The following is a 283,905-nucleotide window of genomic DNA, read 5'->3' on the forward strand; positions in this document are numbered from 1 at the left end:
GGAAGGAAGGAAGGAAGGAAGGAAGGAAGGAAGGAAGGAAGGAAGGAAGGAAGGAAGGAAGGAAGGAAGGAAGGAAGGAAGGAAGGAAGGAAGGAAGGAAGGAAGGAAGGAAGGAAGGAAGGAAGGAAGGAAGGAAGGAAGGAAGGAAGGAAGGAAGGAAGGAAGGAAGGAAGGAAGGATTTAAAACAGGGATGTAATGAAGGAACAACTGTCACTTTTCTGTATGTCCTCCTGAATTCAGAGATAAAGTAGTACCAGATTTTCTTCCAGACTGCAGAGGAAAAGGAAGAGGGAAGCTAATAATCTTTTTTCAAGTGTAAGACAAAAACTTCAGCAGTTTCATTTTTAACTTTTGACTGCAAACTCCAGTGGTGAGAGATTTCTCTCTGATGTCAATGCTGCATTGATAAGTCAGCACCAGTAAATTATTCTGCTTTGTATTCAGTCATACACCTGCCAATGCAGAGATAAGATGGAGCTTTGCCAAGTGGATGAAACCATACAGCCTCTGACTTGCATTACTTTTGTTTCCTTCAAGGGGAAAAAGGATCTAAGAAAATGTATTTGTTGACTAAATGGAGCTTATCAGTTTCATGGTTGTACCCTACAGCACCAATTCTGAGTACAATTAACCTTGCTCCAGATATAGACTACTGAAATTGTCATCAGAAGCAATTCTGAAAATTTGGACTATTCTGATGTATCATAAGACCACAATGAAAACCATAATGTTTTCAGCACTTTTCTAAATGACTGACTGAACTGGTCCATGATTGGGAACCCTTATATAGTCAGTTTGAATTTTATTTTTGACAACCATCCATCTATTCAGAACAATAACCTTTAATTAGGGGCATGTAGAGTTTGTGAACTTTTGGCACATGTTTACTTATGCAGGCTGCTGTTTGCATCTCACAGCCTTGTGTTAAACTGAGAGTCACTGCTGTATCCTCTGATGCTGAACTTTGGCAGCTTTGTCATGTGTTACCAGTGAAAAGTGAAGATGATGAGGTTGGATGAAAGCCTGCACATGTTGAACATGCCACAGGGACCAGATGGAAGCACCTGAGTAATTTGGCACTCTTCAGGCTGGCCTACATTACAAAATTTTGAGGCCATTCATTGGTTAAGGAGACATATGAGACAACAATGTGAGAGTCAAAGCAAGCTCCAATATGTTTACATAATGTTCCACATTTTTGGAACATATCCTTAGTGACTCCTTTTCAAAATGCTGAAAAGAATTTGATTCTGATATATAACAGGAACTGACAATTGTATTGCCAGTATTTTTGCTACAGATTAACTTTACTGTTTTGTGCTCAGAACAAAGATGCAGCAGGAGAGAAATCCACTTCACTCTAAACTAGCTACATACATAAAACCCTCACAAATATTTAATGAAATGAAATGAAGTGATTTTGCTTGTAATTTGTGCAGCACAGTAACTTTCTGCAGCTCCTGTAATAACTCTCCATTGAACAATTTTCATGTCTGCATCTCACATATCAGCAATAACTCATTTTTCTGTTGTTTAATGGTTCAAGATTGTCACGTAAATTATACTCCACAATAAAGCTGGGATCTAAATCTGGACATTCTACAAGCCAGGGCAAGTTCTTTCAGCTCAGTCTCCTCAACTGGAAAAAGTAGAAGTTATACTTCAGAGAGTCACCATGGTATCAACCATCAAGTATTCAGTGTTTTGTGCAAAACTCTCAGACAGCCATGGCTGGGTACAATTTGTAGCAGTGTCAAACACCAGGTTAATTAAGAGGGGAAACCACAGGGCAGTTAGGAGGTAAAGTTTTAAAAACACACTTCAAAAGAATACTTATGTCTATGGACAATGAAATTCCATTGTTGCAAGTAAAAGTTTAGGGCCCAGACAGCTTGCTGAGATACACTCAGGATTTAATTTTTAAAAAAAAAAAAAAAAATATGTTAATGCTGCAAATTCTGACAACTCAATTTAACTACCCTGTCCCAGCTGCATTATCTGTAGTGTCTCATGTTTCCTTACACAAAGCTGTTCATCTTTGGTCAATTATAAGTCTACTGACAATGTCTGCCACTAGTACATTAAAGAGTAGACTTAATATACTAATAGCACTAATACATTAAAGAAGAAAATAATAGCATGTTAAGGAGCAAAAGCTTATTCTCCTCTGCTCAACACACATATGTAAGATCCTGTTGTACTGCTTACCCACTTGTAATAGTTTACTTTCCTTGAGGAATAAAAGGAAAGAATTCTTTTTTTAAGGGCTTAAAAAGACTGCAGAGCCTCAGCACAGTTTTTGCAGCAAACACAGCTTTGTCTTTTGCTGAGCTTGCCAATCTGTCTTTGCCTTCTAAAAGGGAATATTGAACCAGGAAGTACCAAACAAGAAATATTTTAATTTCTGCTTCTTAAAAACCTAACATAGCAAAAGACCAACTCCCAGTGGTGTAATTTTCTATCAAATCCTAGTAATACAATTCCAAATTTAAGGCTTATGCACCTATATTAAAATATATTTAAGGTTTTTGATATATATTTTTCCAATCAATTGCCATCATGAATATTTACACTGCACAAGTTATCCTACATGTAATAGCAATACTAACAGAAGTCATGAGAATATCTAGAAAACAAAGCATTCAGCATTCTGGAAGAAGAGTTGTCTCCTTTATTGATTGCCCTACAGAATGCTATTATAGGCTTATGTTATACATCCTTCTGCAAAAAAGGAGGGTTCTTGGATCCCCAAAAATCCTGTCTGATTCCATTCAAGCATTAACAGAAACACATTTTAATTTCTCTGTGGGTATGTTAATGCTTAATTACTCCAATATTCTACCAGCTGGGATCAGTAGCCCTGCATATTGGTGAGCTTACATGTAAAGACACAACTATAAGTAGAGAAATAAAGAAACAAATGTTTTGGGCCTGGGTGTTGTGCATGGGTCCCAAATGCCATAGTATCATCCACATGAGTGTTACTCAAGTACCAAGGTTCAATGTACTCAGCAAGCAGGATCTGTACAATAACAAAATAGTTTCTAATCAGGTCAAGTTTCTTTTTTGACGAGAAGTTCACTTTCTTCCAATCTGCCATTAAATTTCTTTTTATTAGTCAGTTATATATCCTTCATGGATGACTTCTTGTCTTTATTCTTAAAAGCTTTCCATTACTTTGGATACCTTTGTTTGGAGTATTGCTGCTGTGTTTAATATTTTCCTTACAGAACCAAGGTAGTCTTGTCTCCTCTTGGATAGATCCTGTCCTTATCAGATTTACTGGGAGATGTGGCAATGTTCAAGCAAGTGAGTTCAAACATGATCTTGTTTCTTATGTATTCCAAATACTAAATAGCCTTAATTTTCAAGTTTAGTATATACTTCATAGCTACAATAAAGACTTCATATTTTCCTTCAGTTAGCATGAGGTTTTAGAAATTAGACAATAATATCACTCATATTTACTGAAAATTAGTCTGAGATAGAAATTAGTTTATTAATTGTCAGTGCTGTAGGAGGGCACAGAAACTATCATGTTAACAGATTAGTGATTTTATACTAGATGGACATAATTTGATTTAAAAGCACTGACTATCTTAAGTGGTGGTTTCCAAGCAGAATAAATCAGCAGGCGTACTTCAGAGAGTAAATGCAAACACTGCTAATGTGCTTGCAGATTTAGATAAGAAGCATCAGCAATGTTTCCTATCACATCTATTTTGTGGTCTAAACAGTATTTTGTGTCAGTTTGAAAGCAAAAAATATATTTTTTGTTTTATTTCCCAGAGCTCCTTTTGGATAAAATGCACAATTCCAGGCTAAAGGTGCTAAAAGTATGCCTTAATGAGAGAAACATTTTTATTTTGACCTTTTCTGAGTCTATAATATTTTTAAAAGAGAAGCCCTTTCTTTGGCATGTTCAGAACTGAAAATGCAGCTAATGCTTTGAAAATTATTGATGAATTGTGTTGTTGTGGAAGAAAACCAGCCATTTGGGTCAAACAATACCCATCCCAACCACATGAGCAGAACATAAACACCTAAACTCTTTATTTCAGCATTGACTCAACCTGCCAGAGGCATTCAAAACTGCCTGTGCAATTTCAGTATAAAAAGCATGTTTCACTGAATCCAGGTGTTTTCATACCACTGGACCTTTGTTGAGTTCCAACCATTGCTGAGCAGTGCCCAAGGAAGTTTCCTGCCTGCTTACTCTGCAGCACTTTCTCCAGCTGTGGGTTAATTCCACAAAGATTTTCTTACAATTGGTCTTTCTTGACTTATGTTGACTTTTAATACCATTAGTTAAAGCACCATCCCTGCCCTACACAGCAGCTTCTAGGAAGACCTCATCTGAACCAACTGGCTCAGTGCTGTTTGTGACAGTCAGTTCTTAAGTCCTCTCATGAATACTGCAGAAAAGGGTTCAGCACAGTAATTCCAATAACTTCAAGTGCCACAGAAATAATATTGTAGAAATAGATATTAGAAAATTATCTAATTTTATCTGTCATATCCATAAACTAAATTCTATATTTCTTGTCCTAGTCTCAGTGGGAATGGAGAAAACTAATTATAGTCTGACTTAAAAGGCCTTCCTACTTGGAAACTAGAGTTCCCACACTGCTTTCTCATTGTAGTATTTATTTGAGTCCTTGGCTGTGACTCTGATACACCTCAAATGTAGCTCCAGAGGCTAACAGTGCTTCAGCATGCAAACATCTCAAAAGTGGGGTCATTTCTTGCTTAAATGAGTAAAATGCCTTCATGCTGGAAAAGGCAAAAGACCATCAATGAATTTACCCAGAAACAAATTTTCGTATCTGGAAAAAGCAACTGGAGGAAACAGGAGTTGGCTACGGGATTGCCAGCTGAGAACACAAATGCTCAGAGCTAGGAAGTGAATGTATTCTTCACAGCAGGAGTCAGGGACCCTAACTTGTTTCCAGCTAACTGATAATATTGCAAATAACTGTCTTTAATAATTGCTAGTGCCTAGTCATGAGGTTCAATGCCTGCTGAGACCAAAGAATATTGGATCTCAAGAGTACAACCAAGCTCATCTCACAAAATGATAAACTCATCCTATTAGGGAGGCTTCATCCAGAGGGAACTGGTATCTCATCTCTAACCTTTTGCTGAGGGCCAGCTGGCAACCAAATCTGCAAGCATAAGATGATGCAGCTGCAGGCCAAGATCTACAGTGCTGTTAAAAGCATCATTACAGCACAATGTTATGCTCATGATGTCAGAATTACATCGTCCGTGCAGGATACAGGTGGCTGGTCTAGGCCTCGGTCGTGAGGATTCAGATGGCAAGTGAGTCACAGCTACTCAGTGAGTAAATATTGAATTATTTAAAAGTGCATATGCCAAAAGGCAAGGCAAATCCACCCTATTGTTGCACTGACAAAAAATATCCAGAGCAAATGACTCAAGGACAAGGGAGACAGTGTACAACGTCCTAGGAAAGGTGGATGGTTGGTTTTACCACTGGAAATATCTGGACTATTTTGATGAAAATGAATACTCAAAAGATGTATTATCTATAGCATGAAATTAGTAGGAAAGCAATTTTCTTGCCAAATAACCAAATGCAAGTTCAAGCAAAGTTTTCTCTCTTCAGATACAAAAGTTAGGCAGAAAAGCTAAATAAAAACCCAGAAGATCAGCAGCAAGTTGTGCATGACAAACAAAAAAAAAAAAATCCCTGTTCTTTTGCAAAGGCTTAAAAACTGCAGTCCTAAAGGTGGGGATGTCAATCCACCTCTTGGCAGTGAGAGTCGAACACAGTTGGCGGATGAAAAGAAAGTCTTGTGTGGGTATTGTAGCAGTTTATTAAATGGTCTGTCATCTTTAAAGATGTGCCATAAGAAGACCCAAAGAAGCCAGCAGGAACACCAGCAGATTTTTTTCTTAAAGCTACCAAACAATGTCACCACACGAGTCAAAGTGCATCAAGAGTGCTTCTATAAAGTCATATGTGGATGGTGGGCAGCAGGTGGTCATGTTGCTGGTTCAGGTAAGGATCAGTTTCTAGGTGCAAAAAATATCCTCCCACAGCTTCAAAAACTACAGGAGTGACTATTCATATTCCACTGCTGCAAAACTGTTTCTGAAGGACAACTGAGCTCTCAATGGGACTGAGATCCGACTGCAGCCATCCCTTCTTACAACTGGGTAAGGCCAGGTGGAAAGACAAAAAAAAAAACTTTCATACAGTCTGTGTCAGATGAAAGCCTTTGAGACCATAAATTTTGCAAGTATTGGAAGTCTTTGAAAAAATCCTGGTGTTCCGATCATTTTATGAACGTTGCTCACAAGCTTCATGGCATAGAGATGAGGGTTTCTGATCATGGCAGAGTGTCCCAACCTTTCTCCTCCTTCCCTTTTATCATACTTCTGCAGTAACATTTTCATTCAATCATGATGTGAGATCCAATTACCAGATGGTAAGCATGTTCCCAATGCCCAAATATTTAGATAATTTACTGAATTTGCTGTTCATCTTACACAGACACACAAGCCTGAGGTGAAATGTAAGGCCCTGCTGTAAACAGGTAAATCACTGTGCAAGACAGCGAATCAGAATTGACTCCTCAGTGCCAATGAATAACCAGAATCCTGAACTTTGAGTATCTGAGACTTTGAAGTATCTGATTTCTGATATTTCAATAATGTGCTGTTCCAAAAATCCTAATATCAAAATATCAGTCTGAAGAAATATTTGTACAATAAATAAAGGAGGCTAAATTTAAAACCTCAATTAACAGCAAAAAACTATAGCATTTCAGAGCTATATTCCTCTGACTGCAAACATGATTTACAGAAGAATAAGTACAACACCTGAAAAACTTCTCTTCAGTTACCCAGTATAGGTGCCATGAATTTATTTATTATTTTAGGAAGAAGACCCTTCCTCAAAAGACTGATGTATTGGAAAAAATAGAGGTTTCTACAATATCAAAAGTTAAAATAGATTCTGAACTGGGTAAAAAGCATCTAAAGTTAGGTTTGTACGAGATTTTTCATCATTTCTCCTTGTGAGGTTAAAACCTACATTCACACTGAAATGCCTGTTTTAATGAAGGTCATTTTGCCAGAGGTTGTTTCACCTTTGAAATAATTATATATTTGTGATTAAGAAGTGCAATTCACAGTGCCACTGTGTCTCAGTACACAGGTTCAGGACTGCAATGTCAATCTCTACAACTATGTTCAGTAAAACTGTTGATATTATTTTAGTTTTAACATCTCCTCAAAATGAGCTGATCAAATTTTCTCAAAGCAATTTACCATTGGAGTACTATTATATCAAAATTTTAAAAAGCAGGGTATCAATTTAGACAAAAATGTGTTTTGAAAACACTGGGAAAAGCTCTTTTACAGTGTTGAAACATCTTGTTTTGACATTTTCAGCATAAGAAAGAAGGATAGGGAGTTTGTTAAGCAGGAAGAGCGTTAAATGACTACAGCTCCCAAATCCCTATTTTGATAATTTCGAAGCTGTGTTTACAGCAGCAATTATTTATAACAGATTTCTGCAGTGTGAAGGCTATTTGTCTAGGAAACTAAAATGTTTGGATAGAAACATTAAAACACATAATCTTTACCTATTCATACCTTAAAATATTCTCAGAAAAAATAGAAAATCACTAGTTATTGTTTGTAATTTCCTAACTATTTTTTAAGACAAAATGCAATTAATGCCAGTTTATGTGCATGTCATCTTTAAGTCACTCTAATAAAAGCTCACCTTATGACTGTCACACTCCCATTTCTAGACTATAGAGACCAATTTCATGTCAAATTTAGGTTCCCCGTTTGAGTTAAATAGGATATTTTTGGTCAGAATACTATGTCATCATTTGAAATTCTGCCAATTCAGTCTCTTTGCTGATCTTCAATTTGCATTGCAAAGACAAATAAGGGTTTTTAGCAAACAAAATACAAGGTCCTGCAGTGAAATTTCAGGAGAGAAGGTACTTAAGTTGGAGAAGTATCTGTGTTCCTGTGCTGCCAAAAAATCCAAATGCAAAACTATAACTTAAATCCAGAGTTCGTAAATAGTGTTAAGGAAGAGGATAAAGTTTCAGGCAATCAATATTGTATAAGTAGGGATAGTGGACAATGAAACAAGGGCTGAAAGGAGAAAAAAGCAGCTGTCCAAACTGTATGTTAGATGGGTCTTCTGTCCTTTAGTCCTTTAGTTCCTGATAGTTTATTTTCTTGGAGAATGTACCTGAATGGGTTGCGCAATTTGTGCTGTGTGGAAAGTAAGACTTAAAGTCAGGGTAATATTATCCACACAAATATGACCATATAAATGACACTACCAGATTAAGCTTTTAAATAGTGTTAAGATCTTGTGGGTAAATCACTGGTCAAAATGTAGCTCACATCAAACAAAAGATATTAAGACTATGTTAAAGTGTGGTTGACAAGACATTGTTATGATTTAATAGTGAGGGGAAACAGAACAATAAACAAGCATATTTTTTACTGAAATGAAGGAATGAAATAACTATCCAGTTTCTGATTTTTATAATGTTATCTGCACACTTGGAAGATTTATTTACAACTGAAGTTCCTGAGTCACCTTGAAGATGCCATGGGGGTAGCGTACAAATATTTTTTAAGAGACGTGAAAAGACCTGAGACAATTAAATATGTTATACGAAGATTTATTAACAACAACAAAAAAATCTTGTCAAGGCAATTTCAATTGAAAACTGATTTAGGATACCCAGTTTCATTAAGGCTGTCTAGGAAGTCTCATTCCCACCGAACAGCTGAAGAGGGACACAATTCTGAGACAGAGCAATTAACCCAACTTGAGCAATGTAATTTCCAGGTCTCAGTGTAATTGCTCAGCTGTCTTCTAGCAGCTGCCTCTGAAACACTGAATCCCTTTTAGATAGCCCTGGTCTTATACACCCAGGGCTGATTCTGAACTGTGATTCATGTATTTAAAACAGGAAACCTTTTGCACAAGTAACCTGACAGATTAAATAGGACTGCAGTTATGACCTAAATCCCCTATTTTACAATTCTCTGTGGGTTTTGCTCTGTGTGTGAATGTAGCATCAGTGCATGTATCTGATTTGCTGTCAGTCATTCATGCAGCAGCATAAGAAACTTCTCACTACAGGTGCTTGAAAGGAGATTCAAGAAACTTCTGTGGGCTTATCTACTGACAGGATGGAGATGACTGAACGTTTGCTCATGCTAAACCTGATTTTCTTATTGTTTACATTCCACTTCATATCAGGTATAGGTGATATCATCCCATAGTCTCATTCACTTTCCTATTTTAATCTAGAAATTTGGTACTCACTGTTTTTTGACACAACAAAGAGCTGAGTTGTATCAATGGGACTGGAAGAGGTAGCACAGGAACTAGAACATACACGTGGCCTGAGGGGGAGATGTATTCACAAGTTCAGATGTCAAGATTTAGGCATCTATAAACAGGTATTTCCAGATGAAGGGTCTTGAATTTGAAACTTATTATTCAAGAATTCTCTGTACTCTTTCCAGGTAGCATAGAAGTCTGAAGACTTTTTTAGCACAGTTCAGTAGAAGTTCCTTTTCACCAATAATTACAAGTTTATTTCAATGCCACCAAAAATAGGCTGACAAAAATGCAAAAGTAATACTTAAATTTAAGAAGCAGCAAGGGAGGTTGCTTGCATTGACATGACAAAACACTCAACAAAAACACTTGAAATCAAGTGCCTGTCAATTCTTTTTGCATTTCAAAGGTAGGCAGAGGCATCTGCATCTTTTCTAGAATATATTAATCTTCAATGACATATAAACAATAGGGAATGGATAATTTCATTGTGTCGTGATGGAAAGTGACATGACATCTATGAATCAGTAAGTCAGATATGTACACATTATTGAAATGTTGTGATATATGATGGGACACATGCACAAAGTAACTACCAGTATCAGCATTAATTTGAGAGGGAGCAAAACTGAGTTTGCAGATGCAAACCCCTGGCATTTTACACTGGACCATTATAAATTCAAAAAATAAATAGTTTTAGAGAAGACTTGATAAGTTTTGCTCTTCAGGCACATAAGTACTATAGTTTAGTTCATATTTATGAGTTTAGAAATCTGATATCTGAGTATCAAGGATCCACTTGTGTTTGAAAAGGAAATAACCAAGGTGTCCTACCCAGTAGATCTACCCATGCCATCCACTTAAGGCCACAGCAGTGACAATGCTGAAGGGAACCTTGAAGGATTGTACTCATCTAACTACAAAACAGAGGGAGAAAGAAAAATCAGCATATGGAATAATATTTAATCAATTAATGATTGTTCCAAAAAGTAGAAGGACTCAAGCAGAGGAAGAGCAGACCTACCAGGACAGTGGTGCTGCCCTGGGACAGGTAACGGAGAGGTGATGGAGGATCCAGCCATGAAGGTTTCCAAGACCCAGCAAGACAAAGCCAGGACTGACCAGTGGTCTTGTTTGGAGTGGATGGTTGGACTGGACAACTGTAGGGATCTTGTCCAGACCACAGCTGTATGATTGATTCCAAGTAGATATTTTAGAGCGAGGCAAGTACCAGAGAAATTCAAACAATTGCTGCAGTTAACCCATGAAATGCAAAACACATTCAGGTAAAACTAAAGGACTCCCTTGTGGCTCCTTTACCGTTGAACACAAATCCAAACAATATACAAGAGATTAAATCAGAGTACCATTAAGGCAGTTCCTTGCATCTCACAATGAGGAAATTCTAAGAAAACTTTCATTTATTGAAAGTAACCACCCTCAGACTTTCAGCTTTAGCTTGCATTTCCTTCTGCTGCTGCTCACCTTTAAAAACAAAGGTTGCAGACGGAAGCCAAAATTTTTCAAGGAGATACTTGGGCATATGTATTGATGATAAAAGGCCACAAAGGCATTTATAAAGTTTGCAGTGACTCCATTGAAAAAGAAGTGTCCTTCCTCTGGACTTCTTGAAGTCTGTAATTTTCTTTATACTTGCAGACGGTTGGCATCTAAACATAAAGGAGACAAATTCAAGCAATAAGCAGTTGGTTTATTATGTGTTGTCATAATGTTGTAATTATTTTGTTATTCCTTTTGCTTTCATATCATACTCTTTCCCTTCTCCCCTTACCCCTGCCACTGAAAATAATTTTTTTCAACCAGGCAGTAGAATGATAGGATGGGACTGTAGTGACTTCATATGCAGCAGAAATAATTTGCCCCCAAATCAAGCAGCTTCAGGAAACAGAATAGACTGAAAATTATTCCTCCTGTCTTCAAAGTGAACATTATTCAATCATTCTGCCATTCAAGGTCGATTCATAAAATGACGTTGCAGACACACAGACAGACTGTATTTGCAACATATGTTATTTGCAGCAGATAATGTGACTCACGACACCAGATAATAGGGAGTCAGACATGACCCTGTTCTTTGTGCAGATTTTAAATCAGGCATGTGCCCTATGCCTAATGTGTTATTTGAACTCATTAAAAAATCCCCTCTCTTAATATTTACATTCTAGAGTATATTCCTTTACTCACTTCAGACACCAGGGATGTCTGGTTAATGATGGGCTGGCAAATGATCTGCTCTGTTGCAAATGGGGCATCAGAGGTGGACAAGACAATTATATTATTTATCACGTGACTTTTCTATCAAAGTCAGGGAGTCTTGCTAAAACATATCCAGAGTGAAAAATTATTGTGGTGTGCTTGTGAAAAACAATTAATGAAGTAAGTTCTGCTTGTTCCTTCAAGCACACAATTGGAATGAACTCAATATTTTACATTGGAATCATTCAAAGTAAATATTCATATATATATATATATATATATATATATATATATATATATATATATATATATGCTCATTTCTGTCTCTCCAGACACATTTTTACAGGATTTAAAAGCATACTCAGCAACATTGATAATATCAATGAAAATATGTTAAAAAATGTGTGGATCCTTGTTCATTGATTTCATGCTGAGTTTTATGTCTTAAAGATTCTCAATTTATTTTGACCCGTAACAGCAACAGACTGGGACCAAAGTACTGAATTCAGTTTTACAGCCAGAGATCTGGTGAATGAAAGATCTAAATAAGCACATGACCAGCATACAAAGTGTCGTGGTTTGGCCCGGAGGTGTGTTTCTGGAAAAGTCTAGGTCAAACCAATCAGTGGCCAGATTTTAAATTGGCACCTGGTGTGGCCACTGGGGATTTGGATTCACCTCTGAGAACACACAGGGTTAAAAGCAGAGGATTCCCAGAGAGCTTCCTCTTTGGGAATCCGGCGTTGGTGAGTGGAGTCTGGACCTCTCCCCTGCCCAGCTGCGTCTGGGTGGGGCAGGGAGAGGCCATGGGGCCTGTGGGGAGGAGGCCAGAGCCCCCAAAAGGTGCAGGGGTGGAGGAGACTTGGGATGTCTGGGCAGCCCCCCCGGAGAGAGGGACAGAGACTGTGCTGGCAGCTCAGCCGGCCAGAAGTGGGGGATGCAGTGAGAGAAGGTGCCCGGCAGCTGTGGGAGTCCTGGGCAGACAGAGGCAAAGATTTTAACCCCTTGGTAGAATAATGGAAACCTTACAAATACTGAATCCTCCTGAATCAGAATGAGGAGAGAGAGATGAGAGATGAAATGGGCAAGTGTGAGGAAAGCTGGACGAGGTGTCCCATTGCTGTGAACAGGGGCAATGGACAGCTTCCCTTTCAGGATCTTTCAGGATCAATGACCTGGCAAGTCAACCTACTTCAGCTGAAAAGTAACAAATGGTTTTCTTAGGAGAAGCAGAACTATTGACAAGGGAAAATTTTACATGGCCACAGCCTCCTGCTTTTTGAGACATTCCAGTATTTCAGGGTTTATGCAGTGTTTGGAAACTGTACTTCTGTGGTACTGATGTCATCCCTTTATTAACTGAGAAATAATAAATGGAGGGATGAAATAGTCACTAATCACTCTTTCAGTAACACAATATATTCTCACTGCACTTTCAGACCGATGTCAAGAAATGGCAACTTGCTAATATCTCTTCTCAGGCTCTGTCCCAAAGCATTTCAAGTTCTCTCTATGATTTTCTTACAGTAGTGTCTTAAGAAAAGCTGAGGACTGAGATATTCCAACTAATTCACTTTTCAGCTTTGCCTCGTATTGCCAAACAATCTGCTTTGTCACAGGCAGGAATGATGCCATTTGATTTGAAAGTTCCATTGTTATAGCTCCATGTGCATGGCACAAAGAGGAATGAGAAGCAATTAAGGCTCAAGATGACAATAAACAAAGCCATTTAAGCCTGTAAAACTTTTTAAATGAGTACTGGGCAATAGCTGTTCAACAGCTCAACTCTGTGTTTTCCAGGGAGAGCACTTTGGATAGTTTATTTATTTATTTAATCTTAGCTATATTACTTGACTCAGACAATATGAGGTTATAGTTTATACTCCTTTACTGTGGCAGAATACTGAAATTGAGTCTTCAACAGATTCATGCTAAAACTCAGAGAAAAATGTAAATTTTTTAAAAGGTTATCAAAATAATGCAATGTTTGCCCAATATAAATTCAGAAGTTCACCTCTCCAACAATTTATATTCACACTGTGCATGGGAAGGTTCAAACATTTTGCTATACTAAGTATTTTCAGCAGGCACATGATGTGATCTGGTGATGTTCAACTAGAGCAGAGTGATGCTGGCACGTGAAAATGAGTGTGGGATTGTGTGACGACATGGTTATAAAATGAAGACTGGTATATAAAAAGTATCCACATAAGTAAACTGAACCACATCTGTAACTGCTGAGAAGGCAGAATACACAGTGCCAGTGAGAGAGAAAAAGGCTGTGAGAAGGGGGGTGTTCAGTGCATGAGGAACAAAGAGTGGCAAGAGTGAAGAAGAGTGAAGAGTGAAGACTGTGGATGGATGGCTTTTGGTAGGGCAGCCATGGCAGAGAGTCAGCAATCTTTGACACAGGAATTGTATTGGTCCTTTTCTTTGATATGATGAAGAATTTTGGTCCAGGGGTGGAGGCATGAGGAGGGTTTGGAACTAAAACCCTATAAAACCAGCTGTGGTCTATGCCCAGAAAGGAAAGGTTGACTTTTAAACAGATTTGCTGAAAGAATAATAAAATATGCATACATTTTTAAAATGTTAGTTGGACTCTAGAAACCAATGTAAAACAGCTGCAGGATGGCTCAGACCAGTATAATTAGCTACTCTGTACATTTTTTTTCATAATAGCAACTTCACCCTTATTGCAATAGAGAGCTGCATAAAAGTAACTGAGTAGGAAATTATCTCCACAGTGTAAAAGACTTCACTGTTGTGACAACTGATGTACATTAGAAACTTTCTGGTTATATAACTGTGGCGTCAGAGTAGAAAATATTCTATTCTGTATCACTCCTAAATTCCCCATTACAGCTGTTGTAATAGCCCAGTCATATTATTTTTTGAGATCACAGACAAAACTGAATGTTATCTCAGTTATTGCTTCTTACTTAATGCTTTTTTTCATTATGTGGTTGACCACACTAAAACAAGGATGATTTTTGAGCAAAGATAATCCTTCAACCAAGGAGCTTTAAAGAGACACATACTTGCAGACACATAGTTAAATATCAACTTTTTTAGAGTTAACATTATGAACTCAGCTCCTCCACATAACACCAACTCTGTGGCTACAGCTTGTGTTTCACTGCACACTAGTATAAGGTATTAGGTATTACCCTCTTTTATTCTGACGTTAAAAGAGATGCTACAGAATGTCTCAATTCCTAAGAGAAGTTATGCTGCTCTATTTTGTCCATCATTCCTGGGGCTTTTTCATAGCCAAATTAGGTTCTGTGCTACCCATATTCTCACTCTGCTATTTCAAAATCACTTCACACCTAAAGCGTTCTTTATAAATAGCTTTAAGGAACAAGGAGAATTTTATAGAGAGGTGCAAAAGCACAGGAGGAAATAACTGTTGATGACATACCAAACCACAGGTTTGAACACACAGCCTCACTCACCATGTGCAGCCCACCTCCTAGAAAAGGCCTGCATGGGCCTGGCATTGAGTGAGGGCTGGTGGGGGACCATGTACTGGATTCCTTTATTTCTTTCCTTCCTTTCTGTCATCTAAATATATTTTCCTGATTTATGCCCACTGAATGAGGACTATGGCAGGAGCTGCCAATGTGAACCTGCATGTGTTGCTCCACCAAGTTCATGTCAGACTTTTCGTCATGTTAGCCTGCACCAGTCCGTGTCTGTCCTGGGAAGCCACAAGATTTAACATGATCCTGGATTAGGTTGTGTTACCAACAAGTGATCTGAACCTTTGCCAGGCTGCCCTCTTCACCTGTGCTACCTGTGTGTATTGTAGAGTAGGGAACAGTTCCCCATAGCTCTGACCCATGGCTCATTGTAGCTCTTTATAGGTGATGTCTGGGTGACAAGAGATTGATCACTGATAGGTTGCACTGTTCTTTGACCATCCATCTGCTGAATTCTTCTTGATATTCAGTTTAAAAACTGAAGAGCTCTGAGCCAGAACAGCACTTTGAAGAGCCACCTCTGGGATATCTATTCAACCATTACGGCAGAAAATCTGATTCCTAAGGCAGTCTCCAATGTGTAGGCACCCCTTTACAGGATCTTGATGACAGAGACAATATACGCATGAATGCTATCTGATTTTTATTTCACTTTAAAAGGGGTTTCAAAGGACCCCTTGCTAAGATCCCAAGGGGTCCCAAAGGATCCCTTTGCAACCCCCCATGTTAATCTGTTTCTTTATCCAAGGGAATATAGTATATTCATATTAGTGTGAACTAAAATGAAAAAGGAAGATGTGTCAAATACTCCCAAGCTTCTTCAGGCATTTTTCAATCTTATTTTTTTTATCCACCTCTGCCTTTTCAAGTGAAAAAAAATTTGTCATTATCTTTTTTCTGCAATATAAATGAAGTAAGGCATTGTCTTCTCAGTTCTGCTCTTCCTGCCAGCTGAAAGGATGGATTGTTAATTCAAATTTTCTTTAAAAGATCTAGCAGACATTTTAAAAACCTTCCTATATTTTGATTCTACATATACTGTTTGAGGTCGCAGTTTTGCTGACCCTGTGGCTGCTGTTAGATCACCAGTTTTTTACAGTCATGTCAAGCCACATCATGCCAACTGCATGAAGAGTTCCCAGGCTCATGATAGACAAGTCAGCAACATCAGACATGGTAGTGAAAAGTAAAATCAAAATCAGAACCCTATCTTGTGTGAGAGGAATTAATCCGTCACACTGCCCAGCCTGAAACAAGGGAGGGGGAAGAACCCTGTGCTGAAAGTCCAGAGAACAGTAATAGGAATGGAAAAAATGTGGAGAAAAATTCCTCTTGAAGAAATCTGTGAAGCATTGGGATTGTTTAGATGCAAGAAAACTCAGAAGGGGGCACTGCAGCAGGGTTGTAGCACAAGCATTGTCTAGGTAAGGTGTGAAGGATATTTAAATCACTTTCTGATGGTAAACATAGTGAAGCTCTTCATGCCTTGACCTGCAAGACTGGGAAACAGCCATCATAAATCTCACCTTTCAACAGGGAATTAATGGGATTATGAAAAAATCCTTAAAACCACTACTTTCTTTAGGCTAGTAATTTACCCACTTTATGGCTCTTGACATATTTACTGTTTTCTCCAATCATGGAATAGTTAAATTTGGGAAGATTTTCAGACCATCTAGTCCAACTATCAGCCTAATGCCATGTTCACCATTAAATCATGTCCTCAAGTGCCATGCCCACACGTTTTTTTTAAACTTCCAAGGATGGTCATTGCACCACCTCCCTGGGCAGCCTGTTCCAATGTTTGGCCATCCTTTCCATGAAAAAAAATTCCTAATATCCAATCTAAACCATCCCTGGTGCAAATTGAGGCCATTTCCTCTCGACCTGAATATTGAATTAATATTTTTTCTTGCAATGTAGGTACACTAGCTTTCTCACTTTCATCTGCTAAACCTGCTTTTTTATATAAAAGAAAGGATAGCTGCTGGGTGAATACATCTCATCTTACCTTGAAGAGCTATGCAACTGAACACAGGGTAAGGCAAAGGGCAGCTCTGTAGCAGCAAACAACCCTGGCCTCCTCAATGGTATTACTAAAGGCATTTCTTGCAAGATAAAGAGCATCATCAGCAGTTCCTAGGTAACAAAGAGGAAAGGATTTGTCCCCCACCAGGAGGTGTGTGATTATTGAATTGTTCTGAGCAGATACCAATAAGTCAAGCCCTGAGGCTGCAGCATATGCTATTCAACCATTAACCAGTTTTCTTCCTGTCTGGCCAATTCTGCCTGCAGACCTCCAAACCCTTCCACCTAAAATCCTAATGTCTCATTTACCAAATTTATCTGAAAGATGAGCTAGAGAGGAGACACCTGTCAGCTCAAGGCAGGCTGGCTGGGAAGCTGCCTGTCCTTAGAGAGGCTATGAACAATGATGGAGATAAACTTGGAGGGGTAAAATCTTCAGATGTGACAAATAATCCTGAGTGAGGCAGGTTTTGTTGGCTCTTAACCAACACAGTGTTGGGAGTGCTGTGATAGAGATGTCCTGAGCCAGGCGCCTGAAAACGCAGCCATGTCACCTGGATTACAGTCAGAGCTCCAAAGGCAGGGCACCAGCTGTCTCTCTTTGCAGGCACTCTCATTGTCAGCATCACTGAGGCAGAGACAGAGGCAGTCACAAGGTGGGAGATGGAGGCCAGCTGCCTTTAGCCCTGAGGTGGGATACTTTTCATTTAGGACTGTCTGTTGCTGCCATGATGAACTGCAGTCCTCCTCTTGTCTTAGCATTTGCTGGGTAAGGTTCATCTGCCCTGATGCTAATGCAAGAGTAAATTGAGGTCTTCAGGGCACAGTTTCTCATATTTATCAGAAGACTCAGAGCTGTTTAGCAAGTGACTTTTAAAAAATGCATTAAACAGAGACTTTGTCCTTTATATTCCTCTGACACCTCCATCTGAGTGCAGCACAGTTGAGAATCACTCTGTACCCTGAAACACCACACAACAAGGTATCACCTTGTGCTGACACTCCTAAACACTGCTGCCATGTCCTGCTGGCTTGCTGGCAGTGCATGCTTGTGACAGCTTCCAAAACCCCCTTCACAGAGTCAGGATCCAGCAATTCACTGATGCCTCTGCTGACACCTCTCAGGGTATCATGCCCAGGTACCTGCTCCTGTGCAATCCCACGCAGATCTAGGCAAGCACATGACTGAGGGATGAGATGCTGCCAGTGTGTTATGCCTTAACAGATTTATTTTCTTTTTTTTTTTTTTTTTTTTTCTTGTGAGGCTTAGGAAGCTTAAACACCTTCTGTTTCATTTTTACAGCATGCAGTTCATCCAGTTTGGCACATGCACACAGATCTGGCTACCCTGAACAGTTTCTGTAGGTTATTTGTGCTTCACTCTAAGGGGGTTTTGTAGTCTCTGCTCAGCTTTTTTTTCCCTTACAGTTTCCTGTTCCACAAGTCCAACTTTCTCTCAGCAACTCAATCTCTTCCTTTGCTTTTATTTACTCTAAAGTGAAGGCTGCACAGGGTGCTCCTGTTCAGGTTAGGAAGTGTCACTTCCCAGATAGTCTGTGTGTACTTACTGTGTACAGTAAATCCTCTCCATTCATGCTACAGCTGCATTCTACACGATGCTGTTGTTTTTCTAGGCTTTCTGGGGAAAACATGCAGTTCTTGTGAATTATGGTTGGCTCCTTTAAAAAACAAAACAATTTCCCAAAATTTCCTTTATAATGCTTTGCACTCTCTCTCCAGTGAAAAGAATTAGGTCATTTTTACTCTGCCTCCTTTCTGAGAAATACAAGCATGAAAATACAAATTATCTAATAATGGGTGGGTTACTTTTCTTTACTAAGGTAATAGGAAGGTCTCTCTCCAGATACTAAAATTAAAACTATAGGAATTTAGATTTCATGTTTTTATTATATTCAGCTAATATTCACCATCAGTTCTAAAACTATATAGGGGGACAGTTATATCCACACACAGAGCTGTGTGTTAAGTAACAGGGAGGAGAACACAGCAAACTACAATCTTTTTCTGCCATAAGTCCCATGAACAGTTGAGGGGGACGTTTATGCTTATTAAAACCATGTTATAAAGATGAGGTGATGCCTCCTATTCTGTGTTCTGATCAGCATTCCCAACACACTTAACCAGTGACTGACAGATTTTAACAGGAGATAGCAGAGATAGAACTTCCTGCCACCTGAAATTCAGACATTTTTGATAATTATTTCCTTCCCCAAAATTAGAGCCTTAAAAGAATGACCTTGGAACTTTTGACCTACAATGACACAAGCTCTCACCAGGGAGGCAAAACATGCTGCAGCATCCTTAAGGAGAGCAGGAACTACTTCCCACTGTGGAAAGATCGAACGTGTCACATTCAACTTGCCTTTCTTTCCCTCCTGATTACTCAGAGAACCAGCCCAGCCTTAATGTTTCTCACATGTCCCATCTCCACTCCTTGTGGGTACCCACAGACCCTGCTTGAGCCCTGTTGTTGGCAAGCCCTGCCAGAGCCAGGCAGCTCTTGGCACAGTGGCACCGCCTTGGCACAGCACTAGCACATGCCACAGCAAGCAGCTTCCTACATGCTGCCTTCACCCCCCTCCACTTCTCTCCTCCTTTCTTTCAATTCTTCATAAAAATACCTTCAGGCCCCTCAGCCCCTTAACAATCACTTGACAAAGAGAGAGGTGACGGGGTTTAGAGTGAAAACTGGCAAAATGTAATTAAGCAGCTGTGATGTCTGCTTTCTATATTCCCACAGCTGCATTATGCATCCTTGCTCTTCTCCCTCTGTCCCTCTGCTGCCCTGTAATCTGCCATGATCTATTAGAGTGAAAATTGTAGTCAATGTTCCTCAGCAAGGCAGAGCCTGTCGACTTTGCACTTAAGTATTGCTGAAGCCACCCAGATGTGCCCATGAACACAAAGTGTGTGACCCTCTTGGGCATCCCACACACAGCAGAGGTGGAGCCTCCTGCCCTACTGCAGAGCAGCACACCTGTAGCTGGCTGTGTAAGGAATATTATATCATAGTTATTTGGGGTTTTTTAACATCACATATTTTAGCTCCTTTCTTCATGTGCTACCAGGCATTCTTCTGTTTCTTATTTTGGTAATACATTGTGTTTGTTGTTCTCATTTGGTTCATTTTCTTTAGCTGTCTCTGCTTCTAATAGTAACTTGCTATTTTTAACATTAGAAACATTTTTCATACAGTCAAACTGATTCCTTCACATAATCTCCAATCATATTTTCCACTTTATTATAATGGTTCAACAGAGCTAATCAATAATTACATCAAATATCAATTATGTCCATAATGTGTAGTTCCAACTATGCTCTTTGAACTGTGCAGGGTCTATCAGATATTTCTCACCATAAAATTACAACATTGCAGTGTAAAAAGTACTACTCTACACCACCACATCAGATTATAATGCAGAAGTAATACATTGAAAAAACCTCTAAGAAGACTGTTACCGTTCTTTTCTGCCACAAGACACACCAGGATTTTTTTTTTACTTCTTAATTAATTTTTCATCAAAACATTAAAGAATCCAAGCACTTAGCAGCATTTATATGTTACTCTTTCATCAGTTATCTTAAAAAAAAAAAGCTTACATTAAACTGTACATATGAAACTTCAAACATCTAAAATATTCCCCACAGGTATTTTCAATTTCAATGGAGGTAAACAAGTGATAAATGGAAAAATAGAAATAAAAATTAAAAAACGAAACAAAAAAACAAACAAACAAACAAAAAAAAAAAACCCACCCTTCTCCACATTCTAGTCTTCCTTTTGAGAAAATGGATGAAACTGCTCAGGATCCAGGGCAGGAATGCTCAAGTTCAGAAAGGAAAGATTTAGATTTGGGGCTTCCCTCTTGCATTTATTCTTTTCAAGGCTCAGTGCCTTGAAATTAGCATATTGCCAAAGGATGGTTTTCTCCTTGTGTAAGACTGGTGATTTTCACCATAGAAATGATATAAAATTTCTTTTTTTCTGAGCACAGTCACAGTAGTATCAGTTGAGTTTAAAAATTGGCAAAATGTGTCTAATCTCAGATTATTTTAGTCCTTTCAACTGTGAATACAATGGGAATGGAGATGGTACAAGACTCACTAATTCACATGAATTTGCTTTCTGAGCAGCTGTAGGCAGCTGAAAGCAGGAGGTCACACATATTCCTCCCAAATATTTTATTTACTTCAATCCTGTTTTGCACAGTAACTCCTTTCTTTCACCTCAGACATTTCTGGCTTTACTCTGTGAGTAAATGCCTTGTTCAGGTGGGGTTAATAATGGGGTTAATCTGTCCTTTCCAAACCCATTTGGCAGCTAGTGTTACTGACACTCCTTTAGCTTCTACCACAGGTTTTGTGTCTTTCGTCTCTCCCAAAAGATGACTCTTTAGGGGAAAGATGTCATATGGCCAGAGCATGAGTGGGAAACTGCCAGTGCCAACCCATCCATTCCCAAATCTTGCATTTCCTCCCTCCCCTCCTAAGACTGTAGTTGCCTTTCATATGACCTGCAGGTGCTTCTTGCATCCCAATACCTCAGATCACCACACTGGACATCAGGGGCTCTCTGAGAGTTTTGTTCAGAAACTTGTGGAGTTGTGGAATTATGGAGTTACAGAATCACAGAACAATTAAGGTTGGAAAAGACCTCCATGATTATCAAGTCAGCCTTTGACCAAAACCCTAGAATCTTCTGAAGCTGTTTCTGTCAAGACCTGAGGCAGCCCAAGGCACAGCAGGTTGCCTGCTGCCTGGTTTCCTGCTTGTGTTAAAGTGTGTTCTGACTGCACAGAGACAAATCCAGCAACACAGCATCCAGACTGAGGAGAGATTTGAGGGCTGAAGGATCAGATTATGAGGGACACACCCCTAGGAAATACAGCAGGGAGGAGGTGGAAGCATGCCTGTAGGTGCTGCACAGGCAAGGCAGTCCCCTGCACTCTAGAGCCTGGAGTTATCATATTTGAGATAAGAGCACAGAAGTGAACAACAAATGATCAAAGAACACTTGTTGCTCATAACTGACCCTCTGTTTTGGGAAGTCATGAGTATGGCTGTAGCTTTAAAATCTAAGTCTAAAAAAAAAAATAATTACACTTTGTCTTCTTAAAACCAGAGATCAAGCATGTAATATCTTTTTATAATGTTATATGAATTCTAGAGCTGATGTCCCTACAGGTCTGTAACATATGTAACCCCTATCATTACAATCCCAGCCAACTCTGTCCCCTGCATTGTACTTCGAAGAATAAAAGCTGGCTAATGACTTCCCATATCTCTTTCTGCAGCAAGAGTCTCTGAAGCAGGCTGCTGGAAATTATAAAATCAAGCAGCTGCCTACTAAATGCCAACAGCTGCAGAAGTGTCCTGCTGAGCCATGGGTAGAATGTGCAACTTGCTTTATGTAGAGTTGCTTGGGAAGGAGATTTGTTAGACAGACAGGCACAAACAGAAAAGGGAAACATTTTCCTTCCTGCTGCAGTTTTTAAAACCCCTCTCCCCCATCCTTTCATGGCTCAATTTGCTTTTTCATATTAATCAACAGCAGAAATCCATATGATAATACCAGACATAAAATCTAGAGACAATTTCTTGAGTCCTCCCTTGTCTGGGCAATCCCTCCCTGTCCTCAAAAGAAGAAATATATAGGAGTTTCATATCTTGAAGCTTGCATGCATGCAGTCTTTCAGTGATAGCTGAGACAAGGATTTGTGGAAGCCAGCAGACACAATTCACCCGTGGCTGGTGGTGCCTCTGCACAGGACATCCATGCAAAGCTCAGTGGCAGCTCAGGCTTCCCCAAAGCAGCAGCTCACATCTCAGTGAACATATCCCACCACTGAACATGTCCTACAATTGCTGAAGGGGAACATGAGAAACAGCACCTTTCTCAGGCCCTATCAAAAAGTAGGGTGCCCCCGGCCAAGGACATTATTGGTATCTGACTCTATTGATTCAGAATGCTGAACAAATTCTTTATTAAAACTATATTATATTACATTATACTATACTATATTAAAGAGATACTATACTATACTATACAAAAATAAATACTATACATACTAAAGAAATAAATACTATACATACTAAAGAAAACTCTTGACTGTCTCCTGACTGTCAGGACACAGCTTTGAGTGACTGGTTAATTAATATAAACAACCATTACTAGAATCTAATTACCAAATCTTTTCAGGTAAACAATCTTCCTAACACATTCTATATGTGCAGAAAAACAACAGGAGCAGAAAGTTAAGAATTTTTTTCTGTTTCTCTGAGGGTCCTTGCAGCAATTCCCAGGAAATATTCTTGGAAAGTTGTGCCTGCCTGCTCTCTATGAAGAGAGCTATAGCTACAAGTCTCCATTGCTTTATGATCTGTCAAAGAGATCTCTGACTAATAGCAACCACTGGAGAACTCCAAGACTCTGCTATTAGTCAGAGTGTAAGTCACAACTACTTACACAGATTCACATATTTTGAATATTTACAATTATCTGGGGATTTGAACCCTTGCTAATATTTTCCAATGTTCAGATTTTAAGTGATGTCAGATCTGTGGAAGGTAAGTTATATGAAATAGTCTTTAACTCAAGACAGGTTGTGAAACAAGCAAAATTCAAATTCAAAATAAGCAATTCAAGACAAAAAAGTATTATGAAGACACAGACATACAGAATCAAGTGACAATAAGTTACTAAACTTAGATCAGGTTTAAGGGAATGTCTTACCTTGACTAGTTCAGCTAACAAGATGACAGGCTCTTCACAATATTCCCAGCTGAGGATTTCTCACATGACTTGTAATTAGAGAAGGGATTCAGCATCTGAAAAACAAGAGTGGTTAAAATGCTGGTCAAAAACCTGGGTAGATCTTCTCTGTAGATCTTCTCTGTAGATCAGTCCTTACTTTTCATAAAGACCTGCTAAGTGGCTGCCAGGAGCCTTTCACAGAATCACAGAATCAAAGAATGGTTTGGGTGGGATGGGGACCTTGAAGGTCACCTAATTCCAATTTCCCTGCTGTGGGCAGGGACACCTTCAAATGGACCCAGTTGCTCAAAGCCCTACCCAGCCTCACCTTGAAGTCTTCCAGGCATGGGGCATTCACAACTTCCCTGGGCAGCCTGTTTCAGTGCCTTTCCACCCTTAGAGGATTTTTTCCCTCATATCTAATCTAAACCTAGTCTCTTTCCATTTAAACCCATTTCCCCTTCTCCTGTCACTATCTTTGATTGAAAATACTCTTGCTCCATCTTTCCACTAAGTTCCCTTCAGGTACTAGAAGGCCTCAATTAGGTCAGGCCAAAGCCTTCTCTCCGGTGCCAAAGGAGGCACTGCTACACAAAATTGACATGAAAATGTAGTAATTAAAATCAGAAAGGTGGGAGTGATTAACTTCCTGAATCTTCCATGTCACAACAAAATATAATTTCCTTCCATGTCAAAACAAAATTTGGTTCCTTCATTCTTTAGTTTTTCAGGTCTTGTCAGGTTTATCAGAAGGTCACTCTCTCTGTGCCCTGTAAGTGCTCCATACTGATTAATGGTGGGAGGGCTGGAAGCTGGTGTGGTGTCCAGAGCACCACTGCAGCTGCAGGTGAGCCCAGGCTGTGCTGAGCACACCAGACTACAGACACTGTGTTAAACCCAGATTGTTAGCAGAGGAAAACTCCCTGATTCCCAGACCACCCAAACAGATTTCATGCAGGAAGCACAGTATAAATCCAAAGCACAGCACACATCCACTGATCCAGACCTGGTGAGTGTTTTCCACAGTGTTCCACTCTTACCTGTCCACAGGGGAACAGAGATCCCTGGGTAGGGGAGAGATACAAAATACCAATGAGGGAGTAACAGCAAAATTTTTCCATCCTATTGAAGGTATCTATTCCCTCCTCAGTCTACCAGCCACTGCCCTTCACTCCAGAACAAGAAGATGCACCCAAGACAGCTTTGTCTGCCGTGTTCGTCCAAACCTCTTTTGAAGTGATGATTCTGCAATCCTGTACCCAACTATCCTGAACAAATAGACCTTTAAAGTGAATTTTATCCTTGACCTCGTGGGAAGGATTAGACATGATAGTCATATTTAGAAGGAAGAAGCCTAATAGGTTTATCCCTGTAATACAGATATCTCTGCTAATTTTTTATGTAGTTTCCCAAAGAGAGTGTATAGACATGAATTGAACAATCCCAGTGGTATAATCAGAAACAAAAAAGTAGAGGATTTGGCTTAAAACTCTCCCACAAAGGCTGATTCTTGAGGCCTTTGACAACCTCACTGCTCCCACTTGATCTCTTAATGTGGATGGTTCCTGGACCCTTGTTTCTGGCACACAGTGAAAATCCAGTTAAGGGAGTCTATTTAAGTGAAATTAGCACTAATTAATAAATTTAAAGATGAAATTCAGAGGATGAGTGTTTTAATAGATATCCATAAGACAACAAAAAACAGATGTGTTTTTCCTCAAAGCTTTCCCCCACTCAATATGTACCAACCTCTCTTTTATATACTCATGTATAAAAGGGCTTATATGTATATAAAGGGATTTTGGTGCACCACAGCATGACGAAATCATGTTACAATAATGTACATTCTGGGAACTCAAAGTTAATTAGGAATGACATTTACAACAGAGGCAACTTGGTTCTCCTTTAAGGAAATGGCAGAATGCGATTTGTTCTTCAACAGTTTTCTGTCTGTCTTCAGTGATATTACAACTAGTGGGAAACAGAGCCTTCTAAGCAATTTCCCACTTCTTTCAAATATTCCTGTCTAATAATACACATGATATCATCTAAAGATATTATACTCTATAGGTGCCTGGCTAGTGCTCATCTTCCTTGGTGCCTTATATGGTTTTTTTTTGTTGTTTTTTTTTTTTTTGATAATAGAGTGTTTTAAAAAATGTCTCAACATGCAAATAAGAAATCTGGCTACTGTGCCTGTCAAGGAATTTTCCAGTTAGGTGGCTGGAATACTTAATTAAAGAACACTGTACCAGACAGATTTTAGTCTTGCTCCAGCCAAAAGAGAGGAAATATTCTGGATTTATAGAAGTACAAATTTAATCAAACCCAGGTCCTACCTTCTATTCATACTCCATTTATTCTCGACAGTTGCACCACATCTGTACTAGGCTCTACCTACCACCATTTCAAGACTGTAAATTAACAAGTAGAAAGCAATTTGTGCTGCTAAGTTTATGTTCATTTTTAGTTCCAGAGTTTTATTGTAACCTAAGAAACAAAATCTACTGTGCTAAGGAGAATGGCAGGGAAGAAGCATTCACAGATAGTGCAACATCAGGCTGAATTATAGCATTTATCCAAGAGTGATGTCTGCGGACTTGTAACAGACAATAATACAAGTGTAACAAAAAGGAGACCATTAAAATGAGATCCTTCTCATCAAGTGCTGTTCTTCACAATCTCCTTTTCTGGCTGTCCTTTTCTGCCTTGTAAATGTCACATTTGTTAACTAGATGTAGAAGTCATATAACATTCATCTATGGAAGCAATAATGAAAATAATGACATTAGTTGATAATGTCCAGGTCATTTTATGGAATAAAAAGCTCAGGTAAAATGTAATGACTCAGGAAAGAATTTTATCTGGAGTCAGATATTCCGTATAATTCAGTGAATAAGTAGTTGGTATTTCTACCAGTTATCACCTGGGGTGCAGCAACACAGAGACTGTTCAGAACACTTGCCTTGCCCAGATGTTGCCATCCAAATTTCAGGATCCATTGTCCTCCATCTATGACTAAAAACCTTTCATAGTACTGCTATAATTTCATCCTGTAATTTCATCCTGGAAGTTTTCACAGTCAGGTGAATTGAATAAGTGCATGTAACCTCAGGGTGACTTTAAACCTTGATATGATGGTTTAAATGATTTTTCAACGTGGCAACTTCAAACTGAAATAATGCCCAATCCTGTCTCCAGCTCCAGCCCCTTAGTCACCAGTCTGATAGAATTTCTTCCTGAATCTGGAGACAAACCAGTAAGTATCTGCACCCAAGCTATAAAAATGAGAAGGTAAAATATACCTGACCAAGGTACATTGGACTTGTCTACTTCCAGAAAACACATTAAGAATCCCCAGCCAATTCTTCATGCTCTGGTCGGAGGCACAATGTGTATTTTCTGCTCTGGTTGGGATCATTAAGGCCATCTCTAGATTCTTTTTCTCCTGTTTCTTCCTCACAAATTCTGTGAAATCTAGTCTTTGTAGATTTCTCTCCAATTAGAGTATATACATAAAATGACATATAAATTATTGTTTTAAAGAAAGCAAAACCCTGAAATATCAGCCACTTCTTTTGTACAGTTGCTATGTGAATATCAAAACATCTTTCCCAAGTCCATTCCCCTGGCCAAGGCACCACATTCAATGATGTGACCATCTGATTGTTAAAACCCATCAGTGCTAAGCACAATTTATGATTTTAGTAAAGCCCTGACAAGTGGTTAAATGATATGGCAAAAGGTGAGAGAACCTGGATGGAAGAGAGGAACAAATAAAGAGAAGCTGTGTCTCCTGCAATCGTTGTGCCGCCCCAGTACATACCACAGCTCATGAATATGATTCTCTCTAAATTCCAGCTGTCACAGACCCATCAGTCTTTGTGCTGAATATGAATTTCTTGCTAAACCACTCACTCATCTCAACTCTGTGTAATGCTCATGTCACTAAGTGACTGCATAAAATGATTTCTTTAATACTTGTGAATTGTGCTACATGTGGAGAAGTATTCCCACAGAGATCTGAAATTTGCTACCTTAGCAACAAAATCATGTAAATTTAATGTCTGTGTTTACTTTCACTTATTTCTTCAGATGTTTTACAGGAATTAAAATATGCTGATATATTCCCAGTTCCTAAATCTGAGATTTGAAGTTATGCAAGAGTCAGGATATTTGATAATACTGTAAGCAGGTCACACTATTACCTCCTGCTCACCTGAGCAGAATCCTCTCAAGCTGAATTGACCACAGGCTGATATAATTCCCAGCCAGCCCAAATGGGACTTGGCCTTCACTGAGATTTATAGATTATTTCCTTTTCAGGAAAGGGCAGTTCTGTGCAGGATCAATTTGCCACAACCTGTACTGTTCAGCTGTCCACAAGTAATGCTAAAATGACACTTCCAACTGTGCTGTATTTCAGAACATCAAAAATTAATTGAATTTAAAATATATTACCATTTACATTTTTATTCTGGACTTATATTGAGAGTAAATGAAACATGTTAAGGGGTTAATATCTTCTACACCACCTGTGGGGTGTCTGGGAATTATTCTACACAACACCATAGCTCAGCCTACAGATTATCTAAGGGTTCCTTGTAGAGGAGAAATCCTCTTATAATATCAATCATTTAAGAGATATCTTAAATCAGAACCAACTGTGAATTTTAAGACAAGAATTAAACCAACATATTTTGTCAAAAATTATATGTTTCAAACAAATCAGCATGTTATAAGGAATATTAATATTTTCTTGGCAACTCTGGTCAAAGCAAACTATTCCTTTTGTATTCTGTGTTTTTCAGAAAGAATTTGATATATTATTTTCTAATGTAAAAATCAATACCCCAATAAGCATCTCTTATCACTGAGAGGATGTGAAACTGAAAGCAGCAGAAGCATGTTGTCACCTGCAGCCCCAATGAAGTCAAATATATCAGACATCACAGAATATTCTGACTTGAAAGGGACCCATAAGAATCATCAAGTCCAACTCCAAACACCACTCCACAAATGATAGAAATGAGGCAAACTGAACCACTAGCTTTGTTCTGTTGCCTTTTTGGAGCCTCAGCCTCACCTCTGCCCATGGTGCTATTTTCCTTGAGGTACCAGTGTGATCCCACCTAGCAGACATTCACATGGCATCACAACTCTGCTGGCCATCAGCAACTGATCAGTACACAACTGATATTGGGTGATTTTTTTTTTTTTTTTTTTTTTTTTTACTTCTGAGAGATGCTTCTTTATCTTCAGGGACAAGATTGTTTTATTGGTTTCAGGCAGCAATGAAAAGACAGAAGTGCTGTATTTTGATGTGTGCACAGGAATGAGAGAAATCCAGAGCACAGGGAAAAGCAACAACACTCCAGTGAGTGTCTCCAAGCCATTTAATTAAATTTTGCACTGGCCTGCAGTCACACAGTTCTGGGGATGACCTGAAGCATCTGAAGCAATGGAGCAGAATTTTCTACTTTGTTCATTTCTTTCCATTTTTAAGAGAGGACCAAAAGGGTCTCAGCATGGGCAAGCAAGAGGGATGTGGACTTTTGGCTTGAGCCAACTGGCACAGAAAGAAATGAGGCTCAGGCAGGAATCTCTATCAGTCTGTTAATGTCAGCTGAAAACAGCAAGCATCATGCTTCCTAACTCACTTAAACAGGGCAGGCAGGGGAAAAGGAAATATCACTGCTTAGCAACAGCATTTCAGTCCATTACAGACGGATTGTGCCACTCGGCAGGACCCTGATCCTTCCACCCCACGGCGGGCGAGGAGGCAAACACATCAAAAAGCAAATGCATGAACTCTAGTCAAGTTTCATGAGGCTGAATCCTAAAGCAATGCCTTAAATTTGTTCCTGGTCTCTTATTTTTTAAAGATGTAAGAGGGTGATTGGATTTTTGCTCATTGGTTTGTTGGGGTCTGTTTGGTCTGGGGAGAAAGTTTGCTTATGTTATTAACAACGAGGAGATATGAAGAAAAAATTAAGTAAAATTCTGCTCTCTAAAGCAGCTGGGGGCACAGCATGGATGTATACAGCTGGAGTTTCTTACTCCACCTTCCAGAAGGGAAAGCACCAGGATCAGAAGGAGCAGAGCAGACTTACAGCTGTTGCTTATTCCTCAGATTGTGAGCACAGGTTCCCTCCCTTTCCTGGGTGCACACACACAGTTCTCCCCTGTGCATCTACTGCCTCCAAAAACTGTCCCAGAAATCCATATTGTTCCTTTGATTAAGGGTGACAAAGTCAGCAAAACGCAGAGCAAAGTGGCAGCTCTGTTTCTGCTCCAACCAGAATGAGCAGCATCAGCAAGTTCTTAATGCCCCATTGACTTCTGCATGATGGCAATACAGATGGTACAGTGAAAAACCAGCAGTGAGAAGAGCTACATAAAACCTAGAATTTTAGGATCATTCTGCAGAGTTCCATCCTGTTGAAACACATCTGTTCAGCCACAGACACAAGCTGTGCTAGCTGCAGATTGATCTAAAATAGTCTGAAAAAGGGATGTTACAGCCTGCACTAGCACAAGTGGGGGGCTAAAACAAACAACACAAAATAGCAGTCAGGGTGTGACTTTGGACTAACTTTGACCCACATAAGAAGGAGTAAAGCAGAACAAATAGCCTAAACTGCCCAGTGAAGTGCAACAAGTCTAGCCACACACCACTAGCCTAGTCAGAGATTATATAGGGGTCTATCAAATTGATTTAATACCCATCTGTATTCTGCAACAAATTTCTCTATAAAAAAAGGAGTTTAAAAGAGTTGCTTCGCCTCACAAACATTTACTAATGAGCCATATCCTGCTGTTTATTTGTATGTTGAATTTCTTTTAAAAGTTCACAGATATTTAGCATGGAACTGTGGCATGTTTAGGGCTTATAAGTTATATTAGGAAAGGAACATAATGATGAATAGCTCTCCTTGCAGAAGGCAGAATATGAGAGTACAGATGCGTCTGGCAAACAGCAGCACCTACATGCTGCAGCTACTGGTGACTGCAAACAAATATTGCAGATCTCTGCATTTGCATACAGGGAGAAGCACACCTGCATCTCCATTCAACAGAGACCTTTGCAGTCCTGCCTTGTAACCCCTGTGCTGCCTGCAGAGATGGTCAGATCTGGGGATAATTCATGGGAATATCCAGATAATGCAACCAGACACAGTCCAGAGTTCAAACGCTTTAAAAGGCCGAAGGCAAGGGAAACCTTGAGTACATTCACTGCTGCAGCCCTGTTGCTCTGTTGGGATTTGTCTTAACTCTTTTTGGAGAAAAAAAGAATGCTGGAGAAGAAAATGAAAGGCTTAAATAAAACCGTACACAAAAAAGAAAAAAAAATCCTAGTAAACAAACAAAAAAATGAAATCTCTCATCTCCTATCATAGACTAAAAATCAGTTAAAAGTTATAAAAACAGTAAGAAAAAGGCACTGCTTCTCATCACAGGAGAAAGGTTTTGCTAGTAAATTAATCCTATCTAACGCATTTATTAATGATCAAGATAAAGGGAAAAAAATTGCATGGAAAATTTGCCCTCAGTTGAAAATAATTTAGCACAGTGAGGCCAAAATAGGGAATAGAAGGGCTCCTTCCTCAGCCCAAACAACAAATACAATGTACAGAAAGTGCCCAGTAATCTATACGGAGTAGAATGATGTAAAGTCCTAGGATTAATCCAAAGAGACTAAAATTGTCTCAAGAACAGCAAAGCATCCTTGTGAAAAATCAGTGAACTACATCAACAGGTACTGGGTGATGTGGGTACTATATACCTATATGCACACACCTATGGATAACTTACTCCTGTATTATGACTTTATTTAAGCCCTTCATACAGCTTCAGTCATAGTCATGTGTCCAGTTCTAACCACTTATTATTTTAAAAAAGTTTCAATGGAAGTGGTGTAAAATATATAAAAATGGTCCCTATAGATGACATTAAAAGGACACTTGTCACAGAGAAATGATAAACATTACAGACAATGAAAAGGTGAATCAGGTACTTCCAATTTTGAAAGCAGACACTAATGTCTCCTACTCACTTACTAAAAAGTAACTGAAAATGTAGTTAATATGGAGAATTGAAAGAAATTTTTTTTTTTAAATCAGACTAATCCTATGTGATCACTACCACAACTCAAAAAAAGCAGTTGGATTTATAGAACAAAGACAGCAATGGCCTAGTTAAGATTAGAAACAACAAACAAACAAAAGATTTAGATACACAGAGAAGTGCATCATTTAGGACTGGGGAAAAAACATTTTAAAATACGTATTTAATTAAAATTGGCCAGACAGGATTTCTAGTGCCTTCTCTAAAGAATCTGACTGCTTCAAGAATACAAGAGTGACAGGTTTCCCCTGGAGTGATGTCTGCTCTTTCTGCCTCTGCTTTTAAACTGAATAATTGGGAATTGACATAAAATTCTTTGACTTTAATGACAAAGAAAAATAGTGCATATTCTGCTGGATTTTCTTCGAGAATAATATAAGCAGTTAAGGTTTTGGGAAATCTTTTTCCTACCCGATTTTTATTCCCTGCTGTTTCCAGAACAATAATAAATATACTGATCCTGCACTGGACAATTCTCTGCCTCTAAAATTGTTCCCTGGCACAGAGCACTACAAAAGAAGGACAACACAGTTCCCTCACAGGCCCACATATTGCATAGGAAAAATGCATGTTTATTAGGATCTTTTCACAGTCATAATTTTCAAAGATACCAGGAGAATACAGATGTTGATTTATTGACTGTAATAACCTGCAGGATATTTCTTAGCACTATAATTTAACAGCCACCTGAATTTCCATTTCTAAAAATCTTAAGAACACCCTCTCATTTTCTAACAAAAAATGCAAGTGAAAATAAAGAGGGAAAATCACATAGGCAATTCCAGAAGAAAAAATTATATATATATATATATATATATATATATATACACACATGAAAATATATTGGGAAAAAATGCTATTAGTTGCTAGGTGACAACATTTTTACCTGTTCTGTCAGAGTATTTGCAAAATACTTACAGCCAAGAACATGAAAGTTTCAGCTTCTCACCAGTTCTATATCAGGTGAAAATATTAGAAAAGACATAAAATCATGCTTGAGAAGAAACCCAGTGTTGCAAGCACCAGCTAAATAAAATAGGACAACCTATTAAAGTTAGAAATGCAGATGGAAGATTATGAAATGAGATTAAATTCATGAACATCTCATGCATATTGTGGGAGAACAACCAAAAGGAAAGATAAAACTGCTCGATATTCCTCACGCTTGCAGGTGAGTTGCTCTGAATTTTCAGCATGAGGTGAGAACAGAAGATACAATTTTAGCATTCACACACAAGTTAAACCTCATGAAGTTGGATGCTAGCAGTTCTCCAGTGCAGCAGCACATAAAACACAGGGCAGACTTGTAGCAACTACATCACCTGAAACAAAAAAGCAGTTGGAAGGATTCTGGAAAAGAGCAGAGAAATGATGCCATGGATACCAAGATGGTTTTATGCAAACAATTAAAATCATTATATATACCTTGATTAAGGGATTACTGAAGCGAGAAACAGTGAAATGTCAATATATTAAAGCAGAGAGATGTACAGAAATCAAAATTTAATGACATTTTCTTCTTCCTGTGGATTTTCTTAACTCTGAAAACAGAGTTTTGACATGTAAAAATCAACTAAAATGCTCACATTCTTATTATTGTACATAAAAATTAATATATGAAATTAATATTAAAACATTTTTTGCTTTGATGAATTATGTACATTCACCTTAAAGTTATATTTGATCTAGTCATGCAGACCCAGAAAAAGGGGAACGGAAAAACAAGAAGAATCATTTTCATACAAAGTGAGATGTGCTGTGACAATTGCTCTCCAAAACTTAACCTCAGTTTGTGACACCAGTACCATTTTACTGCAAGCTGACAGTACAGAGAACAAAGGCAGTGCAATCCTCCATGCTGGAAGGGTCAAACATCCTGATGGCCCTGACCTGCACAGGGGTGCCAGCCTGAGCCTTGAACATTTGCTGGCAGCATTCCTGGCTCTTGTACCTGCTGGCAGAGGAGAAATCACCAGTGGAGAGGCCTCTCCCTGTAGCTTTCAAAATATGGATACTAAAAAGGATATATTGAATAATCACCCTTTTCAAGTAATTTAGCACCATTATGGTGGTGTATTACACCTCACAGTATGAGTTGTGTCCTTGGTGGCTACAGGAAAATAATTAGATTCTCTTGACTCTCCAAAGTGAGCACAAATGAGACAAACCATAAACCAGGAATTAAATCTGCTTTAAAACAGTACAGTACATTAGTGCCTGATTGCTTTCTTCATCACTTTTGTTCTCTACAGAGCATCTTTCTTAATCATTCCTTTACCCTATACATAACAACCCCCATATAATTATACTGCTTTAACATTATATTCTTTTGGATTAAGGAAGCACCTCCTCTGCTCTTAGTGGCAATTATTCTACTCTGTGAAAGAAGTTGGTTACTTTTACCCAGCAACAGAGCTGACGCCCATTGTGATATCTAAAATATTGCTTGATTAGTTAAATGGTGATAATTTTCAGAAATCACTATGTGATAATTATCTACCTATTTTGGTATCATGCTTTTAATGAATTTGCCTCCATATATGAGGTCTAAGAATTCCTTGTTAGGCTTTAAGCCTAAATCTTAACAAAATAATGGAAACTACACCAAATTTCCTTGCTTAACACAAAACTCAGTTCTGTTTATCTTCACTGTCACTTGCCACCTCTGAAAGTGGCTCCCCAGTACTTGTTTCTTTCACCATATTTGAATGCAGTTTTTAACTCTGTAACTCTCAATGCTCACCAAATTTTACCTGTCTGTAGCTACATGGTGGAGTTTGATGGTCCTGCCACGGTTGCAAGTAAACACACTTGCATTATTTCACATTCTCGAAACAATTAGAAAGTGCCAATAAAAATAAATTCCTATGGCAGCATCAGCAAGGAAATGTATGAATAAATAGGTGATGCCTCAGCTCCTCCTCTCTTTGGAGATTATTAGTGTTGAAAAACCAGGAATGCTATAAAGTCTGTGTGCAGAATATTAAGTGGTGGAGGCTGCATTGCTACTGACTGCAGTACTCTGCAGTTGGAGATCCTGCTCTCTCTGAGGAGGTTTATAGACAACAAACAAACAAACAAACAAACAAACAAACAAAACATACTTGCAAAAAGTGTGCATTTACCATTTACAGGAAAAATTACCAAAACTGAAAGAAGTTTGACAAACCATGAAGCCAAGTCGCCTGTGGCTCACAAAAACTCAGTGTGCTCCATTCTGAAGCAGGATGTCTTTGATCTTTCATGTAAATATCACTGAATCAGAATATCCCATCCCACTCTAAGATTTGACTGCCAGGGATTTACAGCTGGTGATAATTCATGGGTGTATAGGATTGGTCCAGACCAAAGCCAGCAGAGTAAGTGCCATTTCTGCAAGGGAACAAGTATTCAAATCAGCCTTTGGGCTCCTATTAATGGAAATACTTCTTCTTTGATGAGGAATATTGATATAACTGCAATGGGTCTTTTAATTAATTAGTGGGTCATTAATCTGCTGATGTCTAGAGATTATGAAATCTTCGTATTCAAAGGACTGAGAAGTTATTTCAAAAAACTTTAAATGCTGAGCTGAGCTAATGTATTCAATGATGAGTTGAAACCCAATGTGAGAACAGGCAGAGCTGTAATAGGAGCTATTTGTTCCAACATCTGTGTTGCTGTTCCAAGACTTCATAGTAAACAAATAAGCACAGTAAAATCTCTTCATGTCTAAGCAATTATTTCAGCTTTTTTTTTTTCTTAACTAAGCACTAAGTGCATCTGGCTGATTCTGACAAACTAATCTTCAAGTATAAAAAATCATAAATTAAACAGAAAATATTTTCATTATTTGCAAAACAAATGTAGAGAATATCAGCAAAACTCAAAGTGACAGAATTGCCTTTGGGTTTAACTTCTTAAAGAAATAAAATTACAGAATTGCTTTTTTCTTCTTAGGTGCTATTTATCTAGATGTTTATCCTTAAATACCTCTTCAATATATTTCCATGCAAAGAAATTATGATGCCACTTATAACATGTATTTTTAAATTAACATGAATAGGAATTTCAGGTTTATTATTCTCCCATGTGGAACTTCATATGAGATATTCTACTTCATCTCTCAGGAAATCCCCACACTTTCTTCATCTTTTTCATGTTTTAACAATTTTTTCTCTCTGGCCTTGAAGACAGCAATTTTGATACCCTCTGGGCAAAGCAGTGTTGCATATAATCCACTCTCATGCCTCATCTTAGCCCATTAGCTGCGCTGTCCCACTCTTGACCAGAAAATAATATTCACAATTGTTGTCCTGCACCTAAAAACATTCCTGGGTAAAAGTTTACCTTTTCCAAAGCAAAGTATTCAAAGTGACTGCAACAATCACAGTGTTTGTTCCTGACCTGAAGCTGATTTCTTCCGTCTGAACCAATCCACCACTGCCCCCACCCTGGTGGAGCATTCAGGTCCCATTGTCACTGTTCTGGCTATGCCCTTCTAACCCATCCCCTGGCTTGGAGCAGCACAGCATCCTCAGCTTTAATCTGAAGGAGGTACCTGGACCCCAGAAACACCACTTGCTTCAGTTTTACAGGGTACTAAAGCACACAGCCATCTCCAGAACAGGCACTGAGCTGAGATCAGAGAGGGCATCTGACCCCATCTCCTGCTACCTGAGTCTCCTTCCCAATGAAACTGGAGTCCCTGAGCAAGCAGGAAGCAACAGCAAGGATCTCCTCTGGGTTCCTGGGTGAGCAGGAGGCCAAATCACTCAAAAATGTTAATTGAAACTGTCTCATAGCTTTTTTTCCAAATCACAGGATAAACAGAACAAATCTCTTGCCCAGTTACAGGTTTCTGACAGGAACCAACAGCAGAGGCTTAGAGAAAACAAGAAAGGAACACAGAATAGCACTGTGAAGTTTTCCCCACTGCATACTCCCACCTTCTGGCAAAACACAACTCAGAGACTTCCTAAACCAAAGTTTGTATCTGAATCCTTATTTTTAATGATTTGGGTTTTTTCATGAATGTATCTTCAGGCTTTTCTTGGCTTTAAAGGTCCAGATCATGTGGTAGCAATGTGGTGCTTCTGCTGAGTAACAACTTTCTTTCTTGTATGTCTTCTAAACCATGTGTGATCATTTCAATTGCTGCCCTGCAGGTCTCATCCTGTGAGAAATAACAAACAGCTGTTCCTCACTCACTTTCTGTATGGTTTTATATATTTCTTTCTGTTCAACCTCCTTTTAGCAACTGTTTGGTGTTTTTTATCATTTTCAACCTTCTTTAGATAAAACCAAAGATACACAAAACTTGAATATACAGTGAATTTGGAGTGACATAATGATATTTTCTGATTTTTCCACTGAAGTCCTCCCACTAATTGTTTAATATACCATCTGCGTTTTTGACCATGCTGAACATTGAGTTGACATTTTTTAACTACCCACAAAAATGCCAAGATCTATTTCCTGAATGGTAATAAGTAATTTACAGAACAATTTTCTTTGGTTTAGTTAGGTTTGTTTCCCTCTATTCTTCCCCTTTCTCCTTTGCACAAATCAACAGTGAATTTCATCTGAAAGTGTATTACAGATCTTTCAGCCTCATTAGATTCTCTTGCACCTTCTCACAGCCAATTTTTGTGTTTACAAACCAAAATAATTTCATACTGACCATAGACACCTCCTTTGCTCTCATTGCTTTGCCAGATTCTTGGTGAATTTTTATCCTAGCTTAAATATTCTAAATAAGCTTTAAAATTATTTCTTTGTAATTATGAGCTTTCCTCCACCTATATCAGCATGGGGAACATCAGAAATATAGTAAATAAAAAGGAAGATTTGGAAGGAAAAAAAGTGAACAGAGCTCTTGTGTCTGAGACTGCTTTGGTCCAAGGTTATACTTAAGACTATTTGCAAATCAAATGTACCTGGTTTCTCTTCCCTCTTTGCAACTGGTGATCCCAAGTATATTTAGCTAAAGATATCTATGTATCTATTGGTGGGAACTGAAAGAAAAAGTGTATGTGGTTATAGAAAATTCACTGGCACCACAGTGTCAGCTCCATCCCAAATAAAATCTGAGACTAAAGAGAAGGGGAGAGAATCAGTGCAATTGCTGAAGACAATCCTAGGCATTCCTGGCCCAATGACTCCTTTTGTTATCTAGTAGAAATGGTTTTTATCAGATATAAAAGTAAGTTTTTAATTAAGGTCAGAAAACAATTTCACTCTTTTATTTATAGCTCCTGGTGTATCGTTTAGCATGCAACAACACTCCTGTGGAAGTAAAGGATTTTTTCCTTGTTTTCTCTAGCACCTTACTTATTTTGCTGCCTGAACTTAATTTTGTCTGTGCATCCATTCTATAAAGTACACCTTATTTAAATGATGATAAATTCCCTTGCTCCTTTGTATACCCACTTCTTTTAATACAGAATATATAAATGCTTCAACAAAAGAAACAATGATCACTGGGAGGTCTCATTTTTTTCTTAGCCCTTCAAAACAACATTCCTTTTGTGTGTGTTTTCTCCTTGCAGTTATTTCTGTAGCATTGAAAACCATAATCTGTGAGCATTTCATGAGCCATAATGAGTTCTCGTAGTATCATCCTGGGAGATGCTGTAGAGTTCAGATTGCCTCAGCAGCCAATCCCTTTCAAGCTCCTTCCAAAATGAACAAGACAGTGAAAAATAAGGTAATTAGATAACAGTGGTTCAGTATTATGTGGCATGCTGTAAAAGAAAAGGAGAGAAAACCTATAATATTCAGCTCTTTGGTGTTCTGCAGTGAAGTGCAAAATATTTGCAATGCATAAGGCTGGTACTATCTCAATACACACCTCTACAAACTCTTCAGTTTTTACAAGTCAGAGCAGATATTCACATTAACACCCATTAATTTAATCCACTGAAGGCCATAAAAATTCAGAGGATGCTGGACCATTCCTAACCTAAGCATTTACAGAAACCTTGTAATTGAGAAGTACTTACATTTCACTGAAAAGCTCTATCATGCCAGAGAAGCTTTCAACTGCTGACACATCAGAGTTATTTGGAATATTCATTTTATGGTTAAAAATGAGTTTGACTTAAGGTAAGGGAAAATGCTTGGCTCCAGCATGAGTTTACAGGTGATCTATATAAACTTGAGAGCAAGTCACTACAAATAACATCTCACCCACATGGCCTATTTCTGATTAACTCTTTCCTTATCTGTTTGGATACATTTGTCAGTAAAGATACCAAGTGAAGTATCTCTATTTATGACTGCAAGTCTAACAGTATAGATTATACAAGTTTTCCAGTGTTTCAGTGGCTATTCCCTGCTTAAAAATGAAGAAAACAGAGTGTCATATTTTCTCTTTTTTTTCTGCCTTTTAAATCATATTCCCTGCCTACTTTTGGTACTTTCTCCCCTCTTACAAAAGTTTTAAATCATACAGTTACAAGCTATAGATCTCATTCAGGGCTCAAGCAAATATTTGTGTGTATATAAGACACACATAAACAGCTCATCCAAAACAAATCTCTTTTTGTATTACCAGTGAAGGCCCCAGTTTTGTTAATGCAAATAATAGTGCAGTGTCAGTGCAGGGATCATGGTGCAATTAACCATAAATATTGTATTTGCAGGGTCCTAGGATGAAGGAAGGAATGATGAATCTCACTCCATATTCTCAGAAGGCTAATTTATTATTTGTAATACTATATTATATTAAAGAATACTATACTAAACTATACTAAAGAATACAGAAAGGATACTTACAGAAGGCTAAAAAGATAATAACAAAAACTCATGACTCTTTCCAGAGTCCCGACACAGCTTGGCACTGGTTGGCCATTGAGACAAAAGAAGTCACAGCAGAAATCCAATGAAACAACCACCTGTTGGTAAGCAATTTCCAACCACATTCCAAAGGAGCAAAACCCAGGAGAAGCAAATGAGATAATATTGTTTTCCTTTTTCACTGAGGCTACTCAGCTTCCCAGGAGAAACATCCTGAGCAAAGGTATTTTTCAAAAAATATGAATGTGAAATGTAAAAGATGCAGAAAAGGCCTGCTCCAAACCTTGAGTCCACCTGAGCAGTAATCTAGGTCAGATGCAGTACTACAATCAGATCTGTGTTCCTTTTTCTGGGTTAGTCTTTCCCTGTGCTGGCTGTTTCTACCCACGTGCAAGTCCCTTAACTCTCCCCTTAGTCACTGCTTACAGGAGTGTTTGCTGCTTCTCTGAGCTCCCCTTCTGAGAGTATTTGTCAAGTAAGAGATCTCCCCTGCTCCAGTCACACAGGAACCTTCTGGCTGAGTGTGAGAAGTAAAGCCTTGCTGCTCACAGATGGCAGGAGAGAAAAGATGCACATCCCCTCCTGCCCTGCCTCTGCAGCGACTCCGGGAGTCCCCGGAACCCTCGGCTGGAGATTGCCTTAGCAACCACATGTTAGGGGAGACAACCTCCATCTGTTTGGCCTTCCTGTAAATATAACTGAGATCTTGTGGAGTCTATCAGTTGAAGCAAAATGGGAATTCTTTCCCCGTACTTATTTTCAAAGTATTTTCTCTTTGTCTAACAGCACAAGACTTCACATTCAGACAGGACATTAGATGGTTATCAGCCCATGAAAGACAGGCTGGAAAGGTGTCACTTTGTAGGTGTCACCCCAAAAAAGACCAAAGCAGAACAGGCTGTTTCCCTGCTGAACAAGCTGCAGGAAAGGAGAATTGCCTTTGATATGAGCAAGGAAAGAGACAGGTCAGCCATCCAGGTGTGTGTCTGCATACACATGTACAGTTTCACAGCAAACAAAAGGGTGGGATTTTGGTAACACCTGTAAAAGGGCCAATTAATTTTCTCCAGTTCCTTTCCTCCAATTCCTTTCTTTTAAAAGCCAAAGATGTCTGTCTTGTGAGGACTGCTTATCTTTGCTACTGAGGCAGGCTGTGAGTATGCTCACCAGGACTTCTGGTGTGGTTTGAAAAGTACAACACTGCTTTTCTTGAATATTGAGGAGAAGACAAAAGATAAATATTAATTCAGAAAGGAAACAGCTGATGGCTTACCGGCTGCGCAGCACCTGCTTTCATCAACTCAAAAATATCCTCATTTGATACGTGTTCTACTAATATTCATTTGAATTCAGGACTCTTACCTCATCTTTCCTTTCCTTTACCGCCTCAATCTTGCTCCACACTAAAAGGTATGAAGCACTTTCATGTAATTATTTGACTCGCTATAACAATTTTCCTAACTGGTGTTTTAAAAAATTAGGAGCTCACAGAATACCTTTGACATTAAACCTTTATGCATTTGGAAGGATATCTCCAGGTTTAGGAGTTGGAAGGGGGCAGAGGGGAGGAGGGGGGGCTGTTCTTTTGTATGTAAATTACTCAGATAATGATGTAAAAACCTAGAAGATGCTATCAACACACACTTACAAACTGCATTTTTCCTGGCTCTGTAAAGACAACAGTGTAAAATCCTGAAACTGCTCTAAAGTTCAGAGAACGGAGGGATGCTGATCCTTATTATCATTAGTATAGACAGTAATAACTCTCTTTAATACAGTATTATAATTTTTAGTTTAAAAATTGATCCCTGTCTAGACAGGTGCTAAATCTCTGAAGCAGTAGTTTGCAATACATGAAGGGTAAGTTGTACAGCTCAACTTTGGCCACTTTCCTGCTTTACTGAAACACTGTGAAGTGGAGAGATACACAGAGCAAATGTGAAACACTGTAGGAGAGGAAAGAGCTCTGAATGCCTTATTGATTCCCTGATTGTTCTGATCCTTTTATTATCCCTGTTGAGCAACCTAGGCAAAGGTGCTTATAATTGTGGCAGCTCCATAATTTCTAAAGCTTATACCATAGCTGCCAATCTCCCCCTCTACCATCTGCTTTTCCCCCTCTTTCTTCCTTAGAGCACAGCTGCCAGCATTGTGTCTTCAATATTCTGCACAGAAATGAGGATGATTCCAGATGGGATATTTGGGAACATAAATAAATATGGTACTTCCCTCTCTTGGGCTGAGCTCAGATCTTTTGAGTCCAGCAAACAAACTCTAGTGACTCCAATAAACCTGGATCAGATTAAAGTGTCTGAAGAAAGAGCAGAGGTGGGGAAGAAGCAGCAACAGGGACAATCAGGCAGAGCAAGCCCAGTACTCCCAGGCACTGCATCTTGTCAGAATTGCCAGTCTTGGTACGAGACAAAATGAATTAAAACTGGCTTCTCACAGATTTTTCTTCCTGAGGGTTAAATTAATTTGCCTGCCCTTTAGCATAGTCCTTGCCCTCATAACCCTGTAATACATGTGTAAAAAAGTGTCACTTTTTCATTATCTGGGAATTAAATTACTACAATAAGGGTCAATTCTATCTCTGTCAGACTTAATGTAATATTTAGAGGTCTCTCAGAGGCTTTCCACAATTGGGCACAGGCAATCTGTGAGGCTGAGTTTGCTTAAACCTGGACTACAGAGTAAAAAATTATGACAAATTTTCTTATGTTTTCATTTCTTAGGAAACCTGAGAGGAAATAAATATTTCAAAGACAATCTGAATTTTTTATTGTACCCCATTAATAGCATTGCCATTTAAGTTCAAGTCAGTTAAACCAAATAAACCCACTGAAATAACTGAGATGGTGCTGAGGATCAAAAGTGACACATAAAATCTTTGCCCATGCCACTGTTTCCTATATTGTAAATAAATGACCTTGTGGAAGGTAACATGATGGAGATAAGGTGATTTTCTTAGTGAAAACATAATTGAACTCAATATTTCTGTGAAAACCAAGAAACCACAAAGATGTCACAAGTTTAGGCCTATGATACATTTCTCTACAGTATATTTGGTCAAACTAGAAATCTCTTAGACCTCAGTTTGAGTTGATGGAGGTATTTTCTACTGACAGAAAACATTCTTAATGCAATATCTCTGTATCTTGATGGTATTGTAAGGATCTCACTATTTACACACGTTTTGGGTACAATTCAAACATTCTTGTGTGTACAAAAACTTATTAGGAAGATTGTATATCCTTGAACAGCCAGTGTATGTATAACCTCTAACTAGACATATTGAACAGCACACTCCCAACCAGATGTCAAATTCTTCCAGCTGCTTATGCCATTATTAATCTAGAGGTTACCACCACAAAAAGGCAATTTTCCCAGGCAAACACAGATCAGCTACACCCACCTCTGAAAAAAATTTGTAAGATTACTGAATAAGTCCAGGGAATTCAAGATAATGTCATTAGAAGGGCTGAGGAAGAGATTAAAAAAATTGAATATGCTAGGAAGGAGTGATAGGAGAGTGGGCCAGTCTGTGCACTTACACCATTTTGACCAGCATTTCTATGGGGCTGATGTCATTAATAGTCTAGAAGCTCATGCAGGCAGCTGGGCACTGAAGCAGGTTTTGAGGAAAACACTGTCCTTCACTGATCTGCAGGGCAGAAATCACCTGCTCAGGGTCAGCAGTAAAGACAGAGGGAGCACTTTTATCTCAGGCCATTACAGCTATTTCTCTGCAGTCACTGTGCATTTTAATGATTGTTCTTTGACAAACAGCAATTAGTATGCTGAAGAGCTGACAGATGCCTAAAGAAGGAGTATTTTTCTTATCTGTCTTGAAGGAAAGGATGGAGTTATGACTGACTTGAAATCTCCCAGAGAAGATGGAGAGGTACAGGTTGAAAAGAGAGAATTTTAAAAAGCATCAGGGAATGGGAAAGGCATCATAGCAATGAACCTCTGAAAAGCAGGAAGTAAACTTTGTACAAGAAGAGAAAAGAAACTTTAGATGGGCTTTACCAAAGAACCAAAAAGGCAAGCAGAGGTCAGGAAAGTGAGTGTGCACGTGATCCAGGAGCAGCCTCCAACAGGTTCATAAACCTTACCCAAAGGATGCTTTAATCTGTATGACAGCAGTGAAAGGAAAATAAATGTGTGCAGGCTTTTCTTTGTGCAGACAAAGCAAGAGGCAGTGGTGCTTTCAAAACTACCTGATCCTCTATTGGAAACTCTGTATCTGTCACAGTGGCTTTCCAACCTGCCTGGAATTGTGGATTAAATGAGCTCAGATTTAAGTCCAGGAGTGCTCTTTTAACAGCGACATGGATGTTGCACTGGGGGCTCCATTCTGGCTCCTCCCTGGCCCTTACTTTATCTGTAATTTCTTTTTTTTTTTTTACTTTTCTGATAGTCTGACATGCACATGGATAATGCTGGCTTAGTGCTTTCAGCTGTACTTCAGGAAAGCACAGAAATACTTTCCAAATCCCAGGAAAACCCAGAAGACACCACATTAAGAGCCTACATATGATGATTTTGGAGCAATTCAGAGTCACTTGATCCTTAAAAGCCTTCTTGAAATAATTTCTTTCCTGTGAGTTTTTTTCAAACTTTTTCTCTTTAAAGACCTTTCTACTGCTCCTGGAGACTTCTGTTTCCTCCAGCCTACCCAGCTCAAAGAGAGAATCTCTCTGCTGCTACCTGCCTTGCAGTGAGGCTCCTGGCACAATGTAGCAAGTTAATGTGGTTCCACAGGTTATGGGGTTTAGAAATCAAACATGCTGATACTTTGAAAACTTTTAATTCAGCCAGAGCTACGTAATGTAATGTCTATAATAATTTTGTAGTAAAAATACTTATTCTAAATTCCACACTGGTATTTGCAGTGCAGAGATTTTTGTCTGAGTCCTGCAGGTACACAAGTAGGTGCTCACCTTCACCTGGGTGGATTGTCCTTTAGGGTGCACCTGTCTGGTTTTAGCTCAGACCAGGAGAATTCTGTAACTCTACAAGACTTCCCCATTTCCTGTGCCTTGGTTCATGTGGTGGAGAGATTTTTGAGGACCCCATGAAGGCCCAGCTGCCAAGCTGGTCCCAGCCACACTTCTGTGTCTGTGCATGGGCACTTTGCCATCCCTCACATCCTCAGGATGCCACACAAGGGTTTCACAATTCCAGTTTGAGTTTTTCAGGGATGAGGCTTGGAATGAGGTAGACACCAGGAATAAATTGTGCTGTGATTTGCACCTTGTTTGCCCTGGTGAAGAGCAGATTTCAAGTCCTGGATTTCTTGGTTCTCAGGGTATCAGTATTGCTGTGCACAAATTCCCAGATCAGGAAAGAGAAACCTGCAGTCTGTGCTTAGTTCCCTGTCACTTCCTATTCTGTGTCTGATTTCTCAGATCTGCCCCCAGCTCTGCATTTTCCTTTAGGGCTGGTTTTGCAGCAAGCCTCACAATACTGTAAAAATACCAATCCAGAAATATTACTGGGAAGAAAATAATTATGCAGCCAAACAGCAGCACATATCTGCAGAGTAAGGTATTGCTGCAATTGACAGCACGCATTATTCAGGATTTTTTAAATTTTATTTTCTGTAGAGGTAGATTTATTTTCATCCTTTATGTCTTGAACAGTAATTCTTTTCATTCTGAATTTTTATAAGAGAGACATCCTAATATTTTTTTTAGTTTTCAATACCATTAACAATACCACTATACTCGTTTGTACTACTTACGTGATAAGATAAAACTAAGGATAATATTATCAAGGTATTTTCCTTTGCATATTCCTTTTTCAGCTGGGTTAGGCCATAGTTGTTTTTTCATTTAATTTATGTCTGGGTCACACAAGCTAAGATATATAGGTAAAAATGAAAGTGGCAGCCTATGTCATCTTCTACATGTTCTGTCACAGGAAGAGACCAAGTTTCCATCTACTTTCTCAGGGGCCAAAATAGACTTCCACCACAGAAACAACTTCCCAGATCTGTAACTTGATGGGCCTGTAATGTGTGGCATTTAGGTGTAAGACTCACATTTGCCTTATGGAATTGTACTTCGGTCAATCTCTTGAAGATCTACATCCTATTAAAATCCTATTAGAAGTGCCAATCACCATGCAACAGTTACACAGAATTAGTTAAACATGTAAAGGAACAATAATAAAATGTAACCCTGGATACTACCATTTGTTTTGAGAAAATATAACTAGAATGAACGAAAAAAACCCAAATTATTATTGGTCTAGTTTCCCACAAACAGTGACAGCCACAAACAGTGCATCCATAAGGTTCTCTGAGGAATGCAGCACTTTAACTCCCTTTTCTCCTAGCTTGAGACAGCTTGTCAAATTGAGCTCTTTACACTGTTTAAACCCCAAGCAATCCTTTGGACTTATGTGGGTTTCATAGTAGTATTGCACAGCTGAAATTCATTTAATAACCCAAAAGAGACTTGCAGTGTGCTTTTCTTCCCTCTCCAGTTTAACTGCACTAAGTCTGAACATTATAATCAAAATCCCACATCACAGTTTGCCTTTGAGCTGTTTGAAATGGAGAACGAGAGAAAAGTACCAGGGCATGGATTGCCATGGAAGAACTAACCTGTGAGCAATTCAGGCATAATTTCTTTACAAGAAGGGCATTATGGAGTAAATTGCTTGGGGCATTCAGGCAGTGAGGCAGGCCATAGTACCATAAATCAGCTCTGAAATATAAACTGGGCAATTGGAAGTGGAGTAATGACAGAGTTTGAGCTCACTGGTTAGGGATGCCATTTCTGTTTGGGATAAATAATGTTCTGATCTGAAGGTTCACAATGGCAACAGGGGAAGTAGAGGGAAGACCTGGGTTGGCCAGAGGAGGAGGAAATTACAGTTTTACTCTGGGTGTGTTGCACTCAGCTGTGAAAGAATCCTGTAAATACTGCCAGATAATTTATTTTACATGTTTCTTTCGTGGGGCCAGTTTTATGTTTCCTTACTCAGTTCGCATCTTACTAGAAAGTCAGGAAGGGGAAGTCTGAGCCCCCTTTTTTTAAATTTTTTTTTGGGGGGGGTGGTTTTCTATTTTCTTTTTATATTAAATTTGGAGGACATCATCTTTTGCCCTTTCAGCTCAGTAATAAAATCCCAGAGCATGGTACATTACCTTTCTGGCCATTCGGTCATGGTCAGATATAATTGTCATCTCAACCATTCAGCACCTGCTCAGATGAGTAATGAGTGGGTGTTAGGAAGAAATCAGGCTTTTTACTTCATGTGGAGCTCAATCCAAAACTTTAAAAAGGAGTCATTCAGGGAAAGGCATGGCACAGAAAGCAAATAAAATATAACTGAGAAACTATCTGAGGTGTGTTCAAACATTTGAGTGAGGAATTATAAGAGGAATGTATAAACATAGAAAAACCATGACAATATTTCTATGACAATATAAAAAGAACTCCAACTGTTAAATGTGAAATAACATATGGACATACAGCAGCTCCCTTCATTTCTCCAAATCCTAATGTTGTGTTTTAACCCCAGCCAGTAGTGAAGTACCATACAGCTGCTTGCTCCAGCTTTGTGGGATGGGGAGGAGAATCAGATTAAAAAAAAAAAGGTAAACCCGTGGGTTGAGATACGAAAAGTTTAAAACCAGAATTGCAATAAAATAAAATAATAGTGACAAAAACAATAATGCAATCACAAGGAAAACAAGAAAGAAAAGGAATTAACCCCAAGAAGAACAAGTGATTCACATGCCCTTGCTAAGCCCCATAGAATTGTGGAATTTGTGCATCTCCTTACTGTCAGAGGATGGGGAAGATGAAAATTCCTTCCCTTAGAATAAGCACTGCTTAGTAATAACCAAAACATCAGAGTGTTATCAAGATTAGTCTTAGTCTGTACCCAAAATACAGCATTGTACCTTCTACTGGGAAGAAAATTAATATATCCAGCTGAAACCAGGACAACTAATCAAGCTCTTGCAGCATTAGAATAATTATTTTTTTAAATATATGTCTGTTTGCACCATTGGTCTTTCAAAATGTAATATGCTTTGGATGTGTTGGCTTCAGACTTAACCTCTAGGCCAGCCTAGAACCCAAAGAAGTTGCATTCAAGATCTACCCATGAGTTGGTTCTTGGCCATAATCACTGAAACTAAAAACACCAAGGAGGACAACACAAGTCCTATTGTTTTAGTAATGATGGATCATTCTTGTTAGCCTTGCACAACTTCAAATCCTGAGGCTGCTTGCACCTTTTCCTCCCCAAAGCTCTTTTCCTACTTTCGTTGTCCTTCATCCAGGCAGCTCACACAGTGCTTATTTCTAAATACCTGTGAGGCTGGGCTGCTTCCTCCTGCCTGCTGCCCAAAGGTTTGTACATTCAGCTTCACCTGGCAGGCACACTCCTGGTACTGAGCAGTGTGACCAGCATGAGGAAGTTTCTCATAGAATCATAGAAGAGTTTGGGTTGGAAAGGACATTTAAAAGTCATCTAATCCAACCTCCCCCCAACCATGGACAAGGACATCTTCCTCTAGATCAGGTTGCTCAGAGCCCCATCCAACCTGACCTTAAAAGTTTCCTGGGATGGGACAATGGTCATCTCTCTGGGCAACTTGTTCCAGTTTCCCCATGCTCATTACAAAGAAATTCTTCCCTATATCTAATAAAAAATGGGCCATTTTATAGTTTAAAACCACTATGCCTTGTCCCATTGCAACAAGCATCCTGCTAAAATGTCTGTCCTCATGCTTCTTTTATCATGAGAAATACAGCACATGCACCTTAACTCACCTTGTTCATAAAGCTTTTCCCAGAGTTGACACCTTAATAAAAGAATTAACAATAAAAGTGATATTCTAAATTACCTTGTCTTCCCCTCACCCATTTACTCACACACCTATTGTCAGTTTGGAAGAGGGGCAGGATTGCTGCCAAACAAGATTTTCATGCAAAAATTGTGATAAACAGCCTGACAGCGATGACACAGAATGTGAAATCCTTCACATCTGCTTTCCCCAGCCCTCCCCTTGCTGTCCCCAGGGTGCTCTGCTAAGTGCTGGCTGCTAGATGAAGTGTAGCATTAGGGTATCAGAGTTATGATGGAAGTTCACCTCTCTGAGAATTAGAAGATTCCTCCTCACTTAGCTTTGGTATGTGAGCAATAAAGTGGTGATGACTGAGCCTTCCCCCCGAGCACCGCGCTGCACCGTGCACACAGCCTTTGTTAACCACTGAGTTATACCACAGATGCATAAGCAATCACAGCTCAAGGACTAAAGAAACACATTATAAATTCTTATAATTATTTGTTATGACAGTAAGCAGAGAGTAGCTTAAATGCAGGAAGTATTTATGGGGCTGGGAGGAGAGCACAGAGGCTGAAGTGTGCACTGCTGACCAAATGCTCCACGGGCTGGGAGGGAGGATGAGCAGACTCCAGGGAGTCAGACAGAAGAGATTGCTTCTTCTCTCCTCTAAGATGAGAAGCTGTGACACTGCCAGGTGCTTTCTACTTGTGACCCCTCAAAATTCACCTCCCATTCTGCCCTGGGCACAGCATCAGACACACAGCCCCTCTCTCTCCCATAGTTTGTGTCAAGATATGGAAAATGTGGAAAAACATGGAGCTGATCTCAGCTTACCTCTGCATCATTTACTCTCTGTCCCAAAGGTATTGCTACAGCCAGCATGACTTCTTCCTCCTCTATTTGTTCAAAAATAGAACAAAAGAGTGTTCCACAGTGAATGCAGAGGAGCAGGTTTGGGGCACAGATTCCAAGTCATATATTTATTGGTGCTGAATTCAGAGGAGACCCAGAGTGTGAGCCAGGATATATAGATATATATATATTTTTTAAATTTATCTATTTATTTATTTATTTATTTATTTATTTTAGGAAGGTAAAAAAAATAGTAACTTAGCAACTCTGAAGGAAAATATATTTTTCCACTGACCTGTTTTTAATGCAGGAAAATCTTGTAGCCTGTAATTAATTTCAACAAATTTTAATATTTTGCAAGTACACTATTCAAGTTTTCTAAATTAATCCTTCTTTAAATCAGTATTTTTAACTCTAATTAAATCTAAATACATAATTCAGAGATTTTTAAACATTAAATCCTTGTGTTTTCACAAGACCAATTTATTTTTCACTTGTATTTTTGTTTGAAAACTATTTGTGAGATTTTAGCTTTTTCTTCAATTTCAGACAGATTAAACATCAGTATTTTAATTATTATTTGCTTGAAAATTTCAAGAAAATTATTCTTTCATTGGTTTCCTGAAGAATTCCTTCACCTTGTAGGGCAACCACAAAGGAAATATTCATTTTACAGAGTGTCCATACCAGTCAATGCTCATAGTTATGAGCAGTAAAATTTATTAGGCAACAAGATGTCTCTGAGAGACTTCTCTCCCTGGTAACACTGCAAGTAAAAGAATGAATTACCTCTGAATCTACATTTAATTGAGACACCATGGAGCACAGCAAAATGAATGAAATTTAAATCTGCAGGGTATGATTTGCTGCCGATTTTGTCACATTAGTTCTAGATAAACAGAAATTTTTTATATGTGAGTGTGTATACATACCCTTGTATGAGTTTACATACCCTTACATACACATATTTATCTAGCTCCTTTCTATGATACGTGCATTCACACTTTGTATACAGCAAATAATTTCCATTCCCATGAATTGCACCACTCTGGAGCACACAGAGGTCTATATTTTTATGGTGGATTGACAGTAGGACTGATTGTACATAATTAACAGAGCAATCACACTGCTGCCAGCTTGGAGAATTATATACTTGCAATGCATAAAATGAGTCCATTTTGTGCAGCAAAGGGCTTGAACATGGAGAGCAATCTGGGTTTACTGAAGAAAGAATGGCAATTGCTTGCATTGACAGAGATGCAGCAGTCACTAACGTGCTCTGGGTCACAGAGGACTGCCTTGTTTGAACACCATTTTAAGGTGAGGGCAAATTTAAACAGCAGAATTCCACAGAAACAGCAGCTGAGCCTGATGGTCTGATATGCTGTGATTTGCTGCAGGGGTAGGATGGAGTCCCCTCTTATAGCATGTGCAACTTTCTTTTCTTTTTTAACTTTTGCAAGCTTTTTTTTCCAATGACTGTAGATACAGGAGAGCAGAACTGTTAAATTAGTGAACGACTGTTTAGGGGGGGTTTGGTATTTCACTTTATAATGGGACTGAGGAAAGCTTCAATCTAAAAAGCAACATCCCTGCCTGAGAAGGCATATGAATATAAAATAATAATAATAGCAATAGTTGCTGGAATTCAGATTCTCTTCTGTTGTTCATGTAGAGCTGAAGCTTTAGACTTCTTCAGTCAGGCAGCAACATGCAGGGGATATGAGGCTACAGCTACCTCTGAGGACAACAGCTCCTCACAATATCCTTGAGATATGCATGCTTGCAAAAAGACTTAGAGCTTTTAATTTCTGATGTTCTTAAGGCCTAATCTCCTCCAAAATACCTGATTCTTCAAATTCCCTGTATAGCTCCCTTATGCATAGCTAAATGTTAAGAATGCAAAATAAACTTAATTAGCTAGTGTGCTAATATCCTCACAGCCCTTTGTAGTCAGTGGAAAAATCTCATATTTGAAAAAGGGAGTGAAATGCATAATTTTTCCCCTAATGCAGCAAGAAAAGCTGTGTGAAAGTAAATATGAGTTCTTAAGACAGAAGGGAATATAGCTACAAATTAATTTTCTCATTTTTTTTTTTCTCCCAAGCCAATGAAAATTCATTTCCAAAAGTTCATGGCAAGCATATGAGTGTACTCCAGTGGAAAAGCTTCACCCTTCCTGATTAAAAAGATGCTGCTGCCATTTCCTCGTGCTCAGAAAGATGAGTAGATGGACAATCTTCCAAAACATCCCATTGCTAATTTTTTATTCCTGCTCTTGTTAAGCAGGGAACAAGCATGGAGGGGAAAGCCAGCACATCTAGAAATCTAGAGCTTTCTTGGGTGCCATGTGAGCTGCCATTGAACAGAAGAAATTAAGTTGTTAAATGCAATTTTCAGAACAGTTTCTCTGTGTTAACATGGCAATTTTCCTATTATGTGTGGTGGTGATTTTTTTTCTTTTCCTTTTTTTTTATTTTGTATTGGTTGTTTTGACTAATTTAGGTAATTGAAGTTCAGTTAAAGCGTATGATTGTTTCCCAAGGCATAAAAATTGCATAAAGAAATCAACATATTTTTGGCTGCAGTCCAGTCCAGTTTGGTCTCTATGACCATATGAGGAAAAACAGAGCTATGGTATAAAATTCAACAGACCAGAAACCAATACTGAAAATTCTATAAACAGCACATTTTTAATTGGATGTAAATTGGGAAAAAAAGGGGAGGAAAGGTGAAACCTGTGTAATTTCATCTTCATATTTTTCTCATATTGTAAAACTGAAAAATTTTATAGGCTTCAAATATTGTTTAAGGCTTCTTTTTTTTTCTCTAAAAAGAAAGAAATATCCAACACTGAAGACATTTTACCTAATACATTGAAATGCTTGGATGTTAAAGTATTTTACTGTAGATAAATTTTCCACTAATGCACACATTTGCTATATTAACTTTAGACATATTAAACACTTGGGACTAATACTAATGCACAGTGCAATATTAAGCTTCTGAAGCTGGAGCAGCAGACACAGAGGGGAAATCCAGGTCACAGAGTCTTTTGGAGGGACTACAGGCAAACAGATCACAAATCTGCTTGCTTGGTGCAGCCTCACTTTTAGCCATAATTCATGATAGCTGAGGCCCACCTGCAGATATGGATCCCATAGTGGCAGCCACCACTGGGCACTGCTGGAGCCACTGATGCTGCATTTTTGAGGCCCACGATGGGAGGAAGAGGAGGATGATGAGACTGAGCATTGTGCTGGTTGTCAAGCCAGGAGCTGGAGTGATGAGGACTCACTGAGGAGCTTCAAAGGAAAATTGTAATTACAGCTCCTCTGAAAGCACATTCAGGTGAAATGGCCCCAAATCCTACATCATTTCTTACTGCATTTGTCACATAATCAGCGACTGCTCTTCTGAGGGGAAACAATGCAACATTGAACAAGACAGGCATTGAACAAGCAGGTTTTCCCCTTTTTCAGCTTGCACACACAAAACCAGGGGAAAGACTTACTTCTTAATCTCCACATCTAGCTCATATGTATTCAAGACTGGAAGCAATCCATAGAAATTATTAAAAGATTAAATATCTTACTGCAGAAGATAAGGTTTAAGAAAGAGAAGTTTGGAAGGTTTCTTGACCACAGCAGATAAGATATTGAGGAATATCTAATCTAGGAAAGAAATACACAGCAAGAATCACTGACTAAACTGAAACCGGGTTCAAATACAGACAAGATATTAGGCACACATTTTTCAGATCAATACAATATGCTTTTCTGGAGAACATACTTCATATAGATGTGAGTTAACGGTTGAATAAGGGGCATACTAGAAAAAATTCAGCACCCAGATAAAATAGATTAAAGGCCCCTTCTGACACTCTATTACTTGTAATATTGAGCATATCTTACAAATATTGAATATTCAACACCATCCATTTAGAAGGAAGGTGATCTTGTTTCCATGGCAACTTTCTTGTAGGCAAGCCATTAGTTGGTCACCACTTTTTCTGAGATGCTGCATGTTTGTCCCCTGAATACTTTAGTTTCAGCAATTTTACAAACTACTTAATTTAAAAACTAATACCCTGTATTTAAGCCAAACAGAACAAATCTTCTATTTTCATAAAATATAGGAAGACCTATGCATTTTAATTTCTTTCTCAGGATGATTACTTTCTCTTTTGTGATTCATAAATTCCAGCAGATGCGGCAAAAAGTTACATAAAGGCTTTTTAGGGTAATTATGTCTTCAGCTGGAAAATTTGACATTTGTGATCTCTCTCTTTGATCACTGCTATTAATATCTCCTTAGCAGCTCTGACTTCCTGAGAGTTAACTAATTGATAGAAAAGAACTGCTCAGAGTTGCAAGAGTTTTCTCTTCTGTATTTCTCTACAAGTGACAAGGCTGCCCTGAACAGGATCATTACCTTTTCAGTTAATAGAATACTCAATAGACAGTAGTAAAAATATGACTGTGACTAGCACAAAGCTGGCATCTTTGGCTAGTACTTGGGTGTTTATTAATAGTGTACAGGTATTTGCATTAGTATAGTGCCAGCAGCCTCACTGCATTTCAACACCCTGTTGCTTTAAGAGTGGAGGAAGCCCAAGGTAACTGTCAACATCTGGTGAGCTAAAAAAATGGGACAAAGAATAAAAATACAGAATCAAAATAACTGTACTGGTAGACAGAGAAGTGACAGAGAGAAAGGTTAAGCTCATCCAGTCCCGTGTCAATGGGTGCAGAACTGTAAATCCATCAGCCATAGCTCCATGGAGCACCTACTGTGAAAAGCAAGTTGTACTGCCCCTACTCCTTTCACTGTCTATCCAGGAGCCCTCGGATGTCAAGTATCTTAGGCAATTCAAAATTACATAGCATCAGTCCACCTCACAAAGATTAAGGTGCCTGCCCAGTGTCATACAAGAAGTCCTTGGTTAAAGTGTGAAAATTGCCCACACATAATTTTGCTCCAGATTATGGTGTGGCCTAAGCTGCTGTCAGAAATCCTCCACATCCAATCTGAAATTCTGCTTAGGGCATTGCCACCTCTTCTGATGTAAGGTTTTGTACAACACTGTCTGCTCCAGGAAGATACTTAGGTGTATTTTATTAAGAAGCATTTTAGGAAATTTTCTTTTAAAAATTAGATTATAAAAGTGTCAACACTTCATACTACATGTCAGAGTTTTGTTGATTAGAAAACAATTTGAATTCTTATTTGCTATACCTAAATGGAAGCACAGCTATTACAGCCTTCAAACCTTGAGTCTAGCAGGTGAGAACTACTTGTGGTTAAATTCAATCCATATGCAGCAGAAAGTGTTCTATCACATGAGGTATGCCACGCATTGAGTGCTTTAAATAGCTCTCCTGATGATTAGAACTTGTTCTGATTAACTTGAACAAGGAGTCTTCTTCTTCTGACCATCCTAGTGGAGGAACCTCTCTGAGGACAATATTCCCATTAATGTACTCCTGTCCTCAAATCTGCATCTCTGTTTTATCCTTCCTTGCAGACACGGAAGAACAAACTTACATTTTCTCTATTGTAACACTCAAAATCTGGGTGAAAAAAACTTGAATCAAGAGAATCACTGCCTCATTCAAGCACACAGGCCTATATACTCTTAAGTGTGCCAACATCCATATAAATGGGGTATGGAAATGATGTATCACTATCATAACTGTTGTAGTAGATGAATTAGTTACATGTGATATGGCATATCCTTTTGCTAGCACACTTTATTATTTGTTTTTATGGTTGAAACATCAACTTCTTAATAGAAGTTCTGCACCATGGAAACAGTTATTTATTTCCACCTCCAGGAAAATTACAAATTTCAAATCTGCCCTTCCTCTTTCACATGCTATTTTAAATAGTAAAGCATAACTCTGATACCAGATTTTCCATTTATTTATAAAACTGCTAAACTGGTCATCATGATTCCCCTCCTTTGCTCCCTTCCTCTAAAAACTGCCAAAAAAAGAAATGGAATTACAAAAGATATTTCAGAAAGGAAAAAAAAAAAACGAAAAAAAAAAACAGAGAGGCATTGGAAAACGTTTCTTAGGATTAGGGAGGGAGGGATATGGACATTATCAGTGTCAGAACAAGGACAGACCTCTGTTATCAGGCATATCACACCCTGCCCCAGCTGGACAAAGCTAATCCCCTGTGATGTGTGGATGAAGCACCTTTCTCTGAGGATGCCAGGCCTGCCCATGTGCTGTGACCAGCAAAGTGTCACCTAAATTCTAAGCTGCACAAAAGGCTGGACATCGTTCTGACTTCAGGCTGAATTAGATTTGTATTCTTGCACTCTAAAAATTCCAACACAAAATAAAAATAAAAAGTCCAGGCTTCATAATCCTGCACTCTGTAGAAAATATTTACATTTCTTTCTAGTCCAAGTTCTGCTGAAACTCCTGTTGTTAAACAGCCATCAGTCGCATTTAGGGGAGAGGGAGCATCTTTTTTTCCATATAAAGATATTCTGCAGGAAAAAATAATGCAACTTGGGAGTGAAAAGCAGTTATTTCCTGCCTCTTAAGCAGAACAAACATCTAGGAGTGAGGTATTGAGGCTGAGCCTTTACCAGACTTCCTACACATCCTGATGAATCCCCCATGAATCACTGCTGGTCAGGCAGAGAGGATGGTCACACTCCACTGCACCTTTTATTGCTCATCTGCATTCCACTGAATTTGCATCTTCTGCATCTCTGCCTCTCCCATACGTTCCCATACCTTCTCCTGAGATTTTCCCTTTGGATCCTTAAGTTTCTAATTTTTAATATTTAACATTTCCATTTCGGTATCCCTTTCTCACGTTTGTAGACATGTTCATGTACAACTTCATCACACCTTGGCTGCTTCCTCAGTAAAAGTGAGCCAAAAATAACATGGCTCAGCTGCACCAGCTCAGGGCTTGAACACCAGACAGCTGAACAGGCTGAACCTTGGGCCAGGGCATGCTCTGGCCATTTCAGCTGAAAATCTATATGATCTCACAGCAATCATGATATTTATTAGTCTTTTTCTCCTCAATTATTTCTTTGAGTTCACCTCCTCTTACACTTCAGTTTAGTTAGTGTCTGTCCAGGACACAAGACTTTACCTGAGCCTCTACTGCTTGGAAAGCCTTTTCCACTGCCTCTCAGGTCAGTGTGTCCCACTGTCACAACACACATCATCCCTTAGTGCCAACACAGAGAAATCCACACTGTCCCAACCTGAAGGTGCCAGAAATTAAGAAAATGCAAAATCAGGTCAGAAGGAGATTGGGTGGTAGACAAGACAAAACATAAATGTTCCAGGAAGTTTCCAGTAAATTCAGAATGATCAGCCTGCACCTCACCTACCCAGGGTTGAGTCCCATTCCTTACAAACCCACTGCCACCTTCTCCAGCACCAGCAGGGAAATGTCTGCTTTTATTTCTGTAATTGCTGCCTTGGTGCTGCTTAGCAATTCTTCTCCTTTGGTAGGAGGGCAATCATTCCCATTAGATGTCAGAGTGTGACAAGCAGAGTGCTTTTGTTTGGAGTACAGCGTGCAGAATGATGATTTCAAGTCTGAAGAGCTGGGGAGAGCACTCCTCCCTTTGGAAATTAAGCAACTGACAGATGTTGGAATGCCATTAGACACATCCAAAGGCTCAGGGCCTTCTTTCAAAGTTCATTGCTCTATTCAATATTGGCTAATTCAAGGAGGAATTGCTTGCTGCAGTGCAGGTTACTCAAACTTATCTTGTAGCACAGTGCAGGAGTGAAAAGGAAGGTGCCAGTGACAACCTTCCAGGAGCATTGGCCAGTTAATCCCAGCAGCAGAGACTTTTAAATGTCATCCAAATCTCATCTGTGGGGCATGCCAAAAATATTTTGTACTTTTCACAAGCTAACTCTGCTTTATACCCAGGTCTATCCTCCTCATGAGATCAAAGGAGGAACTCTGTCTCTATGCCTTGCAAAGCAAGCAATTATTAATCCAGTGTGGAACTTTATTGACAACTCAGTGTTGAGGCTCTTGCATGAGGTTTCAGCCACCAGAGATAATTGAAGTGTCTAGTTTGGTCTTCTCTACATCTAGTAAGCCTAGCAAAAGAAGAACTCTGTGTCTAGAAGAAGGGAAGATTGTTTATACAAGAAATTTCAGGTAACTGCAATAGTGCCTCTAACTTTGGACATAAAGAGCAGGAAAGGACAGTACTTAGACAGAATTCCCATTTGCGGGGGTACAAAGAATGACTGGGAAAAAAGAATGGGAGAAGAAAAAAATAAGGAGAATAGACTAGGACAAGATATGTAAGGAAAACAGGACCTAATCTTATCAGAGGCTGAGTGACAGGAGCAGGCAGAGGAGGCTGCAATGACCAGAGGACACCCCCTGGGATGTCAGAGTTCATCTCTTTTTCTAATACTGGTAAATGCCTCTGCAGCCCTTGGCAAAGTTTTAACCTCACCTTTCACACTGTGGGATGTGATGGGGCAGCTGCAGCGGGCACAGGGCTGCCTTAGGTTGCCACTCTTGTTCCTCCTGAACTCTCATGAAATTCCCACCCCAGGAATCTGCCACTTCTGCACGTGCAGTCACAGCAGCAGCTGGTTTAGAAGTATTATATCCTTGTCCACAAAGTAGGGGAAAATTGTGTTACTGTGCTCCCTTACTTCATTGTACATGATTACTTTCATGAAACCAGAGGTTACTTAAAGACACAAGAGCAAAAATTCATAGTCATTAAAATTATGGAAAAAAGTTCTAGAAAATAATGTGCTTTTCCCAGAGTAAAAAAAAAAAGTTGTTAACACATTTTTCACCATTTTTCACATTTATTGTTTGGGTGTTTGGGTTTTTTTTTCTTTTTACATCTACTTGCATGGTGAGTATTGTGGTGTCTTTTTCCTAAGTGATATTTTTAATATTGTCATTTGTCATGGTATTAATTTGTCACTTCGGTTAAAAAAGGGTTATTTTAAGAGTTAAGAAAACACATTCAGGAAAACAGTACAAGAAATATTAAAGCTTAGCTCCAAGCTCTCCCTCTTGCAATGGCAGTTAGAAATACAGAAGCATTGACCTTGTGTAGAGTGCAGTAACAGATACTAGGGCACAAAGCAAACACATTTGTAGTTGAATGACCCTTACAGAAAGCATTTTTATTATATAAGAGACAGGAGATGGAAATTATTCTGTGTGCACCTCTTCCAGGCAGAGTGCTGCCAGCCTGGACAGGCCATTGCCCCTTCCTCTGAGGGAAATGACAGGTTTATTTTAATCCCTGTGGGTTTGCCTCTCTCACTGCCACATAGGCAAAGCTTTTTTATTCCTCCAGTAAACTGAGCCTAATCTGACCTCCATCAGACATCTCCTCACCAGCTCATGTAACATTAACAAGCCCCACCACAGGAAACAGAGCTCCTACCAACAAGCCACAGAACATCTTCCCCTACAGAACAGAGCAAATCCAATCAATATGTGCAGCTAATTGAGACAAACGAGCAAGTCCAAGCCTAGCAGCAAGAAACCAGGGGGATGACTTGGTGACATATGGTAAAAAATTTGGCACAGATGGCTCTGATCTCGTTTCCTGAAGGACCTGCAGGAGGACCTCTCACAGTGCAGTGGTGAGCAAGTTCCAGATACAGGAATCTGAGTCAGGATAACCCTATAAAACCACACGGTATTGCCCCAGCTCTATTGCCCCAGCTGAGACACATCTGCTCTGCATCCCATCCTTGCTCTGGTCTTGGGGTGACTTGAAAGAGAACACCTGGTAAAACCTCTTTTTTCACTCAAGGAAAATTACCATAAGTAACCCTAGGAGAGAAAAAGAAGGGAAAAATTCTCAGCAAGCAAAAGGGCTCTCTGAGGACAGTCAGAAACCTTCACTGAAGGATTTGTTCTCAATGCAAGTTTTCTAAAATCACTTCTACATCTTTGAAACACCTCAGTGCAAAAGAGATTTGGTGTCTTTTACTACATATTTCAAAGAAAATTGTAGAAAATATTTTATCATAGAGCATAAAAGCATTTTATCACAGAGAGTATGTCATTATCAAAAGTACTAAAGAGATAAAACAAAGTACTGAGCTACACGAAGTACAAACAGTAGCACTACAAGGTTACCCCCCTCCTAGCTCAACCTAGTCAAATAATTAAGACATCCAATTATGTAGCATGGAGTTATCTAGTTCTCAATTCTCATTAGAACTAATTAGGTGTGTTAATTTGATTTAATTTTTTTCATCATACAGAAAAAGTCCAGGCTGATATCTGATAATCTGGTGTTATCATTCACAACTGAGATTTAAGTAACCTTAAAAGAGATAAGGTTCTTCATTATAAAATGAAGCTGTAATTAACATTAAGCACCTGTTGAAGTCATGCTTCCAATATCTTTATGACACTCTTTTTGATGAACTACAAACAGTTGAAAAATTAATTTTTTAAGATTTATAATGAGAACTGTAGAAGTTTGTCTTTACTACTAAACCTGGCATGTAAAGAGATATGTCCCATTTTATATTTCAGGTAGGTTTAGCTTTCTTCACTCAGAGGAATGGAGCTGTTTCTTTAAAAAAAATTTGCATTTTCTGCACCTCAAAAAGACAATAATCTGTGTCATTTGCAAAGGAAACAAGATGAAAGGTACAGTCAACATGGTATAGAAATGGATTCATGTACAGAAGCACATGTACTGCACTGTATGACCTTGAAAAGGTGTGTAATTCTAAAAATCCTACAGCCATGTCCACAGGGAACAGAAACAAGCATTTTCTTGCCATAGACAATGGGCTCCCAGACTGTAAGTGCCAATGAATGAGAAGGAAGTAGGTGTATCAGTCAATCATATGACTACAAGATATCAATGTGATGCAGACATGAAAAAGATTATTGTCATTCCTTATCAGAAAAAGTATTTTCTATAGAGACAGATTTATTAATGCCATTTTAGAAGGCACAAGTAAATATCCTTTGTTGCACCATATGTAATCCTGGCCATATGTAATAATGTTGAAAAGAGATGAACTGAAATCAGTATAAGAGAGAAAAAGAGATATTAACATGTTCAGAGTAAGAAGAAGGTAATTTCTGATAAAAATCAACATATTTTCTTCAAGCTGGTAAAACAATAGCTGCAAGGGCTAAAATGCTATATTGCTGTAAATACATCGGTGAAGTAAAGATGAGATGAGAAAAAAGGTTATGTAGTTTTAAAGATAATTATGGTAGAAACACATGACCCTAAATTGTTCATGAGTAAGTGTACACTGGAAAAGTAAACAAGCTTTCTAAGCTACTAAAAAAAAAAAATCAAAAATTTACTTCAGCTGAATTTTTCATCAGTGGGAGGTTAGAGCTCATGGCATCTCAGCATAGAAATGCCAGTCATAGTTGTCTTACTAAATTATTTCTTTCAAAATCTCTATCAAAATGCTGTCATACCTGTCCTGGAGGCTACAAGGAGCTCTATAACAGCAGGAGGAAAGAATGAGTAACTAGGAAATTCTAAGCCTGGAACTTGCCATGACACTTGAAAATCTCTGGTTTCCTCTAACAGCCCCTGTGTGTCTGCATTGACAGGAGACAACCTACAGGAACTGCTGCTGCCTTTGGGAGAAGTGTATTTGTGCATTTATGTGAGGTATTTGTGTATTCACGTGAGGAAAGAACAACCACAAGGGCAAAGACTGGTCCAGAGGCAGGAACCAGATCTTCTGTGAACAGTATTGGAAGAGAAAACAACATAAAATCATAAATTGATTAAATTTTACTTGTGGGATTTTGCTTCTGTTTTCTTTTTACCTAAGGACCTCAGAAAAATCTTCTTGTTAGACAATTAACATTTTATGGATAGGTCCAGTTAAAACAATTCTGGTGTTGGCTGCCTACCAAACAGATGCAAACCTCACAACTGATCTTTCATCCTCTCTGGTCAGGCAGTCTCTAGAGCTCGATGCTGCATGCAGTTCATTTTTTTTTCTGAGCAAATAAGCAGAATTATTTAATAACAACAGCTGTCTCATATCTATCCCACTTGTAATTCCATTAATCAGAAAATCTTATGCCAGGTTTAACAAATGTAATTTATTTTTCCCTCACTCCTGAGCTCTGCTGCCTTGGCTCATTAGTGTCAGCAGATGTTTTAGAGTACTAGAAGGAAGGAGAGGCTGCAGTCCAAAAAAGTGGGAAGGAGGCAGGAGAGCAAGCCATGAGCACCTACCTAGGAGGTACAGAAAGCTCAGTCCTAGATTTAGGATACAGCAAGATCAATATCACCATAGATAAAGAAAAGCAAACCACACAGAAAGCATGCCATGCCCAGACCTAGTGGGGTGACAAACGAGGCCGTGGCCCGGCTGCACTACCTGCAATGCAGCACTTTAATGATGTGTTTGTTCCCTTTCCAGACGAGCTACTAAAGGTCTTGGTGAAACCAGCCAGCAGCTCTCTGCAGGCTGGCTCAAATTCACCCAGCCTACAGCTTGAAAAGTGCACAGAAGTGATTCTTAATTACACAGCTGCCACATAACCTGTCCCAGCAGAGAAGCAGCAAGAGGCTGAGAGCTCTCAAGTCACTTTTAATGGCCAGGGGAAAAAAATGCTTTGATACATTGCATCACATTAGGTCAAAATTTCCAACTAGACTTGCTCCTCCAAGGGTTTGAAGAGGCCAGCTAGCAGGTATATTGACAGTCTTTCAAATTAATGGTACCCTCCTCTGAGTTGATTTTCTTGGCCAAACATTTGCCAAGTTCAGAAAAGCTCAAACTGTGACTTGGCCTTTGTATTATATTATCCCTCTTAGTTTTTTATCAAACTGGTTCATCTTGGCTTTCATTTCTCCTTTTCACAGCTCTCATAATCTCTTTTACTTACTTCAGCATTGTCTATTATTTCCTCACTGTGAATAAACTTTTGAGAAAAAAAATCAAAATTCAACCTTTGCAACACATACTAAATAAATTTCTGCACATACATTTATTCAAGGACATATTTTATTTGGCTTTTCTTTATTAATTAGATCTGAAGCCATTATTTTTTGCTAAGCTTACCTACTCTAATCATCACTGGGCAGCATTAGCTGGTAAGTCGGAGAAAAGTCAGGACCAGAGAATTTCTCCTTGTTCATATTTTACATTTCATTTCTTCATAAACTGAACAGACTCTCTACTAAAAATGTTGTAACCAAACATAGCCACTTAAAGTACCTGAATGAAATAGATATGGTCTATATTTAATTTTTTTTCTAAAAGAATGGTTACAAACAATGAAACAGTTAAATAAACACTGAAACTGAAGGCAACAGACCAAAGAAATAAAGTTTCAGCATTTTGGTGAATCTGTCAAAGAAAATTCACCTCCAATGAGGAAGCCTCCACCCATTTTTGCTTCTACCATTTTCTGGTATTAACAGTACTGAGGTTGCCTGTAGCTTAATGGTTAGGATAGAGCTCCCTTTCTCCAGTGCAAGTTAGATACTAATTTGATCTATTTTTTTCAGGCTGTTTATACATCACAATTGATTATATGCATTGCTATCAGCAAAAAAATCCCTGATTTAGTGACTGATTTGTCACATCACTAACAAATGTATAATTTTCTTTACTTGTTTTGCTGAGGTTTTTTCAGTGGCTTTTCTCTGAGTAATTTTTATTCTCCTCCTCCTCTGAAAACAAAAATATGGTCCATAATCTTCACACTTGGTTTTTAACACCAATGCATGTTCTAAAGGCTTCTCAGGGGTTTCAGAAGTAGAATCACAGCAGCATTACTTGAATGTTGCTTGCAGTGAAAGATTTTCCAGTCAGGCTGAGAAGGCAGAAATCATAAGGAATTCATTATATCTCATTGCAGTTATCAGTCCTGTTTCCCAGAGACCAGTGCTGGTTGCTGTTCTGTTCTTTACCTTATAATTCTTTACTGAGTTATGTATCAGCCACTTTATTATTTAACCTGTGTGGGCTGTTAAGCTATTTCTTAGGCCTGGAACTACCTCAGCCTCTTGTACATAATTTTGTAATATTGATCAAACATTAATATTCTGCCAATCTTCTAAAACTTCCTTGCAGTTATTAATTATTTCATTGAAATAATAATAATTAATAATTCATTTTCTGACAGTTTAAAAACTCCTGTATTCAGATTTAGACTTTTTAAAAAATAATTTGTTTTTATTGTAGCTGCTTTCAATTCCAGTAGTAACTGAGGAGAAAAAAAGTGCCTTCCAATATACCCTCTAATACATCAAACAGGCAAAAATAGTTATTGATTCCATCTTTATGGTCTGTATAGTTACTAACCTGAGTACTTTTCCCATTTCTATCTAACCAGTGTCAGAGCTAGTATTTCTTATTATTCTCATTTTATGTGTTTCTATCAGTTGTCTCATTTCCATACCTTACCATTATTCCTTGGTCTCCAGTGACCCTCAGTTTCCCCAGCTTTGATCTCTAAGACAACTGCATCTCACCCCTATAACTGGGGTAGAATGACAATAAACCTGATTTCCCAGAACTAAGTCATATAAAACCAACAACAAGGGGAGAGTTCAGATCAAAATCTACCATAATGCCTTTTTTCACCAGTGGGAGGTTAGAGCTCATGGCATTTCTGAATAGAAATGCCAGTCACAGTTCTCTTGCTAAATTATTTCTTTTTGAAACATCGTCCAGTTTAAAACTGGGTTATAGCAAAGGGAAAAAAGTAAAAATGTCATGGGAAAAGTATATGCATTTAATAAAAACTAGTGCTTATCTTGTATAAGTAGACTATAAGTAGACTACATACCCTAAAGAAGATATGAATGTCCTTGACCTTTATTCTTGACATCCTTGGATTCTTTAACTGATAAAAAGGACTCAGTTTTTTGAGTCATATAAATAAGCTAAAAAAGCCATGAGATTTTAAAATTCCCTTGTAGTAAGAGTCTGTTTCAATTACAAAAGAAGTATGAGCTGTGTGGTAAGGTCAGGTACAGATATCCCAGCAATGCTGCTATAGATGGTAAAATGACTTCCAGCACCGAAAATGGTGAAAAACACCAGGAGGTAGAATCCTCCAAAGATCCATTCTGTAGTACCAAGAAAACAAGAAACAATCTTGCTTTCCTTGTCCAGCAGGTATAACTAGCACTGGATAAAGAAAAGCAATGGAGAAGAGGGATGTCTAAATATGAACATTTCAGACAGGAATGACTAAGAAATATGTGTTCGTGGTATACAAAGAAATCTTTGTATTTTTCAGCTCTGTAGATTTGAACTGTTTTTCTGTAGATTTATGTTTTTCAATAGAAGACCCTCAATACTTTAATGACTTCAGCTAAGGACAGAGTAAGGGATGTGAGGTGATGAACATCACAGCAGCCAAAGTTATCCCAAACCCCAGTAGTCACTGCTTTTTCTGTACTCATGCTTTCTTTAAATACCAATAACATCTACAAGGTTTCCCTGATACATTAGAAGAAAAGAGAAATTGATTTGGACCAAATATAGCCTTTCAGATACTTCTCAAAATTCTGAATCCCCACCACTGGGGATTTTTTCCCCCCACAAATAAGTCATTCTTTATAAACTATGTTTTGTCAAACTTGCACAGCCACAGTGTCTAAATTACCTTACTTTCTAGCTCAGGAAATATGGATCTAGATATAGAAGACCATTCATACGGAGTGGGACTGTGGGGACAACTGCGAGTTTAAAGCCAAAAGTGGAGGTGAATTGCAACCACTGTGCTAGAAAGATCTTGGCCTCAACTGGGAAAGCAGACTCAAGTTTGGCTGAATCAGCTGAACAACAAAGGAACTTATTCATTTAAATAATATAACCTTCATCCCTTCCTAGGTTTGGAGAAGTTGATAGCAAAGACAAAGGTCACAAATATTGAAAAAAAAATCTAGTAAAAGAGAGAGAGAGAGAAGAGAGACTGATCTCCATACACCATAGGCATTGTTTTTGGGCTACTCTTGGAATTTGGAGACCTGGGAAGTCCAAACTCTGCAACTACAAAATCACTCTTGCTGTAGTGCTACATGCAGGACAAAACAGCTTCAAGATATCCTCCTTCATGGGATTAAAACTTGGGAGAGTCATCCTGGAGTCATCCTTGAACTTGTTCTGAGCAAAAGTATTTGGACTGAAGGCAAATGACACCTTTGCTGGCCAACCCCAGCCTGAGGTTTTGCTAACAGAGCAGGACACTGAAAACTCTCCCAGCCCCACTTCAAAAACAGTGTACGGATAAGGTTTGATCCATGAAGCAAAAGATAAAATAAATATTCAATAAAAAGTAAAATTTTAAGAAAATCCTTTCTTTCTATCCAAATGGGAAGCAAAAAACTCCTCTCTACATTCTTTTTAATTCCTTATCATTAATTTTGCACTACCTTGCACTGGTGAAGCAATGTATGACAGTACCTGAAAATTCATTTCACATTTCCTGAAAATTCACTTACATTGAGATGAGTTCAAATTATTTCTCTGGAATAACTTGTCAGTTGCTGTTTTAATTCTTAAATAACTCAATTCAAAAGGCATTTTTCTTAAATGAACCCTTCAAAAATATTATAACTTTCTATTATACACTGAGCATTAAGAGGACAGAATATAAAACTAAGTAGACTAAATAGTCAATAGATTAAATAGACATTATTATTATTACTTATATTTGAACCACTAATAAATATTAGAGTTACTAGTTTGATATATAACCTGCATGTAAGTCACCAGCAATAACTCAGCCTAAGTACCATTAAAGTACAATTTGGTTCAGAGTTCTCAGTGAAAATTTTTTTCCCCACTGTGCCTTGTTGTAAATTATTTCCATCAAATGAAATGGTGGTTTCCTTTGAAAATTCCTCTTCCTTGTCTCTCATGCAAATGTCTTTTCCACAATTTATATAACTTGAGGACTCAAAAATTTAAAAGCTGTATCTCCTTTTTCAATCTTAGATTTCAATCTTAGATGTAGTTTATCACAATAACTTTTGAGAATCCTATAGGTTTCCCGTGTTATACTGAAAAGTTTAACATAGTTTTGAAAGTGAGCTTCACAACTTCCTCAGCCTGTTCAATGCTCATTTTATTCACAAGGTCTACAAGCCATTAAGGTTCTTTCATTCTCATCACTGCAAAAGGTACCAGTAAAGAGCAAAACTAGGAAACTTCCTTGAGGTGAGAGTAATTGCCAGCTTAATCACAAATATTCTCTTAAAATTACATCTGTACAGTGTGCTTTCTTCAGAATACATAAGAAGTTGATGTTCATAGAGAAATGTGCACTTAACAGGCAAGTGAATATGGATCAGTCCTGAATTAGCTGAATTTCATTTCTCTGCCATCTGGGTGGAGCTTATGACAGATCACAACCAATAATTATCACTTAGGTAGGTCAAAAATAGACCTTCTACATAATGATCTACTTTGTAAACCTGTAAATATTCCACCTTCTACATCTCTAGAACCGAGTGAAAACTTTCCACGGATTATTTTCTGCCACTGCCCATAGGCTCTAGTTCATGAGGCTGTGTTAATCTTCCTCCCAACCACAACTGGGTGCTCTGACCCTGTTATCAGTGCTGATAACCCACCCTGCTGAGCCGTGCTCCTCTGGGGCTCCTCTGCTGCCAGGGGCATGTGTCAGGTATGGCACAGCTGCTCTTGGATCTGAGAAGCTACAGAGGTCTGTGAGAATGGGCAGCTCCAGAGAATCTGTAGGCAACAGATTGGTCTTCTCACTGATAGAAGAAACAATATTAAATAAGGAGTGTTAAATAAGTGGGTTGGGTGTTTTTCCTTACAGCAATTGGAAAGTTAAAGTCCTTTAAAAGCCATTCTTTTTCACTGATGAGTTACAAGCCAGCCCTGCCCCCCTGAAGATATTTGTTCATTGCCCCCTCCTTCCCCACTGCAGGAGGATTAAACTATTTCTCAGTGCAGTGAGCTGATTAATTTTGTTCAGCCAGTGCAGCTCCTTTTTGGGCAGGGGAGTATCACAGATTTACAGTTTTCATTACCTAAGGCTGAAATTGTTAATGAGGTTTATGTTGGCTGCAGGGGGCTGAGGGAAGGCACTGCTCTGTTTGAATAGCCAGGCTACAAGGATCCCTTGGAGAAGACACTGGACATGACTCCAGCCTCACACCCCCACCACAAATGTTTATTTCATTGCCTCAATGTGAACACTTCTCTCTTGGTACACAAACGATGGTAAAAAATTGGGGCTTTTCCTCTGCACACCTGAGCCAGGGTAAAGTGGTTTTGAGCAGGAGATGCATGTATCCCACTGAGAGCAAGCAGGATTTGCTCCCTGGCACACAGGGCCAGGTGTTCTTGCAGCCCTCAGCCCTTTACAGCTGGAGATGAAGAAGGTCTGGATGTCTCTGGGGCCATGGGCTGTCCCTCCTGTGTGCAAATGGGTACATCCACAGCCACCAGTGAGCAATTTTTGGCAAGCCAGGAAACATTTACTCTAAGTAACTCTTTCCACGTTGGAAAGAATTATTTCTATTGATGCACAGAAACAGAACATCTCTAATCAAAGACCATGTTACACAGTTAAACACAACCTCTGATTGACGTAACCACTAAAGAACAGACAAAGTGCTTTATGAAATAAAGATATTGAACAGTTCTTTTTGTGGTTGTTTTTTTTTTTTTTTTTTTTTTATGGGGGGGGGCTTTTGTTTGTTCTTGGTTGGGTTAGTTTTTTTTACAAAACCCACTCAAAAATATTTTGCATTTAATAGGTTCATTTAAAACCTAGATGGAATAACAGTGTTGCTCTCTTCTCAGCTTTCTACCACATGACAGGAGTAAAGATATGGAAATATTTCAGTGCTAGTTATGTGCCTGCCTGAATAGAACAAGAATATTTTTCATTATATGGAACACATATAGGAAAAAGTCATTTTTATGAGACTGATGATATTCCTGAGTTTCAGTGAAGAAGCAGTTTCTCCTGCTTTGTAGTGTAACATAGAACACAAGCTTTGAATTCTTGGCTCAGTAGTCACAAGGCTCTTCAGAAGCCAGAGATCAGCACATTCAGTATTTGCACAGAAGGCAAAGTGAAAGCATTCAGTCAGTTGATTAAAAGAGCCTGAAGAAACACTGAGCTACAGACCAGGAGGAACTGCTAGGAATAGCAGAGGGGGCAAGGAGCACTCGGGAATTCAGGTTTTTTTTTTTTTATTTATCTGTTTCCAGGCTTAGACTCATACATATCTGGGAAAATTGTCTTTCACAGACCTAGAGCTGTGGAGGGTTTTGTAAGATGTTATTGTTTTAAACTGACAAGTCACCTACTCAGAGAATTCAGAGCACAAAACACCAAAAACCTTTGTCAACTAGTTTTGGGTTGGTTTTGCTTTTTTTTTTTTTAATGTCATCTGAGCCTCAAAAATATTTAATTTGTGCAAGTTAGCTGTGCAGCAAATGTGCTCAAAGGCAAAGCATTGGGCTGAAATGCTGTGAAGTGAATTTTGCTTCAAAGGATGTAATAGCCCAGCTGTGATCAAGAAGAAAACATGGTTAGATGTGAAAGCATAATAGATGTTGTATCAAAGTTCCTTGAATACAGGTCTTTAGAGAATAGACTCAACCAACAGAAAAAACACACAACAACTTTGGGGCATTCTGATATAACACAGAAACAGATGTTTTGCCGTGAGTAAAACATTTAAAAAACCTCCTTAGAGGTAAATTTTCTCTAGCCAAAGCATCACACTGTCCATAGTTCAGTTGATTTCCTCATGGAAAAAATATTAGCCAGATTTGTTAAACTAAAAATCAAGTAGGATGTCAATAGAATTACTCAGCATGGGAAAGTAAGGCTGAGTGTTGTTTGAAGCTGCCAAGGCAAACTACCCTGGTGTGACCAGCGCCTCATTGGCCTTTCAATAATGTGTTTTCTCTCTTTGAGAGTGGAAACAAATTCAGTGAAATGTAATTTTTATTCAAAGAATAGACCTGTGTTTGCTTTATAAAAGCTCATATCTGGGTTAATTTACAAACTCCCTCCAGGTTATGCTTTGAAATGAAGATTTAATGAAGACAAATTATTCATCCACCCAGAAAAAATATTTTAATTGCTATATCTCTGATATTACCAGAGCATCAAGAATGCTGGCAACATAGCAGGCACTTGTATTTCATGCAAAGATTGAAGATTAAAAATGGCAGTGATGATGGAAAAAATGTAAATGGTGAATCAGTCTTATTTGAACTCAGTGAAAACAAACCTCTTGGCTACAATATGTTTTAGCTGAGGCCACAGAGGGTTACAAACTTGAGCTGTGAAAAAGTCAAACATATGTCAAAATCCCTTCCATGCAGCAAAAATGGCATAAACTATAAGCTCTATAACTATTTTTTTTCTGGATGAGTTGCATTGTGGAGATAATTTAGATACTGTGTTGTATGACATTGTTATCATAATGAATAGACTCACCCCTGGGTGAAGGGTGAAATGAAAAAAAGGTCTGTATGTGCTAGAGTAAGAGAAAAAGAATACAAAAATCTGTTATTTGAGTATCAAACTCTTTGCATTTTCATGATGCAGAGATATTACTGAAGTCAGACAAATATAATCCAAAAGGGCAGCAATTTAAAATTCCTGTTTTACAGAACAATAAAGAATATAGATCTCTTTAGTATACAAACTGCCTTAAATACAGCTCTGAAGTATGAAATACAGCAATTCTGAGTGGTTAATTAAGATCTAAATGTATGAGATAGATGGAAAATATTAAAAAGGCTCACACTGAAAATACACACCTATAATAGGGCAAAGGATAACAAAATAGATACATTATAATGGAGCCAAATTGAAAATCCTGAAAGAGTTGACAACGATAGAGAAAGAAATAAACAAGACAGTGGCAATCATCCCTAAATGCTTGGCAACCCAGTATTTCCTGGAATATTACATTATATAGAAAATTACATCCTGGATAAACTATGGCAGAAGATGAGAGAAAAGGTGGTGGAGTTCAGCTGAATTCTTTTGTTTAAAAAAAGCATAAAGAGACCAGTGAAAGAAAGTGAAAGGTGGCAAACAAGAACAGGTGCTACCCACAGAGACTGAGGATGGTCAGGGCAGAGCCTGGGAAGGTTGTGGGAAAGCCTGATCAATATGTGGAAAGGATTGCTACAGACTCAGCCCAAGGTGTATAATTCTACACCTAACCTTGATTCTAGTGATCATCACTGAAGATAAAGCTTAACCATGTAGGATTTCTGATGACCTCTTGGTCTTTCTCTCTTTTGCAGTCCAGTGCTTTTTATTCATAAATGCTTGAAGAGGATTTCAAGCCATTTGTAACATAGAAGGCAGGAAGGACTCCACCTTGCCAGCTTGTCTGAATAAATCAGCATTTATTTCAGTCTTGATTTCTATTTCTCATCCTCGCTTTATTATAAAAATCACAAAGAAGGGACTTCTTCAACTTGTTGGTGATCAGAGGAAGAGTCTGTACTAATCAAAGTGTACTACAATGATGCTGAGAAGATGCATCTTCTGACATCCTCCTCTGTAAAATGATTCAGTCAGTTAATTTTTGGTGCTTAATTCCTCTGTCAATTCACAACAAACACATGGCAATAACAATAACAGTAATAAGCCCTGTCTGAAGACAGATGTCTTACCTCTATGTTCTTCTTGAGATAGTCCTCCTAAACTATGGATAATTGCAGGGAGGTTCAGAGGAAACAGTCAAAGAAGTAAAGCCACAAGATGCCAGGCTGCAGTTTTCAGACTCTCCATAAATGCAACAATCAGCATCTTCGTAATTTTATAATCTTCAAATTCATGGAGGAAGAATAACACTATATTATTTTGGTAAGCTTGTTTCTCTGGGGATGGCAAGATCCTACACCTCTGCTAGCAGCCATTCATATCATTTATAGTGAGACTTCTCCAGAACCACTCAGAAAGACCCACCAAAGCACAGTTCTGACTTACTCAGTCTCTGCAAAATTGTTTCAAATCCCTGTCCAAACCAAGGATACTGCTAACTTGAAGCTTGAAGTCAAGTTTCCCATCTCTCAGAAGATTTTATTACCTCCTGTTGTATGTGGAGCAAAGGAATCCATGCCTCACCTCACTGCATTTTGGCTGAGAGGGATGCTCACTTTGCCTTTTCCAGCATCTAAGACCTTTGCCAGGTCATCCATCAATGTCTGAAAAAGAAATGGGACCAATGTGCTTTTTATAAGAAAATACCAGGTGGTGACAGAAGATCACAGGGAGTGGTGGAGATCAAGGCAATACCAGGCTCCCATGGTGAAAATTCATCTTTGACTGGCAGAATGTGCAACCCAGAACATGCACTGCTGTGGAGGGCAGGGTTTTCTTGTAGGTGGAGCATCAAACTGGTACAGCCAGAAAGAAACACACCCAGAATAGCTCTAACTGAAGTCGCAGAATAGTTCTTGTACTGTCTTGTACTGTGTGGAAACCACAAGTCTTTCCTGGCACAGGAAAATTCCTCATCCCAGTAAAACAGAGATGACAACACCTTCCTAAGAAAATTCTAAAATGCTTTCAGCCTATTTCTTTGTGGGATACCTGTAGTTTCATTTTTACTTCACATGCTCAACCATAAGTTAGAGGTCTAAATGACGGGAAACAAGCCTAAAATCCCAAATGTGTTTTCTAATTTTCTCCAATCAGTGTGCAAATTAGGACTGTTTGTTCCAGTATTACTAGGGGAAAAAAAATAAAATAGATCTGTATGTTAACTGCACCTCTCCTAAGGCTCTTAAATCCAGTTCTCTGATGGGAAGGGTTTCATTAATTACAACACAGAGTTCTGACATCGTCACTGGAACAATGCTCCCGGTTTCTGAACTACCAACAAATCACCAATTTGTAGGTGAACCCTTGCCCTGCCTGCACTGACTCCCTCAGCAGCCTGTGCCTTTGTGCTCTCACTGAAGTTTCATGCTGCCACACCTGCACTGAGTCACGGTGATTATTTCCTCACTTAAATTGTTTCTTCTGTCTCTGCCTGTCCCTGTTAAGTGAGTACAAATGGCAAAACATGTTCACTCACTAGAACAGAGGAAAAACAGCAATATAGCTGCATCTTATTGTCTTTTTCCTCCAAGACATTTTTATAACCCCAAACAACCATGACTTCAACCAGCACACAACTACCATAATTTGGGCTGCTTTTACTGTTGTCAAACAGTCTCACACTGGATTAGACCCTAAATAACTACAATGTAGTCCAAAACATCTCTATCTGCAGCCCAATTCCTCAAAGTTCCCTTTTCCTTCTTCCTCCCATCATACTAACTGTGCTACTGGAAAAATCATTGAGTCAATCAACAATCTAATAGAATGCATGGTAGTATGAACAACAAAAGGGGTAACATACAATAAATACATCCTGGAGGATGTATGATTTTGAGGAGCAGAGCAGCCATATCAAGAGACATGGAAGAATAGCTTCTTGAAACCAATGGATGAACAATGTTGTCACATCCTGATGGAAAAGTAAAAACTTTAATTGAAATGTTCTTGCAGACATGAGAGGCAGAATTTCACTATCACAATATTAATGGAATAAAATGGTCTTTTTCATCATTCCAAGTGCAGTAAAGTCATAAAATATCTTTTTCCCAGGGTTGAGATTTTGGTTTTCTTCAGTTTTGGGATTTTTTAAATAATTTTAATTTCCCCTGCCATTATTACAAAAAATTGCCTCATGTGGAAAATCTCAAAACTTCTGATGACATCATGTCTTGGAAACAACAAATTCTCCTTGCAAATGACAATTTCTCCTTGTGAGATATGAAAAAAACAATCAGCCTTCTGAGAACCTCAAGTTCTACTTTGCAACTTCAGAGCATTTTGTACCACATGATATGAAATTATCCAGGGTTCTGCTTTAAGGTTCTGCTTTAGGGCTTCACAGTAACCATGTGTGCTTCACTTTCATAAATGTAATAAGGATTTGGAAAACAGCAAAAGATTGGAAAGAGCATTCTCCCACAGGATTTGGATTTGAGCTCTGATGTCTATTTTTCTGTGTCAGTATACTAAAGTGTCTTTAATCAGTGAATGATGTAGGAAGCATTAATTTCTTCACACCTGAACATACCCAAATAATGCTATTTGGGAATGTAAAAACAATTTAGCTTAGAGGAGAGGTCACGTACTCCATTTTCCCTCTAGACAAAGAACTGTAAATTTAATCATACCCTTGATGGATGAGACACCACTAGAAGTATACTTGAGAGGATGAAAAGCAAATGTAAGAGTGACTAACAAACACAATTATCACAGACTCCAAAGTTCTTAAAAAAGATGTTAAAAATTAGAAATTTCTCTTCAGGAAGAAAAACACCTGCCTGTAGTCAACTGGGTGTTATTAACAGTAGATTTGAGGGGGATAAAATTAAAATAAAATAAAATAAAATAAAATAAAATAAAATAAAATAAAATAAAATAAAATAAAATAAAATAAAATAAAATAAAATAAAATAGGTACTCTGCACAAGTAAGGTGTAAAAGCTATAATAAAAATTACTCCAAATGGATCTGAGAATCAAAATGAAGAAACCATTAACTTGATGTCATGTTCTTTCTTCATCTTCTCATGATGCTGACAGTTCATCTTTCCCCACATGTGCAACAGGATGAAGCCACCAACCTTGTGACCCAGTGGGTGAAATAACCAGGGAAAGGGGTAGCTGGAAGAAAGTGTGTGTATCACAATTTTAACTGTATTGTTATTACTGAGGCTTTTTCTCCATGGCAGTATTAATTTCCATTTTCTTTTTTTTTTCTTATGTAGTAATTAAAATTTGATTATAAGCACTCCTGGATAAGACTATTAATACTTTAATTACGCTAACAGCAAAACTTTGGCTTTACATATAGGATGTGTTTCCTTTTTGCCCTTTCCAGTGCTATGACTGCAGAGGTGCACCTTCCCTACATTAGCATCCTGGCTGATGGGCACTTCACATCTGATTTACATGAGCCAACAAGTGATTCTCTTTTCAATATGGTTTTACACCTGATATCCCCACTCAACCCATTGGTAAGACACTTTGACCCCATGATTTCTGAAGAGAATTTTTCTTTTCACTTCCCTGCTGGGCCCTGCAGCCAGACTGCCTGATGGTAACTCCCACAGCACATCTCTACTGGACCCTTTGCAGCTTGTCCCCCACTGCACCCCAAGGTGAGAAGGAAAACAGTCATAAACAGATTTTCTGCCTTCCCAAAGGTCTACATGCCCAACAAACTGGTCTTCATAAAGCTGTAAAAGGAAAAGCAAAGCTGCTGTTGCTGGTTTGATGTGCCACTAATCATATTTTGATAAATAACTCAGTAACTGCAACAGTTTACTTGAGAAAGAAAAAGAGCAGCTCAGCAAAAGGATTTCATGAATTTTAAAATTAAATTAACTTGACCATTAATGTTAAAATTTTTCAGACATTACTTTATTAAACCTACCCAGGGTGCAAGTATTCATAAATATTTTAAAACAAAAATACATTAAAGTACTTTAAGTTGTTTCACTAAAACAATACTTCTGTGACGGCACACACACATAGGCACTGAAGGACTTGTTCTTCCAGATAATTTAGTAGTTTTATCATGGTTGTATCAGCCTGGGTGCCATCTGTGTGATGCCCTCACTTGACAGAAATATGCATTGGAGAAAGTAACAACAGCACCATCCCTGAGAAAGGAGGGAAACCTGTCTATACCACTGAAAGCAGAACATGGGAACAAACCTCCCACTGGGAACAAACCTGTTCTACCCTGTCTACTTGTTAATATGCTTTATTATTGCCAAGCTGTATGCAGAGAGGTTCTGTGTCATTAGCTAACACAAATCCAGGTTCAAAGAGGTCTTTGAAGTGACAAACCTAAAATGACAGGGGATGGAAAAATAAACTGTGTACCCAGCAAGGCTGAGCTCTCTTTAGTGGTGAGCATGACTGGAACACACAATAGAGCAGAAATATCAGCTCTTAGGCCCATTATACAAATAGCACTCAATGAGTAGTTATGAATTAATGAATGATAGTGCAGCGCCAGTTCAAAGAATGCTGAATTTTCATCACAGGGTTCCTAATGCACAGATGCCTAAGAGAAGGACTTGTAGAGTTACAGCCTTCAGGTCACAGACATTGTCATAGCTTTTTTGCTAGCAATGGGGGTGTGAAAATTTGCATAATTAGAGGGTTTAGCTTGTTAACTGCATTGGGACATCTTATATATACATGTGAAACTTGGGGCCTGAATTAAATTGTAGGTCCACAGCAGGTAGAGTATTGCAGCTACAGGGAATGCCTGGTATAAAGGCTGTGAGGGCAGGAGTAACCAGTGGGATTAAACTAGACAAGGTGAGGAAGAAGGAAATATTATTTATGCATGCAGAGAAGTTTAAACTTGCTATGGTGTTGAATGGGAGCTGATTGGATCCTGCACTCGTGCAGGTGATCAGGCAGTGCCCTCCCTCCCCTCTGCTGCAGGAGCTCAGTTCTGGCAGGATTCTCACATCAGGGCTGTTTCACAAGAGCTGATCTATCTGGGTGTCTTAAACCAGCTGTGACCGCACACAGGATTTTCCTAAAACCTGTGATACACAGCTGGGCTGTGTTAGGGACAGAACCCAACACAGAGCTGAAAGGAAATCCCACAGCTTCAAGCCCTGAGGCTGTGGGTACCAGGGTGAACACGTCCTGACCTCAGCTGTGCCTTGTGTGAGAATGTCTGCAAGCCTGCTTTGAAAACCTCCTGTTCTGGCAGTTCCCAGACCCTCAGTGGCCTCTGAATTAGGGGCATTCTGAGCACCAGCTGATTGACATGTCAGCATCAGACAGTCAGCACCTCTTGGGCCAGACAGCAAGATCTGAGCAAGGGCTCTGAGCATCCCAGTGGCTTCAGTGGCAATGATGTACCCTGCTCCCTCTGTGGATTTATTCCTACGCACCCAAATACTTCTGTGAATCTCAGCACTGAGCTTTGATCTGCATCCTCTTTTCCTCCAGTCATGAGTGCTTTATGATTAGTCTGTCATCCAGCCTAAAAGGACTAATGTCACTTATTGTTCTATCTTGGGCACTTCAGACTTAGAAACTGAAGGACAAGAAGTTACAAAGGCTACAGAGTATACACCAGGGACCTCAGAGCCAACATCAGAATCAAGTGTTTTCACAGCATTCAATCTCTCCTTGAAATCAAGAAGAGGCCAATTCTAGGCTCCTTTAAAAGAAGGTTCAAAGCATTTGGGATTTAAAGATGACCTAGTTTGACTTCAGATAACAACTGAAGACAGAGCAATAAAACACAGTAACTAACATTACAAAAATTTATGAAAACTGTATATTTTGCTTCAGTAAAGAAGATAATTAACAGCAACCGGCATCAAATCCCATTTATGTCTTCCTACAAAATAAAAGCAAAAGAACATTCAACTATAACATGCAGCAATACATTTACTCAAATTCAAAGAACCAATTGCCCCAAGATCTCAACAAGATCAAAAGTAGAGCTTGGTGTGGCATTTTACATAACAACATTTTTTTTAATCAGCAAATGGCTACTGGTTGGAAAATAAAACATGTTTTCAGTAACCTGTTTTGGCTGAACTGTTTTCACTTGAATAGGGTGAAAAAGCTGGTAAATAACAAAGAAAGAAACCATTTTTTTACCTGTTCTCCCATCAAACCAGCATGCTGGGTAATGCATCTTGTTGGCATGGAAAGCATGTTCAAAACCTTGCCACCACTTAGAATTTGAATTTCTTTCCTTCCGTTCTCAAGCAAGGGCTCTGTGAGCTCACTCTGACCCAGCAGGAAGCCAAAGTTAGAGAAAACATCTTCTAAAAGAGAGATCAGCACAGGTTTGGGAGGAGAAAATGTTCGAACCACATTTTGCATTCATGTACAAACTTCATCTACAAAGCAGAAGAAACATTCACAAAAGGCTCAGGAAATTTTTGAGCATAAATTTGTTTTTATCTTGCAATTTTTTCCTTTCTGAGTTACCCACTTAATGGTAAACAATGATGAGAAAAAAATTAGCCATCAGAACAGATACTGGAACCATTAGCAAACATTGTGTATGTTTATACTTCTCTCTAAAAATACCCAGTGAGCTCCAAACACATTATAGCCAAAGAAAGGAGCCCTTGGTAGATTTTTTAATATCTCTTCCTCCATACTAATGCCCATTTATCTGCTTTTCCCTCCTGTCAAAATTGGAACCAGATATCATTACAGGTCTAATGCAGCATGATCATCTGTATACTTAAAAAACAAATACACAGGGAGTAGAACAAATGTCACTGTGTACCCACAGCTGCAAAATACATGCAGTACTAACTTAAAAGAAACCCAGTAAAATTACAGTTCACATTTCATAGTGATGTTACATGAAGTATGATATAATAAGCCCTTTTCTTCCTCATCAGAGAGTAAAATTAACAATCACAAGTATACCCTTTATAAGTACCAATGATGCCAGACAGAATACAGCACTCTCTGCAAATTGGGAAGTACTTACAAATTTATGATCTCTGAAATCATATTTCCCTGATATTGTTCATATAATGTGCAAGCAAACTAAATACTATTATAGGAAAGAATTTTGATAGTGCTGTTGGCAAATTGGGCATGAAAACTGAAAGGCAAATGCCTTCTTTGAAAAATCTTTAGTATTGTGGCCTTCTCTGACTATAATTACCAACCTCTCTTTAATTGCTTGCTGACCATGACCAGCCCCTGCCACGCTGACATAAAATTAGCAACGTTTCATTGCAATATTTAGTGGTTCACAATCTTTCTTTTCCAGAAATATGTCTATTTCCTGAAGAATAATGACAGGATCTGGCTGTAGAGTAGTATAACTACACTTTTCTTTGATGTACTTAGAAGTGTCAAGTGTTAAAAGAATAAACAACCCGATAATTGCTAGTTAGAACTAAAGTAGGTCTAGAAGTTGCATTTTGTCATGAAAATTGTGACAAGAGATGTAAAAAAATTACTTTAGCTCAATCATCTTTACAGTCTGTCTCAGTAAAATGAAAATCTGAAATCATTGCTCTAGTTCTTGGGACTGAATATCTCTAATTCTTTGTTCTAAAAAGACGAATATGGGTGTGAAAATAATGCTTTAAACACTGTGTTTTCCAGGTGAGCGGCTCAGTGCTTCTCCAGGCAATTGCTCATATGTTTTTTATCTAAGACAGATGCTATTACTGCTCTCAAACCATATTTTCATTGCCTAAAACAAATGCACACACAAAGCCAAGTGTCCTTACTAACTCAGGGTCAGCTCCTGCCACTCCACTTAATTTAATGAGAATCTCTCCAGAATATGAACTTCAGCAGTTGTTCTTCATGTTCAACATCAAATTGGCTTTCATAGTGGAATTAATGATGGGAAGTCAAATATGAAATTTAGAAGTAATGATTTAAACTACAAAGTGCTCCAACACGAGCACTGCTGTAAGCATGTCCTGCAGGGTTTTGTTATCAAATGTGTATCAATAATCTCTGATATGTTACATGTTCCAGACATAAGGAAGAGAGAGTATAATTTTCTCATAGTTAGCAAGAAAAAATTACCTATTTATTTGACACATGATCAATTTCTCTTGCTGCAGTAGTACGAAGGTATAGGCAAAATCCTCAGCTGTTATTCAAAAAAGAAACAGAGATTCCCTCCTCCCTCAAAGCCTTTGCAAGAAAGCAGGTTTGCACTTCAGATGAAGGTATATTTCTCTCTTTCAGATGGTTTTTAAGTAGCCAAGGGAGAAGGCAGAGGCAAACAAACTCAAGGACTACTTTAATCCAAACCAGAATCTGGTTCAAGCCTAGGGTAAACCTTCACAAGAGCCCAGCACTCAGGAGCATGAAGAACTCCCTACAGTGTCAGTGAGGAGAGGGGGGCATTTGGGGACTTTGCTCATTTTCATTTTTCATAACCATTCCCTAAAAAATACTTACTTTAAAATGTGGGAAGAAAGTTAAAGGCCATATTTTTCTTAAAGATACCAAAACCATTTCAGCTGCATAAGTTAATATCCAATTTTCTTCAAAGATTTTCTTTCTCACGTTTCTAATCTAATAATTTTTTAAGTTCTCAGATTTTCTTGGTTACCCACCCACTCCCCAAATCTGCACTGTCTTTTGCCAACACTGTAGGTTTAGTCAACAGACAGGCTGTAATATGTTATAGATGGGAAAAACCTCCTTTTTATTGCTGGTCAATCAACTGGTCAATTACTGGTCAACCAACAACTAAGACTACAAAAGGCACAAAGACTGAAAAAAGGCAAAAGTAAAAGAGAGATCTGTTCACAGCTCAGAATTAACTAGACTGCATCCCTGTCATGGCACTGGCCATTGCCACAGTTTATATGGATAAAAAGCAAAAGAAAGCTTTACTGAAAGATAATATAGAAATATCTTTGTATATGTATTTAAGCCTGCTCAAGGCTGAGTGTACCAGTTGGGAAAGCTGAAAAATACTTAAAAATATAATAAACAGCAAATTCTGGTAAGTGATACTTTCAATATTGAAATAAAGTAATGAAACAGGATTGAGAGATGCTGTCAGGAACTTGAAAACATCTGAATTGTGTTTGGTCCTACCAGAAATAGGGACCCAGTGGAGAAATATATCGTCCTAAGTGATGACAGGGTTAATCACAATCCCTGCATTCCAGGCTGAAATCTGAATTTGATATTGATGTAATGGTGATACTGTCTGTGCTGCAGGGAGAGCTGCCAACATAATGAATGTTTGTGGACACACAGACAAAGCTGAACACTGACATATACTGGCATTTAATAACTGATTTCACAGTGAGGAAAGCTAAGGGCAATACTTTGCCCAATCCTTTTTTTTGGCATCTGTTTCAGGAAAAAAAAAATCAGGTACAGCCCTAGCTGGAATGGGTATGACCCACGCTGAAGTCATTAGGATAGTTTTTGATGAAGATGTGCAACACCACAATTTGTGAAGGACCATAACTGGCTCACTATTCAGGTGGCACCAGAGTGCCTGATTCCTTTAAACTCTCCTGAAATCCCCAGTACACAATTTTACAAAGCGTTACAATAGAATGCATTTCCAAATTATGTCAAATTGAAATTCAAACATGGCTGGCTGCACTAATACATACTAATGGAGCAAAACACTCATATGCCTAATCCTCACTGACACTTCTGGTTTACATTCTTCTCTCCAGTGCCTCATTATGCATGTTCTCACTGCTCTTATAAATTTTCATTGATGTGTCTTCTCCCTTACTTAAAATGCAAACATCTGGATTACATCAACTAAATTCACTCTGTCAGTTTTGCACTTACTCAATAGTTTTTTAAACAGAGCTCCCAGCCTGTCTGTGTTTTCAAACCTCCATCATTAAGAAAACATGAACTCTCACTTGGTAGTTTCACTGTCTGATCATGTTCCTTTGAATGATTTGTGCTGGAATGTAAATATCATCACTCTGATTTGGTATTTGTTAGCAAGCTGCCGATTCAAAAACAAATATAGATATGTAGCTGCACAGCTTACGACATTTATTAACAACAGATTGAGCTGAATTGAGCCCCAGTCTGAGTGAGCATTTCTTGCCAGCTCTGAGGCAGGCAGGTGTAACTTGTGCTGCTGTGATGAACCTCTGGTAATAGAAATGGTTTTGGGTCTCAGCCCAGCTTAGCATGGAAAACTTTGTCCAATTTTAAGAGCAGCTCCACTACAGGTTTTAGGTTTTTTACACCAATGGATTATCCTTCCTGTATTGTTCTTTGGTGTGTGGAATAACAAGCCACATTTCCAAATTCTTTTCTGAATCATGCTCTGCTGATCTCTCCTCAGCAGGGCACCTGTAAGGCACTCCCAGAGAAACCAAGCTGTGTCACAAACAATTAGATGGCAAATGTCTCAGGAGCACTAAGAAATGTGGAGAGCACTTGTGAAATAAAAGCCTTGTAAAAAAAAATAAACAACACAGTAAAAATTCTAACCAGGGAGAAGACTGGAGCATGCCTGACAAGCATCTTTAACAGAAAAGGTGTTATCCTTCTCCCACATCACACTGCAAATGGAAGTTTGTGTGCCAAAGTAGGATATAAGGGGGTTATGTAAGCCAAAACTTGGCTGACAACAGGTGGTACTCAGGAGGTTTTGATGGAAAAATTTTGGTATAGCCTAACAGAGCCCAAATGTATCCTGCTACTTCCTCTCTCCCCTACAACAACAGCTTTTCTTTAGGCTCTCTCTCTACAGCCCATGGTCATACCTTAAAAATAATGTAAATAAATATTTTAATTTTCAAGCAGTTTTCAGCTGAAAAATATAAATCTTTTCAAAATCCTAATAAAAATTGCAAAATGCTAATAAAAATCCAATACTTTCAAAACTTTTTAGATGTTTACATATAAATATTCACAAAATAGATCTCCTCCCACACCCACTTTTGGTTTCAACTGATTATTGCCAGAAAAATGAGTGCAAATGTCCTGATTAAGTCTTGTTATAAAATGTCAGGCAAGTAATGTCTGCAGGAATGAGAAGCAATTAAATGTTCAAATAAAACAACCGAATGCAGGAAACTGTGCTGTGAAAGTCAAAAGTCATAGGGCCAGCAGAGAAAATTTGGAAGAAGAACATAGTTGACTAAAAAAAGCTAAAAAGGAGACTTTTGTGAACTCATCAGTGTGAAGAAGTGATTAGTCTCCTTTTTGAAAAGAGTAAATGAAGGAGAAAATAGAATATAAATAAAATTGTCAGAATGAAGATCCAAAATATGTGAAGCTGACAAGGTGTAGGAAAGAGATTCAGAGAAAACTGCAATTAGGAAAAAATGAATGTAAGGCATCTTGGACATATTTCTCTGTCAAAATGATAAAGTTCATTGTTACTGCCTTAAAGATAGAAGACAGATGCACTTCAAATGTCTCAACTTTAAAGACTGTTGTCATCAACCTGCCAAATGTTTTTATTTTTAGCAAACCAATAATTTTGTGTATTTAGGCCAAGAAAGGTACTTCACAATGTTTAATGTATGCCAAAAGTAGCAGATTAGTTATTTGTTGAAAAATTCAAATGGACACAATTATTTTTTGAACAGAAGTTTTCTTTCATTTAGAAGATCCCACAATGTGGAGAGGAGGCTATGACTTCACAGCCAGAAGTAAACAAATTGCATGGATTTTAAGGCAGGTGTAATTCTCTGATGCAAAAGGGGATTGCAATTATTCCCAGTGAGGTAACATTTTACACTTCAGGAAAGGAAAGCTGAATATATAGATAAATTGCCCAGTGAGTTGAATCAAATCCAGTCTGCTGAACTTTTTGCCATCGGGTATGAATCATGTGAGAGAAGTGAGAAATTAAAACAAGTTCTTAAAATATTGGTAAGGTCAGAGTTGCTGTAATCAAGAATCTTTTCTTTTTCTTTAATTTTATATTATGTTTTCCTCTTTTGTTCTTTTCATTTGTGTATATATTCCCTTTTTACCAAGATTTCTGAAAATGTATAAGTTCTGCAATTTGCATAAAGAAATTGTGTATAGAAATGTCTCTTTCACTCTTTGTAATGTGACTGAAAGATATTTTTTCCTCAGCTACATTTCGTCTTTCCATCTTCTGTGAAGGATAAAGGATTCCCTTTGATCACTCCACATCAACCTTTTTCAACTCTGTGCTCACTTTTTTTACATTCAATACTTTGGTTTTGTCTGTTGTCTCCCATAGCAACAGTAGATTTCATTTCCTTAATGCTGAAATCAGTTAAAACTTTGAAGATCTGTAACTGCTGTGGTTAATGGGAAGTGCATGTCTCATCCTTTCCCTCCAGTCTGGATGTCATGCTGGATGGATAGCAAAGCTCCTTCAGTATTAATTTTTCCTTAGTAACAATACCTGTGTGATTTATATGGTAACACCTTCCTGCAAGACAAGTGACTTTAATCTCTTTGCAGTATGTGGCACAGAAAAATCCAACTTCCCACTTGACTGTCATACTAGTGAAATACATGGACATGTTCTTCATTTAATGAGTATTTTACAAGAAAACCTGCTGGCTGCCCTGGGCCGAGGCCACGGAGCAGAAAGATGTGAACGTGGGGGGTAACCTGGGGTGGGGAGTGACATTTACACCCAGCAGCTCATTAAGTTCCCTCCTCAGCTAATTTGCTGCCAATTGACTGGTTCCTCCTGTGCCCACTGAGGGTATTTTCCTGCACAGAGGGGGAACAAGCTGGATAATGTGGAGGTCAGCAGGGTTCAATGGACTGAGCACTCTGTGCATGTGTGAGTCAGGGACTCCTGCTCTGAGGACCAGCTCTGACACTCATCCTCCTTAAGGAGAAAGTCCAGCACTGCCGGAGCACTGAAACCACTCTGCTACACAGCTCCAGTGTGCTCCAGACAACCAGAGAGGGAAAGGGGCTCTACAGCCTGCCCTGAGCACATACAGGAGCAGGGGTAGGGATGGAAGGGGACAGGTGCCCATTCCTTTAGCTCCCCAGGAAGCAGCCTGTGTGTTGTGTTAGAGGAGGTGATCGCCAGAACCAAAAAACTTCCTTTTCCCATCTTCAGTAGTCTGACAGCCAGTTCTCTGGCTGCAGTGAGGTTTCCCAGCAGGAGAGGTTTGAGCAAAAAAAGGTGGAAAAGACTCTATAAATCCCAATGTTTTCTTTTATTTACTGTTCATTTTCAATGCAGAGCTACACTCTTCTGAGACAGAAATCCTACAAACTCCTGGGACAGCATCTGCAGACTCAAAATATGATCTATTCATTATAGAGATTTCAATGTTCTTTACCCCATATAAAAAGCCCAGGTATGTTCTATGACACTGCCCAGGAGATCGTGCTTAACACAAACAATTTCAATTTATTTTGAGCCAGTGCAGTTTGTCGAGACCTACTGTTATAAAGAAATAGCAAGCAGAGTTTTTTCAGTCTGTCTGGGTTTTTCTTCCTTTATGAAATATTTTGTGTGCTGATACAAAAGATACCTGGAGCAAAAAACACACATGGTTCTGTTGCACTAAAGATCCTCTGACAGGAGAGACTTTTTGAATCCTTTCACTGAAGCTGTGTTCCTGTTATAGTCCTTCTATGTGTCCATAACTCCTTTTAAGATGTTCTTTATTTTACAAGCAAACTGAAGTGAGCTGTAAGCTTCTAAAAACACAGGCAAGATCTTGCTCACGAGGATGGAAGTAATTTCCCACTTCATGTTCTGTATCAAACATAAGTCAACAGCTAATCACCAAAACAGTCTGCATGGTGTTTTTTTAGGTATTGCTATTAGCTCTAATCTTGCAGCAAGCTGGAAAGAATAGCGGGTGCTAAGAGACTTCTCACTGTGATTTTCAGGGCATAGCAACATGACATTTGTCAGTTCTGAAGAGAAATACATAGAAAGAGAGAAAAATTTAGTCTTGGTGTTAGGACTACTCTTGAAAAGCACTCACCTTAATAAATTGCACTGGACTGTATGTGAAGACATAAAAATGCAGTTAAGACAAATTTTGTAGACATAAATGCTGAAATGAAAGTAAAACCTTGCAGCAAAGCTGCATTCTCTCTGAATAATCTCCAGTACCTTTTTTGTGACACCAAAGAAAGTGTTCAGCTGGCACCATCTGCCCCATCTCTTTCACCAAGTTTTACTGAAACAGAGCCAAAGACTGCCTGTTAAATCCCTTCTTGAAGAGTGAGGAGAGCCAGGAAGTCATAAAGAGCATCATCTACATTTGATGGGGTGCACACTTTTATCCACTGCTCTGCCCTATCAAATCCATCTCTCGCCCCAGGGCCCCTGGTTCATCAGGAGCTCTAAGGACTCCTCTGACCACCCCTGGCTCTCCAAATCAGCTGCTCACCCACTGACTGCAGGTGCTCCTTCAAGAGTTTGTTTTCCAGTCTTACTCAAATATGAAACTGATCAGGCTTTCCTAGCTGTACAGCCCAATTTACACTTCCCATGTGGGGAAGTTCAGGGTTCTAAAGGATGTGCACTGGCAAGCACACAGCACTTGGCAGTGTTTAATTATTAAGATGCTTCAGTGCAACAAATATTAGCAATAACATCTTGTAACTTAATCAGCTTCTTATGTAAACACCATAGCAAGTGTTTATCAATGAGGAGCCATCTTACTGCACATGACACCATTTACTTGCATACTGATGAATACTTTAAGGGTGAAGTACTTTAGGGATGCAATTTTTAAGAAGTTTTAAGTCAGGTGAATTGAACCATGGAGTTGAATCAACCCAAGTCACAGAGCTGTAAGGTCGAATAGAACCCAAGCTGCACATGCTCCTTCTCAAATCACCACAGGTGCCTTGTGCAAGCCTTTGTCAACCCTTTGAGAACTTCAGTTACCTTCCTCTTTAATGCAATGTCTGAGTGCTTATGGTGCACACTCTCAAACTCCCCATGCAATTGCATAATTAAAACAATTAAAGTTCTTAATTTTTAGGCTTTCTTACTCTTACTTTATCCCACAATGAGATTCCTAGATCAGTGAACTCTTAAGAGCTCATTAATATCATTACAGCACATTCCTGAAGAGAGGAAAAGAGAAAATATATTTTTAAAAGTATAAAGAAGAAGGAAGAAGTGCTATTTCAGTACTTCAAGAGCCCTTTCCTAGGATTATTTTACTTACTGATTTTGCAGCTCTCACTACATGTGCTCTTGCTCTGGCAAGTCTTTCCCACATGCAGTGTAGGGGAGTTGCTCTTAACGTGCAGCAGAGCTCAAAAAAGCCTGTTTTGTCACTGGCAACTGCTGGGCCTGTGTTAGTATCTCACAGCTCCCCTGTCTTGCTGCTGAGGAGATGACAAGGTCTTACAGTGCTAAAACACAAAAACAATTCCTCCACCTTGGCATGCCCAAATAATGGAAGTTTGTTCCTGAGGGGGAGTAGTTCATTGCAGTTCTGTAAACAAAAGGAAAACTGAATTTAATTTTTTTTATTTAATCTCAGCGATGGAGAATCCTCCAAGCCATGGGGAGTGCGTTTTGATTTTTCAGAAGGGGCAACAGATACCCATAGTTTATGCTTTTGGATTATATTGTGGTATTATGCTTTGTACTATTATATTAAGTTTTCTCACCTGTGGAGAGAAAATGGATTGATGAAACGCTGACCATTGGTCTTGAAAAGTGCTTGAAAAATTATTTCACCTCCAAACAAAGGAGAAATAAATAGCTGTTGCAATCCATTATCCCCATGCAGAGTTTGTAATAAAAAATGTTTTCTCAGAAAATGCTGTGCATGTTTGGCAGATTTATATGCATTTATGTTGACAGGCTTCTTGAAATCCCCATGGAAAGAAAACATCATTTAAACCCACAGTTTAAGGCTGTGCATCTCTCAAAGGTTGCCTGACATTAAGAGGTTACCATGTTTCATTAAGACAAAATTTCAAAGGATGAAAGCAATGACTGTAATCAAACCAAACACCCAACTTAAAACATCAACTCATCCGCCTCCCACCTGAATTTTGTTTCCTAGGCTATTTCATCTGCGACTACAATGACATACATAAATAACCTGAGAGAACTCAAGGCTTGTTCAGCAGCATATTTCTAAGTAAACAACCTGCTGAGTAGAAAGTCCAGCTGCAGCGCTGTAGCACAGGAGATGTGGTCAGGTCCCTGCAGTGTGTGTGTAGCCCCAGTGCTGCAGGTCCTTGGCATATTTCACTGCAATTATTTAGGGGTGCGTTGCTGAAACCAGTGCAAGTGTGATTCCAGCTGGTTCCCAGGTGAGGAACAGGCTACAGGACTGGGATTCCCTGCAGCCATTTACCAGCTGAATGGTTTGGAGGCTCCTGCTTCCATCAACACTTGATTTACCTCCCAATCAAGTATGGGCTCCCTAGGGGCAGCTGGACCAGCTCACAGGCACCCATGAGAAAACCCCTGGCAGGACTTTGTATTTGCACCTCACAATGCACAAAGCTTTCTTCAGATAATGGGAACAATCTTGCATAAGAAAAACATATAATTTGATAAGCAAAAGCTTTCCGTGCATCTCAGAGCTCGATATTCCAGCTCCAAGTGAGCAGTTTCTACTTCTCTGTTTCTGCACATGCCTACTCTCCAAATCTGAAAGACCTCCTGTTATTTTCTTCTTCAAGAATTTTACAGATCTTACCAAAATTTTGTGAACAAAATTATGTTCCTGATATTTTTTCTCTAAATTTCATTTTTATTATCAAGTAGTAACATGAAGATGGATAAATAAAAGGAGCATACCTTTTTTTTTCTGTGTATTTTTTCACCACACAGTTATACTGGAAAAAGGAGGAATTATATAGAAATAGTTGTTTTCTCCAAAGGAAACATGAGGTGTTGTCACTGAAATGTTTCTTTCTGTATTAGAAAACTACAGTGGTCTAAGCCAAATGCTGAGTAGTACAAGTCTTACCAACAACAACCAAATAGATAACATTTATCCCAGTAAGACTCATTATTATTTGCATGTATAATAAAGAGATATTTCAGCATGACAGGCATTGGTCAACTGTTTTGTCTCTTTCCACAAGTACATACACCTGCTGGTTGTCTGAGAGAGTGCTGGGGCTAAGCCCTTGAGATAACCTATTTATTCACATCCCTAAATACAGAGATTTAAGTGCCTTAAAAGATTCTTCTCAGTTTGGAAGCAATGTCCCAGATGTCTGGGCTGATACAGAACTGTAAGGAATGAAATTCTCCCTCAGCCCACTATGATAAAGGAACAATATCAGCCCCACTTTACACTTAGATTTTGCTCTTCCCTCAGGTGTTATGTACTTCAAGAAGTTAATGGCTTTATTTACATCTGGGACACTCTCTCCACGTCCTTTCCTTCCCTGCTCAAAAACTTACCCAGTATCTGAAGCTGACATACTACCTGCAGAAAGTTCTTTGAGATTTTTTCATTATCTCAATTAGCATTTTGCATTTTTAAGCCTTTGATCCATGTGTAATTGGCATCTTGCCCTTTGTTCTCTTTGGTGGGGTGTGCTGACCTCTCCCGCTTTCTCCATCCACATAATGCCCTGGTAGTTTTTTTTCCTTTCTGTTTAACTTTTTGCTCTTCCAGGTTTCAATATTTCTTTATTTCAGCTCATTGTTCTCTGCTTGTCAGCAAGGCTTCTATTTTTTTCACACCTGGAGGCACACTAAAGGAAATCTGATTTGAAATGTCACCTATAATCTTGTTTTTCATTCCAGTAATTTTATGAATTCTTACAAAAATTTGGAAAGCCATGTTCTGCACTCAGTTTGGTAACATAAGTCCAATATTCCTCACAGCAGTAATTCCTGATTACAATGATATATACATAAAAAAACTCAAAAAACCACCAAACCAGACTCTCAAACTAAAAATGTGGTTTTTTTAGTATAACATTCTTGTTCCCTCAGAAAAAAAATTAAAAACACAAACAAACAACAAAAAAATTGTAAATTAAGGCTTTTTCTTTGTTTATGATATGGAAGACATATGCAAGAAATGCTAATAAGATAATGTAAGAATATGTCAGTATTTGTATTTTTATAGCAATGCCCAGGAAGTCCAGAAAAAATCATGGATCTGTTTTTGCTAAGAACACCAACAGGTACACATGCAGAAGAAGAGGTAGTTTCTAATCACAACATGGTTAGCAAAAGAAGGCAAGCTCAAAAAGAAATGTAAAATGAGTTGATCAAGAAGCCAAACAGGTCCCTTGAGTGGAACATGTTCTCTGAAAAGCCCATTCCTCATCTTTGCCAACTCAGATTTCACACAGAATCTGATTTAAGGTTCAAACCATATACACCAGGGGGAGTTTTTACAGTTTTCTCTCTTTTTCTACCACGATTTAGTGACTATTTCTCTTTGAGACTGAAACTCTTGCTGAGTAACTGTAGGAGCCATCAGGCCATGCTGCAATTTTAGTATCTGGAGAAGTCAGTTAGAGAAAAAAAAATCAGCCTTTTTAAAAATACATATGGTTTAGCACATTGATAATAAGAGCGGAAAAAAGAGAGAAGAGAAGAGAAGAGAAGAGAAGAGAAGAGAAGAGAGAGAAGAGAAGAGAAGAGAAGAGAAGAGAAGAGAAGAGAAGAGAAGAGAAGAGAAGAGAAGAGAAGAGAAGAGAAGAGAAGAGAAGAGAAGAGAAGAGAAGAGAAGAGAAGAGAAAGAGAAGAGAAGAGAAGAGAAGAGAAGAGAAAGGAGAAAGAAAAAGAAAGAAAAGAAAAAGAAAAGAAAAGAAAAGGAAAGAAAAGGAAAGAAAAGGAAAGAAAAGAAGAAAAGAAAAGAAAAGAAAAGAAAAGAAAAGAAAAGAAAAGAAAAGAAAAGAAAAGAAAAGAAAAGAAAAGAAAAGAAAAGAAAAGAAAAGAAAAGAAAAGAAAAGAAAAGAAAAGAAAAGAAAAGGAAAAGAAAAGGAAAGAAAAGGAAAGGAAAGAGAAAGGAAAGGAAAGGAAAGGAAAGGAAAGGAAAGGAAAGGAAAGGAAAGGAAAAGGAAAGGAAAGGAAAGGAAAGGAAAGGAAAGGAAAGGAAAGGAAAGGAAAGGAAAGGAAAGGAAAGGAAAGGAAAGGAAAGGAAAGGAAAGGAAGGAAAGGAAAGGAAAGGAAAGGAAAGGAAAGGAAAGGAAAGGAAAGGAAAGGAAAGGAAAGGAAAGGAAAGGAAAGGAAAGGAAAGGAAAGGAAAGAAAGAAAAGAAAAGAAAAGAAAAGAAAAGAAAAGAAAAGAAAAGAAAAGAAAAGAAAAGAAAAGAAAAGAAAAGAAAAGAAAAGAAAAGAAAAGAAAAGAGAAAAGGTAAAAGAAAGGCTTGGGATGGGGTAAAATATTCAAAATCCTTCTCTTCCGTGGGTTCCCATATTAGGATTAATATGAAGGAGTGTTCTAACACAATCTCATCAAATTAAAGAACACAGAAACAGGTACATTTTCAGAGAAGGGTTCCAGAAGGACAAAGCTCCTGCTCTTACAGAGCAGTCCCTGTTGCCACAAGTGCTGCTTGGTGAGGGTGTGCAGGCTGGGGATGCATTGAGAAGCTGGAATTTTATTCTCAATCCATGTGAATTGTATTGATTTGGACTAGAAAGGCTCTTCTTGCAGCTGCTTGTCCAAGATGATGTTCCTCTGTCACCTACAGTGTTTCTCCACATATACAGAGGCTCACAGAAGAAATGAGTCCAACAGCCTCTCAAAGCAAATATGACCCCAGACAAAACTTGCTGAAATGTTCCCTGACACAGTTGTAAATCAAACAAAGGGAGAAAAGGTGTAATTAATCTTAGAACTAGAACAGCTGCTTTCAAAAGACACAGAATTGTCCAGAATCTGGGATTTTAACTGTCTGGTGGAGAGCAGAGCCCTCAGTGTTAGGTTCATTTCATCACAAGGAGTTCTCAGCCAAACATTCACATATTCAGACTCATCCAGTCTATGCCACTGAAATCTGTACTTCAGTTATGAGGAAAAGAAAAATCAAGACAAGAAAGAAAGCTGGGTTTGAAACTCTCAGCAATGGCTTTGCAATTCATTTGGTGTTCTTCCTTGGAGTCCAAGCTCCTAACTCTTGTCTGTACATAATAATCTCAGCTTTCATTTGGGGAACAAAAAATAAGTTTCCAAGTTTCTGTGGCTTAGGAAGATAAGAGGAAATATGTACAGCCTAAGGGTTTCCAAATCAGAAAAACAAATTTTAAAAATCTCAGAGGTGATCTGTTTTAAAATCTCATGATTTAAAATCTGCTCTGGAACCACCTTTGGCCCCTGACTTAATTATTTTTGTAAGCATGGGGCTGTAAATACTTCATTTCCTGAACAGACTTTCAGCAGGAGCCCCACTTCTCCTCATCCAAAGGTTTTTCTGGTCATAAAACTTTTTACTAATTCCACTGTAAAAATGGCCTGTGCAATATTTTTAGGAGTGTTTTTTTAACATCTGCTTATTACAAGACAGTTTAATATACTGTTGAGGGAATATAAAATCACTGTAATTTATCACTGATGCAAAATAAGACTGTGAATAAAACACCTAAATGGGCTGTTTTATTCTTTTTCCTGTTCTCAGTGAATATTTGGTTTTGAAAAACAGAAATCATAATTTTAATGCAAATTAAGTTACCTTATTCCCTCTCCATCACCACACAATCAAATAAAGTGGCAAGGGAAATTACTGCAATTCCCTGAACTTGTTTTGTTATGCACAGAAACTTCTGAATACATATCATGTGAGGCAGTAATTAAGTTCCTAACTTATTTACTTCTTCTATTGGGGCTGCTTCATCTGAGCCACAGTCTTTTGGCAGGAAATCCAAATATTCATCTATTATGAAATGCAGAATATCCTGAGCTGTTTTATCTGCTCACAGTTTAATTTAGATATTAACCATAAACACACCTGGGATTAGACAATGGCTATGCACTGCCTGGAAATAAAGAGGCTATAGAAATCCCTGTGAAAAATGTGGCATGAAAACATAAGTGTTGTTGATGAAGAACACAAAACAGAGCTTATTTCCAGAGGGATTTGAGGTATAAGGAATGTGAAAGAAGCAGAGGCTGGAGAACTGCCTTTGCTTTATACAGGTCCCAAACAGGGATTCAAGACAGTGAGTGGTTTTTGCAATTCCACAGGCTCTCAGCATCTCCTGAAAGGCTTTAAGATGAATATTTCCAAGCAAGAGAGAGAATAAGAGATCTGGCTGAGGGTTATTGTTTTGACCAGCCATGTAGCAAGAGGGGGAATAGCAGCAAAGGATAAGAATCAGAAGTCACCACGTCACCGCCTCCCACCTGTGTACTGAGACCAGATTCTCTCAGAGGACATGCAATATTAAAACTTTTACAACAATCAGACCAGAAATGTAAGGCCATCAAGTTTCACTGGAGGAATGATACTTTAATAGAAAGGGCTTGTATTTTTTCTCAATTGTCGTGCTGTTCTGCCTACTTTTTTTGAATGCATGGGCTGATTTTAAGCAGAGGTTCTGCCTGCAGGCCATGCACAGACATTCAATACTCTTCCAGAATAAAAAAAAAATTGCAAAAGTGATTTCAGATGTGAAAGCCTTTAATTGTGTGTTCCATCACTACCTACAGTTCCTTTCTACTGCAACTTGCAACTTATTAGCTGGTTCAAAATTTCCACTCAAGAAGGAAGTAAAATTTATTCTAAATATAGGCAGCTATAATAACTATTTTATAACCCTGTCATGATTTTACAGACTTGTTCAGCCATATCTCCTTTACTTGTATTAGTTCAAAGGGCTATAGTTTCATTTTAGCTTATTATTGTTACATTCATTGTTTTCTTTTGTGCTTATATTTGTGCCTGGGATTCATTGAGGTATCTAACAGAGACTAAAAAAATCATATTTAAATACTCACTGATACATAAAATTTTATTAACAACAAAATATGAAGTGATTAAATGTTATATGATTACAATAATATTAAAAACAAAATGTATTACTTAGAAGTTTATTTAGTTACTTTGTTTCCATTACACATGTTCCAGACAATTTTATTAAGAAATTCCCTTGTTCCTTCATTGTTTAGCTCTAATTGCCAAATGTCTGTTACTGCTAAATTTTTAGATTGATGTTATGAAAATAAAGAATTCTCAGGCTAAAGTCCAGTCGTATCAGTAAAAACACCATCAGGAAATGGAAGCAAAGACTCTGAAACGGGAGACAGCACCATGGACATGAGGTTGGCAGAATTCAGTCCAAGCTGTGGACTTTGGCCAGTTACAGAAGATGTTCTGCTAGATGAGATTTTCCAAACAAACAGGAGCTGCAGTGAGTGTGGCAGCCAAGCTGGCTCTGGGCTGGGGGCACCAGCCCTGGGAGAAGAGCTGAGGAAATGCACTTTGCAGCCCCAGAAGTGACAGCCTCAGAGGGCCAGACAGCAGCCAGGAGCAAAAGGAGACAGAGAAAGAGCCAGGGCTGGGGGCAAGGCCACCACAGTGTTCAGAGTGGCACAGAGCAGTGACAAAGTCTGAGCTTCAGTGGGGCTCCCAACCCGAGGACAGGAGCGTGGCTGAGCTCCCAGGTGAGAGCAGCCCCAGAGCCACAGGCACATTGAGAGCAGAGAGGTTCAGGCTGGAGACAAGGAGAAAGCTTTTCCCTGGGAGGGCTGTCAGACAGTGAGACAGATTGCCCAGAGAGCCAGTCCCTGTCCTGTGCAGCTTTCCAAAGTCAGGATAAATTCCTGAACATCCTGGTATAACCACACAGCTGACCCAGATTGGAAGTGAAGGTATCTTCCATTCTGATTTCTAATTAAATCCTATATTTCTGTAAAATTTAAGTGACAATTTAACTTCATGTCAGTTGTCATATTTATTTCAAACATGAGTGAAAAAATATGTATCAGTGTCATTTTACTCACACCACTCAAGAAACTGAGAGTTTAATATTGATTTACTTGTTTTATGTAATTTCTACAGACAAGAGACGGTACAAAGACGAGTACAGACCTGAATTGTATCTTAATATTCATTTTTCTTGCCTTGTATAACCTGTACATGATACAGTGTTTTTATCTCTCTGTCTTCATGTTTCAAATGGATTTATCCTGTAGCACTTCAACATCTTTTGCTTGTCTTTTGTACTCTCCATAGACTACTGTTGTTTAAAAACTTAATACCTATCTATCAGATGCTTCAAAATATCGTGTATTTCCCTGACAAGCCTGTCATTTTTCCCTTGGTGAGACAAGTGTTACAATGGCTATTTAATTACAATAGAAGGTAACTGATCAACTTCTTTGCATTTATCAGAATGAAAACGTTTCTATTAATTTGCTGCTTTGTGCTTTGGCATTGCCACTGATGTGTGCAAAGAGCTCTGATGAGAACACAAAGGAACCTGCTACTTCAGTGGATGAGGGAATGCCATCAGGGAAAGGGAAATATGCTGCATGCCCGTGGGTTTTGCTTTTTGCTAAAGCAGAGTGTGCACTTCTCGCCCAGCAATATTTTATTGTTAATGTTGCTGTTTAATTCCAGATGTGCTCAAATAGATCACTGCACCAATTCTTGTGGTTCTTCTGATATCCTCTAATAGGTATCACACTGAACTGCTTTAAACACTTTGACAACAGCTGGCTAGAAATGTGTGTCATTTAAGCCCTTTTCTATTCAATCTCTTCCATTTCCCAGGTGACAGTGTTGAATTCTTGTAACCATAAACCTGTACCACATGAGTACAAACCTCCCCATCCTATTCCTGCCTCACCCTCATCCTTTAACATCCAGATACCTGATACCAATTTAGAAATCCATTTAACACTTGTCCAGCACACTAATAAATGCTGAGGGAAAAAATGGGAACCCATTAATAAGGCAGGTGGAAGAGGATCCCTCTATGCATTTCTGGCAATAAAATACAACCAATAACTGCAGTGCAGACTGCACATACCATAAATAAGCACACTAGATTCATTATGCAGGTTATCAGCCTCTGATCCTGGCTGCACCTCTAATTTCATATATGGGGAAATAAATCTATATATTGCCAAATGCTAAATATAGGCTTCTATATCTCATGATCTAGGTATCTGAAACGTGAATTACACAGAACATTGGCTAGTTTATCTGCATCTGTTTTTCTTAATATTTTTCTGTAAAATAGAACTGTTTGGAAAATAACATTAAGATCATCAATCCAACCCCAAATCCAGCACTGCTGAGTCCTCCACTAAACCAAGTCCCTAAGTGCCACATTTACACACCTGTTAAATTCCTCCATGGATGGTGATAATGACTATTCCTGAATGAGTGCAGGGCTTCATCCTCCTCAGATTGCATCCTGTTCGTTCTTACATCAAGATCTGCTTAAACACTCATCCATTCATCCAGAGAATCTGCAAAGTGAGCAAGCATCACTTCCATGCCATGACTCACTCCATTAATAAAAGCACCTACAGCACCACAGCCAGGAGAGACCTCAGAAGGTCCCTCATGACACAGCTGTGCATCACTCAGTGCACAACCCATACCTGCCTCTCTGAAGCCTCCAGTTAGTTTTGAAGCCCTTAGAGGTCTTCTCATTAAAATTTTATATTTCACAGAGGAAATAAGAAGCCTGAGTTTTGAAAATGGGGTGGGAGAAAAATTTGGAATGAAATTTGAAATTTAGAAATATGAAAGTCAAGTAAAATTACTTAACAGTCATGCAGTAGGATCTCACGTATACAAATAATTATAGATATTGGTTATAAAGCCCTAAACTCTTCATTCAGTAAATAAGAACTGGTTTTTTCAACCTCAAAGGCAAGTTTTTAAAAATAGCTAGTTATTAAAAATTAATTCAGGTGCACTTATGAATAAGAAACCACTTACCTTCTTTGTGATTCTGTTCAGAATAAGCAGAACTATTATCATATTTTATCATTAAGATATCATGATATTTGGAAATAAAATCTGCTTAGTGGGAAATGAGGCTTTCATATAAAGGAAAGGCTTATTTAAAGTTCATTACATCCATAGAAGGCTATCTAAAATGCCCAGGTTCAGGCACTCTGAAATGACAGGGGTCATCTTCAGAGGAACTACTGTTGCTAGGAGACACAAGCATCAAAGTACCACGAATTTGTAATTTACCCTTATTTGTCAAGGGATGTTGATGATAAATGTACTCCCCAGAATGCACAAGGCTTTAATGAGGCCTGCATCATTTTGCATGAAAAAGGGGGACCACAAACTCACCTTGCTGTGTTCTAAGCACTCCCCAAATCCTTGGATCCACAGGAAAACAGGAGTTGCATATTTCCTAGTCTTGGAGTAGAAGTGTTTTGCCATATCCCTTTCCCCTGTCATCCCACTCCATTAAGAACTCCCAAAGGCAACTGGCCCTAATGGGCAAGATAAAGAGAGTCAGCATTTCAACATCTGTGATTTAAAAGGTTGCCCAGTGAAGGAAGAGCAAGGGAAGTTTGGGGTGAGCAGCTTATAAGGTAAAATTAAATTTGAAAATACCTCAGACTGGATGAGAGGGTCCAGTCTTTCATATGTGGTAGAGGAGATGTTTGGGGATTTTTCCTGGATGCAGCTATGGATCACCATAGCTCCAGATGCACAGAAGCACCAGCTGGATTAAAAAAACCTGTTTGTTTCTGTTGACCCAGGAATCTGGTATTAGAAAACAACCACCTTTTGACTGGAGCAAATGTCACACCTGTCTTCAAAATGAGCAAGAAGAGGACCCAGGAAAACTGCTGGGCAGTCAGCCTCACCTCCATCCCTGGAAAGGTGATGGAAGATAACATTCTGGTGGTCATCAAACAGCAAGTAAAAGAAAATAAGGTCTTTGGGAGTAGTCAGCAAGGGGGAATCATACTTGGCCAATCTGACAGCCTTCTGTGATGGCATGGCAGAATGAAAGAAGAGCAGTGGTTGTTGTTTACCTTGACTTCAGTGAGGGTTTGGACATGGTCTCCTTCCAATCCTAACCCTGGGATTCTGTGGTTCTCTAAGCAGTGCACACCACTGCAATACTTTCATTCCATCTAAGGTGCAGTCTCAGGGAACTGCCAGCCTCATAATGAACAAATACTTCCAGAAATTATTTTGAAGAAGTGAAATGAAAGTCCTGAAGGCAGTCTGCCCTTAACATTGAAATAGCTGCAGAGGCTCGTGGGCACCTTGACTGCAAGATTATTGAGATGGTTCCAGCTCAAATGAGCTAATACAAAGTGGGAAATAATGGAAAAAAGACATCCTCATAAGGACAGGTTATTCGTGACTCTCTGTACCTTTAGATAGACCAGGCTCAGGAAATTTCTAACTACAGTGTGAATGAAAAGAAAAAAAATAGGAAAAAGGAAAAAAAAATAGGAAAAAGAAAAAGGGGGGGGGGCAGAAAATGTTGCAACTGTGACAGAATAACAGCTGAGACACTGCTAAACCGAGACCCTGCTCTACTGAGACACTGATGACCTGACACTGAAATAGATGGTTACAGGAGGACTTTCAGGATCCAAAGAAAAACAGGGCAGAAGGAAAGATGGGAAAATGCCCAGACAAAGGCATACACAGCTGCACAGATAACTACTAATTTGAACTGACCTACCTGGATGGGAGACAGGTGTTTCTTTATTTACATGGTCTGGTTACCATTCTCTACCAAAATGACTTGAAGAATTTCACTACATGTGTATTTTCCTTGATTAGCAACAGGTCTGAATATGTAATTACTTTAACATCAAGTCAAATTTTGATTATTCCAAGCCAGCTCCCTTTCAGGGCAGCAAAATAGATTCTATAAATGATTTATTCATATGATAGGGAAGGTGTACTTCTTCCATATCTATATGAATTATTTGGGATTTGAACTAGCTGATCTTTAAGGTTATATCCAACTTCAAAATGAAGTGAAAAATCTATATACAATAAGGACTCTTAACAGTCTGTAGCCCTGAATCCACCAAAAGCTTGATTCAAAGCTATTGCTTGCATAGTTTCTGTAGTGTAATCATTCTTTGCTCTTTCAGTGATACCTCTGAGTCTCCAGTGAGTGCACAATGCAGCACTTTCATTCCCTGTAATAAGACTTGCAAGATGATAGATTCCTGAACTGGGCATTTGTGTGATCCTCCTGTATCATACAGTCAAGAACTTCCTCCCCAGGTAACACACCACTGCCTATCCCTTGAGATGGAGAATTAAGGGTCTTGCCTTCCATCTCAATTTTAACCCATCCCTGGCTCACCAGCTCCAGACAGCTGTCCAGATCAGGAATGTTCTGCTCCTGGTCTTGTCTCTGCCCTCCCGTGGCTGTGGTCTGCAGAACACAGTGTTTCAGCAGCAGGATAACAAGCCCTTGTTTCCAGGAGATGGTATCCATACCTCAGATTTGCAGAAGCCTACCTAGTCAAGCATGTGCCAAACTACATTTAACAGTGCCAGAGCCATAAAGGAGTCGAATGCTATTCCAGTCACACACTCTGTCAAGATGAAAATACATTTGAGTGATCTACTGGTGTTTGGCTCCCCATGCACACCCCAATTTTTTTGTCCCTCGCTGTCATTCACATCTTGGCTCATTTGCATCTTGAACATAATTATATTCAGAGCAAGACCACAGGGCATGAACTCATTCCATATTTACCTCCTAGTCCCAGAAAGGTTATCAGTTCCCATAGTGAGAGCAGAATTGCCACTTCATCACCTCTGTGTCAGGTGTCTTTTGACCTCATAGTAACTCTACAGGGACTTGGGGTCTTGTCAGCATGAGATTCTCTGTACAGCTTACCTGTAATTATGAATCCATTTACTTAATACAGTTCTTGACATGCATTTTTTAATTTATAAATGTTTTAAAGATAATTACTTAGTTTCATTAAAAGTAAATCTGAAATGGGAATACACTGCTACAATGGCCATATTTCACTTTAATAGAAAGAGATATTGACATATTTTAGATGCAAACAAACCAGGGAGATATAGTGAGTATGGCCACTTAGGCAGATTGAAAGATGATTGAATAATGGCCACATTACTGTGAGAAAAAGTGGCTTTCCTCTTGAAAAATAATTATGTTTTCCTGTCTAGCTGCAGCAAAGTAGGTGGGAAGCTTAGATTGTTTTGTTCCATCATAAGATGACAAGAGTATGGATGTAGATCTGTACATTTAATTTAGATTCACTTTTTAATAGAAAAGTGCTATTTTGAAACAAAGCCAAAGTTAACTCCAAATTCACTGAGATGTTGTATTCAGATATTTGAATATTTTCCTCCATTCTTTGCAGCCTCAACTTTTACAACTTTGTAAACTGAAAACAGTTTAGTTCTTCTCCCATAACTCCATTTTTAATTGAATGTATTTCACCCACAAAATAATATCACTCTGGCTTCATTGGGAATATAAATAAATAATTTAAAATTAATATGTTCAAAAACAATAATTTCCATCAGTTATACAACCATCCTGCATTTTGCTCTGAAAAACATCAGCCATTAGTCTCCAAGGATATGGCATCAAATGACCAGGCTCTTTGATTTCTCTTGAGAAATCAGAAAGTGATAATATTGGTCTATTCTCCTTGAGCAATAGACCAATTTACTCTCCAGGAGTAAAGTTATTATCTGTGTTCACCCTTCTGTTGCCATCATTTTTCCATCATACACGTTTCCTTTCCAAGCACCTTAGAAAGGGAATATTTTATCTTGAGGTTTCTTTTTTTCTACACCTTGAGCAATTGCTAAGTTTATGGAAAGATTATGGCAGTACCTGAGAAACCAGCCCTTCTTTCTCCTGGCTTGAAAATCTGGTATCCCACCTTACAGTGTCTTATTGGGGCCTGTCTTCTTTCCTGTTTGTCAGCTCTGGGACCAGAGGACTGCAGGTTAAAATCCAGGTAGCTTAGCTCTGTAATAGCTCTATGGAAAGAGACATTAAACCAGAAATTACAAAATAAAACCACCAATTCAGGCAATGAACACACTGCCACTCTGCTGTGCCAGTGCTATATTAATGATGCAGCATCTCACCATTGCACCAGAAGTTCCTCAGTTTGAATGGGGTTAAAGGTGAATCAATTAGTTTAGATATAGAGGAGTTAGAAATTAGTTCAAAAGATTCTCTCAGACCAACATACCTGAAAATACTGTAAAATATTTTTTCCAAAAACTGCTCCAAGCAGAATGTGAACTTTGTATAATGATGATGATAGATGTTTTTCCTTTACAGTCTGATTTCCCAAACCAAAACTCACTTGAAATGCCATAGAGTATCTGAAATGTCTAGGTTTAATATCAAGAGAAAATGAGATCTGAGAAGTCACTGGGGGCATAGAGCTCTGGCAGTGCACTGTCCCCTAGAATATATTATTTTAAATTATCAGACAAGCCTTTGCCACTTCAGAATTGAATGCCCAGTTAGCAGGGATGTAAACAAAGGGAGCTGGCTAAAAACCAGGCTATTGCACAGAAGCTGAGCATCACTGGGGCAAGCTGCCTTTCTGCCCTCCCCACGGGAGGAATCCATCCACCTACTGATGCTTCTGGCTCTGCACAGCAGCAGAGGCAATGACACATCTGCAAGCAGCACCCCAGTAAACTCTGCTGGGTTACACAGCAGAGCTTTGATCCTCCTCCACAGGACCCATGGAGGTGTAAAGCCTGGTCCAGGACGTACTTGGAAAGGAAAGAAGAAACATGCAAGAAAAAAAAAAAAACATGCAAGAAAAAAAAAAATCTGACCTTTCCAAAACTGGGTATTTCTGAACAACAGCCCCAAAAAGTGAGACACATCTCTTATTCTGAGTCTTCCAACTATCATGTCAAAAGCCAACAGCAAACCTCCTGACCAATACATCCCCTAAGCACAGAAGCTGGAATTTCTCAGTTTAAGATGACCATGACAGAACTTGTCAAACAGATGTTGAAGGTGGCAGATATCTTAAAGGGAAAAAAATATGAATATAACAATAAAACAGAATGAAAAAAATGCACACATTGGGAAAATTAAACTTTTAGAAGTGGTTGGAATTCTGGAATGTTCTATATTTCTATGTTTTTCTGTGCCATCTTGAAATTCTTTTAATGTCTTTATTTAAATCAAACCAGTAATTTCCTTTAAAGATATCAGTCAGACAGTAAAGGCTATTTTCTGTGTATACTCCATGTATAAAAAACTCCTTCATATTTCAGTATTATTGGCTTAATAAAATAAATTAATCAATTACAAATTTCTTATAAAACTGACAGTGAAAGCACTGAAGTCATAGTTTGTAGAGTTTGGAGATATCTCTGACCCTTCTGAATTGAATGGGGCAGCAAAAGTGGAGTAAGATTGGGGAACATCTCATGTCTTGCAGAGATGATTTTTAATTGTAGATTTTTAAATAAAGAGTTGACAAAGAAAACCAGACTTCTTTCATATTAGTCAAAACAGAAGAAACTGAAAACACTGAATACAAAACCACAGCTACAGTCTCTGCTAATAAGGCACTGCCTATGAAAGATCCATAGTTTTCAAGACTTACAGCAACATAGGGGAAAGGTTATCTTGAAACAAAATAGTTTCCACATCCCTCTCCACACAGCTTCAGGAAGGTTGCCAGGATGCTCATATGTTATAGAGTAGTAAAATTCTTTCTGAAGGAGGAAATGCTTCTGTTTTCAGAATGTATTAGACCTAAAGACCAGGAAAAAATTAAACTGTTACATCTCCATGGACACAAGAATGGAAGGAGATCACATCATTAAATATTTGTTTACTTTTTAAGTTGTTTGTCAGGTATGAAATCAGTGACACTCATTAAAAAAAATGAACTGAATGCATTTAGACAACCACATCTTAATCTCCTAGAAAAAGAAATTATAGGAAATCATATGCATGACTTATAGATAGCAGCTTTGCATTATGGTATATCAGATATTCAGCAACATCACTGCTGCCTGCCATAATCATTTTCTGCATATAAGTCCCACATGACCATCAGGAATGATCCTCCAGTGACAGAATGCTATTGCCCTATTTTGCAAAAATAGCTTAATATTTTTGAGCAGTAATTCCAAAAAACACATTACCAAAATACTGTGGCTGTACATGGTGGGTTATGTAATACCTGCATTTCAGAGTTACCAGAGGGTTTTGTTCTTGGAAGACAATGCCAAAGAGATGATTTTGTTATTCATTCATGGTGCACTGTCTACAATATAAGTAAGGTGAACACCAGTGTTAGGGAAATAATATTCTGTTGCTTATCAGAGGGAAGGCCTCCTTGTCTTAGGGGAAATTAGAACTGTTTAATCTTTTGCAGTCCTCATTTGAACACAATTTTGGCTTCAGACCTTTCTGACTGCACAAACACTAATCCACATGAGCATGTGAATCACCAATTTCTACACATGAAGCAATACCTCAACATAGCAATTATTCTGGCAATTCAGTCATTACAAAAATTGTACATTCATATATGTAAACCAATAGATATGAAATGTAAGCTAACATTTTGAAGCTCACTTCTACATTACACAACTCCAAACCAGGGTGCCCAGATTATCCCCTCAGCACTCCTGATGCTGTGGGTCTCCAGACAATTTGGAAATGCAGACCTCAGTTTTTCACCTTCAAATATGCAGCCAAAGTTTGTGGAATAAGTAGCAACAATTTGTTCTCCAGTGAGTTTCAGACACAAGGTCAGATCTCAAGAACTGATAACTCCTCAAGCTGAGTCATACATTTCTAGCACTTCCTCAGCTGATGGTTACACAAGAGAACAGATTTTTGCACTTGTTCAGCTCTCCAGTTCAGCACATCAACTGTTCTGACGATGGTACAATCCTGTAGTGACTGTATTTGAAATAAATAAATAAGTTCTTTATCCACCAATAAATCATTTGAAGAATACAATGTAAAACAAGTCTCAGCTGGCCTCTCCTACATCTTACAGGATTGTCTGTGAATGGGCACATCAAAGCAATGACCCAAAGCAGTTAATCATTAATGTCATTGATTTGCCAGAACACAGTGCACCTGCCAAGCTACACTGCTCATTTCAGTCTTAATGTCTTGAGAGAAAAAGCCTTGTGCCCTGTCAGAGGCAGATAGATATTCTTACATATCCAACCCTATCAACTGCTTTGATGTGCATTACTGATCCAAAGCCTGAAAGATGTAATACAGCAACACTTACTGCATGGTATCTGAAAGAGAAATCATTCACACTTGATTATTGTGCTCAAAAGCCCACAGGTTTAGAGGATGATCCTAGCTGTGTTGTAAATTAAACAGCTGCTGTGATCTGATTGAAAAGGCTCAAGTGATTTAACCAATCACTAAAGCTGTTTATTAGAATTACAAAACAACAAAGGAGATCTTTGGTTGATAACACACCATCATATTTTAAAATATTCAGCATGGCCAAGAGGCCAGGACCCTGTGTGTGCTGTCCCTCTCCTGAGCTGTCAGGCATACACACTGTTGATGTTGTAGAACACCTATTCAGAAAACATCTAATTTGTTTGTATCAGCCATGAAGATCCCCTCTTGTTTCACAAATTAGTTTTTCAGTTCAGTCAAATAAAGACCATTTGTGAAATGTTCGTTTAAAAGAACAATATTCCTCTACCCATCACAGTGACAAGTAGAGGAATTAGGAATGAGCCAGAGATTACTTGGTAAAACATTCCCAATTTGTGAAGCCCTGCCAAGATACTTCAAATTTGGTTTACTTCTCGCTTATAAAATGTGCTCATTTAACACTTTTCTTCATTTTTCAGCATAATTTATTACACTGTTCACATTTGAACTAATACATACAATATTTTACAGGTTTTTATTCTTCCTACAAGGCACAAGAACTGCTTTTTCTATCACTTCCTCATAGATGACTCTTCTGGTAGCTAAAGAGAAACTCCTGATTTTTGTCCAGCAATATAAAAAAAAGTCAGAATCAGACACATCTTTTCCTCAGCATTATTAGATTTATTATCTCCTTGGTTTTATAAATATTTCTACTGGGCTTATATCCATTATTGCCTTACATCTATTATTTCTACAATATCATCTTTGAAAGAAGACAAATAGAAAGGAATTCAGCAATGTCCTGTTTGGCCATTCACATAAAGCTTTAATAACTTTTCCAGGTTTTTGCTTAAAAATTCCATTAAAAGCATAACTTCTTGGATGCAGGCTTCTTCTAGAAAACAAAGTTAAAGTTTATTACAACATGAAATAAATATGTAATTTCTGCTGTTATTCAGGGAACATAAAATATTAAAAATGTTTTTTCCACTCTAAGTTGTAAGGCATTTTGCTAATCTGCTGCAATTTTGTAGTAATTTAAAAAGGTCACAGACCTCCTTATAAACTTGATAACACAGTGCACTGCAACCCTTCCACCAACCAATGCAATGCTGTGCTCCCTGAAGTCAAGTGGATCAATGCCTGGTTCTACAAAACATGTGGGGCCTCCATAATGAGCAGTAGTTTTCTTTATCATTTTGGTTTTCTTATTTCCTGCTCCATTTTAATGGCACAGCCAGGGAGATATTGTCTGTGCAGAATCTCTAACACTAAATAGAAAGAATTTGTCATTTCAGTTAACAGTTGTGCCTTGTTATTTCTGTGCTTAGGGAGAAACAACAACTTCTCCATATGGCCAAAGCAGCTCTTTAAGAGAGATTTCCTAAGGAGAGAGCTTTGTCTTTCTTACTGGGATTGCATTGCCCATGAGTTTTGTTTTGCCTTCTGGTTTCATGCCAAGAATTTTAAAGCCAGAGTGAAACATCACAAAGGAAAACCAAAAAAGTGTACTAACACACCTTCCACTGTAAAATAGAGGTATTTTGATTAAATAATAAGGTATAATAGAGGGGTGTGATAAAACACAACACAAAGTACAATGTCCTTGTACCATATGCTGTGCATCTGCAGAGTTGCTCTGAAACCTTGACTGCAAATGCCACATGAGCTGGTACCAGGCCACACAACAGCCAGAGCTGCAGCTTGCTCGCCAGCGCTTCTTTGGGAAGACCAAAAGAGATTTTTACAGACTTTCTGGAAGCTAGGGCTGTCTCCTTGCAAACCTGACACCCCTCTGATCTGTCAGGAATCCCCCAGCAGCTCTGTAGGATGGGGCACTGGATGGGACAATCAACTCCCAATCTTGGCACAACCAAGATGCTGCATCCTGCCCCTCATTCGATGGGAGGCTGGGTTTATCCAGGTCTTCTGGAAGAGAGGGAACAGGTAGGAAAGAAACTGGCCCCCCTTGAAAAAAAGCATTTTGAGAAGGATTATGAGCCTGGTGAGTGAAAACTTCTGGGCACTTTCCAGACCAAGCCCTGCTCCTGCTGAGAGCAGGAATGACAGCAAGAACAGCCCTCAGGGATCCCACCAATCCTGCTTTCCTAAACACTTTTAACTTCCCAGCTCCACTTGTGTAATTAACACTGTCTGAACAAGATAAATGTTAATTGAAACAATTTGTTCCATTATGGATCTATTTCTTTGACTATTATTTATTTGATTCAATTCAGAATTTTTCTACGTTATTTAAAGGGCACCTGTCTTCAGCTTAAGAGTGAGTAATGCAGTAAGACAACTGTAGAACAATCTGAATTGATTGGAAAATGGGTGAAAACTGTTATATGTATTAGAAATCATTTTGTTTCTGAACTGGCATGTGTATGTCACTATCCAGTAGATTAATATTTGCAGTAAATCATCTTGCACCTGGTAGCTGTAATGATGTATTGGGATTCTTCTTTCCTAAGTCTTCAATGAAAAAGGGAAAGCTGGTCACAGTTGCAGTTAACACAGAGCCAAAGTGTTAGGTGAGGAATGAGAGACACAAACAAATCTGGTTTGTGTCAGTCTGGTACAGATTGATGGAACCAACAGAGTATTCAGGAGAGATGGCAGTTTCTGTCTGCCAGTGGTCCTAACCTCAATGGGTTTCAGGAATAAATAGTTGAGAGGTATTCATGAAACTTCCCTGGGAGTCACTTAATTAGGAGAGGTGTAAATTATTTAAATTATTAGCAACTGAGTGTAAGTGATGAATTAAACACCATGTTAGAAACACGACTGAGAAAACTATTGGGAGGGCAAGCACATGGCAGTCCTTTGCAAAAAAAAAATATATGGATAAGAAAAGCCTCTGTAAAAAAATCCTCAAGGTTTCTACAAATAGAGCTAAGAGCAGCTTAATATGAAAACCTGCATAGGGGATGGACAAACCAAAGTAAGGCTGTTGCCACACAGTTTTTCACCACACATAATTTTCCAGGGTCCAGGAACGATCATAAAGTTTGGTTTGTTGGCAAGAAATAAGTTGGTAGGCTATGATGTGAATTATAAATTAATTTGTGGGCACCTCTCTGAAATGGCAGAAGGAAATGCTGTGGCTGCATTTAATCTACAAAAATATGTTTAACCTTATTACTAGCAGATAAGAGACGCAATGAGCCACATAAAAAAAAAAAGATTAGGGGTTACATGCTTTAACAGTCAAACATCTTGCTAATTGAAAGGAAAAACATGGTTCACACAGAAAGAGTGAACTCACCTACAACAGTGGTATGAAAGCAAGAATTTGAGGGAATTCACACATCTACCGACATTTTGCTTACTGCAAAATACTTAGTGCCACTGAAGGTAATGACATTTTAAAATACTTCAAATTCAACAACAAAGCTGAAAGCAAATGCTATGCAGCAACTTCTAGAAACAGCTGAATGAGATGTTTTGTGGGTGATGTGGGAATTCTGTCCCTCTGGACCTGTTTATTAATCTGAAATAGAAATTGAAGAACTGAATGAATGCTACAGAAATAAGTTCCTGATCAAGGTTGATATAAAAGACTGCCATTTCCTTCAGCAGCCTTGCCATGAGGCACTAAATGAATTTTTCCTGGGTGCCTGTTTCTGTGTTTATCTGCCCCAAATAGTCTCACTATTCTAGGACTGAGAAATGAAGTTAGTACTGAAAAAAGTGAACTTTGAGTCTATGCTTTTAGACTTTAAAGGAACTAAACTTTTATGTTAAAAATTGTATTTCTTTTAATTAGGAACATGGGAGAAAAAGATTGAGATATTGTAGATAATCTGAAACATACAGTAAGAAAATCAGAAACTGCTTACTAGATGCCTCTGGGGAGAGTCCAATAACCAACAAACCATTTGGTATTGAAATTGAAACCAATGATATGTTCATATTCAATCCATAAACAGAAAATTAGTTCCTGCTTATTTACCTTCTTTACATAATATATAAATATATAATAATAATGATTTGATCTGGCCAGTGAAGAGCTTTAATTCTCTAGATTTTATTTTGTCCAGTATGACTCACATTACATTTCCATGGTTAGAGCAAGTTTACATATTGATATTGACACTTCTGGCCCATCAGGTCAGGCATTTCCAACTTAAGATCTTCTTGCTGAAGATATTGCTGCAGCAGAAAAATAATTCATCACATTGTGATTATGAACTTGAAGAAAAATATGTGGCATAATATTCCCTTGTGAAAAGGGGAGATTTAAAAACTACAGATTAATAAGAAAAATTTAGAGATCCTGGCATCTGATATTTCATGGCTTTTCTCCAACCAGCCCACACGGTGGTTGAAGTTCATTTTGAGTGTCACATGTCCTTCCACTGACTGTAGGGCTTCACAAACTCCTGTGCTAACATACAGTCAGCAGATGCATCTCTGCCTTCCAGAGCAGTGGTGTTTGTCCCTACAGGAAATTTGTTCCCAAATGCAAACAGCAATTTTCTCTGCTGGTAAGAAAAAGCAGGTTAACATTTCCAGTCTCTTACTGTGTAGTTGAGGGATTAAGTTTTGATCTGTGTTTCATTTGCAGCCTAGTTAATCTCTATAGTAAAAGGCACACATGCACTGTTACACATTTCCAGAGACCCACAGTTTGTGTAACTATATATTTCTATATATGGAAATAATATATTTTCAATACACAGTAAATGCTTCAGCACCACTCACCAGCCACTATATTATTTTAGGGTGTCTTAAAATCTTACTGGCAACACCATAACTTACTTAATTGAAGTCCTGGAAATAATGCTGCCATAAACTCATTGGGAATAACACAAAACTCATGAAGAAGATGAGGATCCATGTTAGATGAGCATACACAGAATTCCCAATCAATGTTTGGAAAAAACCCAAAGACAAGATCATGAAGTCTCATTAAAAGAATTGCTGTAAGACGTTCTATGCCAACCCTTGTCCTAGATTATATCAACATAAATAAGAAAAATACAGCAGCTATAAACAATTTTGCATTGAATTTGGTATAAATAATATCATCATCTTATAACATCACCTAACAAGTTTTTTGCTAGAGTATGTGAAATATCCTAAGTTATCAGGACTAGAATCTCACAACCCTCTTCTGGCAGCCTTGATGCTCTCTCTCCCTGTTATATTTGCCAGTTTTCCTGCTGGGAATAAATTTGCCATCTAAGTTTTATGGCTTTCTATACTTGATACCATTTTATGCTTATGTTTACTAATTGTTTCAGAACTGACCTACAAAAACAAATGTTATTTTTTTCCACTAGTGATTAGTTCCAGCAATCAGGGAGCAGCAGACTAATCTCTACTGTTTCAATTCCTGATTTCTGTATTTCAAGATTATTTTTCACTGGCACTAATGCTTATGATCCAAAAGACAGCCAGGCTCCAAGTCAAGATTTTAAACTTGACTCAAAGTCAGGTTTTTTTTAAAAGACCCTTTTTAAAGGTCCTTACAGAAGTGTTTAAAGTCACTCACTATATATTTACATCATAATGTACAATATCCCCCATGCAAATGACAGACCATGACCATGTTGGACATAATAAACCTATTCTTGAAACACCTTATTTGAAATGAATTTCCTTACTATAGTCATTAGGAAAGGATTCTGCTTTCTTGTTTGCTGTACCTACTCCTCCTTCCCAGGAAATTATGCCATATATACATATACTCTTTGTTGTTTTTGCAGCTTTCCTCTTCTTTGCAGATCTTTTTCCCTAAACTGTGATCCTACTTCAGACGTGAGTCATCTTTATCGTCCTATCCAAGCCTCCCAGCCTCCATTTTCATTCTGGATGCAATAATTAAAAACAAAAATAATCAATCATGATCAGTCGCAAGTTTATTTAAGACAAAAAATACATAATTTTACATGTCATCAAGCTCTGCTCAGCACTTTCCAAAATATCTGCTGTGTAAAGTCTTCCCTTTCTGAGAACATTTGTGTTCTTAGTAACATTCTTAGTAACACCACAATAACATGCCCCAGGGAAAACAGCCCCTAGTGCTCAAAGGAAAGTAACTGCTAAAGGAAGTTGTTGGTGGATGGGGCTTTTCTCCCACGTTTCAATTACCCAGAGAATTGGAAGAGGCCTAGATTAACCTGCACACCTATAATAACACTGAAGCTAATGATCCAAGTCCAGGGAGATGGCAAATTCAATGCTTCATTGACTTAAGCACTCTCAGCAGCAGCTTCCTATTCTGCAGGAGAGGAATAAAGTCCTACACAGTCCCTCCCCCTCCCCTGGCTCCCTCTGATCCCCTCTCATAAAATAAGTTGCTGCTTTGTAGAAACTTTTGTGCAACAGTGAAGGCACCTGAAAAGAAACTTGACAGTGAGATCTGTCGAGACTCCCTTCCTCTGATAATTGCCACAGTGCAATTGTGTTGGAAGAGGATTTTCCAGACCACAGGAAAGGATGCTGAGCATTGTTCATTGCCTTTGTCCCCCAGCCTATGGTACAGACTCTGCTGACTGCATCCCTTTGCACACCAGGATTAAAGAAAGAATTGCCCTTGTTTGCACTCACCTTGAAATAATGAAGATAAAAACATGAAATAGGAGAGTAATTTAACATCTGGAAGCAAAACCTACTAAAAAAAAAATTTGTCACCACTGGGAGTCTCAGAAAAGATATGAAGAGTCAGTGACTCTGCACTGTCTCTGAGACTGCTGGATGCACTGAATGATAAGGCAAAATAAATCTTATGTCAATTAAAACAGAAATAAAAAGATATCACAGAGCATACATGCACATATATTTTAATCTTGCTTGGAGAAAAGCAGTGGGGAGTATCATCTACAAAATAAAAGCAGAAAAATAATTATAATAAAAAGCCAACCAGGAAAAATTTAGCTTCTGAAATGTTTTCTCTTTCCCTTTGGTGAAAGCTTTCTACTGATGAAAAGGTCCCACAGCATGCAGTGTGACTATTTTAAGTGTTAGGAGTTGAAACTCGTGACATTTTGGGGGGAAGGGAAGGGAAGGGAAGGGAAGGGAAGGGAAGGGAAGGGAAGGGAAGGGAAGGGAAGGGAAGGGAAGGGAAGGGAAGGGAAGGGAAGGGAAGGGAAGGGAAGGGAAGGGAAGGGAAGGGAAGGGAAGGGAAGGGAAGGGAAGGGAAGGGAAGGGAAGGGAAGGGAAGGGAAGGGAAGGTCACTGGTTTGGAGGTGCACATTGCATCTGCTTGTGCATTATTCATTAGCAGTTGCTCACCTGTCTTTGGGCTGAAGTGATCTCAAGAGGGATGCTAACTCCATGCCTGCAATTACTCGTCAGGACAATCAAAGGTCACTAGATCAAAATAAATAATTAGATGTCCTGACTTGTCCAGACAGAGGTGGAGGCTTTCCTAAAGCTGATACATCCTTTTCTCAGCAGGATCTGGTAAATTCTCTCACCTCCACTCCAGTCATATCTGAATTACCCAGGCACCTGGTAACAACAAAGAGTCAGCATTCATTGTGCTCAGGGACAAGCACCTCCCTCAGAAATACCCCAGTCTTGCCTCTGCTTTCCACAGCAGGATAACACCTCTCCCATCACCTGCATAACTTCACCATGGTACCTACAACTGGCACTTGCTCAAACCATTACATAAGTGGTTCTGCTCAGCCAGGCTGCCCTTAGAAATCTACATGAATCATTAACTATTCCAGTTCTCTCATCTCTCACACCTTACTCTTCTCCCACCTACAGTTTTGTTCCAAATGAAATGTAGCCACTTTCCTGCAGGGAGTGACCTCAAAGGACAGGAGTAGCTCATAGAGCAGAAGTGCACCATTAGTAGTTTCCTGGGTGGACAAGTCACTGAGGCAAAGAGCAGCTGCAGTTCCTGATACAATTTTTCTAATCACCTTTGTGAAGTGCTTTGCACTCAAAAACCACTGGATAAAATATGTGTCATTGCTATCATTTTCAGTTAGCTGCCTGAGGCTGAGTACAAATGTGGCCTAAGCTCAGCAGCCATGACTTTACACCCTCAGCATGTCTTCAATTGCTTATCCCCACCTTAATACACATTAGAGATCCCACCTGCAGATTGCTATTCCCACATTAGACAGCTTTTCTGAACGTAGGACTGAAGGTAGGAAGGAACAGCAGCACGAGATCAGTACATCACTGGCACAGACACAGATCTGCATAACAAAGAGCTTTGTGTCTCTTATGAAAAGGGGATTATGTGAAGCTCACACAATTTTAACCATCCCAGCTCTAATGTTTCTTTTAAAGCCTAAGTGTCAGTTTGGATAAATGACTTTGGAGAAGTAGGAATCTTGTGAGTCTCAGCACTTCTTTCTGGGGGTGGCAGGCTGTGAGACACTGCTATGCTAAGAAAGAGTAAAGAATATGCACTTCTTCACAGCTGTGAAACAGAAAATATATTTCATTCAAATATTATTTTCCTGCAAGATTATCAAATTTACTTATTAGATAATGGGACACTTCAGTGTGCATTTCAATTGCACAAAAATCTAATACTGTTGAGTCTTGGGTAGAAAACATTTATTGCAAAAGAATTTTTAAAAGGAGAATTTAGAAATTGTCAGACCTTTTCCAGCATCACTGGTCTGAAAGGAGCTCATTTCGGAGCCTTCATATTAAATATTAGAATATATCTACAACATGATATACCTAGATGTTATACCCTGATGATATACCTAGTATTATCTCTCCAAATCTCCTTTGAGCACAGTTTTCTAATTAAAGTCACTTCACTTTCTCAACTATATATTTACTCAAAGAACTGTGCTCTATGGCTTCTATCTTATTTATCCATACCCCAGAGCATGCTTACCAGTACATCTACTTGGCAGCTGTATGTACATTTCAAAATTAATATCAAAAAACAAATAGCTGAGGCAGGAGAATGTGCTGGCAAAACTAAATAAGAAGAATTAAGAACTGACAGGACATTGTGACGGACTTTAATTTTTTCTATAATACATTTTATAGTACAAAAAACAACTAGAATTAAATCCAAGAAGACAATGGTGACTTAATCTGTTTTGCTACCTGACCTAAGTATCCAATAAGTAAGTAGTAGCCAATAATTTTAAGGCTAAAGAAAACACTTTTACTTAGATAAATTGTTCTAGGTCCCAGTTTGTTCACTGCTTAAAATAAAGAAAGATAAACAAATAAAAAATATACTTTATTTCTTACTTGAAATCCTCTGGTTTCAGCCTGGATTTTGCTATACTTTTCTCTCCAGGATTGAAGAGCTACCTACAATTGGAGCACTGCTAATGATAAGGGTTCAGCCTTCTGGATAAAATGAGGAGTCTGAACTTCTGGGTCCTTTCACAGTCAGCTGTTTTGAATCAATTTATTATGAAGGGATAGTGAGTTTATTCATTGTGAGTTAGAATCATAACATCATGGAATATCCTGAGTTGGAAGGTACCCACTAGGATCATCGAAGTTCAACTCCTGACCCTGCTCAGGACACCCCAAGAATCACACCATGTGCCTGGGAGCACTGTCCAAAGGCTTCCTGAGCTCAGACAGGGTAGGTGCTGTGATCACTGCCCTGGGGAGCTGTTCCAGTGCCCAACCAGCATGCAGATAAGTGAAAGTGATTTCTGAAGATCATTATTGAGAGGCTCTCTAAGGAGGCAGCAGCTGCTCCTTTCACCACAATTCCTACACCCTGTGCAGTGTAACACACACAGTCCCTGTTCACTGGTGTGGCTGTGGCTGCAGAGCTCTTTTCTGTCCCATTCCCACTAAAGCTGCCTCTAACTTATTTCCTAAGTGAGGCTGATGGGCCCTTTCTCCTCCATAAATTGCTGACACACCACTACAGCAAACTCCTTGCTTGACAAGGGCAGTATAATCATACCAGACATGTCAAGCACATTAACGCAATGTTCAGAAGCACCTGGAGGAAAAGCCCCAGGAATGTCAGTCTGTGCCACCTCTGTGCTTAAAACACATCACAGGAAAGGGGCCTTTTCTTGCTTTCTTAGCAGCCACAGAAGCATGCGTGACATCATTTCTTCAAGCTTATACATAAAGCACACATTTATTGAAAATATACATCAGTGTGCCACATTAGAGCCTGATCCACCTCTCTCTGTCATCAACAGAAACACTGTTTTGGGTTGAAAAAAATTACATAATAGTATTCAGGTTTTTGCACTTTCACGTGGAGTCACATTCATTTGAGTGATGTTCATCCAAGCTAACATTGCACTTGGTCACATTTTCAAAAACTAAAATCTGGAATGAGAACCTCTGTGAAGAGCTGAAAGCCATACCAGATGTAAGCTGTCTGCAATGGGAAGCAGAATTCAGAAGACTCATAAAAAAAGTATTGGTTTACCATTTAATCCTTTTTAGTAGTATTTCCATTCCTTTCAAAACTATTCAGCTGGAAATAAATTAAACTTTTTTTTTTTTTAAGTGTTGTTCTCATCTAAATTTAAAAGGCCAGCTAAATATCTAGATGTAAAAAATTTACTTTGCAGTAACATTTGGAATATACTGTTTTCCAAATAGGCAGCTTCCCTGCTGGTGTATATGCAGTGCTTCTCATACATCAGGCTCTGCCCTGAACTGGATTACTGAGTACTGTTACAGAACAAGCAATAAATAAGAACAGCAGCTTACTTCACATACCTCTGTACATGTTTTCACTTTAGATACCTAACTATATAAATCATGGTTTTACGGTTCTTGTAGAGAGAGGATTAACTGGAAAATTGAAATCCTATTCTGGGCACTAAAACACTCACGCATTTTCTTTTGGTGTCCAAGCCCCTTCTGGGAACTGATGCAACCTCATTACAATTCCATAAAGCTTTAGAGATTTTATAAAGCATCAAAATTGCTGTTAAGTGATCCAGCACTTCTTTGTATTTCAAACCATTTGTGACACTTCATACAGTATCTGGTCCCCAACACTGTACACACAGGGGAGGAGAGGCAGTGTTTGTACCATAGGCTTGTATAAAAATTTTGCATCTTCCTTAAAGGGAAAAACTTGGTTACATCTGCAGGGGATCAGAGGCAAAACTGCAGTGATCATTGCCACAGTCAGAACAAAGTATGAGGCTGCCATACCTCAGGCACAGAGAAGACACTTTTAGATAAGAAAAGAGTTAAACTTCCAATTAAGTTTATCCTTATCTATCATAACATAGACATAACACCTTATCTATCTCCTACAATAAAGCCATTAACAGAACAGCAGTGCCAACTCCACAAAATATTTTCTAGAATCAAACACCATTTTCTGCCATGACACTTCCACTTGACTACAATCTTGTGAGTCTCTCAATTGGTCCAATTCAAAACAGGAATTTTACCTTGTTATGGTCACAGTAATATTATTTTGAGAAAACTATTGTTTCTAAAATAATATTTTTGAGTTCCTGTGAGAAAACATAACATCTCAAAGTTTAAATATGATAAATCAAAATATGTCTCTGGTTAAGTGTCTCTGACAGTTGCCATCCAAAACATTTGTTCTGTGTATTTGGGATAATTAATATAGTGCTGCGCCTTGAATTTTGCAGTATTTTTACAGAAATACCAACATCATACAAGGTTTTTCAGTTGCAGTGCTTGCTTCCAGGAAAATCTATTGTAGATGAAGTTCCTGGAATTAAGTACCCATCTGCTGATGTCAGTGAGAAAGTCATTGTTGTCTCTAGCAAGCCCAGAATTTCATTTTTATCTCTCTGGGAGAATAAATATTGGTTGCACCTGGTAAAAATTCATTGCACTGGTCTGACTTTAGGAATCAAGGTGACATTGGGTGACATCAAAGATCCATGTCCACTAATCTTCTCCACAAAAACAGTAGCACCAAATTTCAGCACAAGAATTCTTTATCCTGATTTCCTGTCATCTAGCATTGTCCTCTTCAGGAGATTCCTGGGCTGTAAGCTCTTTTCTGCATATTTAGTTACTCTTAGCCCTTTTCCATGAAATTGCCCAGTCTCTCTCTGAGTCCATGATAAACTCTCTTGAATAGAGCAGCCACAATGCCCTGGCCAAGTGTATTCACAAGTTTACAATCAAACATGCAAGGTACTGCTTCCTCCTCTCTGAACTGTGGTTCCCATCTTTCCATTCAATATTCCTACTTCTTTATTTATATAAAGTCCCTATCTTTTTCTCCATGGCTGCTGTTATTTTGTGGCTCTCACCCCAAGGGTCTCTTCCAGCCAGAAGATTCACCAGTTAACACAACTCTTCCTTGAACAGAAGCCATTTCACTTTTTTGATCCCTATTTGCTTTTCCCTGAACCTGCCCATGCCAAACCCTGACCTTCCCACCAAGTGGTAACACCAATTTGGGGCCCATTAGGGGAAGTTCACACAACTTTTTCCCACATTCATCAATTCATGTTCCCTGAATCCTATCTGACATTCTGTTGACTGATCATGCAGACCTTTTCCTTCCAGCTGTCTCCTAGACAGGTGTCACTTTCACTACCATGAATAATCTACTACCTCTGCACACTTTGCAATGTTCATGTCCTTGTATAGATGACATGAAAAAGGATCCCCAGTAGCAATCTGGTAGAAATGTATCAAGGGCAGTGTTTACTTTGGCTACGGGTTTTAATATACAGAGAACATCAAAAGGCAAGATTTCCCCTAGTAATTCCATGCACTTGGCTTTATTTGCCTACTTCTACCATATAGGCAAACACACCATTAAAAATGCCAGAGAGGAATGTTTCATATAAGGTATGAAACAAGAAAATGTGAAAGGACTGTGCTGATTGTGCATAGAGAAAACAAGAATGGGAAAACTTAATGGTCTTCCAACTTGTCAAAGATTGGGACAAACATGAAAGCAGCAAACTGTTATTCATGTCCATTGAGGATAGGAGAGAGAGTAATATGCACAAATTTCTGCAAAGGCGAAAAAGTTTAATTATCCAGGATAATTAAAAATCTGAAAAGACTTTCTGCAAAACTGGGCTGGACACTACTGAGGATTCTTTAAAGAAAGCTCAAGTATCTGCTAGGAAATACTGCAGCTGTATTTTTTTATCTCAGCTTAGAGCAGTGGATGGAATGGGGTTAAGTAAGCAGGTTTGTCTGAACTCATCATCTTGCCAGTGAGGAAATATGAGCATTCAAATTTCCATGCTTAAGAGAAGGGTTTAGGCCACCTGTGAGCATGATCTGGTTTTCAGAAGGCCTGAATTTCTTCAACTCTTACTAGACACAAATTACAGGTACATAATAAGAGTCTTGACATGCTGGACTGCTCTTGCTTTGACAGCTGCCTAAACCAGACTTTACCTTCAGCTACACAGTAATTAACTGGTTTTCACTAATAATGTTCAAATGAGCAACTCATTTTACCTGTGAGGTGGAAACATAGGAATATTTCGTCTTTTGGCTTATGTGGTGTTTGGGGCTAAGGAAGAAAGTGTTTTACACACCTTATCTTCAGAGTCAGAAGGGGATTGTTGTGATTCTGTTTTGTAGAGGTGTTTTTGTTGCTCTTCTCATTCTGCTTGAATTCTACAGTTTAAAGTCCCTTAAGAAGAGAAGGTAGCCTTCTTTTTTATTGATCAGCAGCTTCTGTGGTGTGGGGAGGCAGACAGAAAGGATATCTCTGCCTTTGTGGGTGTATGACATAAGTGATGCCAAATGGAAAACAGATCATGCTGAATGCTAACTAAACAAGGACTGAAAACCTCCCAAGCACTTGTCAGTACAAAATCAGAAAAATACAATTATTTCTGTTTTGAATATCCCAGACAAATGCAGACACTCAACCTGGATATCTGTATGTTTATGTGATATTTATGAGTAAAAAAAAAAAAAAGCTGTTAATTTTAGACATTGTCATAAACAAAACACAGCAGAGTATCTCTGCATTATGCAGAGGATAACAAAAGATGTATGGGGCCTCTCTCAGAGATTGGCATTCAGTGCAAGAAAGAAAACAGCTGGGATTTGTAATACCTGAATTTGGATACCTGCAGTTTCAGGGGTGAGATAGATATTTTAGATGAAAAGTTCAGATGAGAAAGGGAGGGGAAAAGTGCAGTCAGAAGCAGTCAGATAGTCAGACGGGCAAACTGGAACAATGCCACTGAAGTCAATCAAGCTCTGACAACTTGCAAAAGCCAAAGTGCTACTCTAGAACATTGTCTGAGCACAATCATTATGTATTGCGCTGTCTCCCTTTATCAAAGCAGAAATTGCTCACAGATGCAGAAAATTTATTACCTCTGAAACAAACCCAGTTCCATCAGCTTTGAGAAGATTTTGGACAAGCACATGTTCTAAAACAGTGAGTATCCAGCAGGCCGTTTCTGAATCAGTACACTTTTTTGATAAATTAAAACTTCTGACAGGTATTAATGAAAGTCTGCAACGTTCCACTGCTTCAGCAAGCAAGCTGGATGGTCCAAGAGCTGTGATACAATTAAAGTATGTGAAATGAAACCTGTCTTCCAGTTCATCTGTCAGTTACTGAAGCAGCATAAAACATGTCTAAGCTCCTAAGAAAATGAACATGCCATTGATATAGTTATGCAGAAGAATGTCTGCCTTTTGGGAAAGACAGGTTAATCCTTCAGTTGACTTCAACCATTGAAGTGAAAAGATATCTTGATTTTTTTCCCTTCACAAAGCTAGAAGTTGTGAATCCAACAGAAGGCAGAGTCCCTGACAAGATTTTAATCTCTCTCATAAATGTAATTGTGTTGACATAATATGTTGAGATTTCTGCAAAGCATTTCACTCAATGCCATTCAGCAGTCTGGTTTTGAAATTTTGGCACCACCTGCAAATTAATATTGTCTTTATCAAAAACATCCAAATTATGGTTAATTAAACACATAAGGATATTTTCAGGATGGAGGAAAAAAGAAATAAAAAATAATCCTGGATAATGTTGTTGCACAATGTTACAAAATGTTACAAATGGAAAATCAGTACTAAGTATGTAAGTGGCAGAATTTTATCAGACACTAAGACAAAGCAATTAACAATTATAAACAATTAGTTCATTATTGATGCAGAAATGGCTTTTATTTAATGACAAGAAAAAAGGTGCTCCTCCTCTGAAAGACCAGAAAGGACCTTTGGGAAATCAACTTCCAATTTCTGCACAAGGCAGGCTGACAATATTCTCTGGTCTCAATCATGACTGAGAAAAGGTGCTTTAGAAAAACTGCATTCTCTTACAATTGCCAGTGATCACTCCATCAGACACTTCATAAATTGCTCTGTTGACTAGTTGTCCTCAATAGTTGTCCTCATAAAAAACAAAAACATTCTCACTGAAAATGCAGCAATGATCCTCATATCTGGCCTAAAAGGAATTGCACCCAAACCTGCAGGTCCCAGGCTGGCAGCGTTATTTGCCTGCCAGGGAGGGAAGCCCTGGGTCAGTCAGGGGTGTGGGGCTGAGCTGGGGGGTGAGCAGCTCTGTCACAGGTCTGTGACCTTCTGAGCAGGAGTCCCTCGCACTCCTGCTGCCTTCTGCATGGCAAAATTAATGGGAAGGGGGGAATCCTGTGCTCCAGAACTGCAGCACATGGAGAGGATGGAGTCACATTACAGGAGAAAATCTTTCACTTTACCTTCCCCTAGTGCCAGAATCCAGCACACGTGGCAGAAGTACAGAGGTCTCATGGTAATAAATGGTTTTGCCACTTACACAGGCATTTTTCTCTGCTTGTTACACAGGCAGAAGAACAAAAGGAATGAGGATGTGAGAGTCAAAATGTATGCCTGCTCTTAATATAGGAACATGTGCCAAAACAGTATAAGCTTTTTAACTGCTCTAAATTATAACTCCTCTAAAAGCATTGTGTAATTCAATAGAATCCAAAATCAATGCATTCATCCCAGAGAAGAAATGTACTGTTGTAAGACATCCCTTTAGGATTAGGAAATAACAAATATTTGATAATTAAATACATTACCAGTATAGAAATGCTCACTGAGAATTTATTGACTAAGCCTCAAGATGGAAAAACTAGCAAACAAAAGTGAGAGTCTCAAAAGCCTAGGAGAAAGAGAAAACATAGTTATGCTAATAACTATTGACAGGGGAGAAGATTTTTGTATTGAACAGAGATTTTCTAGCTTTGTAACCCAGCTCGTCAGAATTGACAATTGTATTACTAGACAGTATTATCTCATGAAATGTCTGTTGTTGAGTTTGAACCTCACTCATTTGACTTTTCCCTTCTATATAACAACAATTTTGGTCTTTGTGATACCAAATTAGAAGAAATAAATTACATTAAACTATCATATTTGCATAGATATTAATGAACATACAGAAGAACTCTGCAATTTTTAAATTGCCTAAAAGCAGCCTTAAAACAATGGACATGCATTAAAGCACATTACTGAAAATGTCATTTAACATTTCAACACATAAAAAAATACTTGAACTCGATGCAGAAGAGCCATAGTGATCTAATGTGCCAACATTCTGAGTTTTCTCTTTTGATATCTTTAAATATTCTCCAGAGGTCAAAGCCTTTAGCACAAATCATGAGTACATTTGGTTTTACATTGATCTTCAGTAAAGCTGGTTATCTACAAGACAGTACAGTCTAAAGCCTTATGAAGAGTTCAAATATTCCAGAGACCTCATTTATTGACTGGGTAAATAGCAATAAAAAAGTTGTAAGGCTTGTTGCCTCTCTGAAATTGTGATGTACTTAGACTTGCATAGGTTGGTTTCCAAAGCTCTTCTGAATTTAATAGGCCCCTTTTCTGTCAGCTGTAAAGTACTGCCTCAGTTGATTTTTGGCACGTTGCTCTGAAATGCTGGTAATTTGGCTGGGACAGAATACAATGAATGGTAGAATGGATAAATTACCAGAAAGGCAATTGCTCATAACAGATTAATGGGAATGCCTAATATTTTTGTAAACTTAATGCCTCCCAATGCATACAAAGTGTCAGCAACCTATTTTGCCACACATTTTTTCTCTGCAACGGGAGTGGATTCAGTCATGCTGTTGAAACTTCTTTGTAAGAACAGGAGATACTGACACATATCCCCAAGTCTTTCCTCAGGAGTCTTGTTTCAGACATAGAAAGGCAGAGGTGATACAACAGCAGAGAGCAAAATGTGCCACAAGATGTTTGCAATTGCCCATTTGGTCAGTAGCTTACACAGCTACACTAAAACCTTTAAAGCCTTTTGTATGTGTTGTTTCATACATCTGCCAAATAACCTTTAAAAGAACAGCTGACAGAGGTCTGACAAGTGGCAGAATGATTTCAGGTATGTTCCAGTCAAGAGGTTGAAAATTGTATTTTTGAAGCATCAAAGGAAAAGCAATACATTTACACATCTCATTTTCAACACAGTCAAATTCTCATCAATATCTCATTCTCAAAGCTGTCTTTTTGGCATTTCTTTCTTCTTGAAGAAAGCCTCCCTATAAATTTTCATTATATCAATATGTTTTCTGCCCCTCCCCACTAAATTCAGGCAAGTTACATGCTTAGAGAGAGGGGAGCTTTTGGATGGATATGCTGTGCTTGATTAAGAAACCAGTCTTCTCTCAAAACTGCTTCTGCTACCACCATTCAAATCTTAAAAACCCCCACATTTTGTGGCACACAGAGAACAATCACTTTGGTGTGCTAGCCACTCTGATGTCATGCCATTTACTAAACAACCATTCTGATCTAAATTGAAGAGAACACATAGTCCACAAGGAGATTAAAAAAATAATTCTCAATAACCAGAATTGTTTGATAGCTTTCAGTAAAACTCTTTATTCCAGCATTTCCATAAAAATCTAAGTATCCACACTGGTGCATTTCCTCTGGCACCAGCCACTTTGAAATAAGGGTGTTGAAACAGGATACTTTTGTATAAAAAAAAAGATTGCTGTAAAGAGGCATTCTCATAAACAGGTGGGAGAAGAAATAGGACAGCACTTAGATGTATAACTGGTATACAAGTAGTTGTGAAAGGCTGTGATCAGCTTGGAGGTATTAAAGCAATCTTAAAACTGAAGCTTCCAAATCATATTATGTTTGTGCTCATCAGCTGGGAGTCATTTAGGGTGATCTTGGTGATACTAATCTTTTTGGAGATGTTTGTTGAAAGAAGCAGCTAAGCAAATGTATTCATCTTGAATTTAAAATTGATGAGGGGGACAACTAAACACACCTGCTATGAAAGCATGTGGAACAGACGCTAAGGGATGGGAAGTACAGTCAGGATTTAGGGCATTTCAGTATCTTCCCTGTTTGGAGAGATGAAGATACTGGGTACATGAGCTCTCCCTTGAAATAGCCCTTAGAAAACCAGCCTATATTCCCCCATGTTCTGAGCACTCAACTGATAATATTTATAAAAAGCTTTGAGATTTTAAACTACAGAGGAAATTTAAATGCAGATTAAGGAGTAACTTTCTTTTAGGCATTATTTGTGAAGATCCAGAAGTGCTGCATAAGTGTTCATGAATTATTACTCATCAAGCCTTATGAAAATAATTGGGGATTAGGCCAGTTTTTAAGACTGAGAAAAGACAAAGGTTAGGCTTACTTTGTATTTCATTAATATTGGTGTAAAATGAGTTTAACAGGAATACAATGCCCTTCATGTAATCAGCATGGCTCTCTATTGAAGCTGTTATGCAAGACAACACGCAGACAAAACCAAGAGCACAGTGGAAACAATGAAACATTCAGGCCTGTATTTCTCCCTTCTAATTTCAGAAAGAAGGATTCTCAAATTAGCTGGGCAAAATCAGTTACAACTCGTTATATAATATATGCAAACAAAAAATAGCATTTCCTTTGTATCTTAGGCTGGAAAATCTGGTTTATGTATATGAAAACAACCTGCTATGCTCACTATTGTTGTCTTTTATTGTTAATTCTACCTGAGCCTGCTCGTACTTTCTCTCTTGTTCTGTTACTACACAGAAAGGAGCTTGGCTTTTCTCAAGGAGAAGTAATTTCCTTCTGTACTCAGTTTGTGTTAAGAACCCAAATCCACAGCTGAAACACTGCCAGTTGGCCAAGTAGCTAAAAGCAAATAATGTATCCTAAGCAAGTCTCTCATCACAAAAAATTAAACTATAATATATTCATGTAGGTGGAGGCTGGTATCAGTGTAAACTCTTTATTGGTACAGCACACTACCATTTTGTCCAAAGATGAATAATGCAGGTTTCTTATAGACTGAATAGGCACATCTGGGGACCTTCTTGACCAGATAGACTGCACCATTTACTATGACAATTCATTAGAACTACAGCTTCAGGTTTTTCTAGTCAGGGCTGAAGTAAAAAGCAGACTTTTTTGCTATCAGGGTGTACAGCTGTGGTGTCCCACAGCTGTGCACCCTGATAGCAAAAGTCTGCTTTTTACTTATCATATGTGAAAACTGAAGGAGAAACAAATTCAGAACTAGAAAACATCTGGAGATTTCAAAAGCATTGTCCATCATCTCTGTTCGAGCTCTTTCTTAAAGAAGGATTATTAGTAAACTGAGTATTAACTGATGCAAATCATTCCATGAAAATACTTGCAAGACATGAACCATCAGATGTGGCTGTAAAATCTGCAATTACAATTTAGGTTGGAGGGTTCTTTGATTGTAATTAAACTCTAATTCCAGAGCAGGAAAGGCGAATTGTCATGTTCCCCACATGGTATTTAATTCTCAGATGCTGTTCCTTCACCTTTTTCCTCTGGAGGCAAGACTCTGGAGTACAAATTATCAAAAGAGAGCTATAATTTTGGATCTGACATAAAAAAAATACATGTGACTCATAGACACTATGCATCTGTTATCACAGCCCTAAATACATGATTATCTGGTAGATTGAACTTAGAATTTCTAGAAGAGAAAGCTGCAGTTTCTCCTTTGAGTTGCATTTTAGGTTTGGTAAATAATCACAGGCACACTTTTTCAGCTTATTACTACAATCAAAGTAAAGCATAAAGCACTTGGCAAGTGGCAGGTGTCTTTCAGAGAATAAAGATGATGTGGGGGTGAGAGCTAAGACCTGGGAATTTCTCCATAGGATAGAAAATAGATTTAATCTTTCAGTAAAACACTGAATATAGTGCAAAGCCTGTAATACTGCCTTAAATTGAGATTCAGAAATCGAGGCAAATTTTCTAAATAAGGAATTGGGGTGTTGACAGGGATGGCAGGATTCTACTTTTTAGAGTTTTTAAAGAATCAGTCTTGGAGCTGATGTTAGCTAATGTTTTCAATAACTACACAACCAAAAGAAAATTACGTCAATTAAGTTTCCTGGTGACACAAAATTTAAAGAGAACATCAGATGTGAAAAACAGTGGGACTTTGAGGAAACAAGCAAAATACAAATTTCACCCAAAATACAAATTTAAATTCACCAAGTACAATTTTACGGGCAATGACAAAAATTTGCAAAATTTTCTGAGCTGCAAACAATATAAAAAATATCTGACATTCAGAAACTAGCAAGGATATGTACTTGTACCTGTGGTAGTAAAATCAGTCTTTAATATTCTAGTAATTGTTATTGATACAATTTAATAAATTTATGCTCTGAAGCAGTAACAAAGCCTTATACACACTCAGTGATTAGTGTTTTGATCTAGTTTTGTAACAGGAAATGGTAACTTCAGCATTCATAGTCACAGTTCGTACCTATTTTTTGACTTCTTTTCTTTGGAAAGATGACAATATCATCTGTCTTTCCTAGTGAACTGTTGCCTTATTGCTCATTTTTCTGTCCAAGAAGAAAGAAGAGTTGACATTTCAAAGATGATTATGCTCTTACTGTCATCACAAAAAAAAAAAAAATGGCCAAAAAGAGAACAGAATTTGTTGAAGACCTCACATAGAAAATCTGCAAGACAGAAAGACCTCATAAGATCTCCAGCAGTAGGAAAAGCTTTATATAGCACTTGCTACCAAAGGACCTAACTCTCCAGTCCTGGAGAAACATCTCTCATTTTGCAAAAGGTATGGTCAATATGTTACAACACAAGACCTACAAAATCACCGCATCAGTCATGCAAAATTATCACCAAGAGGTGAGTTCTGGTGCTTATTCCTGATGAAATGGATACACTTGTGAAGCATTTGGCTGTGTGAAACATTTAGGAAATTATGATTTGATCCTTACTTGGAAGAGGGCATTTCAATGTTTTAGTGCCTTCCAGGGAAACAGTAACAGCAGACTGAGAAATGTTTGTCATATATCAACAGGTTCACTGCTGTGTCTATGCATATTCTGTGTGTTTATGTGCTTTTCATGCTGCTTTCTCCTAAGCACTGAAAGTTAGAGACCTGCCTAGGGCTCTTCTTTTCTTCCCACATGGCACTGGAAACAAAATATGGCAGAGAGGTAGGAGAATGCTTAAACTTTCTTTTAACTAAACTGATATTTGCACTGCTGACTTCCAGTTTTTGTATAAGGACCTCATAGCTATTGTAAATTATATGATGCTGTGGAATTTATTTTTTATTATTTTTAAATTATTTTTAATTATTATTAAATTTTTAATTATCTTAAATTATTTTCATTCTTAAATGGTGCAAAGCAAAGAAAAAGGATTTTGTAAATGATATTCTGATATCTGGAGAGGAATTAGTTAAAGGAACAGTTCAATGTATATCTTGATTTTCTAAGTGAAAAGGATGGACAGGAAGGGTCAGTATCACCTTTTACAGCCCAGAAAATATCAAAAATAATGAATCAAGTTAACACCTGAGTACCTTCTAAGCATCTAAACAGCCTTCAAAGTAGCGGAAGTGACTACCCAAACCAGAGACTGGGATTATCAGGTAGCTTTTTAGAAAAGCTAAACCCAGCCACACAAAGATGCAACCTCTGTAAACTCACTGATCTGAATGTCAAAGTATCCACTTAACTTATATGGAATTTGTCTTGCTTACCCACTCCTCTATGAAGGTGTCTTTAACACACAGTCCACTTAAAAATTCTTCAGAGGAGCTTAACATTTCTTTAGAGACAGGACTGGGACATAGGCAAAGTCCCTGTCTGCTGTCCCTAGTAGCAATACAAATATCCCATAGGTGTTTGTCATATCCCACTGTGCCACTGCACTCCTTACAAGAACCAGTTTCCACCAAAACCTTTTAGTGGCCAAGAAAAACAACCTAACTCCTTGATTCTGACCTGATGAACTCCCTGAAGGATTCGTGGTTGGGTTTTTTTGTTCCTGTTGTCTCCTTGTTCAGCACAAATGCAAGGAACAGGCTGTCAAGCACCTTTCATCACCCCGAGTCCCATCGCTCAGGCCCCTCGGTACCAGCCACCCTGGGATTAACCATTAGCCCACAACAAAGCAGCTGAACTTTAATTCTCTTGCTCATGGGAATAAAGCCCCTGAGTCTATGATTAAATCAACCTGGTTTTCAGACACTCTGGAGCTCTGAAGCATATTTTATAACCAGCTAAGCAAACTTCACAAAGCTTTAATTTTCAGTTAAAGCCTCTGCATTGTGGTGTTTCTTTTCCTTGGGGGAGACTGAATTGCTTGCTATCCTGTCTTTACTTGCCAGTGTCAATATTTCGTTCAGTTAAGAAACAACTGCTGCTCTAACAAATTGCACAAATCTGCTGAACATCCCATGTGTGACTCCAAGGCTAGAGATAATTAAACATTCCCTTTTTCTATAATAAAAAAAAAAAATCTTTAAAAAATAATTCTGATGTTTGAAACACACTGAGAGCTTTTTCAGTATTTTGGATAGATGCATGCTCAGGCACATTCTTGCAAAATATTACATCACCAGATGTGTCTTTGTACTTTATAGGAGTCTGTACAAACTGATAAAGCATAAAGACAAAGCTAAAACTTGAAATACATGGAGTTATATTTGTCTGTGGTTTAAACATCTACCACAGTGAATATTTTCCTGTTTAAGATGATCCAAAAGTTCATTAATCATGAAAACCACACCTGTACTTATTTAAGCTGCTATTATTTTTACTAGAGAATTTGACAACAACACCAACACCTGCTCTTAAGTAGATTTGTAAAATGAAGCAGACAGAAACTGCTACATTCACTATAAAAAATCAGAGGATTTTTCCAGATGTTAAACTGTATCCTTTGTTCCTGTTCTTTGCATTAATATCTGTGTTACATTCAACTGTAAATTACTATGCTATACTGTAAATTTCTACTATATAAAAACCTTTCTAGGATATAAATAAAGTGCAACAAGACGGTTCAAACAATTAATTGCCTTTATTAGCTGTACATAATTCAGCCCTTTGTAGTTTGGGAATTTTTTCTTACAGGGACACACAAAGTATGTCTCTGTGTACGTGCTTCTGCAAGGTCCTAAACTAATTGGGCAATGTCTCACAAATTGCATAATTGGCTGAACATTCCTAGCCTTCTGATTTTAATCAGGAACACATGGTGCATATCAATAATCTACTTCATTAGGCCTCAAGAAGATCCAGGCTACTGTCCATTTTCAATTAAATTGTATTTTAAAAGAACAGCAACTTGACCTTTTGGAATACCACATAATAGGTTTAAAAACTTAAGTAGCTTTGGTTTTTTCCCCCTGGAATAGCTAACTAACAAATAGAAATAAGCATCCCTTATTGCAGTGAGTCACCAAGGATCAGCCTTCAACACAGCTTTGGATCCATTGGCTCTGTCTTGTGATGATAATAACACCTGAAAAAAAATCAATTGCAAAAAAGTACAGACCTGTGTGTCTCTACAGTCTTGGAGCTTCCTGTTAGCATTGTTTACTGGAAGAGCATAGAAGACACAAAAGAAAAAGAGTGGGTGTGATCAAACAGCAGAACATTGAGGGGGCTCCAATCCCAAAAGGCTCAGCCTTTTAACCGACAGCAGTAAGCAAGAGAAAAATGATGAAAAATCCTTTCTAAAGGTAATAATAGATCACTGCCAGAGCTGCGAACAGAACATGCATCTTTTAAGTGATCAATTATATTTATTTCTCCTTAATTCCAATTCTGAAATATCTATTATTTTATGATTCTCATGACGTCCCTGAAAATCTGTAAAACAGCCAAGAAGATTTTACTATCAGCATAATTTTCCTCTAATTTGGATTACAGGGATTCTTTTTGTTTACCTGTGGTGACAGCAGTTGTCAGCCAGTATTGCTCTGTGCACGATCCAAAAGAACTGAATCAGTAGCAAGCCATTAGATAGCCAAAGCAGCACTGCTCAGGAGCTTAGCTACATGAGATTTCATAAAACTGAATAGGAGTCATGAGAGGCTTTTACTGGAATATATCAGCAGTTCTGGGAAAGCTCACAGAAAAAAAAATCATGCCACTCCAGCACGTGCTGGCCATGCTGCTGAAAACCTCTCTGGTCTCTCCAGTTGATGGGTTGTGTTGAACAGCTGGCTCACTAAAGTTTTAAATATCTGTGATTCATGTACCCCAATGTTTAGGAATAGTACTTCTCTCCAGCTTTAACGTCACTGTGGCCTTGTGTAAGGAAAAGTAACAAAGCACTACCATATTTGTAGAGCTCAGAAACAACCCCACACAGTGTGCTTGTTCATCACCAAATGGAATGAAAGCATAACAAAAAACCAAAACTAACAACAAAACTCTGGAAAAAAATAAAGCTATTCACAAAGCACAATAGCCTAATCAAATGGTGGAGTATCTCTGCAGCTGAGGTCAGAGGTGATTTAAGTTTATGTAATTGATTATTAGACACTTTAAATGTCCTTGACCTATTTCAATAGAACTGTCCCCTCATCTAAAAGCATAAAGAGGCACCACTCTCCAGCTAGGAATTCATCTGGCAGAGGTAAGAAAACTACCTTTATTTCAGGTATAAGTATTTTTTTCTTAATTGATGAGTTCTTCAGTGAAAGTCAATCCATTCTTTTTTGGAAGTACACTTCTTTCAAACAGTCCTCTACGTGTAGCCAAAAGACTGCTAAAGAAAAAAGGAACAAAATTAAACCACTTAGAAGAGTATATTGTGAACACTATGGAATATTTATAGAGCATCATCCTGGGCCCTGGATAATCAGAAGCCTAACTTGAAATATTCTAACATTATATTTTGTTGCTGATAGAGGAGCATTTGGACTTTTGGATAAAATTAGCCTTTGTAAATGCTAATTCTCCTGTCCCCCACCTACCTTCAAAACAAAGACCTTTAAAACCCTGGTTTTAAAGGATAGTTTTCCAAGTTTAAACCAAAAATATTTCTGGATAGTTCAGCTGGACTGCCAAAGGCATCAAGGTCCAGGAGGAACAACACAAGTTATTCTCTGTCATTCTTCTCAAGTATTCTCTCATGAGCAAAAAACCAGATGTATCCAGATGCCATAGCAGCCAACTGACACTAATTACATCCAGGATAGACAGAAGATGCAATTCATAAGCAAAGGTAATTAGGGATTTCAAAGACTTACTAGTTAATATAGGGAGTTTTTGTCACTCGAAGTCTTGAAACAAAATGTAATGTCATTTTGAAAGCTGTGTTTCTTATCTCAATAAGAATCTATGCTGGAATTATGGAGTTCAGTACCCTGGTCTGGTTTGTACAGGAAGTCAGATGAGACAATCCTAATGGTTTCTTCTAGACTCTAAATCAGTGAATAAAGAAACAGCAAATATCTCCACGACTAGTCACAAAAATAGGTTGATCATAAATAAAAAACAAAGGATCAAAAGAATGAAAAAGTTGGGTTTGCCTACTAACATTCAGAAGTATGACAAAAATAAGCACTTGAAGTAATAATCACTGTAAAATATTTAAAAAGCAAAAGAAAAACATAAACAACAATAAAGCCAAAAACATCTACCCATACTTGGCCATCTGCTTCAACCTCATGAAGGGCATTGCTTTCTGTGTGTTTTATTGTTTTGTTTAATTTGTCCTAAAGGTCACAAAGCAAGATTATCTTCTCTTTTGCACAGGGCTATTGGACACCTTAATAGATTTCATTATACGAGCCATTTCTCTGACATTCAGCTGACATTTGACTGTTCATGACCTCTCCTGAAGTGACAGAAAATACGTGCAAATCTACCTAGGAATGAAATACATGTGTGGTAGAGAGAAGGAAAGGAATTTCAGGTGGAAGCAACATCAGAATTATCTTTGACCTGAGCATTTTCACATGTTACAAGTGTTCAAGAACACAAAGACTGAAAAAAGCACTACTCCAACTCTTCTTCAATACTTAAGACAGTAAAGTCAATAATAGGATTTTTCTTGTAGTGGTTTGAGCAGAAAAAGTGACTATGGACTGAAGTGAGAAAGGGATTACATACACAAGTGCACAACAGACTTGGGTAACTGGCTCCACTTGTTTTATCTTCATTGTGCTTGCAAATTAAGTGATAGGTAAAAGGAAACAAAAGGAGTCTTACCTCAGTGTCTAATTGCAAAATGTACATTCCCCTGGAAAAAAAACTTAGCTGGAAAAACTTCATCACATTGTCGTTTGTATCATTGCCCACCCTTTGCCAAAACGACATTGGCTGTCACTCACCTGAAGGAATTCCTCTTTCATTTAGAGCACTCGAGGATACCAGCTCCCAAGATTACTCAGTAGTTTGGAAGATGCTAACTGACAGTTTGGGCCAAAAGCCCAGCAAAGGACTAGCCATTTTCCTTGGGTTCCTGGCCTCCTTGCCAAGTCAATCACCTTGAAAATACCAGATTTGTTTCAGTTCACCTCAGACAAATTTTAAAATAAAAGCCTTAAAAATTATTCCTGCAAAACAAAACATTTTGCTCTTGATTATGATATTTAAACCACTCTTTAAAATGTAAAGCATAAAATAAATAAATTTATATTTAAGACAAATCTGACATATATGCTCTTTCTTCCTTTAGACACATTCAGTGGAAGTTCAGCACCTAAAGAAAAGCTACAGACAAAAGTTTCAACATTCACAGATCCATCAGAAGCAATGTGCAAACTGAAAAACACTTGGAAGAATTGTCTTTCAGAAGGGGACCTCTTTGAGTCTTTATTCAGAAACAGAAGATAAAACAGCAGCTCAGTAGCATTCATTCTCTGAAACATTTTAATTTCCAGATGACCTAAAAGGTTAGCTTGGAAGCTAGCAATCTATCCTTCATAAATATGCCTTTTAAACTTTTAATATTACTTTAATTTTTCTTGAAGACTATTCCTGTCATACTAGTAACACTGATGATGAAGCTGCCCTTAGGAAGCTCCCTGTTCTTCTCTATTAGTCTGGGGAATACAGCTGTCTCCAAAATAAAGAGATACCCAAACTGCATAAATTACTTTCATATTCATGTTTAAGTACTTGAAGTATGTTAGGTGATGTATTAAGTATTCAAATGTACTCAAATGTCTGACTTTGCCAAACCCCATTCTCTAACTAAACTCTTATTCTTTGCAAACCAAGTATTCCCCTTCCTTTAAAACTTAAATCCACTGGTCTCAAAGCACTCCTGGCAGATTAATCTTCATGAAGAACACAGTGGAGCTTTCATTTTCTCTCATAAGACCAAACAGTGATATCTCCTATTCTTCTAAGAGCCACAAAATGCACACTCAGTCATCTCCTTTGGGGAATTAAAACCCACAACACTTGCTTCTCTGGAGAATCTACTAACTAATGAGATTTATCTGACCAGCTAAGAGCAAGGGAATGAATCAACAAAGAGTAAGGGCATAAATCCACAGCCTAATAACTTAGGACTCCTGCTCCTTTGCCTGGATTCTAGTAAAGAAGAACATGGCCTCAGCCTCTGGGGAAAGCATAAAAAGTTTCTGAAGGAAAAAATAAAAACAAAATCCACCTTTCCCAGCTGAAAATTCCTGTCAGCATTAGTGAGAGTCACACTCCCTGGAATTCTCACCATTATCACTTAAAATTCTCCTTACTTCAGTTTGAAATAGCTGAGAGACAAGGGACAACGAGTCCTCCACCAGCCATGGGGGCTGCCATAGTCACTGCTGTATTGCTTGTGCCACCTCCTGACTCTGGCCTCCAGCTGAGATGGTGGAAGGAGGGACAGCACAAAGCAGTACCAATGTGAATCAGGAATGCAGAAGCACTAGTTCCTTAGATGTCCTCACAGCTCTCAGATTCTGTGCTGCAATTTGCTCTTCTGGAAAAGAAGATTGGGAGAACCAAGTGCTCAACCCCTGCAAACATAGCTAAAGGCATAAATCCACTTCCTGATCAGTACAACTTTGATGACTGGTAACTATGATCAATCCCATTCTCCCTCAGGTACCTGCTGATAAACCAGACTTTCAGAGAATAAAGCTTGCCAAATTTATTATAGAACAGTATTGCCCTCCTGTGGCCAAAGACTATCCCAAAGAAACAAATCTTATGACAGAAAGAAATAAAAAAATACAGAGAAACTTTCTCATGCACAGCCTGCTACCCACCTTTCTGAAAGGAACTGACAGCTGGGAGACTCACCTGCAAGCCTCTCCAAAACCTAGATGCAAAGCTGGTTTGGGCATTTCAAGGCATAGAAGCTCAACAGAAAAATAAGCAGTAGCCATCATCCCAGTCCCTCTGGCTCCTTACATTTCTCCTGATGATGCTCTTCACATCAGAAAGTATTACCTGCATTCATCTTCAGTGGTGACGTTCAATAGTGACAGCATTTTTTTCTGTGCACTGCCATTAATCAGTCCTCTTCTACCTTAGATTTACTGCCTGTTCAATAATCCAAAAGTAGAATGTGCCCACTTTCAGACTGCAAGCATGGACCTCCCAGACCTTCCCCAAACCCGTGTAAGAAAAACCAATTTTCTCTGATTTAAAAGTCTTTTGGATCAGGTCCTGAGTGACTTAGCAAACACAGTGTAAGAGTTTGCAGACACACACAGCAATAACAGAGACTACAACAGGACTGACACACAGCTCCCCATGGCAATACCCAAATTCCTAGGCTACAGAACTAATGCACAAAGCAGATGACATCATCCCACCCTTCAATACATAAACTTCTCTCTGAAATCCTCATAACTCAGCCAACAAAAGTATCACTTTGCCAACAAAATTACAGCTTTTTCTTGAATTAAATACTTGGAGATAATAAAAACCTCTTAAATATTGATCAGCCACACACCTGAGAAAACACTGTTGCACTAAAGGATTTACATAAACAGCAGGACAATGTAGCTTAAAGCACTCTAAATTCTTCACCATTATGTCAAAGTGTTGTTGAAAACCAAGATACAGTTTCTGTGGAGATTAATTTCACTTTACATATTTCATGGAATGGACTTCCAATCTATTTTACCTACCAACAGTCAGTTAATATGATTGATCTTTTTTGCCCAGCTGTCAAAGACTGAATTAAAAAGGATAAGCAGCTCCATCTTCCTGCAGATGGATGGAATGTAGGAGAATAGAGATAGTGATGAAGGTAATTTCACCCCTAAGGAGTTACAGCTGCACTAAGTACTAAGAATTAGGAACAGGCCTGCCCTTAATAGGCCACAGCTAGGTCCAAATAGGATGGGTTTTATAAAAGAGTAGGTTGTCTGGTTGAGACGTTAGTCAGGGTTTGTTTGCTGTGCTGTGAGGAAGAAGAAGGTGTTAGTACTGTGAGGAGCTGCCCATGAGAAATCACCAAAAAGGTATGGAGCTTTTGCAATAAGATGGCAATATCTTGCTTTTCTGATTGCTAGCTATGCAGTGCAAGAATGATTTACCTTTCATTTTCACAATATATATGTCTTTAATCAAGTCTGATTTCAATTTACATGCATGTTCCAGTATCTTCTATGCTGGATTTTTGTGTTACTCCATTCAAGTTAAAGAAATCAGTCACAAGAAATCCATATAGCCAGAGAAAGTTTGGGAAAACATCTGTGCTCAAAATACGCAAAAATATTTTAAGTTATTTCTGGAAAACAAACAGCCCAAAACAAGGGACAAATCCTGGGCCACAACAGACTTTCTTGGACATAGCCATACTTTTTTAATGCACTGGAAAGCAGCTAAAAATGCCCACTCCAAAACACAATTTTGTTCTGGTTAAAATAAAAAAGCCTTTGTGTTTCAGGTAAGTACTGACAACAAATTTTACTTGCTGTCTAATTTGTGAACAATTTTAATAATCATCTCAATAGAAACAGCATCTGCTTAGCATTAGGTTCCACAACAGCCTGTAGAATGTGATGAAAAATGAGGACTTCATACCCAGCTGAGTACATAGAGACAGGATAAGAAATAATTCTCAATTTCTTGGAAGTATTTAAAAAGGTTTTTTACCTATGCTTCCTTTCCAAGAACAGTTTGTACAGACCAAGCATACAGAACTGTAGTCTGGAAGGAAGGAGAATATTTTAAAAGGTTTTATCCACAAGATGATAAGATGAGCAAGTGAACACAACTCACTTGTTCACGAATTCCGTGTAATCAATGTTAAGTCACAGGCTTGCTAGCATTTTGGTTTAATTGGGCAGAGCAACTGTGTCTTCTGGATGGAGGTAAAAAAACAAAAAAAAAAAACCAGCATTTTTCAACCTACATGACAGTCTTGCAGCAATGACATGCACTGGCCACACCTTTCAGCAATATGTCCTGTAGGACAGGGGAAGAAAGATATCAGATTTCTTCTGGGAACCCTGGAGACTTCATCCATTTCCTTTTGTGTATCTTCTTCCTAAACCTATGGTAATGCACAGCCATATTTGAATGTTGCTGCTCACTCTCAAGTGCAGTAAATTTTTGATTGTTCATTTTAATTTTCTATCTTTTCTGATCAGTGTGTATTTTGGATGCTATTTAGGAAAAACAAAAGTTAGTAAGATATTTAGATTCCCATTTATTTTTATTTTGGGCTGCTGGATTTGTCAATATTAGTTATGCCACATGTAACACTCTCCAGAATCATTCTTTTAATTTAACCACATAGCCCTAGAAAACAATTTTCTTGACGATTACCCTGATTTCTTTTCTTATGGTAGCCCATCTTGCAGAAGCAACAGAATCCAACTGAAAAAGTGAGGATAAGGGGATGCCACCAGCTAATGCAGGCTTTTCTGCCTCTCCTCTTGCTGTTTGACCCAGGCTATGGCAAAGAAAGTCAGTTCATCATCCCTCCCATAGCACACACTCACATTTCTCTTCTATTTGCAAGCTCAGTACTCTTTGCTGTGTTGTGAAACCCTACCTCCTCTCCTTTGCAGCACACCTTTATCTGGATGCTGTGTACTTCAAGCAAGGAAAAAGTCACTTCTTTTAGCTCCTAAGTCTTTTTTTCAGTCTGTTGTACACAGGAACTTAGAAATCTGTGAGAATTGCTCCCATTCCTGAAAATGGTATGACCTCATCTCCCTCTGCGATTATTGTCCTTTTGGGTTCATTCCTCTTGACCAGATGTTCAGCCACTGCTACTCAGTGCTTTGTACATCTGAATGCCTCCTAGCCAATAAGGTTAACAAAATCAGTGTTTGGCTATTGAAGTCCTTCTAACTCAACTGCAATCTCTCCCTCCTTGAGAAATTCTCTGTAATGCCCACTAGGAAGCACTAAGATCTCAGACATAGCAAGAGATGTAGATTTTTTTTTGTAGCTCTGAAATTCTCCCATTGAACCTTCTGTAGGAAGTGTAATTATTTCAGCTGGACTGGAAGAACCCATCTGCTTATGTGCTTCATTTTCTACAGCTCCCATGACCCTTCTTCTAAAATTCTGCCTAAGTAGCTGAAAATTCAGGAACATTAATGAGTAATGAGAATGAAAACTACTCCTTTTAACATTCTCAAGTGCTCATCTGAGAGCTTGCAATACTCTAAAAAGCCAAGCCACTGCTGAAGGCTGCTCACCAAACATTAAATTCCCCATATAACAGCAACCTGAAAAATATTGCTGCTTCTCTTCACAAGTTCTGATAACAAACATGCCAGAAAATAGAGGTGCTTCTGTATGTCTCAACAGATATAAAAAAAAGATACTGAGCTACATGTGAATAATGCAAACTGCAACATACAACTCTTCCTTGGACATCTAGGAAAACAAAGCCAGGAGGTTTGAAAGGTACAGGTCTTTGGAAAAGTTTGAAAGCTATATACACAGTAGAAAAGGAACTGAAGAAAAATAATGTACTTATTATGAATGTAAACTTAGAAAGCTGTGATGTCAATGCTAAAGGGAAAAAAACAAAGAGAGCTCATGAAGGTAAGTAAACAAGGAATAGCATGACCTAGCAAGATAGGAAGAGGAAGAAAGTAAGCAAGGCAGAGAAGCAAGGGGCAGAAATTATTCAAGGCAGCAGGACACAGAAGACCTCCTACTGTCACAGCTCACTGAGAAAATCAGCACTGCAGAAGCCATTGGCATTGCTGTCCTACATTTTTGAGTAGAAACGGGGATCAAGTGAAACTGCAACCATACTTCGAAGGAGCCCTTAACTAAATTCCAGAAAAAAAGGACACAGAAGCTCTGGCAAAAAACTGATGTAAAGGAGCATATCTGTCAGGGTTGTTTCTATACTGCACTGTAGAATTCCAGAAAGGATGATTAAGGAGGAATGGAATTACAATCAATTATGTAAAATAGGATGATGAGAGAAAAACACAGCACTTCAGTATATGGTTTTCAAGGAGATGGCATTTGAATTTCTTTAGAATGCTTCTTGGTACTTCATGCTCTTGCAAATTTTGTATTGAGTGAGACACAACCATGAGTTCCATTGATGGGCTTCATCTCACAGAGGAGCAGCATTACTCAAGCAGGAGAGAGAGCTGTTACAAATACATTTGTTCATTAATATTCATTATTTATTTTATAGTAATAAGCTGCAGCCCTGTCATGGTTTGACCCTGGCACAATGCCAGGGCCCCCATGAAAGGTGTATTTCCAAAATGGTTACTGTGAGATGTGACCCGGAAACAGAACAAAGCAGGCTCCCACTTGGAGATGGAGGGAAAAACACAACATTTCAATAATTACAATATCTAAAAAGGAACACACACAAAGCTAAGAATGAAAACCCTCCAAATACATTCCTCCTTCCCCCCCCCTCCCTTTTCTCCACAGAATGAGATAACACCATAGATTCCTACCACCTCACCATCTCTCAGATAATCAGCTTTCAGTCCATCATCACCCCTCAAATAATCAACCCTCAAATGCATCAGGGAGAGAGGAGGCCCCCCCTTGCACCATAGGCTTCCCCTGGAAGCACAATTAAAACCTCCTGTGTTTCCGTGTCACCCATGGCCCCACCCAGAGAACATCGGCCCTCGTGACTTCTTCCCCCCCATGTCCAGTGCTCTCACCACTGCACATGGGCCAGGACTGCTTTTAGGGCTCCTTGTTTAAGGACGCTCCACCCAGTTCCAAAAGCAGCAGTCTCTCAACTTTGGGACACCAGTCCCCCCCATATTTCACCCCCCGGGGCTGAGGGGCCTTGTGAACAGAGATCTTCCTCTCCATGGAGACAGAGGGCATCCACACCCTCCTGAGCCATCTCTGTTCACTCCACTGCTTCACTCTTGACTCCAAGGCATTGCCTCCCCCTAAATACAGTCTCGGGTTACAGGAAAAAAACACGGGTCTGTCCATGGCCATACAAAAAAAGAGTCCAGCCCAAGGCCACTCCATCATCTCTTCCCACCTAAGGTTCTTCTCACTGCTTCTGACATCTCTCACTCGTACTCTCTTTCCTCGCACTTGCCCGCTGCTTCATCTCTCTCTCCTCATTCTGATTCAGGAGGATCAGTATTTGTAAGGTTTCCATTATTCTACCAAGGGGTTAAAATCTTTGCCTCTGTCTGCCCAGGACTCCCACAGCTGCCGGGCACCTTCTCTCACCGCATCCCCCGCTTCTGGCCGGCTGTGCTGCCAGCACAGTCTCTGTCTCTCTCTCCCGGGGGTGCTGCCCAGACATCCCAGGTCTCCTCCACCCCTGCACCTTCTGGGGCTCTGGCCTCCTCCCCACAGGCTGCATGGCCTCCCCTGCCCCACCCAGACGCAGCTGGGCAGGGGAGAGGTCCAGACTCCACTCACCAACACCGGATTCCCAAAGAGGAAGTTTCTCTGGGAATGCTCTGCTTTTAACCCCTGTGTGTTCTCAGAGGCGTATCCAAATCCTCAGTGGCCACACCAGGTGCCAATTTCAAATCTGGCCACTGATTGGTTTGACCACAACTTTTCCAGAAACTCACTTCCAGGTCAAACCAAGACAAGCCCGAATTCCAATTAAAAGATACCTATATATACTCATAAAGATGTGAGTAGTCCCACAAAAATATAGTTCATGTATTATAAAACACTAGTACCAGAATTATAAACCAAAGATAGCTTCTGGGATTATCAATTCTTGATAACCCACCTTTCATTTCAAAACTTGTATATATTCAGAACCAAAATTCCATCAAATAAAAATAAAATTTCCTTTCAGGACGTGGAACAAAATCTTGTGATTTCCATGGGAATCAAGCGCGCGATCTTTGGTCCATGTCCCTGCAGTTCCTGGAATTCCATGCCTTTTAATGGCTTTGATACTGGTGAAGACTTTTTTTCTCTCAGTATCCATGCCATGCCTCTCATATCTTCCCCTTAAATTTCTGTTTTCCTCCTTGATTTTTTTCCCCTTGATTTTTACTTTTTTTTTCTCCCTTGATTTTTACTTTTTTTCCTCCTTGATTTTTAATTTTGCAGCATCTGTCAGCTTAATTTTGGCATGTTTTGGCCCTTTGCACTGCATCTCATTTAATCCTGGTCCATTTCCTTGTGGTCACTAAATATCACAAATTTTTTATATTTCTCGTCAAATGCATTTCCTTTGTTTCTATCTGCATTAGAGAGTGTTTGGAAGTCCTTCTTTTCTGTTTCCAAGAATTTAACGGGGATCAATTTTGGCAATGTCTGGTCCACGTCACTGGACTTGATGGCGTTCCATGCTTTATGATGCGGTCCACGATGGAAATATTTTTTTAATTCAGCATCTATAGCATGTTTCTCATAAATACCCCACAAAGTTCTGTCTTCCCCCTTCATTTATTTCTCGTCCTTTTCCAGTATCGGTCAGCTTAGATTTGGCGTGCATTTCTGCTTTCCACTGTACCTCATGTAATCCTGGTCCATTTTCTTCTATTCATTAAAACTACCTTTAAATTTCTTTTTTCAGTATCCATGCTGACCCATTAATATCCTCGCCACAAATGTGTGACGTCCTCCTCATATTTCCTCGTGCTTTTGCAACATCTCTGAGGTTAGTTTTGCCGTGTTTTGGTGCTTTGCACTGTACGTCATGTAATCCGGGACCATTTTCTTGTAGTCTCTATATTTAACAATTGTATTATTTTATTATTCTATTATTTTCCTATATCCATGGCATGGCTCTTGTACCTTCCTGTCAAGATGATGCTCCAAGCATGATGAAATTTCCTTTCGGGAAGGGAAATGAAATCTTGTGACCCAGAAAAGAAAGACTTACAAAGGCTCTGGAAAGGAGATAGGATCAAATGAAACGTGCCTGAAAAAAACACAAAAACCAGGAAATTGGAACATTTTGTGACTACAAGAAAATGGTCAGGGAGGAAATGAGGTGCAGTGCAAAGGACCCAAACATGCCAAAACTAACCTCCAAGATGTTGCAAAAGCAGGGGAAAGCATCAAGGAGGAAGACAGGGCTTTGATGGGAAGATATGAGTGACATGGCACGGATACCGAAAAAATTTAAAAAAAAAATTACGAAATTTAGTTACTGCAAGAAAATGGACCGGGATTACATGAGGTGCAGTGCAAAGCACCAAAACACACCAAAACTAACCTCCGAGATGTTGCAAAAGCAGGAGAAAAAATCAAGGAGGAAGACAACGCTGAGGGGAGGATAGGAGTGACATGGCATGGATACCAAAAAAAAAAAAAAAATTCATCGCCAAAGTCAAAGCCATCAAAAGGCATGGGATGCCCGAAGCTGCTGGGATATGGACCGAAGATTCCCGAAAGGAATGAAATTTGCTTTCGGGAAGGATCCCACAATTTCAATGGCAATCAAGTGGGCTCTCTTTGGTCCATGTCCTTGTAATTCCCTGCATTTCCTTTCTTCATATCTGCATTTCACATTGTCTGGAGGTCCTTCATTTCTGTTTCCAGGATTTTAATGTGGATCACATTTGGCGATCCTTGGTCCATGTCTCTGTCCTTGATGGGATTCCATGCCTTTTGATGGCTTTCACTTTGGCCGAGGGTTTTTGGGTTTTTTTGTCAATATCCATGCCATGTCTCTCATATTTTCTCCTCAAAGTTTTGTCTTCCTCCTTGATTTTCTCCCTGCTTTTGCAGAATCTGTCAACTTAGTTTTGGTATGTTTTGGTCCTTGGCACTGCAGCTCATGGATTCCTTGTCCATTTCCTTGTATGGAAAAAAATTGGACTAATTGTCCCAATTTTCTGGGAGTTTTTTTGTAGTTTTTTTCAATTGCATTTCATTTGATCATGTCTCCTTTCCAGTGTGTTTGGGTTTCTTTTCTGTTTCACAAGATTTGCTTTCTGTTCCTGATATTTGAAACAAGTCAAGATTCCACATAAAAATCCTTGCTCCCTGCACATTTAAAAAAAGTAAAAATGAAAACTGCCTTTATGAGTATGTGCTGAGAATTGGATAGAAAGGAAAGATGAATTGACCCATTCTACCAAAATTCACCTAGAGCTGCATTCAGGAGAACTTAAAGAGACGAGAATGCCAGTGAATGCCTCATTTCCTCTCAAAACAAGTCATGGTTCAGTTTAATCAGCTGCAAAGAGCATTTCAGAAAGGGCAGAATTGATAAGCTAGTTTTGGTATGCTTATCTTCAGCATCAGCCCTAATCAATTTAGCTGGGAAAGTAACTTCAGGCAGAAAACAGCAAAAGTAAGCTGTTATAACTTCTGAAAATTTACTACTCTAGACAGATGTTTTGTAATAATATTATTCCAACACTTGCTTTGTTCTTCTACTAAAATTAACTGCATAGAGGAAATTACCCACTTTATAAGAATACATATTTTAAAATAAAATCCAAACTACTTAATTCTCTTTGATGTTCCAGTAATTTGCATTAAAGTCATAGGCAAGAAGGGAATGTAAAAACAAGCACTTGTCCAGTTCATCTTTCAGCATGTTGTGCTATTCATTTTCGTTAGTCTGACACTGTTTAACTTCCTGCTTGAATGCACAGAATTAAATCCAAGGAAAATAAGGAAGCTATTTCAGAAAAAGAAAAGTTATATAGATCAACTTAATTTAAATGCACAGGGGAAAAAAAAAAGTCTCATTCACACTACAATAGAGTAGTTTTCCTAAATTGAGACTTGGAACAAAGCAGACATAAAGCTCCTGATGCTGGAAAAGGACACATTCTCTGGGTTTGCTTGGACAGGAAAGTGAGAGTGACCCATGCAGAGAATCCTGGAGACAGGAGCTGTGATGCAGCCTGCTCTTCTTTGAGCTGAAAATGGAGTTTTCCCAGAGAAGGCAGGTTTACACCAATGTCTCAGGTACAGCTGTCAGCCTCTGGGCCACTGAGGGACGAGTACATCAAGTGTTTTTAAGACAACTGTGACTTTCCATCCCAGTGCGCTATTGCAGATGCCTTAAGGGAATATCAGAGGAATCCAGCTCCTTTTAGCCGCGCTGAAGTAGTCAAGATTGATGTCTAAAAGCTGATTCAGACCTTAGTCTGAAATTTACAGAACAGCACACAGTGAAAGAACCAACTTAATCCCTTGACAAACAGGATTGTGTCTTCAGTGAGAGAGCTCAGCTCAATTGTCCAGATACGTATCTCCAACTGTCTTGTCCTGGAAAACTTAAAGCACATCTGAATAAATTCTCTTTAATTTAAGGTGAATTACACATCTCTCTAAAAAATCAATGTAAAAGGTCCACAAAGATGCTTTCTCTCTTATTACTAAACAAAATTAAAATAAGAAATAGGTTCCCTCCTTGTTTACAAAACCATACTGAGAGATGGATGCCAGGCACAGAGAATGTTTTCTGTCATCAAATAAAGACAAACAGGCATCTCCAAAGCCATCTTGATTTGTAAAGCTCCTGTGCCATCAATTCCCAACATTAACCCAGGAGTTTGTCAAGAATGAACCTGTATCTATATAGGCCAAAAAGCCTTCAAACAATTAATACCTAATCCAAAATAGAAAAAAAACCCTGCAGGTGCAAGTAGAGCCAGTAGGATTACACACAGTGTTAAGGTATCTTTGTGGCTCTTCACGAGACCAGTCTGTAACTCCCTGCTGAATGACTTCAGTTTGTTCATCCTGGAGAAGAAAAGGCTTTTGGGGGACCTTAGAGCAGCTTCCAGTTCCTAGAGAGGCCCTGAAAGAGAGCTGGAGAGGGACTCTTAATCAGAGAGTAGTGATAGATAAAATTGGTAGTTCCTCCTTTTTTTCCCTTTTGCCAGCCTTGCCCCTGATTTTCTTTGGGGTTCTTGTTGTGGAGGGGCATGTACCAGCCTGGCTCTTGGCAGGTTTAGGTTCTGGCCAGTCCATACCAGGAACCAAATGGAATCTGCAAGTCACTACACGGTGACTGGTGCTTCCCCTTCTGTGATTTCCTTGCCTTCACCAGCTCAGCAAATCTGGGTACCCCTGACAATGTCCTTGTTATGATACACTTATATTTCCCCATTATCATGTTCTTATTTTCTTACAATTTCCCCATCTGAGGCCTCTCTATGTGACCCCAGCATTGCTGACTCCTCCCAGAAGCCAAGTGTGCTCTCCCCAGAAGACAGCTCCATCCCCATTGACAAGACCTTCAAGTCCATGTGGGTGCTGCCAGAGCAGCAGGTGGGATACTCCTGCGCACCCCTGCCCCACAAAAATGAAGTATCAGGTCCCCAAGAAGAAAGGTGAATGCAGAACAACCCACTGAGCACCTGCCAGAGCAGCTTTTAGCTGTGCAAGGAGAGACCCCCTGTGCAAGCAGAGACCCCTGAACTGTGGAAGATGCTCTGATCTCTCCCTCATGCAGTTCCTGGTATTAACCCCACTGGCACTCCAGCACGATTCTGGGGGGGACACTGGTGCTATCTCCAGGCACCGTTTGGGCTGTGCCAGTGAGCTGACATTGTGCCACCAAGTCACTGTGCCAGCAGGACAAGCTCAGTGTCCACAAAAATGGATTGGCAAGTCCCCAGAGCTGACACTCTATGGCCCCAAGCCCCACACCTCCAAGAGTGCCTGGCACATACCCTCTCTTCCCCCTCTGCTGTCTGGCCAGCAAGCTGAGCCAGACAGGGACCAATGAAGAGGGATTCTACAACTTTTCCCTGATATCCAGCAGGAGCTAACACAATTGACACAGAAGGTGAGGTTAGAGGTCTTCATGCCCCCTGTCTGGCAGCGCACAGGACAGGGATGCTCTGGTAGCCAGCTGCAAGCAACCCAATGGACCCTCATTTACCCAAAAAGGCTCATTTCTGCAGAAATTAGGTATTTTGAGAGGGTCCATAATGTTATCAGTGTTTCCTGTGGCTAGTGGTTCTCACTAGCCAGGCAGCCCACTAGCAAGGGTAAGGGATAACCAGGCTCACCGGGGGAGTGTGGCACTGACACCAGCTGCCTCTGTGCCATCCCCTCAGGGGCTGCACCTGCCAGCAGCAAATCAATACAGCAAATTTCTTGCTTGACAAACATGGGATATAATCAATTCCTAAAGACCCTAACAGTGCACACTCAGAAAGCAAGCTATGAAACTTGCTACTTCCTCCTTGTTTTCCAGTGTTTAGCCTTGTTCTGGTTTCCCTTGGAACTCTGGTCAGTAAAGTTCACATCCCAGCCTGGCTCTCAGCCAACAGGTCATTGCAGCAGTAGCAGGGCTTGTGTTTGGGGTTTAGAGTCCGGCCATTCCCACCAGAGACTCAAATGGAATCTGAAAAGTTGCAGATCTGTTGTAAGCACTTCCCATTCTGTGGTTTCCTTGATATCTTCAGCTCAGCAAAACTGGGAAATCCTGGCATAATTTCCCTGTCATGATGCACTCATTTTCTCTCCTTGAAACTCTGGGTGAATAGGAGGGAAGTAGCAGCAGGGACTGGGCATTGTGAAGAGGAAAAGCCTGCAGCCACCCCAGCTCCAGCCCTGCTTGTGTTCCCTCAGCCCCTGCAGTACCATGAAGTTCACAGAAACAAATTGTAGGATCATTTATGTTGGAAAAGACCTTTCAGATCATCAAGCCCAACTGTTAACCCAGCACTACAAAGTTCACCACCAAACTATGTCCCTAAGCACCACATTTACATGTCTTTTAGATATATTTAGGGATGGTGACTCCACCACTTCCCTGGGCAGCCTGTTCTGGTGCTTGACAACCCTTCCAGAAAAGAATGTTTTCATAACATGCCCTGGCTCAATGTGAAGCCATTTTGTCTCATCCTGTCCCTTGTTACCTGGGAGAAGAGAGCAACCTCCACCTCACTACACGCCTTTCAAAAAGTTGCAGAGAGCAATAAGGTCCCCCTCAGGGGAGCGTCCTCTTCTACCATCAAAGAAACCTGTGGAAGAAGTTTTACAGCGACTTCTGTGAGCCAGAGAGAAGTTAAGATAAGAGGATCCATGTTTACCCCAGAAAGAATTTTCTACCAAGGTTGTTGACATAGAAACCAAGAAAGAAAGAAAGATAAATAAGAGAAAACCGCAACTGTCTATTGCAATAAGCACCTTGTTTGCCTTTTGTGATCAGTAAGTGTAAACTTACGAGTTTTGTAAGAATGTATAAAAAGCATACATGCTATAATAAAAACTGGCTTGCAGCCTTCTGAAAATGGAGTGTGTTGCTTTTTATTGTGACTGTCTCAACTACGACACAAACCCAGCTCCTTCAGCTGCTCCTCATAAGACTTGTTCTCTCTCAAATCTGAAAATCGCAGCCCTGTGGCTGGCACTTCCCTTTCTGCAGTTTCTTTACCTCACATGATTTTTGTGGTGTGATACATTCATTTTATTTCCTGAAATCCTGTGCCCACCCAGTGGTGTGGGTATAAAAGGAGATCGGCAGGAGGAGAGGCTACCGTGCAGAGGAGAGCCCTACAGACACCTCAGCTCCAGCCTCACTTGTGGCTCTCTCAGCCTTCCCAGCACCATGAGGGTCCCTGCAGCTGCCATGGCTGTTCTGCTCCTTGTGGCCATCTGCTCCCTGGCTGAGGCTGATCTCCGAGTCTCCAGGAGTGCTCCACCTGCTAAGAATAATGGTAGGTTCTCCTTCCCCAGGAGAGAGCCCCACCCCACTGATTAGACCCTCTTGTCTATGGAGGAGGCTGGGAGCAGGTGGTCATCACCAGTGCAGGGACTAAGCCTCAGAGATGGAGGTTTTCAGGGGGTGTTCCCAGAGGACACAGCACAGGTGATGGCAAATCCCCCGGGGAGCCACAGGCAGAGCCTCTGCTGTAGTGTGGGGTCTCACTGGGCCCATCTCTCTTCCCCCACATTAGCCAGAAACACCCCCTGCTGCTACTCCTACGTTTCACGCCCCGTTCCACGCCAACTGATCAGCTCTGCCTACATGACCAGCATGAGCTGCCCAAGGCCAGCTGTGGTGTAAGTACCCAACATTGCTGGGGTTCAGGGTGCACCAGCCAGGGCAGGGCCCCAAGGTGTCCAAGATCATCCAGGATGGGGAAGGGCATGGACAGGGACAACCAGGGTGCTGCCAGGAGGACCTAGCAAAAGCACCCTGATGCCCTGGCTGAGTGCCTCAGTGTTGTGGTTGGAGTGTGGAGGCTCCCTAGGGAGTCCCCAGAGGGCAACACTAAGGAACACTTAAACTGAGTGTTTTTGCTGGTAACAGCCAGCAGGCGAGGAGACTTCACATGGCTCTGAGGGTGCTAATTAGATGAGGGTTTATTGGGGGTCCCACCCCTGGGAGCAGCATGGTTTCTGAGGGAGAAGGGGGCAAGGGGGAGGGAGGGATGGGGAGAGAGGGAGAGCCTAGGGGAGAGAAGGGCCAAGAGAGGGTCTGGTCTCCCTCACACAGCTTAGCAGGGAGATTCCAAGTGGGCACAGAATAAGACTTGGGCCAATGGGATTACCGAGATGTGATACTTCAGGGGAGGATCCACAGGCTTGGAATAAACCTTACATTTTGGAGGGGTGAGACAGAGCATACCATTTAACTAAAATGTAACACCACACCTCAACACTGTTTTTCCCAAAAGCCTGATCACCAAGAAGGGGTCGCAGCTGTGTGCAGACCCCAAAGCTGACTGGGTGCAGAAATACCTGTAGGACTTGAAGCAGTACTGACTCCTCCCTGCTGCTGCTCCAGGGCAGTCGGCTCAGCCCCCACCACGAGACTGCAATAAGAGTGCTTGAGCTGCATCCTTCTTCAGAAGAAAAATTTATTACGATTGCCATACACTTGTTTAACTAAATTTTGCTTGCATAAATGCTTGAATAAAATGTTTGGCTTGTGAAATCCTTTGGGTGTCTCTGAAGTCCCTGCTGGAGCCCCAACATGACAGAAGTGACCCATGGGAAGCCTCTTGCCCTCCCCACTCCCTGGTTTTACTGCTACCCACTGTGCAGTGGCCCCATGACAGCTCCCACAGTACTTCCTTCTCTCCAGCCTGGACTCAGCTCCTGCATCCCAGCATGACCCAGACATACCTGTGGGGTGACACTGGCATCTCATCCAGTGCCATCATCATCATCTCATTTCTTGGGGCCCTGTCCACAGAGCACATCTGAAGCCCAGTAACAAACCTCCTGGGCCAGGCAGCCCTGCTGGGCATCTGCAACCAGCTCTTCGACATGCTTTCCCCAAAGACTAGAGGATGAGGACAGTCTTTGACTATCCCCCTCCTGGATTACAGGCCCCTGCAGTGGGGGAGCTGAGGTCCTGGTGCTCCTGGCTGCTGCTGTCCCCACATACACACTTGGTGCCAGAGGAGCAGGCAGCACTGTCCCCACCACTGACACCACCTCTGTCCTCATGCCACTGCCCAGCACTGGGGACATGAGTGGGACATCTCTGCAGGTGACACCAGCTCTGCCCCCGGGCCACACTCTGCTCTGCACCACTTCTGCTTGGGCCAGGACACACAGAACTATACCAAAAACTGGTCACTTGGGGTCACAGGGGTAAGGGCACTGCAGAATGACATCCAACAAGCCAACAGAAGCAAACTAATGGTGCTGCAGCCCCTATTTCTAAACATCTTTTGTGTAGCTCAAAAACTCAGGCAAACAAATGCATAAAGCTGTGCACAAGTACACACAAGACTAGAAAAAGATTGAGAACTTGTTGGAGTTTATAGAGCACAGAAGTTGAATTTATTTGCAGAGAGCCTGAAAACTCAGTATTTCAAATGACAGAAAAGATAGAACCACGTATTCCAAAATGACTGAAGAATACATACACAATCTGTAGTAATGACATTAAAAGAAGCTCTAAGTCCTAAAATTGATGCGTATATCTGCACAAGATTTGGGCAAGGCTGATGGACTTCTGTCTGTATCATCAGTTTGATGTACCTCAAAGTTCAATTCAATTGCTCTTCAATGCAATATGTAGTGCAACACTTTTGGCCACTTCTGCAATTCAGTCTTATAGCAACAGCTTCTAGGTTAATAACACTGAAAATCCCTGATTTAGGAAAAATGTGAAAGAGAAAACACAAGACTTTTATATTACTTACAAGGCAAAAACAACAGTCCAGTAAAAATCCTCCCTGGGGCACTGTTTTCACAAATCTCATTACAGTTCAGGCAATCTATTGGTTCTTATAAATACACCAACCCTGGATTAAATACTGTGCATTTTCACAGCATCATGGAGCTTTCTTCTCAATACAGCTTGACTTAATCCCCTCCCAAAATTGCCTGTGACCACTGCACTCTGGCTTCCTGGGGAGGACACACTGAGGCAGGAGGTTGGCACCATCAGGAGCGGCTCTCCTGCCCAAGAGCTGCACTGTGAGCACACACCACCGAGCCCAGAGCCATTCCCACACTTCACCCCTGGAGAAGAACCCAACCTGGGTGTCCCTGCATCCCTCACAACCCTCCTGCCCACACCCATCCCTCTGTGCTCTCCCGGTGTTCTTCTCTGCCGCCGCCAAGGGAGCACTGGGGAACCTGTCCCCATCCTTCCCTTCCATTGCCCGAGCTGCCTCGTCTTTTTCTGTGTACTCTTGGGCATTGTGTTAATATCTGAAAACTTTGTTTGGTGAAAGTAGTGGTGTTTGAACCCACTGTGTGCCCTTGTTCTCACACAGCTAATGTGAAAAACGCCAATCACTTGTTTTTGAAATTTTAAAAGTTTAATAGTAATAAAATGGTTATAAAAATAGTAATATAATTGGAATAATAAAATTTGAACATTTGACATTAGGACAACATGAGACAATAAAAACAAAGAGATACGGATGTCCGGGTACCTTTTTCTGGGCAACACAAGCCCGAAAAAGGACCCCCGTTAACAGAGGATTAACCCTTAAAAACAATTGCCTATTGCACATTCATACATCTCATACATGATGCATAAATTCTATTCAAACACAGGATTCTCTCTGGTCACCGTCAACTTCTTCCTCTTAATCCTCATGCCACCTTCCTGTCTGAGCGAGGTGGGAAGAAGTTAGTTTTCTGCTGATAAGGGAGCAATAAATTCCCTTTCTCTGAAAGGTTTAGTTGTCCTGTGGCTTCTATCTGGTGCGAGTCCTTTCTTAAACAAATATCTTGCACAGCATAGTTTCTATTGTAACATTATGTTATAACCTAAAACTATATTTAATACACTACTTAAGAAAATTAATATAGCATAACTTTCTAGCATAATACAATATTTATTTTAATACTTGCGAAAAGCCAACCATAAAATACACATTTTTCACAGCTAACATCAACACCGAGTATTGGGAGAGGAAACTACTCATAAAACGTGCTATATTCAGCATATTTTGTGAAGCAAGCACTGAGGAGAATGAGGAGGATGAGGAGAACGGCACGAAGAGAAACAGCTCAAATCTAACTCCTCTCACTCTCCCCACACCCAGACCAGACTGGATTTCGGACCCCGGCCGGCCTCGCCTCCGCTCGTCCCCAGCCGGGGGCGGGACGCGGCTCCCGCACGGCATCTCGGGAGTTGTAGTTCTCCCCGCGGCGCGACATGGCGGCTGTGCGGGCGCTGCCGGCTCTCGCCGCCGCGCTGCTCCTTGCTGCCGCCGGCCAGGCCAGCAAATACTCCCGGGAGGCCAACGAGGGGCTGGCGGGCGCCGAGGGCAAGCGGCGGGAGGCCGGAGAGTTCCGGGTGGTGAGGCTGAACCAGATCTGGGAGAAGGCGCAGCGGGTGAGTGGCGCGGCGCGGGGCGATGGCGGTGCGCGGAGGCAGCTCCGAGGCCGGGCCCGGCCGCTCCAGACACTCATTCCCCGTCAGGGAGATGGGGAGGAGCGGGGACCTGTGTGTGAGGAGAGGCCGAGGCTGCCTGGCCGCGGCTCGGGGCTGCGGTGGTTTTTGTTGTTTTCTCGGGCATGGCTGTCCCGACCGTCACGCAGCGAGCGCTCCGCTCAGCCCCGCTGTGCCGGCGGCGGGGAGCGGCCCTGCCCGGGAGAGGGGATGTGTGTCTGAGCCTGGGAGGTGTTCCCCTGCCCCTGCTTAAATGCAGCAGCTAAACCACATGCCCAGGAAGTGGGAAGAGAGGGGGAAGCCCCCGTGGTGCCGTGTAGGATCTGCGCTTGGCTCCCGAGCTCGCTGCTTGGGTGCTTTAGCCGTGTTGTTCAGGGCTGTGATGCTCTCATGTGTCTGAAGGCCGTGGCCTCGGTTCCTGCCCGGCACAGGGCAGAAGTTCACAGCAGGAGAAGAGGAGACCTCCACCCTGGTGCTTGTGTCGCCTGCATTCATATCAAGTGATGCAGACAAATGCAAGAGGACCAGCAAATGGGTTTCACCATTCCCAGATAAGAGCCTTAATTTTGGCAGTGAGTCATAACAGTACATGAGTTTCTCTCACAGCGGTCTACAAAAAAATTTAATTAAAGTGAAAATACAGTCAAATTATTTCATTACAGTGGAAATACCTACTTAGAAGTAAAAACAAGAGCTGCAGTGGGAGGAAAAGAATGCACTGCAGATACCCCCTGAATATTGTGGACCATGGGAATTAGGGTGATGACTGGTAAAGGTTCAGTTCTTTCCAGCAACGCAATATAGTTAACATTCATTTTGGATCTTCTGTATTCTGAATAGCCTGAGCTATTGAATTGGAGGTAGGGCATCCCTGGATTCAGCCAAAAACTTGAACCCTGCCATAGTGCTGCCTCCCAGTGTGCTAAAGGAGAGTAGGAAAATTACTCCTTTCCTCACTGGGAGACAGCTGAATGGGGCATAGGAAGGTGTGTTAATGAAACTCCAGCTGTTGAACTGACAGCTGAAAAAGAAACAATACTGAGACAAGAAATCTGTATTGATAGTAATGTCAGTTACCGCTCACCTTTCCAATTACATTATTTTCTCATGTTCATACCTGGCTCTTCTAGAATTAAAATTTGAGGTGCTTTACATCATCTGTGTTAAGATGCTAAAAGATGAAATGGGTTAACTCTGTCAGTAAGGAAGTAAGGTATTAAGTTTTGTTTCGTCGGGCCAGGGTTTTATGAGCCTTTAAAAGAAAACTTAATACACACAAAGGATAGCTCAGCTATTACCTTTGGAGGCAAATAATGAGCAGGATGGCTTCTGCTGCAGTGTTGGAAACCAAACTGTTTAATAAAAGGAAAAACAATAAACAGAAAATCCGATCCAGGTACAGAGGTCTGCTCCTGGTAAAACACCTTCACAAAAGCCTCGTCATTCTTTTGTCTTCTCTTTTTCTACCTGATGGCCCAGGCGGGATCTTTTGGCTCTCATCCAATTAGGTGACCCCAAGGTTTTAGTGAAGTCTCTGGGGTCCTATAAGGTGGCTTTTCACCTGATCGTTGGGAGAAACTTCTGGGCTTTCTTCCTTTTTTGGGGGACAAAGGCTAGTTTGTCCCTCTCTCATTGGGGGCATCCCCCTACACTCCTTCATCTCACCCCTTACTATACATTTAGAAAGAAAGAGGAGAAAGGAGTATAGATTAGAATGCTAATAATTTTTGCTGCCAATTCTCTATCTTAACTTTGGTGAAGTGTTTTTCCAGGTAGGCTTCAAATTTCTGGCTATATGTGTGACTTTTACATAGAGGTAGGTTTAACAACTTTTTTATCACAACAATAACTACAAAACTTTTTCAGTGCAAAACTTTCTTGTAAACAATTTTAACTAATGCAAACTTAGAAAACAGTCTTTGCTTCTATCCGTGGCTCAGTTGTTTGTGCATTCTTCTTCTGGTGCCGTCTGCTGCTCTCGGATCGGCTGCACTTGTGGCTTGACATTCTTTGCAGGGATCCATCGAAGACCTGTGTTTGTAGAAATGCATGCAAACCCCCGGCCCCATGTTACAAGAGGATGGGGTCCTGAAATCTGTCCTGTCTCTGGATCCTTGATGAAGACTGGTGGTCTTTCCTTGAGCTTTGCCTGACTGGTATTGCTGAAATGCCTGAAAATTGGTGGTACCTGCTCCATAAAGGAATTGTTTAAGAAGTTAAAAACATATACAGCTTTATTCAGCCTCTCTATTGTAGAAAGCACTTCTGTCCCCCCTTTTTGTCTTTCTAGTATCATTTTCAATGACCTGTGTGCTCTTTCTACAATAGACTGGCCTGTGGAAGAATGTGGAATACCTGTGGTATGTTTGATACCCCAAGTTTTGAAAAACTCTTGCAATTTATTAGAAATGTAGGCTGGTCCGTTGTCAGTTTTGACTTCTTGAGGAATACCTAGGGATGCAAATGCTTGTAAGAAATGTTTAATCACATCTCTACTTTTTTCTCCTTGATGTGCAGAAGCAAAAATTGCTCCTGAGAAGGTATCTATTGATACATGTATATGTTTGAACCTTGCAAATGACTGATATTGAGTGATGTCTGTTTGCCATATCTGCAGGCTATTTAAGCCTCGAGGGTTAACTCCTGTTGCTATTGCTGGTATAGCTAATTTCTGGCAATCTGGACATGACTGAACAATTGCTTTTGCCTGATTCTGAGAGATGTTAAACATTCTTACTAAAGCAGGTGCATTTTGGTGATAGAAAGCATGGCTCATTCTTGCTTGTTCAATAACATTAGGAAGTGTGTGCTGGATTGGCATGGCTAACAAATCAGCCATGGCATTTCCCTCTGCTAAGAAACCTGGAAGAGAAGAATGTGAGCGAATGTGCATTACAAAGTAAGGTTCTTGTCGAATGGAAAGAAGTAAGATTAACTGTTTGAGCAAACTATATAACTGATCATTAGCAACTTCTTTTAGCAGAGATCCTTCTGCTCTTTCCACCACACCTGCAACGTAAATTGAATCTGTTACTAAATTAAAAGGAAATGTGAATTTTGAAAAGACCCGTACAACTGCTGCCAACTCTGTAATCTGTGCAGAACCATCTACTTCCTCAATATCTGATTCCCATTTTTTTGTCTCTGAATTCTGCCAAGCAATCACAGATTTTTTAGACTTCCCAGAACCGTCTGTAAAAAATGTGATTGCCTCAAGGGGTATATTACTTCTTAAAGGCTTATGAATTAATTTTAAAGATGAACTTAATAGCTCATGTTTGGGACAATTGACTGAAATTTTTCCTGCAAAATTTTCCAAAGCAAATTGCATAACTTCTGAATTTTGAATTAACCATTCTAAGTAGATGGTTGTGACAGGCAGAAAGATTTCTGCAAAATCTCTTCCTGCAAGGGAAAGCATTCGAGATCTAGCCTTGATAATCAATTGTGAAATAATTTCAGGGCAAGTTGTTATAGTTTTACCCAATTGACGCGATAGGAAAACCCACTCTAAGATTATCAGATGGTCCTTCTTCTCTAGATCCCACTGGAATATCAAACCATGAAGTTGTGGACTCTCCCCTAAAACTGCAAACAAAAAAGACAGGTTAGGATTATACCGATGAGCCTGACGTGACTGGATGGCTCTCATCACTTTCTCTAAAGCATTTTGAGCTTCTTTGTTGAATTCTCGCGGTGAGTTTAAGGCTGTGTCTCCTCTTAACAAATCTGCCAGAGGAGCCAAGTCCTGATTTGAAAGGCCTAGTAGTGGACGAAGCCAGTTCAGAGTGCCTACAAGCTGCTGCACTTCATTCAAGGTCTTTGGATTTGTCCTTAGCTGGAGTGGTTGCGGGGTTACCGTTTGTTCTGTGATCCTGTATCCTAAATATTTCCAGGGAGGAAGTGTCTGTATTTTTTCTTTTGCTACAGTGAGTCCTGCTTTCTCTACTGCTGAGATGACCTGATCTGTTGTCTCCTGCATTGATGCTTGGTCCTTTGCTGCTACTAAGATATCATCCATGTAATGTAATATGAGAGAATTTGGATATTGTGCACGAACTGAGGAAAGTATTTTTGCAACATACCACTGACATATACTCGGCGAGTTGCGCATTCCTTGTGGAAGAACGAGCCAATGATATCTTTTCAAAGGTGCTTGCTGATTTATGGATGGGATGGAAAATGCAAATCTTGGTGCATCGTCTGGGTGCAAGGGAATATTGAAAAAACAGTCTTTTAAATCAATAACAGTTAGCTTCCAATCTTTTGGAATCATAACAGGAGAGGGTAAACCTGGTTGTAAAGAACCCATTTCTTGAATTACTTCGTTAATTTTTCTGAGATCCTGTAACAACCTCCATTTCCCACTGTTTGGCTTTTTGATTACAAAAACTGGAGTGTTCCAGGGACTAGTAGTTGGAGTTAAATGACCTTTGGTTAATTGTTCCTGCACTAACTGCTCTAAAGCAGCAAGTTTCTCTTCAGGTAAGGGCCACTGGCTGACCCAAATGGGTGTGTTAGATGTCCATGTAAGTTTTAAAGTGTTATGTCCATCAACAGCTTTTGTTAAAATCCAGTTTCTAACCTGAGATGCCATTGTGATAAAATGTCCCGTCCCCAAAGAACTATATCAGCTCCTACAATGAATGGTCTTGTGGTGGCAACACGACCTTCAGGCCCCTCAAATGTGACTGCGTGCGAGCTTCGAAAGCTCTCACAGTGACCACCAATACCTGCCAGCTGATCCAGCGTAGGCACGATGGTCCAGTCCTGTGGCCATTTCGATCTCGATATCAGAGTGACGTCTGCTCCGGTATCTATCAGGCCAGTGAGGGTGATGGCTTGCCCGAGGTGCTTCAGGACACAGGTGAGCTGAGGCCGCCCGCGGCTGATGTGCCTGGTCCAAGCGATGACAGCTGTGTTGTTCTGTGACTCTGGTAGGAGGAAAGCTTGCGCTATGGTTAACCCTTTGGGTAAAAAACATGGAGGGTCTAGACACAAAGCTAAGACTGTAATTTCCTGTGAACAGGTGACAGACAGCACAGTTGGAATGACATAAAAACCTTCTGCATGGGATCTGCTCACTCCCACTATTAAGAACTGACGTGGTTGTGGTTCAGGTCCCAGCTGTCCTGTAGACACTGTGTAAGCAACAGCATTGGTTAGCATCACTGGCTGGGCTGTAGACAGCTCCAGTCTGGTACCTGGGGACATTGTGGTCGGAAGTCCTGCAAGGATGTGTTGCAGTTCTGAACTTGGTGGCCTGTGGTGGTCTCTGGCCTCTGGTGCAGTGGTTTTTGTATCATTGCACGCCACTGCCCCGTGCTGGACTGCACGTTTCCCGGCAGATGGTACGAAAAACCCTGTGCTGGGTAAAAGCTGTTAGTATTGTGACAGAAACCTCTGCATCCACTGTTTCTTGGCAATGGCCTTCTGCGGGTCCTAGGACATCCCCTTTTAAAATGACCTCTCTGACCACACGAATGGCACGAGTCCCTTGGAATTTGTTGGTTCTCAATTGCACCTTTGAATGCTATTAAAGCTTCTGCTAGGGTTTGTGTTTGCCTTTCTACTGCTTTTTCCTGCTGCTTTAGGGTGTTTTCTTGAGCTGTTGTGATGGCACTGGCCAATACTTCTGCCTGCATGGCTGCTGCATGCTCAGGGGTGCTCAGGCGGTTGCAAGCATCTACTAGCTGTGTCAGGGTGGGCTCAGGATCCTGTGGTAATGTACGTAATGCCTTTTTACAGGTTGGGTTTGCATTAGAAATTGCAAGCCGTTTTAATAACTCTTGTCTGGCTCGGTCTATTGGAATCTGCTTTTCTAATGCCATTTTTAAACGGTCCAAAAACTTAATATAAGGCTCATCTATGCCCTGTTTTATTTCTGTGAAATCTAGTTCTGGCTTGTTGCCATCAGGGACCTGTAACAAAGCTGTTTTTGCTGCTTCTTTGACATCCTGCAATACTTGTCTACTAAGAGTTCGGGCTTGTATTTGAGGATCTGTATGAGCTCCTTTACCTGAGAGCTGATCTATAGTCAAATTTGCAGTAGCTGGAGTTCCTGCATAACCTCTTAAAAGGTCGTTTAACAAACGTTTCCATGCTAGTTCCCACAAAGAAAATTCTGTTGGAGATAGCAGGGATGTGCAAAGCTGTTTTAGATCATGTGGAGTGAATATGTTTGCTGTGAAGGTGGCCTGTAATAGGCTTCTGAAATAGGCAGAATCTCTACCATACAGACGAGAGGCTTTGCAAATCTCTTTTAACTCAGCAAAGTTGATTTGTTGCCATGTTTCCCTGGGTCCCGGACCTGCTGTGTATTTCACAGGAAAAACCTTCAATTTCGATGCAATTTCCCACTCTCCTTCCTGAACTGCATCCTTTCTTATCCTCTGCCAGGTATCTGTGACTCCCTGTGTGTTAAACTCTTCCTTAGATTGTTTGAAATTACATTGTGGAGCATAGGAATAGTTTGTTTTTTGTTCCGGTAAGTTATCGGACATGGGCGCCGCCATTTTGGACAGGGTCAGTTCCGGCGCATCACTTCCGGTTCCCACGCTCGGCAGAGAGGGGGTGTGTTGTCCCGGGCTGTGGGCGGGGAGCAGGGGCAGGGACACCGACCGGGCACCGCCTACAAAAGGGGCGCGTCCCTGCTCCGATGGACAGGAGCTCAGGGAGCAGCCACCCAGGGACTCCTGGGAGTCCGACGAGGATGGCGAGCCACGCCCACGAAGGACAGAGCTGGGCTCGGGGCTATAATGGCGATTGCCACGTGCTCTATTGTTCTCAGACTGGATTCTATCGGCTCGGCTTTTTCCAGTTTTACTGTCAAAATTCACCGATTTTGAACGCCAAAGCAAGGTTTTGAGAGGAGATATAGAGGACTTTGCTCTGGTAGGGTTTTTGGAAGACGGGTTTTGCAGACAAGCCTGGCCAGGGCTGGTCTGCTCCCCCCTGTCTCGGGATGGGGTCGGTGAGGCAGGCGGGGGGGCAGCTGGCCTGGCTGCCTCCCGGCCCCTCCACCGGGGTTTCTCGGCTGGGATAAAGGAAGGTTTTTGGGTCCCCTCAGAACTTCGCTTTCTCCTGTCTTCTCTGTCCTGCCTGCATTCTGCTCTCTCCCTGGTCTTTGCTTGCTTTTCATTTTCCATTATTACAAATTTCAATACCGTCCTGAATATTGGACGCAGCTTTAAGTTGGACTTCTTGTTCTTTTCTGTGTTATATAATTTCAGTCCAACTGAATCCCAGAAGTCTGGATCGAGTTTCTGAGACATGTCTGAGTTTGGAAACTCTTGTAAGACCCATTTTACAAGCTTTTTAAGCTGTTTTTTGTCAAACTGAATATCTTGGATTTCCAACTTATAGTTAAAATACGAAAAAAATTCCTGCTCAGCTACTGACAACCGATTCCCCATGGTGAAACTCACCGAGTCTTCTGGTCGTCCTTCTTGGTATAGACTTTTTCCCGGGTCCTGGGTGCAACAGTTTCAGCTTAGCCGATTCACAGTATCCTCTGAGGGTGTGCCGTTTGCTCCCGTCCCGTCTGAATTATAGCCTCTTCTTCACCGGTATGAGGCTTCGATTTGGGATTCCCTCTAAACCTCAAATCTCTTCTTCTGAGTTTTCTTTTTTAACGCGACAAAAAACTCAGGTGCAGGCCTGCTTCCCCAAAAACGCAAATACCAAGGAAAATTGTCCTATTTTGATTGAGGTAATCAAAAATTCCTAGACCATCTTCCTCAATATGAGAAATTCTGTCCAGGTGCCACGTATTAAGTTTTGTTTCGTTGGGCCAGGGTTTTATGAGCCTTTAAAAGAAAACTTAATACACACAAAGGATAGCTCAGCTATTACCTTTGGAGGCAAATAATGAGCAGGATGGCTTCTGCTGCAGTGTTGGAAACCAAACTGTTTAATAAAAGGAAAAACAATAAACAGAAAATCCGATCCAGGTACAGAGGTCTGCTCCTGGTAAAACACCTTCACAAAAGCCTCGTCATTCTTTTGTCTTCTCTTTTTCTACCTGATGGCCCAGGCGGGATCTTTTGGCTCTCATCCAATTAGGTGACCCCAAGGTTTTAGTGAAGTCTCTGGGGTCCTATAAGGTGGCTTTTCACCTGATCGTTGGGAGAAACTTCTGGGCTTTCTTCCTTTTTTGGGGGACAAAGGCTAGTTTGTCCCTCTCTCATTGGGGGCATCCCCCTACACTCCTTCAGTAAGGCTTATTAAATTCTGTTGTGTGAGCTGGATTTTAGATAAGCAAAACCTACCTGAATGAAATTTGTCACCATCTAAACTTCATTTTTGAGTACAATTGTCACCCAGCATGTGCTTTATAAAGTGATTTTTCAGTATGTCTGGGCAATATATGAAATAAGAGGAAAACTTTGCCCGTCTGTTACATCTGCTTTGAAATAGTTCAATGCATCAATGCAGAACTCTTCATTCCTTTATTTTGGTAGTAATAGAGAAACTGCTGAGAACAGGGAACTTCTTTGTTTTGATATAAAAGTCAGATACTGCAATTCAGCATTGCAACACACAGCTGGAGAAGCAGTTCTTAAAAAAGCCCCAAAACATTACTTAATGGAACCCGGAGCTGGCAACCCAGACTTTCTTCTTGTTTTCCTGAGGGTGAATGGGAGGGAGTGCTTGATCTTTCTCCAGGATGTCTTTTCAGAAATAGTAAATTTGTAGTAAAGAGCTCTTTCCTCTTGGAGGCAAGAGTGCAGGTAATGACTGTAGCCAGCCCAACAGCAAATGATGTGATTGTTGTGAAGTTCAACAAGTTTCCAGCACTCATTCCCAGAATTGCCAGATACCTGTCTTGGGTGTTAATGTCCAGGCAGCATAAGGATTGAGGAATAAGGAATGAGTTTAAGGAGCTTGTTGTTTGGTTATTTAATCATTAAACTTAACTTTTCACCTCTGCTTCTAGTTAGTTATTCCAGCATGTGAGTGATGTGAGTAAAGTGATGAGGAGTCTTACCATTGGCATTTTTTACCTGGTGTACTCAGGGTCCAACATGGGATAACCTTCCTTAAAGGAAGTAGATCTTGAACTGAATACTTTAACTTATGTATCCACTCTGTATTACATTAATGGGACAGGCAAGGGACTTCCAAAAGGTTTCAAAGAATTTATAATGCTTTTAAGGACACTTACTTTAGTTTCCTACTAAATTATAATGAGAATTAGAAATATATTGCTCTAATTGGGAGAAATTTGAGTAGAATCTTGTTTTCTCTTAAGGAATAGTGGGCTTAATGTAGTTCCTTAGTATTTATTAAGACTTTAAGATGTTTGATTGATGATGTCTGCAGACTTCCTGTTTAGAAGTTCTGATATTCTTTTCTATATCTTCTAGAAAACAGAAAGCTGTATGTGTTTGTGGGATTGCACTAACTGCAGAAGTGCTCTAACATAAACTGCACTGTGTAATCTTTTATACAGTACTGTGTTTCTGATAACAAGGTCACATATGAAATATTTTATTTTATTATATTTGCAGTACTTAGGAGCTAAATTACTTCTTATCTAATTATGCCTGGCTATTTATTCCTGTATTTCCTCAGCCCCACTACATATTATGTCCACACTGCTTGAACGCTGACTAGTATTAGAGTACGTAACTACCAAAGACTAAATGAATGCTAGGTCAGCTTGAAATTTTGTGAGCTACAGAGAAAACTACCAACAACCAAGATGCTTGGCCATTCCATTCACAATTTGTAGCAAACCATTCATTCAGTCTTGAAGCTTCAGGGCTCAGTTCTTGCTGAGGAAAATGATACTTGGTGCCACTGCAGCAGTGTCACTTGGGCTGTCCAGGTCATCCTGCACCAGGAAAGTAAACAAGTTCATTATTAAGGTTTTTCTTTTACTCAGCACATACTAAGAACCATAAATAAAGTGGTTCCTTCTAAGTGCTTTGTTTATGTAAAGCAGTTCCCCAAAAGTAGATGGTAAAGGACACAGCAGGGACACTCCTTTGCTTTAGTATTAGAGGGATCAGAAGTTTTAATGTGTTCTATACGTATTATATTTACCCATGATTCTAACTACTCTAGATTTTAGTAATTTCAGTAAGCCAAGTGCAAAATGCAGAGAGAAAATAGTTTAAAAATCAAAATAATTGTATGCAGTGGCACAAGATTAATTACTAGGACAGCCTATGATGGAAACATAAACAATGATGTGGATACTTTCCTGAATTCTTGTCAGTAGGAAGTACATCAGCTTAAAGTAATTACACTTTTCCTAGTTACTTTTAAATAATCAACTGACACACAAAGTCACGACTGAATCTTTTCAGTATCATTCAGATGTTTAAAAACAATACTGAGCTCTGAGTCTGTGTTTATTAAACATACTCACTGAAAATGAGAATTTTTATAATCTGTTAGCTGGTTTTAATGATAAAAAAAAACCCCTCCAATAGATAAACTTGTGCTAGGACTGATGAGCCCCGGTGGTTTCCAGCTGGATCTGAGCTCCCAGGAGCTGGGCATGCAGTAGCTGGAGGGGTTTTATCTCCTCCCTTCTCTGGGCTTCTCCTCACCTCACCATCTGTTTTTTGACCATGTAGACAAAAAAAAAAAAAAAGTGGTTCTGAAGTATTAAGATGGTTTGTTACATTTATTTGTTTTAAACTGAATAATTAAGGTGACTAAAATCTGGAAGTTCAATATCAACTCACAGCAGTGCTGCTTAGCCAACCACATATTAGTCATTGTTCCTGTTTTCTCTGTAGCTCACAAAATTTCAAGGTAACTTAGCATTCATTTAAACTAATTTTTTTTCTTTCTTCAGCCTCAATGTTTTATTTTTTTTTTTTCTAGTATGTTAGACAGGAATACCTCTAGGTTTTGTATGTTTTAGAGCCATAAAACATAAACCATGTTAAGAAATTATGTGAAAATTTTTTTTTTTTTCATTTTGATGATAATAAAAATTGCTGATGAAGTGGCTCTTTGACCTGCAAGGCCATCCTCAGTGACCTGGTAAACTGAAAAATTGTACTAACCAATAAAGTTTTTCAGCTCACTGTAACTGTATGGTTGGAAGATGGTCCACAAGAAAGCACGTGTGGTGACAATGACACGTTGTTTGAGAGTAATTGCTGTGCCATATTGGTTGTTATGTATCTGTACTGGTTCCTGAGGTAGCTGTGAAGCAAAAGGGAACTCCACATAACTAAATATAAACTTTTCTGTGTTCCTGTTAGCTCCACCTCTCTGCTGTGAAACTGGCAGAGTTGCATAGTGATCTAAAAATACAAGAAAAAGATGAGCTGAGCTGGAAAAAACTGAAGGCTGAAGGGCTGGATGAAGATGGAGAGAAGGAAGCCAAGCTCAGACGAAACTTAAATGGTAAGGGCTGTCTTGCAAAGAAGGAGTTTAAACTTTGCATCACACACACACACACATGGTTAGACACTTGTGTTTATTGAATAACAGGTTGTCTTTGTGGACACTGAGCACACAACAAGTACTTTGCAGGTCAGTAGGGAACTGCAGGAGCCTAACAGAGTCCTTTGCTCCCAGTAATTTCAGAAGAGGTCACCTGGGACCACAGTGTCTCGAACTGTTAGCTGCTCCTCCATGAGCTGCAAAGCCAGCTCTGCAAGTCACAAATGTAGCCCATCTTTCACCTTCCATGCACCCACAGTTAGTTCTCATGTTTCTCTATCTTCTATTCCCTTGCAGTCATTATGACTAAATATGGAATGAATGGAAAGAAGGACTCTCAGCTAGTTGATACCAACTATATTAAAGATGGCACAGAAAGTGACACACTAGATGATCCAAGACTGGAAAAATTATGGAGCAAGGTGAGTAAGATTTCCAGGAACTGGAGTGTAGGAAATCAGTATTTCTTCACTGAACTCTTAGCTGTGTCTTCTGAGAGCACTCAGACTTGGAAATTAATGGCTTTACTGCTCTTTTGTTAAGTACTAAACCAAGCTGCCTTGCTCTGTAGCTCACATCTTCATGCCCTGAGGGAAGCCCACCTGCATCCAGACCATCCAGCTGTGGCAGGTTGTCTTTGGCAAATAAAACACCCACATTAATCCGAAGGGGGGACTCTGGGTCCCCTGAGGTCAGACAGACCTGAACTCATGACTTTCCTTCGCGTGACTGTCACATGTGTGGTAGTATATCTGTGGTGTTTTCCCAGTTTTCTTATTGTTGTTTGTGGATGTTTTAGAAAGATGCGTTTAAAATAGAACCATTTTGTAGACTGTCTAAAAGTTAAGTGTGTTGTGGGAAAGGGTTTTAAATAAGGGCTTTCTCAATCTAGTATTCAACTGAAAATTTTCAGGATTTGCATTAATGCATAAAAAGTGGAAGATGTAGCGTCAAGTTTGGGCAGTTAAAACTGACAAAGTTATAATCTTCAGAAATTAAATAATTCAAATTTTAAGAAGCAACTAGTCGGGTAAATCTAAAGAATTCTCCCATGAGTCTAGTGCAGTGATAGTAAAGCAGAAAAAAGGTTTGCTGGATTTTAAAATGTTACTATAACTAGATACAGCTTTGGCAAGGAACATATGTCCTGTTCTTTGGGGAACAGTAAAGTGCAAAAGGAGAAATATTCCCTAAGCAAAAACAAGGGGCTCTGAATAGGTTTCAGAAACATTCACTTTTGATCAGGCATTGCAGCAAGTATGCCACCAGATGTGTAGGTAGTGTCCCAGCTGTGTGAGCAGGGCTTACTTAATAGTTAGACAGCAAGTGCACAGCAGTGATAAAATCTTCACAGGACTGTGTTTGATATCAGGCTGCATCCCTCATGCAAGTGGTTCCCTTACAGTTGTCTGTGGAGCTCCATGGCCCTTATTTCTATATTAAATTGTTTCCCATGGAACAGAAATGCCAGACACTCTTCACTGGGTAGTCCATAGCAAGTCCAGCTTTATAAGTCTGAAGTAAACTTCTTTTGACATGATTAAATGCGTCTTATCCATCAACGTCTAAATCCTGACCACATACAAATATTAAGAGAATTAAAACAAAAGATCTAAAGAAAAGCTGCACTTAATAATTTTCTAAATGTGGTGAGAAGTGGGAAGGTGTTTTGGCAGTTGAGGGCACTTGAAGCACTCGGCCTGGAAAGGATAATGAGCTCATGTTTCTTTCAGGCTAAGACCTCTGGTAAGTTCTCTGACGAGGAATTGGATAAGCTTTGGCGAGAATTTAAGCATCACAAAGAAAAGATTCGTGAATACAATATTCTGCTGGAGACTGTGAGCAGAACAGAAGGTGCATGAACATTTCTCTGATGTTTCAAGATCAGTACATCTCTTTTCTCTGCCCATTGTTTCCATCACTTCCAAATTTCTTTGAAGCTCCTCACATTTCTGTCAGAACCATTTGCAGGTGCTGGCATTTTCCGGGGTTTAGTTCTGCATTAGCTGCCAAAATTCTTGTCAACTAATGAAACTGTTGCCATTTCAGTTTTGTGATTCTGCCTGCATTTCCTGCAGGAAAAATGCCATCAGATTAGCAATGATGGCCATTGCAGTTTACAGGAAATCATGGAGCAAGCCTAAATTCACTGCTGCAAAATGCGATTCTAAAGTCTGCACAAAATGCATGTTTTATCTCACCAGCTTTATTTGCACTCAGCTTAAATCCTAAGCACTTAGCATTTTTTTATTCAGCTCAGATTTGGGGGATTTCTAGAGTTTCTGAGCTATCAAGATTTGGCCCACAATCAATAATACTTACTGTTCTTCAACAGATATGCACAAAAATGTTATCAATCCATCTGAGGAGAACCTGGTGAAAGAGGAAATCTTGCACAACAAACACAGAGAACTCAAGGAGAAGTTAAGAAGCATCAATCAGGGATTTGAACGTTTGCGTAAAGTCAGTCACCAGGGATATGACACAACCAGTGGTATGATACAGCGGGGTTTGTGCTTCCTTGGGATTCATTTATTTTTTAAAAACTAAAATCTGTGGGCAAGGGCATAGTCACAGTATCACAGTATCACAGTGTGTCGTGTACCACAGTGGGCTGAAGAGATAGAGCCAGCCAGTCCTGTTTAGAACCAAACACTGGAAGCCTAATGAAAGCATACAGTCAGTGTGTTAAGAGGATAGTTCTGTCTTCCACACCCCCATCAGAAGGGATATTGCCCCCCCAGGAGGGCAGGTAGATGAGACAACATGCAGAGCAAGCAATGCCTTCATCCAGTTCCTCAGGTTTGGCTTTTTTTGCTTTTAAAAACCTACTTGTTTTACCTAGCACTAGTATCTAGTTTTATGCAGTACTTGGATGCTTCTCCCTTTTCATCTAAATAGATCTATTAGAAATGCAGTGCTTATTGTCTCTGTTCTTAACTATTTGTATGTGAGAAAGCATCTCTCTTCATCTTTTATAGAGGCTGGGCATTAAAAGCATTGTGTCCAGATTTTCATTTTGTTATATGTGTTTGTTTAGAATTTGAAGAACCAAGAGTGATTGATTTGTGGGACATGGCCAAATCAGCTAATTTCACTGAGAAAGAACTTGAATCTTTTCGGGTAGGTAGAATTCCAGTGACTTCTCTTGCAGGAAGATATTTTGCCACATAAAGAAACACTTGCTGTTACTCTGATTGCAGCAACTTCTGTATTACCCTCCAGACACCGTAAAAAAGTCATGCTGCCTTTTTAATACTTCAGATATATAGACATGTGTATAACTTAATCATATGCTGGTTCTGTTATAATCAGCAGAATGAAAATTCTGCATCCTCTCAAAACAACTGTTGCATAATTTGAATCTCTGAAAGATCAGGTTCCTCTTCTTTGTTGTCAAGGCACCAGATTTACCCCTCTTACAAATGTCTTAATTATGTCCTTGGGAAGCACTGTAATCTCTATACCCAGCAATTTCCCTCTCATGCTCATCTCTTGTACTGTTAACTTCCCATGTTGGAACTGTGTTGAGCTGACACAAAACTATGGTGATAAAGACTGCTTTTCAGGGAAATAATAGAGAAATCCATTCCTGTGCAGTTCATACCACTTTTATTCAATTCAAGTTATATAAAGATTTGATTTTTTTTTTTAAATCTGACTCTGCCTGTTTATCAGATTTTAAAAAGAGGCTTTTTTAAAAATTTGTCTCTCTCCCTTCAGTCTACTGTTCTTATGCCTAAATTTTTGCTTGGTGTTCTCTGCTCTCATCTTGTAGCACCTCACAGCCACCCACAGTCTCCTTTTGAGGACTCTGCAGTGGGTCGTATTCAGCACTGCTTTCAAAATCAGCAGTCTGGTGGTGATGGTAATGGGTTGTCCAGACATTCTTAAGAAGCGGGGAACTGAAAAACCTTTCTGCGCCTGACATAGTAAAGTATCATTAGGACTGTCTTGGCAAGAGAAAGGAAGGCTTGGAAAGCAACTCTTCTGAAGCTGTGTGTATTTGTTATCTTAGGAGGAGCTGAAACATTTCGAAGCAAAAATTGAAAAGCACCATCATTACCAGAAGCAATTAGAGATTTCACACCAGAAACTGAAGCATGTAGAGGGAACTGGAGACAAGGATCATCTAAACAGAAACAAAGAGAAATATGCCATGCTGCAAGAAAAGACAAAAGAACTAGGATATAAGGTCTGTATAAATCCAGTGTTACATACATGTTGAAAGTTTAACTCAGTAGCAGAGGGGAAGTAGATTATCCAGTGCTGATTTTTCATGCAAGCTGAATGACTTCCAGAAGGGGAGTTCAAGACACATCTGTTCTCCATGTTTAGTACAGCATACACATAATTGTTTTTTATAGACCTAGTTCTAAAAGGCCTGAAATCTTCCTGCTCTCTGCTCTTTCTGTTGTTACAAATACTCGTAGCAAAATCTGAATGTATCACTATATTGATAATTCACTGTCTTCTTGAAATTTTTTTGTGTGTTTTGTTTTCCTGATAGGTAAAGAAACACTTGCAAGACTTATCCAGCAGAATCTCTCAAGGTCTTCAACACAATGAACTATAAGAATTTGTTCTGCTTCATGGGATCAGTCTGTTAACACAAAGCAGTTAATGTGATTTTTGAACAGGGCTTACCAAGGAGTCCTTCTGAAATAGTAAGGATTGAACAGAGTGTCCTGTAAGATTTTTTTTGGTCTACTTAATTACCAGTTTTGTATTTGCACTGTAAAAAAATTAAATGATTAGATTAAATATTTAGGTTGCACATCTTGGATCATAAAAAACGTACATCTGAATCAAGTAGCAGCCTTTGAAATAATCAGTTTTGTCAAAAGGAAAAAATATGTGAACTCTCAAAGGATTTCTGCTAGTAAAAAAATACTAATCTTATAATCAGGTAAGGTATTCTGATCAATGAAAGCAAACACTGAGGTACAGAAAGGTTAAGCAAAGGCCTGAAAAGTCTTTATTTCAATCCTTGGTCTATTACATTTCCTACTTGAGGTTACAAAAATATTTTTACTGCTCAGAGCTGCACTGTATGTTAATCTTTCATGTGAGAGGGGGAGGGAGTAATGAGGGAACAAGTACTGAGGTCAATTTGCACAGTTTAGTTATTGACTAACGTGTGTGTACAATTATCTTCTTCATGGTTGCTTTGGTTTTGCTACACTTGGTCATTAAAAAATCAAAACAAATACTGGTGAGGCTTTTTTTTTCACCTTCCCTTTCACATAGTGAGAAGTAACCAGACGTGTTTTTTGAGCATGTTGCTAATTCCTGTAATGTTCATTCATGCATCAGCTTGTAAGAGAGGAGGGGTAGTTTTGCACCACAAGGATGTGTTTCTATGTTCTGAATAGGCAGAAAGATTTCTGAAGCAGCTTATCTCTGAATGTATATTTCAGTTCAATCTCCAGTAAAGAGTATCACTTCTCCTTTCATGACCATATTTTTCTGGTCAGAATTTTGGTACACATCAGACACGTGGGTTGAAATTGTCTATAATAACAAAGCTGACCCTTTCTTTCAAATGAAAGTTTCAAATGAAACTGTTCCAGGAAAAAGGCCAAGGTCCAGTGTGGGTGAATCATTACAGCTGCTTGGTTGGAGCTCTGTCCCTCACAGATGGCAGTGCTGAGGTGTGCTGGATCAGCAGCTGTCCTCAAGCCTTGCTTTCCCTGCCTGTTCCATGAGAAATATTGAAGAGACCCATTCAGTCAGAATAGGCCACTCATCCTGGGTCATCATGGTTTAAAAGTAACACAATTCTTTACTTAAAAACTGTATCTTCATGTGCAAGGAATCTGAACCAAAACTGTGGTAGCAGTCTTACTTTGAGATTTTCTTTGAAGCTAGAATTTTTTTTTTCTTTTTTTTATTTTTTTAATTTAATGTAAGCTAAGAGTTATTTATATTGCAGAGAATCGCTGTCCATCACAATAAGAAGCCACCACTAATATTAGCAGTCTCCTTAGAGACAGCTCTGTTCATGTAGTTTATGGCATACCTTTAGTTGGCAAGCTAAAATAAGTAAATCTGAAAATAGCTACAGGCCATTTATGAGAAAACTGTTTTGGTTTTTTTTTTTTCAAATGCTACACACTTCTTCCCCAGACTATGGCTTTAAGGGCTGCTCAGCTTCTGTATCAGAGCAGTAGCTGTATTATCTTACATGTTTGTCTACATCAATTCCCTGTGAATGCAGAACAGAAATTAATCTATATTATGTCAGAAAGCAAAGACTTCACTATGTCCTTCAGTTTCCCCTTTGGCAGGGTGAGAACTAAATCTGTGAGCTGCAGGTCAGTTTGGTGGCTGTAGGCTGGGTGTGGAGGGTCCCACAGCAATGGCCCCTGGGTGAAGAATTTGCACACATGCAGTAAGTGCACATGCAGAGGAGAGATGTTACATTCATATTTTCTGAAAAATCCCTGTTTTCAGAAAATGCCCAGGATTTTTCTCCTAGGAAGCTGAAAAGCCTCAGAGAAAAGGCAAAACAATAATTATCTCATTTGCTTCTCGTGTTTTGCTCCTTTGGAATGTAGCTAGAGATTGTTTATCAACAGTTGATTGTTTCATTAGTTTTTGGTGTGAATTGTTTTGACTCAATGGCCAATCAGTGCCAAGCTGTGTCGGGACTCTGGAGACAGTCACAACTTTTCATTATTATCTTTTTAGCATTCTCTAATTATCCTTTCTATATTCTTTACTATAGTATAGTTTACTATTCTTTAATATAATATAGTATCATAAAATAATAAATTAGCCTTCTAAGCACATAGAGTCAGATTCATTCCTTCCTTCCAACTTCGAGGCGCCCTGCAAATACAATAGAGAGGAGCTACACAAAGCACTGAGGCACTGCTGAGCAGTCCTGGCAGGGTTGTAGGCAATGGAGCAGCTTTCACAGGGCACATTCAGATCCTGCTGCTGAGGGAGATGTGCTGCCCACGGGAAAGCAACAAATCTCAGCCTGCACTGAAGGCAGGCACAGCAGCTCTGTGCTCCACACAGGAGGGCACAGCACAAGGCTGGGTTTCATCTTCACTGTCTACCTGAAGTAGAATATGCTTATCCAAGAATTTCTGAAGAAGTCTGGAACAGCAGAAGGTGCTGTATTCATGGAATAAATAACCAGGGTCTGATCAGTTACTGAACAAGTGCAGGGGTGCTGCAGCAGAGACTTTGAAGAGGCGACGGCTGAACCAGGCAGTGGCTGTGCTGTGTCTTTACCTACCACACCATGACAGTAATTGGGCTCAAAGGCCAGGTGGGCTCCAGCAGAGAGAATGCTTGGCAAGTGCTGCAAAGTACAAGAGGCTGACAAAATACTTATATGTCACAGTAATGTAAAACTGGGAACAAGTCACAGCTCATCAGAGGCAAAGGTTGGAGAGTGGGGTCAGCAGAGTCACTTCAGTTACTGAGCAGAGGTGTTAATGAGTCATCAGGCCCAAAGACTGGGCACACAAACCAACAGGAGAACCAAATAAAAAGGCTGTTGCTGCCCCTGCACCCAGCTTCCCCTTGGAATAGTCTGGCTGAGTTAGAGTACAACAGCATAAGGGAAAGCACGAGCAATAGTCTGTTCCTGTCAAGGCTCCTCAGGGCTTTCCCTGCTTTTTAAGATTTGGGGCAGGCTAGGGGGGTGTAAAGTCTGATTCCACTCTAGTCTCTATGGTCTGCACCTCACATGCATCAATGTATGTATAATTCAGTTTATTGTTGCTGTTTTAATCCTCCAAAGACTGTTCATACAGTCAAAATAACAAGAGTGGGTAGTGTTTGAGATATTAAAGATTAAAAAATAACTTGAGTCACCACTCCAGTATTTCTGTAAATAGCAAGAAAAATTCAGAGCCAAAAAAAAATGTGTAAATGAGATATACCTGCAGTCCTGTACCTTGTAAGGGGTGAATAATGGAGTCCATAGGTTACATGGAAGAGGCATCTGAAAAGGAAAGAACTATCACTTTTATACAGTAGTTGAATCTTCTCTTCTTTAATAGGTGTTCTAGCTGATCCTTTTGTAATTTTTCAAATTAACAAGTTTTTAAACCACTCTGAGAAACAATTTGAAATACAAAAGTAGGAGTAAAAAAAGAAGAAAAGAACTGCATTTCTTAGGATGAAAAAAAAATCAGACCATTTAACAATAATTCTATAGTCAGTCAAATTCTGCCCTGAAAAGAACCTCAATTTAAGTAAACATGTCAGTGACTTCATGTAGGACAGACTTTATTTGTTAGGAAGGGGGGTGGAAAGGTGAGGGAAATAAATACATAAGGCATTAAATGCAACCAAAATAACCAAGCCTTTCTTTAAAAAAGCACATCCTACATGTTGGTACAGCAGCTAAGATGGCATCATTCTACCAAAACAGATAAGGAACAGCACTGTAACAGATTTATTGCTGAAATCATTTCCCCTCTCCCCTCCCATGGGATCCTGATGAATGATGGATCTGGCAATAGCAGGAATGTTTAAATTTACCAAGTAGAGATCATTTACATTGTGTCAGGTGAAGTGGCATCTGCCTTTTCAGATCCTGTTTCTGCAGGTGGGGATCCCTGTGCTCAGGAGCTGGTGGGAGCAGGATCCTTGCCGGGGCTCTCCTGCTCGCTGTGTCCAGTCTCCCTGGGGGGTTCCCTCAAGCCAGGCTTAATGCAGATTAAGGTAAAAAGCAAGAGACAGCGAAACCACCTTAGCTTCCAGAATGTGCTGCCTCAACAGCTGATCTTGGCTGAGCATTTACCAGTAAGTAATACCCAGGAAGTTCCAAAATATATTTTAAATATATTTTTTCATTCCATAGCATTCAATGAGAATGAAGAAATAAAGTAATTTAAGTCAATAAATAGAATAGATTGTTGCTTTCAATATAAACAGACCTACCTTTGTAACTGAGAGCTGGGTGCTGCATTTTCTGTATGCATTATTTTCTTTAAAGTGCTGCTAAATACCAAAACCAACATTTCCAAATACATCATGCAGTTAACATGTATTTCAGTCTATTCACCTAGTGCCTATTGGGAAGCAGGATATTCATCTACAAAAAAAGACTGCATGGATTTCTTTTACTAGTATCTACAGGCATAAAATGGAAGCATTCATAAAATCTGTCCAGTAGAGCCAAAATAAATTCATAAGCTTTCGTCCACAGTAAATATTTCAAGTTGAGCCATATTTGGTGCAGCAACAGTTGCAATCCAAGTGCTTTTACCAGCAGCCTTTAAAGCACTTTCCTATCCAAATGTTCAAGTATATTATCCCACCACTCAACAAAAGAGCACTCGCCTAAATCAGAAACAGTGCACAAATATTAATGATTAATATGTGAACTTTGTTCCTTCACTGATGCATTAATTTATCACAAAAGCTGTCCTTTTTAATAAAACTAACCATTTCAGTCTCCAAGTTTGCCTCTCCATAACTGGTCTACTATAATTTAAAACTGTCAGTTTCTACAGGCAGAGTGTTGAATCCCTTTGAAATAAGCCTCCTACTAAAATAAAATGCTGTTTAGTGTTCTACAGTTGTCATTTTCCAAGCACTTTAAAGAGAAAAGGGAGCTACACTATTTTAAAAATAAACACACTGAGAACTGGAAACCCATATGAAAACCAATAATTTACAATACCTGGCATTGGGTCCTTTAGTCGAACTTCAAAATTCAAATTTCAGTTTCTAATTCAAGAAGACATCTGAACCAAAACCATTAACTAAATGGTGCTTCAGTGGGGAAAGAGTCCATTTTCCACCATTTCAGAAACAAGTTCTGGGTCTCACGTTTATGTCTGGGATGGATGTCCTAAACCATGTTTGAATTAGCCTCAGTTTGCTGGTGTCACTAAAGCCTTGCCACCAATTAGGCCTTGCACAAATTGACCTTCATTCTTTGCAGAACTACAAAACAAAGTTTTTATTCATGATTATTAATTCAAGATGAGAACATGATTTTCCAGAGGTGTTCTTAGGAATCATTGTTCTTCTCATTTTAATGTCATATCTAGTACAAACAGCTGTATTAGAACTTTTGAAAGACCAAAACAGCCAATATAACTAAATAAGACAGTCAAAATTCCAGATCAAAGTGCTACCACAGTATGTGTCTGGGATTACAGGAGGAAAAGGAGTGACCCTGTTTAGCCACAAGCATACCATGAAAAAAAACATTAATCAGCTCCTTCCAACCTAGGAACAGAGCAACTCACCCTGTTCAGCTTTGACCTCTTACAGCAGAGTCAGAGCAGGGTGCAGTTAGTTTGGCACCTTCACATGGGCAGTGATGCTGCTTGGCCTCCAGGATTCTGTTATCCAGTTGTTCTGTCTCTCGCTGAAACGCTCAAGGCAAGCTCCGTGCTGATGGACAGAGGGACAGGGCCACAGATGTGGCCAGCTGCAGGCTGCAACTTTTACCCTGACAATTCCCCAGACAGAGCAACAGCAATGAAAGGCTCTAAGCTGGTTCAGTGTTTCCACTGTATTTGCTGTCTGCAGAGCTCCAAAGCAGCACACCCAGGGCTGTCACTGCAGGAGAGGCATTCCCACAGCTATCACTTATGGTCACTTATGGTCTCCACTGTCATAGTTCTGTGATTCACCATGGAAAGCACAGAGACAGCAAATCCAAGATCAGGTTCTGGGCTTTCAGCAGACCTGATCAATCTCTACCAAGCCCCCAGCCACTGTAAATGACACTGGTGCAGCTGAACACAGAATTAGGGGCACCCTCCTTTCAGGTTTCAGTGCTCTCTGTTTCACAGCACTTTGCTCTTTACACACACACGTCTTGTGGTGCTGCCTTTTTGCCAGTGCTGCCAAAGGACAGCTGCTGCTTTCTGGTTCTCTGCTGACACCTACCTGCTTCATCAAATTCCCGGGAAGATACTTTCCTGTGCTTCTCAATTTGTGTCCAGTATTGCTAGCTGTTGGCAGTAAAAGGACAAAGTGTTACAGCAGCCAAAGGCAGGCCATGGGGTTCATCCTCCAAATTTGGCAGAGACATGGGGAAAGATGAATCTGAGTGATTCATTACATAATAAAACTCCAGTATCCAAAGAGCAGGTTCCTTTCTGAACATCTAATCAGCTCTATTTTCTGTATATGGACTATCCATAAATTGCCAGCTCAGCCCACATATGAGAAAAATTTAACTTATACAATGGCAGATGCTAGGGCTTTTTTATTTATTTATTTTTCTTTTTAAGGATTTCACAACCATATAATGTAGAGAAAAATTACTGTCATGCTAAATCTGCTTTCTGATCCCACCCCCCCACTGCATGTTCCTCAAATAAGTTGACACGTATTATTTCAGTAAAATGGTGATGTTACATACGCCTCTGTGTACACAGTGGGATAATAAATTTTAATTTCTAGATGCCCTGATGCAGGCGAGCATTTGAAAGTATATAAGTTTTAAAGTTCGCTCACCCTCAAGTTTTTACTAAATTCAAAGTTCACATGTCAGCTGCACTTTCCTAAACCTGCTCACTGTCTTACAAAGCTAGTCCTTCTATCAGAATCCAGATCAAGATAACATGCATTTTCCTGTCACTTTATATTCCAGTCTTTCAGAGAAAATTGATAGCTGATTTATCAATAACCAACTGATATCACTCAGAGTGAGGCTGCTCTGAAGCCTGTCAACTTTGGGATGGGATGGGATAGGAATCGAATCGAATCGAATCGAATCGAATCGAATCGAATCGAATCGAATAGAATAGAATAGAATAGAATAGAATAGAATAGAATAGAATAGAATAGAATAGAATAGAATAGAATAGAATAGAATAGAATAGAATAGAATAGTGGGGAGGGAGCAGTATCAACCAACTAATCCCCCTGCCTGACGAATTCAGGGCTGACAAAAAGTTAAAGTAAGTTATTAAGGGTATTTTCCAAATGCCTCTTAAGCACTGCCAGGCCTGGGACAAGAATTACCTCTCTGGGAAGCCTATTCCAGTGTTTGACCAGCCTCTTGGTAAAGAAATGCTTCCCAAAGTCCAGTCTAAATCTTCCATGGTGCAGTTTTGCACCATTCCTGCACATCCTATCTCTGGATAGCAGCAAGAAGAGCTTCGCACCTTCTTCTCTGCTTCCCCTTAGGAAGCTGCAAAGAGCAATGAGGTCACCCCTCAGCCTCTTTTGCTCCAAACAACAGAAACCCAGAGCTCTCTGCCTCCCCTCAGAGCACTTCCAGCCCTTTCACCAGCCTTGTTGTTCTCTGGACACATCCAGGGACCTGCCCTTGCTTCTTAAATTGTGAGGCCAAGATCTGCACACAGCACTCCAGATAAGGCTGTACCAAAGCTGAACACACATTCGCCTCTTTTGCCCAGCTGTCTGTGCTGTGTTTGGTGCAGGCCTGCTCCTTACAAAAAATTACTTTTAATTACCTTTAACTCTCCCAGCCTTATTGTGCTTTGCTTGTTCTAATTGCTGTATGAGATTGAATTAACATTTCCTTTCAACTTAGATTGTAGAACATTGTTTGTATGACTGGTCAAATGAGAGCTGAGGATCTTCCCAAAGAAAAGGTGACAAAAAAATGTAACAGCATTGTCATCTTAAAAAAATCCCCGTAATTTTAACAGTAATTCATAAAATACTGTGTCTTCTTCCTGTGGTTATTGTACCAAGTATGTGTCTTATTCCAGACAAACTAGAAGAGAAATTTACCAAGGGCTGCATGTTTCAGCATCTCACAAAAAATGTAATCACTCATAATTCAAATTCAAATATAGTTCTCCAAGCTACACTAATTAAAACTGGTTTATTTACAGCAGAGAGGAAAAATTAGGATTTTTTTTTTCCAAGCCATTTGCTGAAAAACAACTCTCAGAGCAGATTTTCGCAAACATTTACATGCCTAAAGACACCTACTGGCATTTTCCACAACTAGGTGCCGGAGTGCTGTTAAAACCCAGACAACTATTTGCATTGTTGGGAAATTAAATCCCTCCAAACTCCAGCCCTCCATTCTGCAACACGTTACCCTGGAGAAAATTCCATCACCCAAATATTTGCATATAAAACTGTTCCATAGCAGCTTATGAACAATACCATAAGCCCCACTGAAGCAGCAGTTACATTTGGCAGTAAGTCTGTCAGGAAGAAAAAGGTGCACACACAGAGCACACCAATGCTTATGCCCAAACACTGCACTTGATGACAGATTTTTCTTATCACCAAGAGCACTTCTGTCACATTAAAGTCCTACAGGAACACTTTTCAGAAGTACCAGCCACATCACATTGTCTTGTTCTTCTGGTAATTAATACTTTGTGCTTCTGGTAAAAACAGGAGGAGATCTGACTCTGATAGAATGCTAAATTAAAAATTAGCAAATCCTTTTTTTTTATCATCAGAAGTTACAAGCTGCATTTATTTCCAAAAGTGTGGGAGATTTATTTTTTTTTTTCAAAGAGCTCTGTATGTGGACTCATCCCACAGCCACAGAAATCACAAACTGTATTTTCTGTATTTTAGATCACTCATGCACATGTTTTTGTGCAAGGTGTGTGAACAAGCACAAGCCTGCTAATAGGACTGTGGATTGATTTCCATTGCCCCTGGCTCGCTAGTGGAAGTTGAAGGCACATGATTTTATTAATTTAGGAAAAAAGGTTTCCATTTCTGTGACCTCCTATTGTTCCAATGAGAAAACTCCAGTTCCTTCAACAGAAATGTCAAGCCTTTAACTTGACAGGGATGTACAACCTGCAAGTACTACTGAAACAAAAACCAACCAGTTTTTAACAGATGCAATAATATGGCTTGGCCTCCTGCTTCAGCTCCTAATATAACTTAGTGCATGAGGATATAAAGTGAATTAAAAATCTAAGTGAAATTCATCTGTTATATTTGTCCTATTCAAGTGAAGTAAAACTAATTTAAAAGAAATAGAAATCACTATGACATACACAAACACATGTGCACAGAAAACCATGTGCATGCACAGATTCACAGCCCTGCTCAACCTGAAAAATACATTTTTTTTAAACTGTGATTGCTCTGTGAGGCCAGCAGCAATCTGATGACCTTTACTATTGTGTCAAATCCTTACCCAGGCTACAAGTCCCAGATTTACTGCAAGTAAAGTTCAGAAAGACAGCCTTTGTAGAGACCTTGGGTAATATATTTTCCTGGTAAACAGATTTTTGCAATATCAATATTGCGGTTTCATTATATATTGTCATGGAAAACACTCTATTTCAATGCATCAGTCAAGCTGCTCTCATCTTAAATACGAAATAGTCCCATAACAAGAGATTTAACCTTGCAAGTCCTCCAGGGGAGGATCCTTGACTGAAGAACTCAGATAAACCTGGCCCCAGGAAGCCCAGGCCATTCCAGCTGTACTGAAATTTAAAAAGCAGATCACCAGTGTCCACTTGTCAAAGAAAAAAAATATTTTAAACTTAGAATGTCATAAGGAAGATCCCTTCAGAAATGTGCTAGGTGGATCAATAGAAAAATACATCTGAACAAAGGACAGATAAGAATGGCAATTGTCAGCTCTCATATGTTGCGGGTTTTTTTATTTGAGACATTTCTGGTATTTTACATTACTATTGAGGCTACATTCAAATAAATTTGTAGGTTAAATTCTGCCTCAGAAACAAAACCCCACCTCTCATTTTAAGTCACTTAGTAAAACCCTCACTGGCACAAAACTTCCACCCATCAATATAAATTAGAATCATATCTAGAAAACAGAATTTGGCTGTAATATTGGATCTTAAGAGGACACAAACAAAAAATCATAATACCCAAGATGTTACTTCTGGCAACTTCTGGAAGCCAAAGCTGAAATGCTATCAGAAACAAATTTCTTTCCTTCTTAAGTACATTTCTTTGTTAGTCTAGCATCACTGCCATACATTTTATATAACATTTTATTTAAATAACATTTTATATAAGGACAAATAAAAATATTTACATAGACAACATGGGAAATTAAGTTTTGAATCATAAAATCTCACTGTACAAAAGCAAGATATGGCTGATTCATGGGTAAACCTATTTTACAAGATAACATCCTCTTGTGCCTCAAGGCTGTAGCATCCCTACAGATATCATCCTCTTACACAGAGCTGGTTTTATGCTACTCAGGGACAGCAGAGAATAATTCAGTAAAGTTTTAAATTTAAGGTGGGTGCTGGTTTTACATTAGGAATACTTTTTGTGACATTAAAGACTCAATTTTGAAAAGCAAATCTTTCTTTTGAATACCTTGGTTTTAAAATATGCTGTGGGAGAAAACTGAGACCTGATTTTCAAAGTGATACATATGTTCAGCTCCAGGAAAATTGCTCAGAATTACAGGTACCCAGCAACGACAAAATCAAACATGGCTTGACCTAGGCTTTTCAAGAACAGAAACACCCAAATGCTCCTTCACATTACTGTGGTTTATAGACATAATTAAATAACTTGTGTGCTCTTGTCTGTTTCCAGATATATCCTTGACACTCCAGCTTTTACATCTGAGCAATTTTAGCCAAAGCTGCAGGACTTGGTGAAGTATAAAACTGAATTATCCATAGGTATAGTTGAGCATGTCCATAAATAAGCACATAAATTGAACAAAACTGTACCTGCAAAAAGAGCAGGCACTGAATTTTCTTGCTTCTGTAAGAGTCCATTAATATATTAATAGAGGTTTTACAAATTTATACACTCAGATATATACATATATTTTATCCGTTATGTGTGCTTACATACAGACATATGCAAACATATGTGTACACTTACCACACACACTCACAATCCCTTATGTACACACATTCAAGTTCTTTATTTTCAAAGAAAATGCCACCATTTAATAAACACTGAAATTGGTTCCAGGTTCTCCATGATTTTAGAGTTATAGAAAAAGGTAACTTACATCTGTCATTGCATATGACAAAAAAATCTGGACTTTACAACCAAATTAAAATAAAAGGAAAGACCAAACACACCCCTCGTGCTACCAGCTTTCCAATTAGGAATCAAGACATCGGAATGAATCTGGCACGACTGCAAGAAGCAACGGCAGCGATTTGAGTGAGCGCTTTGTTACAATAAACGTGAATCTTTTGGAAGATGAATTAGCATGGATTTGTGGTGAGCACAAAGTTCTCTCCTAGGCAGGTCACTGCTGAGCTCCCTTCTTCTTCTGCTCCAGCTCCTGCAGGCGCTCCTGGCGGCACTGTGCGTGCTGCGTCCCCACCTTGTGCGCCGTCTCGGTGGCCGCAATGTCAATCTGGGCATACCGCGAAGATCCACTCCCTGAAACACCACATGGAATCCTGTCAAGAACTACACCCCTCGCATATTCCCGAGTAAAAAAGGCTGCTGTGACGCTCCCTCCCCAGATTTCCTGGATTGTCTTTGGCCAGTCTCAGAGAAAGCTGTATAAAGGGAGCAAGGTGATAACCACCACTAAAAAACACCCCAAAAGCTTTGTTATTTACATATTCTAGTGGTCTGGTTTTCCTCTAATATGCAAATGAACCACTTGAATTTTACCCAGGTGTGAATTTCCACCCCTATTACTCCAGTCAATGACAAAATTTGGCTTGGCTCTCCCACTTTTGGGAGGCTTCCTCACCAAGCTACCAATCAGGAAATCAAAACCTGCTATTGAACAGAAAACTCTTGTGGCAGCTGGCACTGTTCTTTGTGTGGATTAGGCACCTGTGAATGTTTACCAGAGCAACCACCTCCAGCCTTACACAGAATGACACTTTAGCTCATTTTTTTTGGCAATAGGGGAGACAAAAACTGCTCAGTCTGTTAAGCAGTAAAATACTGCTGTAAGGCTAGAGGCTGGGAAAATTTTAATAGGAAAAAATATTTATGGTTATTACAGGCACCTTTAAAGTTACACAATTTGAGATAGGGAGGGTAGTTGACATTTAGGAAAATTTATAGCATTCAGCTCTTCCTTTTCAATGCCTTGGTTCATTGTCTTTAAAATTAAGAGAAAATATTGCTTTTACATTTCAACATAATGTTGTAGAGAGAACTGCATTAAGGTCTGGGAGAAGCTTAGAATTACATAATGAAAAACATAAAAACATTTAAAAAGCATGGGAAAAGTGCTAGCATTTCAAAATTAATAAAATTGCTGAAATTAGAAGTATAAAAATTAAAATATTTATAGCTGAGAATTATAGATGGAAAATCTATCAATATCAAATGCAAGAAATTAAATGCCAGATTCTGATGAGAGGTTTGCTGTAGCAAGGACTGCATCTCTAAATGACAACACATGGCAGATCTCTTGCATGTGTATGCCCTAATTGCCCAAGTTAAGCATTAGAAGTAAAATATCCAATTCAAACAAAATAATTTCTAAAAACCCAAACAAAAACATAAAAAATGAAATAATTTGCATTCTCTCTGTAGCACTTTCACATGCCCACATGGAGAGCAGATAGAAGAACACTGTGTTCTGTTCTGAATCATTTGCTGCATGGCTCCAGAGCCAGTGTCTTCAGGAGCAAGCCCTGAACACCCACAGCCCTGTTTCTGAAGCCAAGAAAGAAAAATGAGGTAAGTGTAGTCCTAATATGCAATGAAAATCTTGAGAACACAAGTAAATTACTGTCTTTCAAACTCCAGAGTTTGAAATGTTCACTTTAGAAGGAGTGCATATACAATCACCTGTCAAAGGAATGCAACATCTTATAGAACTGCATTACTGAAAAATCTTTTCCAAGAAGAGATACCAATTAAAAAAACCTGTCTCAGAAACACAGCAGGGTTCAACTCCTCTGTTAGCAGCAGGCTGTGGGTAGATCATGGAATCATTAAGGTTGGAAAAGACCTCCAAATCATTTTTTGATTTGGAGTCCAAGCTTTGACCAAGCACCACCATCAATTAAGCCACAGCACTGAGTGCCACATCAAGTCATTTCTTGAACAGTTCCAGGAATGATGACTCCATCACTCCCTGGGAAGCCTGTTCCAATGCCTGTCCATCCTGTCAGTGAAAAAATTCTTCCTGATGTCCAACCTGAACTCCCTTAGGGCAGCTTGAGGCCGTGTCCTCTCCTGTCACTGTTTCCTGGGAGAAGAGGCTGTCCCCCACCTGACTAAAACCTCCTTTCAGGTAGTTGTAGGAGGATTAAGGTCCCCCTGAGCCTCCTTTTCTCTAGGCTGAACACCCCCAGCTCCCTCATCTGCTCCCTATATGAAATCAGGGCTCCATATATCCCACAGATTCAGCATATTCTTTGCTGTTTGAAAGTATCATAGACTTCCTTACCTCTTATGCTTGTGCTAGATTCTTGAAGCTCCAGTTCCATGTAGTGAAGCTGTTTTTTGGAAGTAGGGCTGACAGGAATATTAACATAGGTGGCTGTCTCACTCTGGGGTCGATCTGGTGTAGGGACATCAGTTGAATAACCTACAGCCCCTTCTGAAATAAGTAAAAAGTTAAAACAGGCACTGTTTGCAATGACCAATGTTCATGCAGACACACCGAAAGCAAACACTGGACAGAAATAACTCCTCTTGCTAACCAGGACATTCCTGGTTAGATAGGACATGAGAAAACTACAGTTTCTACTTTAAATATCCTGAGACACTGATCAAGTCAGGATCTGTGCAGAAAGCCACAGACCACAGACAGGGATCTTGCTGTGTTGTTTGTGAAGGCAAACACTCTGCAGATACATCTGACAGCAGCACTACCTCACAAGGCTTCCAGCTCTACCTTAGGTTAGTAAAGTTTTATATGAAGTAATTTGTTACAGGAAGATGTGAACTACTATATCATCTGCAAGACAGAAAGCAAAATCAGTAGAGGTTCTTAAAGCATGTCCCAAAAACAGGAACTGAAAAACTGTTTCAAGCAAAGGGAGGGCAAACCTGAGGAGACAACATGGACAGCTTCCCTGTACAGAATTGAAAAAGATAGGAATGATGCCCAGTGAGGACAACAAAGTATTAAAGGACTTTCATTGCAGGAAAAAAGGTAGTGGGAAAACCCTTCTAAAAAGTAAAGATCAAAAGAACTTTAGAGGAAATCCCACAGAGTTTTCTAGAACTTTCTAAAAAAGACACAGACTAACACCTACTAGGAAACAGTTCCTGTGAAACAATTTCTACTTAAAAACATTTCTTTGTCTACTAGTTTAATTCTCAAGATCTCATCTAGTCCTGCTTTCAATTATTTTAATCTTGTCTGCCTGTTCAGTCTAGTTGGAGTCCTTATCCTTAGACTCTCTACTCTTAAGTCAGTTTGAGACAGAGGAGTGCAGAGGGAAAACAGTATCGCTTTGAGGTTCTCCTTTTCCATGGAGTTCTCTTCTTAAGCCCTTCCTTGTCCCCACTAAGAGCTCATATCAAATCTTTTTTTGTCCAAAATGCTGCTTTTCCTTTTTGCCCATTTAGACCCTGTTGAGATGTGAACAGAGAGGCAGCAGGATATCAAGGCATTTTAGAGCATAGGGAAAAATTACTTCTTATATCCACACAACAGCAGCAGTGAATAACCATTGAGGGAAACTTTTTCATCTTCTTGGAAGTATTATGAGTAGCAGAAATAGCTTATACAATGTTAGGCAACAGTAAATGGGTATGTTCCAGTGTAATGGAATCTCCCTAGGCTTTATTAAGCTGTTTAAATCAAAGGAGTCTACTGTACAGTCCAAAAAGTGAAAAGACTGGAAATTTGGCCAGTTTTCTCACAGATTTTCCTTAAAAAAATAGGAAAATCCAAAAAGTAGACAAATATTTCTCTGTCAGTCAGACTTCAAGTTGTTGTTGCAAAGCAAGATGTTAAGAACAAAATGACAAAATCAATGCAGAACCGAATGCAGAAGGAATTTTTATATTTTCATCAAACATCATTCACAGAAATTATTTTCAATTGTTGTGTCCAAAGTATTGCAAAGGAATTTGGCCTGACTGAGCAAGAAGGGACCCAGAAAAATCATAGCATTGAAAACCTGCATCACAAATGTTACAAGTTGCAAGCAAGTGACAATCTTAAGTACAGAGTCACGAACAGTCCTGAAGGAAAAGATCATTTTTGAAGTCTTTCTGTATGCTGTTAAAGTGATGTAACAGAAGTGTTAAGTGAAGCATCCTCAAAGTTAGCTAGCATGAAAACTAGCAAGATCCCTTTAACAGGTTTAGGGAAGATGAACATCATACCTGATGCAAACAAGACAAGGGATTTTCCTGAGAGCTAAAAAACTACACATGGAGAATTGGTAGGGCTTTGTGCAAAAAAAGCAAAAGAAACACATAGAAAAAAATCTGGCAACAGTCAAATATTCTTCTCAAAGGAAGAAGGAGAAGATAAAAAACAAAACAAAAAAAAGAACAGTTGGGCAAACTGGAATGGAGGGAAAGGAAAGCAAAAGCCTTCTGTAGTTCAGTCAGTGCTATCTCAATAGAAACTGTGCTTTCTTTGTAAATATAGGAATACTTGGTTTTCATTTTTCCTTAAAAAATCCAACCAAACAACAACAAAAAAACCCACCTTATTAGGCACTGAAAATTGGCTTTTATTTGTTTGAAGAGAAGCACAGTCAAATATTCCAACTAATGAAAGCTTGGTGCACAGAGTGAGCCATGGACAGGGCTTGCAGCAGTCCCTGCTGCGTGGACAGAGACAGAAGGTGCTTCCAAGAGGGGTCAGAGTATTTGAGAACATTGTGAAAGGAGGATTTGAGAGAAGAACAGACCACAATGCATGGTTACAACATTCTGAAAGAATTGCTAGAATATCATGATTGCTCAAAGAGAAAGCGGGAAGCTGTAGGAATCAAAAAAGATAGTCAAGCAAGTAACAGGAAAAGAGTAAAAGTGAAGATTTAGTAGCCTTCAACTGAGGGGAAAAGAAAGGAAAAGACTATAATTGTGGAGGGGAGAAGAAAGTTATATTTGAAACTGGTGTCGCAGCCTTTCTTTCAGCAAGTGTTAGTTATTCATATTTCTACCCAATATAGGCACTGTTCTCAGAAATGAACAATAAATTACACAGAAAGAAAACCAGCACTATAACTACATCCCAAAGACAAGTGTGTGTGTGAGCATACATGTGAAGCTGACATGCTCAAAGGGCAACACTTCAAAAATTATACTTAGAAGAGATCTCAACAATGAAAAATAGAAGTAAAATTAAAAAGAAACAAGAGGTGTTAGTGACCTCTGACACAAAAATCTGTACTCACCAGGTTCCTCAGAACTAGTTGGAGTTCCAGGTTCTGAAGGAAGTGGTAGCATCTCATACCCACCTTTAGGACCTAGAATACAGGAACACTGTTAATGGCTTTGGATTTAGGAATTTGTGCAATATAATCAAAGGCTATGTTTTCTGGTTTTGACTCACAGCCTTTTAAACTAAATCATACAGATCAACCTCAGAAAGCATAAACAGTGGCTAGTGCTGACTTTTTCTGTAACAGTGATGTCAACATTTCCTTATGAGCGTAACACCTAGGAAATAAAATTTAGGACACTTTTACAACTATTCACACTGAGGGCCACTGAAGTCAACAGCAGTGCATTTTGCTGTACAGCAGAGTGGGAGCAGAGCTGTCTTGCATGCATGAATCAGGGAGCAATGCGTGGGTGATCTTGGGAGCATCTGGAAGACTCTTGTTAAAATTCCACCTCCAGCATGATGGATAACTTCTTGATTTCTGAAAAACCATTGAAAATGCTCAAGCTAGCCCTTACAAAGACAGCTTTGCTTTCCAAGTGCAAATCACCATTTTTACAAGGAAGCCAGGCTGCACAACATCACTGGTCTTTCCTGAGCATGAAACTGAAAAGAGATGCCCACATTTCTTCACGATCTCAGACTCCACCCCAGTTAAAACCAAGCAAGCAAAAATGCTGTGTCCATAGAATGCACACATTGCAATTAATTTTGAATGACAAACACACATAATTCTATCTGCTGGCAGTGGGGTTTTTTTTTCCATTATCATAATGAAGTATATTTAAATATGGTGGGTGTTTTTTCCCAGGATATCATTGTTAGGGTACAGGACTCCTCAAGACCTGAGGTGAATTTTTTTTGGTGGGTGCCCTTTGTTAAACTGATGGCAGCATTTCACTGCTGTGAATAAGATTACTGCTTATACTCTGTCAGTTGTCTCATCTGTCACTGCCTCTTCTAAACTTATCTCATCTCTCAATGCCTTTCTGACAAAAACTCCTCAAAGCAAAAAACCCAAAGAAATACGTAAGCCTTAGAATAGGGAATCAAATCATGCATCGCCTTTAATATTTTCTGAAGTTTAAAATAATTTAAGTTTAAATTAGTTTCAATTTACATGCACTCACACCTCATAGCTACTTTTACTTACCAGCTTGGAGACTGTGCCCTCTATGCACTTTCAAAGACCCAGAAGCTGCCATGACAGAAGCACCACCTGTTTTCAAAGACAGAGATTCACATTAAATCTAAATACCTGTTTCATTTTTAGCAGATGTTTCTGAAACATCTAGGGGACAAAAAAATAAAACAAAACACAAATAATTACAAGTAATTGTTTTTCATTTGGCCAATTTCTAAAAATTTTTGCTAAATTCTTCATCCTGAATTTGTGGCATTAAAATCCAATTTTGTTGCTTTCTTTCTTTATAGAGAGAAAGAATACCTTCTACAAAACCTACCTTTCTCACAGGGAAAGCTGTCTTGGGCTAAGAAGTAAAATGGCAATGGGAATGGTGTTGGGAGATGCTTTTGCAATCCATAATTCAGCTTTAGCAACAACAAAGTTTAAAGTGTTCATTAAAATCTGGTCAGAGTGGATCCAAAACCTATCTAAGTGAGTGGGAAAACTGCCACACTTCAGCACTCCACCAGCCATGTTCAGGCATGGATACAGCAGGGAACACAAGGGATCGGGTCCACGGGGTTCTTGTGAAACACCCTCCCAGTGTTCCAGCCTTGGACACCCCAGATGGCAGAGCCAGCCTCCCTTCCCCAGCCTGAGCCTGGCCAGCAGGAAGCTGCACTAGGCAAATTTGAGGAAACAAGAGCCACCAGCTGAGAAACCTGCAGGCTGGTACCCCTGCAGTGTGGCTTGGCTGCACACACACGTTCCTTCTTTAAGCAGCAAGCCCAGCAGCACCATCCCCGCTGCTGGCTGGGGCTTCCCTCACCCACCCACCCTGAATCCCTGCTCCTGCTGCTGTCACTGCGGCCACCTCAGCAGAGCTGAGTGGCATTCGCTTCCTGGCATGAATAATTGTGAGGGAACTGCTTGTGCAGTAGATGGAGCTGAACAGGGAGCGGGTGGGAGGCTGTGGGTATGAGTAACCCTGCCACTGCTGCCAGGGCGGCTCTGCCATGTGCTGCAGCCTGCTGGGGCTCACTTTTAAAATTAACACTCTTCCAAGCTGATGAATAGTCTCTGAGCAGGTGAGACACTGCTCTGCAAATTGTTTTTAAAATAGCGCCCAAAAATTACCACAGCTCTTATGCAACATGAAGAAATTCTGTAAGATAAATATTCTGAAATAGCTAAGAAAGCTGCACGGCCTGGGAATCTAAAGAAAGTGGAAATTTCTTTTTTTTTTTCCTCCTGTATAACATATACATACAATTTTCATTCCAAATCTAAGAGTTTCCAAGCTTGTAAAATTAATCCTACAGTTTTATAAAATAAATCTAAAATTACTTAATGAGGACAATAGATTAAAACAATAGTAAAAAAATATTTCAAAAGGGCACAACTGAACTAAAGCCTTTAGTTTGCTGTCTTTATGTACATGAAAGCATATATAGGGTAATCAAAGGCTACAAAATTGAATTTTAAAGTATGCCATACTGAGAATCTGATTTTGTATTTTAACAAATGAGGTCAGATTGTAGAACCTTTACAGATTGTAGAATTCTGGTGAGGACTTAACAACTAAAAATGTTATCTGGAATTTTGTTTATACCAAGACTGCTGATAAAAATAAATGCAAAAATAGGACAGCCCCAGGCTAGCTGATTTACTTATATTTTCACTGTAACTCATCTTCCTTATTCTCACATCAGTGCATCCTCTCTCTGCATTGAAAACATCAGAATAAGTTTTATGAAGCCAAAAGCCTCCCTTTACTTTGAAGAAAGAGCCTTATGCTAATTTCAGCATCATCACAAAACTGGTGTTTGGTTGGGTTTATTATTCCCTCAAAAACTTATTGCAATTCAATAGAAATTATTCACAGAGGCATTGTGGATTCTTAAGCAACATTTTTAGGATGTGTGAAGAACACCCAGGACAGGAAAAGAGTTTTAAAACAATAACATATTCCAATCCATTTATGGCCAAGTTTAAATTTTCCCATTCAGAGCTTATTTAAAAGAACCATGTTAATGTTTCAGGATTTGACCTGTTGCATTCTCCTCATTTTCAAATCTGGCAACTAACAAATATTTACATAGCCAAATCTCTCAGGGAATTTTTTTGAAGCTTTGAACTTCATAATATAAACACATGTCAACAGAGATCAATCTAGATATTTTCTCCTTCTTTTCAGCTACTGAATAAACTGGTTTGTTTCTTATTCATGAATTCTAGGATAACAGTTGCAGGAATGGAAAAAGCAAGTTAGCAAGATAAATTTCTGAGCATAAAAAGTATCCAGCAGGAGACAGACGCTCCCTTCCATTATTCTTCTCATTTTACAAGGGATTGTTAAGAATTTTTTTTTTTTTTTCAGTTTCCCCTGCCATCTAGGTCTGTGTGGCTGAGTCGCTCAAGTCTTTCTCAGAACTGAGTTATCTCATCAAGAGTTACTTCTGTTCTATTTTCCTCAGTCTGTGAGAGGAAGAAGGTATTCAAAATGTGACAAAATTAAAATAATTTGCAGGATATTTTGAATTCTGACATTTGATTAGACTGAAAAGTTTAACATAGCTCAGTGAAGACAACAACTATTTGAAATATTTTTCTAGCTTTATAGTTATTACATTCTTCAAAAATAAGGGTAGTTTACAGCACATGTGCTACAAGAAAGAGCCATGAAAACAAATAACAAGAAGGAAGATGGAATATAAACTATAAACTGAGCCCAGACAGTTTATATTTTCATCTTCTTACCTATCATTGCATGACCAGAGAGGAGACACACACAGCCCTGCACTGCTTTTACCAAGTGATCACTTCTCACTGCCCAGCCTCTTCGAGGGGTAGGTCACAAACCCCTCAGGTCTGGGCTATTACATTTCCTGACAAGGAGACAGGACAGAAGAAAACACCACATTCTTTGATAAAACCCTGCTTATTGTTGAATTAAAACTAGCTTTATTATGAAGAACTTTGACCCACTCACACAAGCAACATTCCCATCTCCTCCTCTGAAAACAGATACCTTGCCTAAAAGAGCATCCAAAGGCTAAAGCAACTGACTGGCAGGAGGAACCCTGCAAGAGCACCAGGAGGTTGTTTCATGGAAATGGAACAGGAGACTTCCTGCTCCTGTATAATTGCCCTACAAAACCTCCCTGTTCATCTCTTTGATTTTCAAAGTAATTTCATCTATTTTCTGATATAGAAATGGCATATCTGCAAGACATAAAAGCTGAAGGGGATACTTAAAGATGCTTGCTTGCTCTACAGATTTCTCCATATTCAGAAATGCCTCCTGTCCCTCTAAGAGACAATTTTAAAATGGCAGAATCTCTCAAAATTAGAAATGCATTCAAGTACTCTCTTCAAATATTGCTCCTCAAAAATGTCTTAGTCTATGCAAAAAAATAACAGAGGTTCTATCTACCTCTAAGCAATTATTCATCTTCCCATGCTGTGGGCCATTCCAGCCCAGCCACCCATCCTTAAAAATGAAAAAGCATTAAGTTAGAATTATTACCATTTTCCTGCCAGGAAATTCAGTGTCTGCAGTTTTTTTTAAAAAAATACACTTTCAAAGATGCTATACATACATTTAATTCAAAAAGCTTAATACGTGTGAAGCTCAGGATCTATGCTGGCCAGGGATGAAGGTCAGACACAAAACCAAAAAAATTTTTTTAAAGTTTGAAATAATCAGTCTATGTGCAAATAAGGTCCTCACCTTTGTGTTCTGTAAGGCTGGGATGTGTCATTTCTCAGTGTCAGAGAAGGCACAGAGAAGCAAATCACAAATAAATAAAGGACAGGACTAGAGGGTTACTGTGGCATGGACTCACCACCTTCTGTCACCCCCAGAACAGAGAACAGGATCTGCTGGATCTGCTCAGCCCAGAGGGTGAAGCAGCACCATTGGGATCATTCATTGACGTGGTTTCCCCACACTTTTCTCTCCCGCCTGGGAAAAGGCCTGTCTTAATTCAGACAGTCACCAAGGCAAACACTTAGTTTGTAAATGCAATATGTATTTTAAAAAGTTTACTTTTTCTGAGCTCCTGTATTTCTTCCTCTTCAGAATTATTTTTAGTGGACTTGTAGAATAAAGCAGGACAAAGAAAGAGCATGCCACATTATGGCAGGGTTGAATTACTCAGTTTCTCATTAGAATGATGCTTTTCTATTACAGTGTTTAGCCCTATAAGGTATGACATGACATATCTATGGTGGACACTGTTCAACACACAGTCCTTCACTGGCTCAATAAAAATCAAAAAAGAGTGCACTTGGCCTTCCTACATCTGAAGAGTTGACAGCACAAATCCTGAAAAAAGTGAGAATTGTAAATTTTTTTCAACCTAACCAATAACAACCACCACAGTATAGCCCAGATTCTTCTTTCTCATTGCTCTGAAATAATTCCTTAGAAGCTGACTCCTAAGCTTGGAATAAAAGCATCATGCTGCATAGGTATGCAATAAAAATATTTTAAAATGCACAAAAAAGCACCTCATTTTCCATCAGAAAAGCTAAGCTGTCAGACAGCTGACTTCGTTTTCAGCACCTGTTATATAATTATTTTTATTCTTCTTGTCTGCCTGCCTTGAGTCCCTATCTACCTAAGAAAATTTTAATAGAGATGCAGTGTTCATAATCAGCATTCAGGTGATATTTTAGCTGAATTCCAATCCACAGCATTGTTTTATTTTTTTGTCCTTAATTCATCCCCTCAGAACAGTTCCCATCAAGCATTGTGTAGGTTTGGTACTGCAAGCAAAGGGGCTGTCAGAGAGCAAGACTGTCTGCTGCAATGACAGTGAATTTGTTCCTATGGAATAAGGGGGGAAATGGCGAAAAAAGAGAGTGATAATTTACAAGTCAAAAAGCAAAATTGAAAGTGCACTGCTTCCCTGGGAGCATATTTGTTACTTTCCCATACAACTACGGGCTTTTGCAAAGCCAGAGCCCGTGGCACAGAGGTGCAGGGATTTCAGACCTCTCTCCAGGGAAGTTTAATTTGAGTGTTGAAATACTCAGGGCTGGGCCAGGCGCACGGGAATGCCCAGGCAAGCAGCTCCCCTGTGGGAATTGGGAAAGGATGAAAGTTTCTGAAATATGGTACACAGAGCTGGCATGAAATGCCTTCTCCAGGGACTGCAGTGTCCCTAAGCACTTCTGCAAGCTATTCCAGCTCCCAGCCTCCCTTCTCTAAATAGGAGTCTTGGGATTCAGTCTGCTCAGCTCGTTTGGAAGGGGTTGGCAGCTAAGGACAGAAATAGTGGCATTTCCCCAAGGACAAAAATAGTGACATTTCCCCTCCACACAAAACAGCCTCATGGTTTAAACATCATTCATAAAAGAAGATTGCTGTGACAGACTTCTACTCAACTGAGAAAATACAAATATTTTGAAGGAAATCACTCGCCCTTATGAGTAAGAGCTGGAGGTTCCTTATCTAAGTTGTTGCAGTGCAATAGAAAGGACTAAAATAAGAGGCCTAAATTTCAGTGAGAAACAGCACAACTGCTAGGAAATACATTGTAAATGTAAGAATAGCAGAGGATTTAGGATGATTCAAGGTGAATTAAGGATTCTCACTGCAGAACTAAACAAACATCTGTCAGACATACACAGAAGAACATCCAAACCTCAGGGCAGAGACTCTCACTAGGCAACTGCTTGAGTCCTATTTTTCCTACAGTGCTTTAGTTTATAGTACCAGAAAGACAGTGAAGATAATGGCAAGCTCTTCAGCTCACCATTCTGTGAAGGAATGTGCAGTCTATTGCTTCACCTCTCAACAGTGAATGTGGATCTTATTCACAATCCCTTAACTCAAAGCACATAAGCAGTTCCTGAGAAAAAGCCCTACATACTTATCTCTGAAATTGCAGATCAAGCTGCAGGATTTCTTGAGCAGTCATGAGAGTCTCTGTACATGTCCCACGAGAACTGCTCACACAAAATGTACCAAACTGAGGTGTCTCCAGAATCCAGCAGTTTCAGGAAATCTGAATCCTATTTTTGAACCTCTATACTGTCATGGTATTTTGAGGTCCATCATCACTATAAATTCAGTCTATTATACTTAAGAGCACACATTCACACATCATACGACTCCAAAGAATCCCTTACCTTTATCTGTAGTACAAAGCTATGATAACAATGGGAACATTTTCCTCCTACAAACTCGAGTAATCTAATTCTGTCTCTCTTTCTAATCAATATTTACAAAGTTATTTATAACAAAGGCAACCAAATTATTTAAACCTGAATTAAATGATTCACCCCAACTTGTTTTTTTTCCATCTAATAGTACAACTTAAAATTGTTGCCATATTTAGAACACTTTTCTCTTTGCCATTAGAATGAAACACAATTCTCTAAAGTTACTGACTCTGTTGCTCAGCATATCTAACTAAAAGGAGAAAGAGAATACCCACATTCCCTACCAATAAACTGACAAATACACAAACAACTGATTTGTGACTGTTTAATTCCATGTCTTGCTACAGAACTGAGACATTCAGGAGCAAAAATATTGCACAGAACATGTGGGCACCTGTAGCCCAGGAAGGAATGGGTTTTCTTTCTACAGTGTATTTGAATGAAAATATGATAAAAAAGATATGTATTTGTGAGTAAGTGAACTGCTACACCAGGAAATGTTTTATCTGGGTATTGGGTCATTGTACAGTCATCCATGCTAGCAGAGGAATCTTGCCATGTGTATGCACAATACAGGCTTTGAAAGTAGCTACCTCAAATTACTGTGCCTCTATTTTATTCTAACAATGGATAATAATCTCTCATAATAGAGAACCACAGACAAGTTCTAGTGCAGTTCCTTTAGTGCAACAGAACAGTGTGAATGACTGCCTGGGACCTTCAGTTAATACCTTAGATTAAATATTCAAATGTTACAGAATTATTTTGAAAGCTTTGCAATGCCAAGTTGAATAATACTTAAAATCTCACCCACATAAAAGAGAAAATTTTAATATGAAGAAATAATATTAATAATAATAATAATAAATTTAAATTAAATATCTAAGGATAATAAAAATGTAATGAGATACATGTTGTATTCTGAAAAATAGTTTTAGCATTGAAGAATAAAATTGTACTGGTATATTGGAACATCTGAGAGGTGAAATCCCACAAAGAAAATTTCAGTCACTGGCTTTAGACGCTGCATTTGTCTTAAACATTTATAATTTTTCCTGCAAGTGTTATTTTCATAAGCTATATTTTTCCAGTGTATCAGACAATAAAGCACACCTGCTCAAATTTCTTCATTCTTGTATCTTCTCTTTCTGTTGATATAAAAATCTGTCCTGTATTTCTGCAGTTGCAATTTGCTTCATGATAGGTTTTATCAAAACAGCTAACTCCCTCATATGCATAAATAGTCTGAGATTAAGTTTTTTGTCAGATGTTGTTTGCATCCAAAATTAACTTGACACTGAAATTAATACAGAAATGACATTCTGCCCACCACATGCAGCAGAAGTTTCCCTGTATTTACACACACTTGAATCATAAGTGTTCTGGTTTCCTTGGTTTGAGTGGAGGACTAGAAACTTGAGTACCAGAGGGAAAGATAAAATTAATGATCCAATTCGGGCTTCTACTTACACCTCTATAAATCAAGAATAATTCCACTGACTTGAGTGGAATAATTAGCAACAAGATCTGCTAAATGCTTCTGGATTTTCTCCTGCTAAGACAGACAAAGGAAGGAGTATTTTTATAACCTTCTCCAGAGACACCTCCTGATCCTGAGTATCTTGCTGGATTTGTTCACACAAGAATCCATCAGTCACACTGCTTTATGTACTGGCCAAGGTTTTTTAAAGCAGTAAAGAAACCCAAGCACTAAGAGCTGCTCCGTGTCTATTGGAGGTGGGCATCCTATGAAATTTAATGGATCTGATGAATTATCAGGTAAACTATTTAAAGAATGGAAAGACATTTAAGACAGTAACCAAATTCTTTGCACAGATCTCTCCAAGGTCTAAGATGGAGAGAAACCACACAAAACTAAATGCTTATGAAATGTTTTGTTTGAAGTAAAATGATAATGCAAAGGTGCCAGACCAGTTTGGCTGCATTAGACAGGAAACTCAGGTGACCAACAGTTTTTCTGATACAGAGGTTTACAATGCAAGGATGCTCAGTGCCTCTGCATAAATAATCTTTCCAGGCCAGATACTCAATATCCTCTCATTAGTGATTTGTATTGTCAATCAATAACTTCACTGACACAAGAGAAGCATCTTCCAGTTGCTTCTGGTAAAGATTCATTCCTGTGATTTTGTGTTATTTAGGAAACTTGCTATACACACTGAACATATAAATCGTGTTTGCCTTTGGTGCTAATATAGCCTAAAAAGAAAAAATTCTTGGTTTTCTTTGAAAATGTAAGTAGAAAAAGCAGTAAACATCTTTTTAAAGACTCTAACAACTTTGAACCTCTTCAGATTAACAAAAGAAATGGGAAAACAAATATATTAATCTTTTCAACCAAGGTTATTACAGATTACACTGTATTTCATAACTGCAAGTCATGAATCACAGCAGCAAAACCAACCACAAACAGGACACCTCTCAATGTAGTATTTAGTTCTGCTTCCATAAATCTTTTGTTTCTCTTATCACAATTTGAAACTTAAACATCATTGTTAAATAAAGTAAATAACTAAATGGCTCTTACCTGATATAGCTGGTAAGACTCCAGACTGTAATACTGCTGTTCCCTAAAGCAAACAGAAAATTTTACAATGAAAAATCTGTACAAGAAGTAGAAACTTGACAAAACATAGAAGGTATATAAAAGTAGAAGGGAGGGGAGGAAATCAGAAATGTGGCCAAGATTTCATTTGCGAAAGCAAAAAACATCCCACATCATTTCAGAAAATATTAGATTATACTTGACAAAGATGCAAAAACGCCAACAGAAGTTTGATATGTGAAATTACAACAGATGCGGGACACAGTTAAAGTATCATTGAAATTGTAGGAAAGACAACAAATAACTACAAGAATCAGCTTTGATTAGTTAAAGAAATGAGCCTAAGACAATAAAAAAATAAAAGCAGTGTTTTGTTATTAAGTGATTTTTTCAGTCTTTAAGATTTTCTTCATTTCCCTTTTCAGGACATCATATTCTATTATTTCTGCAACTCTGGGGCCTCCTGCTGCAATCCTCTGTAAAGCAGAGGCTTCACTAACAGTGGCAACAGCAAAGGCAACTCAGAAGAAAGAACAATAGAGAGATGTAAAAGCTACATTTTATAATTCTGCAAAACACAGCAAAACATGCTTTGGCCTGTAGGAGAACCTTTAAAAATTATTATGGCATCATGTACAAATGTAAGTGCATGGTTTTCAAATGCAGAGCATAATGCAGATCTCAGCCCACCCTGTGATTACATCAAAGGAGTAAAGGGGTAAGTGACCTCACTCAAATCATATGCTTTTGTTACACCTGCTGTGATACTCAGACAAAAACTAACATCATTATCTAAGGCCTGCATGCCTCATAGTATTACTCATAAATATAAGTTAAATATCCTGATATAAAGAGATACACTTTTGCCTGTGGCCCAGGAGCTGAGTGCTGGGGTCTGTGATGCCTGGCTGCTGGCTGCAGCCACCCCAGCAGTGCAGCACCCTCAGTAAGCAGATATGCACCATCCGTGTGTCACACACCAGGAGCTGCAGGGCCAGGGCTATTTTAATTCTGGTACTGATCCGGCTGCTGTCAGATGACATTCATTTTTTATGTTCTGCTTCCAAATATCTTGGGTAGAGTTCAATGACTGATGTTAGGAGAACCCAGTGGTTTGATATGCTGGGTCATTATTCATAGATTAGCTCGGTTGTTCTAAAGAGCTAAATAGAACTTAAGCCTGGCATTTCTTTCTGTGTGTACAAATAACCACTGGGGCACATAATCCTTTTCACAATCAAAATAGGATTTACTTTTCCCCCTTCTGTGTATATTTGGAATATCTTTGCCTTCCTCTCACCTTATTTTTTTTCTTTTAAAGTTTCATTTTATTATACTCAAATGTTCACTCACTTTAATTTTTATTAAATATGTGATTGATCACACCAGTTCTCATTTTAAAAAAAAAATCAGCAGTTAAAAACACTGTCCTGTATCAAGAGGAGCAGGCCTACCCATCTCTATACAACTTCTCAGTGATTGCATACCTAATCCTGCTCTGGTACCGCTTATGGGAGTTTTAGTCTTTGGGTTCAAGATCAGCCCAAAAAGCCCAGATCATCTAATATAACCTCCACAGCATGGAGCAAAGATACTGTACTACAGTTTCCTGGCTATAGAAGAAGTTTTGCCAGATTCGTAGTGACAAAAAGCACCAGAACAGCTTTGCAAGCTCACCTCTGTGGCATAAAAAGGAGTCAGAAGCTTGCCAGTTAGGTGAACAAAAACAAAAAAACAAACAAACAAACTAAAATTTGTCTTAAAACTCATTCTTCCCATTATTGGCTATGATGGATAGCTGATCAATTAACCAAGCATTTTCACAGAGCCAAAATATTTTTGTTTCCTATTTTGCCTCCTAAAAAGCAGTAACTTACACTTCGAAGAAAAAGCTCTTTAGGTTTGAATGCTGAGTAGGGCTCCATCATCATCACTGCCAAGAGGAATGAAATGCCAGTCACCTGATCACTGTGCCAACATTTCAGACACACCTCATCAGCCACAGCTTATGTAATTCCCTCTGTGTATCTTTAGAAATAAAGCTTTTCTTTCAGCTCATCTAAGTTTGGCAGCTTTTTATAGCTCCATTATTCTGCGCCTACTGAGAGTTAGAGTTCTCAGCGCAGGAAAGATGAACCTCTTGGAGCAGGTCCAGAGCATGGACAGAAAATGATGGGAGGGCTGGAGCACCTCTCCTTTGAGGAAAGGCTGAGAGAGTTGGGGTTGTCCAGCCTGGAAAAGAGAAGGCTCCAGGGAAACCACAGAGCAGCCCTTCAGTACTTACATTATAAGAAAGATGGGGACAGATCTTTTAGCAGACTGTGTTGTGATAGAAGAAGGGGTAATGGTTTTAAAATAAAAGAGGATAGTTTAGACTGGGTGGTGAAACACTTGCACAGGTCACCCAGAGAAGTTGTGGATGTCCCATCCCTGAAAACATTTATGATTAGGCTGTATGGAGCTCTGAGGAACCTGACCTAATGGAAAGTGTCCCTACTCACTGCAGAGGGGTTAAACTAGGTGACCTTTAAAGGCCCCTTCCAGCACAAAATAGTCTGTGCTTTTTTGGTCTCTTTTGCTTTAGTCTAAGCACATATCTGAAGTTTTACCCCAATCTGAGTCCTCAAACTTGAAGAAGGAAGGCTCAACATAAATGAGAGGCTCCCAGATTTGTCTTGTTATAAACCAAGACTTTGTACTTGACAGTAATAGAAGCAAGTATTTGCTTTGTGAGATTTTTATTCTGCACATTCCAAAAATGCACTCGTAAATAGTGGCTTGATTGCAACATGGGTCAAATGCTTCATTTTTACAAATGAGATGATCTAGATTGTTTTTTTCCTCTCCCTCCCTTTATGTTAAAGCTATTATGTAGTAACGAGGCTACACAAAATATCCAGTTTTTCAAGAGGAAACCATCATGACTCAAAAAATCATGACTCAAAATCCCTGAGTCCCTGAAAACCAGGAACTGTGAGCAGATTTCTCCAACAATGAACAAACACTTTCCTGCCTGCTGTGTGTAGCTGGTGGCACGTCATCACAACCCTCTGACGGCTTCACATAGTTTGTGTGCAGAGGGAGGCAGCAGACTACAGTCACATAATATAGTTTATTACAGTAAACTTGAACCATCAGAAACTTCACCAAGGAGCAAAGGGCTCAATGAGAGATCCTGAATGAAGATTTTGAAACCAGTGTCACAAAGAAAACTTTAAAGTGCTTTTAGAAAATGGAAGAGAAAAAGTACGTGTAAAGCTCTGCAAAGCTCAGATATTTCAGCAAAAAGGAGCCAGTCCCTAATGAAATTGACAGTTATCATATCTTTCTTGTAAGGATTAAAGACTATTATTTATTCTATTATTCTAAATCACAGTAAAGTTTAAAGCTTGAATGCTTAGGCTGCCACAAGAAAAACAAAGTTCCCAGGAAAGGTCAATAAATACAGACACGTGGAGCAACCTTTAAAGGTCATCTGCCTTGATGGGCTGTTTCACCCAGCAGTTGATCAGGTTCAGAACAAAAGATACAAAATTTTTAAACTCTATGATCCTTCCTAACAGCTCCAAATGAAACAAACCCCTGGCCATGGCATGTTTCATTGGTGCAGGGCTCCAATTTCAGCCACAAACTCCTGATTACTCAGCTTCATCTGTCACAAGCCCACTGCCAACTACAGAAAGATTGCTGAAGTCAGTTGAGAAACATCTCCACTTGCTCAGCCAACATCAGCTATTTTATGAAGCATGAAGCTGGCAATTTCAGTGGCACTGGCAAGCTGTGGGCTGTGCCACAATAAAATATGCCCCTTAAAATATACCCCTGTATACACCCCTGCATAAAATGTACCCCTGTTAAAATATACCCCTGTATATTTTATATATATTATATATATAGTATATATATAACATATATATATGTGTGTGTGTGTGTGTGTGTGTGCTCTGCTCATCTACAAGGTACAGGTCTTGTTTAAAAAACAAGAGGTGAGAAACAAACAAAAGTATTGTTTAATTCTAGTCCAGATTAGTGTCACTATCTTCTCATGATTTTTACAGAGGCCTCTGCAGTTGTGATTTTTATATGCTTCTGTTGAGAGGTGTCTCTGCTCCTTGCTCTGGGCTTCCCAGCTGCCTGCAGCCAGGAGCCTCTTGTCACACAACCAGACCACAACCATTAACATCAGAACGTGATCATTACCTCCAAAAATGACACAACTTTCCTATAGCATACTCTGAAGCTGTCCACCCATGGGAGAGAAAAAAAAGCTGGGCTGAGTTCCCTACCACAAAAGCCAGTAGCTGGATCCATCTGCCAGGCAGCAGAAATTCACATGGCGGAGTCTCAGTTGCAGCACTGAAGGGTCGAATTTCAAGCTCTGCTACTGATAATATATGAGTCCACAGGGAAACTGACACAGCAACAAGGCACATGATTTGCTCTTGTCTTTTGCTTTTCAAAACCAGACCTAGAATTACTACAATGGACAGTCACACTAGGAGTGTGCTGAGCAACTGCACTGTAATGCAATTACATGGTCACATAACAATTTTTCCATGGGACATCTGTTTCCTTCATTGCACAAGAGAGACACACGTGTGGCCACAATCAAGGTGGCACGAGCAACGCTAAATCTGTCAATTCCTCAACACTGAGGAGCTTAACTTTTCAACCTAAACCACATCTTTTTAACACCACACACATATCTCATTATGCACAGAAGTATACGGACAGAATTCTAGACGAAGCAGCTATGCAATACTTCCAAGTCATATAAAATACCTGGTGTAAACACATCAGTGATGTTTGTATCTGTCTCCAGGCATTGCTACAAGCCAAGTTTGCATACTTGCTAGACAAAAATATAAGTCAGGAGAATGTACAGCTGGCCCAAAGCAGTAACACTCACCCCAGGTCGATAGCAAAGTCTGAAGGCACAAAAGACCAAACCCTCCTAAACTGTCCTAACAGCAACATCAACTATCTTGTGATTATAGAGACACACCCAAAAGTGCAAGTTATAACACATAAATAAAATAAAAACACTGTCACCTCTGTCAAACTGAGGGTTTGGGTTTGTCTCACAATTTCTTACTAATTTCATAAGGTTTGAGTTTCTCATGGTTTCTCAAAGATTGACATGATGGCTCCAGATCAAACAAAATTATTTAATACTTCTGTCAATTTGAGGGTCTCTCCTCTTTAACCATGGGTAAAATTCAGAAGCACTGGTTTCTATACAGGTAGAAGCACTTCATTATTTCATAGAGATTTTGTAGGGATAATAGAGTGACCATCTGCAGAGAGAGAGGCTGCAGTAGCAAACCCTCAAGGGAGAGCTGTATAAGAAACTCAAATGGGCACTAATGATTATGAATATTGCTGAAGGGATGAGCTCATCTAAGATTCTGAAGAGACCTCACAGGACAAGGACACTGAAGTACAGACAGAGAACGTTTCACTCCTGGTTCGTGACACAGGAGGACTTTTCACAGCAGGAGCCAGAACTAGGCTGAAGAATTCCACCAGCCACAGGAAATGGCTACACCAGACATAGCAAATTTCCTCTGAAACCAGTTTTAATCCAGTGTATTTGATAAACGCAGGCAGCATGTTGGAGGAGTTAGAAAACTGGAACTAAAAACAATTATTCATTAAAAATAAAAACACCATATGTAAATGTCACAGGATATATTCCTCAAACTTAACAGTGGGGTCACAGAATCAGAATCTCCTGATTTCAGAGCACAGAACCCTAAACAAATACACCTGTGAATTGATGCTAGGTACACAATGCAGTGCATTAACCTCAGCCTTCACTGCCTCATCTTTCACCAGGTGTCTCATAATAATCATTCTACCATTCAGGGCATTAATGACTCCTTACAGAATTGCCAATAAAATAAACCACACTCAGCTCAGAAGTGATAAATGCTTTCTCTCCAACTGTGAGATCTAAGAATAAAGGCAAATACCCCAATATAATTTGAAGTTCAGTATGTCATATATTCTTAGGGCCAAAATAAAGACAACCAGTTCTTCCAGGTAATTAGAATCATCTACATTGTTCCCCCCAACTCCTCAGCTGAGCTGTCCTGATTTACAGTAGCAGATGATGTTCTGCAGTTTTATGAAAAATAACAATTTTAATTTAAGCATTAAGACACACAGCAGATTTTCCTATTCAAAACAGTGTTGTCAGCTTTTCAGAGATGTTTTCATAGAAACATTACATTCCCTTTTCCCCTTCCCAGAGCATTGTTCAGCTCAGCTCTCCTAAGGCACAGACAAGAGATCAAACACATTTTTCCAGACTGTTCAGTGTCCAGCAGGGCACCCACAGCATTGCTTTAGCCATTCCCATTTCCACAGGTGAGCACAAGTGCTCTTCCTCAGCTTGCAGCTGAACCACAGCAAACACTGTAGCTTTAGCCTTGCAAAGAGAGAGGCTGCATTTCTCTTTTAGAAGTGCAAGCACTTTATGAAGAGATGTTTGTGAACAAAAAAAAAAAAATCAACATTATTAGGTTATACATTTGTATTCTTATAGAAAGACAGTAAAAATGACAGGCATTTGTGCCTGCAGCTGTATTTCACCATGAAAGAATATTTTAAATTCAATTCAGTGGCAACTGGAAGGAAAAAAAGCTTTCCTATTTATGTTCAAAAAATACTTTTTTTTCAGAGAGACTGGAACTTCTAAAATCTTGTCAAGTGCAATGGAAACAAAGTAATGTACACAAAGTAATGTATACAAACTTCAATTCCATGTATTCTGGTTTATGTTTCATATACCCCAAATTCCAACAGGGGGTAGCATTACACTTCTGCAAGAACATTTTTTTATTTAGCATACACTCAGTTTCCCCACATTTGATAGTCTGAGCTTCCTTGTATAACAGATCTGTTAATTTCCACTCATTCTGCACCCAAGGAAACCACATAAGGCAGAGACTCCAGCAAAACTCCCCTAACACTGAAAGTGAGGCTCAGATGGCCCAAGCAGGCATGAAAACCAGATTTAATTCTGTGCAAATAATCAGTTTGTGGCTCTCAGCTCATTCTTCTTGCTCAGCACATAGCACAAACTGGCGAGGCAAGGTGCTCTCAGATGGGATGCAGCCCCTCACATGACCCACTCCCTTTGCATTTTCAAGTTCACAGGACTGACTGTGCCCCCACTGAGCATCTCAGTAGTGCAGAAACTGAGATGTGAACACCTGGCCAATGGGAAGTACTGCTGCACATTTTCTCAGATCAGCACGGCCCAACAGAAACCACAGAGCTCTGAGCCAGAGCATTGACCCATTTCAAGACAGTCAAAGTCAGTACAAAAGTACTATGGAGCAGGAAGCTTGGAGAGGCTGAAAAGAAACAAGAAGGACCATCATTAACACGTGGACCTATGGACACACGTGCTCACAAAGGGATTCAGGTGGCCTTGCTCTTGTGGTCAGCAAAGCAGCAATTTATAGAAAATTTACACACAAAAGTGCATGAAGTATAGCTTTATCCAAGTTTTCTGCTTCCAACAAGACTTAAAATCCAAGTCAGCTATTAATGAAGAAAAGGGATCCCTTTTTGCCAATAAAGAGTTCAACTACAACTCTACAGCTGCAGTGACAGTAAATAGAGAAGGACTCAAATGAAAACATTTCAAAAGTTGGCAAAGTGAAATCTCAGATCTTAGAGACAAATTAAACCTGCCCCTGTGGGCTCTTAGAGATGGAGAAAGTTTATGTTAAGCTTTAATTACCATTTTGAAACATTCACCTTGGGGAAAGCTCAAAGAAAAGTCTTTTTGTTCCTCTATTTCCCCAAAGACTGTTGTTCCAGTGTGAGCTTATCTTCTGCTGGCACTAAAAATACACTTGTGCCTGTCTTGTAGCTGATGGAGCTATGCCAATTTACATTAGACAAGTTACTTGATTCCTTCCTTCCAGCCCATTCCACATAAAGACACGGAGAAAAGAATCCTTGTTATAACCTGTGCATCCTGTTCCACAGAGAGAGAACTAGAGTGGGCTTAATTATGGGCCTATGAAGCACAAAAATGAAAGCCTTGCAATATGATCTTCATATTCATTTTCCTCCTTTTTCAACCTCACATTTAGAGCTATAGTTAGTCAACTTCTTCCAGAAAAAAAAATATTAACAAGATAATCAGTGATCATCAGTAGAAAGAAATGGATGAAAGTAGAAGGACAAATAAGGGAGGAAAAGCTTAAAATAGTAAAATTAAGACAAGTGTTTTTCTTTATCCCCAGCCCATCACTGAAATTATGGTTTGTCAAAAGTAATGAAACTATAATTAAGCTGCACAGCTTCAAAGGATACAGATACTTAACTATCCATGGGGGCTGCTCCCAGGCTTCTTCTATATCAGAGACCAGTGCAATAAATTATTAGGCACAATTATATCTGCAGTTTTTGCCAAAGTCTCCTATAGTAGTTATCTGTATAACATGTGTGTTCTGCTTGACTTTGTGTCTCCAGGAATGAGATGAATCAGCAAACTTCACTGGAAATGTTTTCCTTGTGCTACAGAGGATTCAGGTGTATGGTTACTAGCCCTGATATAGCCCACTTAGCACTTCTCTGTCCTTCTAATAAACCAGATCTGGAAAAGGTTTATATTTCCTTAATATTTTCCAGGCTCAAATTTCTAGTACATCCAAAATTGCTTCCAATCAGCATTGAATTAGCAGAGGATTCCACAGAATCCAGGCTAGTGCAGAGGATGTGGCTAGGGCAGAGGGAACACAGCCAGAGTTCATGTCCCACTGATTCCCAGCTGTTGAAACAGTCATTTTAGTTGATTGACAGCTGGCTGCTGCATTTTATCCTGCAAATAACCCTTTATCCTCATGTGACAAGACTTAGAAGCACAAAGTCAACTTTAAAGCCCCTTTTCCTTCTACACTTTTGGACTCGAGTGGGACTGAACTTCTGCAGAGAAAGTCCCAAGGTCTGCTTTCTTTCATCTACCCTATTTTTGGAAGAAAAACCATGGAAAGACATGAAAGATTACTCCAAGGAGGACATACAAGCAGAGCTTGCATGCAGTAAAAGCATTTTACTGCAGCCTATAAGCCCTATATATGACTGGTATTCACTCACACATCCTGCCTTTCATTTATCATACCAATCACACATATTTTGACCTGAACATCTTCATCCCACCCAAAGAAGTTCAGTCTAACTTTGACACACATACACAGATTTTGCATTGTTATATTGATGCATCAAATTTCTCTGGAGCTGAACCAGAGAGGACAGAAAAAAAACCAGTAGCTCCACATAACATTTTTCCCTATGCTTCTGTCCTACACTCATGGGTTGAGTTACTGGCTGAAGTAAGACAGTTTTTCAAGGCACAAAATGTTGTTACACTAGCAGGGAAGGCCAGAATGCAAGGAAGAACTTTCCTCTGTAGTGTCATTTAGGAGTGCAACAGATAAGTTTGTGTAGAACTGGTAAAAAGAGGTTTGTTCATACTTTAAAAAATATTTACTCAGTTGGTTAGGTGAAGTAACTGAGGTTGCACTGTGTCACCTTGGTTGTTATCCAGAGGTCCTACATTTCAAAGCTAAGTCTAGCCAGAACCATGGGAACTCAATTGGGTTAACTGGTTACCAAAAACACTGCTCCAGAAGTTCCCTGCAGTCATCTGCTCTCACACTTTCTGCTGGGGAAGAGCTCAGTTTTACCTAATCCCTGTTTGGGCAAAATGTTTTTTGATCTAATAGAGAAATTGGGTTGGGAAAAAAAGTCATTGCATCCAAAAAACTTGCAAAAAAAGATTTTATGCAATATGCTTCTCCATAAGGATATTAGAAAATACATTGAGAAAACATAATACCAGTGTCATTTTTTCCTCCCTCTGTTGCAACTTGGCTTGAAGTTCAGGCATATCCTCAAGCATTTTCTTGATACCTTACTCCTTTCTGAATGCTAAAAAATCGCTCAGCCCTCAGGCTAATCCTGTTCTTCAAAAGAACTGATCTTCAACTGCCATGTCCTCAGTCTCAGTTTTTCTGAATCAATTGAGTGTAAGGCTCCCACATTCATAACTTTTTTCTGGTAAGTGCAGTTCTTGAAAGGCACCATTCTGCAAGCTCAATTTCACACACATAAAAAATTATCTTGAAATAACTTACTCAGTGCTAATGCTTTGTGGTCTTTCATTAAATAGAAAATGGCTTGCAACTATTTGTTGAAGTTATAAAAATTATTGATAGACTTGCCAATAATTTAAAACAAAAATTATGGAGCAGCTGCTTCATCCTGGCAGGTTGATTTTTTCCTTTAGCAACTCTCATTAATGACTTCCTTTTCTGTCCACAGTTCTCTTAAAAGGCAAACAAATTTTCTGTCTCTCTCGTTGCCATGTGGACAACATTGCATTTAATATAATCTTTAGCACTTGGACAGAATTTTCAAAATCCAAAGTCCGGTAGAAACACCATTCCATCAGACAACAGCCCTGGGAAAGAAATACAAATATCACAGATAGAGTGAGGTAAACTGGTCACAAGAAAACCCTAACACAAAATCCCTGCATCAGTCCAAATCTCAAGCTGCTTACCTCTCTTCCTAAAGTGAGACAGTGCCCAAAACACCACTCTGCCATCACAAACTCCTGCCAGCAGCCTGTCTGCTACAGACAAGGAGCTTTATAGCATGGTGGGCAGGTTTGTCAAATGCATTCAACACTAAGCCAGGCAGAGCAAGAACACCAGACTGCAATATGGATTCTTTCTGTATTCCCTGAGGTCCAGAGCAGTCAATTCCACTCTTCTACTAAGGGACAGGGTTTGAAATCTGCCTGTTTTAAATATCAAAGGTCCATTTTATTTATTTTAGCTCACATGCATCCCCAATCTCTAATGAAGTGAACATTTTAGGTACACTGATTTCAGTGGCCTTGCTTCTAGGAGTGTCAAAGGAAAGGAGCTGAAGTCTGCACAAGACTTCTGCTCAACTCAGAGGGACATTTTGGTCAGAACTGTACAATTGCATGAGCAGTAAATTTGACAGTCTTATCCTCCTTATGGGCTGCTAAAGAATTCCTTCTTCTTTCTCCTCTAGACAAGTTCCCTGGCATTTCAGCAGAAGCATTCAGAACTCTGCATAATAAAGCAATAAATAAAATCTCAAGGAATTTTAAAAACAGTCCATCCAGAAAACTAGCAGGCATTTTTCTAGCAGAATGGCTTATGCACATTTACTACTTCTTTGCTACGGGAAGCATTCATTCAGTTCTGAACATATAAATATATTACAGTGATTCATTTCTCAAATTGGTTTCAGTATAATGAAACCATGGAGTAGGTTCAATGGAGTAGGTAATAAACCATTTTCTATTCTTCGGATTTGTTGCCACATATTTTTATGCTAACAAATCCCAAAATTGCATTACCCATACGAAAATGTTGTTACCATATTATTACATTTCACAAACATAACAGCTGGAAAAATTATTTGTTCTTTATGACTAAAGTAATGTAACTTGGAATAGGGTCGAATATGACAAACAGTAAGGATTTGCCTACACCACAACACAACCAACACCTTCAGACATAATCTGATTACAAGTAATTACAACTCACTGTAATTCTGCTGACATGTTATCAGCCAGACTGAAAGTATGTCCATGGATATCTTGAACTAATAAGTATATTGGGAATCTTGAATTACCAAAACTAATTCCACTCCTATGTCTTGTCCTGAGTTGTGGACAAGCTTAAACACAGTTTGTATAATGTTGTTGGAACACATTTCACCTTCTAATTTGCATACTTCCAGCTTTAAGTGGCTCTGTCAAAAAAGGTTGGTTGGAAAGGTCACACCCCTACTGAGCATCTATTTTCAGTCCTCTCATCTACTCACAGGGAGCTGCTGTCAGCCCTCCAGACATCCCATCTAAGTGATTGCTATCCTACTGACACTCGCCAATTCCTTCTGAGCCATGCAATTACTTTGATATCACTGACTGTTAATCAAAACAAAATATTTCCCGCATAGTCTTTTTAATGCACAACCTTAAAAATAGAATGTTGGCAGACATTAAAAACATTTTTCAGAAATGCAAGTCAAGGAATTGAGGTTTTTTGAAAGTAACTTTGCTTATGATCTTCCAGAAGGAGATAAACCATATGGGAATCAAACTTGAAAATCTTAATCCAGGGCTGCTACTGGAGTTATTCACTTCCCCTGACTTCAGCTCCATGTAATCTATGCTGTCCTTACATCTATGCTTTTCCTCTCTTTCCTTCCTCTGCAGGGGAATTTTACTTTTTTCCTTTTAAAAAATGAAGATAGAAAGTGTCTGCTAACACTTTGTAGGATTGTAGGATTCTGTTGAATTTTTCTGGAAATAAATGGATCTCAATTTTATGCGGGGGGGCGGGGGGGAAGCAGATAGAAAGCATTTTCTCATTTTGGCCACATTCCAAGCAATGTGAAAAGTCTCCTTCACAGCTGGATCAAAACAGAAACCCCACAAACCCTACATTCCAAAGGGAATTTTTTTTCCAGCTTTTATTGCCATATGATTCCTTCAAAGTATTTCTCTCTCTTCAGAAAAGCTACTGCTCCCAACAGAGAAAGAAGTAGCCATTGGTATCAGTAATAATAAAAGCTATTATCCAGCTTGATTTTATTTAGGGCATGAAGCCAATTTTCCCATTTGTTCATTGTGATGGGGATAGAAGGTCAATAATGTGGTTTATCAAGATCTCCAAGGCTCTCTGACAAAAAAGCAATCCAGGAACACCTGTGTTTGGTACAGAAGAATGAATTCTGCTGCGTTATATTGTCTGCATTCCCTCATGTAAGGAAAGATGCTCTCTTTTCTTGACATTGTTATCATTTCACTCACCAGTGCTTCTGTGGCAGGCACTCCTTTTCCCATTACAGACCATAGGCTGTCTGCTCCCTTAGTACCAGACCCAAAACATTATTCCAAATTTATATTAAAACCCTTATTCTTTGCACAAAAGTTGTGAGGATTTTTTCATGACAGATGAAAAGTACCTTGAGTACAATTTTTTAGACAAAAGATAAGGTAACCTCCTACAGGGCTGAAAGCAAGTCAGATCTGCACTGCTCTGGTAGGGTTGGCATGTCTCATGTGTTCCTGTGACATCTCAAATCCAAATTCTTACCCCTTGACCTAAAACATAGGGTCACTTATATGAGCTCTTACCAGCAACAGCAATGGAAAAGGAAGCTGGGTCTCTCCTTGATTACTTGGGAGTGAAGCCTGAAAGCTGCCAAGAAGCATTAAAATACTGGACAAGTTAACTGGAGAACTGGGAGGAAAAAAAACCTCTTCCTTTCCTGCAAGCTGACATTAAGCAATATCTCTACACAGTGCATAAGCACACCTGGATGGGAGATGAGATCAAGAGGATGGAGATGATCTCTACAATAGACTTGGGCTCCTGGACAAAGCTACAAAAAGGAAAACAAAACTAATGTAGCTTTAAGCCTGACACTACATCCACCTGTTTTGTGCCCCCTTTTTCTGTCAGCTTCAACTGGAGAACACACTTTTGCTTATCTTTTATCTGCACAGCACTGGGTGCTTTTGTCTGCATAACCAGCTCCAAAAACGACTGCATTTCATTGTCAAGAGCAGGAATGATCATGGGTTTCTTCTATTTCAGAAAGATGCTGTGGGCTATAAGATGCTTTTGAATCTCTGAAAAGTTTGAAGAATAACACTACTTTATGTAAAAATTTCAGAGCCTTCAAAGCCTTTTACAGTAACAGTAATGTAAGTAAAATGCCAGATGGCCAAATCATTGTCCAGTGCAGGCACCTCATTTGTGGTGACACGTGCTGGGAGATGCACATCACTGCTGGTTCATGTATCACAGTCAGGACTCATAGAAAAACAACTGGAATTAAATCTCGAAAGAAAAGAGCACAAAAGCAAGTTTTCTAACTCATGCAAAAAGTCAGCAAGACCCAGGCACAGAAACCTCACAAACACATCATTCAGGTCAATAATGACAACTGACTTCCAGGTTCCTCCGAGGTGCAAACTGTTCCTGTTAGAGTTCTGACAGTGTGTTGCCCAACTGCCCAAAGCTCTGAGATTAGAGCAGAAATACAAGCAGCAACAATGCTCTTGAAGATGACAAATGCATCCTTCTCAGCTGAGAATTTAGACAGCTTGTAGCTCTTTTAAAGGTGGGAGGAAGCATAAAATGTTACAGCACCACACATCAATACTGTAAAAAAAGAGATGTAAAAGATGTGCAATTACAAATAATCATGTTCCTACACTGTCAGAGAAAGCATGGAAATAAACACAGTACAAGATAAACACATAAGGTTTTCAGTCTCCTGGGGAAAGAGGTAACGACTCCCAACAGAAAAAAAAATACCTAAATTAAGGTTGTAGATAACAGTACATTGTGATTTCTTTAGTATCTGTTTTAGTACTACATTAGAAAAGTACTTGATTAAAAGCCAAAAAAAATTAAAACATTCTCAGTTGCACAGATATGGCCATGTCATCATGCAGCTGCCATTTCTCAGATTTCACGAAGAAAGTTAACACCTTACAGGCCTTCTCTTTCACCACTTTCAAAAGCAGTATCTGTAATGACAGGAGAAGCACCAGCTAACTCTATGGCTAAGGGCTGGTACAGGATTTGGAAGATTAAGGCTATATTCCTAACCCAATGACAGGCTGCCTATGAGCCTGGTGAGATTAGTACCAGGGAAGTCAGTGTAGGATGCTCCAGAGTTGAAGCCCCTTCTCTGCCTGAAGTCACATCAGCTGTGCTTCTCCCTAGGCTTAGTCTCTCTCCCTCATCTACAATGCACAAGGGACACACAGATATTCAGTTTCTCTAGAACCCAGAGACTCTGCACTCACCCAAGGCTGCAGGTGATAACCAGCTCTGAAAGGGGGATGTGGGGCTGCGTGATCAAGCACAGCAGTAAAGAGCCTGCTCCAGGCAAGCACGTGCCTTCCCATGGAGATGTAACGCAAAATAAAGCTGTTTCTACAGGACAGACTAAAAGAGTTAAATATCCTACCACCTAGCCAAACCAAGTCCTCACCTAAACTGAGATCCACGCGCTCCCAAGGCAGGTGCCAGTTCTCCCTGGATTGTGTAGGGAAGGGTTCTCAGCCCTCAGTGCTGTGGATCCCACTACCTGATGGATAAAACCCCTTTTATCCCTAAAGACCACCACATTTCCACTTACTACAGATATGCTGGGAGACTCAAAGTTGGAGGCACAGTCACTGTGGTAGCAAGAATTATACAAGTACCTCACAGAGAATTTGGGTAGATTAGCTCCTAATTTGGGACCACACTGTCCCCAAGGAGGCCCTGGTATTTTAAAATCATCAACTCAAGTTGGTGGCTGAATACCAAGAGAGATTGATGACAACAGCCACACACAAACTAACTTCTCTTCCCCTCTATCATAGCAAGTTAACTACCAAAGCAGTACTCATGACTATATTTCTACATAAATAAGAACTCCCACTGACATAAATATGAGTTTAGCATGAGCTAGACATACATAAATGTAATTCCTACTAATAGGCACATTTGGAGCTGTCAACAGTTATTTGAGTATAACACTAAGTAGCAGGAAGAGACAGCCATAAACACTCCATATTAATTCATCTTGCAAGAAGAAGGTCAGGGGATAAAAAGCAAAGCAAAATGAAATCCAGAACTTGTCAGATGGAAAAGGACAAAACCAGTTGGAAAATAATTTTATTTTTCAGACTTCTAAGAAAATTTACAAACAATGGTGGTGTAAAAAAAAAAGACAACCCTATAAAAAAGTTGACATTTCTCAAACTATAGCATCAAAGGAAGTTACAGAGCAACAAGCATACAATGAAATTCTACTCATCAAATTAGTATTAGTTAAGTAGTTAAAAACATAATAAGCAAAGTCTAATAATAAATCTCTACAGCTTACTCAGAAATTGTAACAATCAATTCTGAGCTTAAATTATACTTACAATAGACAATTAATTCACCTCTGCAATCATCTACAGCACTGAAATCAACTAGGTCAAATAACATAGCAAAAGCACACCTTGGAAATCTGTAAAGGACACCTTGAGCAGAGCACAATTACGTACAACAGAAAGCAAATCACCCTGCATGCTTGCTTCTTAGTCCCCAATGTCTAATATGAAATACAATATACAAGTAATAGAAGCAATATTTAGTAACTCTTTTCATGCTGGTTCTATTTTTCATGCAGAATGACAGAAAGGCTTCCTTGTCCTGTTTTCTGTTTGAGCCCTGGCACTTTCCCAGGTCTGTTCTCCCTGTTTTCATCATCATCCTTGTCATTAGAGGAGGAGGTGATTCTTAACAAGCCAATCCCCATCAGGACCCCCACCAGGCCCTCCACATATGCACAACTTCACCCTGCAACCTCTCTCCAACTCTTCACATGCTGAACTCCAACATGCACACACGACATGCCCAAACCTAACCTCCATTTGCCTTTTGTGCCAAAGGGCACAAAACAAACAAATGCCTGTAGCCTTAATTACTGCTGCAGACTTTCCTCTACTCAGGTCACTTTAAATAGTAGACATTTAAAAGCCATTAACACAATTTAATTAACAGCTTAACTCAAAATTGCAAAGGAACTCCAAACACTGGCACATTAAAGCTTTTTGAACATGAATTTGAATAAACATGAAAACCTGGTGTTCTCATCAATCCATAAATCAACTCTTCCTGGCCCTAACTTAAATATATTCTGTTCAAAGTACATGGAGTAATAATTATTTTTTAGTTACAGTCTGTGGATTTGTGCTTTCACTGAACTCGTCAGGAGAAACAAAGACAGTGTCCATCAAATACTGCTAAAATAACTCATTTGTGACAGTTCAAGAGAGTGCATCAAAGGGTTATTTTTTCTTTCAAAAGTAAAAACAAACCCATGAATCATTCCATTTAATGAGACTTCTTTTGTGACTGCATATAAATGGGTTCTTAAAAAAAACCCAGATGTGCATATCTCATGCTAAAACAAAAGTCAGTAAGAAGGTTGCACCAGTGTTTATCACTAAATTTGTTTAAGTATAGACAATTCTTGCCAACTTATTAGGGCAGCTAGAAACACCATTAAACTTGACAGCACTTTGTAATAAAAGATGTGGGTATTTATGTCACTGGGGTCAACAGGCAGTTGTAGTGACATAATTTAGCTTTTAATGATTTTGAAGATATCCAATGGAACACTCACTTTCAGCTTCCCATCTTCCACAGATAGCCAGAGTAAGATCTGACAAATTCACATCTAAACCAACAATTTGGATCACGCAGAAACATTTAGACCACACGAGCTAATTGTAGCTGAATTACTTCTTTCCTCCCTGTCTATAACAAAGCCACTTTTAAGCTTTCTAATCCCAAAGCAGAGCCCTTCCAGAAATCAGTCTTTGCCATTTTTCCTAAATTCTCCCTGACTACAGGGAGCAGCCACAGGAGGCCAACAGCAGATGTTGGCTGTGCACCCCACTGCCTGCAGCCAGGCTTCCAGAACTGGGCTAAGGGCTTGTGGTGCAGGTGGCTGGCAAGGATGGCCTTGGAAGATCACTGATCCTACCGACCACAGCCTTAGAAAACTTGTCCCACAAGTGCCTCCCTACCTGCCAAGTGCTACAGGCACATGGCACAGTAACATCCAAGGTGCTCTGATGGGGCTGTGCAAGTGGCCCATGCAGACAGAGCTTACCATGTTACCAAACACATGAAGGCACTCAATGCAAATGCATGAAACACCTCATGAGAAGAAAATCCCTCAAATTCATAACCTTTTAATTTTTCTTTCATCATGAAAAGGGCATTCAAGCCCTTTTCATAGCAGTGGTTTATGTAATCTCATATTTAATTAAATGCACGCACTTCAATGGCAGTGTTTAATTCTTCAGGCAGAAGTCTCTCTTGCTGAATCCTTGCTTCACACATTCCCTAAATTAAGCACTCCCTCTAACCTTCCCAGCCTGTCACAAGCTCACTAATACAAGAAGCTTTACCTTCTTCAAGTTTAGCAAACATATTTACCAAAAAAAAAATCTTCTCCAGCATGGATAAAATCAGATACATTTCATACAATGTATAATTAATGTATAAAGCTTACTCCCATAAAAAGACAAGAACTGGCAAATGTGTTTGGAAAGGCAAGTGAACCTCCACAGTTTAGGTTTAAGTCTTTACGTGACCAGTGGTCAAAAATATTTTTTTCTGCAAATAAACAGTCCTGTTTGTAGACTGCTAGTGGAATTTTATGTACCTGCTCTGAAGTACCTGTCATTGGCCAGTCACAGAACCAGACTGCCATGCTGACTTGACTATTTTGTGTTTCCTCAGTGAGAAACAGGTCTAACCTGGTTTCTTGTGCAAGGTATGTTCAAACTACAGTGACAAAGAAAACAAAAACATCAATAAAATAAAAGTATGCACTCAGATCTCCTTAAGAGCAGCATATACTCTTTATCCTCCCTTCCTTCTTTGTAAATACCCACAGCAAGACAGGTCAGTGTCTTTCATGCTTGCTTGCCATTATTTGAGAAATCAAGTGGCTGCAAAACTTTCCTCTTTCACTTTAATGTACCCAAAGCCAAAACTGGCCAATTTAAAAGTAATGGTTGTGGTCTGTATTGTTCAGTGTTTCCTTGACTAGGCACAGATTTTGAAGAAATCATGTACTAAGCCTCTCCATTCCAGCATAAACAACAGAAAAAGTTATTACCTGTGCAGAGTATAAAGGAAACAATATTACTTATGACCTACAACTTAGGTAACTTTAAATTGATCATGCTCTATTAACTAAGGTTCGTTAGCATCCGCTCAGTGTTAGGTATTTACCTTTAGTCCACCACAGATTGGACAAGATGAAAAAAGAGCTCTTGTCATCCCAAGGTGGGGGCTACATGTGTCACAGGGGTCAGCTGAGGCCCCACCAGGTGGTGACAGCTCACTACTTTTGGAGTCTGACACCTGTCCCTGTGGTTTTGTGTCTGACCACCTTGAAACAAAATCCACATATGTTTCATCACTTGAGTCCTTGCTGCTTTCTGTGAGTAAGGATGAAGGCCTCCCTCTGTGCTGGCTGTGCTCAGGTCCCCTCCGTGCTTCCAAGTGTGGTAGTAGCAGTCTTGGGTCACTGGCACCTTGAGCTGGCAGGGCCTGGTCCTTGGGTAGCGTGGAATCTGCACTCTTCAGCTGCACTTCTTTAGGAGCTGCCTGTAACACACTCCTGGGTATATCATAAACGTGTCTGAGAGAGCTGGGAACCTGATACTCTGATCCCACACCTCTCTGGGACTCACTGTGAGGGCAAGTACATAGACTCTGATCTGAAGGAAAGTTCAATGGCAAGCTTAGCAATGATCCAAACTCATCACCATGGCAAATGTCTAAGCTCCCAGCATAGGAAGAGAAGCTCCCAGAGTAGGAGGAGTGACTGCCAGTAGCTATTCCACTGTCAGAAGAGCTCTGACGACCTATTTCCTGCAGCTGTCTGGATCGGAGGGGCTTTGGAGGGGGTTTAGTGGTGCCACGTGCCCCTTCTGGAAGGTTCTTCTCTTCTCCCAGGTGAATGCCCTTCGCAGCTGCCAGCCCATGGCTCTCCTGAGAGGTGCTGGCTGAAGATTGCTCAGGCCACACTGTCAGCCTGCTCCCAACGCTGACATCCGAGTGGCTGGTATCCGAAGACGAGCTTGAAATACTCCTATCATCTCCTAGGAAAGAAGGAAACACATCCACCTACGTTTAAAACACAATCAACAGACTCAAGCATGGCAAGTATGTACAAACAGGAAGGGCCCTGAGATTCCATCTGCTTTTTGTAAGTGGAACTGCCGTCAGAAAGCCAGAATTCCTGCAATAACTCACAGCCCCACAGGAAAAATAAAATGCAATGGTATGTTACCTTGCCATAACCCTACCATGTTGTGGAACATAATGCATTCGAGGCTAAATTTTTTAAGTTTATGCACCAAGCTCTCCTCTTTTCAAACATATTTTGCTTTCATACAGTTAATTGGGTTGCTGTACCAAAATACCGTCATACATCACTGTACAAATAAAAATAATACTGTTATAAAAATGTTTACATATCTATATACAAAAATCTTCTGCGATTCATTTATGTCTATATTGCAAGACAGTTTTCATCAATGATAGTTGCAAGAAAGGCACTTTAACAGGTAATTACTGCCATCAAAGACAGAATATCAGTGAAAAAAATTAAACATTGTCTTGAAAGGGCACAAGGACAAAACACAAACATCACACAAAAAAACAAATACAAAACCAAACAAATACAAAAGAAATACAGAACGTTCTTGTAGCACAAAGGCAGAAACTGTACATGAAGTTGGGCCATGATTTCTGACCAGAAGGACTAAGGACTGAATTAAAAAAAAAAAAACAAAACCAGGCATGCTCATCTATCAAGTCTCATTCTTTTTCCATCCATTCAGTTAAGTCTAGCAGTTACGTGCTAATTAAGAAAAACCTCAGGAAGTCTCCCTGGAATTCAGTCACATTACCCAGCAGTGCCTAGGCCAAAGCAGCCATGGACATGTATATAAGCACATAATGAAGTTCCTGAGGATCTTCACAGGGACAATTTTTAGGCTTGTGCTAAACACCAATTCTACTTTGATACACTAACAACTCCAGAAAAGGCATGTACAGATAGCAGAGGAAAGCACAGGAGTCCTATGTGCTACTGCAAAATCTGCTGTAAGCCTGACCTGTGAACCATACAAGTGAGTCCATCTCACAGGCTGCACTAAGGTACTTAAGCAGATATCAGATTTGATGAACACAGTTCTTTTTAAGTTTTAAATGCAAAAATTCAGTAGGACTCAGCATCCTAAATGGTCTTCCTGGGTCAATAGTGTTTGACACAAAACTAAGTCTGCTGAGTTGAAAACCTCCAATCAACATCAAAGGACTTCAGATAATGCTGTTAGAGAACTGCCTCACAAGACACATAACAAATAAATGTCTTGACCATTTCTCTAGTATTTTAAAGCCTGGGCAGGAAGGAACGTAGCATAGTATTTTTATTTAATTAAAGGTATTTCTTACCTCCACTACCTTGGCGACTTGTATGGGACAGCAAGCTCAAGCGCTTTTCTAATTGCAAAGCTTCATGAGCCAATCTTTCTTCTGAATAGGCTGGGTTTGTACTTGGATCTTTAAAAAGAAACAGAAAATAAATAAATAAAGGAGGTAATGTGCAAAATAAATAAAAAATAAGGAAAGAGAAAATTACATTCTTATGCTTCAAGTGCTGATTGGAAAAATGTATGGGACAATCTGATTTAACACACATCCTGGGCACGTGCTACGCAGTAACTTAAAAGTGTCAAACATTTTCAGATTATATCCAGTGTCTGTAACAGTTACCACAAGGCAACACTGAAGAGCACAGCACCAAAGTCAATAGCTACAGAAAAAATTAGCATCCAACAAGTCTAGAGGACTTGAAAACTAATTTGACCCACATAAAATCTGTCCTGGATTCACTGTGAATTTTAACATTCAGAAAGACCAAATTTTTTATCCTAGAAATTTACAAATCTACATCATAAAGTCAGAATCAGAGGGATTAACTTGACGTCTTCCAATCCAAATCATCCAAAAGACTTTGCTTTCAAGTAGGATGTTGAGACGGTCATTAAGTTCAGACGTCAGAGATAAAATAAGCAACCTGGTGGCTCTCTGTCTTCATGTTTAATACAAGACAAGTTAGGATGATATAACTTCTACAATGTACTGTTATGGATTTTCCCCATACATTTTAGTGAGCTTGCCATTCCAGCTGAGATTATTTCACTGAAGGCAGTTCATTACATTCAAAAAAAAGCAGAAAGACCGAAAGTTAAACAGAATGTGGAAGTCTCATCAGTAAAACAGGCCAGTTTCCTCTAATTTTATTTCCAGCAGGCATAACAATAAAACCAGATGTTGGAAGTAATTATAACCATTATCCCAAGAGAAACCTTAAGGATTCCTTCAAATAGCACTGATGAGTATGTCATGTTCAGCAGTTGCAAAGGATATGGTCTGCTAACTTGTTCACCATCATAAACTTCAGTAATTCTTATTAATACACAAGGAAAGTAATTAATGACAGCAAAAACAGATTAGCTTCCTCACAACTGCTGCTCTTGTATATCTGATCAAATGGGCAGTAGAAGCACACCACAAAAACACTGAGTCATTTCATAAGAGAGGGAAAAGGGTAAGAAAGGCTATACAATGTTGTGATTGAGAGACAAAAAACAGTTGGAAAGGCAAAAGAAAATGTTTCATTTTCACCCCAGGTATTTTGGTGAATAAATAATAATAAATATAAAATACTTGCTTTTGATATTGTCAACACAGCAATCAAAGCAAGCTCATAATCAGGGGAAGGAGCACTGCCAGCTCAGCTAAAGCACCATGAGAGCACCCTACACTATCAACTGCCCCAAGAAACAAACTGCCACACCTCTCCTCCCTAATCAAATTCCCTTTCTGACCTGTCCTAGGCAGGAACAGAAATGACAATGCTGAACTTTCTAACTTTTCTTTCCCATGTCAAGGAGGTTTCCATCTTTGGCAGTCTGCAATCTGGGTAAGATGAGGAGAAAAACCAAGATATACACAATCCATCTATAACAACACACATTGGAACCCAAGGGTGTTCTAACAGGGACAAGGCAGCAATCCCATGACAAACAGGGTCTGTGACCTCTGTGTGTCCCAGATCAGACAGAAAATAGGACTGTTTGATGCGGATTATTTTGCTAGGTGTCCATTCCTATTTACACTGCAAGGCAGTTCACATTAGACATTGACTAGTTCAAACCTGTGCAACTGCTCACTCAAATGAAACCCCCAGTGCTTCCATATGGACCTCTGCCAAAGGAAAACTCAACATCTGGCCACCAGCACCTATGGTGCAACCCAGACAGGTCCATGCAAAGATCTGCTCAGTAGCATAGAGTGTTACAAGCTGCTGCCTATTTTTTAATGTCCTCTCTTCCAGTTACTTTGCTGTATCCAGTTAAATGCCTTATGTCCAAAAAAGGTCCAAGATATTCTACAAGCACTTTGAGTACAAAGTTGTCATAACAGATCAGCAAACTGGTCAAAGATGGAAACAGACACTAACCCTTCCAGCACCAAAGAACTCTCAATAGGAAAGGTCCTTTCACTTTCCTCAGAATATGACTACTTGACAAATACAGATTTTCAAAACATAACTAGGGCACCTACACAACAACTCGTTTTTTTGAGTAAATGATGTCCCTCTTACAGACAGCAAAATATATAATTTTTAAAAAATGGTCAAACAACTGATCTTGTAAAATTGGCTTATAATAAAATACAAGATGAGGTAGGAGGGAAGTCGCAGTCAAAAAGTTTGCACTTCATGTGTTCAACTTCAAAACCTGACAAACATACAAAGTCTAGGTTTTAGGTAATTACCTATCAGTCTTACCTAAGTCTTAGTTTCATCTTTAATCTTCTCTGCTAATAAGCCAGACTTCTATGGAAAACACACACAACATTAATCCCCAGAAGTAACAGATTCTTGTACCAGTATTTTGGTTACAGATGACCAAGCTCTAATCAGGACATTTTCTGACAGGATCTGGCTATGGACTGAAGTCACTGGCAGCCACCTTTTAGGGATGAATCCTCACTGGAGTGCATAACTTATGACTCCCATAAGTGCTTTTGTGATAACCCTTTTTTCAATACATTTTTTAGGCCATAATGCTACAAGTTGGATTTGCTGGTATAATCCTCTACCTTTTGCATGCCCCAATACACAACTTCTAAAGAACTGAGTGGCAATTTACCATGTTAGTAACTCAGGGGGACAGAAGCAGCCTGACCGGTACTGAGACAGCTGTCCAAGGAAGTTCCAACAGCTTCTGCCCACACAACATCCGAGAGCAGCTCCAAGAACAATTAGTATCTTCCTTTCCCAAACTGTTAACAAATGGATCCTGTCCTGTGATTCATTCAGGTCCTTCAATTAATACTTTTTTTTTTATAATTTTCCAATCAAACATGGATCCCTTGCTATGAAGAAAATAATCTTTTATGTGAGGCAGTCATCGAAATCTTCTTAAATGCTGCTTTGGGGCAAAGGGGAAGGATTACATCAAATTTAGCTGGACTAAAAATGCCTCTGCTGGAGATTTTATTTTTACATTACGTTGGTGGGTATTCATTAAAGCCACATCAGCTGCTCATCGTGGGAGATTTAGAATATTTTGGTAACATACGAATAAAGTGTCATAGTAATTCAAAGCTCCAGCATTGTTCAATAAGCACCTGTCAGGAAAAAATGTATTGTATCCAGTTTAGTCAGCAGCTACCTAATTGATTATATGCACCTTTAAAATGCAACACTGGTTAATTACTTTGTTAAACAAAATTAAATAAGATAGGCTGAAAATCTCTCTTTTCTTCCAGTGTAACTGTAGGCACATTTATAAATCAGGCCTGGACCCTCACTTTCTTGCTAACTTCACACCTTGTAAGATATCTGGAGGAATGAAAAAATGTCCTAAAAGTTTGAGGAGGATCCATTTGGTAAAAATACTGCAGAAGGCAGCCACCGAGCTGTCTTGCAACAGCCAAAGGTGTATCAAGCTTCAACAAAAATAAAGAGCATCAGATGGATCCTCAGCAAGCAGCAAGTGTACGCTCTCCACTCAGTCACAAAGCAGCCTGAAAAAGCTTCCAGAATTAAAAGAGATCATCCAGACTATCAACATTACACCTGGGCTCTTTCCAGACTGCAGGACTAGACTGTCACATAATCAGATATAGAGAGTACTGGTCTGCCCACTGATCAAAGATATCCCTGATGGGCTCTTGGGCCTTTGCTGTAATTACCTATCAATCTTACCTAAGTCTTAGTTTACTTAGTTTACTAAGTTCAGTTTTGGCATTCAACTGATGAATCTTGCTAGTGAAAAAAAGGAGTTCAACACAAACCTGATAAACAAACATCTCCCAAATAATAAGCACGCAATTTAGTATAGATTACAAACCTTGCAATCAGAGATTCATTACTAAGTCCATATCTAGACTTCTGTCAAGACAGAATGTAAATTCTCTGGACTGTTTTCTAAATATCTCCTCAAGGAAAAAAAAAAAAAAGAGATCATGCTAGGTGCCAGTTACAGCACTTCTCTTCCAACTAATAGCTAGTGAAAGCAAGCCATCCATAGCCACCACTCAAGTCCTGTATTTAAAATATTACACTTCCTAAAAATATCTAGATACCTATACCTACATGACCCTCACATTCCCATCTTCTATGTCTCTGGGGGTTTTATGAGACCTGATCACACAGCTTTTAATAAATCAAAACCTCCAATTTGCTAATGGAGGTATCAATAGGACTACTGAGGTACAATTTTAAAAGGTTAATGGACTCCCAAAATAAGTACAACAAGTAAAAAAACATAAAACATCCAATTTTCTTTTCCAATTTATTCTGGGTGTACACATAATAGAATTTTTTTTTCTATTGTGAGAATAGTAATTTAATTAATTTCCAAAACATCACGGAACAATTCACTTTGGAGGAGATCTCAGGAGTTCTCTAGTCTGACTGGCTGCTCAAAGCTGGTCTGCTGAGAGATTAGACCAGATTGTGGAACCTTGCACGGGCAAGTCAAGTTTATGAGTTCCACTGCACTGGATTTTCATTGCATATTTTACAGATTACATCATAAAATACATACAGCAGTCATATATCCGTGTGATAAGAACATCATGCTTTTAAGGAAATATAGTTTTTAAAACTACAATCCTGAGAAGAAGATGTGAATATTGTCCTTGAGCAAACACCCCCTGCACAGCCAGTTTGCAAATTTCATTTGGATACTGGCTATTTTACATTTGTTTAAGAATCACTACAGCAAGTAAGAAAACTGGTCATTTTTCAGTCCTCTTCAAACCATTCTCTACCATCTCCTATTAATTTCATGCTAACACAAATATTTCAGCATCCTTTCTAACCACATTGTTGAGCTGCTCATACATGAAGCAACTGGCTTCATTAATTCATCTTTCCTACAAAGACAAGGAGAGACTACATTGATTACATAACATCTATAGATTATATTTGTGCTGTGGGAGTTGGTGTCCAACACTGTCACTGTGACTGTTTTTACCATATTACATTCTTTCTCTGTACATCTGCCCTTTGTGAGTTTTCCTTGCTTGAAAATACCACAGTGCTTCAAGCATAGCTCATGTTTAAGTTGGAAAGGCACAGGCAAAGGCAAGATGCCAAATTCAAGTAGCAAACTGTGAAAAGAAGGTTTCTCTAAAAGCTTTTAAATTGCACAAAAGCAGAATATTGCATACATAAAGTACAGTTGAAGCTGTGTAGCATTCTGCACTGCAGTAAATATGAATTATATAGACAAGAGGTTTCTTGGTAGAATCCCCAATTTGGAAGTTTTGATGTAGTTGCCTGAAGTGTACAGATAATTAATCTGTTTACAAGCTGATGCTTTCAAAGGTTGAGTGAATTTCAATACCTGACACATGGTGTGTAGCTGGTAGACTCGACCTTTTCAAGCAATACAGTACATTCTGTGTAACAACACACTTGATAAGGAAAATTAGTTTATGGATGAATCACCAGAACTGTACATCTGTGTGTGCCTTAAACAGATCTGTACAAGCTTCTGCATGGGATAATAAATAAAGAGTATTTTTTTTTCCCAAGGAACATGTACATAGGGAGAAACAACAAACTGGAAGAGAAAAGGGTAAAATACACAGGAATGAAAGTTAGAGGGCTCAAGGTAGCTTGGATAAATAAAGGCAAAGGAGTCTGCAAGTACACGAGCACAACTCTTGACAAAACACTTCTCCTGGCCAGGGAAATGAGACAAAATCAAGTGGATGAGATTTTAATGACAAGTACATCAAGCACAGAAGAGAAATTGAAAGACCTCAGGAAAAAGATCTTCTCTTATAAAAACACCAAATACTCCCCAGGACATTCCATATCCACTTCAGGCACCTCAGTGAGGTCAGAGTTCCTGAAGGAGGGAAGAGATGTGGCACAACAACCCACAAACACCAGAAGAGATAACTAACATGTGAAAGCAGATTTACTCCTGCATGCTTCTGAAAAATGAACCTTCAAAAATTGTGCTAAAATTAAAATTTAAAATAATAATTAAAAAAAAAAAAACAGCGGAATAGTTGTTTGTATGCTTAATTTTTCCAGATAGAAATTTTTGTTTGACAAAAATTTGTTTGACAAGACTTAGGGTGGTATATATATATTTACATACACACATAGTTTTAGATATGCAGAAAAATGTGTTCAATAGCAAAGCTTTAAGCATAAACACTGATTTTTGTGTTTCTGTTGTTGGGTTTTTTTTCTGTTTGCTTCTTTTTTTTAAACACTCCAGTTAACTGAATGCAAACATGTATCATCACACAAGAATGACTTTTGTCTACTATTCTGCTTGATTATTTTACTTACTTCTGCCTTACAATCATGAGAAAGACAACATGAACTGAGCCTTGTGTTTACTGCATTTACTAATTTTTAACTATTTTTTCATAATTTATTTTCACAAGCTTCTCATCATCTAATGATCTAATAAGCTAAATCTTTTCCATCACATTTCCTTCCTGTAATTATCTTAACCTTATAACAGCAATAAAACCCTACTGAACACTAATTAACTGCCTAACACTTACACAAACTCTAAGTATTCCACAAATCCCAGGTCATCATTCACCATTCCTGCAATCTATTCCTACTGTATGCCACCACCAAATCACAGACAATTTTCTGCAATCTCGTTTCTACACTTTTGCCCTGTCTGACAGAGTCATTCTGACTCAATACTTTACTTTGTCTGCTGAAATCAAGAGGAAATAGGCTTTATTATGATGCCACCTTTAAACATTGCAGTACATGCAGCACTTACCACAAAATAGGAAAAGGAATTTAATCCTCAGACATCAGGAAAAAAGCTCAAGTTGAAAAACGTAAATGTGATGTGGAGGCTTGACAAGGTTTTCTAAGGCTCACAAGACTTAGAACTTAGTTTTGGATAAACTCCAAATGCTCCAAAAGTTAGTTTTCCATTAAACTATCAAAATAGCAATGCAGACCTGGATCCAAGTTAAATGTGTAAGTTTAAAAAAATTAGGATTCCTTTCAATTCAAATCGCCATCTTTCAGTACTGTTAAATAAGAGAAGGCTGGAGTTAGCAATATAACCAGAAACATGAATGAACCAGAGCAGCAGGGGGAAACCGGGTACACCCAGCTTAAAAATCTGTACGGTGACATTTCAGAATGAAAACCACTTTGCACTCTGTACACCCTCAGTGCCTGAGAGCTGCTCTCACACCAGCAGCAGTGGGTGTGAGACATGACAAGCTCCTACTTCACTGGGTTACTCTGTACTTGCTGTATTAACCTGGGAGCACTGGACGCAGACCAAAGGGGCCCTTGGTCGGGGAGATGCCGCGGACGATGCAGTCAAACAGAAAGCTGATCTGCTCCCCTTCAGCACAAGAGAGGAAAAAAACACCAGCCCCTGCAAGAAAGCACAACATAAATATGTATGGTTTTCACCTGGAAACACTAGAAATATATTAGGCTGAAGCTATTTATAATATAGCAATCAAAAGAGTTTTAAGTGTAAGCCATGAAAAGAAGTCAACAAGATATTCTCCTGGGAAAATAAATAAAAAATTCAGGTCAACACATACACACCATACCTCAAACATACATATAAATTCAACAGCTGTCTAATAATTCATGCTAATTTTATGACATTCAGGCAGTTAAAGTAGTGTCCTAGAACCATAGAATGGCTTGGGTTGGAAGGAACCTTAAGGACCATCTAGTTCCAATATCCCCTAAATGTCAAAACAGATACCTTATTCTCAACAGCTGTCTAGGTCTTTTGTTCTTATTTTCCCCTAAAATTGTGTAGGTCAGACTTAACTATGCAGGAAGTGTCAGGAATACTTAAAGTGTCTTCAAAATAATGAACCAAGTTAATTCTACTTTTAACCACTTTTAAGCAAGAGGAGCTTTTTATATGCCAACAAATTAGAATTTGGTTATATTGCTGGATTATAGTATACATTTTCCTAGACTAAGTCCCATGTGTCTATTATTAACAGAAAGTAACACAACTCCACAGGTTGTCATCAGATCTTTACCCTTTGCTCTATTCTGATATTTGCTTTCCATTCATTAAGAATAGCCCCAAGCAAAATTAGAATGAGATTCACTAAATAAACAAACAAGTTATGAGCTCCAAGACACATGACATATGAACAACACAAAAGACTAGAAGGGCTCCCCAGAACATTTCATAAACTGTCAGTCCAAATATAAATCTCATCGGGGGGAAAAAAAATATTATCTTAAAACATCAGACAAAAGACCATCCCAGTAACCAGCAATTTCAGGGAAATAAAACTTCAATACCAGACAAAAAGGGAAATTAAATTAGTATACAGACCTTGAAGAAGTGCTACCACTTCACCACAGCTAAGCATACAAGAAAACTCCAACATCACATCTTAGACCTGCAGCAGGGTTTTGCACATTACCTTCCTTGTGACTCAGGCCCTAATCTGGACATATTTGGCTTCTGCATCTCTCTAGCTAATTCCAAGTTGCATCTGTATTTTTTCCAATTCTACTCAAAGAAACAGAGCTGATCTTGACTAGAATGACTTCATTCCCATCACTTTCCAAACATATGCCCTGTCATATCCAACAGGATACTCACATTTCACTTAAGAAATTGATACACTTTTGACAGCTTGACAAAGGGCTGTGGGATTCAAACCAAATGATAACGGAGAGTGGACCACAAACCACAATACCTATTTGAGTTAATTAGGTATCACCAGCAAGCAGTAAACTAATCTCTCTAGGAAAAACATATTCTGGTCCACACTCATTTGTCATTCTCAATTTATGTCACATTTAGGTCTCTCCCAGTTCTGCTTAAATCTATCCAAGACAGCATTGTCAGAGGCATCTTCATAACTTGATTTGTCTCTCCACCACATTTGCATCTCTTCAGATCTTACCTACCAATAATTCTGCAGCCAAAGAAACATGAACACACCCTGGCTTCATGATCAGAGGCCATCTAGGAGACTACAACACTAATCACACAGCCTGATAGACAAGAAGGTTTCTGCTGGTGACTCACTTGCAGTCTTGCCCCATCTCCCCTCCCCAGGAGATGCCAAAGTCAGAGTACATTGGATTAGGATAAAAAAATTCCTGAGTGCAGTGCATTCAGGAATTATCTGAAAATCAGCTTTTTCTCTGAACTGACTTCTCCTTCCTGAACAGAGTACAGAGTCTACAGGAACAGGACCCTTGCATGCCATGCATCAAAAGCAAGCAGGATATAGACACAACATAGCAGAGGACATTCAGGTCTCAAGTACAGTGATACACTATGTGGCTTGATAATTCAGCAGAATCCTACACCTCCCTGTTGCCACTCAGGGCAAAGAAAAGATTCCTCAAATACTTCTGTACATAAGGAGTACATCTGGACCACTTCATTCTTTTATCACCTTTGTCAAGAGCTACTTAAACTCCTAAGAGGCTCTTCAAGCCTTTGACTTTAATGGAAACAAAGAAAGTAAACGTGTGCATGTGAGCTGGCTGCTTAACTCAAAGGATTTTTTCTGCAAATAACTATCAGTCTTTTGGAAATCCCAAAACCAAATGTGATGACCTTTATATAACCACTGCAAAGAGTGTATGTCCATGTGCATGCGGACACAAATCCAACAGAAAAACACAGTAATCTCTTTGTAGGTTCTATTATTCATATGAGCACCTTAATTGCTGACTGACTTTCACAGGAAACATTTTCTTTCTAGTTGTGGTAGGTAGAACTAGATTGCAAGGGAAGGAAGAAGCCTGAGGATTCTTACAAAAAACATAAAGGGAGATGAATAAGTAGGTAGAGCTTAACTAAAGCATACATAAAAGCAAGTGTTTACATTTCTTTTCTCCTTTCTTGAGAAAATTGAGAAATTCACTACTGGAAATTACATATCTCAGTCATGAGTTGGAACTGGTTTGGTGCACAGGCATTTAGAAGCCAAGGAATGTGTGGTATGCACAGTGTAATACCATGCAGCTGTTCACCAGACAGAAGAGCTCACTCAGCTCTCTCCATGGGCTATGAGACTTGGTGAAAAGCAGCCTCCAACCACTTGCACAAGACTGAAACACTCAGCCAGTCCTCTGTGGCAGCATTGTACAGTCCCTCAAACACGCAGGACAAGTTGCCAGTTTCATAGAACTTCCAAGTACTACTTAATCTTGCTTATGTTGATTTTAACCCATCACATTAAAAAAGCAAATCCATGGGCAAAAACACTTTAAAAATGGACAATAGCCAAAAATTACTTCAATCTCTGTAGTGTGTGTGAAACTAGGGAGGAAGACTCAGTTCTTTCCCACTAATTACTACTAACAGGTGCCAGACAATACTAGAGCCTGAAGCCTTTTAGCTGCAGGACAGGCAGGAACCACAGCAGCTCATTCCATGGCAATCAGCATGTACATCCCAACCCTGGCCTTGAGCAGACCCCTTCAGAGGGGACCTCACACTGCTCCTCTCTGTGGGAAAACGACAGAGTATTCCTATTATTGCCAACTAAGATATGGGCATGACAACTAAAAATAGATAAATAGAGATAATGTTGGTTGCCTGCTGTAGGCCTAAGTAGGAGACAGCACAGAATATCTGCATATAAACAGAAGTTTTAATCTATGCAACCCAGGATTTTTACAAAAATTCCAGATCTTGCCCCAGTTTAACCACTCCAATTACTTCTAAATTTCAAATAAATGCAGAAGGGGAAACAAGAAAGGAAAGAAGGAAGAAATTACCAAATTTTATCAAAACACCAAAACAATCACAGAAATATTCCTGCTTAACCTGCAATTAGCATTTGTTCTTTCAAAGGGCACTAAGGGTCCCACAAGTTCCTTTCCTCAAGGAGATGCTGTCAGAAAATATCAGGCAGCTTTAAACCAGGCTCTGACAGCTAATCCTGAAGCACTTGAACATTGGAGAGCCTGAATTCTCATGGTGTTAATGTGCCCTTTTATTACCCTACTTGATTTTTTCACACTGACCTCCAAGTGAAGATTCTCCTGGCAACTGGTCATTTTAACTAGTGCCCACTAATTCGCTGGGACTTGGGAAAGTGAGAGGCTCCTTTTCTCCAGCCTGTTCCTCCATGTAAACCTCTCAACTGACTGCTAGGCCAAGACACCAGCTTTTTTGCAAACAGTGTGTGACTAAGCTTCAGCTACAGAGAGAACAAAATTTTGGCCCAGAAAATAAGTTATTTGCAGCTTTCAGAAGCAGAAAAAAAATTTTAATCTCTAGCAGTACAATTGTGATTTTAAGAGCACGAGGAGTTCAGAATGTTAATGCTCTTCTTCCTATTTATGAATAAACTTGTGTGAACCATCTTAAAAATGCACCTAGATTTAATGTTTGAAATCTCAGCATTATCTCAGATGGTTTCCCTCTTCCTGGATTGAGTACCAAAGCCTTTGAAGTTGAATTAAACCTGTACTAAGCAACAGAACATAATGAAGTGTTTTATCTTTATACAAACTTTTGTGATGAAGCAAGAAACAGAAAACTAAAACAAATTCATATCCTTTTACATCTCAGTTCTACCACAGATACACCCAAAAAAACTCTGCTTCAGTTTGAGACTTCATGTCTTTTATTATGGAGAGGCAACTGAACCACAAGATTATTGGTTCCTTTTAATTAGGTATCTATTACAGTGATATTTAAACCTTAAATTCACTAATCCTCTGCATTCAGAGCTCCACAGGATGAATGTGAGCAAAGATATGGTTTAACCTGTAGGAAAGTAACATTAATAACAGAGTCTGCATAATATTATATTACACTTACATGACAGGGTAATGGAGAGTGCTTTTATTTAGGAATTAAAACAACTTCTGTAATAACATATCAGGTTTTTTTTTCCTGAACACTACTTGTTTGCCTCAAGAATTCCAGAGGACTGAGGTAAAAGATATCTGAACAAAGATGGTATTTCTCTTTAGCAACACACTTCCGTCTAGAATAACCAGAGTTATATTTTTCTTTAGGTTCTATTTTCAAAAGCCTTTTCTTATAGTGGCAATATTAAATCAAGTGTTTAGACTAAACACATATTTAAATGTTGTTATGCCTGCGGATATGTTTGACTGCTTAGTTAGGGACAACAACTCCTTTAACAAGATCAGCTTGAACTTGTAAAGAGTTTCCAACTGTGGCAGGCTATTTTGCACCAAATTGACTATGATTGACTATGCTGTTCTTCTCTGTGAAAGCATACATGCAGGGGGAATACAAAAACCCTTTCACGGTAACTGAAAGGTCTCAGCTATCAACACACACACTTTTTAAGAATGATCCACAGGTAGTGGGACCTTTTCCAAAGCACTTTTCTAATTCGGTTCACTTGTAACCTTAAAAAATAATAATTTCATATTTTTAAAAGCATGTACACAGGAGAGCTATTGATGACCTCCTGTTTCTCACCAGAAACTAGCATAAGTTTATGGGAGGAAAAAACAGAAAAACCACCACAAATAATTCAGGTTCCATCACCTAGAGTTCCTCATTTCACAGAATCACTGAGGCTGGAAAAGATCCTGACACAATCCAGCCTTTCACTAGACACCACCATGTCAACTAAGTGCCATGTCCAGTCATTTCTTAAACACCTTCAGGGATGCTGATTTCACCACCTCTCCAGGCATCTCATTTCAATGCCTGACAACCCTTCCTGTGTAGAAATTCCTCCCAAAGCCCAACCTAAAGCTCCTCTGGCACAGCCTGGAGCCTCTTCCTCTCATCATGTCTCTTGTTGCCTGGGAGAAGAGACCAATCCCCACCTGGCCACACCCTCCATCAGGTCAGAAAGAGGTCAGGAATTTGGGTTTCCACTCCATAGAAGTAGAGCAACCAGAATTTACATGCAGAGCAACAGTATGCAAGTCCCAGGAAGAATATATTTGGAATTGGATCAACTCTGAAATCTAATTTTTCAGTTTGTTTATTGAAAAAAGTATGCAAGTCAAACAACTTCAGATCCAAACTGGCAATCTGCATATCCATCTGTGCTCACAGGCCATCAATTCAGCATGGCTTCAAATCCTGCTTATGAAATTAAAACCTTATTAATAAAAAACTAATTATATGTTATTATACTTGTGCATTTATTAACTATCCTTTTCAGATCTTGCATACATTTTATCTGAAGTGAAAATTTGAGAAGTCCTAAATTGGCCATGGGAACAAGAGATTCATCTCCATATAATGGTGTATCTTATTTACTAGGCTATGGAAACTAGCCTCAGCTTGCTTGCTTTCATTTTGATGCCAAAAATCACATGGTTCCACCCCATAGTTACAAAGCTGCTAATAGGGAAGGGACCAGAAAGTTGTTCTAACTTTAAGGAGTAAAAAATCCTCTGTGGGATTTAGAAATTAGCATTTACAAAATGAGAACATTGATGCTGCCTGTAACCTTAAAGTTCCACATCACTTTCCCCTCAGCAAACAACAAAATAATTAATCATAATTTAATAATCTGAACATCAAGCCATTTTACCTTATCTCTTCCATAACACAAGCCATAAAATTTCATTACCTTGTTTTTGCTCTGTATTCAATAGAAGCTTTTAACTAAACATCTTCTGGAGAGCCACAGGGCAATTTTTAGCCAGGACTGCACACGGTGACATCTCTCATGAACACCATGGTTGAAGCCTGCAGAAATCTACTCAGAACAGACCCTCTGATAAGAGGCTGCCTGTTTGACAAAGTAGCACAGCTGGTTCTGCAGTCTCCACTTGGAATGAGAGTGCATTTACACTTCTGCAAAAGGCACCAAGCAACATCTGGAGGACAGGTTCCATTTGTACTTACAGAAGCCGCACCTGGTGCCCCCTTCAAAGATGAATCCGTTCGGGACAGCCCCGTAGCGACGCAGATCCGAGAGCTTCCACTGCCCCATGACACTGGGAGGAACGTCTTTCACCAGGACAAGGATGTCATTGCAGAAATGCAGGGTAGCAGGCCCACTCTCTAGTTTTGTGCCAGGGGCTACAAAGACTTGAAATCTATGAACTATCAAATAAGGACAAAAAGATTACTTCAGAATATACAAGGGTTATGTAAGTCATTCTGTTCAGCTGTGGTACTTGGACCAAACCCTGCCCGCACCATGAGACTCTGGCAAAAAGATCTACGTGGAGCAGAGACAGCCACATGTAAGTAGTTGTAAGGCCATTACCCTCTATTATGCCAGTTAAGGATTGGAAAAAATCCACCATATCTTGGCCTAATGCTACAAGTTATTAAAGTTGCAATGCTACATTAATTTATCCTGTCTTCCAGGCTAATCCCTATCCCAGATTAGTCAATCATGCAGCCCAGACTTCACTTACCTCTTCCATCTTTGCATCATTACATGGGTTGCTCTCTGTCTCCTCCTCTAACTGTGTCTCTCCTTTCCCACATGCATGCACAAAAATAAAATGGTGTTGAAGGAGCCCAAAAGCCAAGGCTCAAAGAACTTAACAAATCTATCACTGACTCATCTGCAACCTTTAATAAACTGCTTCACTTCCTCCCCAGCAGTAAAATGAGGAAAATTACATTTTTCCACCTTGTGATTCTTTCATGACTTAGTGATGGTAGAATGCCAGGACATTTTAAATTACCAGGAAACTACGTGATTTATAAGTAACAAACACTTTTAGACGTCAGTTAATTTTTTCATATTTTACATCCTGAATTTTAAAAGAGTGGAGAAAGAAAAAGAAACACCTATCTCATTCAAGTTTACAAAAACCAGGTTCAAATCCCAGTTCCAGTATTGTCTAATTGCAGCATCCTTACCTAAAGTAGTTGTTCTAGGGTGGTCTCCCATTTTCTCTTCCAGGGCTATTGCATTCTCAGTAAGTTATTGGGATCACTTCAAAGGCTCAAATCTCAGTGTTTCAAAGGGAACAATTTACGTGAGCAACATATAATTCCCAAACAATTGTTTTGACCTCCACTATTGCTCTAGTTTCTTTCATATTGTGATTAGACACACAAAAAAAATCAACCAACAAACAAAATAAAAACAAAAAACCCACAACAAATTGAAAAGAAAAAAAAAAACCAAACAACATCTGTCTTGGTAGAGAGAAGCATCCAGACTCTTAAATTTCCAGGAGGAGGTTTTTGGTGGTGTTTATCAAGAAGCAACATAGATTTAGGTTTTGGTTATGCATCAAAGATCACACAAACAGCTGCCTATGAAATCTACTGGGTAACTTCCAGGTACTCTCAGTTCTTGCATCAACTCTTCCCTGTTTCTTGCCCATGCCTCCTCAAGCATCACAAATTTCATCTGGGTCTGAGTCTTGCTTCTCATCTAACTGCTTGCTGTATTCTTAGTCACGATCCGAGCTGTAAGCCAACTCCTCATCTATGACATGCATTTGCTAAGTTCCCTGAGGCTCCAGCAGAATTAGCCACAAAGTCATTCGAGTGAAATGTGCAAGGAGACAGAGATAGATCTAACTAACCACAGCTCTGCTTACAGCTCTGCCAGTAGCACTGCTAGGGAGCAAATCAATAGTCACACCATGTCCCCTTTTGGGCACGAAGTTGTTACGCAACTTGCTTAAACATCAGCTATCAAAAAGACAGCAAAACCATCATGATCAATAATGCTCAGAAAGCAATCTTTAATGCCATTTGTACTCCTCCTGCCAGTTAACTCTGCCCAGTATTTTGCTGGCAATTGAATCATGGGAGAAGCAGCATCAGGATTCTTTCTCCTTCATAATAGAGGAATGAAGCCCATTCTTCACACAATCAGTTGCAAGTTACAACAGCTGCTGAAAACAAAGAGCTCCAGCACAAGTTCTAGACCACTGTTAAAATACAGCATACCCAAATCTGAATGAAGCCTAAGTAAAAGGAAAGGCATTTTTAAAAATAAAACCTTTTTCATACACTGCTTTCTTGGTAAATTGGAATTTTTTTCAAAATTCTCCGCAGCCTTTGACTTCTCTTACTCTATAAAAAAAATTGCAAAGACACATAGCTGAGTATATCTCTGAACAAAAACACTACTTCAATCCACCACTTGATTCAGCCCATTTTTTATTTTTCACAGCTATGCACTGATCTGCAGCATGCTAACTTCTCAAAATGAGTTATGAGCCCAAGCACATTCCAGGAATCATATCCACCTCATCTGCTAAAAACTGAGAGAAAACACTGGGAACTCCAGTATGAACACCTCCATTCTGCAGTCTTCATTCAAGAACAGTGTCAGCTCCTTTCATTTTTTTTTTTTGCTTCCCAGACTCTGAGGTCATCTCTCCCTAGCCTATTTTTATCATCCAGCTACCTTATTTTCAAGGCACACAAAGGCACCCTTGCTACACTTTAAGAAAAAACACCAGTCACCGTCCTCTCTTCATCTACATCTTCTCTCTTTTCTATTCCTCTATACTCAAACTAGACTCCCTTTGACTTTGTTCTCCTAATTGAACATGCGTTGAAAGACAAAATTCTGAAAAAAGTTTCAGTTCTTTGGTTTATTCTCCGCCCCCCCCAAGTTTTTTTTGCAATTAACTTTATACTAATTTATTGGCAGTTCAACCAATTACACTTGTTTTCTTAATTCTACATTTCTTCACTTCCACACACACTCCCACTTCACCTTTACTCCATGGTTGCACATATCATAATCCAGTAGCTACTCCTACCTCATTCACAGCTTTCCTTAAAAAAACTCTTTGCTGCTTTTCCATGTCCTCCAATCCCAACCATAACCCTATCACCCAGACTGAGATTACTCCAGCACTACATCAGTGCAAGATCATAAAAAAACAGACCTACTCTGTTATATTCAAGTACTCCTTCAGCTTTTAGGACAAGTCTATGCTATAAATAGATTCCAAACCTAGTCAAAAAAACAAAACAAAACCCCACCAAACAAAACAAAAACCCCCCAGCAAAACAGCACTGGAAGACAACAGAACTGTATCATCAAAGTGCAAAACCACTCCAGCTACTCATGCTCCTATTGTTCAGCAACCCCTCTAACCTTTCCTGTTATGCAAGGCTTCATATTTGATAGCCCTGAGAGGTACATCCACACATCTCACTTCTTATAGTTCTACGTATTTTTACTGTAAAATTCCCAGGCCATCTTTCTACATATGTACTGCAAAGGAACGAGCCCACAAACCCAACAGATGGCAGAGCATATGTAACAAATGATAAAGATTGCTAATGTGTGTCTCCCACACACCTACCCTCCTTCCCTAGTTATGACTAAACAAACATAAGACAGATACTATGGATTACCAACATTATCACTCTTTGTTCACCACAGTACATTTCAGAGCTGCTAACCAAGAAAATATAATAGGAGGAAAGAGAAAGGTGAAGTTAGCTGGAAAGAAGGTGTATGATGACACGCCTTAGTGCAAAAAAGTCTCTGAAATGGCACACTAGCAGCAATGAGAATTATCAATGCAACACCCAGTAGGCAGCTCAGCAAACTGGGCATGAACTGGCAAAGCTGCTCAGGACTTTGCATCTCTTATTTCAGCCTCCCCCTGAGTCCTTTGGCCAGAATCCCTGAGTCAGTTGTAGGACCAGAAGCAGAAGTTTGATCACTTTGTTTCAAGGCTACACACCATATCAAAACCCCAGGTTAAGAGATGTCACAGTTATCCAAGTACTGGGTGGTACTGTAGTCAAAACTTATTGGAAGGGATACCTGCTTTAACGTGTAAGGGGGAAAACTGTTTGTCCACTCTCAAGTGAGTGACAATCCTGTCCTGAACTGTACAGTTTTGTTTGCATTTTAGCGTCACTTTTCTTTGGATTTTTACCCTGTGGGAGAAAAAAAAAAAACCAAAAAAACCAGAAAGAAACAGTGTGAGAAGACAAAGGTTACCTTCCCCCAAACTGTAGCGTATTCGCACATCCCACGCGTACATGGTTTCCTTGTTCTCAAATCCCAGCATCACAACTTGGGACAGACAGATGATTGCGAGCGTGTGATTCAGGCCCTCATAGGGGAGCCCAGGATCCAAGCCACAGATGTCTTCTAAGGTCATGCTGCTCCTCTCCTTATGCCCTTTTGCTCGTTCAGATTTATCCTTGTACACCAGCATGAGCAAACAGTCTAAAAGGAGCAAAACTGTCAGAGATGATGATGCAGAGCACAGACCAGAACAAAATTCTCAGCACTCTGCTGCAATATAAAGGAGCTTTAGACAACTGCAGGATCAGCTCAACCAAGTCAATGTAAAACTCTGATCTCTTCTCCCTGCCCACCCCCGGTAGTTTATAGTCCTTGTTTTCAGGAAGCAAACACTGAAGGCATGTTCTAAGGGTTAAACTGCAGGCTCAAAAATCAGGAGGTCAGCAATAAATCTTCCCTATTTTATTCAAAGTCCAGTGGCATTTCGGATCGTCTCCTGAGTCCGGTGGGGACTGACTCATTAATTCAGAGCATTAGGAGCTATGCTAGGATAGCTGTCCACATTACAGACTCTAAAGACCGAGAGGCTATTGTTGTCTGTATTTTCATTAGAACATACTGAACCACAAATGAAATTCTTACAGTAGCTCACAGATTACCCAACCACTAAATGGCAAGCAGACTGCGCCGCGAGATCGCTCCTGTCGGCTCAGGTTTCCTGGTAAAATGCTACACAGCAGCCATGGCTAAAAATCATTATGTGCCACACCTTCTTTTATTTATTTATTTTTTAGTGTTTGCTTGTGCCACCAGTTGTTACTGACCACTTCCCAGAGGTGTTTATTACACAGTAACTATGCAATGGCAGAAACTCGTTCAAGTGCCACGGCCCCATGGGGAAAGCAAGCATTTCACAAGCAAACCCAAAAGGAAGGGGCAGTCACCTCTCCCACCTTTTGAATTTATGACAAAAGCAGCCTTCTTTTCCCCCACATTCATTTCTATCACACAGCACTCAGATGTAGATGAAATTAATGGTCAATATCAAAGCTGCAACTTGCACAGCTTAAGCTGAGCTACAAACCACAAAAGACCCCCACACACCATTTTATAAATACTGGGGGTGGTGCTCCCAGCCCCACTAAGGTGCCCTGCAACTCTCAGCTGGGTAAGGGACTGGCAAAATCTCCATCCACAGAGATGAAAAATGACTGAAAGACCGAACTGTCTGCTAACTAATGCAGAGCTTTGCATGCATTCCCAATTGTCTTTGTGCACCTGTTGGCAAAAACAGCTGCAGCCATGGTATTTAAACATTCTGTAATACAGTTGTGTGTCTGAAGAACGGCTATGGTTTACATACCAAGAACAGCAAATCACCAGGGGCTTTTTTAGTAAACCTGGCTAATTTTGAATAAAAATCGTCAGGCTCCACCATCTACAGCCTTCAAAGCTGGCTTATTCACAATAGAAACTCAGGCCCATGTACACAGGTCTAGGTACTAGCTCTTAGACCAACAGATGCCCTTTCACACACGGAAGTTTCACAGATTTAGATGAGATAAAGGTACTTAAAACACTTAAATATTACTGTAACAACTCAGGTAACAAAGAATTACTCAAAAGCCTTCAGTCTTCCTAGCAAGAGCCACGAAAGGCTGCCAAAATCCATCCTGCAGCAGTTCAGATTCACATTTTCCAAGTGTAAGCAACATTTAGCCCTGGAAAGATATACTTTTGGGCCCAAATGTTTTCCCTCTTGGGAACAGATGGGGTAACCTGAAGCCTACTTTTCCCTCTGCAGCAGTAAAACATCAGCTCTGTGTAAGGTTTTCAATTTCCCCTCCAGAAGCATGGAAACGATCTTTTTTTTTTTTTTCCCTTCCTCAATTCAAAATGTCATTTTATTTTTAAATCGAAGTGATAATTTCTGTCAAAACACTGATCGAAAATAACTACCAAGCTTACAATGTCAGGGGGGTTTTTTTGGTGTTTTTTTTTTTTTGGTTTTGGTTTGTTTTTTGGGTTTTGTTTTTTTTTTCACAGCCAGCAACCACCCTGAAGAAATAAGTTCACCCATAGAAAATTAATAAAAAAAAAAAAGAAGAAAATTTAAATAAAAAATAAAAAAAATAAAAAGAGAAAGAAAAGCCTTGGAAAGTCACTTTTCCCGTTGTTTTTAGTGAGCGCAGGAGCTCGCCCCCAGGCCGGACGCGGCCCCCGGGCAGCGCAGCTCTGGGGCGGCCCCGCCGAGGGCTCCGCGGGCACTGGCCCCGGGGAGCCGGGCAAGCTGCGGGGCCCCGAGCCCCGTCCCCACCGCCGGGCCCCGCTTACCTGCCACCGGGGAGGGCTTGCGCAGCACCAGCCACCTGCTCTTCCACTGCAACGAGAGGCAAAGGGACAGGGTTAGCCGGGGCCGCGCGGGGGAGAGCGGGCTCTCTCCCCTCGGGACAAGGGGACCCCCGCGGGCCGAAGGGGCGCCGGGAGCGGGCACCTTTTTTCCGTCTCTCAACTTGACGTGACCCTCCACCACCACGGAATCCGTCATCTTCAGTCATGATTCCGGACAGCTGCGCCGGCTCGCTGCGCCCGCCCCGCGCTCCGGCCGCCCGAGGGGTCACTTCCAAAATAGCTTTATCAGGGCCCCGCGCGGGCGGGCGGCCAGCGCGGCCCGGCCCGGCCCGGCCCCCGACCTGCCGCCTGGGGAAAGGGGTCTGCGGCCCGTCCCAATGAGTCTTTATTCACGTGTTTTACTTCTGGGTTGCGGGGGGATCTTGGATTTTTTTTTTTTTTAATTTTTTTTTTTTTTTTCCTCAGTGTTTCAGAGCCCGGGGCACCCGGAGCGCCGCGGATCCGCTCCGGGCGCGACCCCCGCCCCGATCCGGCTCCGGGCTTTGCCGCTGCCCGCAGGGCTGCCCCGCGCCCGGGCGGCCGCAAAGCCCGCACCGGATTCGCTTGGTGGAGCGGGATCCGCCTCTGGCCGGCCAAAACGCCCCCTTCCCGCACCTTCCTTACAATGCCCAATTTTCACTCTCCAAAAGTATAATTACAGCTCTCCTTGGCTCCCAGAAGACGCTGCCAACTACCCCAGATAAAAATACCCTTCTCACTTTTTTTTTTCCTCTTTGCAATGCAACTGTCACGAGATAACAACCCGCTTACACCAAACCAGAAGCAGCTACAATTAATAGAATAAGATGTGTTAATGATGTCCTCAGATTTATTTCCACGAGCAATGGACTAATTAGAGTCCATTATTCCAAAAATACTCCTGCTGCATCTTATTTGATGGTAATTAGTTCTTCAGCTTTTTTTAAATAGCACTACAGCACATTTTTCTTTCAGTAGCATAATAGAAGGGGTTTTTTTAGATGTTTGCATTTATTTCTTCCTTTTAAATCGGTCAGTTTGCATGGAATAACATACAATTTAACAAAACCATCTTTTAAGTGTGTTTCATAATGAATTAGGGAAGTGTTTGTTCCACTGACTTTGCATTCTAATTCAATTTCAATATAGAGATGGGAAAAATATCAGATAAAACTTCACTAATTGAGTTTGGTTTTCATTTTAACCAAGGCAATAATCACATGAAAAATATGGAGAGTTAGTTTCCATGGGGTAATGCTCAACAGAAAGCCAGGGGGCAGATGCTGGAGTGCCCCAAAGGAATGTGACTGATGGCAGGGTGTGAGAAGTCAGGACATCTCATAACCTGGACATCTCCTTGCCACCCCTATTTGTGCTTGTAACACTGTGCTAGTCACCTCACAGCTCAGGATCAAATGATTTTAATTTAGTTCCACCAAGCCAATGCAGTCACAGTGGATAAACAGGCTGCTTTGAAAGCCACAAATTAATTTTAATGCATTCAAAGTATTCAAATTAGTATCAGGTGGAGATTTGTCATTTAGACCTTTGAGGGCATAACACAGACCATTCAATATATTTTTCAAAGTGTGTTATTTGTACTGGTGTTGCTGTGTACTGATACAAGCAGCATAGATTTTAAAAACAGGACAGCTAAAAAAACTCCACACAAATGGTCAGAAACACCAGTCTAACACCTTTTCTATCAAACAGAGACCTTCTGTACTGCAAGAGAAGACCAAGAGAGTATATGCAACACGAAACTGCAGGATCAAAACTGTGCACAATGTGGATAGATATTCATTTCAAAGTGAAACTGAAGTCACAGAACAGATACAGACATTCAGAATGGCTTCAACTTTGAGTGGAAACCTGTTCCTGATGAATCCCTTCCAAAGAACAGCAAATAGTTCCTTCCTGCTGATGCAGTACTTGTCTCAGCAGCAGGTACAGTTAGTCCTGTCACATGTCATATTCATTTTAGGGCATTAAGTAAGCCAGACTCATACTGCAAGTGGCCAGGGAGGCAGAGCCACACGAGAGTCTTCAGCGTGGTTTGAAATCAAGATCCCAGAGGTGGATCTCAGTTTTTCAAGCTAGTGTTTAGTGCCTCAGAAAAACAAACTAAGGGCTTTAATCCTGGGACTCACAGTATCAATAGCTGAAAAAGATCCCCAGGTGCTTACATCTGCCTACTGGAAATGTACATGACACTTGCATTAAACTGGGAGCACCACCAGCTGAAACTGACCCTTACAGAGAGACTTTCCAATGCCTTCCAGCACAAAGTGTTATTTCATCTTTCTACCAGCTCTCAACCTCTAGCACAGCCTACAGAGGGATTCAAAGATCTTACCGTAACTTTATACATAACAGACTAAGTTCAAGAAACAGAGGGTAAATGTTTTTATTCAACAGTTTACATCATTTATCTAGATTAGCATTGTTGTATATTTGCACTTACACAGATGCAGGTTTTGGTTATTTTTCTTTTAAAAAATCTCTTTTAACTGCAGATAACATTCACCACTACTAAGAAACCCATGAGGACACTGCAAACAAAAAACACATCTGAATATCTAGGCACTGCTTTAAAATTCTATTACTTTAAAAAACAACTTTGTTTGAAAAACTTAAGAGAGTCCATAAATGTTCACTACCAGGGGAGAAATACATTTCACAACACCTAAATGTACACATTTGACATGGATAAAGGTAAAAAAGAATTTTCCATTCTTTGTCAGACGTTTTCTGTTGAATCATTTTCTGCCTGTTTTTGCTAATACAGCTGAGTCCACTGCCTCTAAACAGCTGTATATTGTAATAATTGCTTTGGTTGGTCCCATAACAATTCCATAGACCATGACAGTAAAGCCTGTGGTTTATGATATCACCAAATCCCTAAGGAAAATGTCAAGCTGCACCCCAGCCATCCAGTTGAAAAATCTGTTACAAGAAACCTCCTTTCTGAATTATCTAAATAGTTGAACAACTTGTTAGTACAAAACCTAAGACATCTTCAAAACACTGTCAAATTAAAGAAACGTTTAGGGATTTATCAGCAAGGTGAAGTGTTTCCATTGCTGTCCTCAGGGCAAGGAGCAGATCACAGTCTGCAAAAGGTCCTGGCTGTATCAACCTAAATCAGCTGCTCCAACTTCCAACATTTTTCAGCAAAAGACTTTGAGCTCTCAGGAGGTGTTGTGTTAACCTTGCTGGAAAATTGCACACCAGATTCAGCAGAGCTCTGAGGCACGTTCCTGATTTTACGTCAGTGGAACACAGAAATAGGTTTATATGAAAATATGCTTACGTGTTTGGTTGAAAGAAAACCTAAACCCTCTGGATTCTTTCCCCAGGCCTGTTGTTGCAGTTAGCTGAGGAGCAGCTTTACCTACGTTGTTCTCTTGGTGTCTCTTGCCCTGAGCTTCAGGAGATCATTTCTCAGGGAGAGGGAATTTCATTTTTGATTCTCCTGTTTATTTCTTCATTTCAACTGAGCATACAAGGACAATATTGTTGCAGGTTGGTTTGGGGGATGACAGCTCCACCAGAAGCTGCAGAACACATCAAATCCCTTTTTAGGTAATCCACCAAGCAGACAGAGACTTGCAGATTTTTGTGCACTGTCTCGATATGTTTGATATTTTTTTATTAATACAAATAAAGGCAGTCATGTGTGTTGAGCAATCCACAGCCCTTGAATGATAGATCATGGCTGCTGACATCAGATGGAGCAGGCCTGCTTTTGGTGGTCTGGCTTGGAACTGCTAAGAATTACCATGAGACTTTTCATACCAGCTTATAATAAAATATAAATGCCACTTTAATAAAGCCAAAAGACTCCTGAACCCTGCTTCAAATGTTAGTGCATTTAACTATTCAACTAGTTTTTCGAGGGGCTATTTTCTCATTAATCCACTTTACATAGTTTGTCACTTTTGTGTATACTCCAGGTTTGTTGACTCTGCCGCAGCCATCTCCCCAGCTGATAATTCCATAGAGGTAAGAGATGTTATTTTCCTCACAAGCCAGAGGTCCACCAGAATCTCCCTGCATCAAAAGTAAGCAAAGGTCATCTAATTTGATAGATCATACGGGAAAATCCTAAAATAGGAATGTTTGCACATGAGAATTAAACTAAAAAAAAAAACACCCCAAACCAAAAAAAAAAAAACAACAACAACAACAAAAAAAGTTTACTGAAGTTTCATTATGGAAAGCATTTTTAGTAACATTCAAATATAATGGTGGATTTCAAAATATCAGATTTTGTTTAAAAATATGACATTTTTAGATTCAGATACCTACTGGAAAGCATGGTTGATGTAGATAATTTTCAATGGAAGTGAACAAGCCTTTGGGGCTTGGTACTGTGTTGTAATATCAGCACTGCATGGGGGGGTTACATGGGTGCATTTGAAGAATATCTCGGTGCAGTTTATTGCAACTTTCAGAGAACATAAGAGTTTTCAAAGAAAGTTGTTGCTTACAGCCAGACTTTGTGATTGTGGGATACTGTAATTTTATGTGGCATATGGGGTTTTCCATGTGTTTGAATTTGCTACTGAGTATTTATCTTGTCATTAAACCATAAATCAAAAAGCAGCCAAGACTGATGTTAATTTTGAACATTTCTACTTATTTTAAACCTTGAAAACATTCAAGACGGGTTTTTTATTATTATTAATGTTACTCTTAGACTGACTTTCTAGAGAAATTAAAATGTTAGAAATTAAAAATGTGACTTAGTAAATGGTACTGGTGAAATCAGCCATCACTCTAATTATTTGAGACCAAGGAGAAATATATTTTTTCCTATGTGAAAAGAAAATTCTTTGAGACCAAAATACATAGGAAATTGTGTTGCCTTTATACTGAAGATTTCTGTGATAAGTGAGGGGCATCAGATGAAGTCTTGCTTGTCTGCATATTTTTCACAATTAGTCTAATTGATTGCAGTTTTGGCATCAGTGCACTGATTAAATGACAAAAGTTTCCAAGAAAATCTTTTAAAACTAATCAAGGCAAACACATTGTCTGTTTGAAGTTTCTTGGTCTTGGAATATTTTTATACATAACAGATGGTTTACAGGTTAATATCCTAAGTGTACATTAAGAAAACCCAGAGGTCAGCTACATCTGTTGTTACATTAAGAGGTCTACATTATTTCTCCTCAGACCCCACTACAAGTCTGACAATAGGGAAAAATGAATTGTTGATTCACTAATAATGATTTCATGTCATGAGCACTGTTCTTCAGCAACATCTGTTGATTCAAAATCGCTGTTTTTCTCACTCTGTCATTCTCTCCAGACCACTTGTCTTTGTGCAAGTCCTTTCTCCTTCCCTCCTCCTTCTTTTCTCCTTTTCATTCCTGATTTCTGTTTTCCCAGGGCAGGGAGAGAGAATCAGCTGTGATGCTGTCTCTTGTATTTGCACTTCCTGGGAAAGGCAAGGGAGCTGGGCAGGCAGGGTAGTTTCCATCTCTCTGGCTCGTGTGACCCCTTGCAGCCTGAGTCTCAGCCCTGGCCTTGAGCCACTGCTGGCTGCTGCCATTTCACTCTTGCCACCTTTCTTTGGATATGTTTATGACCTCTGTGGGGCTTCCAGCACACAGTATACGTGACATTCTTTCCTGCACTTACACTGCCAGCTATTAGCTATGTGCTGCCTTTTCACAAATTTATGTTAATAGAGCAAAACCCTCCTCCTTCAAAATGAGCTGTAGATGAAATCTGAAGTTTTATGTAAGGAATAATCTGATCCTTCATTTTAAGAAGTCTCATCTATCACCACAACAATTCTGCATCCTTATTCAGAGCCGAGGTGTGACATAACTGAAAGTAGTGAGAGCATGAGGTCATTCCATGAAAGACTGAGCTTACATAACACAGTTTCCAATTGACTGACATTCTACACCATTCAGTCACATCCACTATAGAAACCTCAGCTCCTTCCTCCAAGCCTCATGGCTGCTCCTCACCTCCTACCCAGGTGTCCTCATTTTCCCTCAGTCAAGAGGCAGGAGCTCTGGGATTTGTCCCCACTCAGGTTCATGCTGGTTTTCCTGCTGGCACATCCCTGCCAGCTGGGCAGAAATCCATTGCCACCACCTGCAGGCTCAGCCAGGACTAGAGCAACACACCCTCCAGTGCACAGCCACTGCCTTATGTGAAGATAGGAGGAATGTAATACCCTGGAGCCCTTCTGTAGAGCTTAATTGACATTGAACATGATAAAAAATGAAGGTGGAAGCAGTCACATAAGGTTCTTTTCTTTAGGAACACTATAAAATCAAAAGTAAGAATTGTAACACTGCAACATTTCTGACCAAAATACATTTCTATCACCTGCCTAGAGATGACCCAGCATTACCTGACAAGCATCTGATTTGCTGTCAAAGTAGCCAGCACAGAACATATTTTCTGTGAGTTCTCTTCCATAAATTTCAGGACTTCTGCACTTCTCCTCTGGAATAAGTGGAACCAGTGTTTCTTGCAGGACATCTGAATAACCAGATATATCTTTAAAAATTCCCAGAAAGGAAGAGAAAGTCATTTTTATAGAATGTCAAGAGCATAACAGGAAACCACAAAGGCACAATACAACATATTTACACATTTAACACATAATAAACACATTTAACACCTCTCAGTAGTATTTATGTTATAGACACCTTTAAAATAAAATAATTTTTATAGTGATCACTTTCTGATCCTCCAGTCAGACTCCATAACAGTATTGCAATGTCCAGCCATTAATCCATTTTAGCTTCTCTCATTTTCTAGACTCAACAACAGTACCCCAGCACTCCTGTCCTCACCTCTTTCCAGACGTGATAATAAATCATCCATTTTTCAAAGGCTCCATTACTTCTTTTTGTCTTTAGACTACACATTTAGACTGGGATATTTTCTCATACTTCATCTGTCACCACAATGTGGCAGCCAGCTCTTCAATCCTCCTCATCTACCCGCATTGGTCTTTGCTAGCTCAACATTGAAGCAGCATGGTCCAGCCTCATAATCCTGAAATTCCTCCTCTAAAAGGATGGGATGATTTTTTCCGCCTTTCTCAAGCTGGGTGTAAGCACTTCCTAGCCCAAAGTCTACCTGGCCTTCTCCTATCAACATTTTCCAAGTTTCTTGATGGTGAAGTTAAAAATCTCTGTCTGGAGAAATCAGGGGAAGGATTCACTTTACTAGAATTCCAGGTGTTGGCACTCCAATGAGCTACTTTCTCCCCTCCCAGCGGACTGAGATCTAGCTAGCTCATAGCTCCTTCCATTCTGAAATTGGTGCAAGCATTTGGTCAAAGGAACCACACTCCAAATTCCAAGGCCTATAAATGAAGTTCGGGATGTCTATTTCAGATGTAAATGTTGTAAACTCCAAAGGCAAGTAAAAAGAATCCCACCAGAAGTCCCTTGCAAAACATTTTACCAAACTCTCAGTTGTATAACATACCTGAGCATTATGTTTTTATTATCACCATTTTTTTCTACAAACACCAGCTCTCATTTTACTCACTCTCATGCTTGTGTCCCCATCCAGAAATCTGACATTTCAACTGGTCAGGGAAAACAGTGTCACTTTCTGGCAGGCAGATGGGCTGAACAAATTGGGATTTGACAGCACAACGTTGGCCATTCTTCTTCAGCTTAATCAAAGCTGCAGAACAGAAAATGCAGGAGGAAGAAAGTGACTGTTCCCTTTCTTTAATGGGATTGGCAGTAATGGGTCTCAGATACAAATTTAATTATCCCCTAAGCCTCTCTTAATTAAGATATTTCAATCAAAGACAGACAGACTCATCTCAACAGCACCTGATTTCACAGCAAATTGAAGGCTGAAACATTCAGCTACTCCCCTTGTGGGAATATTTATTTTATGCTATGCTCACTGAGCAGATTTTGCTTCACTGCCTCTGTAGAGAAGGGGGAAGATAGAAAATACATGTGTCTCCTCCCACCTTATAGTTAAATAACAGTGACATATCCCCAACTTTCAGCTGAAATAAGTGGGATGTGCAAATACTGCTTCTGAAAGCCAGGCCACTGGCCTAATTCCAATTCCATTTAAAAAATTAATTACTCCAAGAGCTGGTATGTTTTGTGTCCTGTTATCACTGAGTTCAGTGAAATTCAAGGTCTTTAAAATTAAGGAAGAAAACCTTTGGACATTTCAAAACCAAGTTTCTTGAAGCTACAAAATATTACATAACCTACACAATCTTTACTAACCAGTCACAGGGTTGAAAACAGTGTAAATACATAGCTATGCAGCATCATGAGATTGACACTGAAATATTTCAAAAATTGGTTCCCCTGTAGGAAATCTCTTTCAGTTGGCTATAAAGCAGCAAAGGGGGCTTTGTACTGGATGAAGTAAGGGCTGCATGTTGGTTTGGCCACACCACTCAAAGAGAACAGAGTTGAGGTAATATGGACACACCTATAAAACCTTCTCACCAGGCCTTTTGGAAGCTCAAAATTTTGTGAGCACAGCCGTGTGGAAAGCCAGTGACCTCACTGAATAGTCTTATTTCTCTACCAGCTACAGTTTTTGGCCCTAGTGGAACATAGAAGCAGTATCTCACAGTCTGAGAAGCGCACACAAACCTTGCTCCCACACTTCCTCACCTTGCTTCTCTTCCCCACTAACTCTGTCTGCTTCTGAATCCCTCAAATTTCCTAGCAAACACTCATATGATAATTGTTTCCTTTAGAAAAGTATTTTCAGCAGGACAAAACTCTTCTGCATCAGTAAAAATCACTGACTGGACAGAACAAGCACCTACATCTTCCCCCCACAACACAGTTTCTGCTTTCTCCATTTTTTTTACAGTTGGGCTTGTCTTAGGTACTCCATGTTCAGCTCTCCCTAGATTTGGTCATAACACACTGGTGAGACATGCCTCCCTAATTTCAGAGTAGTTAAAAAAGCTATGAGATACCAAAGCATCATGGTGGTTTTCACCAGGGGATTTCAGAGCAGAGTAATGTCTCAAATCCCATTTGTCTCCCTGTATGTTGTGACAGAGCTTCCACCAACACAGAACTTGAATGCTTTTTGCTATAGAGTAGAAAATGCTCACCATCTGTGAACCAAAAAAAAAAGCCTGTACATGCCTGACCTAAAATATTCCCAATGTCAGGATATTAAATAATCTCACAGACAAAGTGCTCACACAGCTTGATGCCCTGGGGTGACGTGACAACTTTCACAAGAGCAGATCAGAAAATAAGAAGTAAGTTGCTGCCCCATTGTCATTCTGACTAGTATTATAAGGTCAATCAGAAGGGCATTTAACTTCTGAGTGATAAGACAACTGATTTTTAAATCTATCTCAGTGTAAAAAATGATTCTTAGTACCACAGGTTTTCAGAGCAGATGGGGTTATTACATTCATCTAGTCAGATCCTTTATACAATACAGACAATAGAATTTTACCAAGTAATTCCTGCATCAAGCCTACAGCTTCTGGTTCAGTTGAAAAAATGCCTAATCTCACAAAGACTTGAAGTGATGATGAATCTGCCACACATCTAGGTAAATTGCTCCAAAGGCTAATTATCATAATTATTTAAAATTTGCAATTTATTTTTCATCTGAATTTGTCTAGCCTTCAGATGCTGTTATAACTCTGGTAGAACTAAGAACCCTCTGCATTCAAAAGCCTCTCCTAGTATTTATGATTTTTCCACTCTAAAGGCAGTTTTCAACAGACAATCTAAACTTGAAACTAGATCAAGTAAATGGAAAATAAATCTGTCTGAAGAAAAATACTCACCAATATCATGTTCAGTAGGATTGAACACGGAATACTGAGGATGCAAGATGTATTTCTCTATTTCAAATGTCTGTGTTACATCAGTTGTTTTATTAAATATTTGTTGACCCAGAACTACTCGAATGGTGGATTTTAGTGGACTGTAATGCAAAAGAGAGACAAGCAGTTCTGTGATTAGCAGCACAAATGCAGCTGATTTTCCAGTGGCTGGGTATCCTATGAACCATTATAACCTCAGCCTCCCACCATGTTCATTGTTTACCCTCTCATAATGCCTTTACCTGTTTCACAGGCTTCCTTCCTACAGAGGGCAAGGAAAAAGATGTTACAGTGAGACCCAGGGCCTGGTTAGCCTAATTAAAGACTGCTACTTCTTGAGGGAAGGAAAAGGCCAGCACAGGCACTGCTGCCCAGCTGCTGCTTGGCTAACAAACATCTCTGGGGGATGCAAACACCTCTTCTAGAAACTTAACTGAGTCAACTTAAACTCGACTTTACCAATGATTACCAAAACTGCTCAGAAAGAAAGGAGGGATCAAAAGATGAGTCAGTGGTGGATGTCTTGTTTCTCTGGGAAAACAGTCTCCTGAAAAAAATTACAGGCATGGGCCAACATTTAAGGTGCTGGCACATTGACAATTCGGGAACATCTGGGAAGCTTCCACCAGAAAGATACCACCAGTTCTCAGATTTGCTTATCTATGTTAAATCTGTTGTCCAGAATCAAAATCCCAAAAGCACATGGATTTAATAGGAAAATTCACAGCCAGAGGAGAACACAGTATTTTCAATTCACACCATCTTTTCCAACTATCAGTTTTTCACTCTAAGAAGACCACAGTCCTCTGATATCCAGTGTCCTAGGAAAGAAAACTAATAAGAACAAGTACAGCAGCTGGGAAATAAGGGACATTTGGGAATCATCAGGAAGTGTTTAGGAAAGACAATATATTCGCTAGCTTTGAAAGCAACTGAATTCACATTTCACTCTTGTTCTAAAACCAATTCAAACTGCATAAGTCTACAATGAGTTTAGTTAGCAGTTTCTTCAACATTGGAGCACTCCTGTGTTCTGTTACCCAGTGCAGGAGAAGGAAATATCTGGTGTCACACATTATGCACAGACACAGAGTTGTTTGCATCATTGCAGTTTCCCTGGTTATATTTCTGTGCTCATCAGGTATGAAAGCACCAAAGAACCTCCCCCAGAACTACTGTACTGAGTGCACAGCAATGACCAGCAGCCATGGACTCAGAGAAAAGTGATTCTGGGCAATTGCAATGCAGAGACACAGCAACAACCCTGCTACAAGAGCTGTGCTTGAGGTTAACAAAGGAAAGGACAAAGTGTATTCTGTACTACCAAAATACAAGAAGACAATGAAATGTTGTTCAATCAATATGTAAGGCCATGATTTTCTCAGTATTTTTGCAGTAGTAAATCAGCCTTCTTGAAAATCAAATTTTGGGCCTGTAAAACAGTGCAAGTTCACTTTCTGGAACAGTATTTAGAATAATTTCAGAAGCACTGAATGGTTCTACTAGGACTTACAGATGGTTCATTCAGGAAAAGAAATAAAACAGGAGGGATTACAGAAAAGAAAAAAGAAGTAATTGAGCTGCACAGGTATCTATTGTCGCCTAGTGGAAAACAGTTGGAATTGTGACTACCAGAGGTACTAAACAAACAGAAGAGCACAAATTACAATGCAGTAATTATGGAAAATCTGTACGTACCAAACCACCAGCTGGAAGTGGGTGGAAATGTCCTGAACAGCTGCCAAAGTTAGTAGCTATTTCACAACATTTGAAAAACAAATGCATTGTGGCTTGAGCTCCAAATGCTTCAGTACAGCATTCACAGTGGTATTATTAGCTCTACAAGCTATCAGTGTCTATATGCTGGCAAAAGGTTTTCTGTTTCTCTTGGCTTCTTTACTATGCAAAGGAACAATGGGTATCAAATGATGTAATATTTTTCCCTTCAACGTGATCAAACTGAAATCAGGGAAAGTGTTGAACATTTGTAGAAAATTAAGTATTTAGAATAAAGTAAGAGCATCCTATAATCAATATTTTCTCTAGTGTCCCACAGGAGAAAAAAAAAATCTCACAAGAAAGTCAGCTTCAGAAGTTTGACAGTTTAGTTCTTCCATGTGGCTTTTTGTGAAGCTCAGCCCACTCTATTTGTGTCGACCAACATTAATTTATCGTCTCCAATAAATCATTGCTTGGCTGTCTCAGCCTTTCTGAACAAAACACAGCAGTGAGCATAGTCATCTCTGTTATATCTCAAAACAGGCATAAACATTCAGAAAGGTAACCAAAAAGAAGATAAATACTTCTGTTCCCCTGCAGGTTCTTGCACATGTGATGCCCCATTCTACGTGCTGCTTCATCCTACCTTATTCCTTTAGCCAGGGTGTTTAGATTCTTTGAGACTCCTTAAGGAACGAGATATGGGCTTATGAGATTATAGTAGTCCAAACCACTTTTTAGATCACGAAGAGTATTCAAATTGCCAGAAATTCCTTTTGACGCATTGGTCTTTAATAATCTCATCTTTCTTGTTTCAGTTCAGCTTTTTTGTGAGGACCCACTGTCCCACCAAGGGTGAGCTTACCTGTTAGCAAAGCAGTGTGCTGCTGACACAACCCAGCAGGTCTGAACCAGGCTTCCACCACAGAAACTCTCTCCAATATATATAGCTGCTGTCCAGGGGTGAGATCCAGGCAGAGACGAAGATCCCCCAACAATCCTAGGTCTCACAAAATTTCTTTTTTTATGTCTTCTTCCACATGGTCTTTTGGTGCTTGCAGAACTATCTACTTTGTCTGGAACTAGGGGCCTTCTTTCCCTGCTTGCTGAGGTAAAAAGGGATATGACATCAGACTACCAGAATCTTTATGTTTTGGAATTAAACATTGTGTCTCATACATCTTCAGGATGTAGACCTCTTATTGCTCACAGAGGCCCACTCCCTTTTCTGGGCATGTAATTCCCAGGATGATGAAAATTTTTACCAAAACATCAGTCATTTCTGGCACCTTGCATGTTCTAGCAGAAAATCTGGGGATATTGGGATGGTTGTGACCAAAACAGTAGTATGACACTGCTGCTATTTCAGGACAAGAATCACAGATTGTATCACAACTCCAAAAAATGCAAAAGAAGCTTGTTGTTTACTGGAAACAGTAAAATATTCAACACTTCTGGGAACAGTAGAACATTCAAAATTACACAGTGAAACCTTGTTGTAGTATCAATAAATCTTCATTCATTAATTCATTCATAACATGGATTTTAAGAAAGCCTTTACATACCACAAGATGGAATGTCACAATACTCCCAAGACAAACTGTTGTCCTTCATGATGTAACACCAGGGCTTATCATCATCATCTGGATTTCTGGTTAATTCAGGGGAAGAGGGAATTACAAGCATTAACCACAGAGTTGTTCCAAGCTTCCCAAAAGTTTTCTGCTTTTTCCTCTTGCACCATCTGACAAAGTACTCACCTACAAGGGTGAGCAGCCTTTCAATATAATCCTTCTTCTTAAAACTAACCAAGACTAAGGTTTGCTAGGACCTGAAATAGTGACATGACTGAACACCTGTAAAACTTGCCTGCAAGTATTTGGATGCATGAGCACGTTCACAGCATTTAACTACAGCCCACACTGAAGTGCTTTCACAGGTATCATCTCAGCTATTTTCAGAACTAAATCCCATAGGAGAGATTCCTGTTTTAGGTTATTTTTTAGGCGAGGAGATTCCAACACAGGTAGAATCATAGAAAATCCATTACAAGAATAGCTAGCAAAAATGAATTTGCAAATCTCAGATTCATATTCCCTGGAGAGTCTGAGGAAATGAAAGACTATTTCAATATATTACAAATATATTAGAAATACAATTACAAAATATTGTATTCCTCAAAACGGTTGGGGATAAAAAAGAGTAATGGAAACTGTTTTGCCCTTTATTACCTTGGTGTTAAACACATTTTGGTTTGATTCCATTAGGGTTTCTCTGTGGTAGAGCCTGTCTTTATCAGTGCATTATAAGTAACCAGAAATCTGCCCAGTTTGCACCTCCAAGAATATAGGGAGGCTTATTAGACCAAGAAGAATAGATAAGGTAGTTCAGAGCTCCAGATAAGCAGTAATTCTAATTTCAGTTGGATTTATCACAAGCACTATCTGTTATTGTAAGGTTCTTCGATTATTTTCTTTTTCAATCTGACTGCTCTTCAGAAAAAGATTAGAGCACTTTCAAATTCTCAGAACTGAAGAAGCAACACAGGTTGAGTCATCTTCCGCCAACAATGTTTCTAAATTAGACTATTTGAAGAAGAAGATATCTGCAGGATTATATAGTACAGCAGAGATATCCCCAGAAATTGTAACAAGCTGACAAAAAAGTGAAAAGCTTTTTTCTCAGCTTTACAGAACATGAACACATCAGCTCCTACACCATTTTGTTCTCTGCATTTCAAATCTGAAAGTGAATATTGGGCATAAATGATGTAAATCAAAGGGCTCAAGTTTCATCAAAGCACAAAATATGTGCCAGATCAGTTGCCACACTGTGCTGGGACACCATAAATCAAATACTGAAGTGTTTGCATGAGGAGCAAGCCTTGGAAATCAAGGTGGGAAGGTTTAAAGGACGGGGTAGGAATTGTTGATTGTTAGTTTGTGTTAGATAGAGAAGGGCTACTTGCAGCATGCATGCATGCTTTTTATCACCAAACAAATTAGGAAGTGCAGTACATTCTGATTGTCCTGAACTACTGGTCTAAGTTCCATTAAAAGAAAAAAAACAAACACACACACACACAAATAAGCAATCAAGCAAACAAAATCTTCAATCAAGCAGTCAAGCAAACAAACAAAAGGCATCAACCAGTAATTTATGGAGAATTATCTACAGTTTGGCAGGTTTAGTATTTGCTCATCTCCAGGATGATAAATATTCTGTCTAAATAAAAACATTTGTGGATATCCATTGAGCTCATGGATACCTCAGAAACAGGGGGAACATAAGGTGACTGAGGAGAAGGCACAAACCTATGTAGCACAAGCTATTTTCATTATAGCTTAACAGAAAACTTCAGCAGAAATGTATTTTATCACTATGTGGTGCAATCAAAATTGAAACACTGGGAAATCTTCTTTGGCAATAGTTTTCCTTTGTAAGAAATCCAAAAAAATAAATGTGACATCCCATTTCAACCTTATTTAAATATAGTGCTTTGATTTTTCATTTTCAAATAACTTTTCTCTTTTGAAAATATTTCTTTATGGTATGTCTTTCACAAGCAAAGAATAAAAAGTTAAATTTAGCCATTTCAATTTAGCTAGTGCATTGATTTCTCCTTTTGGATAAACATTAATGAACAATGTCAAAAGTTTTGCATTACAGTCTCATTTGGGTAAGAACTCATTACCCAGGGGAAAAGAAAAGGACCAGGAATTTCCAACATTATTTTGTGTCTGAGCTTCTCTCAGCAGACCCAGGTATTGATTGAGCCTATCTACCAGATCTTGTCTTCTGTACAATCACTCTTGTCAGGCTGATTACTGAGGTCAGTCTAGATTTCCTCAGAGAGGAGTAACCCCTGCTTTGAGATCCCTGGCCCTTCTCATTTCCGCAGCTCATCCATCTCTTGACGTACAATTGCAGGACAAACAAGAACTTTCCTCACCTGCAGTAAGGGAAGGGCCCCACGCCAAGCTGCACTGCTTTCTCAATGCTGTCAACATGAAGCTCTTGGTAAAGCAGGTCTGAATTCCAAGGCAAGCAGCTGTGTCCAGAAATGGTTGTCTTGGCTGTCCCTCTGTAATCTGTGCCATTGCCGATGTAGCACCGTTGGCTCGGGACTGGCAGAGGAAGAGACTGGTCAGGAATCAATGCTAATTTCATGTTAAATACTCACTTCACAGCTGAAGTTTGAAATGAGAGTCCAACTCTGTAGTGCCTTTCACAGGACCTGAATGCACCAAACAGGAATTTTTTTAATAAAGAAAAAAGGAACCCAAGAAGTTAAAACCTCTGCTTAAAATTAGTAGTAAGTTAACCTCGTTTTACACAGCAGCAAGTAACTAATCAAGAGACAGAATAGCAGAAAATTAGACCAAAAAGTTGTACTGTGTATGGAAGATTTCAGTCAGCAATCTGCAGCAAAGTCAGCAATATGGCTGGGATTCCTCTGGTCTAATTTTAGACACAGCTGAGCTCATTTCTGGAGGCTCCCTTTTTAGTTAATTAAGAGAAACAGAGATTTCTAGTGCCAAACCTATGCAGCCTGTTTGAGGTAACTTTTTTAAGATGAGGTAGACCCCATAGACTCCTGTCCACATTGACTGAATCTCCATTGAAAATATAGGGTGCTTAAGGCAACCAGCTCAAACAGAGACATAGTTATGAAAATAATCCTGCTCTGCAAGTGCTTCAAGGGCCTGATTTTTGAAAATGCTTATTTTAATGGCCTCAGATGTACCCATATATATATATATATATCTACACACTATACTCATTATATTACAAATATGTAGCTACATGTTGCAGATACATCAATTTTGCAAAATTTAACTAATAGGTTGAATTTTCTTATTCGAAACCCACGTCTTTGTCACCTGCATAAGGGCTATTTCTTCAGATAGGTCTGACACATAAATATTCTATGACCTGTATACTCAGCTGCCAAGATCTATCAACAGCACATACCAGCATTATGGCTGAAAAACATATGGGGATGCATTTATATACAAATAGCTGCACTGAGCAGAAAGCCTACACCTCAAAACACAGCTAAGAGTATCCCAAAGGAAACACAAAACCATCCAATGCACAAAAAGGATTAATTGTGACCGAGCCTTAGAGGGTTTCTTGTCCCAACCATGTCAACATGACATGTCCTTGACATGTCACAAGACTGGTGGAATCTTCTTCTAAACTTATAGGCATACTTAAAGATATAACATCATTGACCAACTGTTGAAAAACACCCTCTGAGGATAATCCATCACACAACACAGTGCAGACAGCTATTGCCAAAGACCTGTTTATTTTGACAGAATAAGGTGACACATGAACCAGGGCACATAACCAGGTCTGAAATAATGAACCACAGTACTGAACTGCTGCTGTTAATTACCCTGCCAAGTCATCAGTGCGGTGACAGACCTCAAAACCACAAGCAAGCATATGGCATAAATCTGGGAGATGAAGGTCAAGAAATTTGGTGGAAGAACACTAGTTAGTGTGCAAACACTTAGCTAAATCCACTTTCTGGATTGTCCTGGCAGGCACTTCTGACATGATGAGATCACATTTTCTCCCACCTGCAACCTGAATCAAATTCCCTTTATTCAATGACTATAAAAATAAAATTAAATCAAACTCATATTTGAAAAACCATAATCTAAGACCTCACAGAAAATAACTTGTCTATCATTTGTACTGTTAGCAAGGGTAACCATGTCTTGGCAAACTTGCCATTTAGTTTTTGAGCAAGTTGCAAGTTACACTGCTCTGTTTGCCTGAAACAGTGTCATGAAAATACCACAATCATGCTGTATGCTGTTTTTTCATTTATGCAGGGAAGTACCAGGTGCTGTGTTTACTTGTGCTGTATTTATTGCATTCAGAAACAATTTAGAGTGGCTACTTTTATGAGAATGAAACAAGGAATTGTATTTCAGTACATACCCAGGGCCATATTCTGCAATACCTGTGGTTTAGATGTCTTGCAGATGGTGTTTACAATTTGTGCTTATCCTTGTCAGGCTTAAAATCCAACATATCTCTGTTTCATCAGGTCTGCCAGTCATTGCTAAAGCTGCCAGCATATATTAACTGGAAGAATTTGGCCTCTTTCTATATCATCCCTCACGTTCTCCTTCTGTAGCTAAGAAGTTTAGATTACATCTTCCACTTGTTGAGGGTAACAGTAGTATCTCTCAAGAAGTTTTTTATTTCGTTTTTGTTTTATGAGGAGAATTTTGGACACAGGCATAACTTGAGTTAATTTGCTATCTTGTGGAAAGGCTTCTGAGGTGAAACATTAACATTCATAGTAGCTTTCTATTGGTCTGTGCTCCACTCCAGAAATTTTTATCTGACTGGTTGGCAGCAGCACCATGGTATCCACTAAGTCCATGAGAAGTACATGCAATGCTTTATGTATTTTATCACCTATAATTCAGGAAAAATAGTTTTAAAACATATCTCTGTAATTACTGCAGTCATATAGACCTTTTTGCCTCTAATTCTCTTTTTTTGAACTGTTACAGCACTGAAAAACTCTCTTTTTCCCTCTTTGTCAGAAAAAGTGTGTAGGTGGTCTGCTTTCAGGAGTTCTTAATGGATTGCTCTGACTGGGAAGTGCTCAGTCCCAAATCCACGTAGCTTCCACAATGTCTCATAACTCTGAAACATATTTATTTTCTTATGGGAAAGAAAGTCATGGAGGATGTAATATGTGCTTTCTTGTTCATTCACTTCCCTGTACTACCACCAATCACTGCTAAGAGTAGAAATGGCCTAAATTTTCAGATTATGACAGTTTTGATGCAAATGCAGATTCAACTTACTCTGCTGTCCTATGCCACTATCATCCCTGTTAGCTCCTTTTCAGAAAAAATATTATTAAAATTATTAAAAATTTCTTGTTGTGTTTCATTTTTTCAATCCAAGGTAATTCAATAGCTCATGTAAAATATTACACATGTGTTAAGATTTTGTATTTTATAAGCAAGTCACAGCAAATCTCTGCCTTTTCCAATAAAACAGTTTTGGGTCTTAAAATTAAGCAAGCTGAAATAGCAGTTATCCAACCAGTTGTAATTGCTAACTTTCTGAAAGCATTTCACAAGATTTTTTTATCTCCATATCTTGTTCCAAGTCCTGTACTTACATATCTGAACATTTTTAGGAGTTTCTTTTGAAAGTCTCTCTGCAGAAAACAATGAGTCTTTTACATTTTCTTTTCCTCAAAACACCTCACCATCAATTTTCCTGATGCTTTTGAGCTTGGAATGCATTTTCTTTTCCAGATACATATAAGCCATTTCATTCTATTTATAAAAATATGTTTTTCCACCAATGGTTCTGATTCTGGGACAGGATGGTTTAAAGTAACCCTTTCATTCAGCAATGCTTTGATTTATCCCTTACCAATGTGTAATGCTTTTATGAAATACAATGTTGGATTTTTTTTTTGTACTGCTCTATATAAGCTGATGGCAGGAACAGAGAGGAAGGAAGAGGAAAAGGACATATCCAACCTAAACCTCCCCTGACTCAGCTTGATGCTGTTTCTTTGAGATGAACATCTCTGAACAATGATGTTTTATGCCTCTGCATTAATTTGTTGCTTACACAACCTCAGCATTACAGGATGTGCTGCCCTTCAAGCCCTCCTTTACAAGGGTATAAGCCAAGTTTCCTTTCTACATGAGTTCAGACTCATGGGCTGCCTGCAGAAAGGTTTGTCTTTTCTCCATTCAGCCAGAAGTTCCCTGATCTCCCTTCCTGGGTAGCTGTGAGATGTCCTCAGAGATGAAAGGTGTGAAAGCCTTTGATTCCAGGGGGCTGCACTTCCCCTGCTGCACAGGCAGACCATGACTGCTCCGGGCTGGCAGTAAATGTGTGAGAGAAAGGAGTCTGGTACTCATGGGGATTGCTCTTACAGGCATCTCATTCCATCAAATTATGCACTGAAACACAGCACACACAGACACACACACCCTGCCAGGTGTTCTGAGAGCAACAAGGCAAATATTCCTGTGCTAAATGAAACAAACACCTTGAAGAGAGCTTTGAAAGGCATCCACGTGAACCCAGTACTGCTTCCAAAGGAAGATCTGACTTATCTTCCAGTGTGTCCCTGTGCCACCAAAAATGTTTGTCAATATCTAGGGAGCAGACTCCACTGAAGAAACCAGTTGCCATTTTTTCCACTCATTAATGATAAGAATGTGAAGTCTGATGACATGATGACATGCTGCATGGCAGCAGCACCAGGACTGGACTGTTCCTGGCTTGAAGAAAATTGCTTCACATTTTCCTGCCTGTCTGTGAATGTGAGCAGCAGTAGCACCCACTGTGGCTTTCAGAGTTTAGAAATTAATCAACACATACCACAAGTGAATCTGTGCATCTATGCATCTGTATTTCAATGTAATTCAATCATACTGTTATAATACTTACCTAGATTTTCATATTTCTGTTTGGGGTCATGAACAGCAGATTACACATATATCTAATAACTGATTCAAATAATTGTGCAACTTTCTAGTTTGTTGAATAGCAGTAAAACCTCTGAACTCACAGTACCCAACACTGCAATGAATGCCTGCTGAAACTGCAGCCTGATTATGACACAACCAATCTGTCTGAGCTAAAAGCTAGGCAGAAACGTGGAAAATTGGCATCTTTTTGTAATCAATAAATCTAGCAGAAAATTAACATGTCAAACAAGGATGGATTTTAGACTGTGGGGGGGAAAAAAAGTAATTTACATGCACAAAAACTCTTAAAGTTGTATCCTGACGTAAGGATGGCACACTGCATTTACTGAAACTAGACTTATTTTTCAATGTTTCTTCTTTAAAGTGTCCTCATACCTTCATACTTGCCAATGCTTAGATCATGAGGTAAAATTGAAGAGATTTATATCTGTTATAAAAGCTAATGTACAAAGCCACCTTCTGAATAAGCTGGATTCTTTAATATAAAAGTTTAAATCCAGAAACCTATAAACTCTGCCAGTACTTTCTTATAGCTTAGAAAAGTAATATCCTAGATAAGAGGAAGGAATGGCTCTTTTTCCATTTCATTTTTCTATTTATTATCTTCAATTCTAGCCCAATAGTTACGATTTACAGAGTCATAAATGCAATCCAATAGGTAGGTATGTAAAGATAATAGGAGCAATATATTTAGGAAAAAGGCTGTCAAGAGCTAGGGGAAAGAAATTCTAGCAACAAGAAGCCAATATCAGTGCTATATTACTTTGACAGTTGCACAGACTACCATACAGGATTTTCAAGAATATCTGAATGCCTAATTCATAGTGAAAGCTTTCATTCTTTTCAATATACCTGTAGTCCTGATGTGCTTAGAGAATGAGCCAAAATGACTCTCTGGGCAGGAAAAGGAACAGACTGTGTAGCAGTAAATGATGGTCAGCAGAGGAGCAGCTGCTCTGTGGAGAGACTTTAATGAGAGGTGGGGGTCTCTTGAGCCCCCAAAGCATCCAGAGTGGGCTGAGAGGAGAAAGCAGGAGCTGGGAGAAGCAAACAATACAGTAATCCAATGAGCTGCATCACATCTTCCACATCTTCCCTTCAACCACCTTCCTGACAATTACACAGGACAACAGATTGCATGGATTAAGAGATGTCAGTCCCTTTGGACTTTAGGAGAAGATGTGCCCTCTATAACATAATGAACTGAAACCACTGTCACGTCTCAAATAAATCAAAAATAGGATTAAAAACACCCAAATGGTTTTCAATTAACCAGCACCCAGTAACACTTCTGCCAAGTCAGGCACTCTCACAAGACTAAGGACTAAGGAGCTGCTCCATATTAGCAGCTGCTAATATTAATCATATTAGTTTATACTAGGATTACAACAAAGACTTGTCATCTAGAAAGGTAACACTGTAGGAAAAGAGAGCAAAACACAGAAAGCTTAGTGTCCACCAGCATCTGGAAAATGCATATCTATGTAAAAATAAAGATGTCATTTGTGGATTTTGAAACCTACTCCTATCTCTGACCAGAGAAATTTTTTCCTTTTCTTTGGTATCTGCCTTATCTCTCAATCCTTACATAGGTAGTTCTTGCTGCATGCCATGCTGCTACCAGCACAGCTCATTAGCTCTCCTCTCCAGCCCACATTTGCCAAGGTGTCAAACATAAATTACTAATCCATAACCTCCATGCAAACAGTACTTCCTTCTTCATTTTTGTTTTTCTCTGTATTAGACAAAAGCTTTGTTATGGTCCTAAAATTATAAAGAAGTCTGGGAGATAAGAAGAGTCTGTCTATCATTGTTCACATCTGCCACCTCCATAAATGACATGGAATGTTGTTTTGAAAGCCACAGCTGTCTCTGCTCTCCTGCTCACCATCCCCTAGAGTGGCACTGTGTCAGTGCAATGAATCACAGGTGGGCACTTAGTGGGCAATGCCATGCTCACCCATTTCTTCATCTTCCAGTGCCTCCCACTATTGTTCATTGCAGGCAACACACTACTGGGCATAGTTTTTAACCATGTAACTCTAGCATTGTAGAATTTTCTTTTAATTCAAAGTCTGATAAAAGTCCAACCCACCATTATTATTTCTGCAGTGGTGCTCTAGGCTTTCTCTTCATTATCCTTGCATTATTAACCCATGCCTTCCCCTCATTCAAATCCCATGGTGACCTACAAAACTTGTCCTGTGAAAATACCATAATCATCTCTCCAAGCCAAATTGATACATAGTGTTGCTTTTTTATCTGCTGTGCCTTCTATTTTCCCACAACTGTGAAGAAATAATTACTTTATTCTTTTCCAGCCAAGTTTCATTACTAAGGCCAGTGCTTCACTTGCAAGCAACAAGCATCTTCTCAGTCTCACTTAGAAACCCTTTTGAAGTCTTACTTACAGACCTCCTTGTCCAAGTTCAGTGGGGGACTGACTGACCAGTTAAAAGCCCATTTATCATTGTCAGACAAGTGACCTTGTTATTATACTTCACCCTTTTCCCCTCTGCATTTCTAGAAAGTAAAAAATTAAACACTAATCCAAAAGCATTCTAGTACAGGGTAAATATAAACCAGAAAGTTAAAATTCATTATGCCTTCTTCAGAAAATAAAAAATATTTAAAACTTTCCTTCCAGCCTCCAGAGCTGAATTTCCTTTACTGAAGTAGCTTTTTTAGTAGAAAACTGCCAACACAGTTTCAGTAAATGAACCACTAAAAAGGTGGGTTTGCTGTCATTTTTTGCTAATTCTATTACCTCAAACTCCTCCAGTTTAACCCCTAAAGATGTGGCCAAGAAGAGTTTTTTTTTCCTGTATGTCATTATATATTCAGCTATTCTATCATCTTCCTTTTCTGAAAATCCTCAGCCTGCTTCTGACATGCACCACATCTCCTTACATAACGAAAAGCCTTCCACAATTAGCATTCCAACTCATGCTTTCTTTAAAGATATGATACCCCTCTAATTCCATTATCCATGGCCTAATGAGCTAAATACCCCAAACACTACAAAGCAGAGTTTTCAAAAATACCTTCTTCACATTTCATCATGACCAAAATATTATCAAAACCATTATGACTACCTAAACTTTAATCCAAAGAAAACTCAAAATGTTTAATCCTCTGTGCACTGCTCCCAGTGCACTCAAACCCAGTGCAACCCACAACCATAGTGAGCAAATGCTTCAGGAAAAGACTTGGTGACTAAGTAACAGAATAAATATACCCCACTAACATATCAGAATATAAATAAAGCATACATAAGAATACATCAGGAATAAATTTAAAATACAAGTAAGTACCCCAAATTTACTAACAACTGACATCCAACCAACAGTAACAAAGCTGTGGTAAGAAAAACAAAGTGCTTTTACATGGAAATCTGGCAAAATATATATTTATTTCCATTCACATTCCATTCAACTAAAGCAAAAACTGTGAATGCAATGGTGGGGCTTCAACCACAGAAACTTAAAGGCACTAACCCCCCGAAAAAAAATTCTACATCTCCTTTCTTTATGCTTTAACCTCCTTTAACTTCTCCCTAAATGCATATTATAATGAATTATCTGTCCTCTGGCCAGAGAGCCTCTCCTCTGTCTTTAGCTGTGTATCCAACATCTCCACCATAGCTCCTATCGGTTCAAAGAAACATCAAATGTCAAAGAAATTTTACAATTACATATTTATAACTGTTTGTCATCAATTATCACCTCCAGTGAAGCTAAATATTTATGAAGTTAATTATCTACCAAATAAATTCGCTCTCCATTTTCTATGCCAAGCTGGGCTAGAGATAAAATATTCCACTCACATCTTTGTCAGGTTTCACATCTTGGCCACATTTACCACTGCTAAAGTCACTGGATTTGGGCCCTTTTGATAACTTTCTGTGTTCAATGAGACAATTGCTACACATGACTGGACAATTGATTCTGAATCTTCACCTAGAGCCTGGATTCAGAACTGTCCCAGCAAGAGCTGTTTCCAAAGAGAATGCAGCTACTCTTTTAGCACAAAATCCTTATTTCTGAAAATAAGTGCATATTTAAGGGTAATTATTATGAATTGAACTTAATTAAACATGGGTCCTTGAACAATTTTAAACAGCATCTCTTTGGGGAGAGATTTGTTGATGATGCATCTAATTTCTTTCAAAATTAAACTTCACTGAAATCCTATGCATATAAACTGTCTCAGAGCACTTTTTAAATGGCAATTCTTTCTTTAGTACTGCAAGTTTCTTCTTTAAGAAAATAATGTATTACCACAAAGAATAGAAATCTATATTAAAAACTGTCTTTTGTATATCAATCTCCATTGTGATGGATATCTCCTCTGTTACTTTTATCATCTCTCTTTTTTTTTAAGTCAGCTCATAATTTTCCAGTAGCTATATGGTCATTTATGATAATGGCCAAGAAATATATGTATATATACACTCACATACACACACACACACACATATATAATGATTGTTTGCAAGAGAATTTTAAGATCAAAGATGAGTTTTGAGTACTGGCAGGGACACTGTAGTCCAAAAAGTAATGGACAGATAAATAGGTATCTTTAAAATCACAAAAGTTATGATTATTCTGTTACTCATTGTTCAAATGGGAAGAATAAAATTACCAGGCAGTAGGTTTTTTGTTAAAAATATAAAATACTTCTTTTCATCACATCTATTTATATTCAGGGACTTCTTGACATGGAATGCTGTGAAAGGGAAAAGCATAAAGGAGCACTAAAGAGTTTAGAAAAATACATGGAAAACAGGTAAAAGTCTGACAGATATGATGGTTCAAGCATCTGCTAAGTAAGTCCTCAAGTAAGAGAAGTGTTTTCAGTACTTTTCTCCTGTTTTTGCTCCTCATTCTACTGTACCAATGCTTGAGGCACAGCAGTACCTAGGCTTGTGATCTGCTGGATGAAGGATGGTACTTCGTTTATTAATATTTTTGAGTATAATGTTAAGATAAATTTGCTGGTTTTCCATTAGACACATATGAAGGCTGGTTATTCTTTGTGTAAGGCAAGGGCAGAGGATACCTCAAACACATGACAGCTCAATAACAGCCTGGGAGACTTCCTGTTTATTAAATTTATTGATTTCTCCTTTAAAAAAATCTAAGATATTTTTACATCACACCTTGGCTTTAAGGTTGCCTCTTTAACTGATAATTCAGAATAAAGTACAGTTTGGACAGGAAATACTGTTACACTTTCTTTGAATCAAGCACTAGAGCCACCAGCATTCCACCTAAAGGGTAACCTCACAAGTACATCCTGTTAGACAAGGAAACTATACAAGACAGTAAAAAGGAAACAAAGAAAAAAAGCCATTTCTGTTCACTGCATCAAAGAAAAAATTAATCCAACAAATACTTAAAAATCATTTCTGAGTGCTCTGAGAATACAAGGCTGTAGCACTTTCACCAGAATGCCATTGCCCTGCTGTGATGACAGTACCAGGTCTATAGACCTGAAGACTCATTTATTTGCGTTAATTTAGAATTACTAAATCTTGACAAAGAGTTTTTCTTTTTTAAGACTCTTTGCAAGGCCCTGACACACAAACACAATCCTTCAGCTCCCATTCTGTGTAGGGGTGTTAGGCAGCTGAATGCAGATGGATTGTAAGCATCCAAAGCCACTTGTTTAGCAAACCAAATGTTTGCTTTATTATTTTCAAGTAATCAAAGAGCACCTGCTTATTTCTTGTTCTAAGCTAGTCAGAAACCGGTATGACAGCTGTAACTCTGCCATCCTGATATTTATGATCCATGCCCCGCTGGGTGGATGTCTCTGTGCACCATTGCTGCTTGGGGCAGGGGAAGCTGATAATAAAACAGGAATTGGAAAAGCAGTTTAATGTGAAAATGAGCTGCCCCGAGCTCCAGGTCACACGTGTGCTGTGCAGTCCCTCACCCAGATCCCTGCAGCAGCATTCCCAAAGCCTGGAACAATCTCTCCAGGGTAACTAAAGGACAGAACAATTGAGCTAACATAGCACTCCTTATGAAGGACTTAAAAGAGTCACAAACCCATTTCTCATGGTTCATCAGGTCCCTGGTGAGGGAATGTTCAGGATCAGCTCATACACTGTCCAATTTACCCACTCACTCCTGCTATTTGCCATTCCAGCTGTACTGCTGGTCTCCCAGAAGGATTATTTTTTCCCCAGCTAGAATAGTTGGCTACCCCATTTGTTAACTATCAGAGTAACAAAAAGAGTGTAAGATATAAATTGCTGTGATCATTAATGGGTTTTTGTACCCCACCACCCATTCAGATTAAGAAAGTGCCCACCAGAGCTATTGGGAGCCATGTTCTCAGTTTTGATGAGCCGTGGGATTTATGCACTCAGAAAGACACATCCAGTGAATTGATGGGGTCACAGGATGGTGTGGCTGAAGGTCTATTAAAATTTATGCTTAAAACGTGCACTTATTTTAATAGTAGACACTGGCATATCTTGCAGATATAGCATGCAAGCAAGATTTAACCCCTGCAGGGATAAATGTGAAGCCTTCTGGAAGAAACTTGTATTAAAACTGTGTAGCATTTAAAATGCAAAACAGGACTTACACATAGATACCAAAGAGCAGATTTCTCTGCCCTGACCAACCAGAGAAGGGAAGGGGTTTTGTACAACCTGTACTGGGCTAAACATGTTATTAACTTAAAGTGCACAGTAACCCAAAGGGTGGGCATTTTCTTTGTCCCACAGTCATTTAGTGCTACCAAAGAATGGCTGCTAGATTTTGTCAGATGTAAATCCCTGCTCTATAAGGGGATGTGTGGATCTGTAGGGAGACAGTAGCTTTAGACTAACTCTGTGACTGATTCTGCAAAATGGAAGCGTGCACTTATTTTATAGGCATGTGTAATTGGATTTGAATTTCTGTTTGGTTTTCTACAAAGTGAAGGGCATGAAAAAAAATATTTTTAGAACCAGAGTGTCAGTGATGAAGTGTGTGTTATGTTTTACACTGGAGGAATACATTAAACCCTTCTGTGTGACTCTCCATTTGGTACCAGAAATGTTCTCAAAGACTGAGAGCCAAACACACCAGCCTTACAAACAGATGAAAACTCCTAATTCTGGCTGCCTGTAGGCTTTTGTACTTACCAATATTGCAATACTTCCCTGCATAATTTTCTTTGCAATCACATACTATTTGCCCAGTGGAGGCAACCATCTTACACTCTCCACCATTCATGCAAGGATCATGAACACAACCTACAAGAAAACACAACCAACGATCAAGCCAAAGGTACAAATTATTCAAGAGAATCAGTCCATTTTAACTTACTCTAGGGCATCTCCTCTGTGCATATGCATTTGGGGGAAGTTTTTATTCTTTGTTTATGTCAGACCTACACTTATGATAAATTAAAGAAAAGGCAACTCGATTGATTTCTGCCCACTAAGGTCTGTCTCATTGTTTTCACTGCTATTGGATAATGTCAGCTACAGAAAGATATTATCCATGAACAATAGGTAAAATGGGGGTGGTGATTATTATTACTAGTGGAGATGGTATTAACATTTCTTCCTCTACGGAGTGTTCTGCAGTTCCAGACTTACCACTAAGCTCTATCAGAATTTATTATAACATATCTAGTAGGGAGCTCAGTTAAATATTTAAGATCTGTAATTGGGAAGTATTCAGTCCTGTCAAATTTCCCAACTCTCACATGGACTCTCAATGTCCTAGAGAGCCACTGACTCTCCACACTTTAATTTCCAGTTACATAAGGTGGGAATAAAGCACATACATATTTCAAAGGGCTTTTAGGAAACTAATTTGTACTGTGTCTTACTTGTGAATCTGAGCAGGGTAAAAGTTATCCAGACTGAGTAACAGAATAGCCACAGAAGAGCACATGTGTAGGTGAGGCACATGGTTTGCTTCCCAACATCCCTCCTCCAAATGAAAGGTGCTGTGCTGGCTCTTCAGATGGGTGACAACCCAAAGTGCATATCCTGTGCTGGCTGGCCAGGGTGTTGGGTTCCTGGCAGCCTCTTAAAAAAGGAGGAGGGTTCATAATGTAAGCATCACCCCTGCCAGGAATGGGCCAAAAATCATGGGGCCTCTGGAGCCAATGCAGGCCTTATGGGATCTTTGAGGCGAGTAAAATTTACATGCTGGTAATTCAAGAGTGGGATGGACTTGGGAAGAAACACAGAGGTGAAACAACAATATGAAGTGATTGTTGGTGTGCAGGGTGTGCCTCTCAGGCAAGTTATAGTTTTGGAGAAAAAATGTTACCACTTCTACTATATAACCTGTATATTCTTACCTGCTGCACACCAGGGTTCCATCCCTCTCTAAGAAAACACTGTGTGTCCCTAAAATTCCTCATAATGCATATAGTTGCTTCCTCAAATGAGGATGGACACATTGAAGGGATTTCCTGGGTCAGTATAACGGCTCACTCTTGGAAAGGAAAGCTAAAATATTCTCTTTCAGAGAGGGTACATGAGCTGCAAGGGCAGTATTAGGGTGGGCAACAGCACTCAAGCTTTGATACCCTCACTGTCCTTTATCCACACTCCATGCAGACCTCCAGCTGTGGTACAAAACAGTGCCTTACTTTTGTGTTCCACACGCACACACTCCATCTGGCCGTGCACACACGTGCACTGCTCCACTGCTCCTTGTTGGACTCTTGACCAGCTCGTACCCACATCAAAGAATTCGTAGAGGCTGTTGTCAAAACATTTCTCTGAAATGAAGTTTTACAAACAACACAAGCTTTCAGATGTTATTTCTTGCAATAAATGGCACCAAATCTCTACTATCATTCCCTGCTCATCCCTTTTTTCCTGTTGAGCAGATCCATGTTTGTTGACAGTTCTTCTCAAGCTAGGCAGCCTCCACAGTGTGGAGGCACTGAGCCAGTAGAGCAGCAGCTCCAGGAACCTCAGGACAGAGGTGGCTTTCCCCTAAAGCCCTGTAGGATAGACAGGACAGCATCACTGTACCCAGCATGTGCTTGTACTTAAGGGATAAGGCATCACCTGAAATTGTGCTGCTTTTTCACATCTCTGTGCATTGCCTACCAGATATTATATTAATTTCCAAACATGTAAGGGATATTTAAATCTTTAAAACAGCAAAGGAAGGGGAAGAGGCTTTTTGTGTTTCCCATGCTCAGAGCATACTTGGATTTATAATTGCACAGTCAAGCTATTTTCAGTTGTCCTGTCAGGAATGGATTGTCTGTCATAACCATTTGGAAATCACAAACATTCATGCTGCAGTGGTCTCTCCCATCACAACAGCACTACCTTTTCATTAAGCAAACATTAATGAGCTCTACTTACTATTCATATTTCATGTTGCAACACTCGTGGTAGAAGATACTTACTCAGCTGACACTCCTCGCCTGTGAATTCCTCAGGACAGGTACAGTGGTACATCCTGCGGCTGTGAGTGAGAGAACAGCTCCCTCCATTCTGGCAGGGATTGTCTGCACAGTGATCTGGAGGGGCTACATAAGAAGTTGTTGTTAATAAGTCTGATATAAGTCGTGCTTTGTCCTTTTGGCTCCATGAACCATTTTGGTTCAACATTCAGTGGGTTTAATACCATCTACTAATGTAAAACTAAGTTTGTCAGACCAATTGATAGTGGGGTTGTTTCCAGCTGTAAAACAGCTGGAAACTTATTTATCCAGCTTTTAAAAACCATGTGGTAGATCACTGAGCTGAGCCTTCACCCCCTAGACTAAGCTGTCTGAAGGGGGTAGGTCCAGGCACACCTGGAGTCCCCAGAGCTGGCTCTGTGGTGAGGAAAAGACGGGACAGGTGCCCACAAGATGGAGCTGTGCCTTTACAGTGGGGAGGGACGAAGGCTGCAGCGCTGCCCGGCCTCTGCCCTGCAGCCTTTGCATCGCGACACCACCACCGGGACCGCGCATCTCTTCCAAACTGAGAGCACAAACTGCGACACGCATCTCTTTCAAACCGCACAAAGGACAACCCCCGACAGAAGAATTTGCTATGGGATTTTGGATTATGTCTAAAACTAATGGGCAGCTGGAACCAAGGGAAAAATTATAAAGCAAACCACAAAGCACATTGTCCTGGGGTGATGTTATGATGCTTGTATCCCCATTTTTACATCCAAGTAAATCACACCAAGAAAGCTGAAAACTGGACCAGTCCAGAATATCTCCATTTACTGGGGAATTTTCTGAATGATGGGAAAACGTGGTGGGAGAGGAGATAGATGCCAGGACAACTCATGCAATAGAAGCTTTACTTGGCAATGTGCAATGTAAAAGCAGTAAGAGTCTTGCTGGTCAGGCAGTGTTTCTGATTTCAGGCAGTGCCAAGGGATGTATATCCCCTGAAGTTAACCAACAGCATGTTTACACCTACTCCAGAGCTGGCCCAACAGCTTGTCTGCATTCAAATCTTCCTTTTTAATGCTAGTCAAACTCTGCTACACCCTCTCCACGGTTGCTCAATCCAGGTGTGTCCTGAGCATGAGATGCAACACAGAGAGGCACAGGTACACAAGAACAGGGCTGAGGTGAAGCACAAAGGCTGCATCCTGAAGTTTGCTACAGCAGCGTAAATCTGAGGTTCCCCTGCAGGATCAAAATATTTACTCCAGAAGAGAGTGATGTAATTCCTATCAGATAACAGGTCTTATTCACTGGTAGTTTCCATCCAGGATAACATCAAGGGAAAGCAAGTGAAGTCAGTGACATTCTTACTCTTCCTGCTGTTGATAGTTATGAAACTTCTAATGCTGTAATGTTTCCTCAAAGGAAAATTGTGTATTTCCTATTCCCACTACATCCAAACCATGACCTGATCTCCAAGCCATCTTCTGCTGAAACAAATGTTCAAGAAATTTTTTTGTACCCTTGTTAAATCTGCAAAAAACACTTCCACTCATTTCTTTCTTTCTCAATCTGTTTCTCACTATATCCCACCCACCACTCCAGTCTGACCTTCCAGGCATGTTCTGTGTTGCTCCACATCTTTCCTGGAGTCCAGGAACAACTTCTGTTCATAAGCAGATGGACACATCTCAGTTCCCAGTGGGGAATCCTGCCCACAGTTAACTATCCATTAACTGGGGAGTGCCAAGTCCACGCTTTCTCAGCACTGTCTAAAGCACCCTCATGGATAAAACACTCCATGCTTGCTGGCTCTCATCTTGACTGCAGCTTCACCTCTCTGAGTCTCTGCTGATTGAGCAGTAGCCTTGTCTCACCTTTCTGCCCATACTTCCCAACAAAAACTTTCTGTTTATGCCACCTACCTTCCTCAGAGCTCCTCCTGGGATGATGCTTCTTCCTCTTGCCTGCACAGCCCACACCACTGTACTACTTCTTTCCACATCAGTCCAGAGGGATCTTAAAAATATTGTCTGGCAATTTTCTCCCCCATGTTTGGGTCTCCCTGGGGTTTTGGCCACTTGTCCAAGATTTCCAGACATTCAGAGAAGTAGTCCTATCAGACTGCCCGAAATCTGGAAATGCCACCTATAGGAGCATTTCACATTGATGGATATTTGTACATCCATGGCAGCTATGCCTGCACAGCCCAGCTGGCCCACGTGTATGCAGTACCAACAGCAGAAACTTCCTACCCAGGCTTCACTTCATCCTAGAGCTAAAGGCCTCTTGGTTAAACTTCCCCTTGAATTTGGCAGATGTATTTTTCTGAATCAAAGCTTCCAGTGCTTGCTTAACATTGATTTGTAAGCACCTCCAATGTTTTGAGTTTGACTTCCCACAAACATGATATTCTTGGCCTGGAGAGAGCTTGTGCTTCAACCTTTGCTCTAAAGAAGCTCCTTCTCCATGCCAATGGATACACTGCTCACCAACCTTTTATGGCCAAAGGATACTCTTTCCCTGAAATTCCATTTTCCTTGTTTTTCAAGAAAAAACACCCAAAGATTTAATACTTCTGTGGATTTTTTAAAAAAAGGTATTATTTTACACATTTTAAAGATCAGCAGTGTTCAGTTTGACTGCTTATTTCTTCCACAGCAGGCAAACTTTCCTTCTTTTGCTTCAAATTCCCTTCATCCTTTATGTTGCTTTTCCTTTCAACCTCATCACAGGCCTGTTCACTTTAAGGTATGGTTAAAGATCTGTTAAATATTTCCCAAATCCAAAAACTGTGCTTGTTGCTTTAAAAAAAACGTAAGTAGAGTTATGTTTATAAATGAAATAACAGCCAAAAACCTTTTATTTCTTTTTTTCAAATTCTAAAAGCTTCCAGAAATAAAGGGGTTATGTTTTATTTTGCAACAGCTAGTGGTGAACTCTTTCAGCTACCCCATCCTTTTCTCCCTTTCCTTTCCTTTCCTTTCCTTTCCTTTCCTTTCCTTTCCTTTCCTTTCCTTTCCTTTCCTTTCCTTTCCTTTCCTTTCCTTTCCTTTCCTTTCCTTTCCTTTCCTTTCCTTTCCTCACATATAACTCTTTCTTTTTTTTTTTTAATTTTTAATTTTAAGCTCTGGGAAGCCACTGATGAATAACTAAGTGCAGCACTCATAACTCATAAGTCTTGTAAGCATGAACTGCCCATAAAGTCTATGTTCATGTCTGGCACACTTGCATTACAAAGTTGATGCTTGCTTTGGGGCTGGGTCACTGGCCTCTGATCTACTGTTAATCTGTTTTAAAGCCAGGCTGGAAAATAATTTTAACTAGTTATGTTTAAAAAGGTGATGCTGTGCACTGCTTAATTTTAGACTGTCAGTGTGATTCAGCTAATTTGGCTTTTCAAGTGCTCTGGTAGATTGCAATCAGTTTGGCAATAAGACTCCTGACACTGTGGAGAACTCCTTGAAAGGGGTTGGTGGAAAAAGCCCTTCATTTGAAAGTGGGAAGTGAATATCTGAGGCTTCTGGTCATATCCTGCAGACTAAATATGTCTCATTTGAAAATAGTGAGAGGGCAAAAAGAGGAACATCAACAGAATTAGACACAGATCCAAAAAAAGCCTCAGGGGCATCAAGCCGGACCAGTTCAATACCTGAATTTTCAAGCTGGTCTGTGCCTGTATTAAATGAGAATTAAAAAAAAAAATAAATATATATATACATCCATGTATATATACAAATATACACACACACACACACACACACACACATATATATATATATATATATATATATATATATATATATATATTCTTTATAAAATGGCATTCCCCAGCATCCAGCTCACAGAGCCAGGAATACAGAGATAAGCAAGGCCAGTCACTGAGGGACTGCTGAGGACAGGGATGCATATTCCTAGGTTAACTTTCACCCAGGGTGTCAATTAAAGTGACTTTATATATAAAGGTGACTTTGCCACAGAGCTTGACTTCCCCTTTTGGACAGACTTTCGCAATGAGGTAATTGCAGCACTGGAGTGTGGTGACCACATGAAGCCACAGAGCTGTTCAGCCAAGTAATCCTTTCATTATCCCTCAGGACTCCTGCAATGAACATGTCTGGCCTCTTGTCTTCTCTGACACAGCCCAAAGCTCAAGGAAGTCTGGGTTTGAGATTTGCTCTTTCCCTTGAGATCTCAAGAAAGGAAAGCTGGAAGTGATGGCTGTATGTTATAGAGGGTGTCAAATGTTTCTGTGCCTTCTAAAAAAATTAACTGGTCAAACAGACAGAAAATGCAGCTGTGTAAATTAAGGGAAAGCTGAAAGGCACATCCAAGCCATGAGGGAGGAGAAGATGATCACCTTTGTGTTTGGCTCCAGCAGGAGTTTAGATTTCCATACTGGCATTACCATAATTTCTCTCCATGGCTTCGAGTGAGTCAACACAGAGTGAATTAAAGACTGTGTGATATTCACAGTCTAATGCTATGGCTGTGCAGCGTCACAAAGAGATTATGGAAACATAATCTGATGTGAAGGCTTGCTTCAAAATAAGTACACAAGTAAAAGTTGCACTGAAGGCACTGTCCCTCCTTCCTGCAGGTGGCAAAGTAGGGGCCAGGTACCTGGAGCAACTCAGCCACGGCTTGCCTTACCTGAGTGTTCTCTGGGCAACAAATCACAGTGTCCCCACCTCCTGTCCCGGTCAAAGTTATGTGTTGTTGAACACCTGAAAAGAATCAAAGGTGCAGCTTAGTGCATCTTTAAATAACCTGGATGTCTGCACTGAAACTGCAGGGCCTTCACACTCTGGCAACCTGGAAATTCATGCTTGGTTTTTTTTCTAATTAGCATCAGTTTCGTTCAAATTCTCTTAAGAGCAGAGGAAAAAATATGCTTTCTTTTGTTAAAGTTGCTGTGCTCTACTTGTCTCATATTAAAAACAAATTAAAAATAAGATGCAAATGCAGGACCTAGGATTTTCAATAAATCCGTCAGAAAAACCCAACATTCTTCCTGTTTCTGGGATTAGAAAATGAAAGACAGAAATAAAAACCAAAACCAAAGCAAATAAATTATGCCTTCTTTACTTATTACAAAACAAGCAAAACAGGACCCAGGCCATTTTTGATGCCTGACATTACTGTAATAATCTGTGGAGGCAGCAGACTCTCCACAAAGGGACTTTTCCCTGACTTTCAGTGACAAGCATATTTCACCCTTTTCAGACTCAGTTCCTTTAAAGCATTCTTATTTTGGAGCTTGCAAGATGAAATGAGGAAATAACTGACTGGTGGTGATTTCCATTTTTATTTTCCAGATAAAACCTCTCCTTTTTTTGAGAGCAGGGGACTCAGTCCTGCACACCCTGACTGGTGGTCTGTTATGTCAGTCTGCTGTCTCAGGCTCAGAGCAATCCAAGGGACATGGAGCTGCTATTCCTCTTTTGCAGGAGTAGATTTGGAGGCTTCCCTGAGGACACACAAGGAGCACACGACTGAACTGAGGCTGCACCTTGGAGGTCCATGCCACCAAAACATCCTCCCTAGCCAGTTATAATGCAGAATAATAGATATCCCCTACATGACATTAGAGGACACTGGAGTTTGTTTAATGTGCCTGATGATCTATTTCCATTATGCCTGGTTTTATCATCCCTTGAGCAGCTGTGTGATCAAATTTTTCACCCTAGGATGTCACAAGTTAGATTGAAATTTTATTGTGGCACATGTCTACATTTTAACTGCCCTATTTTCCTTTTTAATTAGATGCTATGTGGTATTTAAAATGCATAATTCCTATGGAGCATCTGAATAGGCCACATATATTGATGGTGACCTCAATTATATAAGGTGCACTAAAAGAGGTGCTTGGTAGTCTGGTGCAAATTAATGTGGCACATACTTAAAGGGGCTGTTCTCTCACAGGAATTAAGCCTGATGCAACTGCTGGGAGCTGATGGAAATTCCTCAAAGATCCTTCAGTTGGAAGTGGATTGTGCTCTTCTTTAAAGGGTGGTCAAGCATGCTCAAGAATGAAATAAGAATTGAGTTAAAAGTGTCCTCAGAAGTGCTGGTGTCACTGCCCAGCAGCAGCCAAGTTCTAAGCAAAGTGGAATCTCAAATGTTTCATCTTAAAATATCTTTTGTTGTCAGAGACTCTGACAGAGGCTTCTTCTACCAGCTCTCCACAAACCACTGGTCCTCCCCTTGATGCTCTCCACAGCCAGTCCTTCCTTATTGCCTTGCAGTGACTACAGTGAGATTGATCCTCCCTTGTGATGCCAAGCTGCCTCCTCAGTGCCAAGCTTCTTCCACAGTGACATAATCCTTTTATATTTCCCACCACAGATCTCACTCTCTGTGAGAATCTCAGCTCATCCTCAAAGCTATTTCACTTGTCTCCCTATTTTTCTTTTAAAAATTGGGATTTTGTCTGATTGGAGGCTTACCAAAAATGAAATGGTGACATTTCAGTCTTCTGGAATGTTGCCTCCAGCAGCCAAACCAACCCAGTGGCCTTATTATATCTTCATGCTATTTGCAAATGCACCCACACTCAAAATTTATGGGATAGCAAATATCTTTACATCAGCTTGTCATATAAAATTGCTAATATGAAAGTGAAAACATATGGACAGAGATACTGAATTAATGATATCAGAAAAGTCCACTACAAGGAATTGTTTTAAATAACATTTTAAATCCATAGATGGTAAACAGCATGGGAATGGACAAACAAAAGATGAGGCCTAACTGGCAGTCAGGATCAATGAAAGTAGGCTGGTTTTCCCACCAGGAGCATAGGGAGCACTAACAATAGGATGTTTGGAGAACAAGCAAAGCCCCAGACCCGAGGCAGACAAGTGTAAGGAAAGAGCTTTGCCATCACACCTGGTGCTGTCACTATGTTTGAGATTTGGAGGCTCCCTGAGACTTTATTAGGTGTTGTCCTGACCATGAGACACAGCCAGACTTTGCCTGACAACACCAGACCAGCCACTACAAGCTCCAGGAAAATTCAGAGCCTGATGTTTGACATCTCCAGCTCAGCCTACAGGTACTTCTCCTTTCTAGGAATGTCATAAACTCCCCATCCTGTAATCCAGCTGGCCAAAAAGCTGTCCTCTACAGTGTTTTCAGTCTGTGGCCAACATACCAAAAGTTATCTTCTTGTTTCCAAGGAAGATGATAAGATCACGTCCTTCCTCCACAGACCTAAGCTCACCCTGGCACAGGGGCCCTGCCCTTCCAGAACTCAAGCACAGGATAAGGCTTCTGCAGGGCATGAGCCAACACCTTCCCATTTATAGCCAAAATCTCAGGCCAGGTCTGCTCCTGCCATTCCCCTGGAGCAGAGTGTGAGCAGCCCATCCCACCCTGGGACACAGGGACAGGGTGCTGGCAGCTTCCCTGCAGCCACAGCTTGGTCCAGTTCAGACCACCCTCCTCTTTTGCTCTCACCATTGTTCACTGCACCCCCGTTCTCTCTGTCCCTACACTCCTTTGTCTTTCTGGAGGTACCAGTGAAACTCAGTAGCAATTCCAGCTATTTTTTTTTCTCCTCAGCACAAAAGGAAAATTTACAGTATATCTTTAGCAAGATATCATGTAAGACTTGGTAATAGGCCACTAAATGGAAATTTATCTGTGAAAACAGATTATAATTAAGGGGAAAAGCAATACAGAATGCTGTTAAAGGAAGTCTGTTATTTAAATAGTGCAATTATTTTGTCTTCTTTCCTGTATTTTCAATAAATATTTATAAACATACAGCTTGTTTGTTGCTCTCAAAGTAGGGAGAGCTTTCTGTGGCCAGGAGCAGATTTATGCTGCAACACAGTGTCTGTATCATATACAATGTGAGAAAACATAAATCTCAAGCCAATTTGAGTGGGGTTTAGCCTGCACTGTAAAGTCCTGACTGCAGTCCTGACCCAAAATATGACTTAAGCACTAAGGACATGAGCTTAAACACATAAGTCAGTACTCTCCTGGTCAGGTTTCCTGGAATTTATCCCTGAAAAAGCAGCTTGGACCCAGCCTCCCATCATCCCTTCCTAGCAGCTTGCAGGAGACAGGAGCAGGAAGGGCACCAGCCTTGCCCTCACCTGGAGCCTACCAGGTCCCCTGGGATCAGTTATTCAGTGCAAGTCCAGCCTGGGTTGGTGCCAAGTCACACAGAAAGTGCACAGAGCAGGTTTCCCAACTGCTACTCAGGGCTCTTTTCCTGGCATCTCTGTGCCTGAAGTCACACATTAAGTTGCTTTTAGCTTATTAGTGATGAGCAAACACTGGTCAGAAGGTCACCCATAGGGTGAAATGGTCTGTCAAATCCAAATAACTCCAGCTGTCCTCCTCCTTGTCTCCCTGCTTGTAAATGGCTTTTAAAAAGTCAGAAGCATAAGAGCGAGTTGTTCAAGGTCAGCTCTAAAGTGTGCTCTAACCTTGGACCCCATCCATCGACAGGTTTTTCCATTTCTGTGGCCTAACTGGCTAAAAACAAATACACAGTGTCATGTATTAACAGGATCCCTCTTAAGCATTGCACGAAATTAAGTGGGTACTAAGGTCAAACTCTTTGTGGCTAAAGTTCATCAAAGACAGGATTCAAATTGGTAAATTATTCCAGTTCCCTTTCTTTACTTAAGATAGTCTCAAATTCTTGTTTCCTGGAGGCTTTTATTAGCTGGGTTGTATCAGTGGATATTGGGGAAATTCTGAAGTGGTTTCCTAGCCTGAAGCTTGGTGCCTATTTGTTTTGTGTTGTTTACATTACACCAGCACTTACACTTGAAACAGATGTGTCATCAGAAAGACACCAACAGATCATGAAAAAATTAGACAGTTCAGTATAAAAAATGAGAGTTCTACCCTGCCTGGGCAAGTAAAACAAACTCTAAAATATTATCTCTGCCCTGAAAATAGGCAAGTGTTTGCCTTTTACATGGCTCATCTGGGCATAATTTTCACATTACTGGTACCCACATATTCTCTGCTTTGTTGCCTTTGATTTTAGTTAATATATGCCCATCATATGAGTTTGTCTGCAAAGTTTATCTTTTTTATTCAGTGCTTTAATTTAGTAGGGTTCCCACCTGACTGCTCCTACCCCAAAAATGGATCATGAATACTTCTAACAGCTTCTGCAAAAGAAAAAGAGTAACCTTTGCCCAAAAGAAGGCAAATTGGCCTTAAACATACTAGTAGAATAAATCATTAACCAACAAACAGGAGTAATACCTCTCTTCTTAGTACTGCACTGTCCAAAGGGGTTCTGGTGCCAATCTGGACAGAAATTAGAGACATGGGGGTGGGGAGAAAACAACTTTCCTCAAAAATCAGATGGTCTCTGCTGCAGTACAAGTACAGCCTGCACAAATCAAACAGTCCCCTAACCAAGTGTCCCCTCCTGCCGGTGTCTGTGTCTGTCCTTTCTCCCCCAGCAGAGGGTCTCTCCAGGGTCATTCTATCAGTCCTGCTTTTTCTGTACAAGCTCTTATCACTCATGTAAATTGCAGTTCCAATAGGCAGGGCAGCAGGGAAACATTTCTGCAGTTCCTGAGCCTCCTGTGGCCATGGAAACCCAGAGCCAGGGCTCCCTTCCCCCTGAGCACATCCTGACCCGAGGGCCACGGCCACCAGCAGCAGAACTGCACCTTGGGCACAACATCCAGTTCATGGTAATGACTCCAAAAGCAAGATTAAAGCACTAAAAGAATGACATTTCATTTGAATGCTGTTTTCATTTATGAGCAATGTCAACTCACCATTTCTTTCTGGAAAATAAATTGGATAAACACGTGTGATAAAACCTTCCGCCAAACCGGAAAGGAAATTTGCATAAATGTCCATCCTCTGTAAACACTGAAATACAAGCATAAAAAACTCATAATGCAGCTGAAAACCAACCCACAAATTATATTATATACTATTATATGAAATTATGAAGATAGGTATCTGCAAATTTTTCAGCTGTAATCTGGACTCTGTGTCTCTGCAATGTCTAGTGCATAAGAAGAAGCTTAAAATCTTACATAATGACTGAATCAACAAAGATTAATGGACTCTGCAATGGAACAAAGATCTCAGATCATTTCAGGTCAAAATATACTGCCATTTCTGGTACAGCAAATGCCAATTATATTCATTAATTGCAATTATAATTTCTAATTATATAGTATTGTAATTTCATATTAAAATAATTTCTGAAGTTGTATCCTTTCAGGCTCTATATCACATTGTAATATCTGTTTAAAATAATTAAGGAACCAGACAGTACAAACTGAAATAGAAACAGTCAGGAGGAAGAAGGTTTAAAGGTTGGGGGTAGAGAGAGAATTTTGATCATAACACCTTCCCTTTGGGATAAGCAGATTCCTTACTAGTGGGGAGAAACTGATGGGACCAGTGTCTAAAAAGGGCAAGTTTTATATTTGCCACATCAGCGATGGCAGTCTAAGGAAGGGTGGTGGGAGTTTAAGGAAGGCTAGTGGGAGTCTATCAGGAAAAAATTCTTCAAGATGAGTCTTGATAATGAGAGAGGCTGAAGACAAAAAAGACAATGAAAAACTGTCAGAGCTTATTTAACCATTAAACTAAAAGTAATCTGTTTTGAAATCCCAAAGTCTGAATGGGGAACCAACCACTGCCGTAAAAGAGAAATGGGGCATTCAACCAAGCTGGCAGCACAGCACATTTCCATTTCTCAGAGGCAATGTGTGACTGCTCCTTGTACTGAGCTTACCCCCTCCATGATGGCTGGGGCTCCTGCACATCTTACAATATCTGTTAACTCCCATGAGCCCAGACACCTCAAAGAGCTGCTGAGGTCAGTTATTGGCATTACAGAAAAAATAACTTATCCCTATGGTCCAACCCCCTCTTAAGCATTTGGGGTTGTGGTCACTCCATCTGCCCTAACTGCCTCCTTCTCTATCAATGTGAAATACCCACTGCCATTCCCTCTGCCATCCCCTTGTCAACCCCAGTTTTCATTCTCTGAACTAATTAAGCAAATGTTCCAATATCAGCTTTCTCTGTCTGATACCTCCCAGTACAAACAGGCAGGAGAGTTGTGAAAATACATCCCCCTTCAGAAGATATATTGCATCCCAAAGGCCACTGAAGACTGTTATAACCTATAAAGCCCAGTGGCCCAATGCATGTAATCTTCAACAACAAAAGCACAGGACAATAAAAGCTTCAAAAATGGAAACTGCAGTACTCTCCCACAGCCAGGATGTCTGATCATTGGGGTGCCACTAGAACAAATGCAACCCAGAAACCTACATGGAATTCAAACCCTTCTCCCAAAGAGAGATCAAGGGCTAGGGTAGAAACGGAACTTGTACAAAGAGTTAATGTGCTTGAAAGTTACAGGGCAGCTGTAGCTCTGATTAAAGGTTGTTGCACATCTTCAGCCACACCACCTTGTGAAATAACATAAAGTCATGCCAGCTCAGACAACCAAAATCCCATCAGCACCTTCCCATTAATCTGCACCCGAAGGAAAATTACCTGAGATTCCTGAGCTAATCTCAAATTCCCCTTTAAACAGAAATTAATATTGGCATAACCCTTCTATAATCCTTATTCATGTTGAAACAAAGACAGGCTTCCTACCAGCTTGCACAGCACGGATACAGACAGGCAGACCATTCTTACTGTCATGAAACCTATTGGATTTGTCTTGGTACCTTGTGGGCGAGTGAACCCATGCCTTGAGCCTCCTCCTGCCTCAGATTTGTAGTGCTACAAAGAGAAAAAGAGAATGTGGATTGGAGACATAAATTCACTCTGGGAACCATACTACTGGTAAAAATCTACTTTCCAGGCTGCCCTGAACTTGTGTTTTCTCCCAATGCTTCTGAGAAAATCTTATTATTTGATTTTGATTTTTGGTGGGGCACAGTCTGGTGAAAGAGGATAAATACATGTTGACTCTCAAAAATGCCAGCTAAACTAGGAAAACCCAGCACAACACAACACAGGCCAAAGCTCTGCTCCATTTTATCTTTCTGTTGCCAAGGGACACATCTCCTATTTCTCTCAGCAGGAAGAATACATGCATTCTGGGGCTGGTTCACAGTTACAAATAATATCCCAACATTTGCCTTTTCCTGCTATTTAACTGTATCCCCCCAGGGCATTAGTTACAAAAGCAACTTCTAACTGTATTTGGGTTTGCCAATCAGTACGTAAAGAACACTAGGCTGAGCTGATTTTAAGCCACAGGAAATAATAAAAAGAGAATACACATAAAAGTGCTACGGCCACCAAAGGTGCTGGCAATTGAACTATAGCAAAAAAAATATCACAGAAGCAGTCAAAGAAGCACACATCATGAACATAGAACTGGACAGGGAACATAAAAAATGAGGGCTAAGTAAAAGATGTTGCTAAGATACACAGGGAAGGCTTGAAAAGTTCTGAGGAAATAAAAGTTTTTTCACTCTACACAAACTCTGCCACCACCAAGCAAGGGCTCCAGCCAGGGATGATCTTTACCATGAACATGAGCATTCCTCTCTGCTCCCTCATGTAATGTCTGAGGACAAACTTTTGTAATTCGTTGATATAATTAGGATTATAACACCATCTAAGTATATCTGAGCTAGTTTTAACCCAGCTAGAGAAATAAGGCTGATCTTAAGCCGCAATGCTGAGCATAAGGCAGCAGTGAATTAACTGCCCTGCTAGTCCATGGTAGATGCCGGGCTGTGGTGGGGTTTAAGCAAACTGGCAAATTCAGACCATCACAGCCTGCTCAGCAGTGCTTCAGGTGCTTGGCAGACATACCCCCCAAAAAGACACAGGATACATGATGCAAAAACACTGAGGGGCTTGGCATGGAAACAAGGAGAAGGCTGAAAAGAAGATAGCCAGCTAAGCTGGCCTGTTCAGTTACCAGGCAGCAGTAGTGTCTGGCAGTGGAGCACTCTCCCTCCATGCTACTGCAGGTACCTGCTTGTGTCAACACATTTTTGAGATACATTTTTAAAGGATTTCCATTTTTGTGGTTCTTCCTCCCTTCCCATTCCTCCTCCATAGCAAGGCATGGATGTAAGCAAATGCTTCAAACAGAGAAAGGTGTAGTAGCAGCTATCCCAAAGTGCCCCCACTAAGTGAGCACTGCTGTCAGCCTTCTGAACAAAAGGCTAATCCCTTTTGTTCCCTTTGAATCTCCCTTTCTCTGGGTCTGTTCAGTGGCTTCACTCATCCAACCCCAAGGCAGCCTGGTCCTGCCAGGTATCCCACAGCTGATCCATCACTCAGAAAGAGAAGAATCACTTACCATCCTTGCACAGCCACTGCTCAGACTCAGAGCCAAGACAACAGTGAGAGGAGCACAGACTTTCATCCTTGCTCTCCTCTCATGAAGGTTTTGCCTGGCAGAGGAAAACTTCCAGGTCTGGGCTGAAGCAGGAGGGCGAATCAGGAACAAGCTTTCACAAGGGACTGTGATTTACTTGACTTTAAGGTATTTTAGCTTTCTAAGTAAGCGGAGCTGTTATCGTTGTTAATCATTAATGACTTTGTGAGTAGAAGGGAATGCCCCATGGGGAGAGACTCTCCCTCAACCACTAGGAGTGAAGAGTTTACAAAGTGCCTGACCCTTGGAGATGGTGCCTGGTGTAATCAGCAAGCACTGAAGGGCAACTCCAGAGAAGTTGATCCAATGTTGCTTGTAGCTAGAGCTGATTTATCATCTGGATATTTCCCTTCTCCTTCTCTTCAGAAGCTAATTAAAAGCATGGTAAAGCAACAACAAGGAGCTCCAAGCAAGCCCGCTCAGGAGATGGCATCACATTGCAAAATATGGACCAGATCAATGCCAACACCAAGGATTACTCATTAACAGATGGTTACCTGCCCAGCTGAGACTTAGAACAGCAGCCATCCAGCAACAGACTGGGAAAGTTAAAAAGAAAGAAAATGCATATTACTCTGATAACACATTTTGTGTACCAAAAAGCTCCCTTCTGCCACCAGCTGAGCAAAGCTATCTCTGTCTTGTGAGTGTCTGTCTGAGCTGCACTGCAGAATCATTTCTCCTACAGATGCAGAGGGTATTGCTAAAACTGAGATTTCACCAGAGCAGTGTATTTCAGCCCCACCTTGCCCCACAACCAAAATCCACAGGTTTGGCTGGTACAACAGTGTCTGTGCTCGAGGCTTTTGCCATGTCCTGTCAATCAGGGACCACACCTCCTCACACCCAAAATCCCCAGAGCCACAGCAACATAAAGAATACCACAGTCCTTACTTAAGTTGTGTGCTGCCCTTTGAAGTTTCACCAGCACAGCTGTGGAAGGGATATGATTATTTTTTAATTTTTTTGACCCAACAAAGCCATGAGAGTAGGGCCCATTGTTGAAGCAGAGCTATCCCTGCACAATTTTGACATAGGGTTTATCATGGTGCAGGGAATTGACACACTGCTCTTTCATCACAGTAATAACTCCAGTTAATTCAACTAGGCCTATATAGGTTTATTTACTAAACTTTGCTACTGTGAGCAAGGCTTGGAACAGCAGGAAGCAAGCAAAGTTGAAATTTCCTTCCCAAAATCTAGCAAACAGGCAGAAGAAAAATCTTTGCCTCTGTGCATTGCTTGTTGCCAAAGACTTGAAGTTAATAAAGCTTCAGAATAGATCTGTCTTATCTGCACTCATTTCAAACTGGAAATAGGATGTACAGACAGTCTTGATCTGCCTGAGAACATCTAGCAAAGCTGAAACATAGATTTCCACTTCCTCTCCTCATTCTTCAGCCTGGCCATCAGGTTTCAAATCAATAATGCCTGTTCAATGGTTTGTAGATATCTGTTTACCATCCAGGTTACTGAAATTTTGCAAAGAAAGAGGGGGGAAAAGCCATTACCTGCTATTGCACTCAGGAGTTCCCAAAAGCTTTGTAGGAAAAGGAGGAGCAGGGGAGTGAGGAGAGAAGGAAGATACTTCTTTAAGGCTGTGGAAATAACTTCTTCCACTCATTTCCAGAAAAAAATCATCCACTTCCAGGACCAGAAACACTGTATTTATGTGGTGACCAATGTGTGCTCTAGGAAAGCATTTTTCCATGCCTAAAAGTAACAGAGAAGAAAAGCAAGAATGCAATCTATTGTTGGTGTTGTCTACTCCCAGTTGTTGCAGTTCATGTTGTAGATCTCCACCAACAGCTGCAGTGTGTCCTTCTGGGGAGTCACAACTCCAAACTTTTAGCTCAAACTGATTCCTTAACATGACAAAATGAATAAACACAACACCAGGAGCCACTTCAGCTGATAGGATGGGGCTGGCACAAAGTAAAAGGAAAAGTCATCAAAGCCAGGAGTTGCAACAGCTGCCAGAGAAGCCCCACCATAAAATAGGAATTATCCCTGAGTAAGGTCTGAAGAGTGATTTCAGGGTTCAGATGGATCTGAATCACTAAAATCCCCAAGTGCTCCATATAGTGCCTGCCTTTGTTCAGCAGAGAGGTGTCTGAACAGGTCTTACAGCCATAGCAAAAAAGCAGGATTTGAGGTGTGGTTTTTTGGTAAATTATGTTAAATGATCAGTGAATCTTTCAGCTATTTATGAACAGAAGAAACTCTGTCTGCCTCTTTCAAGCATTTTGTAGAATTGTTAAAATGTTTGGGGTTTGGTTTTTTTTTGAGAAACATTTTTGCTTATTGGCAGGAAACTGCTCAGAAAACTAGACTCAGTTTTGATAGTGAATTCTTATAAACTTCACAGGGCTTTGGGAGTTTGAGAGTTCATAGGTGCAAAGAGTATCATCTGTGCCAAAACCATTGTCCCATGGGTCAGGCTGATGAGCCTGCAGAGCTGCTCTCCATCACCTTCTAAGTCTATTCATCTGTGACTCACTATTTCCAGCCTCGTGATGGAAACTGTGTACAAGGAAATAAGAATCAGGTGTCTATGGAGCTAATAACAACAACGAGAAAAATAACAAAGCTATAGAAAAAATCCATATGGAATTCAAGATAAATTCCCTGACATTAGGTTTTAGACTTCATCTAGCCCCCATTTCAAATGAGGCTCTGTAAAATACTAAATGGATATAAATATGTGTGTGTATACATATACATAAATATAAATAAGAGAGAGAAAATCTGTACAAATGAGCAAGAGGAAAACCTGGCTTTGAAGTGATAGAATATTTGGCAGCTGTAAGGCCTGGAGCATTGCAACTCATCCCACCAGTGAAATTCCAACTAGAGTCTGGCTCTTGTTTTCAAAGAAAATTCCATTTTCTTTTTAAGAAAGGCACATTCTGATTCATAATTTTGAACATTTCCTGCAGAACACAGAACCCAAGAGTATTTGAAGCCATATTCTGCTACTGCTAAAGACAATGAAAAATCTCAAAATAAGTTGAGAAATTCTTTTCCAAGTTTGCAGTGTAATCCTTCTCTATGAAAGGCTGAAATCCATTCATTTTAGCAGTCATTTTCCTCTTTATACTGGCATCATGGGAAAAAGAAAAGGCAAATAAACACGCAGTAAATGAGGAGAAAGAGACAGAAGTCTTTCTGTGGCTGTATAACATATACTGATAACTCTGCCTCAAACATTTGCCTTTCCCACACTGCAATGTTTTTTATTACTTTAAATTTAAATTTAAAAAGAATTAATAAAACTCAGCCTTTGAACTACTTAATAATAATGAAACAATATTAACAACTATCCTAAATCATTAAATATCTGCAAAACGTAAATTAACTGAGTCAGCCATCAATATGAAATAATAAAATTGCAGAGGGTTTTTTTAATCAATTAGTTGACTAGACATAAGTGGAAAAGACAAGCCTAGACACACACACACACATCCATTTGCATTCATTCCTCTGTACCAACTACCAGGGTAGTGAGAGGGCTGTGGTGGCTGTACATTCATGTGTTCTCCATTTTTACATTATTTTCTGACCATTGCAAATGTTTCTGAGAAAACTTCCACTCAGCTACTGCAAAACTGAAAAAAATCAACAAACTTTTCTCATGACTGATTCCCCCTGTATTTTTTGCAAATTTCTAAGCTTTTTCATAGTGATAAAGTAACCCAAACTAATGGGGTAGTGTTGTCCCCTGCGATGATCTGATTTTGTGGCTTTATTTGGCATCATTATCTGGGCTATAAAGCCCAGACCCAGCCTCCCAGATAAGGAGACAGTTGCAGGAGCATTGTTGGCACAAGGAACTAGTGCAGGATCTAAAGCCTCTGCAAATGTGCTCTGTCCAAGACCTTTGTACAACCTGATGAGCACATGTGAACAGGAAGTAATTAGAACTATTTCTGGCATTAGAAATACAGCTTTTGATTTATCTTTCAGGAATGTGTAGGATGCAAGCAATCACATGTGGCAGTTCTGTTCCTGGTGTACTAACAAGGGACTCAGTGCTAACAGGAGACTGATGTACAAACCCAACCAACTCCCTTCTTTTTATCCCTGGGGGAACCTGCAAACCACACTGGAGACCTTGCTGTCCCTGCCAGATGGGATTTCCTTCAGCTCTGCTGCTTGATATCATCCCCATCATCCTGGGAGCCATTACCAAAACTCATAATAATAGAGTTTGAGTCTCTGAAAATCAGTGAATATTCAAATCACCAGAACTGAGGTGAACACTCATGGGCTAAAAGCATAGTGACTTTTTTTTTAATAAATAAGGCAACACAGCAGCACTGTGAGTGCATGAGGAACCCTTCCTCTTCTATTCCTTCAAACTCCTCAGCTGTCCCAACACAGCAGGGCACAGGTCACACCTGTCTCAGCAAATGGTGCAACCTCAATCTTGCCACTCACACCCAAAACTAGCATCTCCATCACTAGGTGACAAATGAGCCTCCACCTTCTCTTATGTCTTTTGGAGTTGTTCCTTGAGAAAAACCATTGTGTTGCTTTTGCTAAAGCAAAGACAGAAAGCTGAAGTATTTTTGCTTGTTTCCTTATCTCAGCAAGGAACAAGAAATCAAACCAGACAGCTGAGATATTTACATGGGCCTTAAACAGTGTAAAATCCAGCTACATTGCAACCATGAACATCTCTGTGTGTCATTCCTCTTGTTTCCCTGGGAGCTTCAGAAATCCAAAGGGGAAAAAATGACACAGTTTTGGCTCTCAGTAAGAACTGGCATCCCAGTCTGTCCTCTCCTGCACCAGAATTTGCTGTCCCCAAGCTGGGGATAATCTCTGCCAAACAAACTCTCTTACAAATGCCCCTCCCCACTCCTCGAGGCAGCAAGGCTGCAAGAAGCACAGCTGCCAGAGTGCTGGCTGCTGAGCATCTGGGATCCAGCAAGCATGGATTGGGTGCTGCAGCACTCAGCAGATAATCCTGGGACAGAAAAATATGACTTCAGCCAAATGTTTACTCCTCCTCACTCCTCTCACCTCCCACGTTCCCCCAGAATCTCTAGCAGCTCTCCTGGCTTCCTTCACCCACGAGCTCACAGCTCTGGGGTTTTCTGCACTGATTTTCCTTTTTCTTCTCTCCTCTCCAGGGACTGGAGCAGTTCTCAGATCTAGCATGTTATTTCTTCCATCTCGCTCACTCCTCACTCCCTCCCCTCTGCCATGCTGGCTCTGGATGTCCCATCCTGGCCCATGAGCTTTGCCAGCAGCTTCCAACACCTCCGAGAGCACAGCAGCAGAGGGAATGTCATCCCTCTGTGCACAAGATGGTCTCAGGGTGTTCTTGGGTATTCCTCTGCCATGGCCTTCTGCAGGGCTTGGGACCTCCTCTGGCAGCTCTGCAGGCCTTCACCTTTCCATCACAGCGGAGATGGATCTGCTCCTGGGTGCTCTCCACGTGGTTCCTCCAGCTGGCCTCGGCATGTTTCTGTTTAAACCCCACACCCTGGTGTTTGTCTGACACTGCTGCCCCCTTATCTCGCTGCTGCCCCTCAGCCATCACCTCTTTGGCCTGGCTCTGCCCTAGCACCTTCTCTTCCCACACCTCTGGACCTGAGCTGTGCCACCCCTCAGCCAAAAGCACCAGACCTTGTGAGTCCCTCTCCAGGCAGAGGGTGCTGTACCCAGCTCCTCCCCTGTCCAGTGCTGCACAGCCTGTGCTCATTGCCTGCAGCCCAAGCACAGGAGCAGGCACAGGAGCCTCCACAGCCCAGCAGCCTGGGCCCTTTTTGTAATGGCTTCATGTGTACTTCTCTGTGAAATCTCAGTTTTGGCCAGATACAGCCACTGCAGTTGTATCTATATATTGCAGGTACATCTCTTTAATGCCTTTACCTGCAGCTGTGCTTATGGGTGTTTTTTGATGCATCCAAAAAAATTTTAGTTCTGCTATGAAAAAACAAACCATATCAATATAGCAATGGAAGAGCTGGGCTTCAGCTGCAGAAACAAAACCAAGCTGTGCTTTTACACTCCTAACCACACAAATCTGTGAGTGATTTAAAGCTCTGCTACAATCCACAATATGCAGAACCTTAATTTGTACATCCCAGACCCAGATCTAAACAAGCTTTTAGAAGTCCATTTCAGGATAACACTTAGTTCTGTTACACCCAGATGTCATGATTTTTCTAAAATTCCATGCCTGCAGCCAGCCTAGGGTGCGTTTGCATGAAGAGACTCTTCCTCCTACTGTGTGAATAAGAGTGGAAGGCAGGTAACTGTATTTTTCAAGGACTTTGGTACAAACCTTTGCTGATAACCCTGGCTGAAACAGTAGGCCCATATACAGAGGCGTGTGGGGTTTTTTTTAGCTGTGTACTCACTGAAAACTGACAAGAAGAGGTGTGGAGGCACCCACCTTCCACCAATGCCAACACATTTAGGTAACTTGAGCACAGGCTGATTTGCAATTGTTAGGCATGTACATTTTTAGCTGTGCTCAAATTCCTGCAATTCCACCCACTTTCTTCATTAGCATATTAGACGCCCCCATGGCATACTTTAAAATGGTCTATAAGTCAGGCATGTGTGAGGGAAGTGGCTCCACTTGTGCAGCTGAAGGCAGCTGAAGTCTTCCCTTTTGAAGGGGAAAGAGCACTAACAAGGAAGGGACAGCCTCATGGGAAGGATGCCAGCCCCACAGCCTGCCTTGACTTTGGGCTGATCTCCTATGGTAGGATGGAGAGCAGAGTTCACAAATAATGCTCCAATTATTCTGTTTGCAGGCCTAATAGTATCCTATATGGAAACCTGTGTACATATATATGTGTATATAGTTTTATCTACATATTCTGTATGCTTTTGATGTGTGTGTGTATATATATAATGTATCTGTGTGTGTGTATGTATTTGCGTGTGTATAAACCAGATGTTTTTTCTGCTCTGCAAGTAGCTCCTGTGCCAAGGGCTGAAGAGCCAGCTGACACCAGCTGATCAGCCTTTTGGCCATGGTGACCAGGGGAAGCCAAACAAAGAGGTGCCCTCTGCTAAACCTGTGCAGGGAGGGCTCCCATCCCTCAGGGTCACTGAGGCAGCTGCCCAGGGCCAGCAAGGCTGCTTGGACACTGCATTTCTCAATATCATTGTAAGGATACTCGTCCTAGATTTGTCCATTTGTTGATCTAGTGTTTGCCTCGGATTTCCCTGGGGTTTTTGCATCCCAAATCTAGTGACAAACCTGTAAGGGACTCTTCAGGTTTATCCCTTCAGTCTCCCTAATGCCAAGGTCTTGTTCCTATGCAGGAAAAGGACCCTTGGATCTCAGTCCCATGCCCTGGGGTATATTTGGGAGAGCTGGTGATGTAGCAGGTGGCCAGAGAGACAAGGCTGCCTCCTGGAAGGAGGGACACAGTGTTCCTTAGCAGGGCTGCCCTCTCACTCCATGAAAAAACCCCACTACTGATGCCTCTGTTATCTCCCTCTGCCCTTGCCAGTCCATGGTCTCATCCTGCTGGGGACTGATGCACACTTTTTTCACCAAATCAATAGGGATTCTGTCCTTGGCAAAACTCCAGGGCCATTTTTCCTGCACTCCCAAAGGTAAGGCAGGCAGAGATGCCCCAGGAAGAACCTGGTTTCCCTTCTGGTGAGCAGCCCTCTCCCCACTGCACAAATCCTGACTTCAGAAGTGACTGTGTACAACTCACAGCCTGGAGAACAGGCTTAGGCTAAAGATTTCACAACATGGTCAATATCCCTGCTGTATTTCCTTCTCTCTCTTTTTTCCCCCCTCATTTTCCTGTACTTCCAGTGCCACTCCTTGTAATTGCTGCAGAAATGTAATTGCTGCTCTGTGTAATTGCTGCTGAAACAATCTGAGCTGTCATTGACTTACATTGTTCACAGATCAGGAGGAACTGGCAGATGAGAGTCACCCCACCTAGCTTCAGGGGCCTCCTGCATATGCATTTACATCTGAGGAAGGTATCAGGGCTCACAGATTAGGCAATGGAGACCTTGAAAATATAGAAGTGTTAAATTTAAGGTATGAGTCACCTGTGCAAAAGCATGTTTCAGCTCAAGGATGAAACAAATCATTCTCTATATACATGGAAGGTATTAAACAAACAATTGTTTATATCCACAGACAGTATTAATTGCATCCCTAACAAATACATAAAGTAACACCTGTATTTAGGATACAAAGGCAGTTTTGGAGTAGACACCTAAAGTTAGGCATGATTCCAACTGAGTTTTGCTAAAAGAGCAATCATTTCTTTCATATCAGCTCTGCTAAGTGTACTTTGAACTAAACTGGACTTTCTTTTGCAAACAGGAGGCCAAATCCTGTTGACTACAGAGTGTCAAGCAAGCAAAATTACCTCTTATGACATCACAGAGTGGGTGTTTTAATGGTACAAGCTGATGTCATTGCAGTGAATGGCAGCAGAATCTCATACATCTGCATCAGTCCTTTCTCACAAGAGCATAAAAAAAAAAAAAAGGCAAGATGCAATGGGGGAAGCAGCTTTTTCCAGCAGATGGAGGCGGTGCAAGACCAGCAGAGCCTCACCATCCAGCACCTTCCCACAGGAGATGAACATCTGCCTCCCTTCACAATCTCACC

General features: G+C 39.6%; 4 protein-coding genes and 4 long non-coding RNA genes across 22 annotated transcripts; 3 read left to right on the forward strand and 5 right to left on the reverse strand.

The window, feature by feature from the left end:
- Positions 1-9,316: 9,316 nt before the first annotated feature.
- LOC135299573 (uncharacterized) lies at positions 9,317-96,793 on the reverse strand. The gene is made up of 6 exons (XR_010361534.1): positions 96,155-96,793; positions 95,179-95,310; positions 88,476-88,628; positions 86,120-86,392; positions 23,844-23,938; positions 9,317-11,029 (listed from the first exon to the last, which is right to left on the reverse strand). It is a non-coding gene; the product is annotated as an uncharacterized LOC135299573 (long non-coding RNA).
- LOC135299572 (uncharacterized) lies at positions 40,339-51,878 on the forward strand. Its single transcript, XR_010361533.1, has 2 exons — positions 40,339-40,748; positions 51,548-51,878. It is a non-coding gene; the product is annotated as an uncharacterized LOC135299572 (long non-coding RNA).
- Positions 96,794-97,968: 1,175 nt separating the features above from the next.
- On the reverse strand, positions 97,969-133,151 carry LOC135299574 (uncharacterized). 11 transcript variants are annotated; one of them, XR_010361542.1, is made up of 8 exons: positions 132,451-133,148; positions 131,765-131,857; positions 131,065-131,291; positions 129,691-129,846; positions 128,002-128,120; positions 101,434-101,585; positions 99,678-99,826; positions 97,969-98,699 (listed from the first exon to the last, which is right to left on the reverse strand). It is a non-coding gene; the product is annotated as an uncharacterized LOC135299574 (long non-coding RNA). The 11 variants fall into 11 exon arrangements; XR_010361543.1 differs by lacking the exons at positions 97,969-98,699; positions 99,678-99,826 and adding an exon at positions 100,745-100,846 and having other exon boundaries at positions 132,451-133,144; XR_010361540.1 differs by lacking the exons at positions 97,969-98,699; positions 99,678-99,826; positions 101,434-101,585 and adding exons at positions 122,586-122,907; positions 123,847-124,048 and having other exon boundaries at positions 126,900-128,120; positions 132,451-133,151.
- Positions 133,152-144,050: 10,899 nt separating this feature from the next.
- Positions 144,051-145,582, forward strand: LOC135300109 (C-C motif chemokine 3-like). The gene is made up of 3 exons (XM_064419354.1): positions 144,051-144,357; positions 144,598-144,703; positions 145,321-145,582. The coding sequence occupies exons 1-3, from the start codon at positions 144,249-144,251 to the stop codon at positions 145,388-145,390; spliced, it is 285 nt and encodes a 94-aa protein (XP_064275424.1). The 5' UTR covers positions 144,051-144,248; the 3' UTR covers positions 145,391-145,582.
- Positions 145,583-148,233: 2,651 nt separating this feature from the next.
- Positions 148,234-165,133, forward strand: LRPAP1 (LDL receptor related protein associated protein 1). The gene is made up of 8 exons (XM_064418798.1): positions 148,234-148,454; positions 159,740-159,884; positions 160,221-160,345; positions 161,657-161,777; positions 162,259-162,417; positions 162,964-163,046; positions 163,942-164,118; positions 164,434-165,133. The coding sequence occupies exons 1-8, from the start codon at positions 148,275-148,277 to the stop codon at positions 164,497-164,499; spliced, it is 1,056 nt and encodes a 351-aa protein (XP_064274868.1). The 5' UTR covers positions 148,234-148,274; the 3' UTR covers positions 164,500-165,133.
- Positions 165,134-174,467: 9,334 nt separating this feature from the next.
- On the reverse strand, positions 174,468-233,134 carry DOK7 (docking protein 7). 3 transcript variants are annotated; one of them, XM_064418808.1, is made up of 12 exons: positions 232,611-233,133; positions 232,451-232,496; positions 230,087-230,332; positions 226,039-226,239; positions 219,487-219,606; positions 212,093-212,200; positions 209,858-210,732; positions 190,959-191,001; positions 182,264-182,329; positions 181,121-181,192; positions 178,201-178,353; positions 174,468-176,216 (listed from the first exon to the last, which is right to left on the reverse strand). In XM_064418808.1, the coding sequence occupies exons 1-12, from the start codon at positions 232,662-232,664 to the stop codon at positions 176,080-176,082; spliced, it is 2,121 nt and encodes a 706-aa protein (XP_064274878.1). In that variant the 5' UTR covers positions 232,665-233,133; the 3' UTR covers positions 174,468-176,079. The 3 variants fall into 3 exon arrangements, with proteins under 3 accessions (XP_064274878.1, XP_064274879.1, XP_064274877.1); XM_064418809.1 differs by having other exon boundaries at positions 230,087-230,317; positions 232,611-233,131; XM_064418807.1 differs by having other exon boundaries at positions 230,087-230,317; positions 232,451-233,134.
- Positions 233,135-234,877: 1,743 nt separating this feature from the next.
- Positions 234,878-275,663, reverse strand: HGFAC (HGF activator). Of its 3 annotated transcripts, none has more exons than XM_064418812.1 (15): positions 275,211-275,663; positions 273,613-273,667; positions 271,684-271,780; positions 266,570-266,643; positions 265,569-265,592; positions 261,932-262,054; positions 261,155-261,286; positions 259,686-259,796; positions 247,993-248,167; positions 245,606-245,691; positions 244,906-245,146; positions 242,283-242,422; positions 240,020-240,160; positions 238,866-238,996; positions 234,878-236,539 (listed from the first exon to the last, which is right to left on the reverse strand). In XM_064418812.1, exons 1-15 carry the CDS (start codon positions 275,274-275,276, stop codon positions 236,369-236,371), a joined length of 1,767 nt encoding a protein of 588 aa, XP_064274882.1. In that variant the 5' UTR covers positions 275,277-275,663; the 3' UTR covers positions 234,878-236,368. The 3 variants fall into 3 exon arrangements, with proteins under 3 accessions (XP_064274882.1, XP_064274880.1, XP_064274883.1); XM_064418810.1 differs by having other exon boundaries at positions 238,866-239,014; positions 275,211-275,659; XM_064418813.1 differs by lacking the exon at positions 265,569-265,592 and having other exon boundaries at positions 238,866-239,014; positions 275,211-275,659.
- A 947-nt stretch (positions 275,664-276,610) lies between these two features.
- On the reverse strand, positions 276,611-283,608 carry LOC135299579 (uncharacterized). Its single transcript, XR_010361546.1, has 4 exons — positions 283,467-283,608; positions 283,174-283,294; positions 276,800-277,001; positions 276,611-276,719 (listed from the first exon to the last, which is right to left on the reverse strand). It is a non-coding gene; the product is annotated as an uncharacterized LOC135299579 (long non-coding RNA).
- Between the last annotated feature and the right edge of the window lie 297 nt (positions 283,609-283,905).

The sequence above is a fragment of the Passer domesticus genome, chromosome 4, assembly GCF_036417665.1.
Source record: "Passer domesticus isolate bPasDom1 chromosome 4, bPasDom1.hap1, whole genome shotgun sequence".
Lineage (NCBI taxonomy): Eukaryota > Metazoa > Chordata > Aves > Passeriformes > Passeridae > Passer > Passer domesticus.

Bases quoted from the DNA above. Each gene is read 5' to 3' on its own strand.
- LOC135300109 (XM_064419354.1), top strand. From the start codon at position 144,249: ATGAGGGTCCCTGCAGCTGCCATGGCTGTTCTGCTCCTTGTGGCCATC. The intron at 144,358-144,597 runs GTAGGTTCTCCT...CCCCCACATTAG, and splicing joins TCCACCTGCTAAGAATAATG to CCAGAAACACCCCCTGCTGC. The intron at 144,704-145,320 runs GTAAGTACCCAA...TTTTCCCAAAAG, and splicing joins TGCCCAAGGCCAGCTGTGGT to CCTGATCACCAAGAAGGGGT.
- LRPAP1 (XM_064418798.1), top strand. From the start codon at position 148,275: ATGGCGGCTGTGCGGGCGCTGCCGGCTCTCGCCGCCGCGCTGCTCCTT. The intron at 160,346-161,656 runs GTGAGTAAGATT...TGTTTCTTTCAG, and splicing joins TGGAAAAATTATGGAGCAAG to GCTAAGACCTCTGGTAAGTT. The intron at 163,047-163,941 runs GTAGGTAGAATT...TTGTTATCTTAG, and splicing joins AAGAACTTGAATCTTTTCGG to GAGGAGCTGAAACATTTCGA.
- DOK7 (XM_064418807.1), bottom strand. From the start codon at position 232,664: ATGACGGATTCCGTGGTGGTGGAGGGTCACGTCAAGTTGAGAGACGGA. The intron at 219,607-226,038 runs GTAAGTACAAAT...GCTTTCTTGCAG, and splicing joins GGGCACCAGGTGCGGCTTCT to GGGCTGGTGTTTTTTTCCTC. The intron at 182,330-190,958 runs GTAAGAGCCATT...CTTTGAAAACAG, and splicing joins AGTCTTACCAGCTATATCAG to GTGGTGCTTCTGTCATGGCA.
- HGFAC (XM_064418810.1), bottom strand. From the start codon at position 275,276: ATGAAAGTCTGTGCTCCTCTCACTGTTGTCTTGGCTCTGAGTCTGAGC. The intron at 271,781-273,612 runs GTACCAAGACAA...CTTGTATTTCAG, and splicing joins TGGGTTCACTCGCCCACAAG to TGTTTACAGAGGATGGACAT. The intron at 236,540-238,865 runs GTAATGCTGGGT...CTTTTGATGCAG, and splicing joins GCAAATCAGATGCTTGTCAG to GGAGATTCTGGTGGACCTCT.